At 33.0% G+C, this 288,358-nt stretch overlaps 15 protein-coding genes, 1 non-coding gene and 7 pseudogenes across 43 annotated transcripts; 11 read left to right on the top strand and 12 right to left on the bottom strand.

Annotated features, from left to right (window-relative positions):
- Positions 1–10,450: 10,450 nt before the first annotated feature.
- Positions 10,451–12,175, top strand: LOC102612872 (agamous-like MADS-box protein AGL11; annotated as a pseudogene).
- A 27,972-nt stretch (positions 12,176–40,147) lies between these two features.
- On the top strand, positions 40,148–40,255 carry LOC127901710 (small nucleolar RNA R71). Its single transcript, XR_008053954.1, has one exon. It is a non-coding gene; the product is annotated as a small nucleolar RNA R71 (small nucleolar RNA).
- Positions 40,256–46,034: 5,779 nt separating this feature from the next.
- Positions 46,035–48,002, bottom strand: LOC127900679 (immune-associated nucleotide-binding protein 9-like; annotated as a pseudogene).
- Positions 48,003–62,611: 14,609 nt separating this feature from the next.
- Positions 62,612–63,501, bottom strand: LOC127900678 (uncharacterized). The gene is made up of 3 exons (XM_052435867.1): positions 63,250–63,501; positions 62,914–63,141; positions 62,612–62,869 (listed from the first exon to the last, which is right to left on the bottom strand). Exons 1-3 carry the CDS (start codon positions 63,499–63,501, stop codon positions 62,612–62,614), a joined length of 738 nt encoding a protein of 245 aa, XP_052291827.1.
- A 1,780-nt stretch (positions 63,502–65,281) lies between these two features.
- LOC102610784 (agamous-like MADS-box protein AGL11) lies at positions 65,282–66,587 on the top strand (annotated as a pseudogene).
- Positions 66,588–66,962: 375 nt separating this feature from the next.
- On the bottom strand, positions 66,963–131,068 carry LOC102620164 (immune-associated nucleotide-binding protein 9-like). Of its 3 annotated transcripts, none has more exons than XM_052436935.1 (6): positions 130,909–131,068; positions 70,660–70,913; positions 70,293–70,570; positions 68,674–68,826; positions 68,451–68,585; positions 66,963–67,387 (listed from the first exon to the last, which is right to left on the bottom strand). In XM_052436935.1, the coding sequence occupies exons 2-6, from the start codon at positions 70,889–70,891 to the stop codon at positions 67,127–67,129; spliced, it is 1,059 nt and encodes a 352-aa protein (XP_052292895.1). In that variant the 5' UTR covers positions 70,892–70,913; positions 130,909–131,068; the 3' UTR covers positions 66,963–67,126. The 3 variants fall into 3 exon arrangements, with proteins under 3 accessions (XP_052292895.1, XP_052292894.1, XP_052292896.1); XM_052436934.1 differs by lacking the exon at positions 130,909–131,068 and adding an exon at positions 88,126–88,295; XM_052436936.1 differs by lacking the exon at positions 130,909–131,068 and adding an exon at positions 71,897–72,038.
- On the bottom strand, positions 73,036–74,776 carry LOC127900677 (uncharacterized; annotated as a pseudogene).
- Positions 83,697–87,193, bottom strand: LOC102618804 (immune-associated nucleotide-binding protein 9-like). Its single transcript, XM_052435866.1, has 5 exons — positions 86,962–87,193; positions 86,595–86,872; positions 85,244–85,396; positions 85,021–85,155; positions 83,697–83,957 (listed from the first exon to the last, which is right to left on the bottom strand). The coding sequence occupies exons 1-5, from the start codon at positions 87,191–87,193 to the stop codon at positions 83,697–83,699; spliced, it is 1,059 nt and encodes a 352-aa protein (XP_052291826.1).
- Positions 89,308–92,532, bottom strand: LOC127900676 (uncharacterized; annotated as a pseudogene).
- Positions 95,951–152,161, bottom strand: LOC102617684 (immune-associated nucleotide-binding protein 9). Of its 8 annotated transcripts, none has more exons than XM_052436940.1 (7): positions 151,996–152,161; positions 151,204–151,457; positions 150,836–151,113; positions 149,262–149,426; positions 149,035–149,169; positions 147,859–147,942; positions 95,951–96,112 (listed from the first exon to the last, which is right to left on the bottom strand). In XM_052436940.1, the coding sequence occupies exons 2-7, from the start codon at positions 151,436–151,438 to the stop codon at positions 95,966–95,968; spliced, it is 1,044 nt and encodes a 347-aa protein (XP_052292900.1). In that variant the 5' UTR covers positions 151,439–151,457; positions 151,996–152,161; the 3' UTR covers positions 95,951–95,965. The 8 variants fall into 8 exon arrangements, with proteins under 8 accessions (XP_052292900.1, XP_052292898.1, XP_052292899.1 ...); XM_052436938.1 differs by lacking the exon at positions 147,859–147,942 and adding an exon at positions 105,082–105,165; XM_052436939.1 differs by lacking the exons at positions 147,859–147,942; positions 149,035–149,169 and adding exons at positions 105,082–105,165; positions 106,258–106,392.
- Positions 102,180–104,499, top strand: LOC102610484 (agamous-like MADS-box protein AGL11). The gene is made up of 10 exons (XM_052437859.1): positions 102,180–102,249; positions 102,377–102,472; positions 102,613–102,747; positions 102,881–102,908; positions 103,086–103,151; positions 103,273–103,372; positions 103,543–103,584; positions 103,674–103,719; positions 103,817–103,970; positions 104,047–104,499. Exons 1-10 carry the CDS (start codon positions 102,180–102,182, stop codon positions 104,048–104,050), a joined length of 741 nt encoding a protein of 246 aa, XP_052293819.1. The 3' UTR covers positions 104,051–104,499.
- On the bottom strand, positions 132,088–135,316 carry LOC127901190 (uncharacterized; annotated as a pseudogene).
- A 1,206-nt stretch (positions 152,162–153,367) lies between the features above and the next one.
- Positions 153,368–160,508, top strand: LOC102616588 (regulator of nonsense transcripts UPF3). Of its 13 annotated transcripts, none has more exons than XR_370638.4 (14): positions 153,368–153,772; positions 153,869–153,975; positions 154,104–154,199; positions 154,402–154,500; positions 154,606–154,685; positions 155,031–155,129; positions 156,723–156,846; positions 157,805–157,902; positions 158,057–158,549; positions 158,694–158,768; positions 158,879–159,000; positions 159,198–159,250; positions 159,488–159,555; positions 159,713–160,508. XR_370638.4 is itself a non-coding variant. In XM_006478132.4 (13 exons), the coding sequence occupies exons 1-12, from the start codon at positions 153,633–153,635 to the stop codon at positions 159,234–159,236; spliced, it is 1,572 nt and encodes a 523-aa protein (XP_006478195.2). In that variant the 5' UTR covers positions 153,368–153,632; the 3' UTR covers positions 159,237–159,250; positions 159,713–160,508. The 13 variants fall into 13 exon arrangements, 5 of the variants coding, with proteins under 5 accessions (XP_006478195.2, XP_015385707.2, XP_015385706.2 ...); XR_370636.4 differs by lacking the exon at positions 159,488–159,555 and adding an exon at positions 159,406–159,454; XR_370637.4 differs by lacking the exon at positions 159,488–159,555 and adding an exon at positions 159,406–159,458.
- A 1,359-nt stretch (positions 160,509–161,867) lies between these two features.
- LOC102616296 (putative methylesterase 12, chloroplastic) lies at positions 161,868–165,551 on the bottom strand. The gene is made up of 5 exons (XM_006478130.4): positions 164,892–165,551; positions 163,764–164,003; positions 163,536–163,679; positions 162,974–163,108; positions 161,868–162,345 (listed from the first exon to the last, which is right to left on the bottom strand). The coding sequence occupies exons 1-5, from the start codon at positions 165,144–165,146 to the stop codon at positions 162,073–162,075; spliced, it is 1,047 nt and encodes a 348-aa protein (XP_006478193.2). The 5' UTR covers positions 165,147–165,551; the 3' UTR covers positions 161,868–162,072.
- Positions 165,552–179,584: 14,033 nt separating this feature from the next.
- LOC102610172 (beta-galactosidase 16-like) lies at positions 179,585–185,660 on the top strand. The gene is made up of 15 exons (XM_025098067.2): positions 179,585–179,656; positions 179,881–180,024; positions 180,562–180,656; positions 180,779–180,884; positions 181,351–181,435; positions 181,530–181,651; positions 181,751–181,918; positions 182,196–182,377; positions 182,489–182,580; positions 182,924–183,033; positions 183,436–183,540; positions 183,986–184,096; positions 184,265–184,410; positions 184,800–185,115; positions 185,518–185,660. The coding sequence occupies exons 1-15, from the start codon at positions 179,600–179,602 to the stop codon at positions 185,644–185,646; spliced, it is 1,968 nt and encodes a 655-aa protein (XP_024953835.2). The 5' UTR covers positions 179,585–179,599; the 3' UTR covers positions 185,647–185,660.
- Positions 185,661–198,287: 12,627 nt separating this feature from the next.
- On the top strand, positions 198,288–202,983 carry LOC102616018 (receptor protein-tyrosine kinase CEPR2). Its single transcript, XM_006478129.4, has 4 exons — positions 198,288–198,799; positions 198,917–198,980; positions 199,543–202,185; positions 202,366–202,983. The coding sequence occupies exons 3-4, from the start codon at positions 199,635–199,637 to the stop codon at positions 202,734–202,736; spliced, it is 2,922 nt and encodes a 973-aa protein (XP_006478192.2). The 5' UTR covers positions 198,288–198,799; positions 198,917–198,980; positions 199,543–199,634; the 3' UTR covers positions 202,737–202,983.
- Positions 202,984–203,125: 142 nt separating this feature from the next.
- On the bottom strand, positions 203,126–204,725 carry LOC102615724 (hypothetical protein). The gene is made up of 4 exons (XM_006478128.4): positions 204,261–204,725; positions 204,048–204,100; positions 203,553–203,726; positions 203,126–203,451 (listed from the first exon to the last, which is right to left on the bottom strand). Exons 1-4 carry the CDS (start codon positions 204,615–204,617, stop codon positions 203,220–203,222), a joined length of 816 nt encoding a protein of 271 aa, XP_006478191.2. The 5' UTR covers positions 204,618–204,725; the 3' UTR covers positions 203,126–203,219.
- Positions 204,726–215,805: 11,080 nt separating this feature from the next.
- LOC102615420 (serine/threonine-protein kinase-like protein CCR4) lies at positions 215,806–218,506 on the top strand. Its single transcript, XM_006478127.4, has one exon. The coding sequence runs from the start codon at positions 216,058–216,060 to the stop codon at positions 218,362–218,364; it is 2,307 nt and encodes a 768-aa protein (XP_006478190.2). The 5' UTR covers positions 215,806–216,057; the 3' UTR covers positions 218,365–218,506.
- A 1-nt stretch (position 218,507) lies between these two features.
- On the bottom strand, positions 218,508–225,472 carry LOC102614932 (adenylate kinase, chloroplastic). 4 transcript variants are annotated; one of them, XM_006478126.4, is made up of 8 exons: positions 225,147–225,472; positions 224,972–225,067; positions 221,483–221,611; positions 221,266–221,400; positions 220,998–221,144; positions 220,740–220,814; positions 219,858–219,979; positions 218,508–218,766 (listed from the first exon to the last, which is right to left on the bottom strand). In XM_006478126.4, exons 1-7 carry the CDS (start codon positions 225,369–225,371, stop codon positions 219,875–219,877), a joined length of 912 nt encoding a protein of 303 aa, XP_006478189.2. In that variant the 5' UTR covers positions 225,372–225,472; the 3' UTR covers positions 218,508–218,766; positions 219,858–219,874. The 4 variants fall into 4 exon arrangements, with proteins under 4 accessions (XP_006478189.2, XP_024954142.2, XP_024954141.2 ...); XM_025098374.2 differs by having other exon boundaries at positions 218,508–218,650; XM_025098373.2 differs by lacking the exon at positions 218,508–218,766 and adding an exon at positions 218,883–219,006.
- A 709-nt stretch (positions 225,473–226,181) lies between these two features.
- On the bottom strand, positions 226,182–229,961 carry LOC102614343 (uncharacterized). Of its 3 annotated transcripts, none has more exons than XR_370631.4 (4): positions 229,683–229,960; positions 227,552–229,330; positions 226,767–226,941; positions 226,182–226,599 (listed from the first exon to the last, which is right to left on the bottom strand). XR_370631.4 is itself a non-coding variant. In XM_006478124.4 (2 exons), exon 2 carries the CDS (start codon positions 229,315–229,317, stop codon positions 227,548–227,550), a length of 1,770 nt encoding a protein of 589 aa, XP_006478187.2. In that variant the 5' UTR covers positions 229,318–229,330; positions 229,687–229,961. The 3 variants fall into 3 exon arrangements, 1 of the variants encoding a protein (XP_006478187.2); XR_370630.4 differs by having other exon boundaries at positions 229,687–229,959; XM_006478124.4 differs by lacking the exons at positions 226,182–226,599; positions 226,767–226,941 and having other exon boundaries at positions 227,548–229,330; positions 229,687–229,961.
- Positions 229,962–231,463: 1,502 nt separating this feature from the next.
- LOC102614053 (amino acid permease 8-like) lies at positions 231,464–235,869 on the top strand. Of its 2 annotated transcripts, XM_052436418.1 has the most exons (7): positions 231,464–231,621; positions 232,108–232,194; positions 232,277–232,341; positions 233,228–233,321; positions 233,633–233,990; positions 234,089–234,310; positions 235,273–235,869. In XM_052436418.1, exons 2-7 carry the CDS (start codon positions 232,175–232,177, stop codon positions 235,702–235,704), a joined length of 1,191 nt encoding a protein of 396 aa, XP_052292378.1. In that variant the 5' UTR covers positions 231,464–231,621; positions 232,108–232,174; the 3' UTR covers positions 235,705–235,869. The 2 variants fall into 2 exon arrangements, with proteins under 2 accessions (XP_052292378.1, XP_006478186.2); XM_006478123.3 differs by having other exon boundaries at positions 232,108–232,341; positions 235,273–235,866.
- Positions 235,870–254,580: 18,711 nt separating this feature from the next.
- Positions 254,581–257,023, top strand: LOC127901346 (eugenol synthase 1-like). The gene is made up of 5 exons (XM_052438468.1): positions 254,581–254,793; positions 254,989–255,123; positions 255,481–255,709; positions 255,822–256,025; positions 256,692–257,023. The coding sequence occupies exons 1-5, from the start codon at positions 254,599–254,601 to the stop codon at positions 256,889–256,891; spliced, it is 963 nt and encodes a 320-aa protein (XP_052294428.1). The 5' UTR covers positions 254,581–254,598; the 3' UTR covers positions 256,892–257,023.
- A 2,093-nt stretch (positions 257,024–259,116) lies between these two features.
- On the top strand, positions 259,117–262,186 carry LOC127901347 (isoeugenol synthase 1-like; annotated as a pseudogene).
- The last annotated feature ends 26,172 nt before the right edge of the window (positions 262,187–288,358 follow it).

Below are 288,358 nucleotides of genomic sequence, written 5' to 3'. Positions count from 1 at the left end.
AGACTAGTGCTTGGTCTGATGATTCCTACATTCAGCATTACTTCACTTGTTTTTCAATTTCTGCCTTCTAAAAATACGCATATCGATATGGTCGTACATTGATGGGCTGGGTTCCTTCATTAAGGGGTATATGGTGGTCGATTTCTCATAGTGGTGGCAGTTTAGAGGGTTCTTGAAAGACATCCTCACATTTGCTTAAAAGTTGTTGCATATTTGGTTGAATGCCATCCCAGGAAGAGTCTTCCAAGTTTTAAATATAAACAGCAAAGACCATCTGACCCTATCGATGCTCTTTTGCAACAGTCTCTAATGAAGTCACTTGAATAGGCTTTTGTATCCCTTGCAGCCTTCGTGCTTGATTGTCCCAATTGAAATCCATGGTTAAATGCTTCCGGTTACAAACTACCGACCCCAGTATTTCCAACCATTGTATTTCTAATACCATGTCTAGTCCTGTTAATGGCAAAGAGTAGAAAGTAAGAGAGAATTGAATGGCTTGTAAATCGATCAGAACTTTCCCATATCGCCCTTGACACGTGAGTCGTTCTCCGTTGGCGACATGGAATGTGAAAGACTTCGTAGGAACCACTAGGAGCCACAATGTGCTAGCTACTTTTTCGTTCAAAAAATTATTTGTAGATCCACTATCGATTAACACCACTATTGGTTGCGACTTGATGGAAGCAGCTACTCACATGGTCCGTGGAGATGACCATCTGGTCAAAGCATGTATAGAAACTTCCAACTCCTCTTCTCTGTTACCTTCTCTCTCTGTCTCTTCTTCATTCTCCTGAGAATTATCATGGCCTTGGATGAGTAGAAGTCGAGGCCCTTGGCACTTACGGCCTGGTGTGAATCATTCGTTGCAGTTGAAACATAGCCCTTGAGCTCGTCGTTTTTGCATCTCTTCTTAGCCCAAGTGTTTAGGAGTTATCGCTGCTATTTGATTGACCGGGGTGACGGCAGCCGGCGGATGATTTTGTAGGATTAGCCGAGTAAACCTCTTTTGTCGTGTAAGCTGTTCGTCTCTCGTCCTGGATAAATTGATGGCCTCTTTTAGTGTTTTTGATACAGCGAGAAGATCCTTCATAATTCCCAAGAAAAATCCCAAGTTTTTAGCTTAAGATTGACTTGTCCTTTTTCAGTTTAGTTGTTGTTTTTATTTCAAATTGCATGGTCATAGTCAAAGGTGGTTAGTCACCTCCAGAATTATAGTTATGTCATGGTTTTAACTTGCTGAAGTTTAGGAGTTAGTGCTGCTATCGGTTTGATGTATTGAAATTCTATTTAAGGAGTTTATTTGGAACTGAATAAGAACGTGAAGAATTTTGCTCAAAGCTGGGGTTGACTTTCACCTAAAGAAAGCCAAATTTATTGAGTTTTCATTGTAATCTGACTAGGACCTATCAGTGGTATCAAAGCTACAATGACAACCAACAAAGTGCGCATTGAAATATTGGAGCAAGGAGTGGGAGGCTTACAGGATGAGGTGCATAAGCTTGGGCTCGGAACGAACGATCATATGCAACGCTTAGAGGAGTCTTTGAAGGCTTTATTCGATGCAGTTCTCTCCTTAAAGGCATCTCAGTCGTTGCACTTAGTGAAGCAAGGACACATGCATCAGTACCAACAAGACGAAACAAAAAGTTCTCGTTGGAACATACCCCATCTTCGAGCCAAATTTGAGTTTCCGCGGTTTGCAGGAGATGATCCAACAGAGTGGTTCAATAGAGTGGCACAGTTCTTTGAATTTCAAAGAACTCCTGAAGATCAAAAGGTGAGCTTGGCATCTTTCCACCTGGAAGGTGAAGCGAACCAATGGTGGCAATGGTTGAATCAGACATACAAGGAAGAAAATCAAACAGTGACGTGGACTATGTTTGCTGAACAACTATAGGCACGGTTTGGACCAACAAATGGAGAAGACTTTGACGAGGCTCTCTCACATATAACACAAAGTGGATCTCTTCGGGATTATCAATGTGAATTCGAGAAATTGGGCAATCGGGTATAGGGGTGGACTCAAAAGGCTCTCGTGGAAACTTTTATGGGCGGGTTAATACTGGAGGTAATTGATGGGATACGAATGTTCAAGCCAAAAACTTGGGATTTTTCCATGGAATTCTGAAGGATCTTCTCAGTGTATCATGCTCATAACATCAATCTACTTTTTTTTTTATTACCATAAAATCAATCTACTTACCACCACAACATCAACAGGCATGGAAATGGAATATCTAGGCAATGACATTAGTAAATTACCGGGGGTATCAATGACATTAACAACTTGGCCATCTTTGAACACGGTTCTCTGCATTTCACAAGTACTAGTAACACCAGACGAGCTAGCCCTCAACTTGAAGGCTCTTCTTCCAAGAATATTATTGCCCGTCGCACTTTTGCCATTGCCCGTATGGGCAACAAAAACCACAGTGCGCACCCCATTAGATGGAGAAGTAAGCTCCCAATCATCATCAACCACACTTCCTCCCATCATATAAAAAATTTCAATTTATCTGCAATGCATTTACAATATCAAACCACTTCATATTGAATTCAGTCTTTATCATTAAACAATAAGAAACAAGATTTAGTTACCATACCCTTACAATTTCACTCCATTGAAACCTATGTTTGTAAATTCATAAAAAATATGTTTAAAATAAAAATCATTCAGACCCCGACAATATAGTTAAATTTGTAATCTTAATAAAAATTTGATGAATTGATATATAATCAAGCAAAAAATCTAAACATCATTAATTAATTAATTAATTATGGTGGTATATAATTTTATTTCATTTCTGCTTGTTTTGCGAAATTATTGAACAAAACCACGACCGATTAGTTACGCATTAGATTGAACCCTTGACTTCTTACTTCTGGAAATTGATGGTGGAGATGCTCTAAGTTAGAGCATAACCAGCATAGCAGATCCCTTATTTCTACAATAAAAAATTAAAAAAAAATCTATATATTGGCTAATGAAACTTTTTATAAAGTTAAAACTGTAAGTTGCGTCTTTCTTTTTTTTTTCTTTTTTTTCGTTTAAAATTAATAATTTTGGGCATTGGCTTAATACTTTAAGCTTGTAATTCAGTGAAACAATAATTACACAGTATTAGAGATAGTGTTTAGTGGTGTTCAATTTTTTACTCAGTCAATTTCTATCAATTAAGACTTTCCATTAGTTTTGCTCCTTATTACAAAATTTTAATAGTTTCGCAGATACAGTATCAAAACAAATAAAGTTTCACATTCAAATTCTTACAGATTTAATTACCGTGTCAATTTCAATTATTTTTCGAACCCATTACCTTATTAATCTCTTTAAATCTACATGACTGCTAACACCGATTCCGCTTGATGTGAATTGGCATTCAACACTATCATGGTCTATAATAACTTAAATTTTGTATCCAATGGGTTAAATTGATTAATGTTGTATCACTACAGTTCAATTCCTACACACGTTTCATGCATGTACCATACATCTCAAATTAAGATGACTCCCTAGACGTTCATCAAAAGTCTTATAACACTGAAACATATTTATCAATGAATGCTCTTATCAAGGTACAAAATTTCAACAACAATCGTATAAGATTTGCAGGAAGCAGCATAATGATATTCACAAGGCTGTCGTCTCTCTCTCTCTCTCTCTCTATGTATATGCTATACACCCCACTAATAAAATATACAATTAATTCAACGTATAGACAAACTTGAAAATCAGTACTCACTCACCATTGACAAGACGAAAATCCAAAACATAAAATCTTTCTTGGACAAATACGTCGAAAACAAAAAACCCTAATTTTTTCAAAGATATTTTTTATCGACTAAGAATCCAAATAGTGGTACTGTAGTTAGACTCTATTCGAGGGTATGTTAGTCAATCTCATTTGTGACAAAGAAAAAATTATTTTTTAAAAAAAGAAAAAAATTGCAGTTTAATATTTTCAATGTGGCATCCAAAATTTGACAAGTTTTTCAAGATCCTTAAGTTTGTTTCTTCTTTTTTTTTTGCATATATTTTTTAATATTTTCCCAATTGTTTTGAGATGCTGGCTTTTTAGTTTTGCAGTCTGCAGATGCTTGAAAACGTACAAAATGGTCATTTATTAGCAGTAATTTGTTGTCATAAACTTTTAACAGAAATATTCATTCTCTCATAAATGGCTTTTGGAAGAAAATTTTGGTTGTTTGACTTTAAGATTTAAGGAGAAATAAGTGTTAAGATTTGAAATCCCTAGATCTAAAATCTCTTCACTTGTAACAGCTGTGATCTTCTAAACAATTTAGAAAATTATGCTTTGGTAATTTGTTTGGATACTATCTAGTTCACATGAGTTTGAGATTAATGAAGGCAGTGAAGTACTTAAACATATATAATCGAAATTAGACTTCAATGATGGTATAGCATGGTTAATTACTAATTAGTATCTTGATTTAAAACCCACACCCGTAACTTTCCTTGGAAGATCTAAAAACCTTTTTTCTTGCAATCTGAAATTTTAAGATAAATTCATCTATAATTGAAATTGGACTCCAATTAGCTAGCTTGGTTAAGGGTGACTTAGGTGTCGAAAAGCACCCCAAGTATCTTGATTTAAACCATTTCCTATAGTTTTCTTTAGAAAAATGTAATTACAACTTGTTTCTTTGCACTGTATTGATATTGCCCATTTTAGGATTTAGGGGAGGCCTAATACTTCGTAAAAAGTGATTATATATATACACATAGTCATTCTCTCATACAAGTGCCCCTTTTATTTATGCAGACACGTTGTTAAATCATGTGGTTTAATAAAATATCCGCATTAAAAAAAATAAAGGCACGCGTGCACCTGAGAATAATTTTATAGATACACATACATATATATATGTATAGAGAGAGAGAGAAGTCTAGTAACCTAATTTCATTTATGATAACATTTTTAAAAACTCACTATCATTGTGTGATTAAATAGATTCTACATGAGAGTGTCCATCTAAACTTGTCTTTAATACTAACATTGGGATCATTTTTCTTTTAAGTCCATAAGAGCACCCATTAAAATTTGTTTTTCATAGGTCTTTATTTTCCTCCTTGGTATATTTTTAAGAATTTACTCCCATTTTTTAACTTTGTTCTACTCTCCCATTGTTTAAGAAATCTCAGTTTTAGGTTTTCTTTTCTTTTCCTTTCTTTCTTTTCAAGGTCTCTCCTGTTTCATATCTTAAAGAATCCAAAAATTTCCAATGAAAGCTTTTCTTCTTCTCTTTCTTTTATAGCCCCATGATACATTAGTTGCATCATTTGTTGATTCTCCAACAAAGTAGTATCAGAGTTAGTGTTCGATGATATATATAGTCATATAGCATATCAAATCGAAGATCTCAACGAGAGGAACGCGACGCTGCAAAAATCAGCCCGATCGGAGGCCAAACGCACCCACACTTGTTGCGAGAATATTTCTGTTTTGAAGCTCAGTTGACTCACCGAGTTGATCCAAGCTAAACCAAACTGAACCAAGTTTAGCCGAATCGAACCAAACCGTGCCGAGATGAACTGAATCAAGTCGAACTGAGCCAACTCGAACCGAACCAACCCAGGTCGAACCAAGTCAACTACACCGCCGTTGACCGTTGACCATTTACCGCCGTTGACCGTTTACCGCCGTTGACCGTTTACCGTTGATCGAAAATTGACTCAAGTCCCTCCCAAGGTTTCTCGACGTACCAGATCCATTCATGCATTCAGAATCTCAAAATTCTCACTCAATTTATGAGTTATGGCAAATGATGGTATAATGTCATTTCAAGTTCCACAATTAAAGGGAAGTAAGTTTGACAATTGGAGTATTAAAATGAAGGCTTTATTGGGTGCACATGATGTATGGGATGTAGTGGAGAAATGTTTTATTGTGCCAGAAAATGAAGTCACTTTAACTGTGGTGCAGAAGGAGAATTTAAAGACTTGAAGAAGAAAGAGAATAAAGCAAAGTATCTCATCTTTCAATCATTAGATGAATATACTTTTGAAAAGATTGCTGGTACAACCTCCTCAAAAGAAGTATGGAAGAAACTAAAGACTTCTTACAAAGGAGTGGAGCAAGTTAAGAAGGTTCGCCTCCAAACATTACGAGAAAAATTTGAGTCATTACACATGAAGGCATTAGAGTCAATTTTTTACTACTTTACTCGGGTTGTGACCGTTTCCAATGAATTAAAAAGAAATGGCGAGGAGTTAAACGAGGTAAGGATCATTGAAAAGATATTTCGATCAATAGACTCGAAGTTTGACCATATTGTTGTGACAATTGAAGAAACAAAAGATTTGGAGGATATGAAGATTGAGCAACTTCAAGGAAAGTTGCAAGCCTATGAAGAAAAACTAAAAAAGAAGTAAGGAATAGAAGAACAACTTCTCAATATGGAAGTCAATCCAAAGGAAAGAGAAGAAAGCTCTGAAAATGAGAGAATGTATTATGTTCGAGGTAGAGGTCGTGGTCATGGACGAGGTTAGAATTTCAACAACAACAACAACTCCAATTATGCCAAAGGACAAAGCTCAACCAGAGGACAAGGCGGAGACAATCCAAGATCGAGGTATGACAAATCCCAAGTACAATGCTATAATTGTCAAAAGTTTGGGCATTATGCTTCAGAATGTAGAACTCCAAGTACCAGAATTGATGAGAGAGTGAATTATGTAGAAGAGAAAAATGGTGAAGATGGCACCTTTTTACTAGCACGCAATAACACAAGTGTAAGTCAAGAAAATACATGGTATCTTGACACAGTTGCTAGCAATCATATGAGTGGAAATAGAAGCATGTTCAATGAACTAAATGAATTTGTGAATGACAGTGTTGCTTTTGGAGATGATTCAAAAGTACCAGTGAAGTGGTAAAGGTAACATTCTTTTTCCTACAAAAGATGGTAGCCACTAAATAATTTTGAATGTTTACTATGTGCCCAATATAAAAAACAACATCTTTAGTTTGGGTCCACTCTTGGAAAAAGACTATGATATTCACTTAAAAGATTGTAGTCTTTTCCTAAGATATGACAAAGGAAATCTAATTACAAGGGTCAAAATATCGAAGAATAGAATGTTTCCTTTAAATATTCAAAATGATGTTGCAAAATGTCTCAAAGCCTGTCACAAAGATCCATCCTGGACATGGCATCTTTGATATGGGCATCTCAACTTTAGAGGACTGGAGCTACTATCTAAGAAGAACATGGTGAAAGGCTTACCATGCATCAATCACCCTGATCAACTTTGTGAAGGGTGTTTACTTAGCAAGCAGTTCAGAAAGAGCTTTTCAAATGAGTCAAACTCAAGAGCTCAGAAGCCACTCAAGTTCATTCATACTGATGTGTGCGGTCCATTCAAGTCAAGCTCCTTTGGTAAAAGTAACTACTTTCTTCTCTTCATAAATGATTTTTCAAGAAAAACTTGGGTGTATTTTTTAAAGCAGAATTCAAAAGTCTTTGAAGCTTTCAAAAAGTTTAAAGCTGCAGTAGAAAAAGAAAGGGTATACCAGATTAAAGACATGAGATCTGATCGAGGTGGAGAGTTCACTTCCAAAGAATTCGTAGAGTTTTGGAAAGCAAATGGAATTCGAAGCCCTTTTATAGTTTCAAGATCCCCGCAACAAGATAGCGTTGCAGAAAGAAAGAACAAAACCATCATCGACATGGCAAGAAGCATGTTCAAGAGTAAAAGACTACCTAAAGAATTTTGGGCTGAAGCTGTTGTATGTGTAGTCTACTTATCCAATTGATCTCCAACAAGAAGTGTGTGGGGCAAGATGCCATAAGAAGCTTGGAGTGGAAGAAAGCCCGGCATCACTAATCTAAGAGTTTTCGGAAGCATTGCCCATGTACATGTACTAGACGAAAGTAGAGCCGAGCTAGATGACAAAATTGAGAAGTCCATCTTTATCAACTATGACAACAACTCCAAATGATACAAGCTTTACAATCCAAACAACGGGAAGATCGTGATAAGTCGAGATGTAGCTTTTTATGAAGAAGGAGAATGAGATTTTGGCTCTGGTATGGATGACTTCAACTTCTTTCCCATTGAAGAAGATGATCATACACAGATAAAACGAGTAAAACGAGCAACAAGAGCCAGCTACTCCACCTATGTCACCAGCATCAAAGACATGTGGAGATTCACCGCCATCTTTCTTAAATGAAAGAACCGAAGAACGTACAAAGAGTCTTCAAGATCTTTATGAGGTAACTGAGAGACATGATAAGCTCACTCTCTTTTGCTTCTTTTGTGAGCCAGTCAACTTCCAAGAAATTGCACTAGATGAGAAGTGGAGAATTACAATGGATGAGGAAATCAAATCCATTGTAAAGAATAATACTTGGGAGCTTACTACCCTTCCCAAAGGGCATAAGGTGATCGATGTCAAATGAGTGTACAAAACGAAAAGAAATGCGAAAGGAGAAATTGAAAGGCGCAAGGCGAGGTTAGTTGCAAAAGGCTATAGTCAAAAGGCTGGCATAGACTACGACGAGGTATTTGCTCCTATAGCTCGACTTGAAATTATTAGACTTATTATTTCTTTGGCTGTTCATAACAAATGGAAGATTTTTCAAATTGATATGAAGTCTGCTTTCTTGAATGGATTCCTTGAAGAAGAAGTTTACATCGAACAACAATTAGGCTATATGGTGAAAGGACATGAAGACAAAGTTTTGAGATTAAAGAAAGCTCTTCATGGGTTAAAGTAAGCACCAAGGGCATGGAATAGCATAATTGACAAGTATTTTCAAACGAATGGCTTCACCAAATGCCCATATGAACATGCTCTCTACGTCAAAGAAAAAGATGGAGACATTTTAATTGTATGCTTGTATGTGGATGATCTCATCTTCACTGGAAGGGATCCAAGCTTATTTGAAGAGTTCAAGAGAGTGATGATCAAATAGTTCGAGATTACTGACATTGAACTGATGGCATATTACCTCGGCATTGAAGTCAAGTAAAAGGAAGAATGCATATTTATCTCCCAAGAAAGTTATGCAAAGGAGATTCTCAAAAGGTTCAAGATGAATTATTGTAAGCCTGTAAGCACACCAGTGGAATTCAGAGTCAAGTTATCCAAACATGATGAAGGCGAAGATATAGATCCAACATTCTTTAAAAGTTTAGTCGAAAGCCTACGTTATTTGACATACACGAGACCAGATATCCTTTATGCTATTGGACTTGTGAGTCGATACATGAAGAATCCAAAGACTACTCATTTTAAAGTTACAAAAAGAATCCTTCGCTATATCAAAGGTACAACTAATTTTGGCTTGTTATACTCATTTTCTAATGACAACAAGCTTGTTGGATATAGCGATAAGGATTGGGGTGGAGATGTAGATGATCGAAAGAGCACCACAGGATTTGTGCTCTTCATGGGAGATACTACTTTCACATGGATGTCAAAGAAACAACCAATTGTCACGCTATTCACCTGTGAAGTTGAATATGTAGCTACCACATCAAGTGTTTGTCATGCAATTTGGCTTAGAAATTTGTTGAAAAAGTTAAGTTTGCCACAAGAAGAGCCAAGCGAGATTTGCGTTGATAACAAACCAACAATTGCCTTATCCAAAAATCCAGTCTTTCATGATCGAAGCAAACACATAGATACTCGCTATCATTTCATAAGAGAGTGTCTTGCAAGAAAAGAAGTGCAAGTCAAGTATGTAAAATCACAAGATCAAGCAGCTGATATTTTCACCAAGCTGCTCAAGTAAGAAGACTTAGTAAGATTCAGAAGTTTCCTTGGTGTCACAGGATCAAGTTTAAGGGGGGGTGTTGGATCATAAACTTGATCCAAGATGAATAAATTCAGGCTCAACTCATGGAAGGTTACATGAGTAGGTATGGTTGGTGAGATTTGAATTATTTGTCTTAGGTGTGGTAGGTTTGGTAGGTGAAGATGAATGGTTATTAATTTTTTGTAATTTCTTATTGAATGGTTGTGATTAGTTTGTTTCATGTATAAATACCCCCTCTCCCCTTTGGTTTATGCATTAAGTGAAGTAACAAAATATCTAAGTTGTAGAGAGTGAAAAATAAGAGTTGTAGTTGGTGAGGAGTGTTGTTGAAGAAATAAAATAGTGTGTTTCTTGTGTATTTTATTTGTTAATTCTCCAACAGTGATTGGTGCATGAAGAGGAAAATGGATTTTGTCATAATATTGCCTTTTCTATCCATACCCGTATTTGATTGGCTTTTGAGTCCCACTAGTTATTGTCCTTTTTGTTTACTATTGAGATTCTTAATAACCAAATCATTGATGGAGATGCTTGGAAAATGATCGTCAAAAATCCTAATTACGGTAGTGTTACAATATTTTTAATTACAGAAAATAATGATAATGTCATCATCTTGATAACATTTAATGTTAATAATTAATTAACATTCAATATCGCTAGCATGGTATATGTACTACTAAAAGTACAATTATTTTTTTCCTTTTAGTTTATAGAATTAGCAGTTAGATATTTATTAGAATGGCATGGATTAGCCTATTATATAACAGAGTTCAGATATTTATATAGTGTTTACTTTCTGGAGTGGGAGTTACAGAATTATAATTTGTAATTAAAAAATTAATAAAAAATATATTTGGAAAATAAAATAAATATTTTATTATATTTATAAATTAATAATAATTACTAATATTCTTAATTATGTAAATCATAATTTTTTATTAATTTTAATTTAAATTATGTGAATAAAAATTATTAATAATAGCAACACAAATGAAATATTATTATTGATAATATAGTACAAAATTAATATTTTTTTAGAATAAAATATTTATTATTATTAAATAAATAAATAATTAATATTTATTAAAATTAATGTTTAATATTATTAATTTAAATATAATATTTATTTATTTTTATTTTATTAAATTTAATAAAATAAATATGATATTATTTATTTTATTAAATATTATTTATTTATTTATTTTTATAAGGATAAAATGGGAAGAGGGGGGAGTGGATTCCCACTCCCACCTCCCCCCATGGGAGTGGGAATCCCACTCCCCACTCCAAAATTGGATGGGACCCACAGATTCCCACTCCCACTCCCCCCTTTTTTAAAGGTAAATAATTCATTAATTTAAGCTATAAATTCAGGCTTTACTAGGAATATATGCTATTATGAAAAGGTTAAAAAAGAAAAAAAGCCAACTAATTATCATTGGTTACCACATAGCTAGCATTGAAATATAAACTTCCCAATAAAAATTTAACTTCTCCCATTACATGTGACCCATGGAAACAGTACTGTCAGCAGGAGTCAGCAAAGCTGCAGCAGCAAATTCAAATGTTACAGAATTCGAACAGGTATTTTCAATTATTTCATCAACAATCATTTTCATATTAGGTGTAGTTAATTAATTATGCCAAAATAAACAATTTCAATTGGTTATCTCACTCTTGACTCTTCATATCGGCATCTGATGTGTGATTCTCTGAGTTCTTTAACTGTGAAGGAGCTTAAGCAACTGGAGAACAGGCTTGAGTGAGGCATCACTAGGATCAGGTCCAAGAAGGTAACTAATTAATTGCATTATGCATGCATGAAATCAACCCAAAAAAAAAAAAAAATTGAATTTGAGCAGTACACCATTGTTTTGCAACAATACATTGCATAAACTTTACCGATATACGTTCAGTATATGTAATTTATGTCATTTTGAAAATAATTTGTTGCTTTGTCTGTTTCCTAAAATTGAGTTCTTACAGAAAAGGGTAATGATTAAAGTTCATTAAATCCTCTTTAGCCTTTTTTTTCGTTTTCTTCCAAGCTTTTATAGAACTCTTTGCCATTTTCATTTTCATAGGAGGTTAAGCTGGAAAATGACAGCGTGTGTCTCCGATCAAAGGTATGCAAATCAATCCTTTGTATGTATAATGCATTTGTTCTCGCCCTCTTCCAAAATTTCAGCGCGTTATTAAAATTTCGTTGTTTCTGAAACTCAGATAGCAGAAATGGATAAGGTCTCAGCAAGCAAACATGGCGACTGGCCAAGAGCTGAATGCAATCCATGCATTAGCTTCTTGGAATTTCTTCAGTCCTGCTATTATCGAGGGTGGCGGCTCTGCTTACTCTCACCCGAACAAGAAGATACTCTATCTCGGGTAATTAATTGTCCCATCACATTTCATTTCTATGGGCTCGTGTTGCGCGTGCATCAATGTTTTCTCCCGTTTGCTAGAGATCAAGCTTGTGGCATCTCAATACGAGATCTACGATGAGACTATCATTATCTACTGAATGTGTGTGCTACTTGATACCTATTTTTGAAACCAACAATATATGAAATTGGATGAGTTTATGTGTAACCTAATTACTTACGCTGACTTATCATTGGCATCTTCTCTTTGGGAGACCAGTTATTATGCTGAAACTTAATATCTATAAAACTTTCAAAACTGAGGCTGTATGATGTCGAAGGGTTTGCATTATGTATGAGGTAAATAAAGATTGTGTCATATGTGCATAAATAAATTGTAACGCCCACTTTTATTTATTTATTTATTTTCCTCTTTTACCCTTATTAAATGTGTAGGATAGTTATTATTGAGTGTTTGTGTGTGAGTAAAATTTATCAAATCGCTTTAAATAAGTTACCTAAGTTATTAGTTTTTATAAAAAAAAAATTTATTAATTACCAAGTATTTAAGAGGAAGTCATCTTTTTAAGAAGTCTGTCTTTTATTTTCTACACCGTTACAAACCCTAGAAAGAAAAGAAAGAAACATAAATTTTTGGAGAAGAAAAATAAAGTTTTATAACTTCTTTGCATGGATGCCATACTTGGCCATACCGAGACATTTGACAATTTCCTTGCCGACAAACTCAGAGCCAGTAGACAAATCAAAAAGTCCTGCAATGGCTCATAACATCAATCTACTTTTACCATCACGACATCAACAAGCATGGAATGGAATATCTAGGCACCAACATTAGCAAATTACCGGGGGTGTCAATGACATTAACAACTTGGCCATCTTTGAGCACGGTTGTCTTCATTTTACAAGTTTTAGTAACACCAGACAAGCCAGCACTTGCCTTGAAGGCTCTTCTTCTGAGAATACTGTTGCACGTCGCACTTTTGCCATTGCCAGTACGGCCAAGTAAAACCACAATGCGCTCCCCATTAGATGGAGAAGTAGGCTTCCATTCGCCATCAATCACTCTTTCTCCCATCCTAAAAAAAAAATCAATTTACCTGCAATGCATTTACAATATAAACCACTTTTTATCCTTTAACAATAAGAAAGAAAATTTAGTTACCATACCCATACAATTTCACTCCATTAAAACTTATATTTGTTATTACTTTAAATATTATCCAACCGAACATGGATAAATTCATAAAATAATATTAAAAATAAAAATCATTCAGACCCCGACGACATAGTTAAATTTATAATCTTAATAAAATATTATGAATTAGTATATAATCAAGCATAAAATCTAAACAACATCAGTTAATTAATCAATTATGCCTATATATAATTTAATTTAATTATGCTTGTTTTGGCCCAAATTATTGAAAAACAAATGATGACGATGAATTTTGCATAGTGGCAGACCCAGATACTTAAATTAGGGGGCTTAGTTCAAAACATTTTATTTAATTTGGGGGTTTTTTTTTAATGTTCACACGAATACATTTTAAATCACATTAACTCAAATTTTATTACTTTCTTTTAAATTTTAAATAATAATAGTAATAAACTCTTTATTTTAAATGCATGAAAGTATCATTTTTCTAAGTAATTTTCAAAAAACTATTTATAAAAAAAAAACAAAATAATGTGGCTATTGACATTTAAACCAGGATTTAAAAACCATCAAATAACACTCTTATCATTGAACTATAAGTCTTTTGTTACATAGAAAATGTGTCCAAATTTTTTTATTTAATTCTTTTAGAAGGGGTGTGGGGTACATTCAAAAGAAAAAATCTTTTAGAAGGGGCATGGGGTACATATAAGAGAGTTTAAATAGAAAGTTGAGAAGTAAAGAATGTAAGAGATTTTAAATAGAAAGTTGAGAAGTAAAGATTATAAAAGAGTTTAATAGAAAGTTGAGAAGAAAAGAATTTAAAAGAGGAATGAACATGCAATTTCCCTCTTTTGCCTTTCATTATTTTGTCGCTTTTATTATTAAGGAAGTTGTTAATTTTTTTCTATTAAAACTAATATATATCACTTATTTATTATTACTAGTTTTATAATATAAAAAATTCATTTAATTTATAATAATTATGAATAAAAAATTATTTAAAAATAAAAATTATACTATTAAAAAATTATTGTCTATTATAAAAGCAATACTAAAGTAATTAGTATATAATGATTTGAATAGAGAAGCACTAACAGTCTCCCATTATTAATATTATTGATAATCTTTCTTTATTAAATCAGCATATTCATACTCCATAGGGGCTTTTTGGTCATTTTATACGTCAAGGCCCCTACACTACTAGAAAAATGGTCTTTACTGACACTTGGTTTGTGACACTTTATTACAAAGTATCAGTATTTGTATACATATGGGCCATTTTCCGTGTTTAACACATATGTATCACAAATTAATGATACTATGGTGTCTGTAATTGTGACATCAGAAATCGCTGACACTAAAGTATTAGTAATAAAAATAAAATAATTCTAATCACGTAACAGATGGAATTCGAACCTGGGACCTCGAACATCGGAACATTTAAGTTTAAGAAAAAGACCATTGGTCTTTTTCTTGGTGACACTAAGGTATCTGTAAAAGAAAATAAAATATAAATTTCGTTCCAAACTGATTTTTGAACCCAGGACTTTCCAAAGCCAAAGCATTTAAGTTTAAAATTGGAACCGTTCTGACTTTTTGTTAGTTATGCAACTGAATTAGTAGAATATTATAATTTTAATATGAAGCACTTGAAATGTATTGAGCGCGGCTCACTAAAAATTTTAGCGGGTTTTGGCTGAAAATTTATTAGTAAATAATATATTTTCAGTTAAAAACGGTATCGTTTCACTTAGGAAAATAAAGATAAGTAAAACGCATCGTTTTATACAACCCTAAGACCAAAATCGAAGCTAATTTTTTTCTAAGTCATTCACTCATCAGTCTTTCACCACTCGGTTCTCCTTCTCTGTCAAAGCTAAGTAAACCAAACCCTAAAATCATATCCCTCACTGTAATCAAACTACACGTCGATCCCAACCAAGCTCGAAGCAGAGGAATTCATTTCTATCACGATTCGGTTCTCTCTGTCTCTCTCTCTTCACTGCGATAAATTCATTTCTGAAGGTGCCATTTATTCATTTTTATTTATTTTTAATTATTATGTTTCCAATTTACAGTGCCTATTTTCCTCATGCATGTTGTTTTGTTGCGGTTTAACTGTAGAATGAGTTTTAAAATTCTTAGTTTTTTTTTTGTAATCTTGATTGTTTATAATTTGGGACCTGGGAAAACCTAACAGAGAGGTAAAGGTAACTGAAGTTGAATTATTGTACTAGAGTCTTTAACTAAGAGTAGTTTTATAAGTGCCTGATTCAAATCAGTTTTCTTTCGTCTCTTTCTTTAGTTGCCTTGTCATTGGACTTTGAATTTCATGTACACTTTAACTGGAATTGATGGATACAATGTCAATGTAGATTTGGGTTTTTCTCATTTTCCCCATTTCTCGAAATTGCATTTTAAATTTTGCATGATGCTTTTAATTTTGGGCCTAACTTGTTCCATTTAATTAGCGCTAGATAAAGATACATATTAACAAAGGGTCAATTCATCAATCCTTTCCCTGTAATGCACTTGCTAGACTTAGTATAAATGCAATATCTCACATGCAAACCCTTCAACAACAACAAGTATTGTCCTTAATCTTTTTTTATGTGATTTCCCTTGTACAGCTCTCTGACATAGTAATTAACAATCTGTCACTTTTGAAGAATCACAAAAGTTTACGGTGTAACAGCTGTCTTCATTTGGTAATTCTTTTAAATCACTCACTTACTTTCAATTTATATTATCGTTGTGTTCTAAGTTTTACTTGTACTGAGATGTTTTAAATATTGACATGTATAGTTTTACTTTCGTTTTTGTTGCATAGACTGTTCTGGAATAAAATTTTTTATTTTAATATATACTTTTGTTTGTTCTAATATGAAAAAGAAATTTTGAAAAATGTGGATGTGGCATGTTTTGTTGGCTTGCTGAATGTGTACATGTAAGTTAGATTTGCTGGCTTGGTGAATGTGTACATGTATGCTCTATTGGCTTGTTGAATGTGTACATGTATGCTCTGTTGCGTTGCTGAATACTTAGATATATGCTCTGTTGGGTTGCTGAATGCTTACATATATGCTCTGTTGGGTTGCTGAATGCGTACATATATTTAAGTGACTCTAAACAAATAGAATTTAGATTTATTTTGCAATTTGTATTTTTTAATTTAAACCTAAAGTTTGGAGTTATTTGTGCAATTTAAGTAAACTTATTAAACTAACAACATCTAACAAATGAACAGGTAACAATACAAGTTATGGACAAAACTTGGATATTCTGTGATAGATTGTCTGATGAGTATAGTGATGGGGTTGATGATTTCTTGGAGTTTGCCATTCTTAATTCTGAAAATAGAATGTCAATTAGATGTCCTTGTACTACTTGTTGTAATATGGAGTTTTTGAGTCCTCAACAAGTGAGGCTACATCTATTTAAAAAAGGTTTTCTAGAAAATTATTTAGTTTGGAATTGGCATGGTGAGGTGGACCGGAAACCTACCTCTGTAAAATGCCAAGACCAGCCACAAAATCAACGTTTTAGATGTCCGGATTATAGTTATGTAGATGACATGGTTCATGATGCTTTTGAGCATTGTGATAAAGATCCTAGTTCTTTTAAGAATGTGCTTGAAGATGCTGAAAAGCCCCTATATCCAGGTTCAAAGCATTCAAAGTTATCGAGTCTAATGAAACTGTACAATATAAAAGGACTTTATGGCTGGTCTGATAGTGGGTGTTCAGTTTTATTGGAAGTGCTTAATGAGATATTGCCAAATGATAATAGTTTGCCTAAGTCCATGTATGAGGCCAGAAAAATAATGAAGCTATTAGGCTTAGATTATGAGAAAATACATGCATGTCGAAATGATTGCATTCTTTATAGGAATGAGTTCTAGAATCTTAGTGAATGCCCAAGGTGTGGAGCATCTAGGTGGCAAATAAGAAAAGATGGATAAAAAAAAATTAGAAAGGGGGTCCCTAAAAAGGTGTTATGGTATTTTCCTATAATTCCTAGGTTGAAAAGAATGTTCAATCACCACAAACTGCTGAGAACTTAACATGGCATGAAAATAAAAGAATTAGAGATGGCAAGCTTCGCCACCCATCAGATTCACCAGCTTGGCAGTTAATTTACAAGAAATGGCCTGATTTTGCCCAAGAGCCGAGAAATCTTCGGTTCGCTTTATCATCTGATGGGATTAACCCACATAGCACACTTAGCACTACTTATAGTTGTTGGCCTGTTACATTGATAACATATAACCTTCCTCCGTGGCTGTGTATGAAAAGAAAATTTATGATGTTGTCTCTACTGATATCTGGTCCTAAACAACCTGGAAATGACATAGATGTATACCTAGCACCATTGATTGAGGACTTAAAAACCCTATGGGATGTAGGCGTCGATGTGTTTGATGGTTATAGGAAACAAACTTTTAATTTACGACCTGTGTTGATGTGGACAATTAGTGATTTTCCAGCTTATGGAAACTTGTCTGGGTGTACTGTTAAGGGGTATTATGGTTGTCCAGTTTGTGGGATAAACACATGTGCATGTTGGCTACCGCATAGTCGGAAAATGTCATATATGGGTCATAGGTTGTTTATTGAAAATCCTCCTAAGCCTTTGTCTGGTACAAATATCTTAAACTTGGTGGCTAACATTGACACCAAGTTTGGGAAAAAGGTCCAAAAAAAGCGTAAACGGGGTGAGGTTGAGGGTCACAATAAGGGTAAAGGTGAGGGTAACAGTAAGGGTAACAGTAAGGGTAAAGGTGAGGGTGAGGGTGATGTTGAGGGTGAGGGTAAAGGTGAGTGTGAGGGAGATAGTGAGATTGAAGGTGAGGGTGAGGGTAAAGGGGATGTAGCTCAGTTGCTATACAAAAAGAGATCAATCTTCTTTAATTTAGAATATTGGGAACATTTGTTAGTTCGCCATCCACTAGATGTGATGCATATTGAGAAAAATGTATGCGAGAGCATCTATGGCACATTACTCCATCAACCGGGGAAAACAAAAGATGGAATTAATGCTAGAAAAGATCTTACACATCCAGACCTTAGAGAAAAAATTAACAAAGCATTGATTGTATTAGCTCCTGATGAACAAAACAAAGTCCTGCCCCCTGCCCCGTACACTTTAAGTAAGAAGGAAAAAAAAATGTTCTGTGAAACCTTGCAAAGTGTTAAAGTTCCTGATGGCTATTGTTCTAATTTTAGAAATATTGTTTCAATGGATGATTGTCGTCTTCACGGGCTTAAGTCTCATGATTGTCATACCTTGATGCAACAACTACTACCATTAGCAATTCGAAATTGTTTACCTCAAAATGTCAGATCTGTCATAATCAGGTTGTGCCTTTTCTTTAATTCTTTGTGTTCTAAGGTAGTAGAGCCCAATTCTCTAGACCAATTGCAAAAAGAACTTACAATCACCTTATACAATTTAGAACAATTTTTCCTACCTGCCTTCTTCGATATAATGGTCCATTTAACAGTCCATCTAGTTGAAGAAGTTAGATTATGTGGCCCGGTTTACCTTCGATGGATGTATCCATTTGAGAGAAAAATGAAACCTATAAAGGGCTATGTACGCAACCGATACCGTCCTGAAGGTTGCATTGCAGAGTGCTATATTGCTGAGGAAGCACTTGAATTTTGTGCTGAATACCTTTCAAATTGTAATTCAATCGGACTACCTACTGGTTGTCTAATTGATTTTACAGTCGAAAGGCCACTCGGAGGTGCAAATATTAAGGTGGTTGATGGCCCTACATTGGCGCAAGCGCACCAATGTGTTTTGGTGAACACCCCCGAGATTCAACCATACATAGAGTATGTGACTGAAAATTTGAACCTCTTTTTCGTTAATTTTTTTTCAATTTTAATAATTCTGTTGGTATAATTTTAGGGAGCATTTGGCCTTATTGCAATCAACACACCCTCGTCAATTAAAAAAGCCTTTATGGTTGTCAACCGAGCACTCCCGTACGTTTGCTGATTGGCTGAAACAAAAGGTTAGATTAACTTCATTAGATCTAATAAAAGTATCCAAGTAAAAGCGCACAAACTTTTCTCTTTCAACTAATAATTGTGATTTTATTAATTGAACAATAGGTAACAACTGATAAAGCAAATAATGTAGTGGTTGACGAAAAAGTATGGTGGCTGGCAAACAAACCCCGCTCAAGCATGGTTACATATGATGGCTACCGTATTAATGGTTTTAATTTTGCTACAAGAGATCGGGACAGCAACCGCATAACACAAAACAGTGGCGTTTATGTAGTTGCTAACACTTTACAGATTTCAAGTTCGAAAGACAAAAATCCTCATTCTGGGGATATGCCTTTTTATGGGGTTGTCAGTGAAATTTGGCAGCTTGATTATCTAGGGGTTAAGAACGTACTTTTCAAGTGCGATTGGGTAGATGATAGAGGGGTTAATGTTGATGAGTTAGGGTTCACTGTAGTCAATTTAGATCGAATAGGCTACAAATCTGACTGTTTCATTCTAGCTCGTCATGCAAAGCAAGTGTTTTATGTGAAAGATCAGTTAGATAATAGTAAATCAGTTGTTTGTTCAGTGAGCTCAAAATGTAATTATTCAAATGAGGACTTGTGTGATGGCATCGATGAGTATGCACCATTATCCAACAATTTTCCAGAATGTAAGTTAGGTTTGGGTGATGAGGAGTTTGTGTCAGAGTAGTTGTTGATGTTTTTCTTGTAAATATTGGTGCGGAAAATGAATAATCCAACTACTATGCCTTATTACCACTACTTCCCGTAAGTCACCAACAAATTTGTTTTTTATTATTTTATTATTATATTAGGATATTAGATTGGTATGTGGTGCACTCATCCACTTTGATGTATTTACAGGTTTGTTGAAGACATGGCAGAAAAAAATGAGCCAACATTTGATCCAGATCTAGAAGGCAGACCAAGACGAAACCTTACAAAGAAGAAAGACCTGCAGAGAGGAGCTAGTGACGACACTGAGGTTATGTACAATTCCTACGGAGTTCCAGTTGGCAAAAAGAGAAATGATCTGAGGAACTACATTGGGGTGATTGTACGAGAAAGAGTTCCAATTATCTATGATGATTGGAGGAAAGTGCCACTAGACATCAAGGAGACGTTATGGACTCATTTTCAGAAAAAGTTTAAGTTGAGTCTTAAGGCGAAAACCCAAGTGTTGAAGTGGATGGGAATTGCATTAAGGGGCTTTAGATGTAAGTTGGCCAATGAATATATTCTGCCCAATGCAAACAACTTGAGTTCACTGAAAAAGCCTCCTCTTGAGTATGAAGGCATTAGAAAAGAGGACTGGAAGAGCTTTGTTGATAAGATTTTATCTGAAGCCTTTTAGGTATGTTTAAAATTATGTTAGTTAGATAATATTATTGAGTTCATGTAACCATTTTAATCAATATCCGCTTTGTGCAGGACAAAAGTAAGGCAGCAAAGGAAAAAAGAGCAAAGAATATGTACAATCATCACTTGGGCAGCACAGGATATGCTGGGTTGTTGCATAAAAGAGTAAGTATAATAACCACTCTATACAAACTTATGACATTTTCAATACAAATAATAGGATGATTCATACCAGTTTTCAATTCAATTTTTGCTGGATTATTACAGCAGTTGGACCTCGGAGTTACTGAGCGCGAGATTGACCGCAGTGAAGCCTGGTTATTGGCTCATAGGAGAAAAGATGGAACTTATACACCTGAAGTGCAGCAAGTGGCTGAGAGAATTGTAAGTTTCCACCACCACTGTCATTATTTAACTTATTTGTTTTTTTATTCCTAATTTTGATCAAATTATTTTTGTATTTATTTTGTAGAGTGAGCTAAGAAGTCAAGTTGAGCAGGGAACGTTCCAATCCCAAGGACCGAATGATATCCTAGGTGAAGCACTTCAAAAGAAGCCTAATGGAAGTCGGGTGCAAGGATTGGGTCAATTCATCACCCCATCCATGTATTTCAATGTCCCTGACCCCACGGAGTTGGCGCGAGAACGGAGAATGTATCAGGAGAGTTTTCAGTTTATGCAAGCTCAATTAGATTAAATGAATGCAAGGATCAACGCCTGCAACAACACTGAAGTTGGCAGTTCCAACTTTCCTAACTCCAAAGCTGGTTGCAGTGTTAAGATGGAGATAGATCGTCGATCACCCAGCAAAGTTACTCCAAAGTCAGTGACTAACAACCCCAAAGCAACTCCAAAGTCAGTGACCAACAACCCCAAAGCTACCCCAAAATTAGTGACCAACAACAACCCCAAAGCTAACCCCAAGTCGGTGACCAAAGTTAGTCCAAAGTCAGTGACCAATGACCCCACTGTTTGTCCAAAACCTGACAAAAACATCAACACACCTCCCCTTCCATCCCCTGCACAGAATCCACCCCCAGTAGTTTGTGAAGCCACTTCAAAAATCACCCCAAGAAGATCTCCAAGATTAACTCCTTCAAAGAGAAAAGTGGATGGCCGAAGGTCTCCTACAAATGCCGTGGTATATCTGTATGAACAGAAAGGAACAACAAAGGAACCTGTTGTTGTAAAACCAGTGACAGCAAGGAAACTGGTTCTGAGAAAGAATACCCGTGGAGCTGTGAAAGCAAGAAAAGAGAACAAAAGTTCACAAATGAACATCTTTTCTTTGATGACTGAGAGCTCCCTGCCACGGATGATTATGATTGCCCATGATTTGAAGACTTTTGGTGTCTACTGGGAGAGCAGATTGGACGAGCAGATTTGCAATGAAGTCATTGAGTTTACAGAGCTCTCAAATTCTGTTTTGGAGATATGGATCAAGTAAGAAATAAAAAACTTGATTTATGTTTTTACTATGTTTTCTGATTTTGCAAACTGTCATTTATTTATTTCTTATATTCATGCCATGAAAGTTTCTTTTTTTAATAGACACTTGTATGAAGAGATGGATAATGGCAGTGGTGTTATTCCAATTCAATTTGGATGCATAGCTAAGTTACACCCAAGTCAAGCAAGCTACCCAAATAGGTGTTCCTATATTTCAGACCTTTTGGACAAGATTCAAATAGCCCAAATAATTGTCTTCTCATATAACCCAGGGTATAGTTTATTTATTTTTTGTCTATTTTATTTTTTAACATAAATTATTTAAATTTATCTTGTAATCTATTTTTTTTTTACTTGTTTGTTTAGTGGCCACTGGGTGCTAGTAGCAATTGATATGGTGAGGTGAAAAATTTATTATCTTGATCCATTAGGTGATAATCCTGATGATGAGTTGAAGCAAATGGTGAATGAGTAAGTTTAATTAGTTTACTTAATTCTTTATTAATTTTTTATGTTGTAGATTAATTTGTTGCATCTGTTATTTATTATTTATAGTGGGATAACAATGCATCAAGTGAAGAGTAATAAAAAGAAGGTTGTGCAGTGGGTCTCTGTGAAGGTATTAATGAAACAAAGTTATGATTTCCATTGTTACTTCATCAGTATATTTGAAACTAAGTTTATTTATTTTTTTTTAGTGTCCGAAACAAGCTGGAACCTTTGAATGTGGTTACTATGTGATGAAGTACATCCAGGATATTGTTTGCGATTTGTGCATTCTTGAAAACAATGTGAGTTTCTCCAGAACTTGTTTAATATTTGTTCGAAGAATGCATTGTGAAATGGATTTTCTTAAGTGAATTGTGAAGATGGTTAATGGGTGAACAGTTTGCTGCTTTATGCTTGAAACTAGCAATATAATCATATCTTGTGCTAGGGATTAGAGGAAGTGTTGTGTATGTTTAGGATAATCACATACACTTCATTTGCCATATTTATTATAGGTAAAAGCTATAACGCTATATACATTTTACTGAATGCATTCAACATGTTTGGAAAAATTAATGACAATTTTTACTGTGTTCTACTATGTATTTAAGGCACTTTAGTGAAACCAAAATGACTGGAGCTGTTGCATGTATAAATAGAATGCATATAAATCTCAATGTTCAGTGTTAAAGTATTATTGAGCAATGATTGGACCTACTGCATGTACAGATATAAAGCATATAAATCCCAGTGCTGAGTGTTAGAAGTAATATTGAGTAAAGCAAATAATATATTATAAATTATCAGCTTCTTAGACAGCTTTGGTAACCGTTGTTTGCTATGGTAATACAATTTATTTGCATGTTCTTCAGTTTTGATGTTAATCCTGGCAAACTTAAAAATATATGTTGTTATTGTGTTGTTCTATTTTAGGACAGATTCTATAATATATGAATATATTTTGTTGCTTTATTTTTTAAGTTCAAGGGCTGTAATGAGTACACTATGGACGATCTTTCGCAACTTCGCGATCAGTGGGCGATGTATGTTGCAAAGTTACTTGTAGCATACAATAATGAGGTAAATTATATTTTTGCTTGTAAATATCAAAGAATTGATTTTTGTAGCATAGTAGCTAATTGATTCTATATACTGCAATTATAGGTGGCAAAGGTGAAGGGAAAGGCAAAGATCAAAGAGTAGATGTACTGATTGTTTCCTGCAAACTGTCATTATGTGTTCATGTAAATATTTGACATGTTTTCAAACAATATTTTGGATATTTGTATTACTATTTTATCTGATACCTATTTAAATGTTGGTACGAATATTATATACTTATATTTAAGTATTCAAATTTGTACTTTAGTTTAATTTGAATAGATTTTCTTTGAATACCATTATTTGATTGGCAAAACTAAAAGAATAATGAAAATAATCGAGTAACAACAATAATTTCAGCACCATTTAATCGAAGCCATTAGCGCTAAAAAATGATTCAGCATCATAATATTAGTGATGCTATAGTATTACAAATTGCTGACACTAAAGTATTAGTATCCGTTTATTCTATCATGTCATATCCCAGTGTAAAACAAAATATTGACATGTAATAATTGTTAGTAAATACTATTACTATAGTGTCATAATATTTTGTGATACTATGGTGAAAGTAACTTTTAACAAGTGATCATTATCAGTAATTACTAATACCATAGTGTCATAAATCTAGTAATACTATAGTAACAGTAATCACTAACACCAATTACAAGTGTCACTATTTTTCTGACTCCCAGATTACTGACACAATTAACAAGTGTCAGTAAACGTAATTTCCGACACTATTCTAAAGTCAGTAAAGACCATTTTTCTAGTAGTGCTAAGGACATCTCCAATGCTTTAACACCATTTCGCTGTAACACCAACACCAAAAATATACATTTTTCACACCAAACTATTATTTCATCTCCAACCCATTTACACCAAATTTTACACTAAAAAGAATATTCTTCTTTTTATTCTTTTAATTCTCAAGAATTAATTCAATTAACACAATAAATATTATTATTAATATAGATAATTAAGCAATAAGTAATTTTATATCGATTAAAAAAAATATAGAAAATTATTAAATTTACATTTAATTAACTAAATTATTACATTATGAAAATTGAACATTACATTAATATAGAAAAAAATACAACAACAATAAGAATACTCTAGTTATTCGAATTACTAAATTCATCCCATAAATGATTAATTAGTGCATTTTCGGAGTGCAATGTGAGCATCTTTATCCTTGATTTTTTTTGTGTCGAGCAAGAAATTCTTGAAATCTAGTATTCTCATCTACCCTCATATCAACGGTTGGTATTGGTGCTTGCATCCAATCATTAATTGTTGCATTAACATCATGTTCATCTTCGATTATCATATTGTGCATAATAATGCAAGCAGTCATATTATGTAACACATGTTTGTTCCAAAAGCATGATGGTCCAGCAACAATTGCAAAATGTGATTGAAGGACTCCAAATGCACATTCTACATCTTTCCGACATGCTTCTTGTTTCATGACAAATAAATTCATTTTAGGACCACGTGGATCATGGATAGTTTGTACAAGAGAAGACAATTTTGGATAGATACCATCAGCTAAATAATAACCCATATTATATTTGTTCCCTTTAATAACATAATGAGCAGGAGGAGCAATACCTGAAGCGAGGTTGACAAAAAGATAGGATGTCTCCAACACATTAATGTCATTATTTGAACCAGGAAAACCAAAATGTGCAAGCCATATCCAAAGATCATAATCAGCTACAGCCTCTAGAATAATAGTTGTGTTCCACTACGACCAGCATATTGTCCGACCCAAGCTGTTGGACATTTTTCCACTTCCAGTGCATGCAATCTAGGCTGCCTAACATTCCTGGAAAACCACGCTCTTTACCAAAATGGAGTAGCCTGGCGACTTCATTAGCGTTAGGTGATCTAAGATATTGCTCTGCAAAAACTTCCACAATTGCAAGACAGAATCTCTTCAAACTTTCAATTGTTGTAGACTCTCCAATTTTAATATACTCATCAGTAGCATCTACTGGCATGCAATATGCCAACATCCTATATACGACAGTGATTTTTTGAAGACCAGATAACCCAAGTCTACCGACGTCATCCCTTCGCTGCATAAAATAATTGTCATGACCTTGTACGGCATTAGTAATACGACTGAATAAACTTCGAGACATTCTGAAGGAAAAAGAAAAGTTGAAGATCAAAATTCACTAGTTATTGATGCTAATAAAGAAGACAATCGACAACCTTATGAAATTCTCAAAAAAGGCAGTAAAGATAGGCAACAAAATTATCAAATTCAAATGATACAAGCCCAAAATAAGAAAAACAATTGGAGATGGTCGCATATCGTGAAGAAAACAAAATTTTACTTAAAGATTTAAATTCGATAAGTGATCCGAGTTTACGTCAATATTTTCAAAATGAACAAATTAAGATTTTGTAGAGAAGATCTCAATAAGGGCAAGCATCTCAAAATACTTCCAATAATATTGGCCAATATTTTGATGATATTAGAGGATCTAATAATGATCTCCCATATTATTAAATAATTGTTCTAATTTATGCTAGTAGTAGTAGTAGCTTTTTTAATTTGTTAATTTAATTTTGTATTTTTAATTTTGTAATATGTAATCTAGTAATTAATGTATTAGCATTTTATTTTTATTATTAATTTTTGTGTTTAATATTTTTTATTTAAAATATAGTATAATATTCAAAAATTAAAAATGAAATAAAAATAATAACAAAAATAATAATAATAACTTAAAATATTATATAAATTAGGAAATATATGTAAATAAAAAAAAGTAATAAGGATATTTGGGACTTTTTCTCCCTAGCACCAAATGAATAGTGTTGCACCATATTTGGTGCAATACTATTCAAAACACCATTTTGGTGTTGGTTTGGTGTTATATTGGAGAAGTATTTTACACCAAAAATGATGTAAAAGGTGATTTGGTGTTTGTTTTGGTGTCACATTGGAGATGGCCTAAACTCCCCATAAGTAAATACGAAGGGAAATAAGGAATGCCAATTGCCCTTTGCCCCGGGCAATGAAAAATGAATCTTGTTAGCGCCCAGAGGCCTCTCTAGAGGAAAACACAACAGTTATATGCGTCTAAAACTTTCTAATAAAAAATATTCCAATTTCATTCTCAACCCAAATTGAAAATTAGTGTACCAGGTAATCAAAACTCTTTTTTGATTTTTCAAATTCAATACAGCCGAAACAAATTGAATGCGATGAAATGAAGGAGCCATTGTAGAGAACCAAAGTAGTGATTCATCATTTGCCTCCTTCCCTCTCTCAAAATGACCTTATAGCCCTTTTCCACGATCACGTCAACAACGGTTACAATTGGTTCCGCATTCAACCAGAAAATTAGGATGTGTTTGAGTTTCCTGAGCTGTTGAATGGACATGTGTTTGTTAATGAAAAGGGTAATTTTGCTAACCCTTTTTCTTTTACTTATCAATCTTAATTTGGTATGAATAGATGTTGATTGATTTTAATCAAATACTATTGGTGTCAATGTGCAAGTATACACAACAAGTAATAAAGTGATGAGTATTCAAGATTGTCTCCACAGGGATTGATGTTACTAGAAATGTTGTAGCAATCACAATAGTGTAAACTAATTCAAATCCGAAGTTAACAAACGTAAAATGTATTATATTGTAATTAATGATTGTGAGAGAATAAAATAAACAAAACCGCAATGAAATAAACTAAACTAAATGTGTCTAAGATTTAAGTGAGAATATGGTAATTGAATGATCAAACTCTCCTTATAGGCTGATTGTTTTTCATCAAGTTGACTCCAATTGTCACGGCAAGTGCTGCAGCACTGGGTGGAATTAATTTGCATCCTCAGCTGTCACATATTGGAACTCTCATACCCTCAAATACACTAGCAATGACCAGTTGCTAATCTACTCATGATATGACTTTATGATCCTTTTTATCTCTCCACCCTACAAGGTGAGCAACTATGTCTAGTGTATCACAAATCTTAACTTCAATTATTGCCCTTATGGGACTCAAGATAACTTAATCCAGGAAACTTAATTTAAGATCAAGTAATACTCTAATAATTGAAATGCAAGTAACGCAACCCAAGAGGGGGGTGAATTGGGTTTTTAAAAAATATGCAATACAATTCGCACAATAAATCAATCTAACGCCTTAATGAAATAGAGAACAATAAATTCAAACAAGCGTAAAAAATAAAAAGAGTAAGGGAAGAGAAAAATAAACACGCGGATTTTTACGTGGTTCGGCAATGCCCGCCTACGTCCACGCCTCCAAGCTAGCCAAGCTCGAGGATTTCACTATCCAAGCCTCCCAATGCTTCAAGTTTTTACAATTGACTTCCAAGGTGTCAATGAACCTTTACAATCAAGAGATTATCTCCTCAATCTCTTCACCCCAAGTGTTTCCCACACTTACACATTCACAATTTGATAAGAAATGAAAATTACAACAAAAACTCTCTTTAAGAGTGGATATGCAAATAATAGCTCAACAATGATTCAATCAATGATGATTTGCATTTTGGAAGCTCAATATATGTTGTATGATCTTATATTTGCTTGCATTAGTCCTTAGAATGAAGTTTGAGTTGAATTTTTATAATTGAACCCTGAAAACTAGCCGTTATAGGTAAATTCCCGCGCCCAAGCGGTTAGCCGCTTGGTTTATCCGGCTAGCCACTCAGGAACAGTGATATTACAGTTATTTTTAAATTTTAGCCCAAAATTTTCTATAATTATACTATGGCCCAAAACGTCATAAAACTTTACAAATAGGTCCAATTTAAGAACTTCCTAAGAATAGTTGTCTTTCCCAAACTTTCTGAAATTATGATACGACCCTAAAGATTTTATTATTTCACACAAAGGTCCTTTTCAACATAATACCCATATTTTTCAAAGTTCTCAAAACCTTTCACTTTAGCCCAAAATATTCATAAATTATAGTATGGCCCAAAACATTTCAAATGTTTGTAAAAACGTCCAACTCTGAAATTTAATACTTATTAAAATCAAAGATTTCAAATCTTAGCATTTAAGTCCAAATTACTCAAATCCACAAAATACTTTACATTATAAAAATAAAACCTTTTAGTTTATGAAAAGTATTTAATTAAATTAATCTCTTGAGCTTCTCAAATGTTAAATCATGCATCAATTAAATCATACCGGCTTTACAAGAATTTATCGCACTAATTTGTTTGTTGAGCTCTAAATTATAATCTTGATGTTGCAGTTATCCGTTGAGTGTCTTCAATCTTGATTTCACTTGATTCACTTGCATAAATATTATCCTTCAAAAAACTAGTGAAAATGTGAAATACAATATTTATTATTTTTACTTAAGACACATGTTTGTTATCATCAAAATTACATTATGTATAGCCCTTTAGGCTAAGAATCTCCCCCTTTTTGATGATGATAAACATCTCATGTATTTTGACATTAAACTCCCCCTTAATACATGGCATACATGATTAAAACTTATAAATCAAATTCAAAACAAAAACTTCCCCTAAATATTTGATTTATGATAATTTGAAAGCTCCCCCTTAATATTTCAAAACCATGCATAAATACTTGAAATACAAAATATGTATTACATGTCTTCATATTCAAAATACATGACTTCTCCCCCTTCATCATCAAAATTACTAAAAATTTAACCAAAATGACATTATCAAAAACTTATCATATTTATTTCCCACTTAAAAAAAATAGATATATGCAATTTGAAACAAGATCATAAAAAATAATTCAATGAAGATATTACCCATTTTGTGCGAGCAAAAATTTCAGCAGAGTCTCCCCTTAAAAATGAACAAATCCTCAAATAAACAACGTGGTTAAAAACACTTGCATATAAGCTTAAACAAGTATAACAAACCAACAACTCCACCAAGTCATCAAGCAACACATAAGAATTAAGCATATAATTGAGCAAAGAGTTATAACATTCCAAGAATCCAAAAACATCATCCAAATATAACATATCCGAAGATCAAATAACAAGCATCCTTAATCCACAAATTAAAAAACAACATATACAAATATCAAACAACAAGATGTCATCCGCAAATGAAAAACAACAATGCATGAAGAAATGTAGTGCAAAGTGACAAATAAAAAAAAAGAGTACTAAGGAGATGGTGGATGTGATGAAGAGGATGGTGGTGGAAATCCAAGAGCTGCAAAAAGTCACTGCTGGCCATCAAGAAGCTGCTGCTGTTGAGCAAAGAGACGCTCTCCCTCGGAAATGGACTGAAGTTGAAAAGCTTCAAGCATAGACTGAAGTTTGTCTTGCCACTCAGAAAGTGAATCCACTTTAGTTAACAGCTGCTGCAACGGATCCTTAGAGGCAGCTGAAGTAGAGTGGGAAGGGCCCTCGGAAGGTGGAGGACGTGAGAGATATGGAGCACTAAGATTAGGAAGTAAGTGTGGGAGACGAACATCGTTAAAGAAACGATGATCTGTAGGAGCAATGTCCCCAACCTTTTTGTTTATGTGATCTTTACGCCATTGATTGTCGCTCCAATAATAACCCAAATTAGCAATTGATTCATCACCTAATTCCCTCGAATTCAAGAAGATTGGCTTGATTATAGGGACACGGAAATACTCTAGAATTCGGGTAATAATACTAGCATATAGAAGGGATCTTTTGGCTAAGTTGGGAGTACTAAGCATATGATGAAGGATAATATATCCAATATTTAGCATCCTCTCCTCTAGAATGCAGTCCAAAATGGCTACATCTAAACGACTAACTTCATCCGCATGATCAGCCCTAGGAGTAATCACATGATGAAGAACATAATGAAGGATTCGAGTTTGAAGAAGTAAGACTTGAGATTTCAAAGGTGAGTTACAGAACGCAGTGGACAAATCACGCCGTCGACAAATTTTTCGAACGCCATTTTCAAGTGAAAACCAAGGTTGTTTGATTTTGGCTCTAGCACTATATAGTTCCAATCCCTCATTTGGAGTTCCAAGGATATAATTTAGCAAAGCAACATCAAATTCAATATGAACTCCCCCAACATTAGTAAAAATTCTATTTGAAAATTCCATATCCATATTCAAATAGAAAACCTTGACTAAATTTTCATAGTAATGTTCATTAACGACAACCACATTCTTCCATCCCATAGCAATAAGTAAATATTTAAGAGATTTATCACAAATTTCTAAATTCTCCATATTATTGAGATTAACAAAATAAGGAGTAATGACCGACCTTGGCTTGAAATTGTCGAGAAAATGTTTCCGAAGTTGGAGTCGTGAAAAATGAATCAACATAAAGTCCGAATAATCTCCATGATCATCCTTACACTTCTTGGCCACGTGTTTTCCCTTGGACTTGTCACCACCCGCCATTGTTGGAAGGAAAAAGAGCTTAAAAATGCAATTTCAGGTTTAACAAAAATTGAGTGAAATGGATTTGTTTGAGGCAAGAAAATCAATCCTAGAGATGAATGAAACTAATTTATGATGTAGATTGAATTAAAAATGGGCTAAAAGAAGCTTGAAAATGAAGAGAGAGAAACGGGTAGAGTGAGAATTTTTTATTTTGGATTTTATGTGGAGAGTTGATGAAATGTTGTTTTGAGAGTGAAAATTGAAGGAGTAATGGATGAATAATTAGGAAACATGCAAATCGCGATTATGTAGCTAACCCGCGTCTAAATTTTCTTCCGCATTGCTCCCAGATTGCTATAGCACTGATTGCTCTAACATCCGCTACAACACAGCACTATTCCCGATTGTGCCTTACTTCTTTTGCGGCTATCTTCTTTCCTCTTGCTCATCCACTATCTCACCATCCTCTCATGAATTAAGACTTTTTGAAAACCTACAATTATGCACCTGTTTTTAGCACCAATTACTTTGATTCAAACAAAACTTATTAAAACTTAACTAAAATGAATGTTTATGCAAAATATAACCAAAATGTAATAAAAACACCTTATTTGTTCTCTAAATGATCTTTATTTAAGTCTTGAATTGATGTAATAACTCTCATTTCTTAGAGTTATCACACCTCCAAACTTAAACCATTACCTATCCTCAAGTAATGACAACATACTAATACTTCACACAAACAATCATGCAAAATAACTTTAGCTCTTTTATCAAATTTGCATGGATTCTTCCACCTTCAGATCACCATCCCAATCATGCAACGTGACCATAGTAAATCAGTTCTAAACTTAAGCTTCTTTCTGTCTATTATGTGTGCGTGCTACTTTGATTGTATTCCAGAGATGCTATAACATCACCAAGAGACTGCATGAATTTCAGCAATGATAAAACTTTATTCATATATGGGGTAGCATAAATTTCACATACTCGAACTGTGATTATTTTAAAATTAAGAAACTGGAGAGTATTCAACCTCATCACTGCAACATTTATTTTTCTTGTGAACGTCAATCAATTGTAATGATGACACCCAATTACTCAAACCATGCACATATTAGAGTTGCTGTAGCAATATCTGTAATATAGTCTTATCTAGAGATATCTTTTACTCAAGACTGAACATGGGGCTCATGAACAGACCTGGCTACTCAATGCCTTAGACAGATGACTTTTTTTTTTTTTAAATGCTATAGCATTGCTCATAAATCTTGCTACCTTTGAACACAATTCTACATATAGGGTACATACTCAGATCTGGTTATTCAGCAACTTAAGTCATTGGAACAGAGTTTATTTCATAGATATCACAGTCAATCAACTTACTTCCCCCCCCCAAACTTAAGATCTTTTATATTCTTTTGGCTTTACTCTAGCAATCTCATACAATTAAACCAAAGTCTAAGTGTCAGGACAGAATTTCAATCTCCATCTATAACTATCTCTATTTGGCATTCTCATAAATCTTGAATAACACTCACTGTATCTTCATTAGGTTTTCAAATCCATACACAAATATTAGATAACAGAGCTTCACACAACACAAACATTCAAAAACACAACCCTCTAAAACTTGAGAGTTGTAGTGTCCTCACAAGCAGACAGAACAAAGGCACACAAGTGGACAAGGACATGGAAGACATTAAAAAATACTACACAATTTAAAAAACATACTGAAAGAAAATTTTTTTTAACAATAAATTAACTAACAAGGAAGGGATACTCCCCTATGGTTGGGATTGCTGCAAATGACGGGATAATATCAGCGCTTCTTGAATGCACTTCGCAACTTATCCTTTGGTGAAACTTGTGGGGAAGTGGCTGGCAATGTCTTTGTCTTTTTTGTCACTGGGTTGGCGAGAGGAGTTGCAGCTGGGGTAGGTTACGTAGTTGACAACGACTTGGTCCATTTTGGCTGAGGTGAGGCTGTTGTAGCAGTGCCTTTAAATGTACTACCTTTTCTTTTTCTAGATTTTTGCGGACTGGTATGAACAGGTTGACTAGGAGTTTGTTGTGGAGGAATTCGAGTTGATGCATCAGCTGCCTGGGCCTCAGCTATGATGGCAGCAATGATACCAAGTAGCTGCTTGGCTTCTGCAGGTGTAGGCTAACTCTGGTTGCTGCAGTAGCTAGCTCTGCATTGATTTGCTCCATTTTATCTTCAGAGGCAGGAAGTGTTGCTATTTTTGCCTTGCCCTTGCTCTTGCCCGCAAGGACTAGAATGGAAGGTTTCTCTTCAAGGTCTTCCTCTTCCTCTTCTTGAATGATGTGCCTTTTCCTAGTTTTGGAATGAGTTGGAATGGAAGGTTCCTCACATTCTTTCTCAGAGTTGTCCTTTGCCTCTGTGGGTGAGCTATCAGTTGCAGACTTGTCACCTTCTTCCTCAGGTTGATCAGATATTTCATCATCTTCTGATTCTACCTCTGCTTGTGGTTCAGCTACAGCTTCTTTTTCTGGTTCATTTGTAGCAGTGGCTTCTTCACTAGCTCGTCTTGCTCCTGTTACAGTGGCTGGTTCAGTTGTTGTTCTATCACTCTCACCAGCAACTCTCTTAATGGTACGTGCCGTAAAAGCACTATCATTCTTGATATGGTCATCTCTCGCGTCAAGACGAACACCGGATACTACACAAATGCTGGTGATGAGCAAAGGAAATAGCAAAGCAGCAGTTTTGTGATTCTTAACTGCACAGTCCCTTATTTCTTTTTTGATGATGCTACCCACATCTATGGGAAGTCCTCAAACAATGACATATAACAAGACCAACCTCTCTTGTGAAACCGTAGTAGTGTGAGTGGTTCGCATAAGCCTAAATTTCAGAAATTTCACCCACACCTTAGCAATAGGTTTCAAATCTATCCTATTAACTACACGCCCTTCCTCGTTAGCCCATGATGCCCCTTCGATTGTAAGAGTTGTGAAGATGGTGTTTCATTTCTTTGGGGTTAATTTATCAAGCAACTTGACATACTCACAATTAATTTCAGCAAGTAAATTATAAAAAGCATTTATAATGCGGGAGTCTAATTGAACAAGTGTTTTTCTTACCCAAATGTTGTGCTGATCAGGGCTTACCAAATTGGCTTAAAATTCATTGACTACTGGTAGCACAGGATCTCGAGGGTGGTTGCAAAAGTCCAACCATCCACGCTTTGCAGCAGCATTGTGTATTGTTTGCACAATTTCGATGAGTCGCTCTGGAAATTGAAACCCTTTTTCTTCCAAAATCTTATGCGGCTCTATAAATTCTTCATATTTTTCTTCGGCGTGGTAACTCTAGAAGCGTGAAGGATCTTTGAGGCGGCTAGCTGTTTTCTTATACCTTGGCATTGCTATAGCAGTAAAAATTTGAGGGTCCCTGCGAGTAAAATGAGAAGAAGAGGTTAAGAATTATGAGAGTTGTATTTGCGAAGTAGATGGGGAATAATGTCGTAGATCACTACGCACAGTGACTCCCTTTTATAGTGGACTTTATTTGAAGATAAATATGGTAACTAAAGATAAATGAGGGAAGAAAACATTTTGAATTTAATATGTATATCCCTAAAACATAGGCCAGCGAAATTTATGCATTAATTTCATATATTTGATTTCTTTGCAATTGCTATCCAAATCCACGCCGCCATCTGTCATGATTTATTTCCAACGATAAGTGAGAGGCTCCAATTTTTAATTTACTATAACGGTAATATTAGGTGCTGTAGCACACAGTTGCTTGCTCTAGCAACAGTTACATACGTCCCTCCAATGCTCTTTGACACGTAGCTTGCCTCTGCACTCTGTCACCATACAACCCCACTGGTTAAAATGGAAAGCTAATGCCACTCATACTTACCACAAAAACTAACACCAATTCTAAAAACATAATAAAAAATAAAGAGATCAAATGATAGCAACATAAAAAAATGCAATAATGTGAAAAGATTAAACTAAGTAACTTGAATTGAAGAACAAGATTAAATAAAATAGAAGAGAGGGAGAACAGTCAACAAAACCAAAGATGATCAAAGTTGGTTTAAAGTGGCTATCTCCACAATGGGTTGCCTCCTATGGAGCGCTTGATTTAAGGTCCTTCAGTCTGACCTTCTTTCACTGCTCAATAGTTGGGTTCTTTAAAGAGTAAAATCTCCTTTGAAAACTCTGCCGCTGGGTGTATGTAATGCTTAACCCTGTGTCCATTAACTTTAAATTCGTGACCTGTTTGTTCATCTAGAAGATCAACAGCTCCATGAGGGTAAAATTTTAATAGCCTAAAAGATCCAGACCATCGTGATTTAAGCTTCCCTAGAAATAATCTTAGTCTTATATTGTAGAGCAGCACTAGTTAAATAGGGTTAAACTGCCTGTGTTGAATATGCTTGTCGTGCTAGTGTTTTTTCCTTTCTTTATGGATTCTAGCATTTTCATATGAAAATAGTCGTAATTCATCAAGCTCACAAAGTTGAAGCTTTCTTTGCTCTGCTGCAGTATGAATGTCCTAATTTAATTTCTTCAATGCCCAGTGTGCTTTATGCTCTAGCTCTGGTGGCAAATGACAAGCATTCCCATAAACAATTCGGTAAGGAGACATGCCAAGTGGAGTTTTGTATGCTGTTATGTAGGCCCATAGAGAGTCATGTAACTGCAAATACCAATCATTCCTTGTTGGATTCACAACTTTTTCTAAGATCTTTTTAATTTCTCTGTTGGACACTTCAGCCTGACTATTAGACTGTGGGTGATATGCTATTGCTACCTTGTGTCTGACTCCATATTTTACTATAACTGTAGCAAAGACTTTGTTGCAAAAATAAGTACCCTCTTCACTAATAATTGCTCTAGGAGTGCCAAACCTGGAAAAAAAGTTTTTCTGAAGAAAAGCCACCACTGTTTTAGCATCATTGGTAGGTAATGCTGCAGCCTCTACCCACTTGGAAACATAATCCACAGCAACAAGGATATACAAGTTTCCAAAGAATGGTGGAAAAGGTCCCATGAAATCTATTCCTCATATATCAAAAACTTTCATTTCCAAAATGTTGGTCAATGGCATTTCATGTCTTTTAGTTATTTTCCCTGTCCTTTGACACTTGTCACAACATTTAACAAATTCATAAGCATCTCTAAAAATAGAAGACTAGTAATAACCTGATTGCAGAACTTTAGTAGCTGTTCTGTGACCACCAAAATGTCCTCCATATGTTGCAGCATGGCATGACTTCAGGATGTGGGGAATTTCTCCTTCTGAAGCATATCTTCGTATTACTTGATCTGAGCACAGCTTGTATAAATGTGGGTCATCCCACTGATAACTTCTTACATTATGAAAAAATTTCTTTTTCTCTTGGAACTTCAGCTCAGTTGGTAGCAATCCACTTAACAAGTAGTTGGCAAAATCTGTATACCATGGAGATCCTGACTGTTGCAGCATCTGTGCTTGTTGTACTACTAACAACTATTCATCAGGAAAAGTTTCAGTGATGTCCTTTCTTATCAATGTACTTGTATCTGCTTCCAACCGTGACAGGTGGTCTGCTACTTGATTTTCAGTCCCTTTTCTATCTTTAATTTTTAGATCAAACTCCTGAAGCAATAAGATCCATCTGATTAACCTTGGTTTGGCATCCTTCTTTGAAATTAAATATTTGATGGCTGCATGGTCTATGTATACAGTCACTTTAGTACCTACCAAGTAGGCTCTGAATTTGTCAAAAGCAAATATTATTGCTAGCAACTCTTTCTTTGTAGTGGTGTAATTGATTTGAATTTGAGTAAGAGTTTTTGCTTGCATAGTATATGGAGTGAAAAACCTTATCCTTTCTTTGGCCTAATACTGCTCCAACAAAATGATCACTAGCATCACACATCAATTCAAATGATAACATCCAGTCTGAAGATATAGCTACTGGAGCAGTAATCAGAGCTTTCTTTAATTCTCCAAATGCTTGATGACAATCTTTGTCAAAGTAAAAGGGCTTGTCATGTTCCAGCAATGAGCATAATGGTTTAGCTACCTTGGAAAAATCATTAATGAATCTTCTATAAAATCCAGCATGACCCAAAAAACTCCTTATACCCTTTATTGAAGTGGGGGATGGCAGTTTATCTATTACCTTTATCTTGGCTTTGTCTACCTCAATGCCTTTCTTGGACACCTTATGACCCAACACTATTCCTTCTTGCACCATGAAATGGCACTTTTCCCAATTGAGTACTAAGTTAGTTATCTCACATCTTTTAAGAACTTTTTTTAAGTTGTGTAAACAATCATTGTATGTCTCTCCAAAAACTGAAAAGTCATCCATGAAAACTTCTAAAGTTTGCTCAACCATATCAGAAAAAATAGACATCATGCATCTCTGAAAAGTTGCTAGAGCGTTGCACAACCCAAAAGGCATTCTTCTGAAGGCAAATGTTCCATAAGGACAAGTAAATGTAGTCTTTTCCTGATCTTCTAGAGCTATAGCAATCTGGTTGTAACCTGAATACCCATCTAGGAAACAATAGTATTATTTTCCAGCAAGTTTGTCCAACATCTGACCTATGAATGGGAGTGGGAAGTGGTCTTTCCTTGTAGCTTTGTTGAGCTTCCTGTAATCCATACATACTCTCCATCCAATCACTGTCCTTGTAGGAATAAGTTCATCTCTCTCATTAGTTATCACAGTTATCCCTTCTTTCTTTGGAACACATTGAACTAGACTCACCCACGAACTGTCTGATATTGGGTATATGATTCCAGCATCTAACCATTTGATAATTTCCTTCTTCACCACTTCTTTCATAATATGGTTCAACCTTCTCTAGTGCTCCACTGAATTGCTATAGCAATCTTTTAACAGGATTTTATGCGTGCATATTGATGGGCTTATCCTCTTGATGTCTACCATGGTCCATCCTAATGCTCTTTTGTATTTTCCCAGTAAATCTACTAAACTCTGTTCTTGACCTGCATCCAAAGTAGAAGAAATGATCACAGGGAGTGTGTTGTTTTGACCAAGATAAACATACTTTAAATGCGAAGGTAATAATTTTAACTCAAGACTAGGAGTTGATTCAGTAGATGGTAAAGCTATTTTTACTTCCCTGTCTGAAAGATTCAGATGCTCAATAAACCTGTTATGCCTATCAAATTTCTTTTCTTCCATCCAATTTATTCGATTTGCTGCAACATTTTCCACTTCTACATCCTCAAAGGTGGTGACTTTGTTGATTTCATTACTGCAGCATCTGTCCATTCTGTCTGCTATAACAAAATCCACAACACTTAGGAAATTGCAATCTTCTACTTCATCAGGACTTCTCATAGCCTCTAGTACATTAAATGTGACTTGCTGATCATTTACTCTCATGGTGAGCTCTCATTTCTGCACATCTATCAAAGTCTTTCCAGTTACTAGAAAAGGTCTTCCAAGTATAATGGGCACCTCTTTATCATCTTCGAAGTCCAATACAATGAAGTCTACTGGGAAGATGAATTTTTCCACCTTCACCAGTACATACTCAATTTTTCCTTCAGGGTATGCATGAGATTTGTCAGCTAATTGCAGAGTGACTGTTGTTGGTCTGCATTCCCCTACTCCCAACTGCTTAAATATAGATAATGGCATCAAACTAATACTAGCTCCTAAGTCACAAAGTGCTTTGCCAGCATATCTAGTTCCTATAGAGCATGGTACTGTAAAACTTCCTGGATCTTTCACTTTTGTAGGAATCTTACTTTAGAGCATATGACTACTTTCCTGTGTTAAAGCAATAGTTTCAAACTCTCCCAGCCTTCTCTTTCGTGCCAAGATGTCTTTTAGAAATTTCACATAATTTGGCATTTGCTCCAAGGCTTCCACGAAATGTATATTTATGTGTAATTGCTTCAGCACTTCTAGGAATTTACTGAACTGCTTATCTTGTTTTTTCTTCTGGAATCTCTATGGGAAAGGTGGTGGGTGTCTAAACTGCTGGGTAGCTTCAGGAAGTACCAAACTCTGTTTGTTTGGTTTGATGTAGGTCGTAATTACTGGTGTTGCAACTTCTTTTTCAACATGTTCTAATTGAATTCCCTCTGCTGTAGTTGTAGTTTGGCCCATGTAACCAGTGTTTTGATGGTTGGGCTGTTGTAACATGCTTCCATCTTAAGGTGGTTTTTGTGAGGAATTAACTTTCTTACCCTTGTTAGTCACATCAACTGGGATGTCAACATTTTTTTCAGATCTCAAATTAATTGCTTTACAGTGTTCTTTGCCCTCTCTTCTAGGGTTTTCTGTGTTGCTAGGTGAACTTCCTTGAGTCCTGCTACCCATTGCTGTAGCAAGTTGTCCCATTTGATTTTTCAGGTTCCTCAATGATACAACTTGACTCTGTACAATTGCTTCATTCTTTGCAAAGTACTCTTTAATCAATGCTTCCAGTGAAATGATTGGATCCTGACTGCTATGTTTTTGCCCCTGACACTACTGATAAAATCCAGATGGTTGAGTGTTCCTATTTTGTCCATTTATTGTTGGAGCATTTCGATTCTGACTGCTCCATGAGAATTTTGGGTGTTGTTTCCATCCAGGGTTGTAAGTATTTGAATATGGGTTGTTCTGAGGCTGTCAATTGAAATTACCCACATAGTTTACTGATGCTGGATTTCCAGGACAATTATCAAAGTCATGTCCTTCACCATAGTATACACAAGAAAGTTTAGCAACTTGCTTCACTACTGCTGGAGCAGATGTCATGGCCTTTACCATGTTAGTCAATGAGGTTACTTATGCTGATAAGGCTGTAATTGCATCTATGTTATATACCTTTGTTGATCCTCTTGCTGCTGGTTACCTGGTTGATGGCCACTGATAATTATTATTGGCAATTCTCTCCAGAATTTCATAAGCTTTAGTGTAAGATTTGGATAAAAGGGCTCCATTTGCTGAAGCATCCACACTCAACCTTGTACTTGGATTCAACCCATTGTAGAAAGTTTTCAATTGAATGCAACAAGGAATGCCATGATGAGGACACCTTCTGAGAAGTTCTTTGAATCTTTCCCAAGCCTCGTACAAACTTTCATCTTCAAGTTGATGGAAATAAGTTATCTCATGCCGTAACTTTGCATTTTTTGTCAGTGGAAAATATTTCATTAGGAATTCATTAGCCAACTCATTCCATATAGTGATGGAATCATATGGTAACGAATTTAACCATGCTCTTGCTTGATCTCTTAAAGAATAAGGAAAAAGCCTCAGCCTTAAGGCATCTTATGTTGCTCCAGCAATTTTGAAAGCATCACTCACTTCCAAGAACAACTTAAGATGGAGATGAGGATCTTCATTTGGTAATCCATTGAATTGAGCAATTGTTTGCAACATTTGAAACATCACTAGCTTCAACTAAAAATTTACAGCTTCTACTTCAGGTCTGATTATCCCAAGGTGTACAACTTGAGGAGTTAACACAGCATAATCTCTAATATCTCTGTCTCTGTCACCAGCCATGTAAATAATATTGTTATTGCATGGCTGTCTCTCGTTAGCATGTTCATTCTGCTCTTCTTGAATGTTAACTGATTGTAAGGGCCCGTGAGGGTTTAACTTGAGGAGTTTACTTCCTTTGTTCTCTTCGCAATCTTCTAACAGTCCTTTCAATTTCAGGATCGAACTGAAATATCATATATCTGTCTTTGCGCATGCAAGCATTGATCTGCCAATAAATAGAATGAATTAAATCAAATTTGGTGCTATCAAGATTTACTTCACATTTCAAAAATAAACAATCAATCCCCGGTAACGGCGCCAAAAACTTGTTGGTTGATTTTATAATCAAATACTATTGGTGTCAATGTGCAAGTGTACACAACAAGTAATAAAGTGATAAGTATTCAAGATCGTCTCCACATGGATTGATGTTACCAGAAATGTTGTAGCAATCACAATAGTGCAAACTAATTCAAATCTGAAGTTAACAAACGTAAAATGTGTTATATCATAATTAATGATTGTGAGAGAATAAAATAAACAAAACCGCAATGAAATAAACTAAACTAAATGTGTCTAAGATTCAAGTGAGAATATGGTAGTTGAATGATCAAACACTCCTTATGGGCTGATTGTTTTTCATCAAGTTGACTCCAATTGTCACGGCAAGTGCTGCAGCACTGGGCGGAATTAATTTGCATCCTCAACTGTAGCATATTGGAACTCTCATACCCTCAAATACACTAGCAATAACCAGTTGCTAATCTACTCATGATATGGCTTTATGATCCTTTTTATCTCTCCACCCTACAAGGTGAGCACCTATGTCTAGTGTGTCACAAATCTTAACTTGCCCTTATGGGATTCAAGATAACTTAATCCAGGAAACTTAACTTAAGATCAAGTAATACTCTAATAATATCCGCTAAGACATGCCTTTTTGTTGCTCTATCTTAACTGAAATAACAGTTATATTAATAATAACTACTAGAGTATAATGCTACAGCAATGACATAACAACATATAAGAACAATCAAGAACTCATTGGATTGTTTGTCACTCAACTACAAGCAAATCTAGTTCATATTCTGAATAAGAAAAACGAACATAAATATGTTGTTCACGGGATACATTAGAACAATCAAAGGAAGAAAATAAATATAAGTTGAGCATAGTGAAAGACAAATCCGAATAATTCTGCAAGATTCTTCAATGTTGCTGAAACAGCACTCTTCAATGTAAAGGTAATTCTTTTTAGGGTAAATATCCATCGTCCACCCGTTTTTTACACCTTTTTTAAAAATACACAATTCCTTCATTTTTTTGCTGGAATCCACCTAAAGTTACATTTTGTTTCACTTTTCCACTTCCGTTTGGAATCCGTTAAGAAAACTAACGGAAATTTTAAAAAATGATCATTTTACCCCCAAAACTAAAATTACAATTTCACCTTAAAAATTACCAAAAATAATCAGATTAAATCTAATTATTTTCCCCATCGGTCAATAAAGAAATTAATTCCACAACCATCAAATGCAATTTTTTTTTTTAAATATGTCTGTAATTAGAATGTTAAATTATAATAGTAATATTAAAAATAGCTCAATCTCATAAATCATCAATTAAATTTAAGATAAGTAGAGTTTTATTATTCATTGAGTTATAATCTCTAGTAGTTAAGATTTTTTTGTACTTCATTAACGTACCAATAATGATATTCATCATTAAATTTTATTATTTTTGGCATTTTTAGGGTGAAATTGTAATTTTCATTTTGGGGGTAAAATGGTCATTTTTTTAAGTTTCCGTTAGTTTTCTTAACGGATTCCAAACGGAAGTGGAAAAGTGAAACAAAATGTAACTTTAGGTGGATTCCAGCCAAAAAATAAAGGAATTGTGAATTTTTTAAAAAGGTGTAAAAAACGGGTGGACGGTGGATATTTTCCCTTCTTTTTATTTAAAAAAAGTTAGGGTACTTTTGGGGTTGAAGAGATGTGGCTTTTACCGTACACTTAAGTTGCTAAATTTCAAAGTTAAGTAAAAGCACAGCAATTACAAGAATACCTTTGTTTTCTTTATCTTCTTATTTTTTTTAGTAGTACTATAGTAATAAGCCATATTTGGTTTTCATGTGGATAATAAAGACCCGGATTATCTGGAGTTCCTTAACGTTATTGCTAAGCCAGCTAAGAATCTACCAAGTGCAGAAATTCAGTTGGAAAGAAAAGAAGCTGAGCTATCTAGTTAGTTAGTTAGTTATTTTGAGATGAATTTGATGAATATAACTGTTGTTCTTAGTGTGTGTGTGTGTGTATAAATGTATGCAATTTAAGCTACAGAATTAATAAATTCTAGCACTATTACTGTGATTAATGCTCAGGTAAGTAATTCATTAATTAAAACTATAAATTCAGGCTTTGCTAGGAATATATATTATTATGAAAAGGTGAAAAAAATAGAAAAAAGAAAAAACCAACTAATTACCATTTGTTACCACATAGCTAGCATTGAAATATAAAGTTCCCAAAAAAAAATTAACTTCTCCAATTACATGTGACCCATGAAAACGGTACTATCAGCAGGAATCAGTGAAGCTGCGGTAGCAAATTCAAATATTACAGAATTCTAACAGGTATTTTCAATTATTTCATCCACAATCATTTTCATATTAAGCATAGTTAATTAATTATGCCAAAATATACAATTTCAATTGAATTTTCAATTGGTTATCTCACTCTTGACTCTTCATATAGGCATTTGATGCGTGATTCTCTGAGTTCTTTAACTGTAAAGGAGCTTAAGCAACTGGAGAATAGGCTTGAGTGAGGCATCACGAGGATCAGGTCCAAGAAGGTAACTAATTAATTGCATTATGCATGCATGAAATCGATGAAAAATAATAATAATTGAATTTGAGCAATACATCATTGTTTTGCAACAATACATTGCATAAACTTTATCGATATACGTTCAGTATATGTAATTTATGTTTGAAAATAATTTGTTGCTTTGTCTGTTTCCTGTTTTGTGCAACAACATGAAATGCTGCTAGTTGAAATTGAGTTCTTGCAGAAAAGGGTAATAATTAATGTTCATTAAATCTTGTAGCCTTTTTAGAAAACTACAAGGACTGCATGGATCCCACCCTTGGCCAAACCAATACACTTGACAATTTCCTTGCCGACAAACTCAGAGCCAGCGGAAGCATCAAAAAGTCCTGCAATGGCTCATAACATCAATCTACTTGCCACCACAACATCAACAAGCATGGAATGGAATATCTAGGCATCAACATTAGTAAATTACCGGGGGTATCAATGACATTAACAACTTGGCCATCTTTGAGCACGGTTGTCTTCATTTCACAAGTTTTAGTAACACCAGACGAGCCAGCACTCGCCTTGAAGGCTTTTCTTCCGAGAATACTATTGCCCGTCGCACTTTTGCCATTGCCAGTACGGCCAAGTAAAGCCACTGTGCGCTCCCCATTAGATGGAGAAGTAGGCTTCCAATCGCCATCAATCACTCTTTCTGCCATCCTAAAAAAATTTCAATTTACCTGCAATGGATTTACAATATCAAACCACTTCACATTGAATTCACTTTTTATCATTAAACAATAAGAAAGAAAATTTAGTTACCATACCCTTACAATTTCACTCCATTAAAACTTATATTTGCTATTACTTTAAATATTATCCAACCGAACATGAATAAATTCATAAAAAAATATTAAAAATAAAAATCATTCAGACCCCGACGACATAGTGTAAATTTATAATCTTAATAAAAATATGATGAATTGATATATATTCAAGCACAAAATCTAAACAGCATCAGTTAATTAATTAATTATGTTGATGTATAATTTAATTTAATTCTGCTTGTTTTACGAAATTATTGAAAAAAAAACGACAACAATCAATTATGCATAGTGGCGGACCGAGATACTTAAATTAGGAGGCTTAGTTCAAAACATTTTATTTAATTTGGGGTTTTTTTTCAAATGTTCATACGAATACATTTTAAATCTCATAAACTCAAATTTCATTACTTTCTTTTAAATTTTAAATAATAATGGTAATAAACTCTTTATTTTAAATGCATGAAAGTATCATTTTTCTAAGTAGTTTTCCCAAATATTTAAAAAACAATAATGTGGCTATTGGGATTTAAACCAGGACTTTAAAACCATCAACTAACACTCTTATCATTGAACTGTAAGTCTTTTGTTACATAAAAAATGTGTCCAAATTTTTTTATTTCATTCCTTTAAAAGGGGCGTGGGCAATATTTAAAAGAAAAATTAATGGCTCAAAAGGGGCTGAAGCCCTTCCTGGGCCTTAATTGGGTCGCCCATGATTATGCATTACATCCAATAAAATTTACAAACCGAGGTAAAGAAAATCGAGTCTATAATAAAAAACCAGAAATTGAGATTGAGAGGAAAAGGCGAGGGCAATTTGGAGAAAGCAAAGTATGAAAACAAACTTTGAGATGATGCAATCAACTAAGATTTTACTTACTTGTGAAGAGAGGAGAGCTGCAGGGATTGCGTTGCATTTGAAGAGATGAGAAAGGGGAAGAGACTAGACTTAAATTTTAGGATTTAAGGTATGAAAATTATAAATTGAATAATGAATGTAATAGAAAGTTGAGAAGTAAAGGATGTAAGAGAGTTTAAACAGACAATTGAGAAGAAAAGAATGTAAAAGAGTTTCAATAGAAATTTGAGAAGTAAAGAATGTAAGAAAGTTTAAATAGAAAGTTGAGAAGAAAAGAATTTAAAAGGGTTTAAATAGAAAGTTGAGAAGAAAAGAATTTAAAAGATAAATGAACATGCAATTTATCTCTTTTGCCTTTCATTATTTTGTCACTTTTATTATTAAGGAGGTTGTTAATTTTTTTTTCTATTGGAACTAATACATATCACTTATTTCTTACGGATTTCATAATATCTAAAAATCCAATTGCAAAGGGAGTTGCTAAGTTCACCATACTTGGCAAAACTTTCTTACGTCAATCAATTCCACTCTTTCAATCTTTGATAAATGGTAGACACAAAAACTTAAAAAAATAAACAGATAAACACAAAATATAAGGCATTAAAGAATCTACTAAACTTTTCATTTTGCCACACTTCAGGAATGTGGAGAGTGAAACGTATTAACAGCTCAGACATATAGTTATTACACAGAATGTTACAGCAAATCCAGATTATTGTTGAATAGGATCAGGCTTAATGCCGAATCATTCTACTGCCTTGCTATAAATTAAAACTGTGAAAAGGAAAATCAAAACTACGCAGCTTTTTTATTAGGTTCCATGTGCCTAACTACATTTTTCATAAAAAATTATTTTGAATATGCCTATTCAGTTTTTAACAAATTTAGAATATGACATAACTTGCTTATAAGTTATAACATTTCAATTGTTCCCACAGATTCAGGAGTGCATAATTCCTAGCAACAAAACAGGATCTACAGTATTACAAGAAATGTTCTAAAGATTGATGACTAAACAAGTGCAGAATCCATTCCTAAGTGCAAGTCATGATGAGCAAACAAAACAGAATCAGTGGACAATCATTAGAACATTTCATCAAGAAACACTTAATTTCATCAAGAAACAAAATAGAACTCGACAGTCAAACAATCTTCAAGGTAGGAACAACATGTTACAGCCATCAAAACATAATCAGTGAACAGATAATAACATATTTGTCCACATCAACTAGCAAGATAAGGCCTCTTTTCATATGGCAATCTCCAACAATCTAGGGGTAAGTACACAGCGGCAGTCTTTACCACCTCCAAGTCTCACAATTTAGAATATCATTAGAGGTACCTGCACGCTTTATAGGTATTTTTAATTACACAGTTTTAGCAATGATTACCCGATCTGAGAAATGAACGCATATGTATGTCATATTTTGATGTCAAAACACGGACCATAAAAAATACCATCTCAATACTTCGTTTGAGTTGATCTTCTTATGATTTTTTCATCTGCTCCTTCAGCTCTGAAATTTCTCGTTTTGAATATCCCTTGAGAGAATCAACCTCAACTTGTTGATCACAGAGTTTAGTAGCCCCTTTCTGAGTAGAAAAAAAGAAAAAGAGACATTTTCATGACATATTCAGAAAGAAGCAGCACAGAAGTCTATCACGATACTAATGAAGACACCTTCAACTCAGCAAAGATTTCATCTGAATATGGTTGCCCACCATTCTCCAAGATCACAGAGTTAACCAGAGAAATAAGCTTCCCAACCTGCTCAGTTCTCGTCGCCGCATCCTTAGTCTTGTTATCAAAAAGCACCCGCCTATTCTCGCATAGTTGAAGGATTTCCTAAAAGAATGGAAAAATGATCAGCTGACAAAATTTGTTTTTATTGTGATTGTTAGTACTTAATATCATGCATCCTCAAAAACTATTTAAGGGCAAGCCATAATCAAATTTTAATAATCAATTCCATTCTCCTTATGGTTTGACAACTTACAATAACCTTTTACGTCCATCAAATTTAAAGATCCTAAAAGGTGATCAGCATTCCGTATAACAGAAAATAATAATAATAATAATACTCTGCATAAATTCCAGTGAAAAGCACTGACCCAATCAAAATTAGTGGCTACAAAGCAGTAGCTGCCTCTTCACTAGGCAAATTCTTAAATTATATTCATACTAAACTTCCAATAGTCCAACCTTCAAGGAGTCTAAAACTTCAGAAAAGAACCAAAGAAAGACAACTTGATCAAAATGACTAATGAAATTATCGAAAACTATTGCCTTTCAGAAACAAACCTTTAAAGGCTTTGGACACTCAGGACCCAAGTAATCTTCTAATGTTTCGTCATTATCTTCAAGTTCATTCCCTCCAGTGAAAACAACAATCATATAGTCAAAAACTTTTTTCCCGAACAAGGACTCCAAACTGTGTATTGCAGCTCCTCCCTCTTCAGAAAAACGGTTTCTAACAGAGAAAACTAGAAGGACTGCATGGATCCCATCCTTGGCCATACCAATACATTTGACAATTTCCTTGCTGACAAACTCAGAGTCAGCGGAAGAATCAAAAAGTCCTGCAATGGCTCATAACATCAATCTACTTACCACTACAACATCAACAAGCATGGATTGGAATATCTGGGCACCAACATTAGTAAATTACCAGGAGTATCAATGACATTAACAACTTGGCCATCTTTGAGCATGGTTCTCTGCATTTCACAAGTTTTAGTAACCCCAGACGAGCCAGCCTTCGACTTGAAGGCTCTTCTTCCGAGAATACTATTGCCCGTCACACTTTTGCCATTGCCAGTACGGCCAACTAAAACCAAAGTGCGCTCCGCATTAGATGGAGAAGTAGGCATCGAATCGACATCAATACTCTTCCTCCCATCATAAAAAAGATTTCAATTTACCTGCAATGCATTTACAATATCAAACCACTTCACTTTGAATTCAGTTTTTACCATTAAACAATAAGAAACAAAATTTAGTTACCACACCCTTACAATTTCACTCCATTAAAACCTATAATTGTTATTACTTTAAATATTATCCAACCGAACATGAATAAATTCATTAAAAAAATTAAAAATTAAAAATAAAAATCATTCAGACCCCGACAATATAGTTAAATTTATAATCTTAACAAAAATATGATGAATTGATATATACTCAAGCATAGAATCTAAACAGCATTAGTTAATTAATTAATTGTGTTGATATATATTTTAATTTAATTCTGCTTGTTTTATGAAATCATTGAAAAAAAAATGACGACGATCAATTATGCACAGTAGCAAACCTAGGGGAGCTTAGTTAAAAAAATTATTTAATTTGGGTTTTTTTTAAATGTTCACACGAATATATTTTAAGTCTCATAAACTCAAATTTCATTACTTTCTTTTAAATTTTAAATAATAATAGTAATAAACAATTTATTTTAAATGCATGAAAGTATCATTTTTCTAAGTAGTTTTCGCAAAATATTTAAAAAAAATAAAATAATGTGGCTATTGAGATTTGAATATGGACTTTAAAACTATTAAATAACACTCTTACCATTGAACTATAAGTTTTTTGTTATATGAAAAATGTGTCTAAATTTTCTTTATTTAATTCTTTTAGAAAGGGCTTGGAGTATATTTAAAACAAAAATTAATGGCCCAGAAGGGGCTGAACCCCCTCCTATGCCTTAATTGGGTCGGCCATGATTATGCATTACATCTGATAAAATTTACAAACCGAGGTAAAGAAAATCGAGTCTATAATTAAAAAAAAAAAAGAAATTGAGATTGAGTGGAAAAGGCAAGGGCAATTTGGAGAAAGCAAAGTATGAAAACAAACCGTGAGATGACGCGATGACCTGAGATTTTACTTACTTGCGAAGAGAGGAGAGCTAAAAAGATTGTGTTGCGTATGCAAAGATGAGAAAGGGGAAGAGACTTGACTTAAATTTTAGGATTTAAGGAATGAAAATTATAAATTGAATAATGAATGTAATAGAAAGTTGAGAAGTACAGGATGTAAGAGAGTTTAAATAGAAAGTTGAGAAGTAAAGAATGTAAGAGAGTTTCAATAGAAAGTTGAAAAGTAAAGAATCTAAAAGAGTTTGATGAAAAGAATTTAAAAGAGTTTAAATAGAAAGTTGAGAAGTAAAAAATGTAAGAAAGTTGAGAAGTAAAGAATGTAAGAGAGTTTAAATAGAAAGTTGAGAAGAAAAGAATCTAAAAGAAGAATGAACATGCAATTTATCTCTTTTGCCTTCCATTATTTTGTCACTTTTATTATTAAGGAGGTTGATAATTTTTTTTTCTATTGGAACTAATATATATCATTTATTTCTTATTAATTTTATAATATCTAAAAACTCTCTCGTCACCAAAAAATTTAAAACAAAAGAGGGGTAAATGAGTTATTTTCTCAATAACTTATCTTGGGGCTATAATATGTGCATTCATTATAAGAAAAATATTTAAAAATAACAAAAAGTACAAGAAAATATTTTATAATTAATTTTTTATTTAAATTGAAACATATTTATTTTTTATTTTTAGTACTTAAATATTTTATTTTAATTCGTATTTATATAATTCATTTAATTTATAACAAATACGAATAAAATTTTATTTAAAAATAAGAATAATATTATAAAATTACTTAATTAAAAATTATTGACTATTATTAAAAAAATACTAAAGTAATTAGTAAATATTGATTTGAATAGGGGAAAATTGACGACCTCCCATTATTATTATTATGGATACTCCTTTATTAAATTAGCGTATTTGATTAACACTAAAAAGTGTACATGTAATAAGGATAAAATTTTTAGTTTTTCACTTAAAGTGTTGATTAATGCGCGCATAACTTATAAATTATATGAATGCTCCCCAAATAAATTTTTGTATTAAATTAAATTGCAATATGTTAATTTTTACCTTATAAGTATTTTTTAAGAATAAATTGGAATTGAAAGTGGAAATAAAGAAGGACTGCTGGAGCAATTTGGAAGCATTATTGAGAAGATGTAAATAAATAAATAAAATAAAAAATTAAAATGAATAAAAAAATTAAAAAATGAAAAAAGAACAAAAACCAAGCAATTTGGTTTCTCGTGATGGTCAAGTGGCCATGATTACACATTTCAATGTACATATATATATGTATATATATAAATCGACCTGAAGAGGGTCACTATCTCCCGATATGGAAGACTCAGAGTCAGAAGACTCTACTAGAAGAGGGGCAACTTTTGAAAGGATTTCTTCATCAAGGCCAAGTTCATGAAGCTTTCGATTCATTCTGCAGTACTTTGCAATATGGCCTTTTATGCCACACTTATGGCATATGGCTTCTTTGTAGTTGAAATGGGCTTTGCGTTTAGGTTTAAATTCCTTTTTTTTAGAGAAGTTGGGCTTCTTATGAGGCCTCAAGGGTTTCTTATAAAAAGATTCTCTAAAATTCTGGAATGGCTTCCTATGGCTTTTGGATTTGTAATGTTTCTTGTGAAGTCTGGAAGAACACTCACCATTACAATCTTTGGAGATGGAAGTATATATATATATATATGTACATTGAAATGTGTACTCAGAACTCACAACATACTTTGAAAGTTCTTTGGATAATGAGCTAGAAAATATATATATATATGTACATAATAATAAAATAAAGATAATGCATTCCTTGCCTATAAAAGGGCAAGGAAATGCAAGGAAAAGCCAGTAGAGGAGGGAGCCGAGTTCTGAGAGAGAGTGATAGCTAAGGGTGTAGCAAAGAATTTCTTTCTTTCTTTGTTTCTTTTCTTTTCTTGTTTCCATCTGTATTAATTTTCTTTGTAATATATTTCAAAAAGTTTATCAAATAAAAAGAGTGTTGTGTTTTCTTTCAATATGTGTGGCTAATTTTATTAAACTGAGGTGAAGGGTGAAGCTCAATGTTTCAAACTATTAATTATTATTATTTTCTCAAATGAGTTTTTAAGTTTATTTTATTCTTTTATATCTATTTTTATGTCATGTTAATTTATAAATTTCTTTGGATCTATACGGTATTTTGACAAAATATCGACACATTAATATAGTGTGGTACATTAGGTACTTTATTCCATATTTATCCACAAACATAGAATTAAATGATATAATAATTAACTGGAAAAAGTGAGGTAAAATATAAATGAGGTAGTATTAAAATTATAGTTTGAATATTGAGAGTGGATCTCGTAACCTTAGCATATTTTTAAATTGTTTTTAAATAATTTATTTTCCCCACAATTAATTTTCTTTGTTTAACAAATTGACAACTAGATTTTAAAATTTTTTGTGATTCAACCCCGAACTCACAGGATTATATTATAACTAGACACTCTTATACTTGAGAGTAATACACTTTTGAGTTTTGTCGAGTTTTTGGCGTCGTTACCGGAGAGTTTTCTAAATTTGGTGTTAGCTTGTCTTTACTTATTTTGATTTTATGTTTAATTTTTTTGTCTTTACTATCTTTCCGTGGTCCTATTTTATTCTCTTTTCGTAAAACTTCAGTTAGCACCCCTCCTCTTTTCAAACTTTAACATTATCTATAAAATTTTTGAGAAACTTCATTTTAGCCCAGAAACCTTTGCAAATCAGTCCCCAAATCAAATTTATTTCTTTAAATTTTTACAATTTACTTTACGCATTTATTTTAAATGGTCGGTTCTACCGCCTAACTGTTATTTAAATTTTTTTAATTCATGTATTTTTATTTATATGGTCGGTTCTACCGCCTATCATTTTAATTTCAGTTTATTTATTCTTGTACATTAATTTATTTCATTTTATGTGTTTATTATATGGCTGGTTTTAAAATACCACCTAAATAATTTCTTTTAATTTCTTTGTTTATGGCTGGTTTCACCGCTTAATTTATTTATTTTCATTTTGTTTATTTTTATTTCGTATTCTTGCTTATTTAATTTCTAGTTTATTTTTATTTTTTGTAATATTCATTTAGCGTTTTATGCATCATTGGTTTAGCACACATCATTAGCATTGTATGCGTCGTTGGTCTCGTACAAATAGTGGTAGATTAATTAGAAGATCACCTTCACCACCCTTAGATATGGCTGACATAGGAGTTGAAAATTTTTCGGAGCATGAAAATGACCAAACGGTGCAAAATCTTCATGAACAGCCTAGGACTCTTAGAGACTTCATGCATCCTACTAGAACAGGGTCACCATCATGCATAGTTTTTCCTCCTGATACATCACGTTTTAATTTCAAACCTGGTATCATTCAACTTCTTCCTATTTTTTATGGTTTTGAGTCTGAAAATCTATATTTGCATTTAAGGGAATTTGAGGAAGTCTGTAACACATGTACTAATCAAAATTATAGCATGAATATAATCAGGCTTAAGTTTTTTCCTTTCTCACTAAAAGATAAAGGTAAAATTTGGCTACAAAATCTTAGGTCAAGATCCATCAGAACTTGGGATGAAATGCAAGCATAATTTTCGAAAAAATTCTTCCTACCCCACAGAACAAATTCTTTCAAAAGACAAATCACCACTTTCACTCAAAAACCAGGAGAAACTCTCTACCAATGTTGGGATAGGTTTAAAGAACTACTTAATATTTGCCCACACCACGGTTTTGAAACATGAAGATTAGTGTCTTATTTCTACAAGGGATTAACATCCCAATGTAGACAAGTCGTTGAAATGATGTGTAATGGTCAGTTTAGGGATAAAAGTCCTGAAGATGCATTAGACTATCTTGACTATATAGCAGAGAATGCGCAACATTGGGATACAGTTTGTTCTTATGAGTCATCAAGTAAACCCCAGTCATCTCCATCTGGTGGAGGCATGCATAACCTTAAGGAATACCATAATTTTCAAGCTAAATTTAATCATTGGCTAGAAAAGTCGAAGCATTAGAATTGAAAAAGAATGATCATGTAAAGTCTGTTCACAATATTTCATGTTATGTTTGTGATTCTACTGATCATTTTATGCAGGACTGTCCAACTATGCCAGCTTTGAGAGAAAGTTTGTATGAACAAGTAAATGTCATTGACAATTTCAAAAGGCCAAATCCAAATCCATACTTCCAAACTTACAACTCTGGTTGGAGAAACCACCCAAATTTCAGTTGGAGAAATGACAATCACGCACAACCTTCACAACCAGTTCCTCCAAGTCAAATTTTCCAAAACCCCCAGAGTTACCCACCATATGTCCCACAACACGAAAAACTCTGGAAGACCCATTGCATTCGTTTATTGAAAAACAAGAGTCGATCAATAACCAAAAGATGCAAACCTTAACCAATTTGACAGAAACTATCTTTAAACTTACATCTGCTCCGACCATGCATGAAAAAGGAAAGTTTCCTGCTCAACCTAAACCAAACCCCAAAAGTCAACAACATCCTCAAATGGAAAATTTAGGAAACCAAAATATGAGTCAAGTCAAATCGGTTATATCCCTTCGTGGTGGTAAAGTGGTCGAAAAATAGGTTGTGAGCCCTCGTAAAACTAGTAAAGATTCAATTTCAGAAAATAGGGAAGAGTTTGTCGAACCTTTAACCCATGAAGAAATTACCAACTCTCCTCTCGTACCCCCATTTCCTCAAGCACTAATTAAGCCAAAAAAATCAAACCACAATCTAGAAATTTATGAAGTTTTTAAACAAATAAAGGTCAATATTCATTTGTTGGATGTCATTAAACAAGTGCTTTCTTATGCTAAATTTCTGAAAGATCTGTGCACGGTGAAAAGGAAACATAAGGTGCAAAAGAGAGCTTTTCTAGCAGAACAGGTAAGTTTAATTCTCTCAACCAATAGTGCTATGAAATACAAGGATCCTAGTAGTCCAACTATTTCTTGCACTATTGGGGATCATAAAATTGGACATATTTTACTTGATCTTGGTGCTAGTGTTAATTTGCTTCCTTACTTAGTGTACCAACAACTCAATCTCGATGAGTTAAAACCAACTTCTACCACTCATTTACTTGCTGATAGATCGATTAAAGTTCCAAGAGGAATAATTGAAGATGTATTAGTCCAAGTTGATAAATTCATATACCCTGTGGATTTTCTTGTTTTAGAATGGAACCAATTGCTAATAAATACAAACAAATTCCTGTTATATTAGGTCAACCATATTTAGCTATTACTAATGCTTTGATTAATTGCAGAAATAAAGCAAATGTTGGCCCCTTTTGTAAGCATTGATAAACCAATCAAACACTTGTAGTCTCTAAAAGTTTGAAAGTATTCAGCTGACAAAATTTGTTTTTATTGTTATCATTGATACTTAATATCTTGCATCCTCAAAAACTATTTAAAGGCAAGCCATAATCAAATTTTAATAATTAATTCCATTCTCCTTATGGGTTGACCACTTAGAATAAGGTGATCAGCATTCCATATAACAGAAAATAATAATAATAATAATAATAATCTGCATATATTCCAGTTAAAGGCATTGACCCAATCAAAATTAGTGGCTACAAAGCAGTAGTTGCCTACTCACTCGGCAAATTCTTACATTATAGAACAAAGCCTGAAAGATTGTACTATTGTCATAAACAAACTCAAGTGACCAAAGCTCAAACCAAAAGACATGATCACATTTTCTGTGGTATCTACATAATTGACCAAATTTTGCGGCATTATAATTAAAAAATTTTGATTCCTTCAAACTACAAAAATTACTACAATAAGAAAAACAAAGCTCACTTTAACTGTAAAATAACCCGATTTTGTTAATTGCAAAGCTACAACTTGAAGGGTCTTTATCTCCATTTTTGTTATTTTTCTTCCAACTCCTCATAGGTTTAATCAAGTATGCAGTAAAATAAAGGAACTCGATATAAATCTTTCTCAACTTAAAAAGTTTTGGGAAACAAATTCATCAAGTAAATGCTAAATATAGGAGATTTGCATGTTAAAACTGAAAAGCGATCTCACATTGAAATTTTAGACACCAATTCCGAGGCTAGAATCCACATGGATTTTTAAGAGAATTTTATTCAAACAACACCTAATAAAATGGACCTGTATAGCAAGTCATGTCCTCGTTGGCGCAATGCACTTCCTCCCATCGTATAAAAAATTTCAATTTAGCTGCAATGCATTTACAATATCAGACCACTTCATATTGAATTCAGTCTTTTCATTAAACAACAAAAAACAAGATTTAGTTACCACCCCTTACAATTTCACTCCATTAAAACCTATGTTTGTTAATACTTTAAATATTATCCAACCAAACATGAATAAATTCGTAAAAATATTAAAAAGAAAAATCATTCAGACCACAACAATATAATTGAATTTAAAGTCTTGATAAAAATTTGATGATATTGATATACAATCAAGCACAGAATCTAAACAGAATCCGTTGATTAATTAATTATGGTGGTATATAATTTTATTTCATTTCTGTTGTTTTGCGAAATTATTGAACAAAACCACGACCAATTGATTGAAACCTTGACTTCTCACTTCTGGAAATTGATATGTTGGAGATGCTCTAAGTTAGAGCATAACCAACATAGCATGATCCCTTACTTCTACAATAAATAAATAAATAAAATCTATATATTGGCTAATGAAACTTTTTATAAAGTTAAAACTGTAAGTTACGTCTTTCTTTCTTTCTTTCTTTTTCTTTTTTTTTTTTTGGTTTAAAATTAATAATTTTGGGCATTGGCTTAATACTTTAAGCTTGTAATTCAGTGAAACAATAATTACACAGTATTAGAGACAGTGTTAGTGGTGTTCAATTTTTTTCTCAATCAGCTTCTATCAGTTAAGATTTTTCACTAGTTTTGGTCCTTATTACAAAATTTTAATGGTTTCACAAATACAATATTAAAACAAATAAAGTTTCACATTCAAATTCTTACAGATTTAAGTATTGTGTCAATTTCAATTATTTTTCGAACCCATTACCTTATTAATCTCTTTAAATCTACATGACTTCTAATACCAATTCCGCTTGATGTGAATTGGCATTCACACTATCATGGTCTATAATAACTAAAATTTTGTATCCAATGGGTTAAATTGATTAATGTTGTATCACTACAGTTCAATTCCTACACACGTTTCATGCATGTACCATACATCTCAAATTAAGATGACTCCCTAGACGTTCATCAGAAGTCTTATAACACTGAAACATATTTATCAATGAATGCTCTTATCAAGGTACAAAATTTCAACAACAATCGTATAAGATTTGCAGGAAGCAGCATAATGATATTCAGAAGGCTGTCGTCTCTCTCTCTCTCTCTCTCTCTCTCTCTCTATGTATATGCTATACACCCCACTAATAAAACATACAATTAATTCAACGTATATACAAACTTGAAAATCGGTACTCACTCACCATTGACAAGATCAAAATCCAAAACATAAAATCTTTCTTGGACAAATACGTCGAAAACAAAAAACCCTAATTTTTTCAAAGATATTTTTTATCGACTAAGAATCCAAATGGCTGTACTGTAGTTAGATTCTACTCGAGGGTATGTTAGTCAATCTCATTTGTGACAAAGAAAAAATTGCAGTAAATTATTAAAAAAAAAGAAAAAATTGCAGTTTAATATTTTCACCGTGGCATCCAAAATTTGACAAGCTTTTCAAGATCCTTAAGTTTGCTTCCTCTTTTTTTTTTTTGGGCATATATTTTTTAATATTTTCCCAATTGTTTTGAGATGATGGCTTTTTAGTTTTGCAGTCTGCAGATGCTTGAAAACGTACGAAATGGTCATTTATTAGCAGTAATTTGTTGTCATAAACTTTTAACAGAAATATTCATTCTCTCATAATGGCTTTTGGAAGAAAATTTTGGTTGTTTGACTTTAAGATTTAAGGAGAAATAAGTGTTAAGATTTGAAATCCCTAGATCTAAAATCTCTTCACTGGTAACAGCTGTGATCTTGTAAACAACTTAGAAAATTATGCTTTGGTAATTTGTTTGGATGCTATCTAGTTCACATGAGTTTGAGACTAATGAAGGCAGTGAAGTACTCGTACATATATAATCGAAATCAGACTTCAATGATGGTATAGCCTGGTTAATTACTAATTAGTATCTTGATTTAAAACCCACATCCGTAACTTTCCTTGGAAGATCTAAAAACCTTTTTTCTTGCAGTCTGAAATTGCAAGATAAATTCATCTATAATTGAAATTATACTCCAATTAGCCAGCTTCGTTAAGGGTGACTTAGGTGTCGAAAAGCACCCCAAGTATCTTGATTCAACCCATGTCCCATAGTTTTCTTTAGAAAAATGTAATTACAACTTGTTTCTTTGCACTGTATTGATATTGCCCATTTTAGGATTTAGGGGAGGCCTTATGCTTCGTAACAAATGATTATATATATACATAGAGTCATTCTCTCATACAAGTACCCCTTTTTTTTCATGTAGACACGTTGTTAAATCATGTGGTTTAATAAAGTGTCTGAATTAAAAAAAATGAGGGCACATGCACCTGATAATAATTTTATAGATACACACACACACACACAGATATATATATATGTATAGAGAGAGAGAGAGAGAGAAGTCTAGTAACCTAATTTCATTTATGATAACATTTTTAAAAACTCGCTCTCATCGAGTGTGATCAAATAGATTCTACATGAGAGTGTCCATCAAAACTTGTCTTTAAACTAACATTGGGATCATTTTTCTTTTACGTCCACAAGAGCATCCATTAAAATTTGTTTTTCGCAGGTCTTTATTTTCCTGCTTGGTATATTTTTAAGAATTTACTCTCGTTTTTTAACTTTGTTTTACTCTTCCATTGTTTAAGAAATCTCAGTTTTAGGTTTTTTTTTTCCTTTCTTTCTTTTCAAGGTCTCTCATGTTTCATATCTTAAAGAATCCAAAATTTCCAATGAAAGCTTTTCTTCTTCTCTTTCTTTTATAGCCCCATGATACATTAGTTGCATCATTTGTTGATTCTCCAACAAAGCAGTATCAGAGATAGTGTTCGATGCTATATATAATCATATAGCATATCAAATTGAAGATCTCAATGAGAGGAACATAATGCCACAAAACTCAGCCCAATCGGAGGCTGAACGCACCCACACTCGTTGCCAGAAGTTTTATGTCCTGAAGTTGAGTCAACTCACCGAGTTGAACCAAGCTGAAACCAACCGAACCAAGTTGAGCCGAACCGAACCAAGCCGAGCCGAGCTGAACCGAATCAAGTCGAACGAGCCACATAAAACCGAACCAACTCAGACCGAACCAAGTCAACTACACTGCAGTTGGCGATTGACCAGCATTGACCATTGACCAAAAATTGATCGTTGATTGAAAATTGACTCGAGTCCCTCCCAAGGTTTCTCGACGTGCCGGATCCATCCGTGTATTCGGAATCTTAAAATTCTCACTCAATTTGTGAGTTATGGCAAATGGTGGTATGATGTCATTTCAAATTCCACAATTAAAGGAAAGTAAGTTTGACAGTTGGAGTATTAAAATGAAGGCTCTATTGGGTGCACATGACGTATGGGATGTCATAGAGAAAAGTTTTATTGTGCCAGAAAGCTTTAATTGCAGTGTAGAAGGAGAATTTAAAAGACTTAAAGAAGAAAGAGAATGAAGCAAAGTATCTCATCTTTCAATCATTAGACGAATAGCTTTTGAAAAGATTACTAGTACAACCTCCTCAAAAGAAGCATGGAAGAAACTAAAGACTTCTTACAAAGGAGCGAAGCAAGTTAAGAAGGTTCGTCTCCAAACATTACGAGTAGAATTTGAGTCCTTACACATGAAGTCATCGGAGTCAATTTTTGACTAGTTTACTCGGGTTGTGATTGTTTCCACTGAATTAAAAAGAAATGGCAAGGAGTTAAAAAATGTAAGGATTATTGAAAAGATATTTCGATCAATAGACTCGAAGTTTGACCATATTGTTGTGACAATTGAGGAAACAAAAGATCTAGAGGATATGACGATCGAACAACTTTAAGGAAGGTTGCAAGCCTATGAAGAAAAAAAAAAAAGAAGGAATTGAAGAACAACTTCTCAATATAGAATCAATCCAACGAAAAGATAAGAAAGCTCTGACAATAAGAGAAGGTATTATGTTCGAGGTAGAGGTCGTGGTCATGGACAAGGTTGGAATTTCAACAACAACTCCAATTATGCCAACGGAGAAGGCTCAACCAGAGGATAAGGCAGAGGCAATCCAAGATTGAGGTATCACAAATCCTAAGTATAATGCTTTACTTGTCAAAAGTTTGGGAATTATGCTTTAGAATGTAGAACTCCAAGTACCAGAATTGATGAGAGAGTGAATTATGTAGAAGAGAAAATGGTAAATATGGCACCCTTTTACTAGCACGCAATAACACAAGTGTAGGTCAAGAAAATACATGATATCTTGACACAGGTGCTAGCAATCATATGAGTGGAAACAGAAGCATGTTCATGGAACTAAATGAGTCTATGAATGGCAGTGTTGCTTTTGGAGATGACTCAAAAGTACCAGTGAAGGGTAAAGGTAACATTCCTTTTCGTGCAAAAGATGGTAGTCACTAAATAATTTCGAATGTTTACTATGTGCCCAATATAAAAAGCAACATCCTTAGTTTGGGTCAACTCTTGGAAAAAGGCTATGATATTCGCTTAAAAGATTATAGTTTTTTCCTAAGAGATGACAAAAGAAATCTAATTACAAAGGTGAAAAAAATGTCGAAGAATAGAATGTTTCGTTTAATTATTCAAAATGATGTTGCAAAATGTCTCAAAATCTGTCACAAATATCCATCATGGACTTGGCATCTTTGAAATGGGCATCTCAACTTTGGAGGACTGGAGCTACTATCCAAGAAGAACATGGTGAATGGCTTACCATGCATCAATCACCCTGATCAAATTTGTGAAGGATGTTTACTCGTGTGGATGACTTCAACTTATTTCCCATTGAAGAAGATGATCATACATAGATAAAACAAGTAGAAGAACAACAATAGCCAACTACTCCACCTATCTCACTAGCATCAACCACATGTGAAGATTCACTACCATCTTTCTCAAATGAAAGAACGGAAGAATGTATAAGGAGTCTTCAATATCTCTATGAGGTAACTGAGAGATATGATAATCTCACTCTCTTTTGCCTCTTTGCTGATTGTGAGCCAGTCAACTTCCAAGAAGCTGCACTAGATAAAAAGTGGAGAATTACAATGGATAAAGAACTCAAAGCCATTGTGAAGCATGATACTTGGGAGCTTACTACTCTTCTTAAAGGTCACAAGGCGATCGATGTCAAATGGGTCTATAAAACGAAAAGAAATGTGAAGGGAGAAATTGAAAGGCACAAGGTGAGGCTAGTTATAAAAGACTATAGTCAAAAGGCTGGCATAGACTACGATGAGGTATTTGATCCTATAGCTCGACTTAAAACTATTAGACTTATTATTCTTTGACTGCTCTGAACAAATAGAAGATTTTTCAAATGGATGTAAAGTCTGCTTTCTTGAATGGATTCCTTGAAGAAGAAGTTTACATCGAACAACCATTAGGCTATGTGGTGAAAGGACATAAAGATAAAGTTTTGAGATTGAAGAAAGCTCTTTATGGGTTAAAGCAATATGGAATAGCAGAATTGACAAGTATTTTCAAGAGAACGACTTCACCAAATGCCCTTATGAACATGCTCTCTACGTCAAAGAAAAAGTTGGAGACATTTTGATTATGTGCTTGTATGTGGATGATCTCATCTTCACTGAAAGTGATCCAAGCTTATTTGAAGAGTTCGAGATGACTGACATCGGACTGATGACACATTACCTTAGCATTAGTTAAGCAAAAGGAAGAAAGTATATTTATCTCCCAAGAAAGCTATGCAAAGGAGATTCTCAAAAGGTTCAAGATGAATTATTGCAAGCCTATAAGAACGTCAGTGGAATGCGGAGTCAAGTTATCTAAACATGATGAAGGAGAAGATATAGATCCAACATTCTTTAAAAGTTTGGTTGGAAGCCTACGTTATTTGACATGCACAAGAACAAATATCCTTTATGTTGTTGAACTTGTGAGTCAATACATGGAGAATCCAAAGGCCACTCATTTTAAAGCTGCAAAAAGAATCCTTCGCTACATCAAAGGTACAATTAATTTCAGCTTGTTATACTCATTTTGTAATAATTACAAGCTTGTTGGATATAGCGGTAGCAATTGGGGTGGAGATGTAGATGATCGAAAGAGAACCACAGTATTTGCGTTCTTCATGGGAGATACTGCTTTCAAATAAATGTCAAAGAAGCAATCATTTGTCACGCTATCCACCTGTGAAGTTGAGTATGTAGCTGCCACATCAAGTGTTTGTCATGTAATTTGGCTAAAAAATTTGCTGAAGGAGTTGGGTTTGCCATAAGAAGAGCCAAGCGAGATTTGTGTTGATAACAAATCAGCAACTGCCCTATCCAAGAATCCAGTCTTTCATGATCGAAGCAAACACATAGATATTCACTATCATTTCATAAGAGAGCGTATTGCAAGAAAAGAAGTACAAATCAAATATGTAAAATCACAAGATCAAGCAGCTGATATCTTCACCAGCCGCTCAAGCAAGAAAACTTTGTAAAATTCAGAAGTTTGCTTGGTGTCAGAGGATCAATTTTAAGGGGGGGTGTTGGATCATAAACTTGATCTAAGATGAATAAATTCAAGTTTAAATACATAGAAGCTTCTTGTGGTAGGTATGGTAGGTGTGGTTGGTGAAATAGGTGAGTGGTAGTTTTTAATGAATGGTGAGGATTTATATAGTAGTTGAATAAATGAATAGTTGTGATTAGTTTGTTTCATGTATAAATATCTCCTCTCCCCTTTAGTTTAAACATCAAGTGAAGTAACAAAAATCTCTAAGGTGTAGAGAGTGAAAAATAAGAGTTGTAGTTGGTGAAGAGTGTTGTTGAACAAATAAAATAGTATATTTTTTTAGTGTTTAATTTGATGATTCTCGAATATTTCTGTCTGTTTCTAGTTCCGGCTTTGGAGGCCTCACTACAATTTGTTTGCATTTCTTTAGTGAAAGCAAGCAGGCCAGCTTAGTCCATTTTTTTTTCTTCAGTTTACAGTGATATTATAACTCATTAAATGAAGTTCTCTTCTTTCCTATTTTCATGTTAAGTCAATAACAAGCAGAAAAAGTAAAGTTGTGATTGGTGCATGAAGAGCAAAATGGATTTTGTCATAATATTGCCTTTTCTATCCATACCCGTATTTGATTGGCTTTTGAGTCCCACTAGTTATTGTCCCTTTTGTTTACTATTGAGATTCTTAATAACCAAATCATTGATGGAGATGCTTGGAAAATGATCGTCTAAAATCCTAATTACGGTAGTGTTACAATATTTTTAATTACGGAAAATAATGATAATGTCATCATCTTGATAACATTTTATGTTTTTTTTTTATGGAAAGTGCAATTTCATTAACAATAAAACCAGCAATTACAGCACAGAGATTAACCAAGAAGGTGGCACAGAACGCCACTCTTCACGACCTGGTAAAGAATTTCCCGCTCTAGCAACAAAGTGAGCAACAGAATTCGCAGATCTTTTGATGAAAGAGAAAACAATATCGCCTATAGAATCAGCAATACATTTGCAATCCAAAACTAATGAGCCAAAGCTATTTAGAGGACTCTTTCGATCGACTAGAGCATAAAACGCTTGGAGGCAATCAGTTTCAATGATAACCTTTGACAACTTCATAGACTTCAGCCAAGAGAGAGCTTATGAATGCTAAGGACCTCAGCATCCCGAGGAGAATAGTTTCCCCTGATATTACAACAAAGACCAGCAACGAATTTCCCCGATTCATCACGGATAACACTGCCCAGCCCATCTCGTCCCTCATCAGCAAAAACTGCAGCATCAGTGTTACATTTAAGCCAGCCTACTCGAGGAGGAGACCAAGCAATAGCACCAGCACCTGGATCACTTGAGACTTGATTAAACATCACAGAGGATTTAGCTGACTGCCGTTGAAACAACAAATTACCAGCTGCATTAACAATCTGTTTTGCTGTGTCGCATTTCCCCTGCCAAACCAGATTATTCCTGTTGCTTCATAGCTTCCAGCAGACCATAACAGCGATCCAGCACTGCTCATTAGTGCAGTTCCTAAACAAAGCTTGAAGCCAATCCTTGAATGATGAATAGATACCAAAGAAGCCGACTTTTGATTTAATCCAACAGGTTCTTGCAAAGGGACAGTCAACCAGTAGGTGAAAAACAGTTTCTTTATCAGAGTTACAAACCAGGCAAAGATCATTTAAACTTACATGTTTGGAGCGAAGATTGACTGCTGTTGGTAGGACGTTCAATACCGCTAGCATGGTATATTTAATGTTAATAATTAATTAACATTCAATATCCCTAGCATGGTATATGTACTACTAAAAGTACAATTATTTTTTTCCTTTTAGTTTATAGAATTAATAGTTAGATATTTATTAGAATGGCATGGATTAGCCTATTATATAACAGAGTTCAGATATTTAGATTAGCCATTTATATAACTAGTAACAGTTCAAAATCCCCCATAGGAGCAGTAATAATGTTATTGAGATAAAAGTTTTATCATAAAACCACATCATGAATTCATTTTATTTTATTTTTTCAAGTTTTATTAAAGGGGAAGGAGCATAGCCCAAACATTATTTTTAACTCATATCTTTTTTAGGAGTTCAACTCGAATGACTAATTAAACAAAGAAACTGAAAGTCGTTCAACTGCATTTTAAGGTAAATTATAAATAATGTTATCCTAATTAGAAAATAGGTAATGAGACCTTAGTGGTCAAGAATATTGCTGGTCTTGAGTCACTGCTTTGGTGAAAAACTATTTCTTTTTAACAATTTTTTTTCAACAATTTCAACTTTTTGATATAATTAAACGAATGTCATAAAGAGATTTTTGTTCGTGATGAAAGTTAGACTCTTGCAAGTACATCATTTCATGGTAGCTAAAAATTTTTTATAAAAATGAAAAAAAAATTTGACCGAAGTTGTCCACTCCAATTCCCCGGAAAAAGAAAAGGCTGTTGTGACTTTCCTATCTGTATCTAGGGTTTTAGATCATTTGACAAAATACTCAGCAGTTGCAATACATTAATAATCAAATTAATAATTACAGCATGCTGCATGCAGTGATCTGAAATCTGGCCTGATGGATTCTTTCCTTTTATAATCATTTACAAATTCTCAATTTTCTTTGGCTTTTGTTTCTACTTTTAGCTTTAAAAATTTTCCCATATCTTTTTTCTTCATTGAAGCAATCTGAATCATATCTTTCACATCAGTTTTCTTCAGTACTTTTGACTCTAAAAGCACCGAAAATTTTCAATCGTGTATTGGTTTCTTTCTCAGTTTGCACTAACATTTTCGTGCTATTAAAGTGATGGACTTGTTTGAAGAAATTTAAAATGCTATTAGGTCTTGCTCTTTCCGCATGCATGGTGAATAGAAACCTAAAACGTAAAAGAGATTTTTACTCTTCAATGTGATGGGGATATAAAGTGCTAACTTCTTCACTTCAAAGTTCAAATTATAGGGAGTGGGCACATATAATTTCATTTATGATTAGGAAGCTATAGGGAGTGGCTGTCAATTAAAATGTTAGATTAAAGAAACCTTACACATTAAACTTACAATTGAAATATCAGGCGTAGAACTTGAAATGTTAACTTGATACGTATATCAAGAAGCACCTATTAGTTTAGTAGTTCTCATCTCAATATTCAATTGGCTTGTGGGGATAAAATTCTCTCAAATTAGAGAGTAAACCACTTTGAGCTTGGAATTAATGACCTAGCTAGATGTAGAGGGTAGCTAGGTTTAGTAAACTTATTCCAATGTCCTCATTGAGAATAAAGAATTAAAAATAAAATAAAACATTTTTACATCCATCTTACTTAACATGTCTTTCTTTTTTATGTCTATGTTTGTTTATCCATGTAGCTGAAGACTGAGGGATCATGAAAACTAATGAGATAACATAAATGATATTTAATAAAGAAATAAAATTGTTTATTAAACTTCAGCTCCCTCTTTTTTTATTCCTCTTTTTTTTTCCCAAAAACAATTTCAAACAATTATGCTAAATAATTAGAAATTTATGTGTTATGCACGTAGCAGCATAAGGTCAACCATTCATAGGTACAAGAAGGCATGTTCGGATAATTCAAATTCTGGCACTGTTACTGAGATCAATGCTCAAGTAAATAATTCATTAATTTAAGCTATAAATTCAGGCTTTACTAGGAATATATGCTATTATGAAAAGGTTAAAAAAGAAAAAAAGCCAACTGATTATCATTGCTTAGCACATAGCTAGCATTGAAATAAAAAGCTCCCAATAAAAATTAAACTTCTCCAATTACATGTGACCCATGGAAACAGTACTATCAGCAGGAGTCAGCAAAGCTGCGGCAGCAAATTCAAATCTTACAGAATTCGAACAAGTATTTTCAATTATTTCATCAACAATCATTTTCACATTAGGTGTAGTTAATTATTTATTCCAAAATATACAATTTCAATTGGTTATCTCACTCTTGACACTTCATATCGGCATCTGATGTGTGATTCTCTGAGTTCTTTAACTGTAAAGGAGCTTAAGCAACTGGAGAACAGGCTTGAGTGAGGCATCACTAGGATCAGGTCCAAGAAGGTAACTAATTAATTGCATTATGCATGCATGAAATCAACCAAAAAAAAAAAATTGAATTTGAGCAATACACCATTGTTTTGCAACAATACATTGCATAAACTTTAACGATATACGTTCAGTATATGTAATTCATGTCATTTTGAAAATAATTTGTTGCTTTGTCTGTTTCCTAAAATTGAGTTCTTGCAGAAAAGGGTAATAATTAAAGTTCATTAAATCCTGTTTAGCCCTTTTTTTTCGTTTTCTTCCAAGCTTTTATGGAACTCTGTGACATTTTCATTTTCATAGGAGGTTGAGCTGGAAAATGAAAGCGTGCGTCTCCTATCAAAGGTATGCAAATCAATCCTTTGTATGTATAATGCATTTGTTCTCGCCCTCTTCCAAAATTTCAGCACGTTATTAAAATTTCGTTGTTTCTGAAACTCAGATAGCAGAAATGGAAAGGTTTCAGCAAGCAAACATGGCGATTGGGCAAGAGCTGAATGCAATCCTTGCATTAGCTTCTCGGAATTTCTTCAGTCCTGCTATTATCGAGGGTGGCGGCTCTGCTCACTCTCACCCGGACAAGAAGATACTCCATCCCGGGTAATTAATTCTCCCATCACATTTCATTTCTATGAGCTCGTGTTGAGCGTGCATCAATGTTTTCTCCCGTTTTCAAGAGATCAAGCTTGTGGCATCTCAATACGAGATCTACGATCAGAATATCATTATCTACTGAATGTCTGTGCTACTCGATACCTATTTTTGAAACCAGCAATATATGAAATTGGATGAGTTTATGTGTAATCTAATTACTTACGCTGACTGATCATTGGCATCTTCTCTTTGGGAGACCAGTTATTATGCTGAAACTTAATATCTATAAAACTTTCAAAACTGAGGCTGTGTGATGTCGAAGGATTTGCATTATGAGCTAGTTGAACTATGGTGTGTATCAGAGAAGGGTCATAAGCTTGGTGGTTTTATTGCAAGTCTTTCGGATATTAGGATTACTCTGTTAGTCGGTTTGAATTTTTGGGAAAGTCATGATTGTTAGAAGGGCACATTTTGGGTAGTATCTGCTACAAATGTGAAAACAATATAGCGTTCGTTAAGAGCTCAATGAGGAGAAAAGGAATCAGATCTCTTCGGATCCACCGTGTAAGAAAAGATTCTAGACGCCTCCATAAATGAAACTTCATTTCATGTCAATACCGTTTTTCATATAGTACTATCGTAAGACCGCACTCGAGATTGGACTGTGAACATTTACATAACAGAAGATATAAGCGTCTGGACTGCGAACATTTACATAATGGCACACCAACCATCAGATGTGCTAGAGGGCTTCGGCGGAGGACTTTCAGGTGGCCTAGGGGGCTGCCGCGGAGGATTTTCAGATGGCTTAGGGGGTTCCGCAGTCCCCTTCTCAGTACTTCGAGATTGAATTTCGTCTTTTAACTTCATTTCAGCTATTTGTGCCACCTCTTCTGCCCTTAATCGAGCAGCTTGCTCCTTTGCCAATTGCTGTTCGAGCCTAGTTGTTGTCTCTTTGAGCCCAGACTCAACCTATCAAAAAAGCATCAATATTAGTCAGAAAACATGCCACTAAGCCCTAGAGTAGCAGCACAATTCAAAAAAATTGGGTATTGGTAATATAAAACTCCAACTTAAGAGAAGAAAATTCTTAAGTATCAATTTAGTTTAATTCAATTGCAAAGCGAGTTGCTAAGTTCACCATACTCGGCACAACTTTATGACCAATCAATTCCACTCTCAATCATTGATAAATGGTAGAAACAAAAGCTTAAAAAAATAAACACATAAATCCAAAATATAAAGTGTTAAAGAATCTGCTAACTTTTTCATTTTGCCATACTCCAGGATTGTGGAGAATAAAACTTATTAGCACCTCAGACATATAATCATTACACAGAATGTTACAGGAAATCCAGATTATTGTTGAATAGGATATGGCTTAATGCCGAATCATTCTATTGCCTTGCAATAAATTAGAACTGTGGAAAGGAAAATCAAAACTAAGCAGCCATTTGATTAGGTTTCACGTGCGTAACTATATTTTCATAAAAACTTATTGTGAATGTGGCTATTCTATTTTTAACAAAATTAAAATATGACATAACCTGCTCGTAACATTTCAATTGTTCCCACAGTATTACAAGAAATGTTCTCATGATTGATGACTAAACAAGTGCAGAATCCACCTTAGTGTAAGTCATGATTAGTAAACCACCTACAGCTACTACCATAGAATAACCCACTTAATTTCATCAACAAAAAACAGAGCAGGACCGTCAAACAATCTTCAAGGTAAGAACAGCATGTTACGGCCTTCAAAACATAATGAGTGAACAAATAATAACAGATTTGTCCACATCAACTAGCAAGATAAGGCCTCTTTTCATATGGCAATCTCCAACAATCTAGGGGTATGGACAGAGCGGCAGTCTTTACCACCTCCAAGTCTAACAATTTAGAATATCGTTACAGGTACCTGCACGCTTTATAGGCATTTTTTAATTACACAGTTTGAGAAATGATTACCCGATTTGATAGATGAACACATATGCATGTCATATTTTGATGCCAAAACATGGAGCATAAAAAATACCATCTCAGCCATTCGTTTGATTCGATCTTCATATGATTCCTGCATCTGGCCCATCAGCTTTGAAATTTCTAGTTTTGAATATTCCTTGAGAGAATCAACCTCAGCTTTTTTATCACGGAGTTCAGTAGCCCCTCTCTGAGTAGAAAAAAAGAAAAAGAGATATTGTCATGACATATTCAGAAAGAAGCAGCACAGAAGTCTATCCCGGTAGTAACGAAGTCACCTTCAACTCGTCCGTATATGGCTGCCCACCATTCTGCACGATCACAGAGTTAACCAGAGAAAGAAGCTGCCCAACCTGCTCGGTTCTCTTGGCCTCATCCTTGGTCTTGTTATCAAAAAGCACGCACCTATTATCACATAGTTGAAGGATTTCCTAAAATATTGGGAAAATGATCAGGAATAAAATGTTAGCTCCTTTCTGTAAGCATGGATGAACCAATCAAACACTTGTAGTCTCTAAAAGTTTCAGGATATTAAGGGTGCGTTTGGGATTGAGGTTGGGTAGCTGTAGCTTAAAAGCTACAGCACTAAAGTGTTTGGTAAACACTAGCTGCTGTACGTTTTAAGTTATGTTGATATGATTTTTCACTTGTATAATATTAAATTTATTATATCTTTAATAATTTTATCAAAATTATTATTTAAAATTTATATTTACTATATATTATTAACTTTTGTTTCATAATTACAGCTTTTTTTTCACAGCAGCTGTAGCTTAAAAGCTACAGCACCTCAATCCCAAACGCATCCTAAGCTGACAAAATCTGTTTTTATTGTGATCGTTAGTACTTAATATCAGGCATCCTCAAAAACTATTTAATAATCAATTCCATTCTCCATATGGTTTGACCACTTACTTAACCTCTTACGCCCATCAAATTTAAAAATCTTAAAAGGTGATCAGCATTCCATATAACATAAGTAGTAGTAGTAGGAATAATAATAAGTACAATAAGTAAAACAAAGTTCCCATTAACTGTAAAATAACCCGATTTTGTTAATTGCAAAGCTACAACTTGAAGGGGTCTTTATTTTCATTTTTGTTATTTTTCTTCCCACTCCTCATAGGTTGAATCAAGTATGCAGTAAAATAGAAGAACTTGATATAAATCTTTCTCAAGTTAAAAAATTTTAGGAACCAAAATCATCAAGTAAATTCTGAAAATAAGAGATTTGCATGTTGAAACTGAAAAAAGATCTCACATTGAAATTTTAGATACCAATTCTGAGCCTAGAATCCACAGGAACTTTTAAGAGAATTTTAAATCTTGTAAAGTTAGTCTTGATATTTTATTCAAACAACGCCGAATAAAATGGACATGTAGAGCAAGTGACATCCTCTTTGGGCCACTTTTAAAATCTTAAAAGTAGGTTAATTTTGAGCGTATAAATCAAAGAGGTACATATTTTAAGAAACAAACAAATGAACACACCTTAATAGAATAAGAACCAAGATTAAATAGCAGAGGAAATCAAGGAATACAAATAAGAAAAGAAAAAATGTTTAGCGAATGAATGAATGATATCTCATTCGAAGACACTAACGTATAAGTAAAATTAAGTAACGCCAGCAGAAAATTACCAACCACCTCTCCGGCCAATCCCGCATGGCAGAAGAAAACCATTCAGGAAATGAAGCACCATTGAAAATGGAACTTTAAGACGGCTGGCCTACTATAAAGCTATATATCTAGTATTTTCAGCATGCATATATTCATATTAAACTTCCAATAGTCCAACCGTAAAGGAGTCTAAAACTTCACAAAAGAACCAGCCAAAGACAACTTGATCAAAATGACTGATGAAATTATCGAACACTATAAGAGTTCAGAAACAAACCTTTAAAGGCTTTGGACACTCATGACCCAAAAAATCTTCTAATGTTTTCTCATGATCTTCAAGATCATCCCCTCCAGTGAAAACAACAATCATATAGTCAAAAACATTTTTCCCGAACAAGTTCGGCAAACGGTGTACTGCAGTTTCTTCCTCTTGAGAAAAACGGTTTGTAACAGAGAAAACTACAAGGAATGCATGGATGCCATCCTTGGCCATACCGAGACATTTGACAATTTCCTTGCCGACAAACTCAGAGCCAGCAGACAAATCAAAAAGTCCTGCAATGGCTCGTAACATCAATCTACTTACCATCACAACATCAACAAGCATGGAATGGAATATCTAGGAACCAACATTAGCAAATTACCGGGGGTATCAATGACATTAACAACTTGGCCATCTTTGAGCACGGTTGTCTTCATTTCACAAGTTTTAGTAACACCAGACGAGCCAGCACTCGCCTTGAAGGCTTTTCTTCCGAGAATACTATTGCCCGTCGCACTTTTGCCATTGCCAGTACGGCCAAGTAAAACTACAGTGCGCTCCCCATTAGATGGAGAAGTAGGCTTCCAATCGCCATCAACCACTCTTTCTCCCATCCTTAAAAAAAATTCAATTTACCTGCAATGCATTTACAATATCAAACCACTTTCACATTGAATTCAATTTTTATCATTAAACAATAAGAAAGAAAATTTAGTTACCATACCCATACAATTTCACTCCATTAAAACTTATATTTGTTATTACTTTAAATATTATCCAACCGAACATGAATAAATTCATAAAAAAAATATTAAAAATAAAAATCATTCAGACCCCGACCATATAGTTAAATTTATAATCATAATAAAATATGATGAATTGCTATATAATCAAGCACAGAATCTAAACAGCATCAGTTAATTAATTAATTAATTATGCTGATGTATAATTTAATTTAATTATGCTTGTTTCACAAAATTATTGAAAAAAAAATGACGACGATCAATTATGCATAGTGGCGGACCCAGATACTTAAATTAGGGGGATTAGTTCAAAACATTTTATTTAATTTGGGGTTTTTTTTAATGTTCACACGAATACATTTCAAATCTCATAAACTCAAATTTCATTATTTTCTTTTAAATTTTAAATAATAATAGTAATAAACTTTTTATTTTAAATGCATGAAAGTATCATTTTTCTAAGTAATTTTCAAAAAACTATTTATAAAAAGAAACAAAATAATGTGACTATTGGGATTTAAACCAGGACTTTAAAACCATCAAATAGCACTCTTATCATTGAACTATAAGTCTTTTGTTACATAAAATATGTGTCCAAATTTTTTTATTTAATTCTTTTGGAAGTGGTGTGGGGTAGATTTAAAAGCAAAATTAATGGCCCAAAAGGGGCTGAAGCCCCTCCTGGGCCTTAATTGGGTCACCCATGATTATGCATTACATCCGATAAAATTTACAAACCGAGGTAAAGAAAATCGACTCTACAACAAACAAAAAAACTAGAAATTGAGATTGAGAGGAAAATGCGAGGGCAATTTGGAGAAAGAAAACTATGAAAACAAACTATGAGATGATGTGATGAACTAAGATTTTACTTACTTGCAAAGAGAGGAGAACTAAAAAGACTGCATTGCGTATGAAGAGATGAGAAAGGGGAAGAGACTTTATTTAAATTTTAGGATTTAAGGTATGAAATTTATAAATTGAGTAATGAATGTAATAGAAAGTCAAGAAGTAAAAGATGTAAGAGAGTTTAAATAGAAAGTTAAGAAATAAAAGATGTACGAGAGTTTCAATAGAAAGTTGAGATGTAGAAAAGAATCTAAAAGAGTTTGAAGAAAAGAATATAAGAGAGTTTAAATAGAAAGTTGAAATGTAGAAAAGAATCTAAAACAGTTTAAAGAAAAGAATATAAGAGAGTTTAAATAGAAAGTTGAGAAGTAAAGAATATAAAAGAGTTTAAATAGAAAGTTGAGAAGAAAAGAATCTAAAAGAGGAATGAACATGCAATTTCCCTCTTTTGCCTTTCATTATTTCGTCACTTTTATTATTAAGGAAGTTGTTAATTTTTTTTATTAGAACTAATAGATATCACTTATTTATTACTAGTTTTATAATATAAAAAAATTCATTTAATTTATAATAATTATGAATAAAAATTTATTTAAAAATAAAAATTATACTATAAAACTATACTAATAAAAAATTATTGTGCATTATAAAAGCAATACTAAAGTAATTAATATATATTGATTTGAATAGAGGAGAGCTAACAATTTCCCATTATTAATATTATTGATAATCTTTCTTTATTAAATCAGCATATTCATACTACATAGGGGCTTTTTGGTCATTTTATACTTCAAGGCCCCTAAGGGCATCTCCAATGCTTTAACACCATTTTGGTGTAACACCAACACCAAAAATGTACTTTTTTCACACCAAATTACTATTTCATCTCCAACCCATTTGCACCAAATTTTATACCAAAAAGAATATTCTTCTTTTTCTTCTTTTAATTCTCAAGAATTAATTCAATTAACACAATAAATATTACTATTAATATAGATAATTAAGTAATAAGTAATTTTATATCGATTAACAAAAAAATATAGAAAATTATTAAATTTGCCTTTAATTAACTAAAATAGTACATTAGGAAAATTAAATATTACATTAATATCGAAAAATACAATAACAATAATAATACTCTAGTTATTCGAATTACTAAATTCATCTCATAAATGATTAATTAGTGCATTTCGGAGTGCAATGTAAGCCTCTTTATCCTTGATTTTTTTGTGTCGAGCAATAAATTCTTGAAATCTAATATTCTCATTTACCCTCATATCAACTGTTGGTATTGTTGCTTGCATCTAATCATTAATTGTTGCATTAACATCATGTTCATCTTCGATTATCATATTGTGCATAATAATGCAAGCAATCATTATATCATGTAACACATGTTTGTTCCAAAAGCGTGATGGTCCAGCAACAATTGCAAAACATGATTGAAGGACTTCAAATGCACGTTCTACATCTTTCCGACATGCTTCTTGTTTCATGGCAAATAATTTTTTTTATGACCACGTGGATCATGGATAGTTTGTACAAGAGTAGACCATTTTGGGTAGAAACCATCAGCTAAATAATAACTCATATTATATTTGTTCCCTTTAATAACATAATGAACAGGAAGAGCAATACCTGAAGCGAGGTTGGCAAAAAGATAGGATGCCTCCAACACATTAATATCATTATTTGAACCAGGCAAACAAAAATGTGCATGCTATATCCAAAGATCATAATCAGCTACAGCCTCCAAAATAATGGTTGGGGTTCCACCACGACTAGCATATTGTCCGGCCCAAGCTGTTGGACAATTTTTCCACTTCGAGTGCATGCAATTTAGGCTGCCTAACATTCCTGGAAAACCACGTTCTTTACCAACATGGAGTAGCCTGGCGACCTCATTAGCGTTGGGTGATCTAAGATATTGCTCTACAAAAACTTCCACAATTGCACGACAGAACCTCTTCAAACTTTCAATTGTTGTAGACTCTCCAATTTTAATATACTCATCAATGGCATTTGCTAGCATGTCATATGCCAACATCCTAAATACGGCAGTGATTTTTTGAAGACCAGATAACCCAAGTCTGCCAACGCCATCCCTTCGCTACATAAAATAGTTGTCATGACCTTGCACGGAATTAGTAATACGACTAAATAAACTTAGAGATATTCTGAAGGCAAAAGGAAAAAGGAAAATTGAAGATCAAAATTCACTAGTTATTGATACTATTAAAAAAGACCATCGATGACTTTATGAAATTCTCAAAAAAGGCAGTGAAGACAGGCAACAAAATTATCAAATTCAAATTATACGAGCCCAAAATGAGAAAAAAAAATTGGAGATAGTCACATATCATGAAGAAAACAAAATTTTACTTCAAGATTTAAATTCGATAAGTGATTCGAGCTTACGTCAATATTTTCAAAATGAACAAATTAAGATTTTGCAGAGAAGGTCTCCGCAAGGCCAAGCATCTCAAAATACTTCCAATAATATTGGCTAATATTTTGATGATATTGAAAGATCTAATAATGACCTCCCACATTATTAAATAATTGTTCTAATTTATGCTAGTAGTAGTAGCTTTTTTAATTTATGTTAATTTAATTTTGTATTTTTAACTTTGTAATATGTAATCTAGTAATTAATGTTATTGGAATTTTATTTTTATTATTATTTTTTGTGTTGAATATTTTTTATTTAAAATATTAGTATAATATTCAAAAATTAAAAATAAAATAAAAATAATAACAAAAATAATAATAGTAACTTAAAATATTATATAAAATAGGACATATATGTAAATAAAAATAATAATTAGGATATTTGAGACTTTTTTTTCCCTAACACCAAATGAATAGTGTTGCACCATATTTGGTGCAATACTATTCAAACATCATTTTAGTGTTGGTTTCGGTGTTACATTGGAGAAGCATTGTACACCAAAAATGATGTAAAATGTGATTTGTTGTTAGTTTTGGTGTCACATTGGAGATGACCTAAACTCCTCATAAGTAAATACTAAGGGAAATGAGGAATGTCAATTGCCGTTTGCCCCGGGCAACGAAAAATGAATCTTGTTAGTGTGTCTAAAACTTTCCAATAAACAATATTCCAATTTCATTCTCAACCCAAATTGAAAATTAGGGTACAAAGTAATCAAAACTCTTTTTCAATTTTTCGAATTCAATACAATCAGAACAAATTGAATGCAATGAAATGACGGAGCCATTGCAGAGAACCAAAGTAGTGATTTGTCATTTGCCTCTTTCCCTCTCTCAAAATGACCTTTTAGCCCTTTTCCACGATCACTTCAACGACGGTTACAATTGGTTCCGCGTTCGCCCGGAAATTTAGGATGTGTTTGAGTTTGCTGAGTTGTTGAATGGACATGTGTTTGTTAATGAAAAGGGTAATTTTGCTAACCCTTTTGCTTTTACTTATCAATCTTAATTTGGTATGAATGTGTTTATGTTGTTTCAAATGAAAAGGGCACTTTCTGTTTGGTTAATTCTATGTGTTATTGGGTCTCGATTAGGGGCTCAGTTTAAGGCTATTATTGAATATGCTCTATCTCAACGTGTTCCCAAGCCTTGTTCTAGAAAGGATAGTCGTTAAGGCACCATTTTTAACGGTAATTGAAACGATCCGCCTCGAATCTCCATGATGAGTCTATCTAATCTTGATTGATTAAATTAATAATAATTCTGATATCTAAGAATTCTACCAAAAATGCGACAGAGTCTCCTATATAATTATGACATCCCCAAATCTGCAATTTCTAAGTTAACACTCCCAAAAAATAATACAATATTTAATCAACCTCCACAACCTACTTCCTCAATTTAAATACTAGTATCCTTCAAACATATAATGTTAAGAATACAATAGTTTATCCTTAATCACAAATAAGTAATAAATTATCCAATTCAAAATGTCCCAACAAAACATCTATGATTCCTAACACCATCACGTGGCCATAATTTCAATCTAACTATCGTTGCTGGGTCACTGATGTACCTGCAAATCTCCTGTGGGGAGAAGGGGAATATAATAAAAACGGAGTGAGTATAAAACTCAGTAAGCTTAGTGAATGGATAATAATTTTTGGAAAAATAAATTTATTTAAAATGATTTAATCTTTTCCAAATTAATTTCATCAAAATATCATAAGAACTTACATAAACTTATTTAATTCAAATCATGCACTGAAATAACAATATTACATAAATCTGCATAAAATCAATGAAATCATAAAACTTATAATATCAAATACTTAATACCAAAAACTATCATCAAACAAGTACCCAAGGGAATAATCTCATCATATCCGGACCTCGACGGACGGGCAATCAAGGAACCATCATGCCCTGAAGCTCAACAGATAGACAGGAAAATGTCATCTCATATCTCATATATCTCAACATATGTATCTCTATAATCATCATACTGCATGCATAAGCCCCCAAAAGGCAAAAGGGTCCAAACACACGGCCCAAAGCCTCTATATATGTTCAGACGGGCCCCAAAAGCCTCTCATCTCATATCATCTATATCACTGTATTCATCTCATATTATATATATCTCTGTATCTGAAGGGGGAGGGTACGGTCCAATAATTTTCCAAATAACCTTTTATACACATGTACATAAACATATAATCACATTTGAACTCTCACTTCCTTTTTATTCAATATATCTCAAATCCACTCAATTCTAATATCATGCATTTTCTCAAAAAATGATAATAAAATCATTAATCAAACTCATTTTCAATAATAATAAATATCAGCACGTAGAATAAAATTTAATTTTCTAGAAAATCATTAAATCGAAGCATCAAATACTTATTATCAAAATATGTTGTACTGTATGGTAAAATTAGAATATACTATGAAAATAAGTTTTGTATATTCCACTCACAATGACGATATCCAGACTCGGTACCATAAACGTCTGCGGATTGATTCTCGCTCCCGGGTCCTCCTAATTAAATAAACGATATAATTATTATTTGTATCACGAAGTACGACTAACAGTACGAAAGAAAGCTCAAAACCAAACTCTTGGATACATAAAATTTCAAAATTACCCTTATGTCCAAAAATTACCAAAATGTCCCTAACACCGAAATTTACTGAATTACCATCGAAATCATAATTTATCAAATCATCCTTAACATCTTAAATTACCAAATTGTCCTCAATTTGGATAACAAAATTAATCACAAGTTTTGAATTTACGAAATTACCCTCAAAGTGCGAAATTAGTTACCAAAATGCCGTTAATAATTTAAATTATCGAATTACCCTTGAAGTCTCAAATTGCCTCACTGCCTTAATCTAAAATTACCAAATTATCCACCGATTCCACAAATTACAAATTCACCCTAAAGTCTTCTGAAATTACCGAAATGCCCCCACCGGTCAACGGTGACCGGAATTCAGCCAACGGTGACGGGAAGCTCAAGTCTGATAGTTCTGATCTCGATGAGTCCAATGGTACCGGCGGTGACCTTCCACGCGGGGCAATGGCGGCGGATCGTGCTCCCAAAGCTGTGAGCTTTCTAGCGGTCGTTCATGGCCAAAACGGAAGCTTCGGGCGGCGAGGTTGGTCGGAAATAAAAGCTGGTGATTTGAAGAATCGAACACTGCCGATGGTGCAACCTAATTCTGGCGAGATTGACGGCGACGAAAATGGGTTGAGCTTCGATCTTTCAAGTTTCGATCACCGGCGTTCTGGCTGTTTTCAAGTGACGATGACAGCGGGGATATGACCGGCGTCACTCAAGCTTCAGATCAGTACCAAGCTTGACCGGAACAGTGGCTGGAAACGAGAGTTGGATCCGGGTCGGTCTCGTGGGTCGGGTTGGGCTAAACAAGTCAATTTCTCTCTCTCTCCTGCTATCTCGCGTGCCCCTCTCTCTTTCCTCTTTTGGAAATTAGTTCCCTCCTTTCCATTTATAGAAATTAATTTTTTTTAAAGATTACTATTAATTAAGCTAATGCCGGACCCGTGTTGAAATAAAATCCAACTACACGGCCATTGAATCGTGTTTGAATTGTCTCAAATTTATGTGATGACAAATTTAAAATTAATATCGAAGGAGAAAATTAAGTACTACACTTAATTAGAAAAATTAAAGTGCATGTGTTATAGTAATTCTTTTTATTTAAAAAAAAAAACTTAGGGTACTTTTGGGGTTGAAGTACTGTGGCTTTTACTGTACACTTAAGCTGCTAAATTTCAAAGATAAGTAAAAGCACAACAATTGCAAGAATACCTTAGTTTTCTTTATCTTCTTATTGTTTTTAGAAGTACTGCAGTAATAAGTCATATTTGGTTTTGATGTGGATAATAAAGACCCAGATTATTTGGAGTTCTTGAAGGTTATTGCTAAACTTGCTGAGAATCTACCAAATGCAGAAATTCAGTTGGAAAGAAAAGAAGCTGAGCTATCTGTTTAGTTAGTTATTTTGAGATGAATTTGATGAATATAACCTGCTGTTCTTAGTGTGTGTGTGCATAAATGTATGCAATTTAAGCTACAGAATTAATAAATTCTGGCACTGTTACTGAGATCAATGCTCAGGTAAGTAATTCATTAATTTAAACTATAAATTCAGGCTTTGCTAGGAACATATATTATTATGAAAAGGTGAAAAAAAAGAAAAAACCAACTAATTACCATTTGTTACCACATAGCTAGCATTGAAATTCCTAACAAAAAATTAACTTTTCCCATTATATGTGACCCATGAAAACGGTACTATCAGCAGGAATCAGTGAAGCTACGGCAGCAAATTCAAATGTTACAGAACTCTAACAAGTATTTTCAATTATTTCATCAACAATCATTTTCATATTAAGCATAGTTAATTAATTATGCCAAAATATACAATTTCAATTGAATTTTCAATTGGTTATCTCACTCTTGACTCTTCATATAGGCATTTGATGCGTGATTCTCTGAGTTCTTTAACTGTAAAGGAGCTTAAGCAACTGGAGAACAGGCATGAGTGAGGCATCACGAGGATCATGTCCAAGAAGGTAATTAATTAATTTCATTATGCATACAAAAAATAATTGAACTTGAGCGATACACCATTGTTTTGCAACAAAACATTGCATAAACTTTATCGATATACGTTCAGTATATGTAATTTGTGTCATTTTGAAAATAATTTGTTGCTTTGTCTGTTTCCTGTTTTGTGCAACATGAAATGCTGCTAGCTGAAATTGAGTTCTTGCAGAAAAGGGTAATAATTCATGTTCATTAAATCTTGTTTAGCCTTTTTTTCGTTTTCTTCCATGCTTTTATGGAACTCTTTAACATGTTCATTTTCATAAGAGATTGAGCTGGAAAATGAAAACGTGTGTCTCCGATCAAAGGTATTCAAATAAGTCCTTTGTATGTAGAATGCATTTGTTCTCGCCCTCTTCCAAAATTTCAGCACGTTATTAAAATTTCGTTGTTTCTGAAACTCAGATAGCATAAATGGAAAGGTTTCAGCAAGCAAACATGGCGACTGGGCAAGAGCTGAATGCAATCCATGCATTAGCTTCTCAGAATTTCTTCGGTCCTGCTATTATCGAGGGCGGTGGCTCTGCTTACTCTCACCCGGACAAGAAGATACTCCATCTCGGGTAATTAATTCTCCCATCACATTTCATTTCTATGAGCTCGTGTTGCGCGTGCATCAATGTTTTCTCCCGTTTGCTGGTATGCTAGATGCTGGAGATCAAGCTTGTGGCATCTCCGTACGAGATCTATGATCAGACTATCATTATCTACTGAATGTGTGTACTACTTGATACCTATTTTTGAATCAGCAATATATGAAACTAGATGAGTTTTGTTAAGAATAAAATCCTGATGTCCATGTCAGCATTCAGTTACTTCAGCCAAATCAGTTTTCAGAGTTTGTTAATGTTTTCCCACCAATAATTTGTTATAGGTTGTTAAGCTGATTCACATGCATCTGTTGTTGTAGAATCTTCCAGACTTGAGTATATAACGATTTGTAATTCATCATTTTATTTTTCAGTTTTAATAATAATGAATTCAGCTTGAAATATTTTCTCTCTGTTTCTAAGAAAGTTTCATGTTAACCAAACACTTCATTTTCTTCAACTTGGTATTAGAGCCAAGTGATGGCTTCTTCAAGCTTTCATCATTCAATTCATGTCTCATCTGGAACATCCTTTACCTTTACCACACCAATCAAACTTGATCGGACAAATTACACAATCTGGAAACAACAAATACTCACTTCAATTCGTCGAAATGGTCTTGAGAGCTATATCGATGAATCAAAACCCTGTCCAGAACGATTTCTTCTTGATAGATCTGGATCTGGTGAAGTAGGTGGAGAAGATCGTGAGAATCCAGATTTTATTGCATGGAAACGACAAGATCAGCTTCTGCTTAGCTGGATCATGTCCTCAATGAGTCTTGAAATTCTAAGTCTCGTGGTAAGCTCACAAACTACTCTTGAGCTATGGAAGAATCTAGAAAAATAATTTGGATCAGAATCAATGGCTAAAAAGGTTCATCTTAAAATGCTTCTTAGTAACCTAAGAAAAGGATCCTTGTCTATGACTGAGTATTTCACAAAACTTAGAACAATATCTGATGGTCTTGCTTTGTCTGGAAGTCCACTTAGTAACATTGATCTAATCACTCATCTTATCACTGGATTAGATCATTCCTACTATCCTGTAGTTGTTTACATTGAAACAAATATGTTGACCATGGATCTGAGTGAAGCTTATGCCATGTTACTGACACATGAGGCTAGGCTTGAAAATAGTAAGATTGCTGATAATAAAGAAGCTAAAAGCAACTATATGGCTAATGTAGCTCAAATTGGAAACTTTCAAAAGAAAGGTAATGGCAATAATCAGAATAATTGGAATAAAAATGGAGGTGGAAACTGGAATCAAAACTCTGCTGGTAGAGGTGGAGGATATCAAGGTCAAGGAAGAGGTAACTGGAATGGAAATTTTAATACTGGTAGAGGCTTTGCTGGTGGTTTTAATAATGGTGGAAATTTTAATAGTGGAGGCTTTGCTGGTAACTTTAATAATGGAAACACTAATGCTGGTGGCTTTGGCAGAGGGGGTTTTGGGGGTAATAGAAAGAACTTTGCTCAAGGAGGAGTTATGTGTCAGATTTGCTTCAGGTATAACCATACTACTGCTGATTGTAGAGATAGGTTTAACAGAAACTTTGCTCCAAGCTTTCCAGTTCAGGGCTATCATCCAAATCAGGGACCAAAATCAGCTTATATGGCTACATCTGAGGGAGTTGTTGATCAAGGCTGGTACCTTGACAGTGGGGCTACTCACCATCTTACCAACTCAGCTCAGAACTTAACTGATGGTAAGCTTTATTCTGGCACCAATTCTTTACTTGTAGGCAATGGGCAAGGTCTTCAAATCACACATGTTGGTAATGCATGTTTACATACCTCTGTTGGTTCATGTATTCATCTTTATAATGCCCTATGTGTTCCAAAAATTACCAAAAACCTTATAAGTGTTTCCAAGCTTCTTGTTGACAGTAATATTACAATTGAATTTACATCTGATGGTTGTTTTCTAAAGGACAAGGTGAAGGGAACACTGCTGGCTCAGGGGATTATTGAAGGAGGGCTGTATAAGTTGCTGTCATATGAGGAGTCATTTCTTTCTTTTGATACAGAAGTCATACAACCAAGTTCCATGGTGTCAGTCTTTTCTTCTCATCAAACTTGTGTTGATCCTTTGTCTGTGAAAATAAAGTCTAGTTTTCCAGTAAGCTTTCATGCTTCAAGCAATGTTTCAGTTAGTCTTTTATATAATAGACTTGGTCATCCAAGCAAGCATGTTGTTCAAACTCTCTTGAGAAACAGTTGTATAAACATTTCGTGTGATAATAAGCAAAAACTTGAATTCTGTAATGCTTGTCAACTTGGTAAATTACATCCGTTTCATTTCTCAACAACTGAAATTAAATCAAAACATCCTCTTGAGTTAATCCATACAGACCTTTGGGGGCTAGCCTCTGTACTTTCTATGGAAGGCTATAAGTATTACATCTCTTTTGTTAATGACTACACTAGTTACTGTTGGATCTTTCCTTTTGTGCTAAAATCAGATGCCTTAGGTACTTTCAAAAACTTCAAAGCTCTAGTAGAAAAACAGTTTAATCTACCTATCAAAGCATTACAATCTGACATGGGGGGAGAGTTTAAAGCTTTTACTTCTTTTCTTCACCAAGAAGGCATCCAACTTAGGCACAGATGCCCTGACACACATCATCAAAATGGTGTAGTTGAGAGGAAACATAGGCACATTGTTGAAACGGGGTTAACCCTTCTTGCTCAAGCCCAAATGCCTGTCACTTTCTGGTGGGAAGCCTTTCACACAGCCTCTTATCTCATTAACCGAATGCCAACCACAGTCTTGAACAACCAATCACCTTATCAAAAGTTGTTTCAGCAGCTACCAAAATATGATTTCCTTAGAGTGTTTGGATGTGTTTGTTATCCTTTACTTAGCCCATACAAGCAACACAAACTTGATTTTCATTCTCAACAGTGTTTGTTTATAGGTTATAGTCCTCTTGACAAGGGTTACAAATGTCTGGAGAAAACTGGGAGAGTATTCATTGCTATTCATGTTACATTTAATGAACATGAATTTCCTTATTCTAAGTTGTTTTCCCTTTCAAATTCTTTATCAGAGTCAGTCCAAATTCCTTCTCCTTCATTATGTATTCTTCATGACAATAGCTCAATACAGCAGTCTCCAACATCATCATCAGTTCAGCAGTGCCACCATCTCCAAACTCTAATTCCTTGCCAGAGATAAACACTCACTCTTCACCTGTCTCCTTAAATGATCACTCTCATACACTTATCCAACATTCATCAGTAGCCTCTCCTCTTGTTTCTGAAACTCAGATAGCATAAATGGAGAACAAGCAAACATGGTGACTGGGCAAGAGCTGAATGCAATTCATGCATTAGCTTCTCGGATTTTCTTCAGTCCTCCTATCATCAAGGGTGGTGGCACTGCTTACTCTCACCCGGACAAGAAGATACTCCATCTCAGGTAATTAATTCTCCCATCGCATTTCATTTCTACACACTCGTGTTGCGCGTGCATTAATGTTTTCTCCCATTTGCAGATAAGCTAGATGCTGGAGATCAAGCTTGTGGCATCTCAGTGCGGGATCTATGATAAGACTACATTATCCACTGAATATGTGTGCTACTTGATACCTATTTTTGAAACCAGAAATATATGAAACTGGATGAGTTTATGTGAAACCTAATTACTTACGCTGACTTATCATTGGCATCTTCTCTTTAGGAGACCAGTTATTATGCTGAAACTTAATATCTATAAAACTTTCAAAACTGACGTTGTGTGATGTCGAAGGATTTGCATTATGAGCTAGTTGAACTATGGTGTGTATCAGAGAAGGGTCATAGGCTCGGTGGTTTTATTGCAAGTCTTTCGGATATTAGGATTACTCTGTTAGTCGGTTTGAATTTTTGGGAAAGTCATGATTGTTAGAAGGGCACATTTTGGGTAGTATCTGCTACAAATGTGAAAACAATATAGCGTTCGTTAAGAGCTCAATGAGGAGAAAAGGAATTAGATCTCTTCGGATCCACCGTGTAAGAAAAGATTCTAGACGCCTCCATAAATGAAACTTCATTTCATGTCAATACCGCTTTTTCATATAGTACTATCCTAAGACCGCACTCGAGATTGGACTGTGAACATTTACATAGCAGAAGATATAAGCGTCTGGACTGCGAACATTTACATAATGGCACACCACCCATCAGATGTACTAGAGGGCTTCGGCGGAGGACTTTCAGGTGGCCTAGGGGGCTGCCGCGGAGGATTTTCAGATGGCTTAGGGAGTTCCGCAGTCTCCTTCTCAATATTTCGAGATTGAATTTCGTCTTTTAACTTCATTTCAGCTAATTGTGCTACCTCTTCTGCCCTTAATCGAGCAGCTTGCTCCTCTGCCAATTGCTGTTCGAGCCTAGTCGTTGTCTCTTTGAGCCCAGACTCAACCTATCAAAAAAGCATCAATATTAGTCAGAAAACATGCCACTAGGCCCTAGAGTAGCAGCACAATACAAAAAAATTGGGTATTGGTAATATAGAACTCCAACTTAAGAGAAGAAAATTCTGAAGTATCAATTTAGTTTAATTCAATTGCAAAGCGGGTTGCTAAGTTCACCATACTCGGCAACTCTTTATGACCAATCAATTCCACTCTCAATCATTGATAAATGGTAGAAACAAAAGCTTAAAAAAATAAACACATAAATCCAAAATATAAAGTGTTAAAGAATCTGCTAACTTTTTCATTTTGCCATACTCCAGGATTGTCGAGAATAAAACTTATAAGCACCTCAGACATATAATCATTACACAGAATGTTACAGGAAATCCAGATTATTGTTGAATAGGATCTGGCTTAATGCCGAATCATTCTATTGCCTTGCAATAAATTACAACTGTGGAAAGGAAAATCAAAACTACGCAGCCATTTGATTAGGTTTCACGTGCGTAACTATATTTTCATAAAAACTTATTGTGAATGTGGCTATTCTATTTTTAACAAAATTAAAATATGACATAACCTGCTCGTAACATTTCAATTGTTCCCACAGTATTACAAGAAATGTTCTCATGATTGATGACTAAACAAGTGCAGAATCCACCTTAGTGTAAGTCATGATTAGTAAACCACCTACAGCTACTACCATAGAATAACCTACTTAATTTCATCAACAAAAAACAGAGCAGGACCGTCAAACAATCTTCAAGGTAAGAACAGCATGTTACGGCCTTCAAAACATAATGAGTGAACAAATAATAACAGATTTGTCCACATCAACTAGCAAGATAAGGCCTCTTTTCATATGGCAATCTCCAACAATCTAGGGGTATGGACAGAGCGGCAGTCTTTACCACCTCCAAGTCTAACAATTTAGAATATCGTTACAGGTACCTGCACGCTTTATAGGCATTTTTTAATTACACAGTTTGAGAAATGATTACCCGATTTGATAGATGAACACATATGCATGTCATATTTTGATGCCAAAACATGGAGCATAAAAAATACCATCTCAGCCATTCGTTTGATTCGATCTTCATATGATTCCTGCATCTGGCCCATCAGCTTTGAAATTTCTCGTTTTGAATATTCCTTGAGAGAATCAACCTCAGCTTTTTTATCACGGAGTTCAGTAGCCCCTCTCTGAGTAGAAAAAAAGAAAAAGAGATATTGTCATGACATATTCAGAAAGAAGCAGCACAGAAGTCTATCCCGATAGTAATGAAGTCACCTTCAACTCGTCCGTATATGGCTGCCCACCATTCTGCACGATCACAGAGTTAACCAGAGAAAGAAGCTGCCCAACCTGCTCGGTTCTCTTGGCCTCATCCTTGGTCTTGTTATCAAAAAGCACGCACCTATTATCACATAGTTGAAGGATTTCCTAAAATAATGGGAAATTATCAGGAATAAAGCAAATGTTAGCTCCTTTCGGTAAGCATTGATGAACCAATCAAACACTTGTAGTCTTTAAAAGTTTGAGGATATTAAGCTGACAAAATTTGTTTTTATTGTGATCGTTAGTACTTAATATCAGGCATCCTCAAAAACTATTCAATAATCAATTCCATTCTCCTTATGGTTTGACCACTTACATAACCTCTTACGTCCATCAAATTTAAAAGTCTTAAAAGGTGATCAGCATTCCATATAACATCAGTAGTAGTAGTAGGAATAATAATAATAATAATAAGTACAATAAGTAAAACGAAGTTCCCTTTAACTGTAAAATAACCCGATTTTGTTAATTGCAAAGCTACAACTTGAAGGGGTCTTTATTTTCATTTTTGTTATTTTTCTTCCCACTCCTCATAGGTTGAATCAAGTATGCAGTAAAATAGAAGAACTTGATATAAATCTTTCTCAAGTTAAAAAATTTTAGGAACCAAATCATCAAGTAAATTCTGAAAATAAGAGATTTGCATGTTGAAACTGAAAAAAGATCTCACATTGAAATTTTAGACACCAATTCTGAGCCGAGAATCCACAGGAACTTTTATGAGAATTTTAAATCTTGTAAAGTTAGTCTTCATATTTTGTTCAAACAACGCCGAATAAAATGGACCTGTATAGCAAGTCACATTCTCTTTGGGCCACTTTTAAAATCTTAAAAATACGTAAATTTTGAGCGTATAAATCAAAGAGGTACATATTTTAAGAAACAAACAAATGAACACACCTTAATAGAATAAGAACCAAGATTAAATAGCAGAGGAAATCAAAGAATACAAATACGAAAAGCAAAAATGTTTAGCGAATGAATGAATGATATCTCATTCGAAGACAATAACGTATAAGTAAAATTAAGTAACGCCAGCAGAAAATTACCAACCACCTCTCCGGCCAATCCCGCATGGCAGAAGAAAACCATTCAGGAAATGAAGCACCATTGAAAATGGAACTTTAAGACGGCTGGCCTACTATAAACCTATCTAGTATTTTCAGCATGCATTTATTCATATTAACCTTCCAATAGTCCAACCGTAAAGGAGTCTAAAACTTCACAAAAGAACCAGCCAAAGACAACTTGATCAAAATGACTGATGAAATTATCGAACACTATAAAGAGTTTAGAAACAAACCTTTAAAGGCTTTGGACACTCATGACCCAAATAATCTTCTAACGTTTCGTCATTATCTTCAAGTTCATCCCCTCCAGTGAAAACAACAATCATATAGTCAAAAAAAATTTTCCCGAACAAGTTCGGCAAACGGTGTACTGCAGTTTCTTCCTCTTGAGAAAAACGGTTTGTAACGGAGAAAACTACAAGGAATGCATGGATGCCATCCTTGGCCATACCGAGACATTTGACAATTTCCTTGCCGACAAACTCAGAGCCAGCAGACAAATCAAAAAGTCCTGCAATGGCTCGTAACATCAATCTACTTACCATCACAACATCAACAAGCATGGAATGGAATATCTAGGAACCAACATTAGCAAATTACCGGGGGTATCAATGACATTAACAACTTGGCCATTTTTGAGCACGGTTGTCTTCATTTCACAAGTTTTAGTAACACCAGACGAGCCAGCACTCGCCTTGAAGGCTGTTCTTCCGAGAATACTATTGCCCGTCGCACTTTTGCCATTGCCAGCACGGCCAAGTAAAACCACAGTGCGCTCCCCATTAGATGGAGAAGTAGGCTTCCAATCGCCATCAACCACTCTTTCTCCCATCCTAAAAAAAAATTTAATTTACCTGCAATGCATTTACAACATCAAACCACTTTCACTCCATTAAAACTTATATTTGTTATTACTTTAAATATTATCCAACCGAACATGAATAAATTCATAAAAATATATTAAAAATAAAAATCATTCAGACCCCGACCATATAGTTAAATTTATAATCATAATAAAATATGATGAATTGCTATATAATCAAGCACGGAATCTAAACAACATCAGTTAATTAATTAATTATGCATATGTATAATTTAATTTAATTATGCTTGTTTCACGAAATTATTGAAAAGAAAAACGACGACGATTAATTATGCATAGTGGCGGACCCAGACACTTAAATTAGGGAGATTAGTTCAAAACATTTTATTTAATTTGGGGTTTTTTTTAACGTTCACACGAATACATTTTAAATCTCATAAACTCAAATTTCATTATTTTCTTTTAAATTTTAAATAATAATAGTAATAAACTTTTTATTTTAAATGCATGAACGTATCATTTGTCTAAGTAATTTTCAAAAACTATTTATAAAAAGAAACAAAATAATGTGGTTACTGGGATTTAAACCAGGACTTTAAAACCATCAAATAGCACTCTTATCATTGAACTATAAGTCTTTTGTTACATAAAATATGTGTCTAAATTTTTTTATTTAATTCTTTTAGAAGGGGCGTGTGGTACATTTGAAAGAAAAATTAATGGCCCAAAAGGGGCTGAAGCCCCTCTTGAGCCTTAATTGGGTCGCCCATGATTATGCATTACATCCGATAAAATTTACAAACCGAGGTAAAGAAAATCGAGTCTACAACAAACAAAAAAACCAAAAATTGAGATTGAGAGGAAAATGCGAGGGCAATTTGGAGAAAGAAAACTATGAAAACAAACTGTGAGATGATGCGATGAACTAAGATTTTACTTACTTGCAAAGAGAGGAGAACTAAAAAGATTGCATTGCGTATGAAGAGATGAGAAAGGGCAAGAGACTTGATTTAAATTTTAGGATTTAAGGTATGAAATTTATAAATTGAGTAATGAATGTAATAGAAAGTTAAGAAGTAAAGGATGTAAGAGAGTTTAAATAGAAAGTTAAGAAATAAAAGATGTAAGAGAGTTTCAATAGAAAGTTGAGATGTAGAAAAGAATCTAAAAGAGTTTGAAGAAAAGAATATAAGAGAGTTTAAATAGAAAGTTGGAATGTAGAAAAGAATCTAAAAGAGTTTGAAGAAAAGAATATAAGAGAGTTTAAATAGAAAGTTGAGAAGTAAAGAATATAAAAGAGTTTAAATAGAAAGTTGAGAAGAAAAGAATCTAAAAGAGGAATGAACATACAATTTCCCTCTTTTGCCTTTCATTATTTCGTCACTTTTATTATTAAGGAAGTTGTTAATTTTTTTCTATTAGAACTAATATATATCACTTATTTATTACTAGTTTTATAATATAAAAAATTCATTTAATTTATAATAATTATGAATAAAAATTTATTTAAAAATAAAAATTATACTATAAAATTATACTAATAAAAAATTATTGTGCATTATAAAAGCAATACTAAAGTAATTAATATATATTGATTTGAATAAAAGAGAGCTAACAATTTCCCATTATTAATATTATTGATAATCTTTCTTTATTAAATCAGCATATTCATACTACATAGGGGCTTTTTGGTCATTTTATACGTCAAGGCCCCTAAAGGCATCTCCAATGCTTTAACACCATTTTGATGTAACACCAAAAATGTGCTTTTTTCTCACCAAATTATTATTTCATCTCCAACCCATTTGCACCAAATTTTATACCAAAAAGAATATTCTTCTTTTTCTTCTTTTAATTATCAAGAATTAATTCAATTAACACAATAAATATTACTATTAATATAGATAATTAAGTACTAAGTACTTTTATATCGATTAACAAAAAAAAATAGAAAATTATTAAATTTGCCTTTAATTAACTAAATTAGTGTATTATGAAAATTAAACATTACATTAATATAGAAAAATAAAATAACAATAATAATACTCTAGTTATTCGAATTATTAAATTCATCCCATAAATGATTAATTAGTGCATTTCGGAGTGCAATGTGAGCCTCTTTATCATTGATTTTTTTTGTGTCGAGCAATAAATTCTTGAAATCTAGTATTCTCATCTGCCCTCATATCAACTGTTGGTATTGGTGCTTGCATCCAATCATTAATTGTTGCTTTAATATTACGTTCATCTTCGATTATCATATTGTGCATAATAATGCAAGCAATCATTATATCATGTAACACATGTTTGTTCCAAAAGTGTGATGGTCCAGCAACAATTGCAAAACGTGATTGAAGGACTTCAAATGCACGTTCTACATCTTTTCTGACATGCTTCTTGTTTCATGGCAAATAATTTTTTTTATGACCATGTGGATCATGGATAGTTTGTACAAGAGCAGACCATTTTGGGTAGAAATCATCAGCTAAATAATAACTCATATTATATTCGTTCCCTTTAATAACATAATGAGCAGGAAGAGCAATACCTGAAGCGAGGTTGGCAAAAAGATAGGATGCCTCCAACACATTAATATCATTATTTGAACCAGACAAACCAAAATGTGCATGCCATATCCAAATATCATAATCGGCTACAGCCTCCAAAATAATAGTTGGGGTTCCACTACGACTATCATATTGTCCGGCCCAAGCTGTTGGACAATTTTTCCACTTCCAGTGCATGCAATTTAGGCTGCCTAACATTCCTGGAAAACCACGTTCTTTACCAACATGGAGTAGCCTAGCGACCTCATTAGCGTTAGGTGATCTAAGATATTGCTCTGCAAAAACTTCCACAATTGCACGACAGAACCTCTTCAAACTTTCAATTGTTGTAGACTCTCCAATTTTAATATACTCATCAAAAGCATCTGCTAGCATGTCATATGCCAACATTCTAAATACGGCAGTGATATTTTGAAGACTAGATAACCCAAGTCTGCCAACGACATCCCTTCGCTACATAAAATAGTTGTCATGACCTTTCACGGCATTAGTAATACGATTGAATAAACTTCGAGACATTCTGAAGGCAAAAGGAAAAAGGAAAGTTGAAGATCAAAATTCACTAGTTATTGATACTATTAAAGAAGACCATCGATGACATTATGAAATTCTCAAAAAAGGCAATGAAGATAGGCAACAAAATTATCAAATTCAAATTATACGAGCCCAAAATGAGAAAAAAAAATTGGAGATGGTCACATATCGTGAAGAAAACAAAATTTTACTTCAAGATTTAAATTCGATAAGTGATTCGAGCTTACGTTAATATTTTCAAAATGAACAAATTAAGATTTTGCAAAAAAGGTCTCCGCAAGGCCAAGCATCTCAAAATACTTCCAATAATATTGGCCAATATTTTGATGATATTGGAAGATCTAATAATGATCTCCCATATTATTAAGTAATTGTTCTAATTTATGCTAGTAGTAGTAGCATTTTTAATTTGTGTTAATTTAATTTTGTATTTTTAACTTTGTAATATGTAATCTAGTAATTAATGTTATTGGCATTATATTTTCATTATTAATTTTTGTGTTGAATATTTTTTATTTAAAATATTAGTATAATATTCAAAAATTAAAAATAAAATTAAAATAATAAAAATAAATTAAAATATTATATAAAATAGGACATATATGTAAATAAGAAAAAGTAATAAAGATAATTGGGACTTTTTTCCCTAGCACCAAATGAATAGAATTGCACCATATTTCGTGCAATACTATTCAAACATCATTTTGGTGTTGGTTTTGGTGTTACATTGGAGAAGCATTTTATACAAAAAATAATGTAAAAGGTGATTTATTGTTAGTTTTGGTGTCACATTGGAGATGGCCTAAACTCCCCATAAGTAAATACGAAGGGAAATGAGGAATGTCAATTGCCCTTTGCCCCAGGCAACGAAAAATGAATCTTGTTAGTGCTCAAAGGCCTCTCCAGAGGAAAACACAACGGTTATGTGTGTCTAAAACTTTCCAATAAACAATATTCCAATTTCATTCTCAACCCAAATTGAAAATTAGGGTACAAAGTAATCAAAACTCTTTTTCAATTTTTCGAATTCAATACAGTCGGAACAAATTGAATGCAATGAAATGACAGAGCCATTGCAGAGAACCAAAGTAGTGATTTGTCATTTGCCTCTTTCCCTCTCTCAAAATGACCTTTTAGCCCTTTTCCACGATCACTTCAACGACGGTTACAATTGGTTCCGCATTCGCCCGGAAATTTAGGATGTGTTTGAGTTTGCTGAGTTGTTGAATGGACATGTGTTTGTTAATGAAAAGGGTAATTTTGCTTACCCTTTTGCTTTCACTTATCAATCTTAATTTGGTATGAATGTGTTTATGTTGTTTCAAATGAAAATGGCACTTTCTGTTTGGTTAATTCTATGTGTTATTGGGTTCTCGATTAGGGGCTCAGTTTAAGGCTATTGTTGAATATGTTCCATCTCAACGTGTTCCCAAGCCTTGTTCTAGAAAAGGTAGCCTTGAAGGCACCATTTTTAAAGGTAATTGAAACGCTCCGCCTCGAATTCCCAGGCCGAGTCTATTTAATATCGATTGATCAAATTAATAATAATTCTGATATCTAAGAATTCTACCAAAAATACGACAAAGTCTCCTATATAATTATGACATCCCCAAATCTACAATTTATACAATTAAAACTCCCAAAAAATAATACAATATTTAATCAACCTCCACAACCAACTTGCTCAATTTAAATACCAGTATCCTTCAAACATATAATGTTAAGAATACAATAGTTTATCCTTAATCACAAATAAGTAATAAACTATCCAATTCAAAATGTCCCAACAAAACATTTATGATTCCTAACACCATCACGTGGCCATAATTTCAATCTAACTATCGTTACTGGGTCACTGATGTACCTGCAAATCTCTTGTGGGGGGAGAGGGAATATAATAAAATAAAGTGAGTATAAAACTCAGTAAGCTCAGTGAGTGAATAATAGTTTTTGAAAAAATAAATTTATTTAAAATGATTTAATCTTTTCCAAATTAATTTCATCAAAATATCATAAGAACTTACATAAACTTATTTAATTCAAATCATGCACTGAAATAACAATATTACATAAATCTGCATAAAATCAATGAAATCATAGCACTTATAATATCAAATACTTAATACCAAAAACTATCACCAAACAAGTAACCAGGGGAATAATCTCATCATATCTAGACCTCAACGGATGGGCAATCAAGTAACCATCATGCCCCAAAGCTACAACGGATAGACTGGAAAATACCATCTCATATCTCATATATCTCAACATATGTATCTCTGTAATCATCATACTGCATACATAAGCCCCCAACAGGCAAAAGCGCCCAAACACACGGCCCAAAGCCTCTATCTGTGTTCAGACGGGCCTCAAAGACCTCTCATCTCATATCATCTATATCATTGTATTCATCTCATATTATATGTATCTCTGTATCTGAAGGGGAAGGGTACTGTCCAATGATTTTCCAAACAACATTTTATACACATGTACATAAACATATAATCACATTTGAAATCTCATTTCCTTTTTATTCAATATATCTCAAATCCACTCAATTCTAATATCATGCATTTTCTAAAAAATGATAATAAAATCATTAATCAAACTCATTTTCAATAATAATAAATATCAGCATGTAGAATAAAATTTAATTTTCTAGAAAATCATTAAATCGAAGTATCAAATACTTATTATCAAAATATGCTGTACTATATGGTAAAATTAGAATATACTATGAAAATAAATTTTGTATATTCCACTCACAGTGATAATATTCAAACTCGGTACCATAAACGTCCCCGGATTGATTCTCGCTCGCGGGTCCTCCTAATTAAATAAACAACATAATTATTATTTGTATCATGAAGTACGACTAACAGTGTGAAATAAAGCTCAAAACCAAACTCCTGGATGCATAAAATTTCAAAATTACCCTTATGTCCAAAAATTACCAAAATGCCCCTGACACCGAAATTTACCGAATTACCGTCGAAATCATAATTTATCGAATCATCCTTAACATCTTAAATTACCAAATTGTCCTCAATTCGGATAACAAAATTAATCACAAGTTTTAAATTTACGAAATTATCCTCAAAGTGCGAAATTACCATAATGCCGTTAATAATTTAAATTATCGAATTACCCTCGGAACTCTCAAATTACTTCACTACCCTAATCTAAAATTACCAAATTATCCACCGATTCCACAAATTACAAATTCCCCCTAAAGTCTTATTAAATTACCGAAATGCCCCCACCAGTCAACGGTGACTGGAATTCAGCCAACGGTGACGGCGGTGACCTTACGCGCACGGCAATGGTGGCGGATCGTGCTCCCAAAGCTGTGAGCTTTCTAGCGGTCGTTCACGGCCAAAACGGAAGTTTCGGGCAGCAACGTTGGCCGGAAATAAAAGCTGGTGATGTGAAGAATCGAACGCAACCGGTGGGGCAACCTAATTCTGGCGAGATTGACGGCGACGAAAATGGGTTGAGCCGCGGTCTTTCAAGTTTCGATCACCGGGGTTCTGGCTGTTTTCCAATGACGATGACAGGGGGATATGACCGGCGTCACTCAAGCTTCAGATCAGTACCAAGCTTGACCGAAACGGTGGCTGTAAACGGGAGTCGGATCCGGGTCGGTCTCGTGGGTTGGGTCGGGCTAAACGGGTCAATTTCTCTCTCTCTCCTTCTCTCTCGCGTGCCCCTCTCTCCTTCCTCTTTTGGAAATTAGTTCCCTCCTTTCCATTTATAGAAATTAATTTTTTTTTTTAAAGATTACTACCAATTAAGCTAATGCCGGACCCGTGTTGAAATAAAATCCAACTACATGGCCATTGAATCGTGTTTGAATTGTCTCAATTTTATGTCATGACAAATTTAAAATTTATATCGAGAGAGAAAAATTAAATAATACACTTAATGAGGAAAATTAAAGTGCATATGTTATAATAATTCTTTTTATTTTAAAAAAAAACTTAGGGCACTTTTGGAGTTGAAGTGATGTGGCTTTTACTGTACACTTAAGCTGCTAAATTTCAAAGTTAAGTAAAAGCACAGCAATTACAAGAATACCTTAGTTTTCTTTATCTTCTTATTGTTTTTAGAAGTACTGCAGTAATAAGCCATATTTGGTTTTGATGTGGATAATAAAGACCCGGATTATTTGGTGTTCCTGAAGGTTATTGGTAAACTTGCTGAGAATCTACCAAGTGCAGAAATTCAGTTGGAAAGAAAAGAAGCTGAGCTATCTGGTTAGTTAGTTATTTTGAGATGAATTTGATGAATATAACCTGCTGTTCTTAGTGTGTGTGTGTGCATAAATGTACGCAATTTAAGCTACAGAATTAATAAATTCTGGCACTGTTACTGAGATCAATGCTCAGGTAAGTAATTCATTAATTTAAACTATAAATTCAGGCTTTGCTAGGAACATATATTATTATGAAAAGGTGAAAAAAAAAAGAAAAAAAGAAAAAACCAACTAATTACCATTTGTTACCAAATAGCTAGCATTGAAATATAAAGTTCCTAACAAAAAATTAACTTTTCCCATTGCATGTGACCCATGAAAACGGTACTATCAGCAGGAATCAGTGAAGCTGCAGTAGCAAATTCAAATGTTACAGAATTCTAACAAGTATTTTCAATTATTTCATCAACAATCATTTTCATATTAAGCATAGTTAATTAATTATGCCAAAATATACAATTTCAATTGAATTTTCAATTGGTTATCTCACTCTTGACTCTTCATATAGGCATTTGATGCGTGATTCTCTGAGTTCTTTAACTGTAAAGGAGCTTAAGCAACTGGAGAACAGGCTTGAGTGAGGCATCACGAGGATCAGGTCCAAGAAGGTAATTAATTAATTTCATTATGCATACAAAAAATAATTGAATTTGAGCAATACACCATTGTTTTGCAACAATACATTGCATAAACTTTATCGTGTTGCGCGTGCATCAATGTTTTCTCCCCTTTGCTGGTAAGCTAGATGCTGGAGATCAAGCTTGTGGCATCTCAGTACGAGATCTACGATCAGACTATCATTATCTACTGAATGTGTGTGCTACTTGATACCTATTTTTGAATCAGCAATATATGAAACTGGATGAGTTTATGTGTAATCTAATTACTTACGCTGACTTATCATTGGCATCTTCTCTTTGGGAGACCAGTTATTATGCTGAAACTTACATCTATAAAACTTACAAAACTGAGGCTGTATGATGTCGAAGGATTTGCATTATGTATAAGGTAAATATAGATTGTGTCATATATGCATAAATAAATATTGTACTTGATAAACCTAGACCATGAGCTAGTTGAAGTATGGTGTGAATCAAAGAAAGGTCATAGGCTTGGTGGTTTTATTGCAAGTCTCTTGGATGTTAGGTTTGCTCTGTTAGTCTGTTTGAATTTTTGGGAAAGTCATGATCATTATAAGGGCACATTTTGGGTTGTATCTGCTACAAATGTGGAAACAATATAGCGTTCGTTTAGAGCTCAATGAGGAGAAAAGGAATCAGATCTCTTTGAATCCGCCGTGTAAGAAAAGATTCTAGACGGCTCCATAAAAGAAGCTTCATTTGATGTCAATACGGTTTTTCCATTGTGCCTGCAGGTGACTAGGTCAAAGAATGGCACAATAAGAAAATATACTTTAGGTGATTTTCACGCCGATGGCACATTGTGCCTGCAGGTGACTAGGTCAAAAACTGGCACAATCCCCATTATAAGGTTTCTTAGGGCGCTCCGCAGTCTCCTTCTCAGCACTCCCAGCTTGAATTTCATCGACTTCATTTGAGCTAATTGTGCAACCTCTTCTGCCCTTAACCGAGCTGCTTGCTCCTCTGCCAATTGCTGTTCGAGCCTAGTTGTTGTCTCTTTGAGCTCAGACTCAACCTATCAAAAAAGCATCAATATCAGTCAGAAAACATACTACTAAGCCCTAGAGTAGCATCATAATACAAATTAAAAAAAAAAAAAGAAAAAGGTATTGGTATTATAAAACTCCAACTTAAGAGAAGCAAATTCTTGAGTATTAATTTAGTTTAATCCAATTGCAAAGGGAGTTGCTAAGTTCACCATACTCGGCGAAACATTCTTACTTCAATCAATTCCAAACTCTCAATCATTGATAAATGGTAGAAACAAAAGCTTAAAAAATCCAACACATAAATTCAAAATATAAAGTATTAAAGAATCTACTAACTTTTTAATTTTGCCATACTCCAAGAATGTGAAGACTAAAACTTATTAGCGCCTCAGACATATAGTCATTACACAGAATGTTACAGCAAATTCAGATTCTTGTGAATAGGAACTGGCTTAATTCCGAATCATTGTATTGCCTTGCTATAAATTAAAACTGTGGAAAGGAAAATCAAAACTATGCAGCCATTTGATTAGGTTCCACGTGCCTAACTATATTTTCATGAAAACTTATTTTGAATGTGGCTATTTTGTTTTTAACAAAATTAGAATATGTCAGGCAAGAAAACAGTATCCACAGTTTTACAAGAAATGTTCTCATGATTGATGACTAAACAAGTGCAGAATCCATTCCTAAGTGCAAGTCATGATAAGTAAACCACCTCTAGCTACTATCATACAATAACCCACTTAATTTCATCAACAAACAAAACAGAGCAGGACGGTCAAACAATGTTCCAAGTTAAGAACAGCATGTTACAGCCTTCAAAACGCAATCAGTGAACAGATAATAACAGATAGGTCCACATCAACTAGCAAGATAAAGCCTCTTTTCAGATGGCAATCTCCAGCAATCTAGGGGTAAGGACAGAGCGGCAGTCTTTATCACCTCCAAATCTAACAATTTAGAATATCATTACAGGTACCTGCACGCTTTGTAGGCATTTTTTTAATTACACAGTTTTAGAAATGATTACCCGATCTGAGAGATGAACACATATGCATGTCATATTTTGATGCCAAAACAAGGAGTATAAAAAATACCATCTCAGTAATTCGTTTGATTTGATCTTCATATGATTCCTGCATCTGGCCCATTAGCTTTGAAATTTCTTGTTTTGAATATTCCTTGAGAGAATCAACCTCAGCTTGTTGATCACGGAGTTCAGTAGCCCCTCTCTGAGTAGAAAAAAAAAAGAAAAAGAGATATTGTCATGACATATTCAGAAAGAAGCAGCACAGAAGTCAATCGCGACAGTAATGAAGTCACCTTCAACTCAGCAAGGAGCTCGTCCGTATATGGCTGCCCACCATTCTGCACGATCACAGAGTTAACCAGAGAAAGAAGCTTCCCAACCTGCTCAGTTCTCTTGGCCTCATCCTTGGTCTTGTTATCAAAAAGCACGCACCTATTATCACATAGTTGAAGGATTTCCTAAAATAATGGAAAAATGATCAGGAATAAAGCAAATGTTAGCTCATTTCGTAAGCATTGATGAACCAATCAAACACTTGTAGTCTCTAAAAGTTTGAGGATATTAAGCTGACAAAATTTGTTTTTATTGTGATCGTAAGCACTTAATATCAGGTCTCCTCAGAAACTATTTAATAATCAATTCCATTCTCCTTATGGTTTGACCACTTACATAACCTCTTACGTCCATCAAATTTAAAGACCTTAAAAGGTGATCAGCATTCCATATAACAAAATAATAATAATAATAATAATAATCTGCATATATTCCCGTGAAAAGTATTGACTCAATCAAAATTAGTGGCTACAAAGCAGTAGCTGCCTCTTCACTCGGCAAATTCTTACATTATAGAACAAAGCATGAAAGACTGTATTATTGTGATCAAAGCTCAAAACTGCCAAAAGGCAAGATCACATTTTCTGTGGCATCTACATAGTTGACCTAATTGTGGCATCTACAATTGATTCCTTCAAACTGCAAAAATTGGTACAATAAGTAAAACAAAGTTCCCTTAAAATAACCCGATTTTGTTAATTGCAGAGCTAGAACTTGAAGGGGTCTTTATTTTATTTTTTGTTATTTTTCTTCCCACTCCTCATAGGTTAAATCAAGTATGCAGTAAAATAGAAGAACTTGATATAAATCTTTCTCAAGTTAAAAAATTTTAGAAACCAAATTCATCAAGTACATTCTGAAAATAAGAGATTTGCATGTTGAAACTGAAAAAAGATCTCACATTGAAATTTTATTCAACAATTCTGAGGCTAGAATCCACAGGAATTTGTAAGAGAATTTTAAATCTTGTAAAGTTAGTCTTGATATTTTATTCAAACAATGCCGAATAAAATGGACCTCACGTAAAAAAAAAAGAGGTACATTTTTTTTTTTTTTTGACCACGAGGTATCCTGGAAAGGGTCCCAACTGTGGGAGACACTTTTAAGCTCATACCACAACCCAGACTAGAAGTCTCCGCTGGAACCGAGAGGCACAGGTTCTCCCAACAAAAGAACATATTTTAAGAAACAAACAAATGAACACACGTTAATAGAATAAGAACCAAGATTAAATAGCAGAGGAAATCAAAGAATACAAATAAGAAAAGCATAAATGCTTAGCAAATGAATGAATGACATCTCATTCAGAGGCATTAAAATATAACTAAAATTAAGTAATGCCAGCAGAAAATTACCAACCAATCACCTCTCCGGCATATCCCGCATGGCAGAAGAAAACCATTCAGGAAATGAAGCCCTATTGAAAATGGAATTTTAAGACGGCTGGACTACTATACACCTATCAAGTATTTTCAGCATGCATATATTCATATTAAACTTCCAATGGTCCAACCGTAAAGGAGTCTAAAACTTCACAAAAGAACCAACCAAAGACAACTTGATCAAAATGACTAATGAAATTATCGAACACTGTTGCAGTTCAGAAACGAACCTTTAAAGGCTTTGGACACTCATGACCCAAATAATCTTCTAATGTTTTCTCATTATCTTCAAGATAATCCCCTCCAGTGAAAACAACAATCATATAGTCAAAAATTTTTTTCCCGAACAAGGTCGGCAAACGGTGTACTGCAGCTTCTTCCTCTTGAGAAAAACGGTTTCGAGCAGAGAAAACTACAAGGACTGCATGGATCCCACCCTTGGCCAAACCAATACATTTGACAATTTCCTTGCCGACAAACTCAGAGCCAGCGGAAGAATCAAAAAGCCCTGCAATGGCTCATAACATCAATCTACTTGCCACCACAACATCAACAAGCATGGAAATGGAATATCTAGACACCAACATTAGTAAATTACCGGGGGTATCAATGACATTAACAACTTGGCCATCTTTGAGCACGGTTGTCTTCATTTCACAAGTTATAGTAACACCAGACGAGCCAGCACTCGCCTTGAAGGCTTTTCTTCCGAGAATACTATTGCCCGTCGCACTTTTGCCATTGCCAGTACGGCCAAGTAAAACCACAGTACGCTCCCCAATAGATGGAGAAGTAGGCTTCCAATCGCCATCAATCACTCTTTCTCCCATCCTAAAAAAAATTTCAATTTACCTGCAATGCATTTACAGTATCAAACCACTTCACATTGAATTCACTTTTTATCGTTAAACAATAAGAAAGAAAATTTAGTTACCATACCCTAACAATTTCACTCCATTAAAACTTATATTTGTTATTACTTTAAATATTATCCAACCGAACATGAATAAATTCATTAAAAATAATTAAAAATAAAAATCATTCGGACCCTGACGATATAGTTAAATTTATAATCTTAATAAAAATATGATGCATTGATATATAATCAAGCTCAGAATCTAAATAGCATCAGTTAATTAATTAATTATGCTAATATATAATTTAATTTAATTATGCTTGTTTTATGAAATTATTGAAAAAAAATGACGATGATCAATTATGCATAGTGGCGGACCCAAACACTTCAATTAGGGGGGCTTAATTCAAAACTTTTATTTAATTTGGGCTTTTTTTAAATGTTCACACCATACATTTTAAGTCTCATAAACTCAAATTTCATTACTTTCTTTTAAATTCTAAATAATAATAGTAACAAATTATTTATTTCAAAGGCATGAAAGTATCATTTTTCCGAGTAGTTTTCATAAAATATTAAAAAAACAAACTAATGTGGCGATTGGGATTTGAATCAGGACTTTAAAACCATCAAATAAACTCTTACCATTGAACAATATGTCTTTTGTTATATGAAAAATGTGTCTAAATTTTTTTTATTTAATTCTTTTAAAAAGGGCTTGAGGTACATTTAAAAGAAAAATTAATGGCTACCCCTCATGGGCCTTAATTGGGTCGCCCATGATTATGCAGTACATGCGATAAAATTTACAAACTAAGGTAAAGAAAATAGAGTCTATAATCAAAAGAAAAAACTAAAAATTGAGATTGAGAGGAAAAGGCAAGGGCAATTTGGAGAAAGCAAAGTATGAAAACAAACAGTGAGATGATGCAATGAACTGATATTTTACTTACTTGGAAAGAGAGGAGGCCTAAAAAGATTGCGTTGCGTACGAAGAGATGAGAAAGGGGAAGAGACTTGACTTAAATTTTAGGATTTAAGGTATGAAAATTATAAATTGAATAATGAATGTAATAGAAAGTTTAAATAGAAAGTTGAGAAGTAAAGGATGTAAGAGAGTTTAAATAGAAAGTTGAGAAGTAAAGAATCTAAAAGAGTTTGAAGAAAAGAATTTGAAAGAGTTTAAATAGAAAGTTGAGAAGTAAAGAATGTAAAAAAATTTAAATAAAAAGTTGAGAAGAAAAGAATTTAAAAGGGTTTAAATAGAAAGTTGAGAAGAAAAGAATCTAAAAGATGAATGAACATGTAATTTCTCTCTTTTGCATTTCATTATTTTGTTACTTTTATTATTAAGGAGGTTGTTAATTTTTTTTTTCTACTGGAACTAATATATATCACTTATTTCTTACTAATTTTATAATATCTAAAAACTCTTCCGTCCCCAAAAAATTTAAACAAAAAAGGGCAAATGAGTAATTTTCTTAATAACTTATCTTGGAGCTATAATATATGCATTGATTATAAGAAAAATATTTTAAAGTAACAAAAAGTACAAGAAAATATTTTATAATTAAATTTTATTTATAATGACGCATATATTTTTATTTTTAGTATTTAAATTTTTATTTTTATTTGTATTTGTATTATTCATTTAATTTATAATAAATATGAATAAAAATTTATTTAAAAATGAAAATGAAAATAATATAAAACTATATTATTAAATATTATTAAATATTTTAAAAATACTAAAATAATTAGTATATGTTGATTTGAATAGAGGAATATCCATGACATTCCTAGACTCCCCAAAAGTAATATGAAGGGAAGTAGGGAATATCAATTGATGTTGCCCCAGGTAAGGAAATATGAATCTCGTTAACTTTTCGACACGTGATACCCGCTTAGGGAATGCCCACACGACGACGTTTCCCAAGGGTAAATCTCCCGTTTGTGAGTGTTCAGAGGCCCCTCTGGAGGAAAACACAACGATTACGTGCATCTAAAACTTTCCAATAAACAACATTCCAATTTCGTTCTCAACCCAAATAAAAAATTAGGGTACAAAATAATCAAAACTCTTTTTTGATTTTCGATTTCAATACAATTGGAACAAATTGAATGCGATGAAATGAAGGAGCCATTGCAAAGAACCAAAGTATTGATTCGTCATTTGCCTCCTTCCCTCTCTCAAAATGACCTTTTAGCCCTTTTCCACGATCACTTCAATGACTGTTACAATTGGTTCTACTTTTGCCCTGGAAAATTTAGTTTTTTTTAAAAAATTTTTTAAATTTTTTATAATTGATTGATTTTTGGGTTTTTTTTAAAAAAAAATTATTTTAACTTGGATTTTATTTTTTTAACAGTTACAAGCATCAGAGGCATTCACGAGCATATGAAGAATGAAGAAGCCTGCGGATGTGTTTGAGTTTGCGGAGTTGTTGAATGGACATTTGTTTGTTAATGAAAAGGGTAATTTTGCTTACACTTTTACCTTTACTTATCAATCTTAATTTGGTAAGAATGAGTTTATGTTGTTTTAAATCAAAAGGGCACTTTCTTTTTGGTTGATTAGATGTGTTATTGGTTTCTCGATTAGTTGCTCAGTTTAAGGCTGTTGTTGGATATGCTCCATCTCAACGTGTTCCCAAGCCTTGTTCTAGAAAGGATAGCCGTGAAGGCACCATTTTTAAAGGTATTTTTTTTGTTTAAAAAAAAAAACTTAGGATACTTTTGAGGTTGAAATGTTGTGACTTTTACCGTACACTTAAGCTGCTAAATTTCAAAGTTACCTTTATTTTCTTTATCTTCTTATTGTTTTTAGAAGTACTGTAGCAATAGCTGTATTTGGTTTTGATGTGGACAATAAAGACCCCGATTATCTGGAGTTCCTGAAGGTTATTGCTAAACCTGCAGAGAATCTACCAAGTTCAGAAATTCAGTTGGAAAGAAAAGAAGCTGAGCTATCTAGTTAGTTAGTTATTTGTAGATGAATTTGATGAATATAACCTGCTGTTCTTAGCGTGTGTGTATGTATGTGTGTGTGTTGCGTGTGTGCGTGTGTGTGTGTAAATGTATGTAATTTAAGCTATAAAATAAATAAATTCTGGCACTGTTACTGAGATCAATGCTCGGGTAAGTAATTCATTAATTTAAGCTACAAATTCAGGCTTTGCTAGGAATATATATTATTATGAAAAGGTGAAAAAAAAAACCAACTAATTATCATTTATTACCACATAGCTAGCATTGAAATATAAAGTTCCCAATAAAAATTTAACTTCTCCCGTTACATGTGACCCATGAAAACGGTACTATCAGCAGGAATCGGTGAAGCTGCGGCAGCAAATTCAAATGTCACTGAATTCTAACAGGTATTTTCAATTATTTCATCAACAATTATTTTCATATTAAGTGTAGTTAATTAATTATTCCAAAATATACAATTTCAATTAAATTTTCAATTGGTTCTCTCACTCTTGACTCTTCATATAGGCATTTGATGGGTGATTCTCTGAGTTCTTTAACTGTAAAGGAGCTTAAGCAACTGGAGAACAGGCTTGAGCGAGGCATCACTAGGTTCAGGTTCAAGAAGGTAATTAATTAATTGCATTATGCATACAAAAATTAATTGAATTTGAGCAATACACCATTGTTTTGCAACAATACATTGCATAAACTTCATCGATATACATTCAATATATGTAATTTATGTCATTTTGAAAATAATTTGTTGCTTTGTGCGTTTCCTGTTTTGTGCAACAGCATGAAATGCCGCTAGCTGAAATTGAGTTCTTGCAGAAAAGGGTAATAATTAAAATTCATTAAATCCTGTAGCCTTTTTTTCGTTTTCTTCAAAGCTTTTATGGAACTCTTTAACATTTTCATTTTCATAGGAGATTGAGCTGGAAAATGAAAGCGTATGTCTCCGATCAAAGGTATGCAAATCAGTCCGTTGTATGTATAATGCATTTTTTCTCGCCCTCTTCCAAAATTTCAGCACGTTATTAAAATTTCATTGTTTCTCAAACTCATATAGCAGAAATGGAGAGGTTTCAGCAAGCAAACACGGTGACTGGGCAAGAGCTGAGTGCAATCCATGCATTAGCTTCTCGGAATTTCTTCAGTCCTGCTATCATCGAGGGTGGTGGCACTGCTTACTCTCACCCGGACAAGAAGATACTCTATCTCAGGTAATTAATTCTCCCATCACATCTCATTTCTACACACTCGTGTTGCACGTGCATCAATGTTTTCTCCCATTTGCAGGTAAGCTAGATGCTGGATATCAAGCTTGTGGCATCTCAGTGCGAGATCTACGATCAGACTACATTATCTACTGAGTGTGTGTGCTACTTGATACCTATTTTTGAAACCAGCAATATATGAAACTGGATGAGTTTATGTGTAACCTAATTACTTACGCTGACTTATCATTGGCTTCTTCTCCTTGAGAGACCAGTTGTTATGCTGAAACTTAATATCTATAAAACTGAAGCTGTATGATGTCGAAGGGTTTGCATTGTGTATAAGGTAAATAAAGATTGTGTCAGATATGCATAAATAAATATTGTACTTGATAAATCTAGGCTATGAGCTGGTTGAAGTTTGGCGTGAATCAAAGAAGGGTCATAGGCTTGGTGGTTTTATTGCAAGTCTCTTGGCTATTAGGATTACTCTGTTGTATGAAAGGAGTAAATTCTATACAAACAAACTATTTATACAAACTAATATCACATTAGAAGAGTGAAAACAAAAAAGTTAAGGTACAAGTAAACTCGAGTGTGTTTGAGTTTTTCGGAAAGTCATTGATTGTTAAAAGGGCGTATTTTGGGTTGTATCTGTTACAAATGTGGAAACAAGATAGCGTGAGGAGAACAAGGAATCAGATCTCTTTGGATTCACCGTGTAAGAAAAGATTCTAAACGGTTCCATAAAAGAAACTTCATTTGATGTCAATTCAATTTTTCCATATAATACTATCTTAAGACCACACTCGAGATTGGACTGGGAACATTTACATAATAGAGGATACAAGCTTCTTGACTGTAGTAAAACACTGAGAATAAATGCAGTATTAACTTCAAATATTATCTGAAAAGGTAGGGGAGACAGCAAAAATATACTTTAGGTGATTTTCATGCCAATGGCATATAGTGCCAGCAGGTGATTAGGTCAAAGAATGGCACACCCTCCTTTTTCAGCTTGCTTACGAAGCTCCTCTGTCTCCCTCTGAGCTCTTTCAAGATTCTCTCTAAGCTTACGAATTTCGTCATTCGACTTCATTTGAGCTAATTGTGCGACCTCTTCTGCCTTTAATCGAGCAGCTTGCTCCTCTGCCAATTGCTGTTCGAGCCTAGTTGTTGTCTCTTTGAGCTTAGACTCAACCTATCAAAAAAGCATCAATATCAGTCAGAAAACATGCCATTAAGCCCTAGAGTAGCAGTATAATACAAAGAAAGATTGGGTACTGGTAATATAAAACTCCAACTTAAGAGAAGAAAATTCTTAAGTATTAATTTAGTTTAATCCAATTGCAAAGGGAGTTGCTAAGTTCACCATACTCGGCACAACTTTCTTACTTCAATCAATTCCACTCTCTCAATCATTGATAAATGGTAGAAACAAAGGCTTAAAAAAATAAACAGATAAACCCAAAATATAAGGTATTAAAGAATATACTAACTTTTTCATTTTGCCACACTCCAGGAATGTGGAGATTAAAACTTATTAGCACCTCATACACATAGTCAGTACACAGCCTGCTACAGCAAATCCAGATTATTGTTGAATAGGATCTCGCTTAATGCCAGTTCATTCTACTGCCTTGCTATAAATTAAAACTGTGGAAAGGAACATTTAAACTACACAGCTATTTGATTAGGTTCCAGGTACCTAACTATATTTTCCAAAAAACTTATTTTGAATGTGGCTACTCTGTTTTAACAAAATTAGAATATAACATAACTTGCTTATAACATTTCAAATGTTCCCACAGATTCAGGAGTGCAAAATTCCTAGCAACAAAACAGGATCTACAGTATTACAAGAAATGTTCTTATGATTGATGACTAAACAAGTGCAGAATCCACTCCTAAGTGCAAGTCATGATGAGCAAACCACCTATAGCTACTACCATAGAGTAATCTACTTAATTTCATCAAGAAACAAAACAGAACAAGACAGTCAAACAATCTTCAAGGTAAGAACAACATGTTACAGCCTTCAAAACACAATCAATGAACAGATAACTTAATAACAGATTTGTCCCCATCAACTAGCAAGATAAAGCCTCTTTTCAGATGGCAATCTCCAACAATCTAGGGGTAAGGACACAGCGGCAGTCTTTATCACCTCCAAGTCTCACAATTTAGAATATCATTACAGGTACCTGCACACTTTATAAGCATTTTTGGATCTGAGAAATGAACACATATGCATGTCATATTTTGATGCCAAAACAAGGAGCATAAAAAATACCATCTCAGTAATTCGTTTGAGTTGATCTTCATATGATTTATGCATCTGCTCCTTCAGCTCTGAAATTTCTCGTTTTGAATATCCCTTGAGAGAATCAACCTCAAATTGTTGATCACGGAGTTTAGTAGCCCCTTTCTGAATAGAAAAAAAAAAAAGAAAAAGAGACATCGTCATGACATATTCAGAAAGAAGCAGCACAGAAGTCTCTCACGATAGTAATGAAGTCACCTTCAACTCAGCAAAGATATCATCCGTATATGGCTGCCCACCATTCTGCACGGCCACAGAGTTAACCAGAGAAAGAAGCTTCCAAACCTGCTCAGTTCTGTTGGCCTCATCCTTAGTCTTGTTATCAAAAAGCACGCACCTATTATCACATAGTTGAAGGATTTCCTAAAATAATGGAAAAATGATCAGGAATAAAGTAAATGTGAGCCCCTTTCGTAAGCATTGATAAACCAATCAAACACTTGTAGTCTCTAAAAGTTTGAAGATATTCAGCTGACAAAATTTGTTTTTATTGTGATCATTGGTACTTAATATCATGCATCCCCAAAAACTATTTAAGGGCAAGCAATAATCAACTTTTAATAATTAATTCCATTCTCCTTATGGTTTGACCACTTACAATAACCTTTTACGCCCATCAAATTTAAAGATCTTAAAAGGTGATCAGCATTCCATATAACAGAAAAAATAATAATAATAATCTGCATATATTCCAGTGAAAAGCATTGACCCAATCAAAATTAGTGGCTATAAAGCAGTAGTTGCCTCTTCACTTGGCAAACTCTTACATTATAGAACAAAGCATGAAAGACTGTACTATTGTCATAAACAAACTCAAGTGATCAAAGCTCAAAACTGCCAAAAGACATGATCATATTTTCTGTGGCATCTACATAATTGACCTAATTTTGCAGCATTATAATTAAAAAATTTTGATTCCTTCAAACGACAAAAATTAGTACAATAAGTAAAACAAAGTTCCCTTTAACTGTAAAATAACCCGATTTTGTTAATTGCAAAGCTACAACTTGAAGGGGTCTTTATTTTCATTTTTGTTATTTTTCTTCCTACTCCTGAACTTGAAAAGTTTTAGGGACCAAATTCATCAAGTAAATTCTGACAATAAGAGATTTGCATGTTGAAACTGAAAAAAGATCTCACATTGAAATTTTAGACACCAATTCTGGGGCTAGAATCCACAGGGATTTTAAAGAGAATTTTAAATCTTGTAAAGTTAGACTTGATATTTTATTCAAACAACGCCTAATAAAATGGACCTGTATGTCAAGTCATATCCTCCTTGGTGCACTTCTAAAATCTTAAAAGTAGGTTAATTTTAAAGCATATAAGTACATATTTTAAGGAACAAACAAATGAACACTCGTTAATAGAATAAGAACCAAAGATTAAATAACAGATGAAATCAAAGAATACAAATAAGAAAAGCATAAATGCTTAGCAAATGAATGAATGACATCTCATTCAAAGACATTAAAATATAACTAAAATTAAGTAATGCCAGCAGAAAATTACCAACCAATCACCTCTCCGGCCAATCCCACATGGCAGAAGAAAACCATTCAGGAAATGAAGCAATATTGAAAATGGAACTTTAAGACGGCTGGACTACTATAAACCTATCTGGTATTTTCAGCATGCATATATTCATATTAAACTTCCAATAGTCCATCCGTAAAGGAATCTAAAACTTCACAAAAGAAGCAACCCAAGACAACTTGATCAAAATGGAAATTATCGAACACTATTGCTGTTCAGAAACAAACCTTTAAAGGCTTTGGACACTCACGACCCAAATAATCTTCTAACGTTTCGTCATTATCTTCAAGTTCATCCCCTCCAGTGAAAACAACAATCATATAGTCAAAAATTTTTTTCCCGAACAAGGTCTGCAAACTGTGTAGTGCAGCTTCTTCCTCTTGAGAAAAACGGCTTCTAACAGAGAAAACTACAAGGACTGCATGGATCCCATCCTTGGCCATACCGATACATTTGACAATTTCCTTGCCAACAAACTCAGAGCCAGCGGAAAAATCAAAAAGTCCTGCAATTGCTCATAACATCAATCTACTTACCACCACAACATCAACAAGCATGGAAATGGAATATAAGGGCACATTTTGGGTTGTATCTGCTACAAATGTGGAAACAATATAGCGTTTGTTAAGAGCTCAATGAGGAGAAAAGGAATCAGATCTCTTTAAATCCACCGTGTAAGAAAAGATTCTAGACGGCTCCATAAAAGAAACTTCATTTGATGTCAATACGGTTTTTCCATTGTGCCTGCAGGTGACTAGGTCAAAGAATGGCACAATAAGAAAATATACTTTCGGTGATTTTCACGCCGATGGCACATTGTGCCTGCAGGTGACTAGGTCAAAAACTGGCACAATCCCCATTGTAAGGTTTCTTAGGGCGCTCCACAGTCTCCTTCTCAGCACTCCCAGCTTGAATTTCATCGACTTCACTTGAGCTAATTGTACCTCTTCTGCCCTTAACCGAGCTGCTTGCTCCTCTGCCAATTCCTGTTCGAGCCTAGTTGTTGTCTTTTTGAGCTCAGACTCAACCTATCAAAAAAGCATCAATATCAGTCAGAAAACATGCTACTAAGCCCTAGAGTAGCAGCACAATACAAAAAAAAAAAAAAAAAATGGGTATTGGTATTATAAAACTCCAACTTAAGAGAAGAAAATTCTTGAGTATTAATTTAGTTTAATCCAATTGCAAAGGGAGTTGCTAAGTTCACCATACTCGGCGAAACATTCTTACTTCAATCGATTCCAGACTCTCAATCATTGATAAATGGTAGAAACAAATTAAAAGCTTAAAAAAATCAACACATAAATTCAAAATATAAAGTATTAAAGAATCTACTAACTTTTTAATTTTGCCATACTCCAGGAATGTGAAGACTAAAACTTATTAGCACCTCAGACATATAGTCATTACACAGAATGTTACAGAAAATTCAGATTCTTGTTGAATAGGATCTGGCTTAATTCCGAATCATTGTATTGCCTTGCTATAAATTAAAACTGTGGAAAGGAAAATCAAAACTATGCAGCCATTTGATTAGGTTCCACGTGCCTAACTATATTTTCATGAAAACTTATTTTGAATGTGGCAATTTTGTTTTTAACAAAATTAAAATATGTCATAATCTCAATTGTTCCCACAGATTCAGGCGAGAAAACAGTATCCACAGTATTACAAGAAATGTTCTTATGATTGATGACTAAACAAGTGCAGAATCCATTCCTAAGTGCAAGTCATGATAAGTAAACCACCTATAGCTACTATCATAGAATAACCCACTTAATTTCATCAACAAACAAAACAGATTAGGACGGTCAAACAATCTTCAAGTTAAGAACAACATGTTACAGCCTTCAAAACACAATCAGTGAATAGATAATAACAGACTTGTCCGCATCAACTAGCAAGATAAAGCGTCTTTTCAGATGGCAACCTCCAACAATCTAGGGGTAAGGACAGAGCAGCAGTCTTTATCACCTCCAAGTCTCACAATTTAGAATATCATTATAGGTACCTGCACACTTTATAGGCATTTTTTAATTACACAGTTTTAGAAATGATTACCGGATATGAGAAACGAACGCATATGCATGTCATATTTTGATGCCAAAACAAGGAGCGTGAAAAATACCATCTCAGTAATTCGTTTGATTTGATCTTCGTATGATTCCTGCATCTGGCCCATCAGCTTTGAAATTTCTTGTTTTGAATATTCCTTGAGAGAGTCAACCTCAGCTTGTTGATCACAGAGTTCAGTAGCCCCTCTCTGAGTAGAAAAAAAGAAAAAGAGATATTGTCATGACATATTCAGAAAGAAACAGGACAGAAGTCTATCGCGATAGTAACAAAGTCACCTTCAACTCAGCAAGGAACTCGTCCGTATATGGCTGCCCACCAGTCTCCACGATCACAGAGTTAACCAGAGAAAGAAGCTTCCCAGCCTGCTCAGTTCTCTTGGCCTCATCCTTGGTCTTGTTATCAAAAAGCACGCACCTATTATCACATAGTTGAAGGATTTCCTAAAATAATGGGAAAATGATCAGGAATAAAGCAAATTTTAGCTCCTTTCGTAAGCATTGATGAACCAATCAAACACTTGTAGTCTCTAAAAGTTTGAGGATCTTAAGCTGACAAAATTTGTTTTTATCGTGATCGTTAGCACTTAATATTAAGGGTGCGTTTGGAATTGAGGTGCTGTAGCTTTTAAGCTACAGCTGCTATGAAAAAAAAGCTGTAATTATAAAACAAAAGTTAATAATATATAGTAAATATAAATTTTAAATAATAATTTTGATAAAGTTATTAAAGATATAATAAATTTTATTTATACAAGTGAAAAATCATATCAACATAGCTTAAAAGCTACAGCAACTAGTGTTTACCAAACACTTTAGTGCTGTAGCTTTTAAGCTACAGCTGCCCAACCTCAATCCCAAACGCACCCTAAGCCTACTCAAAAACTATTTAATAATCAATTCCATTCTCCTTATGGTTTGACCACTTACATAACCTCTTACGTCCATCAAATTTAACGATATTAAAAGGTGATCAGCATTCCATATAATAATAATAATAATAATAATAATAATAATAATCTTTATATATTCCAGTGAAAAGCATTGACTCAATCAAAATTAGTGGCTACAAAGAAGTAGCTGCCTCTTCACTCGGCAAATTCTTACATTATATAACAAAGCATGAAAGACTGTACTATTGTCATAAACAAACTCAAGTGATCAAAGCTCAAAACTGCGGCATCTATATAATTGACCTAATTTTGCAACATTATAACTAAAATATTTTTATTCCTTCAAACTACAAAAATTGGTACAATAAGTAAAACAAAGTTCCCTTAAAATAACCCGATTTTGTTAATTGCAAAGCTACAACTGGAAGGGGTCTTTATTTTAGTGTTAGGTCCCAATCAAAGTTAGCTAATCAATCACAAGAGTTTTCTACTTATGGTGAGAAAACAAAGACCAAGATAAATCGATTTAGTTGACTGCCTCCTTTTTATTATGCTGGAGCCTTTATTTATAATTCTAACATAACCAACTTAGCCTACAATCACGGCTGTAATCCAAATACGTAAACTGAAATAACACCTTTGCTACTTTTACGAAACACAAAGCTAAGCAACAACTACTAAGGATTCGATCTTATCCTCTATTCCTGCACGATTGTTGAAGCTATCAAATCCCTTGACTCTTGCTCTAACAACTTTGGTGCATTATTCTCACGTGAACCCATGCATGCATGAACCATGCAAGGCTAAACCGAAAGTCTTCACGTCACGTACTTGGGATTTGGCTTATGCCCTCTGCTGGACTTGCGTGGCTCTAGTGACTGTGGCTACTTCTTATCAGGAACCAAATTCATCAAGTACATTCTGAAAATAAAAGATTTGCATGTTGAAACGGAAAAAATATCACATTGAAATTTTAGACAACAATTTTGAGGCTAGAATCCACAGGAATTTTTAAGAGAATTTTAAATCTTGTAAAGTTAGTTTTGATACTTTATTCAAAAAACGCCGAATAAAATGGACCTGTATAGCAAGTCACATCCTCTTTGGCCCACTTTTAAAATCTTAAAAGTAGGTTAATTTTGAGCGTATAAATCAAAGGGGTACATATTTTAAGAAACAAACAAATGAACACACGTTAATAGAATAAGAACCAAGATTAAATAGCAGAGGAAATCAAAGAATACAAATAAAAAAAGCATAAATGTTTAGCGAACGAATGAATGACATCTCATTCGAAGACATTAACATAAAACTAAAATTAAGTAACGCCAGCAGAAAATTACCAACCACACACCTCTCCAGCTAATCCCGCATGGCAGAAGAAAACCATTCAAGAAATGGAGCACCATCGAAAATGGAACTTTAAGACGGCTGGCGTACTATAATCTTCTAACTAGTATTTTCAGCATGCATATATTCATATTAAAATTCCAATAGTCCAACCGTAAAGGAGTCTAAAACGTCACAAAAGAACCAACCAAAGACAACTTGATCAAATGACTAATGAAATTATCGAACACTGTTGCAGTTCAGAAACAAACCTTTAAAGGGTTTGGACACTCATGACCCAAATAATCTTCTAATGTTTTCTCATTATCTTCAAGATAATCCCCTCCAGTGAAAACAACAACCATATAGTCAAAAAACAAATTCCCGAACAAGGTCGGCAAACGGTGTACTGCAGCTTCTTCCTCTTCAGTAAAACGGCTTCGAACAGAGAAAACTACAAGGACTGCATGGATCCCACCCTTGGCCAAACCAATGCACTTGACAATTTCCTTGCCGACAAACTCAGAGCCAGCGGAAGAATCAAAAGGTCCTGCAATGGCTCCTAACATCAATCTACTTGCCACCACAACATCAACAAGCATGGAATGGAATATCTAGGCATCAACATTAGTAAATTACCGGGGGTATCAATGACATTAACAACCTGGCCATCTTTGAGCACGGTTGTCTTCATTTCACAAGTTTTAGTAACACCAGACGAGCCAGCACTCGCCTTGAAGGCTTTTCTTCCGAGAATACTATTGCCCGACGCACTTTTGCCATTGCCAGTACGGCCAAGTAAAACCACAGTGCGCTCCCCATTAGATGGAGAAGTAGGCTTCCAATCGCCATCAATCACTCTTTCTCCCATCCTAAAAAAAATTTCAATTTACCTGCAATGCATTTACAATATCAAACCACTTCACATTGAATTCACTTTTTATCGTTAAACAATAAGAAAGAAAATTTAGTTACCATACCCTTACAATTTCACTCCATTAAAACTTATATTTGTTATTACTTTAAATATTATCCAACCGAACATGAATAAATTCATTAAAAAATATTAAAAATAAAAATCATTCAGACCCGACGACATAGTGTAAATTTGTAATCTTAATAAAAATATGATGAATTGATATATATTCAAGCACAGAATCTAAACAACATCAGTTAATTAATTAATGATGCTAATGTATAATTTAATTTAATTCTGCTTGTTTTACGAAATTATTGAAAAAAAAAACGACGACAATCGATTATGCATAGTGGCGGACCGAGATACTTAAATTAGGAGGCTTAGTTCAAAACATTTTATTTAATTTGGCGTTTTTTTTTCAAATGCTCACATGAATACATTTTAAATCTCATAAACTCAGATTTCATTACTTTCTTTTAAATTTTAAATAATAATGGTAATAAACTCTTTATTTTAAATGCATGAAAGTATCATTTTTCTAAGTAGTTTTCCCAAAATATTAAAAAAACAATAATGTGGCTATTGGGATTTAAACTAGGACTTTAAAACCATCAAATAACATTTTTATCATTGAACTGTAAGTCTTTTATTACATAAAAAATGTGTCCAAATTTTTTTATTTCATTCTTTTAGAAGGGGCGTGGGGGTACATTTAAAAGAAAAATTAATGGCTCAAAAGGGGTTGAAGCCCCTCCTGGGCCTTAATTGGGTCACCCATGATTATGCATTACATCCGATAAAATTTACAAACTGAGGTAAAGAAAATCGAGTCTAAAATAATAAAAAAAAGAAATTAAGATTGAGAGGAAAAGGCAAGGGCAATTTGGAGAAAGCAAAGTATGAAAACAAACCGTGAGATGATGCGATGAACTAAGATTTTACTTACTTACGAAGAGAGGAGAGCTAAAAAGATTGTGTTGCGTATGCAAAGATGAGAAAGGGGAAGAGACTTGAATTAAATTTTACCATTTAAGGTATGAAAATTATAAATTGAATAATGAATGTAATAGAAAGTTGAGAAGTACAGGATGTAAGAGAGTTTAAATAAAAAGTTGAGAAGTAAAGAATGTAAGAGAGTTTAAATATAAAGTTGAGTTTCAATAGAAAGTTGAAAAGTAAAGAATCTAAAAGAGTTTGAAGAAAAGAATTTAAAAGAGTTTAAATAGAAAGTTGAGAAGTAAAAAATATGAGAAAGTTGAGAAGTAAAGTATGTAAGAGAGTTTAAATAGAAAGTTAAGAAGAAAAGAATCTAAAAGAAGAATGAACATGCAATTTATCTCTTTTTCCTTTCATTATTTTGTCACTTTTATTATTAAGGAGGTTGATAATTTTTTTCTATTGGAACTAATATATATCATTTATTTCTTATTAATTTTATAATATCTAGAAACTCTCTCGTCACCAAAAAAATTTAAAACAACAGAGGGGTAAATGAGTTATTTTCTTAATAACTTATCTTGGGGCTATAATATGTGCATTCATTATAAGAAAAATATTTTAAAATAACAAAAAGTACAAGAAAATATTTGATAATTAATTTTTTATTTAAATTGAAACATATTTATTTTTTATTTTTAGTACTTAAATTTTTTATTTTAATTCGTATTTATATAATTCATTTAATTTATAATAAATACGAATAAACTTTTATGTAAAAATAAGAATAATATAATAAAATTACATAATTAAAAATTATTGACTATTATTAAAATAATACTAAAGTAATTAGTAAATATTGATTTGAATAGAGGAAAATTGACGACCTCCCATTATTATTATTATGGATACTCCTTTATTAAATTAGCGTATTTGATTAACACTAAAAAGTGTACGTGTAATAAGGATAAAATTTTTAGTTTTTCACTTAAAGTGTTGATTAATGCACGCATAACTTATAAATTATATGAATGCTCCCCAAATAATATTTTGTGTTAAATTAATTTGCAATATGTTAATTTTTATCTTATAAATACTTTTCAGGAATAAATTGGAATTGAAAGTGGGAACAAAGGACTGCTGGAGCAATTTGGAAGTATTATTGAGGAGATGTAAATAAATGAATAAAATAAAATGAATAAAAAAAACCAAGCAATTTGGTTTCTCGTGATGGTCAAGTGGCCATCATGCCCACTTGACCATTACACATTTCAATGTACATATATATATATATATATATAATAATAATAATAATAATAATAATACATTCCTTGCCTATAAAAGGGCAAGCAAATGCAAGGAGAAGCCAGTAGAGGAGGGAGCCGAGTTCTGAGAGAGAGTGATAGCTAAGGGTGTAGTTGAAGAATTTCTTTCTTTCTTTCTTTCTTTCTTTCTTTCTTTTCTTTTCTTGTTTCCATCCGAATTAATTTTCTTTGTAATATATTTCAAAAAGTTTATCAAATAAAAAGAGTTTTGTGTTTTCTTTCAGTATGTGTGGCTAATTTTACTAAGTTGAGGTGAAGGATGAAGCTCAATGTTTCAAACTATTAATTATTATTATTTTCTCAAATGAGTTTTTAAGTTTATTTTATTCTTTTCTAGCTATTTTTATGTCATGTTAATTTGTAAATTTCTTTGGATCTGCATGGTATTTTGACATAATGTCGACACATAGTGTGGCACATTAGGTACTTTATTCCATATTTATCCACACACATAGAATTAAATGATATAATAATTAACTGGTAAAAGTGAGGCAAAATATAAATGAGAGAGTATGAAAATTATAGTTTGAATACTAAGAGTGGATCCCGTAACCTTACCGTATTTTTAAATTGTTTTCAAATAATTTATTTTCCTCACAATTAATTTTCTTTGTTTAACAAATTGACAACTAGATTTTAAAATTTTCTGTGGTTCAACCCCGAACTCACCGGGTTATATTATAACTAGACACTCTTATACTTGGGAGTAATACACTTTTGAGTCATGTCAAGTTTTTGGCGCCGTTACCAGGGAGTTTTCTAAATTTGCTGTTAGTTTGTCTTTACTTATTTTTATTTTATTTTTATTTTTTTGTCTTTGCTATCTTTCCGTGATCCTATTTTATTCTCTTTTCACAAAACTTTAGTTAGCACCCCTCCTCTTTTCAAACTTTAACATTATCTATAAAATTTATGAGAAACTTCATTTTAGCCCAGAAACCTTTGCAAATCAATCCCCAAATCGAATTTATTTCTTTGAATTTCTACAATTTACTTTACGCATTTATTTTAAATGGTCGGTTCTATCGCCTAACTGTTATTTAAATTTTTTTAATTTATATATTTGTGTTTATAGGGTCGGTTCTACCGCCTATTATTTTAATTTCAGTTTATTTATTCTTCTACATTAATTTATCTAATTTTATGTTTTATTATATGTATGGTTTTAAAATACCACCTAAACTGTTTCTTTTAATTTCTTTGTTTATGGCTGGTTTCACCGCCTAATTTATTGATTTTATTTATTTTCAGTTTGTTTATTTTTATTTTGTATTTTTGCTTATTTAATTTCCAGTTTATTTTTATTTTTTGCAATTTTCATTTAGCGTTTTATGCATCGTTGGTTTAGCACACATCATTAGCATTGCATGCGTCGTTGGTCTCGTACAAATAGTGGTAGATTAATTAGAAAATCACCTTCACCACCCTTAGATATGGCTGACATAGGAGCTGAAAATATTTTGCAGCACGAAAATGACTAAGCCTTGCAAAATCTTCATGAACAGCCTAGGACTCTTAGAGACTTCATGCATCCTATTAGAACAAGATCACCATCATGCATAGTTTTCCCTCCTAATGCATCACATTTTAATTTCAAACCTGGTATCATTCAATGTCTTCCTACTTTTCATGGTTTGGAGTCTGAAAATTCATATTTGCATTTAAGGGAATTTGAGGAAGTCTATAACACATGTACTGATCAAAATTGTAGCATGAATATAATCAGGCTTAAGTTTTTTCCTTTCTCACTAAAGGATAAAGGTAAAACTTGGCTACAAAATCTTAGGTCAAGATCTATCAGAACTTGGGATGAAATGCAAACACAATTTTTGGAAAAATTCTTTCTACCCCACATAACAAATTCTTTCACAAGACAAATCACCACTTTCACTCAAAAATCAGGAGAAACTCTCTACCAATGTTGAGATAGTTTTAAAGAACTACTTAACATTTGCCTACACCACAATTTTGAAACATAAAGATTAGTGTCTTATTTCTACGAGGGATTAACATCCCAAGGTAGAAGAGTCATTAAAATAATGTGTAATGGTGAGTTTAGGGATAAAAGTCCTGAAGATGCATTAGACTATCTTGACTATATAGCAGAGAATGTGCAACATTGGGATACAGTTGGCTCTTATGAGTCATCAAGTAAACCCCAGTCATCTCCATCTGGTGGAGGTATGCATAACCTTAAGGAAGACCATGATTTTCAAGCTAAATTTGCATCATTGGCTAGAAAAGTCGAAGCATTAGAATTGAAAAAGAATGATCATGTAAAGTCTGTTCACAATATTTCATGTTATGTTTGCGATTCTACTGACCATTTTACGCAGGACTGTCCAACTTTGCCAGCTTTGAGAGAAAGTTTGCATGAGCAAGTAAATGTCGTTGACAATTTCAAAAGGCCAAATCCAAATCCATACTCCCAAACTTACAACTCTGGTTGGAGAAACCACCCAAATTTTAATTGGAGAAATGACAATCATGCACAACCTTCACAACCAGTTCCTCCACGTCAAATTTTCCAAAACCTCCAGAGTTACCCACCATATGTCCCACCAACAAGAAAAACTCTGGAAGACCCATTGCATTCGTTTATTAAAAAACAATAGTCAATCAATAACCAAACGATGCAAATCTTAACCAATTTGACAGAAACTATCTCCAAACTTACATTTGTTCCGACAATGCATGAAAAATGAAAGTTTCCTGCTCAACCTGAACAAAACCCCAGGAGTCAACAACATCCTCAAATGGAAAATTTAGGAAACCAAAATATGAGTCAAGTCAAATCGGTTATAACTATTCGTGGTGGTAAAGTGGTCGAAAAACACATTGTGGACCCTCATGAAACTAGTAAAGATTCAATTTCATAAAATAGGGAAGAGTCTGTCGAACCTTTAACCCATGAAGAAATAACCAACTCTCCTCATGTACTCTCATTTCCTCAAGCACTGATTAAGCCAAAGAAATCAAACAATAGTCCAGAAATTTATGAAGTTTTTAAACAAATAAAGGTCAATATTCCTCTGTTGGATGTCATTAAACAGGTGCCTTCTTATGCTAAATTTCTAAAAGATCTGTGCACGATGAAAAGGAAACATAAAGTGCAAAAGAGAGCTTTTCTAGCAGAACATGTAAGTTCAATTCTCTCAACCAATAGTGCTTTGCAATACAAGGATCCTGATAGTCCAACTATTTGTTGCACTATTAGGGATCACAAAATTGGCCATGTTTTACTTGATCTTGGTGCTAGTGTTAATTTGCTTCCTTACTCAGTGTACCAACAACTCAATCTCGGTGAGTTAAAACTAACTTCTACCACTCATTGACTTGCTAATAGATCGATTAAAGTTCCAAGAGGAATAATTGAAGATATATTAGTCCAAGTTGATAAATTCATATACCCTGTGGATTTTATTGTTTTAGAAACGAAACCAATTGCTAATGAATACAAACAAATTCCTATTATATTGGGTCGACCATTTTTAACTGTTGCTAATGCTTTGATTAATTGCAGGAATGGAGTAATGAATTTATCTTTCGGTATATAACATTGGAACTCAATGTATTCAACATATGTAAACACCCTCACCACCAAGAAGATGATGATAATGAGAATGAGGAGATTGATCTCATAGAGCCAATCATTGAGGAATACATTCAGGGTGAGAATTTTACAAACTTTGTAGAAATTTGTTTTGCTGGTTCTTTTGAATCAAATAAGGAATTAGATTGTGATACTGCTAACATATGCCCTACACTTGATTCTATGCAGGTACCTACATGTGACAATGACCAATCGAACTTTGAAGATACGGTACAACCTGAAAAACCAAACGAAGATGAAGCACCAGAGCCCGAATTAAAGCCCTTACTAGAAAATTTAAGTATGCCTATCTTGGAGAGCAGCAGACATATTCGATGGTAATTTCTTCCCAACTCACGGATGATCAAGAAGGTAAGTTGTTGTCTATATTAAAAAGGCGATAAAATTGCATTTGGTTGGACCTTAAAAGACATAAAAAGCATTAATCCTTTAATTTGCACACACTGAATATACTTAGAGGAAAATACCAAAACAACTCATCAACCACAAAGAAGACTAAACCCTCATATGAAAGAAGTGGTAAAAAATAAGGTCCTTAAACTACTAGATGTATGAATTATCTATCATATCTCTGATAGTAAATGAGTAAGTCCAACACAGGAAGTACCAAAGAAATCTGGAATAACCGTTGTAAAAAATTAAAAAGGTGAACCAATCCCAACACGAATTCTATCCAGTTGGCGAATGTGCATTGATTACAGAAAATTAAATGATGCCACTAAAAAAGATCATTTTCCCTTGCTATTTTTAGACCAAATTCTCGAAAGAGTGGCTGAACATTCCTACTACTGCTTTCTTGATGGTTACCCTGGCTATTATCAAATCCCTATAGCCTTAGAAGACCAGGAAAAGACCACATCCACATGCCCATTTGGAACATTTGCATTTAGGAGAATGCCTTTTGGACTTTGTAATGCTCCTACAATATTTCAAAGGTGCATGGTAAACATTTTTAGTAACATGGTTGAAAATTGTCTTGAAGTTTTTATAGATGATTTAACTGTATTTGGTAATTCTTTTGATATAGGTCTTAATAATCTAGAAAACGTTTGTAAAAGGTGCAAAGAAAGAGGACTAGTTTTAAATTAGGAAAAATGCCATTTCATGACCACTTCTGGAATTGTCTTGGGCCATGTTGTGTCTTCAAAGGAATTGAAGTTGACAAAGCCAAAGTTGAAGTCATTTCAAAATTACCCTCACCAAAGACAATTAGAGAAGTCTGTTCCTTTTTAGGACATACAGGATTTTATAGGAAGTTTATAAAAGATTTTAGTGTCATATCTAGACCACTTTGTAACCTCCTAATAAAAGACACACATTTTGAATGGACTAAAGATTGTTAACAAGCTTTTGAAAAAATAACTACTCTTTTGACATCAACCCCGATAATGCAACCCCTTTATTGGTCTTTACCTTTTGAGCTAATGTGTGATGCTAGTGATTATGTTGTTGGTGTCGTTCTGGGTCAGAGAAAGTAATGTAAGCCCTTTGTCATCTATTATACAAGTAGAACTTTGAATAGTGCTCAAATGAATTACACTACAACTGAAAACGAACTGCTTGCTGTAATATTTGCATTGAATAAATTTGTTCGTATTTAATTAGTTCATCCACTATTGTTTATTCTGATCATGCTGGTGTGAGATATTTAATGTCAAAACAGGATGCCAAACCAAGGTTGATACGATGGATTTTGCTACTTCAAGAATTTAACTTGACAATCAAGGACAAAAAAGGCGTTGAAAATGTTATTGCATATCATCTTTCAAGACTTACGAATGAGTCTTCAATTGAAACAAAACCCATAAACACCCATCAATGATTCTTTTCTGTAAACTTAATGCCTTGGTATGCTAATATTGTTAATTATCTTGCAACATGTGAAATACCATCTGACTGGAGTTCCCAGGACAAGAAGAAATTCTTAACAGAAGTGAGAAGTTTTTACTAGGATGATCCATACTTGTTTAGGTACTGCTCTGATCAAATTTTTCGAAGATACATACCAGACAATGAGGTAAGTAGGGTCATTCAATTTTGTCATTCTGAAGCATGTGATGGCCATTTTTCTTCAAAAAAGACAATTGCAAAAATATTACTGTGTGGATTTTATTGGCCTACATTATTTAGAGATTCACATGTATTATGTAAAGTGTGTAAGAATTGTCAAATAGTATGGTCTATTTCAAAGCGAAACATGATGCCTTTAAACCTCATCCTCATCATTGAAATATTTGATTGTTGGGGAATTGATTTTATGGGCCCTTTTTCATCATCATTTAGATTTGTATACATTTTGGTTGCTGTTGATTATGTTTCAAAATGGATCGAGGCAATTCCTTTTCGGCACAATGATCACAAGATTGTGATCTGCTTTTTAAAAGAAAATCTTTTGAACAGATTCGGAATACCTCGAGCCATTATCAGTGATGGAGGTAAGCATTTTTGTAATAAGCCATTTGAGTCCTTAATGAAATAATATATAATTACACATAAAGTTGCTACCCCTTATCACCCTCAAACAAGTGGTCAAGTTGAATTAGCAAATAGGGAGATAAAACAAATTTTAGAAAAGACAGTTAATCCAAACCGTAAAGAATGGTCTCTTCAACTAACTGATGCAATTTGGGCATATCGTACTGCTTTTAAAACATCTTTAGGAATGTCACCCTATCGGCTTGTTTATGGAAAATCTTACCACTTACCAGTTAAACTTGAACATAAATCATTTTGAGCTATTAAAGCTTTTAATTCAAATCTTGATAATGCTGGTAATGTGCATAAATTGTAATTAAATGAACTTGAGGAATTAAGGAATAATGCATATGAGAATTCCAGAATTATTAAGGCAAGAACCAATTTTTTTCCTGACAAAAGAATTTTTCGGAAAACATTTGAAATTTGTTAAAAAGTGTTGCTTTATAATTCTCGTCTTCATTTATTTCCAGGAAAGTTAAAGGCAATGTGGAATGGTCCATTTGTTGTAAAAAATGTGTATCCATATAGAGCAATAGAAATTGAGAATCCAAAGGATGGTGCCACATTTAAAGTTAATGGTCAAAGATTGAAACCATATATGGAATACCAATCACGTGAAGCAGATACCGAAATCAATTTAAGTGACCCACCAAATTTTAATTGAGCCTTTTCATTTTAACTTTTTGTGAATTTGATTTAATGTTACTTTATCGTTTGAATTATTTGATTTTTTTTCCTTTTCCCTATGTTTTGAATAGAGTGCATTGCATTATTTTTAATTGTGTGTTATTTGACAATTGTGCTTTAGCTCACCAAATTTTTATACTTGTCATGAGTACCTCCATGAGAAGTTTCATTTTCGATCATCTTAAAGAGCTTTTACATGTAAATTTTCACGTAAGGAAATTGCTCCGGTTTTGTAAATCACATCCCATTTGAGATCTACCCTTTTTAAGCACTCACAAATTCTTTCTTTTTAGAATTTTTCTAATGGCAGCAACTTCAAGCAGACAACTAAAGAACATTTGTGTGCTTTCTAGATTTTGCTATGGAAAGTATAAGGAGTTTCTTCAGGCGGCCATAGATCTTGGTCATGTTATAGCAGAGATGAAACTCCATCTTGTATATGGAGGAGGTGATTGAGGGTTATCAAAACTTATCTTTGAAGCTGCTTTCATTCGAGGAAGCCAAGTGTTAGGCATCATTCTAAAAGCCTTAAAACCTTTAGGATGTCTACCAAACACACCAACTGGATAAGAGTTAGTTATATCAAGTATGCAAGAAAGAATATCTGAAATATTAAATCATGTTGATGCTTTCATTTTCTTGCCAGGAGACCTTACAACTTTAGAAGCGCTAATTACATTTGCTTCTTGGGCCCATTTGAATATCCATAAAAAACCCATCAGTTTGTTAAATGTTAATAACTTTTATGATGGCTTAATAACATTTCTTAATCATGCAATTAAAAATCATTTCATTCCATCCTCAGCGAAAAAACTCTTCATTTGTGCTCCAACTACTAATGAGTTACTTGATCTTTTGCAAGCTTACAAACCAAAGCCAGATCCCATGACTTTGGCGTTGGATTGGACAACTGATGACGATGGCAGTAACTCTCGTAACAAGTGTAGATTAGATTTAACTCTTCATTCGTAAATATTTCCAGTAGTGGCCAAGTAATATCTTCTAAACTCTATTCCTTTCTTTAGACATTAAGGACAATGTCTCCTTCATGTTGGGGGGAGGGAATAGTTGACAATTGTGGAATGTCTCAGTCCTGGTAATGTTTTTATTAATTTTTGTTGTAAAGACTAACTTTGGATAAATATTTGAGTCGAAGATGGCAAAATATAGAATGTAGTGTCTCTAGAAACGCATCTTCTTAAATTTAGTGTTTTGTTTTCCCAAAAAAAAAATTATTTTTTAACTTTTTTTCCTTTCTTTTTTTCTTTTTCTCTTTTTCTCTTAATTATCCTCCTGAAGTTTCTGCAATCAGTCCCAATTTTTTAGTGTTTTCTTTAATTAAAAAAAAATATTTTTCGATGTGATCTTTTCACATTGGATAACATGATGATTTTCAAATTTTGGTATTCGTATTATCTTTGGCCTTGAGTTATGTTACACTATATTTTCCCCTTTGCATGTTGAAATGTAAATTGAGAAATTAGATGAGTGAAATTGATTAAGTCATTTAGAGGAATGTGCATGTTATGAAAAGTTCAAGTGAGTTTTTGAGCCTATTATCCTTGGAGATAACCATGTTTGCCTATATAACTTCACAATTTATTGTACAAGATCTCAATATTTTCTTTATAAAAAAAGTAAAAAAAAAAGAAAAAGTTTGTGCAGCCGCATCTAAAAGTCCATTGAACTAGTGGATATGAAAGATTATTTAAAGCCCTTAAAAAATGACAGAATGTCATATTTGATCCGTTTGAGCTTTTCTAGCCAACCCTATTACAAAGAATCCATAGTTAACCCCTTTGATCCTTTGAAAAAAAAATTTCTTTGGTAACCTATCATCTTTTCCTACTCCAATGTGGAGTATCACCTTATGTTTTATGTTTTCCATCACCCAATTATGTTTGAAAATAGGGATGATTATGTATTCATAATAATGGTGCTATGAAAAAAAAAAGGATATGTATATAAAAATAAAAATTTAAAAAAAGAAAAAAATCCCAAAAAAAAAAAGCACTTTGTAATCTCCAAAAAGTCCCCTATTTTTCAAACATATATTTTTGTTTTCCTTATTACCTTTTTTGTTAACCATAACCCTAGCATACGTTACGTCTTAACAAAAGTCCTTCTTGATTTTAGGGAACTATAGTCTGAAGTAAAGTTGGTGATATGGACTAAAAGATATGGTGATGCATAAAAATAAAAATTGATTTTGCTAGTAATTCCTTGGACTTGAGATCATTTTATTTCTAAGCTGTGGGTATTATTTTTTCATCTTGGTGAGAGCGTGTGATATTGTTTTATTATTCTCTCAAATCTACCATTTTTAGAGTAACAATTTAATTTGGAATATATTTTCTTTTGAGAGAGTCACTCTTAATCGTGAAGTTTTGGGGTGCGATGTATCATTCTTAAAAGTGACTTGATTAATGTAGCTCTGATAATTGATCATTCAGTAGGAAAGAAAAGAAGCTGAGCTATCTGGTTAGTTAGTTATTTTTAGATGAATTTGATGAATAGAACCTGCTGTTCCTAGTGTGTGTCTTTGTGTGTGTGTAAATGTATGTAATTTAAGCTATAAAATAAATAAATTCTGGCACTGTTACTGAGATCAATGCTCAGGTAAGTAATTCACTAATTTAAGCTATAAATTCAGGCGTTGCTAGGAATATATATTATTATGAAAAGGTGAAAAAAAAAAACAGGTTATTATCATTTATTACCACATAGCTAGCATTGAAATATAAAGTTCCCAATAAAAATTTAACTTCTCCCATTACATGCGACCCATGGAAACAGTACTATCAGCAGGAGTCAGCAAAGCTGCGGCAGCAAATTCAAATGTCACAGAATTCTAACAGGTATTTTCAATTATTTCATCAACAACTATTTTCATATTAAGCATAGTTAATTAATTTTGCCAAAATATACAATTTCAATTGAATTTTCGATTGGTTATCTCACTTTTGACTCTTCATATAGGCATCTGATGAGTGATTCTCTGAGTTCTTTAACTGTAAAGGAGCTTAAGCAACTGGAGAACAGGCTTGAGTGGCGCATCACTAGGATCAGGTCCCGGAAGGTAATTAATTAATTGCATTATGCATGCACGAAATCGACCGAAACAAATAATTGAATTTGAGAAATACACAATTGTTTTACAATAATACATTGCAAAAACTTTATCGATATACGTTCAGTATATGTAACTTATGTCATTTTGAAAATAATTTGTTGCAATTTATGTCATTCTGTGCAACAGCATGAAATGCTGCTACCTGAAATTGAGTTCTTGCAGAAATGGGTAATAATTAAAATTCATTAAATCCTGTTTAGCCATTTTTTCGTTTTCTTCCAAGGTTTTATGGAAATCTTTAATATTTTCATTTTCATAGGAGGTTGAGCTGGCAAATGAAAGCGTGTGTCTCCGATCAAAGGTATGCAAATCAGTCCATTGTATGTATAATGCATTTTTTCTCGCCCTCTTCCAAAATTTCAGCACGTTATTAAAATTACATTGTTTCTGAAACTCAGATAGCATAAATGGAGAACAAGCAAACATGGTGACTGAGCAAGAGCTGAATGCAATTCATGCATTAGCTTCTCGGATTTTCTTCAGTCCTCCTATCATCAAGGGTGGTGGCACTGCTTACTCTCACCCAGACAAGAAGATACTCCATCTCAGGTAATTAATTCTCCCATCGCATTTCATTTCTACACACTCGTGTTGCGCGTGCATTAATGTTTTCTCCCATTTGCAGATAAGCTAGATGCTGGAGATCAAGCTTGTGGCATCTCAGTGCGGGATCTATGATAAGACTACATTATCCACTGAATGTGTGTGCTACTTGATACCTATTTTTGAAACCAGAAATATATGAAACTGGATGAGTTTATGTGTAACCTAATTACTTACGCTGACTTATCATTGGCATCTTCTCTTTGGGAGACCAGTTATTATGCTGAAACTTAATATCTATAAAACTTTCAAAACTGAGGCTGTGTGATGTCGAAGGATTTGCATTATGAGCTAGTTGAACTATGGTGTGTATCAGAGAAGGGTCATAGGCTCGGTGGTTTTATTGCAAGTCTTTCGGATATTAGGATTACTCTGTTAGTCGGTTTGAATTTTTGGGAAAGTCATGATTGTTAGAAGGGCACATTTTGGGTAGTATCTGCTACAAATGTGAAAACAATATAGCGTTCGTTAAGAGCTCAATGAGGAGAAAAGGAATTAGATCTCTTCGGATCCACCGTGTAAGAAAAGATTCTAGACGCCTCCATAAATGAAACTTCATTTCATGTCAATACCGCTTTTTCATATAGTACTATCCTAAGACCGCACTCGAGATTGGACTGTGAACATTTACATAGCAGAAGATATAAGCGTCTGGACTGCGAACATTTACATAATGGCACACCACCCATCAGATGTGCTAGAGGGCTTCGGCGGAGGACTTTCAGGTGGCCTAGGGGGCTGCCGCGGAGGATTTTCAGATGGCTTAGGGAGTTCCGCAGTCTCCTTCTCAATATTTCGAGATTGAATTTCGTCTTTTAACTTCATTTCAGCTAATTGTGCTACCTCTTCTGCCCTTAATCGAGCAGCTTGCTCCTCTGCCAATTGCTGTTCGAGCCTAGTCGTTGTCTCTTTGAGCCCAGACTCAACCTATCAAAAAAGCATCAATATTAGTCAGAAAACATGCCACTAGGCCCTAGAGTAGCAGCACAATACAAAAAAATTGGGTATTGGTAATATAGAACTCCAACTTAAGAGAAGAAAATTCTGAAGTATCAATTTAGTTTAATTCAATTGCAAAGCGGGTTGCTAAGTTCACCATACTCGGCAACTCTTTATGACCAATCAATTCCACTCTCAATCATTGATAAATGGTAGAAACAAAAGCTTAAAAAAATAAACACATAAATCCAAAATATAAAGTGTTAAAGAATCTGCTAACTTTTTCATTTTGCCATACTCCAGGATTGTCGAGAATAAAACTTATAAGCACCTCAGACATATAATCATTACACAGAATGTTACAGGAAATCCAGATTATTGTTGAATAGGATCTGGCTTAATGCCGAATCATTCTATTGCCTTGCAATAAATTACAACTGTGGAAAGGAAAATCAAAACTACGCAGCCATTTGATTAGGTTTCACGTGCGTAACTATATTTTCATAAAAACTTATTGTGAATGTGGCTATTCTATTTTTAACAAAATTAAAATATGACATAGCCTGCTCGTAACATTTCAATTGTTCCCACAGTATTACAAGAAATGTTCTCATGATTGATGACTAAACAAGTGCAGAATCCACCTTAGTGTAAGTCATGATTAGTAAACCACCTACAGCTACTACCATAGAATAACCTACTTAATTTCATCAACAAAAAACAGAGCAGGACCGTCAAACAATCTTCAAGGTAAGAACAGCATGTTACGGCCTTCAAAACATAATGAGTGAACAAATAATAACAGATTTGTCCACATCAACTAGCAAGATAAGGCCTCTTTTCATATGGCAATCTCCAACAATCTAGGGGTATGGACAGAGCGGCAGTCTTTACCACCTCCAAGTCTAACAATTTAGAATATCGTTACAGGTACCTGCACGCTTTATAGGCATTTTTTAATTACACAGTTTGAGAAAAGATTACCCGATTTGATAGATGAACACATATGCATGTCATATTTTGATGCCAAAACATGGAGCATAAAAAATACCATCTCAGCCATTCGTTTGATTCGATCTTCATATGATTCCTGCATCTGGCCCATCAGCTTTGAAATTTCTCGTTTTGAATATTCCTTGAGAGAATCAACCTCAGCTTTTTTATCACGGAGTTCAGTAGCCCCTCTCTGAGTAGAAAAAAAGAAAAAGAGATATTGTCATGACATATTCAGAAAGAAGCAGCACAGAAGTCTATCCCGATAGTAATGAAGTCACCTTCAACTCGTCCGTATATGGCTGCCCACCATTCTGCACGATCACAGTGTTAACCAGAGAAAGAAGCTGCCCAACCTGCTCGGTTCTCTTGGCCTCATCCTTGGTCTTGTTATCAAAAAGCACGCACCTATTATCACATAGTTGAAGGATTTCCTAAAATAATGGGAAAATTATCAGGAATAAAGCAAATGTTAGCTCCTTTCGGTAAGCATTGATGAACCAATCAAACACTTGTAGTCTTTAAAAGTTTGAGGATATTAAGCTGACAAAATTTGTTTTTATTGTGATCGTTAGTACTTAATATCAGGCATCCTCAAAAACTATTCAATAATCAATTCCATTCTCCTTATGGTTTGACCACTTACATAACCTCTTACGTCCATCAAATTTAAAAGTCTTAAAAGGTGATCAGCATTCCATATAACATAAGTAGTAGTAGTAGGAATAATAATAATAATAATAAGTACAATAAGTAAAACGAAGTTCCCTTTAACTGTAAAATAACCCGATTTTGTTAATTGCAAAGCTACAACTTGAAGGGGTCTTTATTTTCATTTTTGTTATTTTTCTTCCCACTCCTCATAGGTTGAATCAAGTATGCAGTAAAATAGAAGAACTTGATATAAATCTTTCTCAAGTTAAAAAATTTTAGGAACCAAAATCATCAAGTAAATTCTGAAAATAAGAGATTTGCATGTTGAAACTGAAAAAAGATCTCACATTGAAATTTTAGACACCAATTCTGAGCCGAGAATCCACAGGAACTTTTAAGAGAATTTTAAATCTTGTAAAGTTAGTCTTCATATTTTGTTCAAACAACGCCGAATAAAATGGACCTGTATAGCAAGTCACATTCTCTTTGGGCCACTTTTGAAATCTTAAAAATACGTAAATTTTGAGCGTATAAATCAAAGAGGTACATGTTTTAAGAAACAAACAAATGAACACACCTTAATAGAATAAGAACCAAGATTAAATAGCAGAGGAAATCAAAGAATACAAATACGAAAAGCAAAAATGTTTAGCGAATGAATGAATGATATCTCATTCGAAGACAATAACGTATAAGTAAAATTAAGTAACGCCAGCAGAAAATTACCAACCACCTCTCCGGCCAATCCCGCATGGCAGAAGAAAACCATTCAGGAAATGAAGCACCATTGAAAATGGAACTTTAAGACTGCTGGCCTACTATAAACCTATCTAGTATTTTCAGCATGCATTTATTCATATTAACCTTCCAATAGTCCAACCGTAAAGGAGTCTAAAACTTCACAAAAGAACTAGCCAAAGACAACTTGATCAAAATGACTGATGAAATTATCGAACACTATAAAGAGTTTAGAAACAAACCTTTAAAGGCTTTGGACACTCATGACCCAAATAATCTTCTAACGTTTCGTCATTATCTTCAAGTTCATCCCCTCCAGTGAAAACAACAATCATATAGTCAAAAAAAATTTTCCCGAACAAGTTCGGCAAACGGTGTACTGCAGTTTCTTCCTCTTGAGAAAAACGGTTTGTAACGGAGAAAACTACAAGGAATGCATGGATGCCATCCTTGGCCATACCGAGACATTTGACAATTTCCTTGCCGACAAACTCAGAGCCAGCAGACAAATCAAAAAGTCCTGCAATGGCTCGTAACATCAATCTACTTACCATCACAACATCAACAAGCATGGAATGGAATATCTAGGAACCAACATTAGCAAATTACCTGGGGTATCAATGACATTAACAACTTGGCCATCTTTGAGCACGGTTGTCTTCATTTCACAAGTTTTAGTAACACCAGACGAGCCAGCACTCGCCTTGAAGGCTGTTCTTCCGAGAATACTATTGCCCGTCGCACTTTTGCCATTGCCAGTACGGCCAAGTAAAACCACAGTGCGCTCCCCATTAGATGAAGAAGTAGGCTTCCAATCGCCATCAACCACTCTTTCTCCCATCCTAAAAAAAAATTTAATTTACCTGCAATGCATTTACAACATCAAACCACTTTCACTCCATTAAAACTTATATTTGTTATTACTTTAAATATTATCCAACCGAACATGAATAAATTCATAAAAATATATTAAAAATAAAAATCATTCAGACCCCGACCATATAGTTAAATTTATAATCATAATAAAATATGATGAATTGCTATATAATCAAGCACGGAATCTAAACAACATCAGTTAATTAATTAATTATGCATATGTATAATTTAATTTAATTATGCTTGTTTCACGAAATTATTGAAAAGAAAAACGACGATGATCAATTATGCATAGTGGCGGACCCAAACACTTAAATTAGGGAGATTAGTTCAAAACATTTTATTTAATTTGGGGTTTTTTTTAATGTTCACACGAATACATTTTAAATCTCATAAACTCAAATTTCATTATTTTCTTTTAAATTTTAAATAATAATAGTAATAAACTTTTTATTTTAAATGCATGAACGTATCATTTGTCTAAGTAATTTTCAAAAACTATTTATAAAAAGAAACAAAATAATGTGGTTACTGGGATTTAAACCAGGACTTTAAAACCATCAAATAGCACTTTTATCATTGAACTATAAGTCTTTTGTTACATAAAATATGTGTCTAAATTTTTTTATTTAATTCTTTTAGAAGGGGCGTGTGGTACATTTAAAAGAAAAATTAATGGCCCAAAAGGGGCTGAAGCCCCTCTTGAGCCTTAATTGGGTCGCCCATGATTATGCATTACATCCGATAAAATTTACAAACCGAGGTAAAGAAAATCGAGTCTACAACAAACAAAAAAACCAGAAATTGAGATTGAGAGGAAAATGCGAGGGCAATTTGGAGAAAGAAAACTATGAAAACAAACTGTGAGATGATGCGATGAACTAAGATTTTACTTACTTGCAAAGAGAGGAGAACTAAAAAGATTGCATTGCGTATGAAGAGATGAGAAAGGGTAAGAGACTTGATTTAAATTTTAGGATTTAAGGTATGAAATTTATAAATTGAGTAATGAATGTAATAGAAAGTTAAGAAGTAAAGGATGTAAGAGAGTTTAAATAGAAAGTTAAGAAATAAAAGATGTAAGAGAGTTTCAATAGAAAGTTGAGATGTAGAAAAGAATCTAAAAGAGTTTGAAGAAAAGAATATAAGAGAGTTTAAATAGAAAGTTGGAATGTAGAAAAGAATCTAAAAGAGTTTGAAGAAAAGAATATAAGAGAGTTTAAATAGAAAGTTGAGAAGTAAAGAATATAAAAGAGTTTAAATAGAAAGTTGAGAAGAAAAGAATCTAAAAGAGGAATGAACATACAATTTCCCTCTTTTGCCTTTCATTATTTCGTCACTTTTATTATTAAGGAAGTTGTTAATTTTTTTCTATTAGAACTAATATATATCACTTATTTATTACTAGTTTTATAATATAAAAATTCATTTAATTTATAATAATTATGAATAAAAATTTATTTAAAAATAAAAATTATACTATAAAATTATACTAATAAAAAATTATTGTGCATTATAAAAGCAATACTAAAGTAATTAATATATATTGATTTGAATAAAGGAGAGCTAACAATTTCCCATTATTAATATTATTGATAATCTTTCTTTATTAAATCAGCATATTCATACTACATAGGGGCTTTTTGGTCATTTTATACATCAAGGCCCCTAAAGGCATCTCCAATGCTTTAACACCATTTTGATGTAACACCAAAAATGTGCTTTTTTCTCACCAAATTATTATTTCATCTCCAACCCATTTGCACCAAATTTTATACCAAAAAGAATATTCTTCTTTTTCTTCTTTTAATTATCAAGAATTAATTCAATTAACACAATAAATATTACTATTAATATAGATAATTAAGTACTAAGTACTTTTATATCGATTAACAAAAAAAATATAGAAAATTATTAAATTTGCCTTTAATTAACTAAATTAGTGTATTATGAAAATTAAACATTACATTAATATAGAAAAATAAAATAACAATAATAATACTCTAGTTATTCGAATTATTAAATTCATCTCATAAATGATTAATTAGTGCATTTCGGAGTGCAATGTGAGCCTCTTTATCCTTGATTTTTTTTGTGTCGAGCAATAAATTCTTGAAATCTAGTATTCTCATCTGCCCTCATATCAACTATTGGTATTGGTGCTTGCATCCAATCATTAATTATTGCTTTAATATTACGTTCATCTTCGATTATCATATTGTGCATAATAATGCAAGCAATTATTATATCATGTAACACATGTTTGTTCCAAAAGTGTGATGGTCCAGCAACAATTGCAAAACGTGATTGAAGAACTTCAAATGCACGTTCTACATCTTTTCTGACATGCTTCTTGTTTCATGGCAAATAATTTTTTTTATGACCATGTGGATCATGGATAGTTTGTACAAGAGTAGACCATTTTGGGTAGAAATCATCAGCTAAATAATAACTCATATTATATTTGTTCCCTTTAATAACATAATGAGCAGGAAGAGCAATACCTGAAGCGAGGTTGGCAAAAAGATAGGATGCCTCCAACACATTAATATCATTATTTGAACCAGACAAACCAAAATGTGCATGCCATATCCAAATATCATAATCGGCTACAGCCTCCAAAATAATAGTTGGGGTTCCACTACGACTATCATATTTTCCGGCCCAAGCTGTTGGACAATTTTTCCACTTCCAGTGCATGCAATTTAGGCTGCCTAACATTCCTGGAAAACCACGTTCTTTACCAACATGGAGTAGCCTAGCGACCTCATTAGCGTTAGGTGATCTAAGATATTGCTCTGCAAAAACTTCCACAATTGCACGACAAAACCTCTTCAAACTTTCAATTGTTGTAGACTCTCCAATTTTAATATACTCATCAAAAGCATCTGCTAGCATGTCATATGCCAACATTCTAAATACGGCAGTGATATTTTGAAGACTAGATAACCCAAGTCTGCCAACGACATCCCTTCACTACATAAAATAGTTGTCATGACCTTGCACGGCATTAGTAATACGATTGAATAAACTTCGAGACATTCTGAAGGCAAAAGGAAAAAGGAAAGTTGAAGATCAAAATTCACTAGTTATTGATACTATTAAAGAAGACCATCGATGACATTATGAAATTCTCAAAAAAGGCAATGAAGATAGGCAACAAACTTATCAAATTCAAATTATACGAGCCCAAAATGAGAAAAAAAAATTGGAGATGGTCACATATCGTGAAGAAAACAAAATTTTACTTCAAGATTTAAATTCGATAAGTGATTCGAGCTTACGTTAATATTTTCAAAATGAACAAATTAAGATTTTGCAAAAAAAGGTCTCCGCAAGGCCAAGCATCTCAAAATACTTCCAATAATATTGGCCAATATTTTGATGATATTGGAAGATCTAATAATGATCTCCCATATTATTAAGTAATTGTTCTAATTTATGCTAGTAGTAGTAGCATTTTTAATTTGTGTTAATTTAATTTTGTATTTTTAACTTTGTAATATGTAATCTAGTAATTAATGTTATTGGCATTATATTTTCATTATTAATTTTTGTGTTGAATATTTTTTATTTAAAATATTAGTATAATATTCAAAAATTAAAAATAAAATTAAAATAATAAAAATAAATTAAAATATTATATAAAATAGGACATATATGTAAATAAGAAAAAGTAATAAAGATAATTGGGACTTTTTTCCCTAGCACCAAATGAATAGAATTGCACCATATTTCGTGCAATACTATTCAAACATCATTTTGGTGTTGGTTTTGGTGTTACATTGGAGAAGCATTTTATACAAAAAATAATGTAAAAGGTGATTTATTGTTAGTTTTGGTGTCACATTGGAGATGGCCTAAACTCCCCATAAGTAAATACGAAGGGAAATGAGGAATGTCAATTGCCCTTTGCCCCAGGCAACGAAAAATGAATCTTGTTAGTGCTCAAAGGCCTCTCCAGAGGAAAACACAACGGTTATGTGTGTCTAAAACTTTCCAATAAACAATATTCCAATTTCATTCTCAACCCAAATTGAAAATTAGGGTACAAAGTAATCAAAACTCTTTTTCAATTTTTCGAATTCAATACAGTCGGAACAAATTGAATGCAATGAAATGACGGAGCCATTGCAGAGAACCAAAGTAGTGATTTGTCATTTGCCTCTTTCCCTCTCTCAAAATGACCTTTTAGCCCTTTTCCACGATCACTTCAACGACGGTTACAATTGGTTCCGCATTCGCCCGGAAATTTAGGATGTGTTTGAGTTTGCTGAGTTGTTGAATGGACATGTGTTTGTTAATGAAAAGGGTAATTTTGCTTACCCTTTTGCTTTTACTTATCAATCTTAATTTGGTATGAATGTGTTTATGTTGTTTCAAATGAAAATGGCACTTTCTGTTTGGTTAATTCTATGTGTTATTGGGTTCTCGATTAGGGGCTCAGTTTAAGGCTATTATTGAATATGTTCCATCTCAACGTGTTCCCAAGCCTTGTTCTAGAAAAGGTAGCCTTGAAGGCACCATTTTTAAAGGTAATTGAAACGCTCTGCCTCGAATTCCCAGGCCGAGTCTATTTAATATCGATTGATCAAATTAATAATAATTCTGATATCTAAGAATTCTACCAAAAATACGACAAAGTCTCCTATATAATTATGACATCCCCAAATCTACAATTTATACAATTAACACTCCCAAAAAATAATACAATATTTAATCAACCTCCACAACCAACTTGCTCAATTTAAATACCAGTATCCTTCAAACATATAATGTTAAGAATACAATAGTTTATCCTTAATCACAAATAAGTAATAAACTATCCAATTCAAAATGTCCCAACAAAACATTTATGATTCCTAACACCATCACGTGGCCATAATTTCAATCTAACTATCGTTACTGGGTCACTGATGTACCTGCAAATCTCTTGTGGGGGGAGAGGGAATATAATAAAATAAAGTGAGTATAAAACTCAGTAAGCTCAGTGAGTGAATAATAGTTTTTGAAAAAATAAATTTATTTAAAATGATTTAATCTTTTCCAAATTAATTTCATCAAAATATCATAAGAACTTACATAAACTTATTTAATTCAAATCATGCACTGAAATAACAATATTACATAAATCTGCATAAAATCAATGAAATCATAGCACTTATAATATCAAATACTTAATACCAAAAACTATCACCAAACAAGTAACCAAGGGAATAATCTCATCATATCTAGACCTCAACGGACGGGCAATCAAGTAACCATCATGCCCCAAAGCTACAACGGATAGACTGGAAAATACCATCTCATATCTCATATATCTCAACATATGTATCTCTGTAATCATCATACTGCATACATAAGCCCCCAACAGGCAAAAGCGCCCAAACACACGGCCCAAAGCCTCTATGTGTGTTCAGACGGGCCTCAAAGACCTCTCATCTCATATCATCTATATCATTGTATTCATCTCATATTATATGTATCTCTGTATCTGAAGGGGAAGGGTACTGTCCAATGATTTTCCAAACAACATTTTATACACATGTACATAAACATATAATCACATTTGAAATCTCATTTCCTTTTTATTCAATATATCTCAAATCCACTCAATTCTAATATCATGCATTTTCTAAAAAATGATAATAAAATCATTAATCAAACTCATTTTCAATAATAATAAATATCAGCATGTAGAATAAAATTTAATTTTCTAGAAAATCATTAAATCGAAGTATCAAATACTTATTATCAAAATATGTTGTACTATATGGTAAAATTAGAATATACTATGAAAATCAATTTTGTATATTCCACTCACAGTGATAATATTCAAACTCGGTACCATAAACGTCCGCGGATTGATTCTCGCTCGCGGGTCCTCCTAATTAAATAAACAACATAATTATTATTTGTATCATGAAGTACGACTAACAGTATGAAATAAAGCTCAAAACCAAACTCCTGGATGCATAAAATTTCAAAATTACCCTTATGTCCAAAAATTACCAAAATGCCCCTGACACCGAAATTTACCGAATTACCATCGAAATCATAATTTATCGAATCATCCTTAACATCTTAAATTACCAAATTGTCCTCAATTCGGATAACAAAATTAATCACAAGTTTTAAATTTACGAAATTATCCTCAAAGTGCGAAATTACCATAATGCCGTTAATAATTTAAATTATCGAATTACCCTCGGAACTCTCAAATTACTTCACTACCCTAATCTAAAATTACCAAATTATCCACCGATTCCACAAATTACAAATTCCCCCTAAAGTCTTATTAAATTACCGAAATGCCCCCACCGGTCAACGGTGACTGGAATTCAGCCAACGGTGACGGCGGTGACCTTACGCGCGCGGCAATGGTGGCGGATCGTGCTCCCAAAGCTGTGAGCTTTCTAGCGGTCGTTCACGGCCAAAACGGAAGTTTCGGGCAGCAACGTTGGCCGGAAATAAAAGCTGGTGATGTGAAGAATCGAACGCAGCCGGTGGGGCAACCTAATTCTGGCGAGATTGACGGCGACGAAAATGGGTTGAGCCGCGGTCTTTCAAGTTTCGATCACTGGCGTTCTGGCTGTTTTCCAGTGACGATGACAGGGGGATATGACCGGCGTCACTCAAGCTTCAGATCAATACCAAGCTTGACCGAAACGGTGGCTGTAAACGAGAGTCGGATCCGGGTCGGTCTCGTGGGTCGGGTCGGGCTAAACGGGTCAATTTCTCTCTCTCTCCTTCTCTCTCGCGTGCCCCTCTCTCCTTCCTCTTTTGGAAATTAGTTCCCTCCTTTCCATTTATAGAAATTAATTTTTTTTTTAAAGATTACTACTAATTAAGCTAATGCCGGACCCGTGTTGAAATAAAATCCAACTACATGGCCATTGAATCGTGTTTGAATTGTCTCAATTTTATGTCATGACAAATTTAAAATTAATATCGAAAGAGAAAAATTAAATAATACACTTAATGAGGAAAATTAAAGTGCATATGTTATAATAATTCTTTTTATTTTAAAAAAAAACTTAGGGCACTTTTGGAGTTGAAGTGATGTGGCTTTTACTGTACACTTAAGCTGCTAAATTTCAAAGTTAAGTAAAAGCACAGCAATTACAAGAATACCTTAGTTTTCTTTATCTTCTTATTGTTTTTAGAAGTACTGCAGTAATAAGCCATATTTGGTTTTGATGTGGATAATAAAGACCCGGATTATTTGGTGTTCCTGAAGGTTATTGGTAAACTTGCTGAGAATCTACCAAGTGCAGAAATTCAGTTGGAAAGAAAAGAAGCTGAGCTATCTGGTTAGTTAGTTATTTTGAGATGAATTTGATGAATATAACCTGCTGTTCTTAGTGTGTGTGTGCATAAATGTACGCAATTTAAGCTACAGAATTAATAAATTCTGGCACTGTTACTGAGATCAATGCTCAGGTAAGTAATTCATTAATTAAAACTATAAATTCAGGCTTTGCTAGGAACATATATTATTATGAAAAGGTGAAAAAAAAAAAGAAAAAAAGAAAAAACCAACTAATTACCATTTGTTACCAAATAGCTAGCATTGAAATATAAAGTTCCTAACAAAAAATTAACTTTTCCCATTACATGTGACCCATGAAAACGGTACTATCAGCAGGAATCAGTGAAGCTGCAGTAGCAAATTCAAATGTTACAGAATTCTAACAAGTATTTTCAATTATTTCATCAACAATCATTTTCATATTAAGCATAGTTAATTAATTATGCCAAAATATACAATTTCAATTGAATTTTCAATTGGTTATCTCACTCTTGACTCTTCATATAGGCATTTGATGCGTGATTCTCCGAGTTCTTTAACTGTAAAGGAGCTTAAGCAACTGGAGAACAGGCTTGAGTGAGGCATCACGAGGATCAGGTCCAAGAAGGTAATTAATTAATTTCATTATGCATACAAAAAATAATTGAATTTGAGCAATACACCATTGTTTTGCAACAATACATTGCATAAACTTTATCGTGTTGCGCGTGCATCAATGTTTTCTCCCCTTTGCTGGTAAGCTAGATGCTGGAGATCAAGCTTGTGGCATCTCAGTACGAGATCTACGATCAGACTATCATTATCTACTGAATGTGTGTGCTACTTGATACCTATTTTTGAATCAGCAATATATGAAACTGGATGAGTTTATGTGTAATCTAATTACTTACGCTGACTTATCATTGGCATCTTCTCTTTGGGAGACCAGTTATTATGTTGAAACTTACATCTATAAAACTTACAAAACTGAGGCTGTATGATGTCGAAGGATTTGCATTATGTATAAGGTAAATATAGATTGTGTCATATATGCATAAATAAATATTGTACTTGATAAACCTAGACCATGAGCTAGTTGAAGTATGGTGTGAATCAAAGAAAGGTCATAGGCTTGGTGGTTTTATTGCAAGTCTCTTGGATGTTAGGTTTGCTCTGTTAGTCTGTTTGAATTTTTGGGAAAGTCATGATCATTATAAGGGCACATTTTGGGTTGTATCTGCTACAAATGTGGAAACAATATAGCGTTCGTTTAGAGCTCAATGAGGAGAAAAGGAATCAGATCTCTTTGAATCCGCCGTGTAAGAAAAGATTCTAGACGGCTCCATAAAAGAAACTTCATTTGATGTCAATACGGTTTTTCCATTGTGCCTGCAGGTGACTAGGTCAAAGAATGGCACAATAAGAAAATATACTTTAGGTGATTTTCACGCCGATGGCACATTGTGCCTGCAGGTGACTAGGTCAAAAACTGGCACAATCCCCATTATAAGGTTTCTTAGGGCGCTCCGCAGTCTCCTTCTCAGCACTCCCAGCTTGAATTTCATCGACTTCATTTGAGCTAATTGTGCAACCTCTTCTGCCCTTAACCGAGCTGCTTGCTCCTCTGCCAATTGCTGTTCGAGCCTAGTTGTTGTCTCTTTGAGCTCAGACTCAACCTATCAAAAAAGCATCAATATCAGTCAGAAAACATACTACTAAGCCCTAGAGTAGCATCATAATACAAATTAAAAAAAAAAAAGAAAAAGGTATTGGTATTATAAAACTCCAACTTAAGAGAAGCAAATTCTTGAGTATTAATTTAGTTTAATCCAATTGCAAAGGGAGTTGCTAAGTTCACCATACTCGGCGAAACATTCTTACTTCAATCAATTCCAAACTCTCAATCATTGATAAATGGTAGAAACAAAAGCTTAAAAAATCCAACACATAAATTCAAAATATAAAGTATTAAAGAATCTACTAACTTTTTAATTTTGCCATACTCCAAGAATGTGAAGACTAAAACTTATTAGCGCCTCAGACATATAGTCATTACACAGAATGTTACAGCAAATTCAGATTCTTGTGAATAGGAACTGGCTTAATTCCGAATCATTGTATTGCCTTGCTATAAATTAAAACTGTGGAAAGGAAAATCAAAACTATGCAGCCATTTGATTAGGTTCCACGTGCCTAACTATATTTTCATGAAAACTTATTTTGAATGTGGCTATTTTGTTTTTAACAAAATTAGAATATGTCAGGCAAGAAAACAGTATCCACAGTTTTACAAGAAATGTTCTCATGATTGATGACTAAACAAGTGCAGAATCCATTCCTAAGTGCAAGTCATGATAAGTAAACCACCTCTAGCTACTATCATACAATAACCCACTTAATTTCATCAACAAACAAAACAGAGCAGGACGGTCAAACAATGTTCCAAGTTAAGAACAGCATGTTACAGCCTTCAAAACGCAATCAGTGAACAGATAATAACAGATAGGTCCACATCAACTAGCAAGATAAAGCCTCTTTTCAGATGGCAATCTCCAGCAATCTAGGGGTAAGGACAGAGCGGCAGTCTTTATCACCTCCAAATCTAACAATTTAGAATATCATTACAGGTACCTGCACGCTTTGTAGGCATTTTTTTAATTACACAGTTTTAGAAATGATTACCCGATCTGAGAGATGAACACATATGCATGTCATATTTTGATGCCAAAACAAGGAGTATAAAAAATACCATCTCAGTAATTCGTTTGATTTGATCTTCATATGATTCCTGCATCTGGCCCATTAGCTTTGAAATTTCTTGTTTTGAATATTCCTTGAGAGAATCAACCTCAGCTTGTTGATCACGGAGTTCAGTAGCCCCTCTCTGAGTAGAAAAAAAAAAGAAAAAGAGATATTGTCATGACATATTCAGAAAGAAGCAGCACAGAAGTCAATCGCGACAGTAATGAAGTCACCTTCAACTCAGCAAGGAGCTCGTCCGTATATGGCTGCCCACCATTCTGCACGATCACAGAGTTAACCAGAGAAAGAAGCTTCCCAACCTGCTCAGTTCTCTTGGCCTCATCCTTGGTCTTGTTATCAAAAAGCACGCACCTATTATCACATAGTTGAAGGATTTCCTAAAATAATGGAAAAATGATCAGGAATAAAGCAAATGTTAGCTCATTTCGTAAGCATTGATGAACCAATCAAACACTTGTAGTCTCTAAAAGTTTGAGGATATTAAGCTGACAAAATTTGTTTTTATTGTGATCGTAAGCACTTAATATCAGGTCTCCTCAGAAACTATTTAATAATCAATTCCATTCTCCTTATGGTTTGACCACTTACATAACCTCTTACGTCCATCAAATTTAAAGACCTTAAAAGGTGATCAGCATTCCATATAACAAAATAATAATAATAATAATAATAATCTGCATATATTCCCGTGAAAAGTATTGACTCAATCAAAATTAGTGGCTACAAAGCAGTAGCTGCCTCTTCACTCGGCAAATTCTTACATTATAGAACAAAGCATGAAAGACTGTATTATTGTGATCAAAGCTCAAAACTGCCAAAAGGCAAGATCACATTTTCTGTGGCATCTACATAGTTGACCTAATTGTGGCATCTACAATTGATTCCTTCAAACTGCAAAAATTGGTACAATAAGTAAAAAAAAGTTCCCTTAAAATAACCCGATTTTGTTAATTGCAGAGCTAGAACTTGAAGGGGTCTTTATTTTATTTTTTGTTATTTTTCTTCCCACTCCTCATAGGTTAAATCAAGTATGCAGTAAAATAGAAGAACTTGATATAAATCTTTCTCAAGTTAAAAAATTTTAGAAACCAAATTCATCAAGTACATTCTGAAAATAAGAGATTTGCATGTTGAAACTGAAAAAAGATCTCACATTGAAATTTTATTCAACAATTCTGAGGCTAGAATCCACAGGAATTTGTAAGAGAATTTTAAATCTTGTAAAGTTAGTCTTGATATTTTATTCAAACAATGCCGAATAAAATGGACCTCACGTAAAAAAAAAAGAGGTACATTTTTTTTTTTTTTGACCACGAGGTATCCTGGAAAGGGTCCCAACTGTGGGAGACACTTTTAAGCTCATACCACAACCCAGACTAGAAGTCTCCGCTGGAACCGAGAGGCACAGGTTCTCCCAACAAAAGAACATATTTTAAGAAACAAACAAATGAACACACGTTAATAGAATAAGAACCAAGATTAAATAGCAGAGGAAATCAAAGAATACAAATAAGAAAAGCATAAATGCTTAGCAAATGAATGAATGACATCTCATTCAGAGGCATTAAAATATAACTAAAATTAAGTAATGCCAGCAGAAAATTACCAACCAATCACCTCTCCGGCATATCCCGCATGGCAGAAGAAAACCATTCAGGAAATGAAGCCCTATTGAAAATGGAATTTTAAGACGGCTGGACTACTATACACCTATCAAGTATTTTCAGCATGCATATATTCATATTAAACTTCCAATGGTCCAACCGTAAAGGAGTCTAAAACTTCACAAAAGAACCAACCAAAGACAACTTGATCAAAATGACTAATGAAATTATCGAACACTGTTGCAGTTCAGAAACGAACCTTTAAAGGCTTTGGACACTCATGACCCAAATAATCTTCTAATGTTTTCTCATTATCTTCAAGATAATCCCCTCCAGTGAAAACAACAATCATATAGTCAAAAAATTTTTTCCCGAACAAGGTCGGCAAACGGTGTACTGCAGCTTCTTCCTCTTGAGAAAAACGGTTTCGAGCAGAGAAAACTACAAGGACTGCATGGATCCCACCCTTGGCCAAACCAATACATTTGACAATTTCCTTGCCGACAAACTCAGAGCCAGCGGAAGAATCAAAAAGCCCTGCAATGGCTCATAACATCAATCTACTTGCCACCACAACATCAACAAGCATGGAAATGGAATATCTAGACACCAACATTAGTAAATTACCGGGGGTATCAATGACATTAACAACTTGGCCATCTTTGAGCACGGTTGTCTTCATTTCACAAGTTATAGTAACACCAGACGAGCCAGCACTCGCCTTGAAGGCTTTTCTTCCGAGAATACTATTGCCCGTCGCACTTTTGCCATTGCCAGTACGGCCAAGTAAAACCACAGTACGCTCCCCAATAGATGGAGAAGTAGGCTTCCAATCGCCATCAATCACTCTTTCTCCCATCCTAAAAAAAATTTCAATTTACCTGCAATGCATTTACAGTATCAAACCACTTCACATTGAATTCACTTTTTATCGTTAAACAATAAGAAAGAAAATTTAGTTACCATACCCTAACAATTTCACTCCATTAAAACTTATATTTGTTATTACTTTAAATATTATCCAACCGAACATGAATAAATTCATTAAAAATAATTAAAAATAAAAATCATTCGGACCCTGACGATATAGTTAAATTTATAATCTTAATAAAAATATGATGCATTGATATATAATCAAGCTCAGAATCTAAATAGCATCAGTTAATTAATTAATTATGCTAATATATAATTTAATTTAATTATGCTTGTTTTATGAAATTATTGAAAAAAAATGACGATGATCAATTATGCATAGTGGCGGACCCAAACACTTCAATTAGGGGGGCTTAATTCAAAACTTTTATTTAATTTGGGCTTTTTTTAAATGTTCACACCATACATTTTAAGTCTCATAAACTCAAATTTCATTACTTTCTTTTAAATTCTAAATAATAATAGTAACAAATTATTTATTTCAAAGGCATGAAAGTATCATTTTTCCGAGTAGTTTTCATAAAATATTAAAAAAACAAACTAATGTGGCGATTGGGATTTGAATCAGGACTTTAAAACCATCAAATAAACTCTTACCATTGAACAATATGTCTTTTGTTATATGAAAAATGTGTCTAAATTTTTTTTATTTAATTCTTTTAAAAAGGGCTTGAGGTACATTTAAAAGAAAAATTAATGGCTACCCCTCATGGGCCTTAATTGGGTCGCCCATGATTATGCAGTACATGCGATAAAATTTACAAACTAAGGTAAAGAAAATAGAGTCTATAATCAAAAGAAAAAACTAAAAATTGAGATTGAGAGGAAAAGGCAAGGGCAATTTGGAGAAAGCAAAGTATGAAAACAAACAGTGAGATGATGCAATGAACTGATATTTTACTTACTTGGAAAGAGAGGAGGCCTAAAAAGATTGCGTTGCGTACGAAGAGATGAGAAAGGGGAAGAGACTTGACTTAAATTTTAGGATTTAAGGTATGAAAATTATAAATTGAATAATGAATGTAATAGAAAGTTTAAATAGAAAGTTGAGAAGTAAAGGATGTAAGAGAGTTTAAATAGAAAGTTGAGAAGTAAAGAATCTAAAAGAGTTTGAAGAAAAGAATTTGAAAGAGTTTAAATAGAAAGTTGAGAAGTAAAGAATGTAAAAAAATTTAAATAAAAAGTTGAGAAGAAAAGAATTTAAAAGGGTTTAAATAGAAAGTTGAGAAGAAAAGAATCTAAAAGATGAATGAACATGTAATTTCTCTCTTTTGCATTTCATTATTTTGTTACTTTTATTATTAAGGAGGTTGTTAATTTTTTTTTTCTACTGGAACTAATATATATCACTTATTTCTTACTAATTTTATAATATCTAAAAACTCTTCCGTCCCCAAAAAATTTAAACAAAAAAGGGCAAATGAGTAATTTTCTTAATAACTTATCTTGGAGCTATAATATATGCATTGATTATAAGAAAAATATTTTAAAGTAACAAAAAGTACAAGAAAATATTTTATAATTAAATTTTATTTATAATGACGCATATATTTTTATTTTTAGTATTTAAATTTTTATTTTTATTTGTATTTGTATTATTCATTTAATTTATAATAAATATGAATAAAAATTTATTTAAAAATGAAAATGAAAATAATATAAAACTATATTATTAAATATTATTAAATATTTTAAAAATACTAAAATAATTAGTATATGTTGATTTGAATAGAGGAATATCCATGACATTCCTAGACTCCCCAAAAGTAATATGAAGGGAAGTAGGGAATATCAATTGATGTTGCCCCAGGTAAGGAAATATGAATCTCGTTAACTTTTCGACACGTGATACCCGCTTAGGGAATGCCCACACGACGACGTTTCCCAAGGGTAAATCTCCCGTTTGTGAGTGTTCAGAGGCCCCTCTGGAGGAAAACACAACGATTACGTGCATCTAAAACTTTCCAATAAACAACATTCCAATTTCGTTCTCAACCCAAGTAAAAAATTAGGGTACAAAATAATCAAAACTCTTTTTTGATTTTCGATTTCAATACAATTGGAACAAATTGAATGCGATGAAATGAAGGAGCCATTGCAAAGAACCAAAGTATTGATTCGTCATTTGCCTCCTTCCCTCTCTCAAAATGACCTTTTAGCCCTTTTCCACGATCACTTCAATGACTGTTACAATTGGTTCTACTTTTGCCCTGGAAAATTTAGGTTTTTTTTAAATTTTTTAAATTTTTTATAATTGATTATTTTTGGGTTTTTTTTAAAAAAAATTATTTTAACTTGGATTTTATTTTTTTAACAGTTACAAGCATCAGAGGCATTCACGAGCATATGAAGAATGAAGAAGCCTGCGGATGTGTTTGAGTTTGCGGAGTTGTTGAATGGACATTTGTTTGTTAATGAAAAGGGTAATTTTGCTTACACTTTTACCTTTACTTATCAATCTTAATTTGGTAAGAATGGGTTTATGTTGTTTTAAATCAAAAGGGCACTTTCTTTTTGGTTGATTAGATGTGTTATTGGTTTCTCGATTAGTTGCTCAGTTTAAGGCTGTTGTTGGATATGCTCCATCTCAACGTGTTCCCAAGCCTTGTTCTAGAAAGGATAGCCGTGAAGGCACCATTTTTAAAGGTATTTTTTTTGTTTAAAAAAAAAACTTAGGATACTTTTGAGGTTGAAATGTTGTGACTTTTACCGTACACTTAAGCTGCTAAATTTCAAAGTTACCTTAATTTTCTTTATCTTCTTATTGTTTTTAGAAGTACTGTAGCAATAGCTGTATTTGGTTTTGATGTGGACAATAAAGACCCCGATTATCTGGAGTTCCTGAAGGTTATTGCTAAACCTGCAGAGAATCTACCAAGTTCAGAAATTCAGTTGGAAAGAAAAGAAGCTGAGCTATCTAGTTAGTTAGTTATTTGTAGATGAATTTGATGAATATAACCTGCTGTTCTTAGCGTGTGTGTATGTATGTGTGTGTGTTGCGTGTGTGCGTGTGTGTGTGTAAATGTATGTAATTTAAGCTATAAAATAAATAAATTCTGGCACTGTTACTGAGATCAATGCTCGGGTAAGTAATTCATTAATTTAAGCTACAAATTCAGGCTTTGCTAGGAATATATATTATTATGAAAAGGTGAAAAAAAAAACCAACTAATTATCATTTATTACCACATAGCTAGCATTGAAATATAAAGTTCCCAATAAAAATTTAACTTCTCCCGTTACATGTGACCCATGAAAACGGTACTATCAGCAGGAATCGGTGAAGCTGCGGCAGCAAATTCAAATGTCACTGAATTCTAACAGGTATTTTCAATTATTTCATCAACAATTATTTTCATATTAAGTGTAGTTAATTAATTATTCCAAAATATACAATTTCAATTAAATTTTCAATTGGTTCTCTCACTCTTGACTCTTCATATAGGCATTTGATGGGTGATTCTCTGAGTTCTTTAACTGTAAAGGAGCTTAAGCAACTGGAGAACAGGCTTGAGCGAGGCATCACTAGGTTCAGGTTCAAGAAGGTAATTAATTAATTGCATTATGCATACAAAAATTAATTGAATTTGAGCAATACACCATTGTTTTGCAACAATACATTGCATAAACTTCATCGATATACATTCAATATATGTAATTTATGTCATTTTGAAAATAATTTGTTGCTTTGTGCGTTTCCTGTTTTGTGCAACAGCATGAAATGCCGCTAGCTGAAATTGAGTTCTTGCAGAAAAGGGTAATAATTAAAATTCATTAAATCCTGTTTAGCCTTTTTTTCGTTTTCTTCAAAGCTTTTATGGAACTCTTTAACATTTTCATTTTCATAGGAGATTGAGCTGGAAAATGAAAGCGTATGTCTCCGATCAAAGGTATGCAAATCAGTCCGTTGTATGTATAATGCATTTTTTCTCGCCCTCTTCCAAAATTTCAGCACGTTATTAAAATTTCATTGTTTCTCAAACTCATATAGCAGAAATGGAGAGGTTTCAGCAAGCAAACACGGTGACTGGGCAAGAGCTGAGTGCAATCCATGCATTAGCTTCTCGGAATTTCTTCAGTCCTGCTATCATCGAGGGTGGTGGCACTGCTTACTCTCACCCGGACAAGAAGATACTCTATCTCAGGTAATTAATTCTCCCATCACATTTCATTTCTACACACTCGTGTTGCACGTGCATCAATGTTTTCTCCCATTTGCAGGTAAGCTAGATGCTGGATATCAAGCTTGTGGCATCTCAGTGCGAGATCTACGATCAGACTACATTATCTACTGAGTGTGTGTGCTACTTGATACCTATTTTTGAAACCAGCAATATATGAAACTGGATGAGTTTATGTGTAACCTAATTACTTACGCTGACTTATCATTGGCTTCTTCTCCTTGGGAGACCAGTTGTTATGCTGAAACTTAATATCTATAAAACTGAAGCTGTATGATGTCGAAGGGTTTGCATTGTGTATAAGGTAAATAAAGATTGTGTCAGATATGCATAAATAAATATTGTACTTGATAAATCTAGGCTATGAGCTGGTTGAAGTTTGGCGTGAATCAAAGAAGGGTCATAGGCTTGGTGGTTTTATTGCAAGTCTCTTGGCTATTAGGATTACTCTGTTGTATGAAAGGAGTAAATTCTATACAAACAAACTATTTATACAAACTAATATCACATTAGAAGAGTGAAAACAAAAAAGTTAAGGTACAAGTAAACTCGAGTGTGTTTCAGTTTTTCGGAAAGTCATTGATTGTTAAAAGGGCGTATTTTGGGTTGTATCTGTTACAAATGTGGAAACAAGATAGCGTGAGGAGAACAAGGAATCAGATCTCTTTGGATTCACCGTGTAAGAAAAGATTCTAAACGGTTCCATAAAAGAAACTTCATTTGATGTCAATTCAATTTTTCCATATAATACTATCTTAAGACCACACTCGAGATTGGACTGGGAACATTTACATAATAGAGGATACAAGCTTCTTGACTGTAGTAAAACACTGAGAATAAATGCAGTATTAACTTCAAATATTATCTGAAAAGGTAGGGGAGACAGCAAAAATATACTTTAGGTGATTTTCATGCCAATGGCATATAGTGCCAGCAGGTGATTAGGTCAAAGAATGGCACACCCTCCTTTTTCAGCTTGCTTACGAAGCTCCTCTGTCTCCCTCTGAGCTCTTTCAAGATTCTCTCTAAGCTTACGAATTTCGTCATTCGACTTCATTTGAGCTAATTGTGCGACCTCTTCTGCCTTTAATCGAGCAGCTTGCTCCTCTGCCAATTGCTGTTCGAGCCTAGTTGTTGTCTCTTTGAGCTTAGACTCAACCTATCAAAAAAGCATCAATATCAGTCAGAAAACATGCCATTAAGCCCTAGAGTAGCAGTATAATACAAAGAAAGATTGGGTACTGGTAATATAAAACTCCAACTTAAGAGAAGAAAATTCTTAAGTATTAATTTAGTTTAATCCAATTGCAAAGGGAGTTGCTAAGTTCACCATACTCGGCACAACTTTCTTACTTCAATCAATTCCACTCTCTCAATCATTGATAAATGGTAGAAACAAAGGCTTAAAAAAATAAACAGATAAACCCAAAATATAAGGTATTAAAGAATATACTAACTTTTTCATTTTGCCACACTCCAGGAATGTGGAGATTAAAACTTATTAGCACCTCATACACATAGTCAGTACACAGCCTGCTACAGCAAATCCAGATTATTGTTGAATAGGATCTCGCTTAATGCCAGTTCATTCTACTGCCTTGCTATAAATTAAAACTGTGGAAAGGAACATTTAAACTACACAGCTATTTGATTAGGTTCCAGGTACCTAACTATATTTTCCAAAAAACTTATTTTGAATGTGGCTACTCTGTTTTAACAAAATTAGAATATAACATAACTTGCTTATAACATTTCAAATGTTCCCACAGATTCAGGAGTGCAAAATTCCTAGCAACAAAACAGGATCTACAGTATTACAAGAAATGTTCTTATGATTGATGACTAAACAAGTGCAGAATCCACTCCTAAGTGCAAGTCATGATGAGCAAACCACCTATAGCTACTACCATAGAGTAATCTACTTAATTTCATCAAGAAACAAAACAGAACAAGACAGTCAAACAATCTTCAAGGTAAGAACAACATGTTACAGCCTTCAAAACACAATCAATGAACAGATAACTTAATAACAGATTTGTCCCCATCAACTAGCAAGATAAAGCCTCTTTTCAGATGGCAATCTCCAACAATCTAGGGGTAAGGACACAGCGGCAGTCTTTATCACCTCCAAGTCTCACAATTTAGAATATCATTACAGGTACCTGCACACTTTATAAGCATTTTTGGATCTGAGAAATGAACACATATGCATGTCATATTTTGATGCCAAAACAAGGAGCATAAAAAATACCATCTCAGTAATTCGTTTGAGTTGATCTTCATATGATTTATGCATCTGCTCCTTCAGCTCTGAAATTTCTCGTTTTGAATATCCCTTGAGAGAATCAACCTCAAATTGTTGATCACGGAGTTTAGTAGCCCCTTTCTGAATAGAAAAAAAAAAAAGAAAAAGAGACATCGTCATGACATATTCAGAAAGAAGCAGCACAGAATCTCTCACGATAGTAATGAAGTCACCTTCAACTCAGCAAAGATATCATCCGTATATGGCTGCCCACCATTCTGCACGGCCACAGAGTTAACCAGAGAAAGAAGCTTCCAAACCTGCTCAGTTCTCTTGGCCTCATCCTTAGTCTTGTTATCAAAAAGCACGCACCTATTATCACATAGTTGAAGGATTTCCTAAAATAATGGAAAAATGATCAGGAATAAAGTAAATGTTAGCCCCTTTCGTAAGCATTGATAAACCAATCAAACACTTGTAGTCTCTAAAAGTTTGAAGATATTCAGCTGACAAAATTTGTTTTTATTGTGATCATTGGTACTTAATATCATGCATCCCCAAAAACTATTTAAGGGCAAGCAATAATCAACTTTTAATAATTAATTCCATTCTCCTTATGGTTTGACCACTTACAATAACCTTTTACGCCCATCAAATTTAAAGATCTTAAAAAGGTGATCAGCATTCCATATAACAGAAAAAATAATAATAATAATCTGCATATATTCCAGTGAAAAGCATTGACCCAATCAAAATTAGTGGCTATAAAGCAGTAGTTGCCTCTTCACTTGGCAAACTCTTACATTATAGAACAAAGCATGAAAGACTGTACTATTGTCATAAACAAACTCAAGTGATCAAAGCTCAAAACTGCCAAAAGACATGATCATATTTTCTGTGGCATCTACATAATTGACCTAATTTTGCAGCATTATAATTAAAAAATTTTGATTCCTTCAAACGACAAAAATTAGTACAATAAGTAAAACAAAGTTCCCTTTAACTGTAAAATAACCCGATTTTGTTAATTGCAAAGCTACAACTTGAAGGGGTCTTTATTTTCATTTTTGTTATTTTTCTTCCTACTCCTGAACTTGAAAAGTTTTAGGGACCAAATTCATCAAGTAAATTCTGACAATAAGAGATTTGCATGTTGAAACTGAAAAAAGATCTCACATTGAAATTTTAGACACCAATTCTGGGGCTAGAATCCACAGGGATTTTAAAGAGAATTTTAAATCTTGTAAAGTTAGACTTGATATTTTATTCAAACAACGCCTAATAAAATGGACCTGTATGTCAAGTCATATCCTCCTTGGTGCACTTCTAAAATCTTAAAAGTAGGTTAATTTTAAGCATATAAATCAAAGAGGTACATATTTTAAGGAACAAACAAATGAACACACGTTAATAGAATAAGAACCAAAGATTAAATAACAGATGAAATCAAAGAATACAAATAAGAAAAGCATAAATGCTTAGCAAATGAATGAATGACATCTCATTCAAAGACATTAAAATATAACTAAAATTAAGTAATGCCAGCAGAAAATTACCAACCAATCACCTCTCCGGCCAATCCCACATGGCAGAAGAAAACCATTCAGGAAATGAAGCAATATTGAAAATGGAACTTTAAGATGGCTGGACTACTATAAACCTATCTGGTATTTTCAGCATGCATATATTCATATTAAACTTCCAATAGTCCATCCGTAAAGGAATCTAAAACTTCACAAAAGAAGCAACCCAAGACAACTTGATCAAAATGGAAATTATCGAACACTATTGCTGTTCAGAAACAAACCTTTAAAGGCTTTGGACACTCACGACCCAAATAATCTTCTAACGTTTCGTCATTATCTTCAAGTTCATCCCCTCCAGTGAAAACAACAATCATATAGTCAAAAATTTTTTTCCCGAACAAGGTCTGCAAACTGTGTAGTGCAGCTTCTTCCTCTTGAGAAAAACGGCTTCTAACAGAGAAAACTACAAGGACTGCATGGATCCCATCCTTGGCCATACCGATACATTTGACAATTTCCTTGCCAACAAACTCAGAGCCAGCGGAAAAATCAAAAAGTCCTGCAATTGCTCATAACATCAATCTACTTACCACCACAACATCAACAAGCATGGAAATGGAATATCTAGGCAATGACATCAGTAAATTACCAGGGGTATCAATGACATTAACAACTTGGCCATCTTTGAGCACGGTTCTCTGCATTTCACAAGTACTAGTAACACCAGATGAACTAGCCCTTGACTTGAAGGCTCTTCTTCCAAGAATACTGTTGCCCGTCGCACTTTTGCCATTGCCAGTACGGCCAACTAAAACCACAGTGCGCTCCCCATTAGATGGAGAAGTAAGCTCCCAATCATCATCAATCGCACTTCCTCCCATCATATAAAAAGTTCCAATTTACCTGCAATGCATTTACAATATCAAACCACTTCATATTGAATTCAGTCTTTATCTTTAAAGAATAAGAAACAAAATTCAGTTACCATACCCTTACAATTTCACTCCATTAAAACCTATATTTATTATTACTTTAAATATTATCCAACCGAACATGAATAAATTCATAAAAATATTTAAAATAAAAATCATTCAGACTCCTGATTATTTAATTAAATTTAAAATCTTAATAAAAATATGCTGATATTGATATATAATCAAGCACACAATCTAAACAGCATCAATTAATTAATTAATTAATTATGCTGATACATAATTTAATTTAATTTCGGCTTGTTTTGCGAAACTATTGAACAAAACAACGACGACGATCAATTATGCATTACATCCGATAAAATTTACAAACCGAGATAAAGAAAATCGAGTCTATAATCGAAAAGAAACTGAAATTGAAAAAGAGAGGAAAAGGCGAGGGCAATTTGGGGAAAGCAAAGTATGAAAACAAACAGTCAGATGATGAGATGAACTGAGATTTTACTTACTTGCGAAGAGAGGAGAGCTTAAGGGATTGCGTTGGCCTGGGTATGAAGAGATGAGAAAGGGGAAGAGACTTGACTTTTTTGGAAGTGTTTTGTATGGAGAGCGAGAAAGTGTATGCATAAAAATATAAATAAAAGGGTAGTATTATTTTTGCCCTTAAAAATTATTTTGTAAACTATTTTAAATTTTAAAGAAAATCTTAACTTAAATTATTTAAATTAATTAGCTTTATTTGTTCTTAAGAGACTTAACATATACTATCTTATAACAATATAATCAAATGAATTGTAATCAAACTATTTAACGTAAGTTTAGTTATTAATTTTTTTTTATTGATATTAGATTTTGCATATGAAATAAGCTGCGATGAGTAAATAATAATATATAAAAAAAAAATTCTATAAGTACTAAAAAAAGTAAAAGGAGAAGAAGACAGAGAAGAAGGGTCAAAAGCAAAAGAAAAAAAAAAGTCATTTCACAATACATTTATTTTATTTTATTTTTACAAAAATAAAAAAGTATCCTACGTACTTTGTTGTCAATTTTTTTTAAATTATTTATTTAAGTATTGATTAAGATGTCAGAAATAAAATTTTAAGATTTAAGGTATGAAAATTATAAATTAAATAATAAATGGAATATATACAGGGATTTTATTAAGAATTTAAAGAGAAAGTTGAGAATAAAAGAATTTAAAAGAGGAATGAATACACAATTCAATTTCTCTCTTTTGCCTTCCATTATTTTGTCACTTTTATTATTAGGGAGAATGTTAATGCTTTCCTATTGAAAACTAATATATATCACTTATCTTCTATTAATTTTATAATATCTAAAAACTCTCCCGTCACCAAAACATTTAAAACAAAAGAGGGATAAATAAGGTATTTTCTTAATAATTTATCTTGGCCTATAATACATGTATTTATTATAACAAAAATATTAACAAATATTTTATAATTAATTTTTATTTATATTAAAACATATATTTCTTATTTTTAGTTCTTAATGTTTTTATTGTAATTTGTATTTATATAATTCATTTAATTTATAATAAATATGAATAAAAATTTATTTAAAAATAAGAGAATATTATAAAATTATATTATTAAAAAATTATTGGTTATTATAAAAATAATATGAAGTTAATTAATATATATTAATTTGAATGGGAGAAAACTAACAATTTCCCATTATTATTATTATTATTATTATTATTGATAATCCTTCTTTATTAAATTAGCATATCCATTCTGTAAAGGGAATTTTTAGTCATTTTATACGTCAAGTCCCCTGGACTCCAAGAAGTTATACAAAGGAAAATAGGGAATATCAATTGCCCTTGCCTCGGGGAATGAAATATGAATTAGGTTAATTTATCGACACGTGTTACTCGTATCGGGAATTGGAAATGTCCACACGACGACGTTTCCCAAGGGTAAATCTCCCGTTTGTGAGTGCTCAGGCCTCAGAGCCCTCTCTAGAGAAAAACACAACGGTTACGTGCGTCTAAAAATTTCCAATAAACAACATTCCAATTTCATTCTCAACCCAAATCGAAAATTAGGGTACAAAATAATCAAAACTCTTTTTCGATTTTTCGAATTCAATACAATCGGAGCAAATTGAATGCGATGAAATGAAGGAGCCATTGCAGAGAACCAAAGTAGTGATTCGTCATTTGCCTCCTTCCCTCTCTCAAAATGACCTTTTAGCCCTTTTCCGCGATCACTTCAACGACCGTTACAATTGGTTTTGCTTTCGCCCCGGAAAATCTAGGTATTGTTTTAATTTCTTTTATTCTTTATAATTGATTGATTTTTGGCCTTTTTTTTGAAATTTTATTTTAACTTTGGATTTTAGTTTTTTTTACAGTTACAAGCATCAGAGGTATTCACGAGCATATGTAGAATTGAAGAAGCCTGCGGATGTGTTTGAGTTTGCTGAGTTGTTGAATGGACATGTGTTTGTTAATGAAAAGGGTAATTTTGCTTACCCTTTTGCTTTTACTTATCAATTTTAATTTGGTAATGAACGAGTTTATGTTGTTGTGAATGAAAAGGGCACTTTCTGTTTGGTTAATTATATGTGTTATTGGTTTCTCGATTAGGTGCTCAGTTCAAGGCTATTGTTGAATATGCTCCATCTCAACGTGTTCCCAAGCCTTTTTCTAGAAAGGATAGTCGTGAAGGCACCATTTTTAAAGGTAATTTTTTTTAAAAAAAAAAACTTAGGGTACTTTTGGGGTTGAAGTGCCGTGGCTTCTACCGTACGCTTAAGCTACTAAATTTCAAAGTTAAGTTGAAAGCACAACAATTACAAGTATACCTTTATTTTCTTTTTCTTCTTATTGTTTCTAGAAGTACTGTAGTAATAAGCTGTTTTTGGTTTTGATGTGGACAATGAAGACCCGGATTATCTGGAGTTCCTGAAGGTTATTGCTAAACCTGCCGAGAATCTACCAAGTGCAGAAATTCAGTTGGAAAGAAAAGAAGCTGAGCTATCTGGTTAGTTATTTTTATGAATTTGATGAATATAACCTGCTGTTCTTAGAGAGAGAGAGAGAGAGAGTGTATGTACCTTGGTGCGGACTTTTAATATACATGTTGCAGGTGCTCCAAAGGAAACTCTTGTTGTTACACCTCTAATGGAATATGTTCGGCAGAAACGAGCTGCTGAGAGTGGAGCTCAGGTACGAGGCCCTTCTTTTTGGTAAATATATAAATGTGCATAGGAGAGATTCAAAGTCTTTGGAGTTGCATATTTTGATAATCTTGAAAGCCTTGCATTTATAATTTTATATTTCGGTTTTTGTTTCCGAGGAGTGAACAATAAAAAATAGGTTAAACAGGCTCTTTAAGAATTTCTTCTGCAGTTTTTCACATTTTCCTCAAAATTAGTTCACAGTTTAAAAAGTTTCATTGAATAATGGAAAATAGATGTTTTAATCAATCTTTCTGGATGATTCAATTATTCTTTCGCGTACTTAGAAGCGTACGTATTTAAGTGTTGATTTGCAATTTTTTGAGTGAGTCAGGAGTCCTTAGCTGTTGGGAGAGTTGGCAGAAGAAGTAGGGCAGCTTCTGCTAGCAAGACTAGTTCAACTACCGCCAAGCGCGGCTCAGAGAAGAAAAAGGTAATTACCTCCTAGAATATGTTTTGAGCATGGCTTATAATTTGAATTTTGGGAAACAACACTGTCCTCTTTAGTTGTTTATCTTGGAAATTTGTTGGCCAGTTATTTTTTATTTTATTTTATTTTTTGTTTTTATTTTATTTTATTTTTTGTGCGGGTGAATCATGAATATATCAAATATATGGTCGCACTACTAGTGGGTGGGCATTGGTGGTCTTGTGAATAAAAAAAGTTTAAAAAAACTCAGGAAATAGAGAAATTTGAAAGGTAAAAAATTTAAATTCCTTTGTCTGGCTTCTTGGCTGCAGGTTTAAGACTTTTGGGTAGAAGTAATGCCTACTCTTTGGCTGCTTTGCTAGAGTTTTGATCTATATCTGGATCATGCATGAACTTAACTAGGCACAATTTTAGAGTCCAATTCTTTGACGCATTAAGCAGACATTAAAGGCAGTTGCTACTTGTGTTATCATTTTGTGAAATCTGGAAAAATGACAACTTTATATCCAGTGTGACTTAAAATGTCAACATGTTTCCAAAGGATTAGAGGCTTGAGATTGCAATGGGTTTAAATTCATTTATTATTGGGTATTTTATCAGGTGCTAAGGAGCAGTTCCTTTGGGTAAATCTTTTTTTAAAGTATTAAAAATTAAAGGATTTTCTTTAAGATCTTTGTTTTATGCACCGCAATTGGTTGGAGAGGGAATATCTAACGGACTCTATTAAGGTCAATTATTGCAACTTTTTGTTGCTGCCATAAATTTATGGAATCTAGATATTTTTATTAGAGCTTTTTTCATGATAAAAAATTGTAGAAAATACTTTCAAGTAAAATAGTGTAGTAATGCTTAATGACAATCAATGAGACACTGTCAATTATCTTTTATGACTAATCATGGCCATTAATTGTTGGTGGTGTTGATAATTGTATACGACCAATAATGATTATTACATATGGTCATTGGTTGACGAAGGTGGCCGTTCATGTGGATCACTGTTTACCAACAAAGAGGACCAGCCCTCTTGATGGTGATTAATAACTGGGTGGTGTTAGTGAGGAGCAGTGCTGAAAGACCATGGTTGTTGATATGTTAATAATGAGCATTGATGTTTATCTATATATTCAGCAAAAAAAATGATTAACTGATTTGGAAACAAGTCTTTTACATGAATTCAAGCTTGATTTTTCATTGATGTAAAAATATTTTTGGATGATTGTTCAAATGTTGCACTGAACTCCAGAAAATAGAGAAAAAATTTGTTTCGGCAAGTTATTTCCCATTAAACAAGCCAAGCTCAAAAAAGGGGTTTCTAGTTAGTCGTATGTCTGATATGATGGACAACCAGCTGATTACTGACTTTTACATTGCAGTTTTATTTTTAAATTATGGTGCCTCGTATTCTTTTCTTATGTTTGCTTGTGTGATGCAATGTCTTATGGATGATTCATTGATTTGTTGGTGTTGAGTATGCGGGAGTGGAAGATCCCTTGTAATTGGAATGAAATAACAGAGCTTTCAATGGGAGAAGTACGTTATCATATATGGATGTGGATTGCAACCATCTCTCATTTATTTTTTCCCCTTTATTATCAGTATATTCTAAAGGATAGTGCAAAGAATGCAAGGCGGAAGGACAAATCAACTTTCACAGTAGTAGCCAAGCGAGAGGACCAGCCAGCCTCTTCAAGTGGAAAAGAAACATCAGCAAGCGAAACCAGTATGGGCACTTTTAATTTTCATTCCAAATCATTAATAATAAATGCCTTCCTTCTTTTTTATTTGTTTTGAAAGATTAAGATCATTCATTATGTTGTTTCATTAGATCATGTGCTAGTGTTGGACTGTTTAAGATTTAATGGATGCAGCTATGTTGCAAAGGCACAAATCTTTTAGCCTTTTTCACCCACTTAGCAAAATCAATTTGATAAATATCAACTGTATAGATCTTTTAGTGATCTTTTGGGGTTTCTTTCTTTGTGGACTCCTTGTTCACATTTTGTAATTATTGCTCTTATTAATGCTAGTTTCATATTTTGTAATTATTGCTCTTATTAATGCCAGATTCTTTGTTTCCTATCAAAAACAATTTGATATCTCTGGAGCCTCATTTTGTGCAGTCGTAATTTGATGCTATTATCTCAAACGCTGGCCATTTCTTCTACTGTTGGACATTTATCAACTTCCATTGTCTATTATATATTTGATAATGTGCAGTTTTAATGTATTTTGTTCCTTGACAATTTTCCTATCGCTGTGTACTTCTTTTATGCATTCTGGCTCAAGGATGTCGTCAGAGGAGTTGATCAAGACAGACTTGTGCATGGAACATTTGGGGACATGATGATGTGATGTGACTGTATTTGTTTGTTTTATATATAATCTTGAGAACAAATATTTCGTTTATATCTCTCTTCATTGTGCAATGCTGACCTTGTGTTGTTTTTTCTACCTATGTTATTTATTTCCTGTGGTGGGTAGTCAATTTGGCTGGTTACTTTCTGGGGAAGAGGGTGTTATTGCTTCCTTTTGCTCTTGTATAGATTTTCTCTTTTGCTGTCAGCCTTTCTTTTCATACGTCTTCATTCATTTACATGTTTTATATCTACCTATTATTGCCCTAAAGATCGGCTAAGCTTCCATGTTGACACCATTTTTTTTCATTATTTAAATTGCAGTTTGTGGCGTTGAAGGTTCTGTAGGAATCCCTTTGACCTCTGATACTGGAAAGAAGAAGATCCTGCTTTTGAAAGGGAAAGAAAGAGAAATTCCTCACGTAAGCTGATTGGTTTTGACTTGCGTTCTGCACTGAAGATGTCCACTATGAGCCATTGATAGAGTTATTTTAGCATACATAAGTCTTGCATGCTTTATGATTGGTCATGTCTAATCTCATGGATGCAAGCTGTGATGGATTTTGTGAACCTCAGGTTCCTGATGCCCTGCTGGACAAGCAGAGAGAATCATCTCCTGTCAAAAACTCAGCTTCTCCAACTGTTCCAAAACAGATTCAGAGACGTGAAGCTGGTGGGAGGTTAATCAGAAAAATACTCTTGAATAATGAAACGCGTCAAACCCAGTCTGTGACTGGAGTCCAGCCTCAGCAGAAGATGCAAAACTTGAATCAGGAGAACGGGAAGCCATTACCTGGGCCTACCAGCTCGCCAAATGGGCATGTGACCAATAATGACTCACCTATATTTAGTTTTGATGGTAATACAAAAAGATCTTCAGATGATAGGTTTGCTAGAAAAGTCCTGCATGGTTCTGGTGCTGTAAGTGAGAAGCAAGAAAAACGTACAAGAAATAAGGACAGACCTGATCGTGTTGTGTGGACTCCCCGTCGGTCTGATGTTTCACAGGCTAACGGGGAGCGCTTGTCATCCTCGCAACCGACTCAGCTGCTTTCTGATTCAGTTGAAGGTATTGTTGTTACTTTGGATAGGTTATCTGGTATTTGTGTAAGTACTGATAGTATGCTGGAGGATAGTGATTTTAGCATACTGTATGAGAGTTCTTCTGCAGTAGGAAATGTGTTAAGTCTTACAGTATTTTGATAATTTTCAGTCACTCGTGGAGAGATGAAAGATGATATGTCCTATGGAAGCAAGACTGTTGACATTGCAGCACCTACAAGTGGAGGTATATTCATGGGAAATATTTGTTTTTTACTCCTTCCACTGAGTGTTCATTTTTCTACAATGGTTCTAATGTTACCATTACTGCTACCCAAAAATATTTCATTTATCCAGGTTCCCATAGACATAATGGTCGCCGTGCAGCTACCAATATTACAAAGGATGATGGTTGCATAAATATGATTGAGGGGAAGTCTTCCAAAAGAAGAGGTGCTGCTGGCTCAGGTGGCAATGAGGTGAGGCAAATTTTTTTCATCTTACAGCTATTAGTTCTGTGTCGTTATGGACTTTATCTTAAATGATTGGAATCTCCCTTCTCTCTCTTCACACCCCACCCCCTTGCCCCCCTGTGGTTGCCCCTCTCTTTCTCTCTCTGTCTCTGTGTGGGTCTTTTCTTTCTGATGAGAAGATGACATCTTTTTTGCGTGTGCAGAAACAAGTGTGGATTCAAAAGTCATCTTCTGGGCACTAGAAAATCTAGTTCTGGTAAGGCTCTTTTGTATATGGTGTTCCTATCAAAAGCAAATATACATGTATCAGATCTTTATATGATATGTCAAATTGCAGATGATTTACAAAATGCATTAGAAACTTGCCCAAAGTCACTGCAAATTCTTATTGCCCAAATTTGTTTATTCCAGTGGGTGTCATCTCATCTCATGAAGCAATGGTCTTTCTGTATTTTAATATGTACGTAAGTATCCTTGTTTGATATTTGTCCAGTAAGAAGGAAGCCTTTGATCACCAATTAGCTGCGGTTGCTATGTTCAGAATCAATCAGCTTTTACTTTGTATGTAGTGCCGCGTAACACTGTTTACATTTGATACATTTTAAGGCCCAAGATGATCTCAAAGTGTTCTTCCCATTTAATCCTAATAAAATTAGCTGAGGTACTCTTCTATATTTTTCTATTCAGTGAGCTCATATCCAGTTTGTGTGTTTTGCAGGTTTTAGAAATTTGCAACTCTCTGATGCAAGGCTTTAGTTTCTGTGTCATGCTGCATTGAATGACAGAGAAATTTGTTTGCCTCATTGGATGTTGAAGTTGCGATATCGCTTTATGATTCATCATTGTACATGCTTCAGTTTGAATCCATTCTCTTTTCAGTGCAATCTGAGGCAGCCATGAATGATATCTGGGGAAATCTGTTTGAAGCCGTTGAGGGTTTCAACTGCTGTGATTGTTGAATTTCCTGCCTCTCTATCTACAAATTTTCATTCATCTCCATATGGTTACAACCAAACAAATAAAAGATGGATGTCAGGAGTGCAGTGCTGTCAAAGCTATAATCGAAGGTCCTTGACCTATAGATAATCTTTGGTGAAAATGGGAGGGCTTGCATTTTTCTGGTGACAATCTCAAGACCCTAAATCCATATAGACTGTTACCCAGCTGGTATCAGGTATAGGGCTTTTTTTAGGTGGGCAATGTCATTTCGCTGTAGGGTATATTTGTTACTAGGTCAGCAGCTTACTGCTGGATTTCTTTATTGTTTCGGTCTAGAAGCAAAGCCCTTACATGCATTCAGTGCAAACATTTGTATGCTGCCATTGACTGAACCTTAGATTAAAATTGTCAAGGTAGGCATGCTCATTTGGGAAGCGGAACCTGAATATATATATTGAGCTGAGTAGCGAATAGAATCAACTCGGTGTGTAAGTAGCAAAGCTTATTGTTTTTTGTGTTGGCGACGCTCTTGTATTAATTATATTAGAAATATAGGTAGTATATGAATTTGCTTACTCTGCTTCTCTGTTGCTGCTCTCAATGACTCAAATCACTGTTTCAGGAATTAATGACACCATGCTAACACTATATTATTTTACATACAACAGCATGAACCCTGACCGCAATTAGAAAAGTGATAAAGCATTAAAGCTGGGAGCGAAAGGATGAAAAAGCAGTACTATAAAAAGTAATTGTGTATGTTTAGTGAAAAAGTACTTAAATGTACCTGGAGCTTTAAAAGTAATTGTATATATTTAATAAATATTACTGCTAAACTACTTTTAAAATGTAAATGAGTTTATTAGACATAAGATCTATTTATATATTTATAAATATATAAATATAATATTTTTTATTGTACATATTAGGGGTGGGCAAAAAAACCGTAGTGTTAAAAAAATCGAACCGAACCAACGGTTTTTTCTAATTCAGCTCGGTTTTTATTTTTAAAAAAAATCGAAATGTCGGTTCGGAATTCGGTTCACTTAGCTGAACCGAAAAATCGAACCGAAAAATTGAATTATTTTTTGATTTTATTCAAATCAAACATGATTTTATTCAAATCAAATATGTGTTATTTCTCTTTATAACATTATGATTATGTTTATATAGATGGACTATTGGAATTTGGTTATATATTTTGAAATTTTAATATTTCATATTTTAAGAGTATCTTATTAATAGTTAGTAAGATATTAGTGATAAAATGTGTTTTCAATACTTTGTATTTATTGTTAATATTTGTAATAAAATTAGGATAAATTAATTGTTGAAAAAAATTATTACATTCATGAGGCCCAATGGGCTAAAAATTTAAAAATTCAAAATAGGCCCAATAGGCCCAGAACCAAAAAAACCGAACTGAACCGAACCGATCCGAAAAGAACCGTTTGAGTTCGGTTCTTATTGAGTTCGGTTCTTATTCGGTTCTTTTTATAAAATAACCGATTTAAATCAGTTCTACTTAATTTCGAACCGAACCGTGCCCACCCCTAGTACATATATAATAATTAATAACTAAAATAATTATTTTATATTATTAATTTATTTTTTATTTTGTTATCTTAATATAATTAGTAATAATAATAAAATTTTTAAAATTATAGATTTTATTTACTAATTAATAATATTAATTTTATAATTTTATAATTTTATAATATATATTAAAACATATATAGAATTATGTTAAGTATAAAATTAATTCTCAAATTTTGATTTAAAAAAATTACCGGGTTCTTGATTTTTAAAATCTACTACAGAAAGGAAAATTTTGCCAAAAGCGGTTGCTAAAAAAATTAACAAACACCAAAATTAACTTTTAACTTTTTAAAATTCTTTTGAACCTCCCAAATATAATCCAATTGAGCCCTAAGTCATGCGTTCTAGCACTTGATTTAATTTACTACTAATTAATAAATTAGGTAATGATACATTGACTTCCTCTATACCCATATTCTGAAAAAGAAACTACAGCATAAAAGCTGGCGTCGATGTTCTACATCCAACAAGTAATAACCCAACTCTTCTTGTTTTCTAAAGTAATGATGAAAGAATTCTTACTCATTTTTTATATTGAAGTTATGGGATTTGAGCAATTTCAACTAAAATTTTATGTAGTGACTGTGGCTTTGAGAAGAAAGGGCAGTGGTCGCTTCCTTTGATCTTGTAGACTCCTTCTGGTGGGTTTTCTCTAACAAGCTTCTCTTGAACATCTGGTGAAAGGGCACGATCATCCAGTGTCTGAATGAAGAAGCGTCTGCCAGTTCCATACTTTTCTGGAGATAATGATAGCTTCTCCATGATTGGACCCAATGGAGTGGGTCTCATTGAAGCCATGGCCAAGGCAACATCCTGGAAAGAACCAAAATCCATGTTGAATTATATTCGCTATATGAGTAGTGATAGAAATTTTTTAATGGCTCATCAAAAACTAGATATAATCACAACATATCTCTACCACGTTGCTCCAAAGTCCAGACACTCAATGTTGAAAATGCATATCAGAAATCAACAAACATAGACTAAAAACTATGGACGGTAACGAAGTGTAGCCCACCATGTGGATGTCCTGTGATGGCCAGATTTTTCCCATCTCAAGCACAAACAAACAAAAGTAGACATTCTTTCTTTTGTAGGGTGGGGTTAAATCACTTGGTGGCATGCATAAAACAAGGCAGAGTATTAACTTCCATGCAAGCCATAAACTACACATATGTACCATACCGTATCAGCAGACTTTGTCAGTTTCTAGTACTTAAAAGAGAAAGGAAAAAGGAAAAAAAAGGAGAATTTGTGCTCTAACTTCCTTACACACTCGTCGACTTATCTATCGGTAAGTAGTAGACAGTGTAACAAACCCAAGAAATATGGCATCCCAAAAATGTTTCCATGAGACATATGCAGATGTGAGGCTTTCTGCAAATTGATAGAACCAGAGAAATTGTTTTATGGGAAAAGACAGGCTAGAACTATACCATACCTTTGATGGTGATTGATTGAAATATAACCCCTTCATTTGCTGTTTCTCAAACATGAATCCAGTAGGAGGCTTATCTTTACCATTTCCGTAAATTAAAAACTGTGATTCTTGCATAAAACGCTCTGCAGATCCAAGCTGCAATACCAATACCATTAGCGAGGTTGTTCGAATTAAATAATTCAGAAGAATGAAAACTGATTGGAAGCATTACATCCACACAAGAATTAGAAAGACAAAACACCATTAAGAGGAAGCATATTGCATATTTTGAGTATAAATGAATGAATTATTCACATGGGTGTCAGTACAGCTCATTAATATTCATCCATAAAAAAGGCTCCACCAAATGGTTAATGATCAGGTTTAATGATATCATCTTTGAAAATCTAATACAATTAAGTGAAAATTAGGAAAGATTGATCAAACTAAGATGGGAAAAATATTAAATATACACAATCATTATTGCTTTTGCATAACGTCAAACTTTCATTATTTTTCTAAGGGATTGCTATTCCTAAACAGTAACCAATGATATTAGTGGAGCATTGAGCATTAAACATACCTCTTCAGCAAAGACATCAAAAGGCCTCTGGCCATCTGACACCATCGTAGCACATAGAAAAATCGCTTTTGAGATCTTTTGAGGGAAATGCTCCAACGCATATGAAACACAAGCACCTCCACTACTGTGACATACCAAAATAACCTGCAGAAGATAAAATAAACACATCCATCAAGGTCATTTTTGAAATAAAATAGAACCATCATGATATATTTCTCATCTTCTAACCTTTTCATCCTCTAGAAGGTTTTCAAGATAATCAAGCAATGGTTTTGAATATTCTGCAAGTGTAGTGACGCTGTTTGTATCTGACAGATCAATGCCAGATCCCTTGAGATCTAAGGCAGTCGGGATCAATCCTACTTCCTCCAATGAAGCAACAGTTTTGTACCAACACCATGCTCCAAAGCCTTCTCCATGTATTAAAACAAACTTTTTATACTGGATATTCTCCAGAATGTTTGTATCCTGTAGAGATATAAGTCAGTGAAATTATATCACCGTGAATTAGGGTATGTTATGCACATTAAAGTTTTCCCAGATGACGTACAACATGAAGTATAAAATTGCCAGAAGATATGGTATGGCCAAACTTCAGTTGTAAAATTTCATACTTGACAGAATATGTTAAATCAGAAGGAAAAGTGAATTCAAATTATCACAGATACTCGTAAGCAGAGCATGCAAAAAAAAGTGATCCATGATTATCCACCAGTTAAACAATATTAGTTCTAATTTATAATAATAGGAACTAATAATTATTTGGTCATATGAATCTAGCTGTTGTCCCACTTATAATGGAAAAAAGACCTCTTCATTACGAACATAACAAATTCTTTCTTTCGGGTTAGGATGAAGCACATGATCCCAGAAACAAACTTCAAGACTTTCAAATGTCTTAGTTCTCATACTATGTTGGCCACTAATGATGATCTTATCTCTAGTAATCACTTAGTCAAACTTCATAGACCACCTACAACAACATCTATATTGACATGCCAAAGCCTAACTAAAGTTTATACTACCCATTCGATTATATCTCTGCGGCACCATCTTGACTTTAATATGCTTAGATCCCTTTTTTCTTCCAAAATAAGCTATAAATCTAAAACTAAAAGCAAAATCAATCACCTCCCATACCTTTTCAGCTTCACTTTTGTTTAGCCATCACCAAAAAGTAACAAAAACAAACATTAATCTATTATTGTTAAAAAGCAGTTCCACTTCCATTTCACAACTTAAACAAAACCTTAATCATCAAATTTGAACCCCACTTTCGTCACAGATCCACTGATAAACAAAACTAACAAATAAGCACAACAAAATCATCAAAAAAATTCAAAAAAGGACTTTGACCTGCTTTCCATTAGATAAAGATTCCGAGAGAGTGCGTCTTCTAGAGCTTGTATTGCCTCCAATTCTTCTAGACATGGATCCCTCAAACCTCTGAGACAGCTGATGCTGCTGAAGCGCCATTGACAAAGCTTGCCTGTGCAAAAACTCTTCTTCTGCTAACATTTTTCTCTGAGACCGACCCATTCTCTTGCTCCTTGATCCATTATTATTCTCTTTAGCCTCCTTCTTGTTCATGCAAATAAACCGATTACCCATTTCTCCAAATCGGCTTCTACACAAAACCCACTAGTTATTTTTCCCGGAAAAGGGAAGAAAAATCAGAAATTTTTCTGGGAAAATGAAGTATTGCTAAACCCAACTCGCATTTTCGGTTATTTGTATAATAAATTGAGAATTTTGCTTCCACAGATAGATGAAGAAAGAGTAGGTGAGAGAAGCTTACTAATAATTAATGAATAATAATAATAATAATTTAAAGGAAGAAATTAAATGTGTGATCGTGTGAATGAAGGAAGAGGAAATTTATTTTTTTTTTTTTTTGTAACATAAAAATCTTCAACTAAATTGAAAGGCTATTTAATGTTTATCTCCCTCAAGCGTCACAGATAGGCTGTTTTGTTAGACTCTCAACGTCTTTGCTTTTCGATTTTTTAACAGTTTTGACAAAACAGCAGTAAACGCGAAGACAAAAGTAAAGACTTGAGTGTTTGGTCTGAAACATAAAGATTGTTCATGACTATTGTTTCTATAGAACACAATAACATTTTGGACCCAAATTCTTAAAGTTTTCTCAGAAAAAGAGATTTTTTTCTTTTTTTTAATTATATAAAATTATTACTCAAATTACAACTTATACTATATGAGATTACAACTAATACTTATAATCAAATAATTATTGTGATAAGTTTATATTTAATCTTATATAGCATTGCTCAGAATTTTACTCTCTCGGACATCAACTCCACTTATATTTCGAAAGGGAGAAAACTATTTTTACTTAAATTTAAAGAAGTAATTAACATTCATAACACTTTTGTGAGGGTTTGAACCACTACCCTTATAATTGTGAGGGAATGACTCTAATCACTCGGTCAAAAGCCAAATAGTTATATTTTTCATTGTTTGTCGATCAATTCAAAAATAATGATAATTTTCTTTTTTGTATCAAATAAGTTCTCAAAGAGGCAACAAAACATGTCAACAAGTCATATTCGTATCGTGTTAAGTTTAAGTCCTTTCAAACATAGTCCATCTAAAAAGCATTCAATTTTACTACCCAAACCTATTTATTTGTTATGTTCATATCAAGTAAAAGAGAGTGTCAAATTTTACCACATCTACGAACTGTTATTAAAATAAATTAAGCGAATTAATTACTTGAGTAAATAATACGCTATATTTTTCATCATCTATCAATCAACTCAAAAATAATGGTAAGGCTCTCCTATAAAATTATCGCTACTTTACAATAGGTTTATATATTTGACCTAAATTTACTGTTATTCTCATGTCAACAGTTTCTCGAATGCTGATGAAAAACACTACAAATGAATATAATCATTAATTTATGATTTGATGGAGTATGTGGTAATTTTAACGAAGATGAGTGATCAGTAACAAAAGATAATGGCAACCAAAGAGCATCTCTACTTCATCGTCTAAGCATAAAATAGTATTTAAGGAAATCTAAATATTTTATATAAAATGAATATTACCAACTACAAGTTCTCTATGTAGGTCAAACTATTGGGATGGCGAGCTTGATCTATCTACAAACAATTATATTATGTTTTCTGGGGGGAAAAAAAAAAGACTGCAGCTCACCCCCTCTCCCCCCACCTCCTTCCAAACACGAGCCAAGCAAAAGTTTGATCCGACTTGCTTGTTTGTGCACGACAGCACGAGTTTGGGACCCATTTGAAATAAATAATACAGGTAAGTATTTTTTTTGAGAAATTATAAACCATTAGGGATCTCATTATTGTTTTACATCATTGCTATTTACTATGTTTATTATTTAATGTCTGTTTAAAAGTAACTCTGTTATACTTTTCTCTTGTTCCGGGTTGAAAGTTTCGACTTTCGTAGTGTTGTCTTGATAAAAATTTAAATATATAATAGGGGAAAAAACAGGCAAAAACAGGCAATGTTTACATGATAATTGCGGCGTCTTATCTGTTACGATTGGGCACCATGTTTGAAACTAATCAAAAAACTAAAAACGAAAAAAGTACACCATGTTTGATGGGTAATTTTTAAAAACCTCCCATGAGGTTTGAGCTTGTTGTAAATAGATAATGAGAATTTATTTATTTGTAAAAAATCATCTACCGTCTGTTAACTTTAACATTGACCGTTAGTTGACTGTGCAAAGATAATATTACCCTTAACAACAATTTGTAAACGGAAATAACTAAAAAAAAATTAAAATTGTTGGCGCGAAAAGCACAAATCTTATTTTTTGACAATTTTATCCTTGTCAATTCCAAAGATTTACAATATCATAGGTAAAGATTATAACGATTTTATTTTTAAGTTTTTAATTTTATCTTTTGTGTAGGAACTTTAAGAAAATATCAATAATTTAAAGAGGATTTTTCAAATTTTTAATTTTATCTTTTTTATAGGAACTTTAAGAAAATATCAATAATTTAAAGAGGGTAAAATAGCCAACAATTTTAATTTTTTTTTTAGTTATTTCCATCTATAAACTGTTGTTAAGGGTAATATTGTCTTTGCACAGTCAACTAACGGTCAATGTTAAAGTTAACTAACGGTAAGAAATTTTTTACAAATAAATAAATTTTCGCCATTTACTTACAACAAGCCCAAAACTCAGGGGAGGTTTTTAAAAATTACCCCATGTTTGATGCATTTTCCAAGTCATTAGCACATGGATAACAGTTGTTAAAGATATACACAACATGCTTTGCAAATACTTTCATTGTCCTTTCTGGGCCTCTGGCCTTTACTGTTAGCCTAAAGGGCTATACATAATGTAATTTTGATGATAACAAACATATGTATTGAGTGATTTAATAAATATTGTATTTCACATTTTTACTAGTTTTTGAAGGATAATATTTATACAAGTAAATCAAGTGAAATCAAGATTGAAGACACTCAACGGACAATGGCGACATCAAGAATAGTTTAGAGCTCAACGAACAAATTAGTGCAATAAATTCTTGTAAAGCCGGTATGATTTAATTGATGTTTGATTTAGCATTTGAGAAGCTCAAGAAATTAATTTAATTAAATAATTTTCATAAACTAAAAGTTTTTGTTTTTATAAAGAAAAGTATTTTGTGAATTTAAGTAATTTGGACTTAAATGCTAAGATTTGAAATCTTTGATTTTAATAAGTATTAAATTTCGGAGTTGGACGTTTTTACAAACATTTGAAATGTTTTGGGCCATACTATAATTTATGAATATTTTGGACTAAAGTGAAAGATTTTGAGAACTTTGAAAAATATAGGTATTATGTTGAAAAGGACCTTTGTGTGAAACAAGAAAATCTTTGGGGCCATATCATAATTTCAGAAAGTTTGAGAAAGACATCTATTTTTATGAAGTTCTGAAATTGGACCTATTTGCAAAGTTTTCTGACGTTTTGGGCCATAGTATAATTATAGAAAGTTTTGGGCTAAAGTGTAATTTTAGTGAACAGTAGTACTGTAGCAAAATTCAAAAATAACGGTAATATTACTGTTCCTGAGCGGCTAGCCGGATAATCAAGCGGCTAACCGCTTGAGCGCTGGAATTTGCCTATAACGGCTAGTTTTTGGGCTTTCACTATAAAAACTCAACTCAAACTTCATTTAAAGAACTAACACAAGCAAATATAAGATCATATAACATATATTGAGCTTCCATTTCGTAAATCATTATTTGTTGAATCATCATTGAGCTATAATTTGTTATTCACTCTTAAAGAGAGTTTTATTGTTGTGAATTTCATTTCTCATCAATTTGTGAGTGTACAAGTGTGGGAAACACTTGGGGTGAAGAGATTGGGGATATAATCTCTTGTTGTAAAGGTTCATTGACACCTTGGAAGTCAATTGTAAACATTTGAAGCCTTGGGAGGCTTGGATAGTGAAATCCTCAAGCCGGGTGAGCTTGGAGGCGTGGACGTAGGCGGGGATAGCCGAACCACGTAAAAATCCTTGTGTTCGTTTTCTCTTCCCTTACTCTTTTAATATTGTACTTGATTGAATTTATTGTTTTTGATTTGATTAAGGCGGTAGATTAAATTGTTGTGCGAATTGTATTGCATAAAATTTAAAATCCCAATTCACCCCCCTCTTGGGTTGCATAACTTGCATTTCATTTACCTCCCAATTAAACTCCATATTTTAAAATTTAAAAGATTATGTTAATATGCGTCTAGCCTTAAGATTAGAAAGAGGTATTAAATTTCTTTCCAAAAAGGAAAAAGTTTTTAACACACTTAGGACTATTGATAAAGATACGATAATTAGACTTGTATAATGAAATTTTGGGTTTATAATACCTCTGTCATTATTTAAACAAAATTCTGATAAAAAATGACAAAAAGACGTCCAGAATAATATTATGTTGGGGTTTTTACCTTCTATTCTTAGAAACACAATCAAAACAATTTGTTTTGGCCTTTGGGTATATTTCATCGCTAGTTTGTCAAACATTTAGTGCACTTAGCATTTTTCTTTTAAAAAAATTATTTAAAAGTACTTTGTCGGTTTCATCGCTGCATTTTTTATATTAAAAAGAAAATATGAAAAATCATCAATTTGTAGATTAAAAATGCAATATATATATCATTAATAAACTTCAACATTGGATTAAATATGATAGGTAGCTCTGGCTCACTTAATTAATCGAGCACTCTACCCCCACTCGAAGCTATTAATTGCAAGCATTTTATTGAGTCACTAAAAGTTGAACTTTCCAATTTTAACTACAAAATTGAAATAATAATTAGAATATTTATTGACATGACATGCATAACAAAATGAAGTGAAATTCAATCTTCCAGCACTTTCCAAATTAAGAGAGAATTTTTGTTTCTTGGGCAAACAATTCTTTTATTTATGGTGAAAATGATATTGATTAAAGTTTTTCAAGCTGATTAATTATGAGTATTGTTTTGGTCTGTTTTTTGTTCAATCCAAAAATATTATGAGAGCTTTAGATGAAGAGATAGTTTTGATGATTGTGGAGACTAAGTAGCTTAGAGGCACTTTTTTAGGAACAGTGATGGCTGAGACGACCCTAAAATCAAAGAAAACAATCATTAGAAGTTATGTTGGCACCTTGGCGGTCAAGTTAGTTGGTTGAAAGAGATAAGGTGTTTAAGAGAAATCCTTGGATAAGAGGAAATTTTAGCATTTGTGTGAGAGAGAAATTGTCTCATTTGTAAGACAAACCTAACCTTATAAAGTGGAATGCCCCTGAAAGCATATTTGTGTTTTTTTGGATACATAGTGGATCGTTATTGGTTATTTTCCTCTTCAGATAAGAATTTAGGAGTAATTTGGTCTTTTTTATTGAGGTTTTTGGGCTTTCAAGAGCTGGGCAATTGTCCTCTAAGATACTATCCTTGCTGGTATCATGTGCTCAACTCTGAAATGAGCCCATCGAGTTGAGAAGTATTTGATTTCATTGATGATAGAGCAAGTGGCTATGTTTTTTGTTCTCATTTCTCATATTTGATTTATGTGATCTGCAATGAGATATTTTAGAGGTTATGAACCATGTTGAGAAGATGTCTCTTGGCCTTATTGGTGAAGCTGTCATTGCCTCTGTGATCCCATGCTGACATCCGGTGGTTTTGGTGTACTGTAGGAGACATTTTCTATAATTCTCAAGAGATTTGGGAAGCTGAAGCTGATTTTGTAGGATCTTTCCGTTATGCCCTCACCTTTTCAGTTCCTTCTTTATTCTTTATAGGAGCTCAAATGTCATATAAAATATCTTCACACGTGTCATATCTTAGGCATTTCTTACTCAAATTTTGCCCTCAATCATTTGTTTTTTCTTTTAGGAAATATAATTTAATTTTACGTTTTGAAAATGTTGAAAAATAATGAAATAATCATAAATAAGTCAAATGATTGCGAACTTTCTTAAGAAAGGACAATTATGTTTAAGAGTCCAACAATTTTGCCATTATTTATCTTTTTGTGATCGATCCAACATCCAACCATAAATTGCAAAAAGCTAGTCCAACAGTTAGGATGTAATTATTTAGTTATTCAGCGCCTCTTGTTTCCTAAAAACATCATAAAAGGTTAGGTTTCAAAATTTTGACACACAAGTCCAATAAAATATTTTGTTATCTTCATATAGGTCAGGGGTAATTAAGTAAATGAACATATTTAAATATTAAAAATATGAATGGGTTATTTGAATATGTTAAAATACTCCCCACATCAATTTACTTAAAATGCCCAGTATAAAAATTTAAAATTTTAGAATATAAAGGGCTATTTGAACCCAAAAATTTATTTACTGTATTCAACTTTTAGTATATATAGTGTTTCATAGATAAAATACCCATTCAGTGTTTTAGCATTAAAGATAATAATATTTATAAGGATACATAATTCATTTAATGAATGGATCAAACTTAACTTTTATTTCTATACACCTGCTTAACATCAAATAATTTTATAACTCTCATCTCTTGCATACTTTTTATTTAAGATTTTTCTTTTCTAAATCATCATAATATTTTTTAGGTAGTATGGTGCCGGCTAATAATTTCAGTAGAATATATAATAGTTTATTTGAATAAATTTAGCTTTTATCATTTATGTTGTCTTTGTTTCTACATTTATATGACTAATTTGTGTAATCTTCACATGAGAAATGAAAATATTTTGATGATGATTGATGAATTTGCGAATCAAATTATTTTTTATGGCATTTTTTTCTCCTTCTAGAGAGATGAAATTTGAAACAAATGTTGAACTTCCTTGAACATTATGATCCTAATTTTTTTTCTTCTTTTTGAAAAATTATTTAATGAGAACAAGAAGACGGAGGAAAAAGAAATGAGAAATTTATGGATCTAACCACTTCCTCAAAAGAAAATGAATAATAGTTGGTGGGTGCAGAGAAAATGAATATCTAATAAAATTTATAATTAAGTTATTTTTTGGTATTTTTGACCGTAAAATTAAGATTTCAATATTTTATTGTTGGGTATATTGAGCAAATGGGAATTGGGAGGAATTAGGGTCCCAATAACCAAATTATACTATACTATACCTTTTAAGAATAAAATTTTTTATGTTAACGCTGTTAGCTAGAAAATCTTTTTGGAATTCTGATCATGAATCTAAAAGTTGATGCAGAAAGCTTCCCCCTCTCTCAATTGCATAACTCGAATAAGCCATAAATTATAATTGAAATGCAAATTTTGGTGATTGGATTTTGCAAGGATCTTGCCATTGAATTTTGTGATCATGTTTAAAATACAGAAAGTAGACTACAAAAATTCCCAATATTAGTTTTTGAAAGGTTTTTTAGGGGAAATTTGGATGCTGACATGGACTAATGACATCATGACACATGACTAAGGAAATTCAGCAAAATAAAGTCAATTCATTTGACTGAACACAGAGATGAGAAAATAAGTTCACTGGGGAAAAAGGTTAGTTTCAATAAATATCCTTATTGGAGTATTATGAGAATCCAAATTTTAAAATATTTTCTTTTTGGCTAAGAACTAGAGCCAATAGGAGTGAAGATTCCTTAGCTAAGCAATTATGGGTAACCAGGTCAAGTATTGTCAACATTCTTTTATTGTTCCCTCAAAAGCAAAAGGGCCACAATACTAAGAGCTTGCCACAAGCCTAGCTGTGGAGGCAAAAAGGTGGATAAAACTATTCCGCCTCTATCTAACTTTTAGTTTTAGGGGCCTTTTTTTTTTCACCAGATTTGATTTCTCAAGAGGTTTCATTTTCTTCCTCGATTTTTAGCTTTTTACTTCATTTTTATAATTTTATAGAGAATCTTGACCATCTCATCTACCAAGGAGTCGTTTCCCTTATTTTTCCCTTAGAAAATTCTCTAATCTCCATAAGATCTACTTTCTCCCTTATGTTATTATTCACCACAAATAATTTCTAATAAGGTTTTGTTGATATTGTAAAGCAAATCATATCATACTTCATTTACACAGTGGATTAAAAATTAGTACTTTGTGAATATAGGATAAATGGTCAAACCACGTAAAATCTTGTGTGTTCTTTATTGTCTATATTTTTTTCTACTTACTATGACGTTCTTATGCCTAAATCGTACTTCACGCATGAGCTCACCTGAGGTATACCATGAGGATTGAGAGCTCTGCTGAGCTTCCTAGAAAAACTCTCTAGAGTTATATCCCAACTACACCTAAGATGCATTTGAACTCTCTTGAGCACCCCATATCAACTCTCTAAATTAACTTTTACGAGCTCTATTGAGCTCTCCATAATATTCTAAAATCTATTCATCTCTAGAGGTGGGCATATCGGGTTTCGGTTTGGGTTTCAGCCAGAACGGGTTGGAGAATTGAACCCAATCAGATTGAAAACGCCAACCCGAACCGAATTAAATTCGATTCGGTTCGGTTCGAGTTTGTAATCCAGATCGGATTGGGTTGGTAATTCGGGGTAAAGTTTCGGTTTGAGTTAATTCGAGTTAGTTTGGGTTAGAACAATTCAATCTAAAAATTCGGGTTAATTCGGTTTGGAACAATTTAATCCACAAATTCTACCAAAAACCACTTAAAATCCAAAAAATCTCAAATCCAAATATCTTTAACAACAAACATCAACTAAAATCATCCTTAACAACATTTCAACAAGTCTTTTTAAAGTTAATAAAACATAAAATATGTAATCAAAGAGATTTTTTTGTTGTTTAATACATGTATATTTTTTAATTTTTAAAAGCCAAAACTTAAAAAAAAAAAAAAGAAATTCAACCCATTCGGGTTAAAATTCGATTCGAGTCCAAGTTGATAGTTTGAATCCGTTCAGGTTGCACATGTTAACCCAAACGAACCGAACCCGAAATAAATTTCAGGTTCGATTTGGTTCGGGTTAACCCAATCCGAACGCCCACCCCTATTCACCTCAACTCACCTCGCAAGTCACCTTAGTTCACCTCTTAGAACATCAATAAGCTATATCACTTATCCCAAATGTCAGAAAAACTCACCTAAACTCCAACCTTTGTTAACCAAGTCTCCCCATAAACATGCATTTATTTGTTTAAATTGGATTTGAACTCAATTAGATGTGAACAACCACTAAATAGTTTAAATCTGACCCTAGCGAAAATCCAGTTGAAACAATAGGATTATCTAGGTTAGAGTAATGGCAGTTTTTTTACATGTTGGTAAAAATACACTAATTGTTTAGATCCTCTTATTGAAAGTAAGATACAATCATTTTTTACATGTTAGTAAAAGTACACTAATTGTTTAGATCCTCTTATTGAAAGTAAGATACAATCATTTCTTATTCCGGTGATGAAGGAAAGAACATAAAAGTAATAAATTTCTTTTAAGAGTATGCAAGTATTATTTTTCTAATTTTTATGTTCAATAAATTAATCTAATTTATGAAGACTCTCTATGTTTTGATGAATTATATGCTTAACAATGAACGAACTAGGATTAGAAATACGGCAGAATGATTGAAAAGAAGGCAGAGAGGGAAAAGAACAAAATTCTTAATTTTAAAATTATTATATTTTGATCCGGGCTTATTATGTAAAAATTTTGAAATTTGTAATTATTGTTATTTACAGAAAATGATAAAGACCGCAATAAAAATACCAAAACTGAGTGTTAGGTACAATGGGGGTAAGCTAGTTTTGTCCTATAATTATTACCTAATCTATCAGTCTTCATGCCAACATTTATTCGGCTTTAGTCAGTGTAGGAAATGTTAGATGAGATGGACATATCAAAGAGAAATAGCAATTATATTTTAATTTTTTTCCCTGAGTCCACCTTGAAAAAATAGAAAACAATTTGATCATAATTGGAAAGTAAGATCATGGTTAAAAAGTAATATAATAGAATAGAAATTGAATTAAATAAACTGTAAACTAAAACTTTTTTTCTTTTTTAAAATTTTGTTACATAATTTTTTTTTACTGAATGAGAAATATTTCGGACACTTCTGGTCTGAGTAAACAAAATGCACATTTCCATTAAATCCTTGCCCTGCATATGCCTCAACTAAAAAATAAAAATAAAATGTTAAAAAATTATTTTATAGTGATAAAAAAATTTTGAAAATAAGGTTTATATGCTGGAGTAAATATAATAGCTTTTACATGCAGGAGCAAATACCTAAAAGAACTCTCTTTCCTAATTTTGTCATTTTTTTTTAGTTATCTTATTGTAAAGAAAATGTTGCAAATTTGGAGTTTGTAATAGTTGATAAAATCAAGATGTTAACTGTTAATAGTGTGGACCACCATGATGTCCCTATTGATGAATTTAATAGCAATTGTCAATTTTTGTGTTTAGAGGAAGATGTAGCTGTAATATTTAACTGTTGTGTTTATTCGCAAAGAAAATTCAAAGGAAAAAAATCATATGGTGTTATCGTATTTTTTTTAATTATTTTTTCAAATAACGATAATTTCATGTGATTTTAACGTGTTTTGTCTATTAGTCTTTCAGTTAACTGTAATTTCATATTTGTAGTTTTAACATTGATTCTGTCACAATTCTGAAAAATTATTATGAATAAATATTAGCATTCCTTATGGTGAGGATAAATGATATGGTGTCGAGATGATGAATGATTGATTAAAAAAAAACAAAAAAAAAACCCTAATATCCAATGCAGCTACTGATGAAAGTAAATTGCACTGAAGGTGGAGCAACAGGTAAGAAACTTCACATTATGGGGGAACCATAACAAACGTGTGGGGGATGTTTATCACACTGTGATCTTCAGTCAAAAACCAAGCCCCAAAACTTTAGCACAAGTTTAGAACTCATGCAATCCATGGTTTAAGTTGGGCTCGATCTTCTTATTTGACCCATCTCAAAACATGCTCAAACTCGGTCCCACTTCTGCCTCTGTAATACTAACAAGAAATTTCAAGTCATCAACAACAACTATAACAACAACAATAATAATAAAACAATAATCCTGACAATACAAATTTTCTTAAAAAATCTATTATTTCATTTAGGAATTGAAAAAATAGATAAAAATTCAGTGTTGAACTAAATTTTTACTAATACCTAATGGTCCTTAGATCTAATCTCATTTTACCATTAGAAGTGGCAACGAGAGAGGAGGGCAGGAGATTGACGTCTCTGTACTTTCTGCTTAAGTCGTCATAACCATTTTATTTTCGTTATAATTACTTTAGAAGAGGGGATGAGGATGCCCAATTAATAAAAAGTGATCCCCAAGGATACTTACTTTTTGAATAACTGACAATTTTAATTTCTCTATTTTATATAATCATATCAATGTAAAAGTGTAAAATTATAATACCAATACAAAAATATCAAAAACAATTATGTCAATTAAAATACTTTTGTCAAACTAAGTTAATATCATCAATATGTGATTTGTCCACAAAATAAAGGTGTTATTTTTCTATATAATTGAGGAAATGACAAATTTCATTCAAGTTCTTATATGATCTCTTATCTATATTGTTTCTATAAATATTAGGACTTTTATTTACATACATATAAATACAATTCTTAAATATATGTACTAAGAATTATGTTAAAAATATATATATATAATTAAAATTAAAAGCAGGGGAATAAAGAGGGGATGGGGATTTACCTTATTCTCATCCCTTCCTTAAATAAAAATTTAGATATTAAATTTTTCTCATACCATCCCTAAATAAAAAATTAAATATTAAATTATGCTCATCCCTTCTCCAAATAGGGAATATCCCCAAAAAATGTCATTCCTATTTGCCACCCCTACCAGAATAGTATTAAGTTATTTATTTGCTTTGAAAACAAAATGCAAGCCATGATATTACAAGTACTCCAATCATATTCATTATCAGCTATCGTGCTGAGTATGTCTACTGTAAAATCCTTGACAAGAAATTAAAAAATTTCGTTCTCTTGTGTTCCAAATTTTGCGTTTTAAGTTTAGTACTTCAGGTTGCATATAAACTTATTATGTTCTATGTACGGAATAAACAGAGATTGAAGTTTAAATTCTTTGTCTAAGTTTTATTTCAGAAGTTGATGCATGATCTATCATCCATGCCTCATAAACTTGGCATGAAAATAAACAAACATTATTTCTCAGTTCTCACACAACGTAGGGAAAAAAATAAAAATTAAAAATCAGTTGACGTGCAACACAATACCCTATTCTTTGCCGTCTCTCACTCTTTCTCATTAACGTCCTGTAATTGTACAACTGGCTGTCAATGTTTTTATTTATTTAATTAACACCCTGTTTAATAAATATCAATCTAATTTATATCGTAAAATTGACACTTGGAATCTATAAACTCAAGATCCCATTAATGGCTTAGCTCTCCCTTCTTTTCTACGTAAATTTTTATAAATTAATATCTCAATCTTCCTTTACATTACGATTTCCATTTATATATATAGTGAGAGAATGGTGATCTAGTTTATCAGGATCCTCGATTTGAACATATATATATGTTAAATCCCATAATTTAGTAAAGTTTTTTTCAATACATTATAAAACGATACAGCTTAATAGTATTAAAAATTAACTCTATTAAACCATATGCCTTAACAGCTTTCAATGAATAAAAAAAAAAAAGAGGACACCCCTGCTAAAGAGGGACTAGGTGTGTGCATGAAAATACATTGATTTTTTTATTATATATTTTTTTCATATATAGAGAGTATATAGCCAGCTATCTAGCTAGCTAGAGTGAGCCATTCGCTTGCAAATTTGAGAAGCTGCAAATATAGAAGATGGTGAGGCTACTGATATTGTGTTGGGTTTTGCTGCCGCTGCTGGCGGTAATGAGTGGTGGCGTTCGCGGCGGAGAAGTGACGTACGACGGCCGATCTTTGATCATTAATGGTGAAAGAAAGGTTCTTTTCTCTGGTTCAATTCACTATCCGCGGAGCCCTCGAGAGGTATTATATATACTTTTGTTAATCCTCTTCATTTCTTTCGTTATACAAATATGTCATGCATGATATTGATCCGTGGAGATATTCTAAAGTTTCTGCTTAGAATTTTCTTTAGACATATTTCATTTATGATTTTGATTTATATTATTTATTTTTGTATCGATGGGTGCTTTAACAAAATGTCATTTTATGATAAAATTTGGAATAACGACAATTTTCATGAATGCCAGCCTCGATACCATCTTGTAAATTATATTAGTTATATTTGTATGAGCAATTTAAAACTATGTGCTACGTGTTAATTTCTCGAACATTTTATGATCTTTATTTTGCCATAACTTATCAAATAATAATTTCATTGAAAAAAAACACGTGGATGCCACTATGAGTTGGTTAATATATACTGTTTAATTAATAAATTCTCTTTGCTAAATAACTAGATATATATGGGCTCCTCGAAAAAATCGGAAAGGCCAGTGCGTTTCTCTGGATCTTCCCTCCTACACGCCAGTAACATATGTATAACATCTATGAGATTGTTGAAGCAATATTTGTATTTTGCTTGTGGCTTACTCCAATGTTTCATTGGTAAAAAGGAAAAAAAATAAAAACATTTTCTTATTAATGTATCGTTTGACTTTTTGTATTAATTATTGATTAATACGGAAGTGCCCTTTTGAACTCTATGATTTAAAAATTACGTAAGTGGAGTACATAAGTTTAAATTACTATGCATCATGGAGTATATAAGTTTATATTAATATTAATAATTTTATTTTTTTTATCTAATAGTCACTAATCATTGATATAAATTTTACTTCAGAGAAATTGAGATGATAGGGGAGTTCAAGTAGTGAAACACATTTATTTTAGAATATAACAAGTTTTATTACGTAAGAGTAAAACAAAATTTAAAATTGACTATCCATTGATATTAAAAGAAAATTGTACTGAAATTATATCAGATGTGGCCATCCTTGATAAGCAAGGCCAAAGAAGGAGGATTGGATGTGATACAAACCTATGTGTTCTGGAATCTTCATGAGCCAGAACCAGGCAAGGTAATTACTTAATTAATTAACTTAATTTCATCATTTTCAAAAAGAGGCTGGCTAACCTTCAATGATTTTATTCTAATTTATGTTTATTATTATTATTACATTTTTTTAGTATGATTTTAGTGGAAGAAGAGATCTAGTAAGGTTCATTAAAGAAATCCAAGCACAAGGATTATATGCCAGCATTAGGATTGGACCTTTCATTCAGAGCGAATGGTCTTATGGGTAAATTTCACTTCTGCAACTTTATTTGAATTATTTACTTATTCTTTTTCTAGAACATTTAAAATTCAAATTAGGGCTTCTTAAATGGTTGCAGAGGCCTCCCATTTTGGCTGCATGACGTTCCAGGCATTACTTTTAGATGTGACAATGAACCCTTCAAGGTGATGGCAATATTTAATTTCGTGATATTTTCATTATTTCGTGATTAATGCCTATTCAGAAAATGAGTTTGAATGTGACATTATTTCATATTTTGTTGATCGATATGGAAGGCTTTCATGCAAAATTTTACGACAAAAATTGTAAACATGATGAAATCAGAAAGGCTGTATGCCTCACAAGGAGGCCCCATCATTTTATCCCAGGTAAATAAATTTTTTCTCATAAATGAACTATCGTATATATTTGCATTGAACTAAAAATAAAAATTCGCAGGTCCAGATATTCACTCATTTTAAAATATAAATTTCAGAGAGACAACATCGTCTTGTAGTTAGACAAAGTTGTCTATCCTCAAATTTACATTTTTAAACTTGAGGGTCTGTACTGAATAGTGACTTGAAATTAAATTTCATGTATATATTTATAGATTGAGAATGAGTATCAAATGGTAGAAAATGCTTTCGGTGAACGAGGGCCACCATATATCAAATGGGCAGCAGAGATGGCGGTCGGACTTCAAACCGGCGTGCCGTGGGTGATGTGCAAGCAAGATGATGCACCTGATCCTGTGGTTAGTCTCCATCTTATTAGGTTTAAATCAAGACGATCTTCTGAAAATATTTTCATTAGCTCTATTTCTTTGCAGAAATAAGCACTTAGGTCCCTCATGTTTTAATCAAGACTCGAGGGATCCAAGTGCCTATTTCTCTGATATCCTTAATTTGTTAAGTGACGGTAATGTAAACATTAGAGGCCTTAGTGAATGTATTCATAACCTTAGGTAAAAGGATACCGATGCCCCAAGCTTTCCCACAATGGTCAGCTAGTCACCCAACATTTCATAAATGTACATTTATACCCTTTTTCTTCTTGTTGTTTCATTTATTTGGATGGTGAAAAATTCATTACTATCCGTTACCCAAGGATTATTAAACCATGGTCAATATACAATAATGTTCTTATCTCCGTTCAAATAAATGAGCAACTTGGATCCACCTTTGGTAAACCTTTCCTGGGTTTCAATGTCATTTTCTCTAATTTTTATTTTTTCCAGCACGAGCTTTTGTCCATCTTCAAATGAGATCTAATATTTTTATTCAATTTGCAGATAAATGCATGCAATGGGAGGAAATGTGGGGAGACATTTAAGGGGCCAAATTCTCCCAATAAGCCATCTATATGGACAGAAAATTGGACTTCTCGGTATTTATAGCATTATAATATATCATGGAATAAATTTTTGTTTCGATTGTTTACTTTATTCTGTTGTTATGTTATTTGGTTTTCTATCTTGCTTCGTACAAATCCTTTTGGTTGCTTTGAAGGTATCAAGCATACGGTGAAGATCCCATAGGAAGAACTGCTGACGACATAGCATTTCATGTTGCATTATGGGTTGCAAGGAATGGAAGCTTTGTAAATTATTATATGGTAAAAGAATTATAATCCTTCCGGTACCTCATATTTATATATAGTGGATTGATGTTGTATATGTATGTTCTCTCGGTTGATCTCACTTAAACAATTTCTATCATACATGTATCATGTGTGTATTTATAATATGTGTGTGTCTATGTATATATATTAGAAATATATTTAATAATCATCTATCTCTTCATCTGTTGATGTCATATTTGTTGGAATTTGTAAGTTATACAAAACAAATACTATTTAACTGTTGAAAAATCGTATCCCATATATACAAAAATAATAACATAGATGTTTTAGATCATTTTTAAATACAAGGACTAACTGATGTGATGATTATCTTAAATTACAAAAAACAAAGAAGCATGTATCTTATTGACAGTGTATATGTTAATTCTGTAGTTACGTTCGGAGGATTGTATGTGCGTGTGAAGTGTTTTTAAACTTGGCTTTTAATGCTCTTACACAGTATCACGGGGGAACCAATTTCGGAAGGGAAGCCTCAGCTTTTGTAACAGCAAGTTACTATGATGACGCCCCCCTTGATGAGTACGGTATGCGTACTTTTTTCTACACATATTTTCCTTTTTGTTTATATTGTTTCCTCTTTTCTAAATTAATTTTGACAAATCACTTGGTAACATTAAGGTATGATCAATCAACCAAAATGGGGCCATTTGAAGGAGTTGCATGCTGCAATTAAGCTGTGTTCAAATACTTTACTCTTGGGAAAGGCAATGACTCCTCTTCAGCTGGGTCCAAAACAAGAAGTATATACTAGAAATAGCATAATTAACTCCCAGTTTGAGTGAGAACTTAAAAAAAGAAAAAAAGAAAAAATCTGATATCATGAAATTAATGTAATGCAGGCCTATCTCTTTGCTGAAAACTCATCTGAAGAATGTGCATCAGCCTTTCTGGTGAACAAGGATAAGCAAAATGTTGATGTTGTCTTCCAAAATTCTTCTTATAAATTGCTCGCTAATTCGATTAGCATTTTACCTGACTGTAGGAATGTAATCTTCAATACTGCAGAGGCAAGACTACTTAATCATACATTACCTCTTTAAATTTGACGGGTGCTGATCTAAGCTGTGTTGATGTTTTTAAAAATTTTGTACCACGTGTATGCATTTCTAATCGTGTACGGTTATGATTTAACAATATATATTTTCTTATCCAATTTTGCTAATTATAACTTTGTAAAAGGTAGCACAAGCTAAGATCAGCAGCACTTATTTGTTTACATGCTTTTAATTCATTGGCTATAATAATTAATTTCCATTTTTTTGGGGGTTTTGTTTTCTTTAACAGGTAAAAACTCAAACGAATACTAGAACAAGGATACCAATCATGTACTTCAACGTATCAGATCAGTGGGAGGAATTCAAAGAGCCGATTCCTAATTTTGAAGACACTTCGTTGAAATCCGATACTTTATTAGAGCACACAGATACAACAAAGGATACATCTGATTACCTATGGTACAGTTTCAGGTATAAAATTCAATTATTTTGACATACCTTGGTGCAAAATTTTACTTAAACAATATTAATTTGAAACAACGCATTGATTGGTTGGTTGATTCCAAATATTGCATTGTGCAGCTTTCAGCACGAACCTTCTGATACTCGAGCTCAACTCAGTGTGCATTCTCTTGGGCATGTTTTGCATGCATTTGTCAACGGAGTACCCGTTGGTAAGTTCAAAGAGTCCTTTTGATTTGCGATTCGAAAATTATTTTAGAAAAGTAAAATTAGTTAACAGGTTGACAATTTTTTAATGTGTATTTTTTTAGTACTTTTAATATTTGAAAATGTGTTTGATATAATTAATACTTGAAAACGTGTTAATTTTTACACGTGCAGTCCTATACACCTAAAAGTTCTTATACCATGTATCTTTATATTTTGGGTTAAATAAGTGTGATACAAATTTATAGCATACAAATTTCATCTTCTATATAATACTTTTCAAAATCTTAATATTTGTTAATAATTACCTTATTCATTCATTTTCAATTTGTTGTCAATATTATTTAGGATCTGCACATGGAAGTTATAAGAATACAAGCTTTACGCTCCAAACTGACTTTTCATTAAGCAACGGGATCAACAATGTTTCTTTGCTAAGTGTGATGGTTGGATTACCGGTACTATTCTATCTCCAAGTTTCTCAATTCTTCAAATAACTTTCACTGAGACTCTGTTAGGTAAATAAAAGCCACGATTACTGTGAATAAAAATTTAATTGTGTTAGGTATTTGACAAATGTAGTTGAGGTATTACAAAATATTAATCAACAAGTGTTGGATAAAAGCACCTAAACTTCTAAGCCATACTTGTAAATATTCACCAAAAATTTTATAGCTGTTGCCTTTAAGGCAAAGCTGTCCAATAATTATACCAAACAAAGCCTAGATTATTATAGTCATTCTGAAGTCAAGTGATTTTCTCTTTTGAAAGGCAAGTCTTGTTCATTCGAGAATTTTCCCTAATTCATTCATATTGTATCAAACAATTAATCAACTTAATTCTTCTATGGTTGTATTAAGGATTCAGGAGCTTATTTAGAAAGAAAGAGATATGGACCGGTTGCCGTGTCGATTCAGAATAAAGAAGGAACCATGAACTTCACTAACTACAAATGGGGACAGAAGGTAATCTTATATATATATTTAGTTTGGTTTGAGAGAAAGACATTTAGGTGGCTATTGTTTCTCACTTTTATCGATTTTTTTAAAAACTCTTTTCGGGTTCTTTTACTACTATAATCTAACTATCAGTCTACTGTAACATGCTTATAAAAAAGTAGGAAGGATTTTAAGTGTTGAACATTTATCAGTCAATATTGAAGTTTGAATGTAAAATATTCGCCGATTTGAATGTAAAATAGGTAACTAAAAATAAATTATGGGACTACTTATACTTAAACGTTTTTACTTTACATTTTGTTATAACTTCTTATTATAGAAGTTTATGGGCTGACTCATACTTAAAAATTAGCTCAATAATTGAGAGTTGCATCAAATTGATGTACTCGACTTAAGATTCGTTCTTCACTGATGTGAGATAATACTCTTGACACTTAGTATTTACTTACAGGTAGGATTGTTAGGAGAAAATTTGCAAATTTACACTGATAAAGGATCCAAAATAATTCAGTGGAGTAAGCTTTCATCTTTAGATATTAGTCCCCCGCTTACATGGTACAAGGTAAGAAGCAAGTTCAGATAATTCTTTTTTTCTTTGATAATGTAGTAACTTTTAACATACAACTCGTCATTTTTAACACAGAATGTCATAACATTATATTACATATGTAACTAATTAATTGACATTAAATGTTAATTAATAATTTTATTTTTGTTGATAATTTGATAGACTGCATTTGATGCAACTGGCGAAGATGAGCATGTTGCATTGAATCTTAATGGAATGAGAAAAGGTGAAGCTTGGGTTAACGGCCAAAGTTTTGGTCGATATTGGCCCTCTTTGAGAACTCCTCGAGGTGAACCTTCGCAAATTTCGTAAGTACCTTTAATTTTCGCCAAGTCCAAATATTTATTTTATGCTATATCTATGCTCATTTATTTTAAATTAACAGTATAAATTTTAACTCAGTTTATGAGTAAGTTTTCTGGGTTTGGCCTAGTGGCTTTCAATCTATTCCGTCTTAGCTAGTCACTTATAAATATTTGAATCCAGAGAAGTTAAAAAAGTTTAATTTCAACTTTCTCCACCTTCTACCTTTGTGAAAAAAGAAAAATACTGTAACAAATGTATTTTTAAGTTTTTTCTCCTTTATTTTAAATGTTCAACAATGTAAGGCTATAGAGTTGTTTCTAAGATACTTAGTAATTTTTTTTTTGTGACTTTTTCTAACTATGTTTTTAATTGTTATTTATTTCATATTTAGATACAATATACCAAGATCCTTCCTCAAGCCCACAGGCAACCTTTTAGTTTTACTAGAAGAAGAGGGTGGAGACCCTCTATCCATCACCTTAGAAAAAGTTGTAATTGATTCAGTTTGTGGGAAAGTAAGAGCTTCTCCTTACAGACATTATAATGGAAGTAGAGAAGCAAAAGTAGTTCATCTACAGTGTGCTCCAACTTGGTACATTACTAAAATTTTGTTTGCAAGCTATGGAACCCCTTTTGGTGGCTGCGGACGTGATGGGCATGCTATTGGGTATTGTGACTCACCAAACTCAAAATTTGCTGCGGAAAAGGTCAGCTTTTGTTGATTATTGCTCAATTCCTGTCATCATATTTTATACACATTTTTTATTTAGTTTTAACATATATGAATGTTCATTTAGTCCATAAAATGTGTGAATTATCCGTTTAGTCTTTATATATTCAAAAATTATCTAAAACACCTTGTAGTTATTCTTGTGGCACTCAGTTTTTTTAGGATAAAATATATTTGTCTGATATGACTTAAAATTCAAACAAATTTGATATGTATATTTTAACATAAATAAGTATACAAAGACATTTTGGATCATTTTTGAAATAACACGGAGTAATTAAGTAACTGCCTCAAGCCGAAGGACTAAAGTAATTTGTTTTATAAAATCTTTGATTATTTTTTCTTCATCAAGGCTGATCAAATTTATAATATTTTTCAGGCTTGTCTAGGAAAACGGAGTTGTTTAATCCCAGCATCTGACCAATTTTTTGATGGTGACCCATGTCCAAGCAAGAAGAAATCTTTGATTGTTGAAGCACATTGTGGGCCGATTTCTATAATGGGTTAAAAATTGATCCATGGCTTCTTCATTTTTTTTTTTTCATTCATCAAATGAATCAAATGTTGGTTGTAGTAAATTCAAGAATAAATCAATCTTTTTTAAAAAAAATTTGCCCTTTCATTGTCGCTAGAAGCCTAAAAAATTAAACAAAACGCTAAGCCTAGACTCTTAGACGGATTAAACAAAAGTAAATCAACAAATTCAAGATTCCTACGAAAAACAATAACTTTGGGGTTGTTATTTGTGTCATGACATGATTGATTAATAAACAATCTCAAGGAGAGGTAAAAGAATTAAATTGTTGTTGCTGCTGCTGCTTATTTTCACATTCATAGTCCAGCAATCAACTACAGAATCTTCCCCGAAATGAAAATCAAATTAGTTGGCTAGAAGCAGACATATTTATATGTATGTATCAGTTACTTATATATATATATCGGACATCAAGATCCAAAACTCTACACATTCGTTTTTAGAATAATGCAAAACATCTCAATATTCGAGTATCAATTTGAGTTTTAATTGATATGAAATTCATTTATTAGAAAGTAATTTAGTAATTTTACAAACAATGATCTAACATTCAATAAATTAGTGATACATAGTATAAAACTCAAGTTGGGACTCAAATAATAAAATTTCTAAAATTATTATATTTTTTAACACTAATATATATATATTATAATTCAAAATCTACTGATATTACTATTAGAAATTTGTTGGGACTATCCAATTAAATTTTCGTTTTCATTAATATTGAAGGAAAATTTATTCATATTAATGGGATAGATTTTTGTAGCTCGCACCTGTACTTTTGAGTGCATAGAGGTGTCACCGTATTACAATTCCAGGGACACATCGAGCACCATACCTACTACAGCCGGAAAAGAAAAGGCCTTATGTATTTTTTAATATCTGCCCAGTGCCCATGCTCTTTCCTAATCCCAATGGAAATGTTACACAATAATATTATGGATGATCAAAATTTAAAAGGTGGATGCCCTGAGTAAGAAAAATCTTTTAAAGAAAAGAAGTTTAAGAAAAAAATTGAAAGGTAGTTTTCACTATGAAAAGGACAAGCCCACTTGCTCAACCACAATTCGAAAGAAAGAAACGGGCAATACAGGCAACAGTGCAGCACCATTGGCTAAAACATCAAGCTGCGTCTGCAAGTTAACAAAAAGGAAATGGATTTTGGCAGCATTCACTCGAGACTTTGCACTTGGCTTGAGATGAATTCACTGTTTCTTGAGACATTGAATTTATTCTTTCCTATCCACGTTGCACATATTCTTCGACCAAGTGACTGTTTACTCGCATTCTTAATTTGCATTATCATTATTATTTTTTTCACAGAATCAAATTTATTCTCATTGGTATATACTTCAAATTTACTAGTAGGATAATGCCTTTTTTTCACTTAATGTGATAAATAAAAAAGTACTAGAAATGCAATTTATAAAAGTACTATATCTTTGTAAATAATTAATTTTTTATATTTCATTTTAATTTAGAGGATAATATCCCATCTATCTAAATAGAGATAAAATTAATGAAAAAGAATATGAAATGAATAAACAATCCACCTTGGCGTTTTTTATTTGGTCCTCATACAAGTTCTTTGCATTGCATGTCATAACATAATCATAAATTATATATTATGTATCTATATCAAGTAATGTGTCTCTATTCTAATAGTTGAGGCATGGATTGATGCTATCTGTTTGATATAATAACATATTGTGTGTAGAAAAATAAGATGTCTAAGTTTAGGATATATATCAAATTAATTGGATGGACCACCCTAGGCCTAGCTGCCATGACTCTTTGCAATCAAAAAATTAACTAATATATATGTGATCTTCATTCAAAACCGATATCCAGAATTATAGATGCATATATATATATATATATATATATATATATATGAATAGTTTTCTAATCAGAAATTTCTGACTTTAATAAAGTCAGAGATTAGCTAAAAGATAAAAAAGTTTATATTTTACTACACTACTTAATAAAATACAGTGCATTGGAGTATGTATTTATTTTATTTTTTAACTAATCCCTAATTTTATTAAAGTTAGAGATTCCTGATTTTATTAAAGTCAGAGATCCCTGATTGGAAAATTACTCATATATACATGTTGATATATATATATATATATATATATATAGATATATATATAGAAATATTTAATTCTTTTCTCGTTTCTTGTGCTTTTCGATTTTGGGATCCAATGGCAATCGGCCCCTTGTTGATTCTCCTTATCCTTATTCTTTTGTTCTTTAGTTGAAGACACAGTATCAGCATTCAGCAATGACTTTACCCCCAATGATTCACATGCCCTTTTTCGAGAAACAAATAACTCCACCCAAGTCCTAATAGAAACCCAAGGCTCCTAAGTCCCAACAAAAACGCCAACGCCCTAATTTCAAATTTTCATTTGATGATTATTTTGGGTTTAATTTTCTTTAGTGGGCATATAAGGGTAGATTTTCTTTAAAATTTATAGAATAATTCCCTTTAATCTGAAGTTGACTTTCTGGTTAACTTATTATATAGGAACATATAAATCTAACTTATTCTCAAAATTATCTTTACTTCACCGTCGTTATTTTTTACTTGACAAGGAAGTTAATTTATTGTTGGAACAAATATTCCAAGTAACTTACAAATAACTTTTATCACATCTATGAAAAAAAAAACAATAACAAAATTAACAAATACAGTGATGTCATGATAAACAAGAAAAAGCATAAAATTGTCCCCTTCAAAAAATTTTTCATAGAAAATATTTTTTTAGTCCCTATTATTTGATTTAATTATCTATTTAGTTTGTATATGTATTTTTGAAAAAATCATAGTCTTTATCATTACTTTTGTAGGCATCGGCTTTAATTTTTTAACGAAAAATAATAATATTTTGTATGGTATAACTTAAAATTCTAATAAGTCAGACATTCTAACAAGTCAGACATGTAGATGTAGTTGATAAAAAATAGGGAATAATAAAGTGGCGATTTTAATGAAATTAAATATATAAAAATACCATTTTAAGTGATTATTCTAAATAAAAAGGTCAACTAAGTAATTGACTCAAATTATAACGGTTAAATAATTATTTTAAAATACTATTTTTAAAATATATTCATTTTTTTAAGGGGATGATATTTCTACCTTATAAATTTTATAAACCCACCCCATTTTTAGAAGGGTGATGATATTTCCACCCCTCAAATTCTGTAAATCCACCTCACTTTTAGAAAATAATTACAAAAAATTCTCATTATTTTTAAAAATTTCAAACAAAGAAGTATTTAAAAGAATTAATCAATTAAATCTACCTTAATTTATTTTGTTGTGACGTAAATTTTTTTATTATATTTGACTAATAAGATTGCTTTAACCTAAATTTAAATGGATTATTTTACCCTTAAAAGGTAAAAATACCAAAAATTTAATTTAACTTCAACAATTTTTTTAATTTTATACAAAATTCATTGTTTCTAAATATTTCATTCTACTTTATTAGTATGATTATTAATTTTTAATTAAACTAACATAATGTCTTTATGAGAAAATGCTCATTAAATTATTAGGCTATCAAATTTATGTCATGTACATGTAAAATATTGAAAATTATTAGATTTCATTTAAGAAGTTAGATTATAAGTCACAAAATTAAGTGCCTAAAGTATTAGATACAAAAACACATATTTTTTGGGGCAAGTGGGTCATTTTATGTCATAAAGCAAATTAATTAAATAGAATTTATATTAAACAACTTTAATAGTAAAAAAATAATTAAGAAAAAAATATAAGAATGATTTAATTGATTAATTACATAAATTTTTGTTGATTTGTATTTATTAAAAAAATGTGTATTTACTGTAAATATTTTTTAGAAGTGGGGTGGGTTTACACAAATAATGGGGTGGAAATATCCCTACCCTTTTCAGAAAATTATTATATCAAATGCACATTATTTTTAAAAATTCAAATTAAGAAGAAGTTTAAAAACTTAATCAATTAAATCCATATTCATTTTTTTAATGAGACTATATTTATTTTATTTGATCAATAAGGTTGCTTTAACATAAGTTAATACAATTATTTTACCCTCATAAGGTAAAAGTTACAAAATATCTAAAAATTTACTTTAATTTTAATAATTTTTTTTTACTTTAATGATGTATGAGTAGTACTTTATTAGTACGATTATTAATTTTCCACTAACCTAACAAGATATAATTAGGACATGTGGAGTATTGAAAATTATTAATTTTTATATAAAAGATATTAGATTATAGAAACTAAATGCCTAAATAATTAGTTACAATAACAAATATTTTTTAGGTAATTTGGTTATTTTATAATCTAAGGGTAAAATGGTCAAATCAAATTTATCTTATATCAACTTTAAATAAATAAAGATTGTTGAAAGACTAAGTTAAAGAAAACAATATTATAAAAATGATTTAATTAATTAATTATTTAAATTTATTGTTAATTTATAATTTTATAAAATAATGTGAATGCGTTGTAATTATGCTTTCGAGGTAGGGTGAGTTTATAAAAATAATGAAGTAAAATATCCACGCCCTTTTTCTTATTTGTTTTGGCGGGGTTTTTTTGGATTAGTATCTTCCAGTGGGAAGCCACATAAGGGCTAGGATGGGCTATAACCGTCCAAAATTTTGGGAAAATTTTAAATAAGCCCTTCGAAATAGATTTATTTATAGTGATATTATTAATATTTTTAATGATGTTTCATTTTTTTCCTTTATTCTTTTTTAACTTATTCATATCAACCTTAACTCATTTTCTTCTACCCAAGTCTCTCTCACTCTTTGCCCTCTAACTTTGGTGATATAAATAAAAAAATAAAACACCATATTAAATGCTTGATTTTACTTTTTGTCCTAAAATTAAGGAATTTTATTTATAATCTGATCATCTCAAGTTCAATTTTAATTTTGGAATTGTGATTTAATTTAGGTAGCGTTTGTTTTTTTTTTTTTTTTTGGTCTGAAATCTGAATGGATCTGAATTTAACTAAAATCTAAATAAGTCTGAATACATATATCTGAATGACATGTTTGTTTTTCTTTTTTCAATATCTGAATATAAGTGTTAACTTATTTTTTTTTAAAAATCTTAAATATGATATTTTGACATATTAACTTCATAAATATTAACAGTACTTATATTTATTGGTTAAACACATGACAAGTTATAAATAAATTATTTAATTAGTAAAAAAATGATAATTTTTACCTTAACAAAGCATGAAAAGCAAAATACATATCAAACACACGTATTTTTTGCATTGACATATGATACTTATAATGTTATTTTTAGTATATTATATTTATACTTTTTCTTGTTAATTATATAAGTCAATCAATACTTGTTTAATCATTGGAATTAAAATTAATGTATTAAATAAAATTCAAAATCTATTATAAAAATAATAAATATAAATATAAAGAGATGGGACCTATTATAAAATGCATTCACCTAAAGTGCTATTATGTTTAAAATTCTCATCACCAAAAAAGATAATAATAATAGTTGAATATACATACAAAAAAGGGATAAATAAAAAATAATAAAAGGATAATTTATATAATAGAAAATAAATTTATTTAATAGGGGTATTAATAAGAAAAAATATTAAAATTCCATTCAAATATTTTGCTATTGAGATAAAAGTTATAATATATTTTTTTTTTCATTCAGACCTAAACATCTTATAATTAGGTATAAGTGATAAAAAAATAAACAAAATAAAAATTTTAAATGTTTAAAAATAATTCAAATTCAGACTTCAGCCGAAAAACAAATAACCCCTTAATATCTACCTTGATTTATAGGAATATTTTATTATTCTTTTCTTTCATAATTTTTTTTAGTTAAGTACTTAGCAAATTATGAGCCATCTTAGTGTCTATTTTTAAATTTCTTGAAGTCTAATTAAAGATAAATTCTTATTTGTTGTTATTTTATCTCTGTTGACAAACCTTTCAATAAAAAATCTACATATTATAATTTTTCAAAAATAATTTCGATATGGCCACTCTAAAAATATCTAGTAATTAATACAATGTCTAAATATATATATATATATATAGTTTTCTAGTTCGGGATATTAAAGTGCGGGAAACATTTGGAGAAGCGTTAAAACCTCATGGTTTATGTATTTTTCCGGACGTTTCTGCACTTTAAAATTTCGAATTTGAACATTTTTATATATGTATGTATGTACGTATGTACGTATGTATATATGGTCCTTCACTCATACAAGTATCTTTTTTTTTTCATGTGAACACGTGCTAAATTATGTAATTTAGTAGAATCATTGTAGATTATTTTTTTTCATGCAAATATATTGCTAAATCATATAATTTAATAGAATCATTGTAGATATACTATTAAACCTTATAATTTTATAGTGCTTTCAAAGATAATTTTATCAAGCTACACAATTTAACAGTATTTTATTAACCTGTACAATTTAATAGTGAATCCGCTTTATAAAAAATATAAGGTGCCTGCACCATATTGCTTCTCCGGTTCTCCCTTATCTTTATCAAGAAACAAATTTCAACCATGCTTTGATTCCTAGTGCCTTTTAACCTTTCTATTTCCACTGACACCTTTCTGCCGCTTTCACCATCAGCGAAGGATTTATTACAAAACAAATAGCAAGGAAGTTGAACACTATTCACAATTATCTCCATATTCACTGTACGAAGTAGGCAAGTAGCCCTGGGACTTTCCATGCTGTGTCATTATTGAGGTGAGAAGGTTGGAAAAGTATTAATTTTTGAAAAATTATTCATTGTCCGCATTTTTTTTTAATTTTTTTTAAAATATATAATTTTTTTTATTGAAATCCACATAAAATTATATTTCTTTTCGCTTTTTAATTTTTATTCGAAGGCTGTTAAGAAAACTAACGGAATATTATATAAATAATTTTTTTACCCTTAAATGTAAAAAATAAATTATCCACCGATTACTTTTTTTTTCGTATTGTTTCAAAAATACACAATTCTTAATTCTTTTTTGCTGAACTCAATTTGAAGTTATATTGTTTTGCACTTGTCCACCACTGTATTGTTGTGAAATGATAATTTTACCCTTATGATATCAGCAAAGTTCTAACAGTATTATAACGAGAGTGGACCAATGAAAAAAATGTTAATTTTAGGCGAGTGCTGCAAAAAACAAATTGTGTATTTTTAAAAAAACGGTGAAAAAACGGGTGGACGTTGGATAGTTTTCCTTAATTTTTTTGTGTTGTAGTTTTTTATTTTTATTTAAATTACTGATATTAGATATATATATGTTATATTTATAACTCGGCGTGATTATTTGCCGTCAAATTTCTCTAGTCATGACTCGACAAGAGAATTAAAAAAATAAACAGTGTAATTCTTATATTCATATATTCAGAAAATTAAATAAATTATTTAAATTTAAATATTCAAATCAATTCGGATTTCATCTATTAATTCAAATTTATTTAGATTTCTGACTAAAATATGAACACCACCTCAATTACGTACCAATATCTATAATATCCAAGCTTAAATCCTTCAAAAAAGTGAAAAATCACTTCCCGTTCCTCTCAAACATTATCTCTTCAGTGCTTGGGATTCCATAACCACAATCAAATAAAAATTGACAATCACATTCTTAAAATGAAAGAAACAAGCACTGAGGCACCATGTATGTCTTTTTTCATGCCTCTAATGCTGACCAAAGAATATATACTTCAAATTAGTAATGTAGTGGATATTATTAGCATGCTCTCGTATTGTTACTTTCATGGCCCAGCTTTGGCGCATGCGTTGCCCCCCGAGCATAAAAATAGTAATCCTTATCTCATTCTCCATTCCTGCTGTCTCCAATCGTTTGCCTTCAAACAAATTCATTTCCAATAGAGATGTGAAAGTTTTGTATTTATGCTAGCTGGGTGTCCAATAATTGAAGAAGCAAGCAGGGATAATCGGGAACTACGCAATGTACATCTTTTTCTGTCAATTTAATTCAAGGAAAAAAAATGTAGTTTTCCTATAGTTTGTCTTTAAATAGTCCTTGGGATGGGATGATTTTGGGATCTCACTCTTCTAGAAAATAAAACTTAAAAAAAATAATCATTTTCATGACTACTTGATTGAGGTATATATATATATGGAAGTTTATAATATTAACTCATATTTTAAATTAACTCACACTATCTTATCACATGACAAAATTTAAGTAAAAAATACGTAATAAGAGGTGTTTAAGAGAATAATTGCACCTTAGATGAGAACTGACGTTAGATTAAGTATACGATATTTGAACAACCGTTAACTCTTCAGACGAAATCATAATTATGCCCTTTTAAAGTAAAATATTACACAAATATGTAATAAGTAAAATTCTAAGATTTCGTATTTCATTTCACACCTTCAATTGAAAATATTTTGTTTGTTTCATCAATCAACATAAAATCTGGAAGAATGAATACAGCTCACTCATATCGGATTTCACGGGCCTGAGCTTTGCAGTTATCCAGCACAAAACACAGCTGTAATGCTTAAAAACAGATAAACAATTGCTATCGTTTAAGCAAATTAATAATTTTCTGTCTCCTGGTCGGTGGTCGAGAGCCGTTTTATTATCTTCTTTCTCGATGACTGCGATGACGATCATGTACCATGTGATTTGTTTTCCTTTGCTCACAAATGATTTTCTATTATCTAATAGTTGATCATATTAATAGCATGAGTAGATTATCTCACATTCACCGCCATTTGATTTCTAATTTTCAAGCAAATTTTGTTTCTAACAATAGGCTTTTCAAAATTTAATTACTGCGTGCGTATATCTTTTTGTTTGACCCTTTCGAGCTCATTACTATTATTATTTTAACATTATATTAGAGAGTAAAATACAATATTGGTAATAAAAAATAATCTCAACATGTCAGACTTGAAGCCTAACTCAATGCTGGTTGAGATTTTGACTTGAACTTGATCGCAAAGATGAGACAAAAGTATTTGACTAACTCAAATAAGGAGTTGTTGATTAATTTAATAATTTATTTTAAACGAGTTGACAATTACTCTAGATTTGATCCATTTTCTTTTACTATGTTGGTGTTACTAAATTTTGACTCTAATTATACCTTTAAATATTCTTACACTAATTTTATGCCTACAAAGAACAAAATGAGTGGTTGTGGATAGTTAGGACTAGGGACAGCTAAGAAAAAGACCACTTTATAAGCTAAAATGAACTTATTTTTGTACTTTCCGTTTGCCCATTTTGCTCCTACAAAAAGAATATGCAATACGTGTTAAATGTATGGGCACTTGTGATAAAGATATTGTGTGTGTTACTATCAACTATCAAGTGGAAACATTTATAGCTTGGCCTATCGTATATAAACCAAAATTATGGAAGCCCCAGTTGTCACTAACTGACATGAATTTGCATCGAATGTGTGCCCAAATTTCTGTAAGAAAATTTGGGCATATGTAGACTACTTTTTCTTGGGCAAGATATTTAAGTTGTGTTCTAATGGTGTCCAAATTTGTCTAGTTTTGTTCATCTGTTTATTTACTATTATTTAATTAATTAAGAGGCTTATGTAATAAAAAGAAAAAAGAAAAAAATATGTACATTTGTAAAAGTCGAAATCACCCAAAACTTATCTCCTAGAGAGGGGGTGAGAGTACATGAGTAAAACGAGATTGAAAAACGTTGGCCGTTCAATTGAATTTCCTTCTCACTTGACATCTTCATCATGACCTTATATTATTATATAATGCTTCTTAACTCTTTTCATGATTGGACAGTCACACACGGTTGGTAGTTTTTTAATCAATATTCTCAACTGCACAATGGAACTAATTAATAAAACAAACAACATGATCTTATTAAATTTCATTGTTAATCGCACACTTCAAATAATTAAATTGTTAAATATTTCTTCAATTCAACGTATTACAGGAACTGCAAAAGAGTAATATTTTTTAGAATATATTTTAATTTTAAGGATTTGTTTCCAGTGGATAACACTTCCATAAAATTGATGGATCAGTTACATCACGTTACTGTTAAATACAGTATGATTAATTTTACATAAAATTGTTTAATTATTCAATTAAAAAAATATTTTTGAAATTAGATCTGCTACGACTAACTAAACACTCAAAAAGGAAAAAATAAAACTAAACTAACTCAACAAGAAGTAAATAAGACAAAGATTAAGACTAATCCTACTTTCTTCATAAATCAAATATAAAACTCTATTTTTTGTCAATTTAAAAAAAAAAAACAATTCTATTGGGGGATGATAAAACATCAAAATCCAATTTCCAATAATGTGTCGGCAGTGTCTTAAGTGGCAGAAGTTTGTCAAGTTTAATTTCTTCTTCCATTTTTTGAGTAATTATTGAAAGACATTAATCACACCAATTAATAATGGATTGACTGACTGGAATCCCAATAAACCATGATTATTACTAATTTTTAAAAATTTTAGCAGAAACAGAGAAGGAAAAATGTGAATAATAATTGGTTGCTTTTAAATGCAATCAATTATAGGCCAAATTACAAATCGATTTTTGAATTTGATAATGAAAAACATTTTTTTATACAATATTATGTAAACTTTGATTATTCGCTTGTTGTAAGTCACTGCTGTAGGGCTAATAAAAAAAATGAAATAATCGCATGTAGTGAAACAAATCGCATGTAGTGAAACAACATATGTATAAATAATAAAATTCATGATTGGATTAATTAATTCTGTTATTTTTATTAGAATTTGAATATTTACGATATTAAGTTGTACTTTTTTTTTAAAAAAAAAATTCATAAGATAGGATTTTTCATTTTTCTAATTTCTTGACATCCAGGAGACATATTAAAAAAAGAAAGAAAGAGAGAGAACATTGTAAAGCAATATTAATATCATGATTATGAGCTACATATGCCACGAGAAAATATGTCATATTAGGATATTATGTTTGTGTATTAGAGACTTAATTGATTTAGGTTTCAATAAGGGAAAGCAAAATTGATTTCTTTTTTTTTTTAAAAAAAAAAAATTAGTTTTGATTTTTTTTATTTTATGTCATTTTCGTGACACTAAAATATAATTTTGAGCTTCTTTTTTCTCAAATCTATAATAGCAAATAAAAGCTAATAAGTGGAAAAAAAATAGCAAATAAAAGTTAATGAGTAGAAGAAAAAATGACTAAAATTAAATAACCAGGGAATGAGTTTGAGTTTGAGTACTTGTAGCCTACAAGTACTCATACCCTTGAGACTTTAAATAAACTAATAATAGATATTCAAAGTCAAAATTAGTATTTACTGAGTTTAATTAATCCATCATTGAATTAGAAGAAATTAAAATCTTAAAATTCGTTTCAAAATTTTGAGTCAACAAATTATTTTAAGATACTCTCACTCGTAAATTAAAGTATGAAAGTATAATTGTTTATTTATTTATTCTTTATGAAAAAAAATCTATAACAAGAAATAACTTAGATAATGATGAAGAAAAACAAAATGTGCATTATTTCTTACTATGGACATATTGATTAGATCCACATTTCATACCAAACGGCAGTTACAAATATTTTATGTTATTTCTATTTTCGTTTAGCTTTCATTTGATTATTACCGTAAAATTACTACTCGTTTAAGTTTAATCGTTTTCTTACACCATATTGTCTTTTTCGGTTTTGACTGAATTAAAAGGAAAATCCAACATATCTTCAAAGTAAAATTAATCTAGACTAATACAGCAAATTTTATCACTGATCACGCTATTTTTTAGTATATTAGTGTTTAATAGTAATAAGTTGTAATATTTCTTAAAAGAGTCCCCACAGTCAATTTTTTTTTATTAATTATTCAAAGCATCAGAGGAAAATGAGAGAAAAAAAATATATCATGATAATAAAATGAAAAATCTCACTATCACTCAAATTTAGAGATAATTCTTTAATTTAGCCATAAGATGTAAATGTGACATTATGTAATGTTATACAAATAAAATTTACATATGGTAATACTCTTTAATAGTATTTACAAATATCAAAACTACCTTCAGCAAACGGAATACATAATTAGCTTAGGGGCACATTCCCTTCCTTTCATATGCATATAGATAAATATAACAAAAGTTATAATTAAGTAATTAGCTAGTCTTAATAATATAAAATCTTATATGTTGTTAATACACACACTCTTTTCTATTGAATTCTTGTCATGTGTACCTTTTAATTAATTCAATGAAATAAATACATATACATATGTATTTTACACTGAAATTTATATTGATAGGATAATCATATCTTATTATGTTAGCACTTAGCATTGAGTAATTAAATTTGTATTGATATGATAATCATATCTTATTATGTTAGCACTTGGCATTAGGGAAGCACTCGTATGTTAAACATAAAACAGAAGTTATGACTTATTCAATCAAAAGTCATAAGTTAAGTTTTATTTAACAGAAATGCAAGACGTGAAGGACCTAAATGATAAAATACCAAAACATCAGTCCAATCAATAATGAATTTGATGATGTTAACCTTTTCCCACCACCACGGTGACTGAACAGTGTAACAACAAGCACTGCCAAAGACTTCTCATGGGAGCACTTTTGTCCCTTTGCTTCTGCTTCTAAGATCCAATGTTCTTTCTCCCTCCAATCTCTCTCTCTCTCTCTCTCTCTCATTTTCTTCTTTGAGCAGCTGCTAAGAAACCTTCTTCAGCAGAAAATTTGGAGCTTTTCTTTTCCTTTTTTTTTTCTCCCCCCTCTTTTGGGAATCTGAGCTTAATTGCTTCTCAATTCTCGTGTACCAACAACAACAACAACATGCACATACACTCTCTTTCTCTCGGTGGCCTGAACAAAGATTTTCATTTTCTCTAGAAAAATTCCAGCTGTTGGTGCTGTTTCTAAGGTCGGTTATATATTTTCTTGGAAAACAAACAAACAACTATACAGCTTTTTAGTGCGGTGGCAACCCCACTTCCTCAGTTCTTTCATTTTGTTGAAGAATTCCAGGGGTTATAAGACAAAAAAACTAGTCATTAAGTCAAGTTGCTGCACGAGATTTCCATTTCTGGGTATATATTTTCTTTCTTTGATCCATTAAAGAGAAAAAAGCAGAGGATTTCTTAAAAATTTTATTCATACTTTATTTCTTTTCTTGTTGGCTTAATAGCTTGTAATTTGTGTTGTAGTTTCGGAATTCTCTAGAGAAGAAACTTGAAAGCCATCAAATTTTACTACCTTATCAGAATTCAGGTAAGCCTTTTTACCCTCTTTTATGAGTCTTCATTCAATTCACTTTTTTTATTGGTATTTAAAAAAGAAAAAATAGTAAGGTAATGTATAATTAACTATTCTAATAGTAAAAAGAAACCTAAAAGTTAGTTTTGGTTTTCAGTATAGGGGACATGCTAACCCAGAAAACTAATGAAAATTATTAGTTTTTACAAAAGTATTTAAACTGTTTTTAAAAGCAAGATTCAATTGTTACCATTATTTTTATTTCTTTCTAATTGTTAACTTTTCTTGATGCTAAATTTATATAGCCAAAATGCAAAGCAATGCAATGAGTAGAGTAACTTCAAAGCATAGTACATATAATTAATAGTCTCTTTCTTAGATATAATTTTATAATGATCAACAGGAATCACACCAAAATCCACAGCTAAAAACAAAATTGACGTTTGAACGTCAATTTTTTTATAGATAAACTTTATTTTATGTGATTTATTTATTTATTTTTATTGTATTTCAAAGGTATAATCTAATTTGGGTGGTCAATAGATTATGATTTTATTTTGAATCTTCTTCTTTTCAGCTGTTTCTGCCATGGTCATTAATCGAGTTTATTGATCTTGTGGCGACATCCTTTGTTTAAATGACCAAAATTTGCCACTTGGTTTTTTGACAATGGCCAAAATCCCATTTCTCTGCTTCCATTTGCTAGCTCTGTTATGTTTCATTCTGGTCTCTGTTTTCCCGCCATCGCTGTCCTTGAATGTTGAAACACAAGCCCTTATTCAGTTCAAAAGCAAGCTGAAAGATCCTCATGGGGTCTTAGATTCCTGGAAAGAGTCAGCTGATTCTCCATGCGGGTTCTCGGGGATTACTTGCGATTCTGTCACTGGGAGAGTCACCGAAATATCATTTGACAACAAGTCTTTGTCTGGTGAAATTTCAAGTTCCATTTCAGCATTACAAAGTCTCACTGTCCTTTCGCTGCCTTTCAATGTTCTGTCTGGGAAGCTTCCTTCGGAGCTAAGCAATTGTAGCAATCTCAAAGTACTGAATGTTACGGGAAATGCAATGGTTGGATCAGTACCAGATCTTTCCGCTTTGCAAAACTTGGAAATTTTTGATTTGTCAATCAACTACTTCACTGGTAGATTCCCCCGTTGGGTGGTCAATTTAACCCAGCTAGTTTCATTGAGTATAGGGGATAATGTGTATGATGAGGCTGAAATTCCGGAGAGTATTGGGAATTTGAAAAATTTGACATACCTGTTTCTGGCTCATTGCAATTTAAGGGCACGGATTCCAGAATCCATTTCTGAACTGAGGGAGTTAGGCACACTTGACATATGTAGAAACAAGATTTCTGGGGAATTCCCGAGATCCATTGGGAAGTTGCAGAAGCTTTGGAAGATTGAGCTTTATGCAAATAATTTGACTGGGGAACTTCCGGCAGAGCTTGGCAACCTTACTCTTTTGCAAGAATTTGATATCTCTTCAAACCAGATGTATGGGAAATTGCCTGAGGAGATTGGAAATTTGAAGAACTTGACGGTTTTTCAATGCTTTAAGAATAACTTTTCTGGAGAATTCCCTTCTGGTTTTGGGGATATGCGAAAGCTTTTTGCATTCTCAATTTATGGAAACAGATTTTCTGGCCCATTTCCAGAGAATTTGGGCCGGTATACTGCACTGACCGATGTTGACATATCAGAAAATCAATTTTCTGGTAGTTTCCCCAAATACTTGTGTGAAAAAAGGAAATTGTTGAACTTACTTGCCTTGAGCAATAATTTTTCTGGGGAGGTGCCAAATTCTTATGCTGACTGTAAAACTATTCAGAGGTTGAGAATCAGTGACAATCATTTGTCTGGGAAGATTCCCGATGGACTTTGGGCATTGCCTAATGTAGGTATGCTTGATTTTGGTGATAATGACTTTACTGGAGGGATATCGCCTCTAATTGGGTTGTCCACTAGCTTAAGTCAATTGGTTTTGCAAAACAATAGATTTTCAGGTGAGCTTCCATCAGAACTTGGCAGGTTAACAAACTTGGAGAGGCTTATCTTGACTAACAATAATTTCTCGGGTAAAATACCTTCTGCTCTCGGTGCTCTAAGGCAGTTATCTTCCTTGCATTTGGAAGAAAATGCATTAACAGGATCAATACCGAATGAAATGGGTGATTGTGCTAGAATTGTGGACTTGAATCTTGCTCGGAATTCTTTGAGTGGCAATATTCCTCGTTCTCTTTCACTACTGAGCTCTTTGAACGCTTTGAATCTTTCTGGAAACAAACTGACGGGTTCTATTCCTGATAATTTGATGAAATTGAAGTTAAGTTCTATTGATTTGTCGGAAAACCAGTTGTCTGGAAGTGTTCCATTGGATTTTTTAAGGATGGGAGGAGACGGAGCCTTTGCCGGTAATGAAGGACTCTGCCTAGACCAAAGCACTAAAATGCTTATGAATTCAAAACTGACTGCTTGCCCTGCAATACAGAAACAGAAAGGAGGATTTAAAGATAAACTGGTTTTGTTCTGTATCATTGCAGTTGCTTTGGCAGCTTTTCTAGCTGGGTTGCTGCTTGTGAGTTACAAAAATTTCAAGCTTTCAGCTGATATGGAGAATGGGGAGAAAGAAGTAAGTTCAAAATGGAAGCTTGCCTCTTTCCACCATATTGACATTGATGCTGAGCAAATATGTAATTTGGAAGAAGACAATCTGATTGGAAGTGGTGGTACAGGAAAAGTTTATCGCCTGGATTTGAAGAAAAATGCGGGCACAGTGGCCGTAAAGCAACTATGGAAAGGCGACGGAGTAAAGGTTTTCGCAGCAGAAATGGAGATCTTGGGCAAAATCCGGCACAGAAACATACTGAAGCTTTATGCTTGTTTACTGAAAGGAGGATCGAGTTTTCTGGTTTTAGAGTACATGCCTAATGGTAATCTGTTTCAAGCCCTTCACAAACGGGTAAAAGAAGGGAAACCAGAATTAGATTGGTTTCGGAGATACAAAATTGCTTTAGGAGCTGCCAAAGGAATTGCTTATCTGCACCATGATTGTTCACCTCCTATTATACATCGAGATATAAAATCGAGCAACATATTGCTTGATGAGGATTATGAGCCAAAAATTGCTGATTTTGGAGTTGCAAAGATCGCAGAAAATTCTCCTAAGGTGTCAGATTATAGCTGCTTTGCTGGAACTCATGGTTATATTGCCCCTGGTTAGTTTTAAAACTTGTTTAGCAAGCTATTATTCTCCTCATCCCCTGCCCCCAATTCTATTCGGTTTCATATCTCTTGAATTAATGTCCTTTTTTTTTGTTATTTTAGTTATTTCCAATTTGAACTTGACTAATATTTGAGCTGTTCTTAATAAATCTGCATCTAATTTTTCTTGGCAGAGCTTGCATACACTTGTAAAGTTAGTGAAAAGAGTGATGTATTTAGCTTTGGTGTGGTGCTACTCGAATTAGTTACAGGAAGAAAACCTATTGAAGAGGAGTATGGAGATGGGAAAGATATTGTTTATTGGGTTTCAACTCATCTCAATAACCACGAAAATGTCCTCAAGGTTCTCGACCGTGAAGTTGCATCAGAATCTATCAAAGAGGACATGATCAAGGTTTTGAAGATTGCTGTTGTATGCACTACCAAGCTTCCAAATCTACGTCCTCCTATGAGAGAGGTCGTCAAGATGCTTGCTGATGCCGATCCATGCACTGACAAGTCTCCTGACAACTCTTCTGACAAATCGGGGAAGATTTCTTTGTAGTTATTTTTCTAATACCTGTAGCTTATCTTTGAATGTTCAAATTTCAAGCAAATATGACTCAAAAGTTCACATGCTGGCAAAAAGTTTCTCGAATATATTATGATTTTTTATTTACTCTGAAGGATTAGGTTTACCCATAAGATGACATAGGTTTTTGATGTGTTATATATGTAATGTTTGATGTTATAAGAAAACATTTTATTGTGATTTGATCATAAATTTAGGCTACTTAGATTGTTTTTATGTACTTATGCTTGTGATTTTTTCGTGATCATGTATGATTGTAGCTTCCACCTATTCCAATATCTACTTAATTCCATCTTGTTACGTCAAGAAAATCGTAATATCATGTTCAATCAGTTTAATATTCTGCCACAAGCATCAGAAAATGAGATGCAAGCACTTGCAATTTTGTTCTTTTCATTTCTATGGCATTTCACATGAATGTACAGGTGAGGCAAAATGCAGGTATATTGAAGGTTTTCAATTAAGCAAATTATGATCGGAACGCTTGATCATAAGAACTCGGCGTTTTCGTCCGATCCAGGTAGAAAACCACGGCAGATCACTCGAAACAACTCGGTATCCTGCATTCGAATACAGTCTTCGAGCACCATAATCATCTTCATAAGCTCGGAGAACAAGGTATTCAAAACCCCAGAGAACGGCAAGCACCTCACAGGCTTTCATCAACGCAGTAGCTATTTTCTGTCTCCTATTTGTTACCATAAGAGCCTTTGGTCAATTTCAATGTATAAACAACACAGTACACACAGAGTTATTGACTAGCTATATGGGTAAAGTAGAATATGAAACCTGAAACGTTTTGAAACGGCGAGGCCAGAGATGTAGAGGTATTCTTCTGCTCCCCGGAGATGTTGAAGAACAGGATCATCTCTCAAAACTGTGACATCTACTACACCCACAAGTTTCCTTTGTGGCTCAATATTGTCATTTGGATTTGAATGCTCAGCTACCAAACACGCATACCTGTTAAGACAATCTAATTCTATTCACAAACATTTTTCTTCATGTTTCATTTCGTTGGTCCAATTACAATACCATGCCAACATCTGGTGCCCCAATAGTGTATAAAACAACATTATATTATTCAAATTCGCATTAAGACTTGTTTATCAAGTCATTCTCTAGTGAGAATGTCCATATTTTTAAACATTACAGAATTATTTCGCAGTAAAGTGAAAAATTATGGACTATTAATTCTAGTAAAACAACAATTTATTACTTAAATTATTCTGCATTTTGTAAAGTACGGACGTTCGGACAGAGAATTTGTTTTTCTGCATTTACCTGTCCGGGGGTGAGTTTCTCAGTTTGTAAAGAAGTCCGGAAAGCACTTCTGCCTGTGTAGAGCAGAAAAAAGTTAAAAAGTGATTTTTCATTCTATAAAGAACTTGAAAAGCACCAATATCAAAAGGCAAAGATACAAAAGCTAGAAGCAAACATAACTAAGAATTAAAATAGAATATAGAAAGTACACAAGGGTAAAGAATTGATTCAAACCTTAAAGAATTCAAAGAAAACATCATTGAAAAGGGCCACAGGATTATGAAATGCTTCTGCTTGAATAAAAGCAACTTCTCTCATCTCTTCACCCACTCTAACCAACTTCCTCACTTTCCAACCATACTCACTCACCAAATACTCAAACTGCTTATTAATATCATTCTTTTTCTCTTTAAAAGGCACCTTTGCATCTTCCTCAACTTTATTACCCATCAATCCCACTTCCTTAGCTGATGAAAAACTGCAGCAATGCACTACATAAGTACCATCTGCTTTCCTCAAAGCACCTTTTTGGGCATAACTTCCATAATTCAAAGTGGCAGCTGATGGGTAGCTGAGCAGCATTTTAGCCATTTTGTTTTCATAAGTTTGTCACAGAATCAGAAAATGAACAATGAAATGCAGCTTCTAATTTTTGTCCTTGACACTTGGAACATGGTTGTTGTAGTAATAAAAAGTTTGCTTATTCAATTTATTCTTTTTATTTAAAAGAGTATAGTGAAATATTGAAATGTTAAAAGAGAGAAAAGAGGGAAAAAAGGAAAAAATTGTTGATTACCCTTATAGTTTGACATATTATCAAATATCCCCATAAGTAGGAAAAATAAACAAAAATCTCTAAAGATGATGATGTTATTGGATATGGTCAAGTAGTTGAAAAATTAAACAAAATTAATAAAATCTAATCATCTACGGTGCTCAGACCGTAGGCCATGATGTTCTTGAATTACGGTAATCATAACCACGTTTCTAACCATTTTTGCCAATTGGAAATTTTATGAAAATAGGCCAAATTATAGGGTCCTTGATAAATTTTCTAAGAACATTTTTCAAAATTAAAGCTAATAAATTTCTTTAACAAAAAGAAAATAAAAAAGGTTGAATAAAGGAAAGATAATATTTTGGGGGCGGGTGGTTAGAACAACTCGTCATCTCTGGACCACTGGAAGGTGCCACGTGGGAGTAGTATAGCCTAACACGTGGACACTAAGAATTTAGTGGCTGTCAACCCGCTGGAAATATTTGTCGGCGCCCCCACTATCAAAATTTTGTACGGAAGATTTTACACCACTGTTTGATATATATGAATATGAATAGGAGCTGGCTAAGTTACAGATTCTGTAACTTACAGATCCAACTATAGCCAACTCCTGTTGCCTGCATTTGCACGGTTTTTCTCTCTCCTCAGGACACGTGTGCTGCTTTCCATTGGGTGTGTACGTTAGAGATTCTGTAACGTAGATTGGTCCGAATTATATGAACATATTGGGACGCGGCTAAGTTGCAGAAGCTGCAACTAACAGCCTTGGCATTTTGACCTTGCATCAACAGCTCCCTTGCCTAGGTTGCATCAGCACCAACATACGTGGAAGATTCCCATTGCTATGTTACTTGCAGAGAAGCTGTAACATAGCAAGCTCCGAATATATTTCTAACTTATCATCATTCTTTTGCTTTTTAATCCATTTCATCTACTAATATAAATTTCATTTCATATAACATATTAAATGATATTCTCTCTAAGAGGAAAATACCTTATAATTTTGTATAATTATAATATTATATCATGCAGCAATTAGTAAGTATACATACATACATATATATACACATATATGTATATGTATGCGTACGTATATTATTAAATCTAGAATATTGGATTTTATTAAAGTCCAAAAAAACCTATTACATTATCACATCACATGGTATAACAACTTAAAAAAAAGTCAAAGATATTAAACTTTACCCGCAGGCGTGTGCACACACAGACACACAAATTTAATACACATGAGATTTACCAAGTATGATATATTTGACAAAAAAATGATCAAATAGGACCAAACTATAGTGATGCACCGAAACCCCATTTTTGGCTATTTACAGTGCGTCTCTCATATTTGTTGAAAATTAAAAAAATTAAAGACTTTAAAATTTTAATATATAAATCGTATATGCTTCTATTATCTATTCTTGGATCCTAGATTATAGTTGATTAGTATGAAATTTTTTACACTATCATTACTAGTCATATGTTAATGACATTGGTAAATTATTTTTTTAGTATATATTTAAATTAATTATTTTAGATTAAATATATTTTATCGTTTCTAAAAATAGATTAATATTTTTGATAAATTAATATATTTCTATTCCATATTTATGCGGTGTTTACTTCACAGATTAGGCAATCAGAATCCAAAATCAAAATTATTGACAACGTTTACTTCGCAAAATAAATATGGAAATCATAATGAAATATGGACCTCACCCAAATTTGGGAATAGGGAATGCTTGGGAATCAATCTCCTATTTCCTAGATTTTTCATTTTACTTCCTTTACATTTTTATAATCCCCAAATTACCCTCAATAAACTTTTATCATTTTTTATTTTGGTTCCTACAGAATTTATAAAAACACCCAAAAGTTTGTATTATTTCCAAATATGTCTTTTATTATTTAATAATAATAATAATAATGAAATTAAATAATTATAATTATTAAAATTTATTAATTTTATTATTTTAATTGTTATTACTACTTTCATTAATGACATTAATATTAATATTATTCAAAATTTATTAATTATTATTAGTATTGTCAATAATGTCATTATTATTAAAATGTACTTTATTATTTTAATTATATTAATTGTTATTATTATTTTTATTAATATGATCATAATAATAATAATGTCATTATCATTATTATTTTAATATTATTTTATGAAAATTTATTTATTTTATTTCTATTATTAAAATTTATTAATTTATATTATTTTTTTATTAATATTATCATTATTATTATTATTATTAAAATTTATTAATTTTACTGTTTTAATGAATATTATTGTCGTTATTATTAAGGACTTTTTAATAATTTGAAACAATCTAATTCATTTCAATTCCAATTCCAATTTCAAGACAAAATAAACACATTAATGGCAATCCAACTCATTCAGATTTTGATTCATACAGTTCAAGTAAACAACTTATTCTGATTCTCATTTTTCATTCTCATTTCAACTCATTCTCATTTCAACTTATTCTCATTCCTGTCCATTTCGATTCCAATTTAGTAAATGCAACATTAGATTATTTATTATAAATTAAATATGAATTATGTTTTTACCAAAAAAAAATATTTTGTATTCAATTTTTTTATAGGTCATTGTCCTTACACTATCTCTAATTTTTACAGTCAAAGAGGTCAATCAACCAAAGTGTAAAAATTTGAAATAATACAAAATTATTTGTCAAATTTTGAAACCTTTGACTTTTTTCCCAGAAAATAATCTGGACATCAATGTTAAAAATCAAATAAAATGCATCCATGTTCCATTACAACAAGTAGACAACTTACAGTTTAGATCTAATGGCCAACTCGTATACAGGCAAAAAGTGCACGGTAGTTGGACCTCAAGTATTCTAAAATATTGATTTATATATCTTACCATCTGATGGGTAAAAATCAGTTTTTTTTTTAATAAAACTTTTGGACCGATCTCATACAATACATAAGAATTTGTAATCTACAAAATCATATCTTGATAATTTGATTTTGTTTTTTCGCTGAATTAATCTAGACTCCCAGATCACGACCGTCACCACCAATCTTGTTAGATCACAATATGTCATCAATGATCTTCTAGGTTATGACTCAAGTTTTATTTGCACTTGACGTGTGGGCGCCTTTATCACCACTAAAATCAACTAGCAATAGAAAATATTCCTCTCAAAATTAGAGAGAAAAAATCTTTTTCTCTTATATGTATAATGTGGCTGCTCTTTGTTTCTTTAGAGAAAACAATCCATTTTATATCTCTCTTTAGTAGAAACTCTACGCTCCATATTTATATTTTTTAATTCTATTAAATCACATTTGATTTAAATTAAAAAACAATAAAACCAAAAGTGTCGTTACTTGTTCTTGTGTTATAGGGGCCCACCTTATAAAATAACATAAGACCTCTTTCACACTGGCATATTAAATAGAGCATTTCACTAAATAATATATTTAGGCTTTTAACCCAAATAACTAAGTATCTTGCTTATTAATCCAGTAGCGGTGCAATAAATTAAATGAGCTAACCTGGGGATTAGATGGATACATACAATAGTAGCTACAATAATTAGGTCTGTAATTAAACTAGCCCAATTATTTAATTACAAATCTACTCCACTAAAAGATTGGAATTGATCTCTATAATTGTATGCTATCTAGGATAGTGTTTTCGAATAATAATTCGACCCATGCCACATTGATTTCTTTATTGCATAATCTTTTGTACCACATCGTTAATTAAATCGATATCTTAATTGTCCAATTAATTTAATTATATCTTATTTTTTTATACTTACTGGTTTCCTTTAATGATCATTTTCAACATATTAAATATGTTGACATACTCTGCCTAGAGAATTTTATGATCAAGTGCCGAAAACCCATCAAAAGATGTGTTGTACAAATTCTATATTGTTAATCTATAATTTCAATACTCATAATTGCTCCCACCAAGATACCGGGTAATCTTGACTACAAGTGTGGGCCGTGTCTATTGGTAACTCAAATGGAATAACAATTACAATTATGAAATCATAACTAACTCAAGATTAAGATTATAGTAAAATCAATGTCTATGAGATTTAATAAGTATGACAGTTATTACAAAGTTAATTAAATTTCATGTGTGATCCTGTTAAATTTATTCATACCACATCAATAAATTCATACATGATTAAGACAAATCATTCAATAAATTTATTACAGTCTATTCCTAAATAAAATGCTCAACTTTATTTATCAATTGTGAACTTAATTTATTTAATCATAAGATAATTTATGTTTACTTCTTCTGTGAATCCACATGGTGATCATATAAATACATATAATATGATTAAATGGACTTTACTCAAAATATTAAAGCAATTAAGATACTTGAATAAAATACCTCATTTATTTTATTAATCAGAAAAATTATTTATTACAATTAAATAAACACACATGCTTTTAAAGAGCATATTTTTCCAACACCATCACCATTCCATCATGCTCTAATTTGATATTGTATAGAAGTTAGATGACTCTAATTGTGATAATCAGCTGTAGAAGATGACAAGATTTACATTACCCTTAAACGACCGGTTTTGATTTTCCTTTTGTTGTCTTTAATTTGAGCTTCAAAAGCTTCTAGTGTCAGTTCAATGTCTGTTAAGAACACTTAAACGCTGGTCAACATTTAGATTATCAGAAGGGTTTAATTGCTCAAATTCTTTTTTCTAACTCATTGTGAGAATTTTCTGAGATGATGTTTTTGCATGACTGATGAACTTTTGAGAGAAATAATACTATCCTAGTATCTTTCTCTTCTCTTGATTGTAATAGGATCCCCTCATGATGCTATATTTGATCATCAGTGGGTGGAATCCGGTCTAATCTAAAAAAAATTCATTAATACGCCTTAAATTTTTCTTAGTTTTTCATGTATTGATAGAGTTTTATTTTATTTTTACACATGTCTCCAATTCAACTTTATTTATTTATTTTCTTTTTTAAAGTTGGAGTTAGAGACTTATTTTTATCAAATAATTCAATTATATATGTATCAATAAATTGAAATCATTTTAGAGCTAAAATCTTACTACTATTTTAACTTATTGTTAAAAAGTATTATGGTTTGTAGTAATTGAAAGAAAAGTATGTTAATATATTATTACATTGCCACTTGTACAAGAAAGTTACAAATTGGTATATAGTAACAATCAACAACAAATCATAATTTCCTGCCTTCATGGTTTATTTGCTTCACAATTATACTTGCTTGTTTTCATCAAGTTATTCAAATTTTTATCTTTTCTATCAATAAAGTACAAAAGAAATTCATAAATAATTTTTTTGGTACAATTTTAATAATTTATATTAATAAACCTATTTCTTGCGTTGTTCTCATTCTTGCAATAAATATATGTATTTTTCTAATAATTTTTGTATCGCTAAATGTATTTCCTAACTCTTTTATAAGCATCATTAATCACACAAATTTACAATAAATTTATAAATTAACTAATATTGATGAAAGGTCCTATGTCCCGGCCCTGTTAATTGTCCTTGTCATTTATTTGTGTCTTCTCTTGCTTGGTTTAGTTGTCACCATGGATCGTAGCTGGTTTTTTAATTCATTTTGTCACATGACAAGGTTTGATTTGTTGGTACAAATTCATGCCCTATAGCTACAAATTCAAATTTTCATCTTTTACATTTATGTACGGGATAAAGGCTTTTATTTTCTAAGTATTAAAAAAGTACGATTAATTTTTAATTTTTATCTTCCTCAAAATTTGAACTCAGGTAGTTAGTCAAATTAAAACTTTTTAAAAATCACTGGATCAGGCTCCTGAGGACTTCTAAATAGAGACTTTAGTTTTATAAATCTACAGTAAGTGTCTCCATATTAGACATAAATTTTCCAACCATACTTGACAGACTTGAACAACGCTATAATTACATAGGTATCAGCTCTTGATAAATTTTAAAAATGATGTTAGTATATATTGTAATATAATAATTTAACAAAGAAAAAGACAAGGTCTACAACTACAAGTCTACATTCATATAAAAGAGAACCATTCAACACCGTCGTCTTTCCCCCCCCCAACCCCAACACAAAAAAAATTATTAGCCTTCTTCCTAAATAATTGTCCATTTCTATTTAGATATAGAATTTGATATATCTTTTGAGAATCTATAAACTATAATTTCATCAATACATCATTGACCGATAGAAAAATTATTGTAAAGGAAAGCCTTGCTTATAAACTTTTCTTTCCCCTTTCTTTTCTTTGTACTTATAATTGTATCATTCTAACTAGTATATTTATATGTGTTAGTGATTATACGTAATTGCATAGGAAATTGAAATGTTAACTAAACTTAGTTCGAGGCTCAGTCATAGTAATGTTGCATTTTTCCAGTCAAAATTCGGGACCTGATGCCATGTAGATTGATTTACTTGTATAATGGGCTAAAATAAGTGGAAGACTCGTGGGTGACAATGAGATAGGAGAAATGGATTCCTTTGAATGTAACTGATCAACGACGTCTAAACAAGTGCGTTTATGATAAGATCAAGAGCAAAGACCGAGAGGCAATATTGACTATACGTATCATACCACGTATACGTTATGGTATATAGCAATTTGGGCTGGAAAACAAAAATTATAACATGCTAGGAGATTGTTATTCACAATTAAAAATAAAAAAAATAAAAAGAATAACACTAGTCATATAAGAATGTCAAAAATACATGTTCAGCCCAAATTAGAACGATTGTCTGGCCTAAAATCTAAATTTTATGAAAAAATTATAAAATATTTATTATTTTAAATAATTTATTTATTTGACCAATTTATTACATGTATTTAAAATTTATATTTTCAAATGTAATTTCATTAAAATAAAGTTTAAAAACCTAAAATTATAAAATAAGTTAAAAAAATATACATGTAGAATATTATAAAATATAAAACCCTGAATCAACTTAAGTTTTTGCCATCCCTATAGTTAGGATAACATCTCATATGAGAGCATTCTCACTTTGTTAAAGTGATGATGTTATTAAAATTAAAAAAAATATATTTCAATATATGTATATTGGAAAAGGGATTGCTAAAATGGTTATGGAGGCTTTCTTATTTTCAGAAATGATCACATAAATCCGTTTTTATAACATGTTCATGAAGACCTTCATGCATACTTGAAAAATTTGTTTAAAAAAAAAGTTTTTTTTGCATCATTATGTGTCCCTAAAGCAATTGAAAACAAAAATACTTGTAATCATTTCACTAAACCACGAGGGTATTCCTATCCTTTCCCCTTATTTATAAGTATTTGTTTGTAAAAGAAATGATGCCAAACATAATTGACTCGATCAACTTACTCAACATCCTTTAATTAAAGAGGAAAATTATTTATGTTTTGAATTTTTGACCGAGCAATAAGGTGTATGGAAAAGTGAATGATAAGAAGATTCAACTTATAAAAATAGTCCCGAAGCTCATAAATTCTAAAAGTTGAGGAGCAATCACTAATCATGAAGGGGAATACTGTTTGTACAATTGTACTCGGTGTGAATCAAAGCACTTTTCATGTTAACTCATAAGCGCTTTTAATACGAAGCACTTTGTCCAGGTATCAAGTCAACGTAGAAGAGATCACTCGTTTGCATACAATAAAGTAATCGCTCTGTTCATGATTGGCACTACCCAGGTCCTTTAGGTAAATTAAACTCGAAGAGATATTAATTATAATGCCATTTTGTGAAAATAAGATGTGACCATGTCACTGAACTGTGAGTTGATTTTATCTTTTCTTCATTTAATGGGTATTTGTTTGCAAAAGAAATGATGACAAACTTAATTTACTATATTATAATTCGTCAACTTATTCCACTTCCTTAATTAAGAGGAAACCTATTTACGTTCGTTTTTTGACCGAGCATCAAGGTGCACGAAATTGTTCAGAAAAGTGAATGTAAGAAAATTCAACTCATAGACTTGCGAAAGCCTAAAAAATTCTAAAAGCTGGGGGTGCGGAGAAAGCACTTTTCACATTGACACTACATAAGTGCTTTAAACATGAAGCACATTGTCTTCTTGTCAAATGTCAAGTCAACGAAGACGAGAGTCGGTTTGTAATAACTACGTGCATATCGAAAGTTCTGTACTGTACCAACTACGTATATTATACTCGAAGAGACATTAATTGTTAGTTCATTTTGTTGGGTATAAAAAAATTTAAAATATATATGAAATAATAATTTTTTTTTTCGGCGGTACATGTAAACTAATGGAAATAAAATAATACAAGTATGCATATATCTCAGTTACTTATTTAATTATTTCACGAGTATACAAACTTAGTACAATACTCAATTATACAATCTCATACATTCCAATCCGATCTCATGATAATATCCAACCAGATTGTATTTAAGCAAAACACAAGGAATGTTTCACAAACTTTTGTTTACCTCTTTTGTAACATAATTTAAAAAAAAAACACAATTTAAAGATTATTACATAGTTTTCACTAAATATTATTAACATTGTGTCAGCAATTTACAAGAAGAATTGCACCAAATATCCCCAGATAGGCTGATAATGCGAAAATTACTTAAATATACCTTAACTTAGTTAACAAAAACTCTTTTCTCTTGAATAATAAAAGGACCAACCTTTTCTTAATGCTTTAAATAAAAATTATACTTTTGTTAACTTCTTAATCCCAAAGATAAATAATAAGATTAAAGAAATTAAAATAACTTAGTTGCTAATTACTTTTCAAATGATGTCTAAACTTTCTAAGTACAAAAGGAAATATGAAAAGGGAATTTTATTGCTTTCCTTTTTTAATACAAAGTGTTGTGCTTGCTAAAAGCCTCTCACTTCTCTCAGTAGTTTGAGAGATATATATATATACAATTTGTGTAAACTAACTATAGTTACAAAAAGATTCACTCTAGTTACAAAAAGATTTGACTCTAATTATAAAAGATAAATATTACATTTACAACTATCAATTTATCAAAGGACCGACTAAAAAGTAAACAAGACAAAGCACGACTGACTACTGTATTTTATGATGATTAGGTTCAGTAAAAAAATGGTAAAACTGAAAGATACCTTCACAGTTTTTTCCTTAACGAGAAGTGAGTAATGGTAGGACATATGTAAAGATGAAATAAATAAAAGGTTGACTACTTGAGTTTCTTGGTTACTTTCAAACAACTGGCTGAATATTGTTTTCATAGTGTAGTTTATTTGTTCATAATTTCGCCAATAGCTTCTGTTATGTTTTCATCCCAACGACTAGTGACTCATAGCTTCTATTTTTGACCCGATGCTGGCATTCCATTGACCTCAATTATCACATCTAATATTCTTCAAAATTCTCTGGATTATTAATAGTAGTGAAGGAATAAGTTGATCTTTAGGAACAAGATGCTTTTGCGCTAAAATTGTATAATTTTGTCCTTGGACTGTGATCTTGTCGTGCAGCTCAATTCATTCATAAAATACTACAATTGCATATGTTCTTTTATATGCCTTTTGCAGAGAAGATTGGTTTATCATGATAATGCCTTCTTTTAAACCTTTTAGCTCCTTTGCTATGAGGATGACATGATATGCTGACAGTATGACACATATTTTCCTTTTACTGATTATTTAGGGTCTCAATGGTAAAGAACTGAAGTTTAATAACAATGGTGCTGGTTTTAAAATAAATAAGGCTTTGGTTAGGGGTGATAGAAAGGATTTAAATCTGTCTAGGCTAAAAAGATAAATGGTTCTAATCATTCCAAAACTTAAGAGTCTTAAATTACAAAACTTCATTAAAACTTAAGAGTCTTAAATTACAAAACTTCATTGTCTAGTGTTTTGGCTAAGGAATAATCAAATGAGATGGTTAGAAAATCATTTGTAAGAGCAGTGATGTTTTTTAGTTCTAACAATCCAGGTCTGAGTTCAACTAAGAAATTCATCTGGTGATTGAATATTTGGTTGGCTACTGAAACATAATCTTGGTACAAGGTCTCTACTATATTTTCTTTTACAATGTCGATACTCTCACCAATGAGGGTAAAATGTTTTTGGATTTTTACTAATTGTCCTGCTGGGTCATGGTTGAATATTTCTTGTTGTGGCTGTTTGTGGTCAAAAGTTTGGGGTTTTTTTTAGTGATTAACACAAAAATGCCCTAATGTATAATTATTCGACTAGCTTGACCCATCCAAATTGTCCTATACAATAATATAAGTCCTTACTTAACTAGTACTCAACCATACAAGACATGGCCTTATCAGACTTTCGTAGTACTTAATGATATAAAATAATTTTACTCTACTTAGGCCTCCATTTGGATTGAGGTTGAAATGTTATAAGTTATGATAAAAATAGTGTTTGACGAATTTTGTAAAGTTGATTAATAAGTTTCTCTATTTTAATAACAACTTTTAAAAGTAGGTAGGAAATCGTTTTCTATAAGCAGCTAATTAAAAAGCACATTTTTAAAGTTTATATTATAATCTTAATATTTTAACAAAAACCATAATATACAAATAAAAGACAATTTAAATTTATGTCTATTTTTGTTATTATATAATAAAACAATAGTTCGATAATAAAATTTATCAAATGAATGTACTCTACTTTTTAAATTCACACTAACTGCACAATAACATAATTTATCAAACACTAAGATACTTTTTTAATTAACAACTTGTTGCATCCACACAATAGAAGTAACTTATTTCATTAGCCATAGAAATTCCAAACGCAACCTTACCTGATTTACTCGACTTTAATGACGATCCAATTTTTTTGTGCAAGTTTGATGATTTTATTTTTCGCCCACCGCATGTTGAAATATCCATGTAACAAATTAAATCTGGTGGGGGTATAAATTTAGAATTTTCAAGTTATTGGATACAAAATTCAAATAGTGAAAGTGTGCCAAGGGGAAGTGTCTTAGAGTCGATCGAGTGAGCATTTCAAACTCTTGACCACACGCGCTCCTTCTACACAACTTGTTCGTCTTCTTCCTCCTCGCCTTGTTCTCTCAAAACGACTCGGTCTTTGGTCCTCAATAAACTACACCAAACCGCGTTCCTTTTCTTTCTCTATCTCAGAAACAACTCTCTTTACAAATTCATCACCAAAAACTTCACCTCCCAAACTCTTTTTTGTCTCATCATGAAATTAACAAAACATTCAATAATATTAATCCTCCTCCATTACAGCCATGTTTAACGAGCCCAACAACCCTTTTTTGCTAACTACACTATTATTATTATTCTTTGTCTCTTTAGTTCCCTTCAATTCTTCGCTCTCGACTTTCTCAATATCCGAAACTGGAAACCAGTCTTTAGTTTGCGCGTTGATACCTTCTTCCCGGCCGGGAGATTTTTCTCTCAACTGTTCAATTCCTCAGCTTATTCCTGTGAATCCCAATGCTTCATTTGCAAGTATTGTATCCGGAGATGGATTCTTGTGCACGTTAATAACATTTTCAGCTTCGTCATCTTCAGTTATGCATTGCTGGAGATTCTCTGCTGATGGTATTATCAATGACTATAAAAGAATATATCGGGGCCCTGCTTTGCAACAACTTGAGGCTGGAAACTCTCACATTTGTGGCCTTGTTAATGGGACCAATGATCTCCATTGGTGGCAATGGCCTGATTTCAACTCAACTTCAATTCATAACTTCTCTAATATCGCTGTCGGTGAAGATTTTGTTTGCGGGTTGTTAGAAAATGGCACGATCACTTGCTTCGGATCGAGAAATAGTCCAACCAGCGTCACTCAGAAAGTTCCAAGTGGGATTTTCAGAGTGGTAGCCGCTGGTTTTCGGCATGTTTGTGCCATAGATGATGATCAAGAGTTGCGCTGTTGGGGGGATTCGGTGGGTGAAGTGCCGCAAGGTAAGTTCAAAGCTTTGGCCTTGGGAGAAAATCGTAGCTGTGCTCTGAGAAACAATCAAAAAGTTGTTTGTTGGGGGCAGAATGGTTTCACTTTGCCAGATTCTTTGCAGGGAAAACCTTTTGTATCGATTGAAGCTAAACGAAGCGTTTTCTGTGGAGTTTTGACATCAAATTACTCCCTCTATTGTTGGGGCAATGAAAGTTTTAGCTCAAATCATATGGTTTTTGAGCGTGTTTTACCAGGACCATGTACTAACACATGTCCATGTCCAATGTTGCCGGGTTCTGGCAATGTTTGTGGCGAGGGACAAATTATTTGCCAGCCTTGTTTTGAGAAAACATCAGTCACACCTAGTCCTACGCCGCAGCCACAGCAGCCACCGGAGTCCGGAAGTCGCGGCGGCTGGAGTGGGAGAATGGTGGCTCTCCTAGTTGTGGGCTGTTTAGGCTCATTGGTAGTGGTGCTTGTATCTGCTTTCTTTGGCTACAAACACTGCAAGTGTAAAGGCTGCCGTGTGCATGATTCTGGGCCCCTCGATGAGGCCGTGGCTCAAGCACAATCAGCACAGCCGCCAATGCCGCCACCTCCTCCGTCACCACCAGTTCTGGAGAAAAAGCTTAGCCAATTGGCTAGCATGGGGAATGCAGCTCGTTTGGAGGAATTTTCTTTAGAAATTCTACTTGAAGCCACTAACAATTTCTCAGAAGATCACAAGATTGGCTCAGGAAGTTTTGGCGCTGTGTACAAAGCAACATTAGATGACGGGCTCCAAGTAGCTGTTAAACGAGCTGAAATATCAAGCACTTCATCTTATGCCATTGGCACCAAGCGCCAAGAAGACAAAGACAATGCTTTCATCAATGAGCTTGAATCTTTATCTCGACTTCATCACAAGAATCTTGTTCGTTTATTAGGCTTTTGTGAAGATCGCAATGAGAGAGTCTTAATCTATGAGTACTTGGAAAATGGCACCCTTCACGATCATCTCCACAACCCACAAAGTTCATCACCGCTGAAGTCATGGCCTGCTCGGATTAAAGTAGCCTTGGATGCAGCTAGAGGGATTGAATACTTGCACGAGTACGCTGTACCCTCGATCATACACCGCGATATCAAGTCATCGAACGTTCTGCTCGACGCCACGTGGACCGCCAAAGTGTCCGATTTCGGACTGTCTTTGATAGGTCCCGAGGATGATGAGTCACACCTATCACTCCGTGCTGCGGGCACGGTCGGGTACATGGACCCCGAGTACTATAGGCTGCAACAGCTTACCGAAAAGAGCGATGTATATAGTTTTGGAGTAGTACTATTAGAAATATTATCCGGATACCGGGCAATTCATCGGACCCATAACGGCACGCCGAGGAATGTAGTTGATTTTGTTGTTCCATATATAGTTCGAGATGAAATTCACAGAGTTTTGGATCGTAATGTGCCACCACCAACACCATTTGAAATAGAGGCAGTGGCATACGTGGGTTACCTGGCAGCTGATTGTGTCACATTAGAAGGTAGAAACAGACCTTCAATGACTGAGATTGTAAATAGCTTGGAAAGGGCTTTGGCTGCATGTTTGGTCTCCCCATCAATCTCCCGGTCGGCCACTTCCTCTTCCGCATAGCACCCACGCCCCCAATTCATGTACACTAATGAAATTTCTCCATTTTTGGGGAGCAAACCACCCATTCTTTCGTAATTTGTTCATATTTTACACATATTTCGGCTCATTTGTTGATTGAGTTTAGTTCTACAATTGTTCGACAGTTTACGTAATGAGAATCATTCTTTAATCGTACATGTCCGTGTCAATAATACATGTTAGCATGTTTCTTCGTAAATTTCGTAAGTTCATTTTCTTGGGCGAGACAGATGTGCTATATCATTCGTACGCCCCATCCACCAACATTCTGACAAAAAAAAAGCTTAATGACATAAGTTGATTGGAAGGTCTCGTTAAACCTGTTCCACTCAAATTTCCCTCCTAGTTAAGTGGTCTGTAAGATCTCTTCAGCCTACCTCTTCCCTACAGTGAGGGGACGTAAAGGCATGTGTTAACACTTTTTCTCCATAAGTATAATCTTTTTCTTTTATTAAAAAAAAAAAATTATAGACAAAGTCAAGGTATCCTTGAAAATTCAGCTTAGAACTGTTAGGGTCAAACGAAAAGAAAACTTTGAAAATGAAAAATCAGCGTATTGAAGGAACCTTCCAACAAATTATTTATAGGAAAGTGAAACCGCAACCTGCTTCCTTGGCCAATTTTCTTGCAGAAAATCAGAAATGTCAAATATCAATTTATAATAATTTGAACCAATTGGATCATTGTTTGATGATCAAGGAAACAGAAAATCTGATAAAGAAACTTCAATCAACCACAATAATTTACTAATTTGAAATTTTGAAGAAACATATATGATTTCATTACTTTGAAAAAGTCTAAGATTCTTTCCAATTCCAACCATTCCATATCTTTTGTATCGTTGTGAACTGAAAAAGACTTTGAAAAGAACATATTTGGCGAGTCAAAGAAGACTTGGTGGGAAGTTTGATAAATGATTGGGGTAGGAAAGAGAAATTTTGCCATAAAATTTTGTGAGTCAGAAACATACCGATATTATACCTACTAGATCTGTATTCGTCGTCACTGCTTTCATATTTTTCATATTTTTGTTAGATGCAAAGAGGTCAAGATTAAATGACACTGTTTTTCAATACCAATAGGTTTACCTACCCCATATAATTTATATATATATATATATATATGTCCAAATGCACCTATTGTGAATCAATTTAGAATAGTTTTTGATTAATTTCAATGTAAACAGCAAGAAAATTCTAGCAATCTATGGGAACTCAACATAACATGTGGGTGATAAAAAATAATCAAATTCAAATCAATTGTATACTTCCACTATGAATAATTAAGAGAATTTACACTCAACAAATAGTTTTGAATCATCATTTGACATGGTTTGTATCGGTGGGTAATTAAAATTTTCATTTTTCTTAAATTGATCTACTTGTTGCTCAGCCTGGACTAAACCCGAGTATAAGAGAACAGTATGCGATTATTCAGAGTTGCAAGTAATTGCAAAAGAAACCTTTTTCTTTTACCTATTCATATTCGACTTCTATGCCGCCAAAGATCCCAATGCACTCTTCCTTTGCTCCAGTAAATTTGTCAAAGCAACATCAATTTGAGCGAAAACATCCTCCTTGTTAATACTTCCATTAACCTGAATAGAAATAAAAGTCCTCCAACTTCAGTATGACATTGAAATAACTATGCTAACCACATAACTAACCCCATTATGTCGGCAAAGATCTTTTCTTTTCTATTGTACTCAGGCAGAAAGTAATCACTTGCTAATAATCAGATTCTTGCCATGTATAAGTGATTATATAACATAATAAAGCAGCTATAGCTCGAACAGATGCATCTTATCATAGGTCACTGTACTGTAAACGATAACTCTGTTTCAAGCATTCTACTCGGTTTTCAAACATGACATATAGATGGACCTTGAAACTCAATAGTGCTATCTTGACCACATAGCCTAGAAAACCAATTTAGTGGATTTACCTTAAAATAAGTTTGCTTGTCCTAAAATCCAGTTAACATTCAACTTGTTCAACTTTTTGTTCCCTGTATTTTCCAAAGACATTTTGCTAATTTTGCTTGTCAATATCATAAACTTCTAGTAGCCACTTCACCATGAGCATCCCCATTTGCAGCAGATACATACAAGGCAGTGCCATGTGCACAATAACAAGGACTCAAAATGGAAGAGTAGTTGTAGGTCACACAGATTGCCTAAAAGCCAGTTATGATTCATACAACAATTTCTGAAGCCACTAATAGTTCTCCAATGGATCTTTTGATGCAGCATATGCAGTATAAATTCATTAAGTAGCTTCCCTAAGTCAAACAGAGATGTACACAGATATTTATAAATGTAAATGGAAACAGAAAGATAGAGAGATCATATCACATACCTCGACTGTCACGTCTTCATACAATGAAAGTACTGCCTCCACATTATGATGATGAGTCTTCAAACGCAACTTCACCTATAGAGAGCCAAATTTTAAACATAAGAAAGTTTTTCCTTGAATTATCTCAATTAATTGCCAGGAGCGACCATAAAGGAGGAGAGCCACTATTTAGGAAGAAGCAAAAGAGACCAAAGAGTACACAGACTCTTTTTACTGAGTCAAAAGTTTTAAAACTATAAGGAATAGGCAGGGTCATACCTTCTCTTCTGTATCATCAAAACGTTTGGTCAGCCTAGCAGCTATTTCATCAGTTTCTGGTGGAGAGTACTTCACGTGGTATATTTTCCCAGTTACAGGATCCAACCTACGACCCACTACTCTCTCAACAAGAGTATCTTCTGGGACCTGCACACATGGTTGGACAAAGCTTAATTAGAAACTGACCAAAAGAATTGTATGCACAATCTAATACTCAGCAAGAAATCATAAAGAAATTATAACATTCAATTATGCAAACAATTCTTACTTCTAATAGAATGAAAAGATCAGGCTGGAAACCATATTTTTTCAGAGCAGTTGCCTGAGATAAGCTTCTAGGATATCCATCCAAAAGCCAGCCATTTTCTTGAGAATCTGGCTGTGAAAGACGCTCCTTCACCATCTATTACAACAAAACCAAGGAATCAACAGAGAGAATGGCTTTTATGTCAGCTTTTAGGTCAATTTTCATAGACAACCCGTACCGTGACAACAATTTCGTCAGGTACCAACTGTCCTTTCTCCATGTGTTCCTTTGCACGCTTTCCATTTTCACTTCCAGCAGCAATTTCAGCCCTTAGTAAATCTCCAGCCGCAATATGCACCAAGCCATACTGCATATACGAGGATGACTTCATTCAATCTTCTTTTCTTTCAGCAGCTAGAGTATAAGAGATTCATGCAGCAAGACTGGTAACTCATACAAACAATGGCATGCAGCTATTTCGACAAGGAAATCAATCACCTAAAGAGGAGGACAGCATAGTATGAATAAATGTCAGTGACACAGTGCCATCCGAGAACTGACTAATGGGAGCCATATCATATTAAGTGATTTTGTTCTTCATGAACCATCAACACTGCATTTGTTTGGTGGAGAAGATGTAGGAAAAGTTTTTATAATTTAATATAGAGAATAGTTTATGGAAAACTCCTCTGTAGAGCCAGCAGTGGTTCCTCAGTAAACTATGCAATAGTTATTTGTCAGTAAAACTCTGACGAATGCTTTTATCTTATATTCACAAACACATTTCCCATCAAATAATTATGCCCTTAATGTTAATACAGAATTGAGAAAATGTATGATTACTTTTCCTGTGATCCATCATTATGCGTTATGTGGATACATTTCTGTGCAACCATAGACAGACATACTAAATACCAATGATGTGAAAAAAGAAAGAAAATTAACATACAATGCCCACATTCTAAACACCAACGTCCAAAGACATGCTTTCTTCTCACCTTCCAAATGCTCCAAAACTGTTTGAGTGTCATCTATTATATTAAAATGCTAAATTTTCCTTTCTATCCTCATAGAATGGCCAGCAACTGCCTAAACCTCTCAAAGCTATTAGTTTCAGCCATAAAATTGTTGAAATTCTCCTCTTAGTCTCTTAAAACACTGGGCCCAACAATTCACCTCTCAGACCTGTCGAAATCGTTCAGGATATAACAAATAATTTCGGCTATCTAATATATTTGTGCCAAGAAAAGAGAACAAGAAACAAATTCCTAAATCACAAGAAATAAAGGTGAGGTTGGTATAAGAAAAACCATCTAAGATAGTTTATTTACGATTCTAAAGTGACTCATTACAAGCAAGTTCACCTACACAGGGCAACGCACAATCTACATGTAATGAATGAAACACTTTGATGACGTAACACGAGCGGACTATAAACTGCTACTGGGCAGAATGTAACACTTTGATGATGTACATAGCATGCATTGCGGCACATATATTTTTCAAATTCGAAATTACATCATTAAATTAAAACTATCAATCAGGAAATTTTGTCAAAACAGAGAGAGAGTCAAACATAAGCAAATTAACTGTAGGTAACTGAATTTAACAGCCAGTAGACCGCTAATAACTATCAAAATCGGGAAACAATGGACTAACAACAGAGTGTATACTTAAGAACCCCAACTACACGAAACAGAGTAAACAACTTCTGGATTATATGCTAATTACGCCTTTCTGGATATCACCTGAAAAAGGATGCACGAAGCAGCAAATGGACCACTAATAACCATGAACTCATCAATGACTGGTCAGCAGTCTATCATGTGAGTGAATGACAGAAATCTAGCACATAATTCATCAAATAAAAAAAGATGCCACCTTTTGAAGCTAATTGGAAAAAAAAAAGTGATTAAAGAGGAATTTTCAGCAATGAAACATAGAAGTATAACAAAAATAAGGTTAGCTGGATGTAGGATTATCCCTGAGGACTACGGCTTGAAGCTCTTTGGCCCAGTGCACATAATTTGTCCTACTAAATAAAAGCTTAAAGAAACTAGCAGTGCTACAAGTCTTGAAACCTTTCCTCAGAAATCACAATCACTCCTTACATATCTTCTAGTTGCCATAAGATAGAAGGATCTTGTAGATTGATTTCAGTGAGATTAGCAATGACTTCCCAATACTTTGAGGTAATGCAAAAGAGAGGGCTAAACACCACAAGATATCACGTAGCACCAATCTTAAGATGACTAGATAACTAATTTCCACAGAAGGATATCTTTTAGTTCAATATTCCAGAAAATTGGCAAATGTTAGACACATGTTATAATGACAATACAAAAGGTCGGTATCGTTGAGAATGTGGAGAAACAAATCTCATTCCCACCCTGCTTTGGAGAAGTAAATTTGATTCTATATTCTTGCTTTGGAGAAACACATGGGTGGATATTCAGTCATTTCAAAACACTCCTTTAGATATCCATGTTCTTCTACAAAGCAAGGGTATCAAATGGACTTGCTTCTTCAAATTCTCAACAACGTTGGTTATTTATACTGCCATTATGACATGTTAATGACACTTGTCAACTTGTTAAAGAACATGGATCACTGTAAATAGGCCATGACAATATATTTTTCAATCTTTTCCTGCACTTCTCCAAATTATATAATTTTCATAATTATTTGGTCACTGTTTCTTTAGACCTCTAGCATGTATACATACACATACATATATTTGTTCAGTTCAGTTGTTTTCCATTCACATGGAAAGTCTGTCGTCTTCATACAAAAGTCTCTGTTTATAATAATAAAGCTTTCCACTTGCCAAAAGCTATGCTAAATATTAGGACACTTGACAACAATGAATAACTTGTATTGCCAGCTATGAAGACAACTGGCATTAGTAAAAATGCATGGGTATGAATTGTCACTAATAGTTGGAGATCCAACACCACTTTATGATTCATTAAAGAATTGTATTTTTTTTTGTAGGTTTTAATCTTACTGAGTTTTTTTCTCCCCCCACAAAGGTCAAACACAATTATCTTAAAGTGGTCAATATCCAAGAAGAAGTGATATGAATAATTAGACCACCATCAACCCAACTGCACTTAGCCACATCTTATGCTCATACATTTTTTTAAGATAGCCACATATTATGCCCATGAATTTTTTACGAGTGAAACTAGTGTTAATATGTGGCAATGTCTGAGTTCTCTATTGTTGACAAGTTTTGTCAAAATGATTTATTATTATTATTATTAAAAATAAGAGTCCTGCAAAAGGAATAGTAAACAACAGATTGAAGAAATTGTTATGGATGTTAACAGGAAGCAACGGATAATTTAAGAAAATAATAGAAATTATTTTGTATATTTTCTTCTCAACAAGACACATAGCAGGAACTGGGTTGCATTTTAGCTGGTCTCGTGCTAAAAACATGTGCATGGGAATTGTAAGTTACAAACAGAATTCGAAACCAATAAAAGAGCTCTGTCTAGAGTCTAGTCTAATATCATTCAGCCCCTGTGTTTTGCATCATTTCTATTACAGACTTCCTTAATTACTTTAGTTCTCTTATCAATCCATCTGAAATTCACAGCAAAAAAATATAACTTCTCTTCTCCTATCCCTATTTCTCAATCCTATGAAACTCTAATAAAATGAGCATAAAATGATGAACTGCAAACTGACAGCAAGCTAAAGATAAAATAAATAAACTTACTTTCTCTTTGATGAGCTCACATTGAGTACCTTTACCAGAAGCAGGAGCTCCAGATATCATAATCTTCAAAGGCTCCACTGTTGCTGATGCCAACACCTATTCATTCGTTCCACAACAAAATCAACAACTATTCACTTAACCCAATAAAGAAACCTTCACAAATTCAAAACCCCACCTGGAAATTCGCGGCGTTGGGCGACTGCGACGACCTCCGGTGGCGGCAGCGAAGTGGGTTTCCGTCATATCGGAGGGAGAGGCCGTGATTGGTCGGAGTAAATGGTAGCTGCGAAGGGAGAATGTGTTTGGAGTTGATTGAAGAAGAGGGAGAAGTAGAGAAAGAGTTGGTTTTCACAGTCATTGGCAAATTTACGGTGCTGCTGCTGCTAATCATAGTCGCCATTTCGCCAGCACAATTTCTCTCTCTCCCAGATTTTTCTTTGCGCTGTGTTTGGTATATATTTATGCTCTTCTGTCTTTTTTTTTTTTAAATAATGATAATAATAAATAAATAAAATTAGTAAATAAGGGTTGAAAGCACGTGCAATTCCTTAGCTTAAAATCCCTTAAAGTTGAGCATATTCTGGTATTAAAATATTTTTTTAATGTCAAGGGTTTGAGTTCATTTTATTTTATTATGAGATCAATTAAAATATTTTTTTAATGACTAGTAGTTTATTATAAGTATTATTTAATTTAATTGAGATCACAAAATTTCTTGAAACTCAGTTTTAATTTTTTTTTAATATTACCAGAACTCAAAAGGAGAATCCCCGCACATGAAACCAGACAATTGCAAGCAAACCTATGTTGACTAATTGAAGAGGGCAGTTGCCATCCTTCCGCGGACAAAAAGGAATTTCATAATTCAGATTAGCCGCCAAAATTAACCTCTACACTTTTTCTGTTAGTTTTTAACAATATGCCTTTTTGGACTTTGGGAATTTTTCATGCAACTCCTTAATCTTTCCTCAAATTATCTTTGCTGCATTTGAATCCCTGTGATTTGACAGAATAATCAGAAAAGGAACCTCTCTTTCACTTCATGGGACCTTTAAGGTTACGATACCTTTTTACCAACCATTGTTTACACCCCATGGTTTTACTTCTTCGAGTTTGAACTGCACTTCCCGGTTTGGAGATTTTTAACTCTTTGTTCTGGACCTTTTTAGCTTCTAATAACAAATCTTATGATGGTTGTGTTCTCATGAACTGAAAGGAAAGCATTTTTAACATCGTATATTTATTGCACTTCAAGTTATAAAATTCCATAATTACAAGTTAAATTATAAGCATTCGATTGCAGCTGAAACTGGCTGGGGTTAAAACGAGCGCTGGAAGATGAAAATGAAGCCGATGGATGATGCATTATAGAAGCAACTAACAGCAGTTTCAAACAAAACTTAATTCCATGGAAGCTCAGAGTCCAAGCTCAGTGTCCCCGTACCACTCATGCATACATGCTTTTTAGTCAGATGATACTATGTACACAACAGTTGCAGATGAAAGAAGCTTATTTCTGTCTCTCTAGTGTCATCAGATGCTGTGAGAATGTCTTTCAAGGATATACAGTGCCCTGATCGAATTCAACACGTTCACTGGAAACATTTTCTTGAAATCCTTGTTCAAACCTACAAAATATATATAATTTATAATTCTTAAAACTGAGTAGTCATGTCCTTAAAAGAAAAATCCCAGGAAAGAACTGAATGCAAGCTCACAACAGCATAACAAAGCAATGCACATCTACTGAAAATTGCATGTGTAGGTGTAGCAATGCTATATTAAATGACAATACCTTCCAATTCATCAGCACAACTGCAATGTGCCCATATGTTGTCCTCATCCCATATATAGGTCGCAGCCACCGCCTCAAAGCTTAGCCAGGTCCAATTTGACTCCTGTAGTCTCCCAGTTAGGTATGTCTCACCAGATTGGTCCATGCCATCCGAAGCAAATGAAAAAGCTAGTCCCTGCAAGCCAGATATATTACAAAGGTCAGTCCCATTGTTAAACATAATGCATAAACCCAAACAACAATCTAGCTTTCAGTGGCAACTTTTCCTAGGTTCTAAAAATAAATAGAACAAGATATAAGACAAAATTATCCCACTGTGTTCTGTACATGGGCATCAAATTCATCATTTAAATGGATGAATTGTAGATATGGGCATCGATATATATCAAACAAGTGAAATGGTGCAAATTTAGTTAATATAAACCTTCATATGGTATGTGAGGCGAAGGCAATTGGAAACCAATTTTCACGTGAAAATAGATCCATCGTAAAACTAAAAAAATTCATATACATACTCATCTGTGCCCAAAGTGCAACAGTGACATGCAAGCAACAGTATTTTTAAGCACAAGTTTCACATATAATATAGCCAACTATCAATTCAAGTGTATATTGATTGATCTAAGTGTGCAAGCAACAGAAACTTTAGGCACAAGTTTGCATAATAGACCCTACTAAGTAATGCCAGCGCATCACAAGTTCATTATACACAGATAATGACAGAACATGCATGGTAAGGTCATTAAACTTTTGAAAGTACATAAACCTGTTGAGAAATTACTTACCAGTACTTAATCAAGCCGTCCCAACCACATGTTGCAACTTTACTTTGTTCCACTGGATGCCACTCACACCCAATGCAAACCCCTTCATGACACTTGAGGGTCCTGAAAACTTTGCAGCTCTTCCAGTCCCAAAACCAGCACTTACCCTCACCATCTCCTGACATGACAAACCGTCCATCTGGTGAGAAATTGACTTGGCAAGCATATCCAGCCACAATGTGCCCAGCAAACCTCTTTTTCTTATTCAGCTGGAATCTCTCCCTTGTGCTATAAATAAGAATCTGATTATCCAAACTCTGCGCAGCAAGCCAATTGGTATTTGGATGAAGTGAAATTGACGGCATTGAGTGCATGTGAGGTTCACTAATATACTTTATGACCACCGGAATCCCAAATTCCCATACCCGAAGAGACTTGTCATCACTTGAAGTAACAAATCTCCTGTTACTGTCCACAAACGTAATTGTATTCACTGCTCCCAAATGTTGATCGTACTCTTGAGTAATTTCTTTTGTGTTCATATCCCATTGAACAATCTTCTTATCACTCATACCTGCCAATAAAATATTTTGCTTATCGTCGTCTGGATTAAGCTTGACTGCATATGGAATCTTCCCAGTCGAGAAAGTCCTTATAACTTGCCCAGTTTCTGTATCCCAGTACTTAATGTTCTTATCATAGCTGGCAGTCAAAAATTTAGTCCCATCATTACAAAATGAAATATCACGAACTGCCTTTGAATGACCCATGTAAGTCCTCATACACTTGCCTGAATTGACCACATCCCAAATCTTCACCTTAGTATCCATCCCAGCAGAGAGAATCAAATGTCCATATTTGGGGAAGAACCGAATTGCTGAAACACCCTTTGTATGCCCACTCCAAGTATGGACCAACCTCTTTGGAATATAACAATGATCATTAGCTGCTTTAGCATCTTTGGGAGGAGCAATCCAAGACCTACCCTGATAATCCTTCTCTTCTTTGCCATGAAAAGTACTTTTATCCTCCACATGCTCACCTTTCTCACCGCCAGCATTACCTTTCTCTTCTTTCTTCTTTGCATACTCCTCTGCATACTTCTTTTGCTCTTCACTCAACTCTGTTTGCACCCCCTCCTTTTTACCCGCCCAAGGGCTCTTCCGATTTTTCATCAGCCAAGTGTCAGTTGCAGGATTATTAAACTCCGCAGGATCCACATCTACAGCCGTACCATCAACCTCCTCAGCTTCCTGTTTCTTCTCCAGTTTTCTCTTCTTTTGCTCATTTTGCCGTATATTGTACACCGACACACCATTATTTTTCTCCAAAGCTTCAAAATCACCAACGTAATTGTTGCCAGCGGGGTCAGCTGCATAGCCATACTTGTAGAAGGTATTGTACTGTTCATCAAAAACAAAAGAATCAATGGAGGCATCCTCTACAAAACCAAGCTTGTGATTGCGCATGCCCTGGGCGATTCCATCCTTGGCATAGGGATGGGCTGGACCATATATAGGGGCCCACAGCTGTTCGTAAGTGGGGTTGTAGGCGATAAAGTGTTGGCTGGGGTCAATGGGCCTAGATTGGGTTTGGCGGGCTTGGGCAACAGTTAAAGCCAGCGTGGTATCATCAACATTAGGTGCAGCCGATTTGGATGGAAGGAGGCGTGGTGGTGACGAGTCTGGTGATTCCAATGCTGAAGAATTAAGACTTCCGTCATTCTGGTTTTCAGGTTCATCTAGGTCACCTTCTTTCTCATCCGCATAGTTTTGGAGAAGATCCATGCCAAGTTTTAGGCTAAAATCCCAAACAAACATCCAAAACATAATAAGTTTACCATCCAGCAATCAAATCCAACGCAATATCACAACATCGGCACAATAATTTAAACTAAAAGACGATAAGTTTGCGGCTCAGATCCTAAAGTCTCCACATTATCATTGCTACTTGGTCCATAACATAAATTCATTCAACGAACTTTGAAAGAATCTAATATATCACATAACCCATTTAACTAATTGAAAAAAAAAAACACATGCTCACATAATCAATTCATTCATAACATAAAAACATACAAAAAAAGATAAGAAGGAAAAGATTGCAGCCCGTACATTTATTGAAGTGAATAAGGATAAGAAAGAGAAAGTACCGACCGAGCTCGGAGTCGGCGATGGACGGTAACAGCCGGTGGGCGGCTGGGTGCAGCTAGCAGACGGCGGATGAGCGGGCAGCAAGATTCGTTTCACTTTTCAGCTTTCTGTTTTGATTAGATTTAAATTAGGGTTTTGATATTCTTCGTTACCATAGGGTTTGCCGATTGGCGGACAGCAGTACAGGGACCGGCGTCGAACTTAAAACGGTGCCGTTCAAGAAACTACGAGACGAGAGCTCCAAATCCAATAACGTTTGAAAACAGGCCCAAGAGGGCTCCTCGGCTTCCCGGATATAAGAACGCTTGGATGTCGGTTAATCTGGGCCCAAGCAAGAAGTACTAAATACCCCAGATCTATATTTCAATTTTTAAATAACCCTGCACAGAATTAAAGTAAGATAGAAAGAACATTTTTTTTAATATATAATTATTAATAACAGATTATTTTTTAAAGTAATATATAATTACCTTACTCTTAACATATTATCATTGAAACTTTGGAAATGTGGGTAAGTATTTCAAAAGATAATTATTAAGTTATATTATTTATAACTTCAGTTGACTTAAAAATAATTTCTTACGATTCTTTAATTGTTTGATGATAACTAGCAATTAAGTCATCTAAAGAAATAGATTTTGAGTTGTTGCAAATTACAGATGAAATAAATTAGTAAGGCTCGTTTTACAATACCAATATTATCCCATGTTGCATAAATAAGAGAGCTCAAATTGATTTGTATCTAGAAATCAATTTTATAGTGGTAACAAGAAGAGTATGTCCTGAAAACCTTATAATTTGAGTATCTAACTAAAAAATGAGCTAAGCCCACACACATGTATGACGCCCGGTACGAGGGCCTCCCCTTCTTTAACAAACTAGAAAATAGAACCGCGCTTCACGTGGCTTTGAAAAAAGAATTTAGTATTATCATTTTTTTTTATTTTACACTTGATGAAAATGATAAAAAAAATATGAATTGATTATTTTTTAAGATGAGACAGCCTTATAAAAAAACAAAAAAAAATTATTAGTCAACAATACAAATAAAAAAGCAACGCAAGATAAAGAATAAAATGAGATAATATATTATAGAGTGATTTTATTCATTCTAATTGTGTGTGTACAAAACAAAAAGATGAGTTCTCCTTTTATAGTTACATAATCACTCCATAAAATTAATGAAAAATTATAGATCATAATTCATTGTGAGATAGTGGGAGTTATAGGGAAACTAAAGGTTGCTAATGAGAGATAGTGTGGAGACTAAGAGATACATGTTATGAACATTTACATTTATTTTAATAAATTCATAACACTCCCTCTTGCATGTTCATTACAAAGAATATGACTCATTAAAATCTTGTGTAATAACAATCAAATTAATTATGAGAAGTTGAAAAGCCAAATCTAAAAGAAAATTTATCTATTTATTAGATAATAGAGAATATACAAAGATGAGAAATGGTGATGGCACATTACCTCCTCAAGTCTCAGCTTTATATATATATAGATAAATATAGATATAGATAGCAATGTGTCAAAAAAAGATTTTGGAGGGCCAATTAATTGCCATTTATTAAAAAATCTACATCCATAATTTTTGTCCCTCTCTGACTGAATGTTTTTGCTATATATATCTTTTTTTTCTATTAGAAGCAAGCAAGGATAACATTAGCTAGGTGGTTTCACAGTCTCAAAACACGTGCATGACACGTGGGCCACATGAAATTTCTCACCATTGCATGCTTTCCTATTCGTAACTCTCCCTTTAAAGCTGCCTTTCCTTCTCACTCTAATTAAACGCTCCATTAAATCACTTTCTTCACCATTGTTGCTTCTTTTGATCTCTCTCTCTCTCAAAAATTATTATTATTGTTAATATTATTTTGCAAGTTACTGAAATGGATGCAAGAGATGATGGACGCATTAGGACAGGTTAGCTTTCATTTCAGTCTTAGTATCCATTATTTGTTTTCACTGTTTTTGTATGCTCATCACTACGAAACTGACGAAGCTTTGAAGCAGCAGGCATAATGCTAGCATGTCAATCTGGCATTTGCAGATAATGGAGAGAGAGAGATTCGTATACCTAATCCAATCATATTAAATAAATTGACTACCATATATATTACTTATTAAATATTCTCATCATTTTATAGCAATATTAAATAAGTTTGGGAGATTTTCAGTTTCTCCTTACTTACTTATCTATTTATTTATTTATTTTATTAATTATTAGTGTGAGGAAAATTTTAAAATTTTATGAAAATAATAAAAGAGTAAGTGATATATACTGAACCCGATAATTTTCCTGTAAAATTTCATATCATCGGGATACAAAACTCTTAGTAGTGTACTTAAATTTATAGTTTTCTTTTTCTGATATCTAATTAATTGTTTCATATTTTGATTCATCATCAGGAAGCATGTTGTCCGGAACAGCCCATGCATTTACTGCAATTGTTGGTTCTGGAATTTTGGCATTGCCATGGAGTGTCGCTCAACTGGGTTGGATTCTTGGACTAATGATTTTGGTTGCATTTGCTGCTATTACATATTACACAGCCATTCTTCTCTCTGATTGCTACAGAACTCCTGATCCAATCAATGGAAGCAGAAATTACACTTACATGGATGCTGTGAGAGCACTTTTAGGTATGGCTTTCTTTTTTTTTCCGAAAATGTTATATATGTGTGTGTGTGTGTACACATAGATAGGAGGTTTCCAATCCAGGACCCTAAATTGGAGTAACAATGAGGGAGAGTGGTATGTCCTCCCTTCCACCAGTCTTTTTAATTTGGTGATAAAGATATAAGGGAGAATAACATTTTCATATCTCCTAAGACTTATTTTTACTACTCTTGAGTTTCTGGTAAATTTTGAATATCCTTTTAATCTTTTTTTGTTAAAATAGTAATAAATATTCAAATAAAAATATAAGATTTTAACGAATAATTTTTTTTTTGATTTTTTTTCTTTTTAAAGGTACAAGGGTGGATGAAGTTTAAATTTTTTTTTATCCCAAACCTAAATTCAAACTCGAATGACCCAGTTAAATAAAATTATTTGAAAAACTCTCTATCAAAAACCACTCGATCGAGCTTAAGGTATTTTCATTGATAAATTAATTATTTAATTAATGCCTCTACAAATTAAAGCTAGTTAATTAATTTATTAAAAAAATCACATTTACTTTTGAATTTTGTTTTCTTTGTTTGATTAATATTTTTAAAATAAAGATGAAATGAGTTATTTAAATTTATTTATGGACCTAAACGGTGAAATTAAATTTTAAGAGGCACTGCAATAATAGGTGGGGCGTTAACCTCGAATGCAGCCTTGAGGAAGTTTGGACTTCGGAAGAAGGGAAAAAAAGTAATAATTAAAAAATGTGTCCCGCTGAGGGACCACGTCGAAAATATTTACCTAGATCTATTTTATGCTTTTTATTAAAGAAAATATTTATATTTTAATTACTCTTAAAATAGGGTGAAAATTGTCCTTCAAACTTTGTGTCACATTTAAATTACTCTCATGCAGGCCCAAAAAACGTGGTGGTTTGTGGAATAATGCAATACTCGTTATTGTGGGGTACAATGATTGGCTACACAATTACCACTGCCATAAGTGTAGCGTAAGCATATTCTACAAAATCTTTTTATTACTATGTCCTAATTTAGATTCAGTGATGAGCATTTTATGTGTATATATATATATATATAATAATCGATTTTAATTGGCAGTTACTGAATTTAATTATTTTGATAGACGAAATTATAAAAAGATAAGCATTTATTAGATTATATTGAATTCAAATTCTCCCTATCAACCACTATTTTTAATGAGTCCATTTTATCATCCCAAATGCTTTTTTTTTTCTCTTTACCATTACGCTTTTTTTTTTCTCTCTCTTTTTCACTCTGTTATTCTTCCTGAATTTAACAGGAATTTGAAGAGATCAACTTGTTACCATAAGAAGGGAGAAAATGCAAAATGCCATGTCTCAGGCAATTTTTATATGTTTACATATGGAGCCATTGAAATTATCCTTTCTCAATGTCCGAATTTAGAGAAAGCAACATTCCTTTCAATAATTGCTGCCGTTACATCACTTGTATATTCATCTATAGCACTTTGTCTATCAATTGCAAAAATTTTTTCTCATCGTAAGTTCAAAGGAAATCTCATGGTGCTGAAAGCGGGCGTCGATGTAGCTTCTTCGAAAAAGATTTGGCATGCCTTCCAAGCTCTTGGAAACATTGCTTTTGCTTATACTTACTCCATGATGCTGCTTGAAATTCAGGTTTTTTGACGAAACCAGAAATTTAGTTTTTCTTTTTCTAATTTTAGTAACAATTATTTATTTTTATATATTTTTTAAATTCGATGTTGATTTAAAAGGATACATTGAAATCACCTCCCCCAGAGAATAAAATGATGAAGAAAGTGAGCTTGTATGCTATTGGGGCGACAGCACTGTTTTATATTTCTCTGGGGTGTATGGGTTATGCCGCCTATGGAACTGAGGCCCCCGGAAATATTCTCACAGGATTTTACAATGTGTTGTGGCTTGTTGATATTGCCAATATTGCTGTGATTATACATTTAATTGGAGCTTATCAGGTAAGCTCTCTCAGCCTCATAACAGTTTGGCTTTGATATCATATAGAAGTTTAAGGGTCTAATTCAATCCAGAAGCTATCTTAGGAGTTGAGAGTTTTTCAAGTCTCATATACTTAATTAAGTTCAGTACTCAGTTAATATGGGATATCTTCTCTAACACAGTGCACTAGAGTCAGGTAATTACATTTATGTCGTATTATATCATTTTCTCATATATGTTTCTTAAAAAATAAATAAACCATCTGTTTGTAGGAAAGATACAAGCTTTTCTATAAGACTTATTACACGGGCAATGATTTCATTACTCCTACATGGCTAAATGTAAAGTACTATTGCAGATTATATATTTACATCCGTTCAAATGAAAAATTCAATTTAGAATGTGAACCTTTTGATCCGACAAATTAAGAAAGTGATATAATTTGGGTAAGTAGCTTAATAATTTCAGCATGGGAGCAATGAGGTAAAGACAGGATCAGGGGTCTTCGACCAAATTGGATATCATTTAAAAAAAAAAAATTCTTATAAACAAATAGGTTGTAAATGCAAAATGTTGTCATATCCTAATGATGATATGGTTAATTTCATTTGTGGAGTACATTGATAGGGAAAATATTATCTTTCATAGGCTTATATTTTTAGTTATTGGGCTACCATTATAAACTTGAACTCGCTCTTGGACTGAGTTAGGCCAGTGGACTTTTTATATCTAGTGAAACTCTTACAGGAGTAAATCCTCATTATTTTGCCACGTGAAAATGACAAAAAAAGAGCAGCTTGCGTGTAACGGGGTTAATAGGAAAAATTTTCCGAATTGGATGAGAATAGTTACTAGGCTAATAATATAAACTTGCATGAGTCTACTCTCAACAAGCTAGCTTTTGGTTTAGTTTGGGTTGAGATAGACCTGTGGAGTATTCCTATTTCTTTTCATTTATTTTTCCCCTTTTGAACTTTTACAGGTGTTTGCTCAACCAATTTTCGCTATGCATGAAAAATGGCTTGAGTCAAGGTGGCCAACATCATCGTTCAACAATATTTACACCATCAGATTCCCGCTCATAATAAAAAATTTCACCGTTCGATTTACCCTAGCAAGGCTCCTCCTACGCACAGCTTTTGTTATTTTCACAACTGGAGTTGCCATGATGTTCCCATTCTTCAATGCAATTCTTGGCCTTCTTGGCTCCATTTCTTTCTGGCCTTTAACAGTTCACTTGCCGTTGAGGATGTATATTGAGCAAGCAAAGATCAAGAGAGGAAGTTTGAAGTGGTTTATGCTTCAAATTTTGGGGCTGATTTGCTTGGTTGTAACACTTGTTTCTGCTATCGGTTCGATAGCAGATATTTCGGATCTTCTTAAGCATGCGAAGTTGTTGCATATTCAACTCTAAGAATCCTGGTCTATACACTGCCTTCTTTGGATTCTAATCATGCATGTCATTATCATACTTTAGGTTTAAACTTCTTTATAAATTTAAATATTTTATATTTGGAACATTGTTTATTTTTTTCTTGGATGTTTGATTATAAATGGTAAATTATTTATTTTTATAGACTAGAAACTGAAAACTTTTTCTTTAACATATATTCTTTCAACTACTACTTGTGTGTATGTGTGTGTGTGTATAGTCGTACACTAATATTTTGTAATTATACCAGTTGAATATTTTAATAAAACAAAAATAATAACTTTAAATAGTTTTTTTGTGAATCTCGATGATACGAGGGAAGCTTATTGAAATAAAAATAAAAAGAGAGGGCTATTAGTACTTTAATAAATCTTTTCGATGTTTTATTTTGCTAAAATTTTATATTATTAAAATATCTTTAATTTATTTTATCAAAAATGAAAATTTAATATATTTCTTAATAAAATGTGATTTCTCTTACCACCCATAAGCATTGAATATACTCGCAAACGATCTAATAGTTTGTTCTTGATATTCAGTATTTTAACAAATAACACATTCGAAAATCCCAGTTTAGTTATAATCTTAGATTTTTTTTGAGTAGATATTTAATTTAAAAGGGTGGCAATAAAACTGATTTTTTTTTTTTTGGTTTGGTTATTAACAAGAAATCGTTGCATTTTCAGCATACAGAAGATGAAATAAGCCAACCAAACAAAATTCATGAATATTTTTTGTTGCGCTGTGGATATAACACCAGCCCACAAGTAGATTTTAATTTTCATATTGAGATGGCAAAGAAAAATGAAAGTCATGTAAAAGTAAATTCAGCGCGCCCCCCCCCCCCCCCCCCCCCCCCCCCCCCCCCTAAAAAAAAAGGTAAGAGATATAAAACTTTTATTTATTTATTATTATTTTTGGAAGGTCAGAATTTCTTGTCTTTAGGTGTACTAAATATTTTTATGCGCTTAATAAAGATAATTTATTTGAAAGATTTAAGTAAGGATTTTCTGAAATTTTAGAGAGTATTTAAAGTAAAATCTATCTTTAGAAAATTTAAAGATAAGTATACAAAATAATATAGTGATCAGATTAATTTTCAAAGAGTAAATGGCCCCATCCAAAATAAAATGATAGCTAGTTACAATAGACATAATGAGCCAGCTTAGTTAGACATGCAATCTTAAAGAAAATATTATAAGAAATTTAAAAATAGTTTGTTTGAACACTAAAAAAGTTGTATAATTCTAATTATTTGGGTCCAGCTATCGCGGCCCCTTCATTTGTCATTATCTAGTCTAGCCATTAGATTATAATGACTGTTATTCAACGGTTGAGATTTGGAAAGCGAACAATGATGTGAAACGGGCGACCGTCCAAACCCATTTGAGGTACAATATTAGTTTTAGGGTTTTGTAAATCGTTAACCGTATTTGGACCAACATGAGCGATTTTCCTCAAGCAACCAATAGTTTCATAATTGTGTGTGACTATAACTGCAGCAACAACATTGGGTTAAATTTTCGAAGTGGATTGTGGTGATTTGTGGATTTGTTGTGGTCGTATTAAAGAAACAGAAGGAATTGCGTAAACAAACACTAAGGCAAGTGTAATTTAATACGAGATTTGTAATGTGAATAATTTGTAGCTGATAATACAGCTGGTGCAAAATTAGATTTCATATGGATAATGGGAAGATATAAGAGTACAAGGCATAAATTTTATGAACAATGTAGTAATATAAAGGAGTTTTTTACTATTGTTTTTATGTTAATAAACACATATATCGAAATTGTAAGAGAGAGGGATTTCGGCAACAGAAATCCAAGCTAGTGGGAGCTGAACCTAAAATAACTGAGTTGAATATTGTTGCTGCGAATAAATGTGGTGGGAAGTTAAATTTCCTACAGAGAAGTAGAAAATAGTGGAGTAGAGGGGAAAAATACTGAAAATAATTCGGGGATTATATACTAATAGCTGAATGGTGACAATTATGATATTTGGCACCATAAAATTCAGTACATCCTTGAATAACAAGAGACTCTAAAAGCTCTTAACAACACCTAGCTGAGCCTGAGCAAGTTAATACTGCTCAACACATGAGGGATCTTGAGACTTATCATGCTCGAAAAAAGAAGAATAGTAATGCTCGCATAATGATGTTGAGCAGTATGCAAGATGACCTCATATGTGAGTTTGAGAAGTATGAGACTGTTCAAGAAATGCGGCTTGCCCTAAAAGCCAAGTTTGGTGGCACTTCGACCATTAAGCTAAGAAGGCTTACGATTAAGTTACATTCTTATCGGAAGCGCTGAAATTATACTATGAGGTAGCATCTGAGGGAAATGTTGAACATGGTTCATGAACTTAAGTTTGCTGGACATATTCTGACTGATGAACAGTAAGTCCAGGTAATGATAGGATCTCTACTTGATTCCTAGGTACACATGAAGGGGGATATGACTCACAATTAGAGTGTCAAAACTTTCAATGATATTTAACATCACTTAGAATTGAAGCCAGAGTGCTTTAGGGCAGCTAAGCTTTCTGATCGTGTTTACATGGCCGAGTCAAACTCGCACAAAGCTTCAAGCTTTGAGCGTAAAAGGGCTCATAAATATAATTAGAAGGGTAAGAGATCTAATACCGATAAGAAGAAGCTAGATGCTAAGAAGTACCCAAAGGGTATGCGTGCTGGCAAGAAAAAGGACAAAACCAAGATGAAATGCTACAACTGTAGCTAATTGGGTCACTTCGCTCGTGAGTTCACTGATCCGAAAAAGGTAAAACCCAACTCCACTTTGTTGAATTATGCTTTAATTACTAGTTCTGTATTCCTAATCGAATCTCGTCCTATGTGGACTGTAGACTCAGGAGCAACAGACCATATTGCTCGTGATCGAGATGCATTTGTGGTGTATCGTCGAATTAGTCAGCGGACCAGATAGATAAACACGGGCAATAACTCTAGAGTTGAAACAAAAGGAATAGGCACTTGCAAATTGACTTTGCGTGGTAGTCGTATTCTTTTTTTGCTCGATGTCCTATATGCACCAAAGATTCGACGAAATTTAGTTTTTGTTCCTGTTCTTCTTGAGTTAGGATATAATTTAAACTTTCATAGTGTTTGTTTGGAGTTTTTTTTAATACAATCCTTATTAGAATTGGGCATTTGGTTAATTGTTTTATTGTCTTAGATACGATACTTGATGGTTCAAGTTATAATAATAATTGTTTTTCATACGTTATTTCTTCAAGTAATAATGAGATATATGCAATTACTTGGCATGCTAGATGAAGACATATAAGATAAGAAAGAATGCATAGACTTGCGAGAAAGGGCATGTTGGGCCTACCCACCAAGGCTGAAATGCTTATTTGTGAAATCTTATAAATAAAAAGCAAATAGAAAACCATTTAATAAGGGAATTAGAGCCGAAAAACCATTGTAATTAATCCACTCTGACATCTGTGGTCCAATGAATGTAAAGACTAAACATGAAGCCTCATATTTTATCATATTCATTAATGATTATTAACGTTTTGGTCATGTTTACTTGATTTCTCATAAATTAGAAGAATTGGATTGCTTTATATTATTTTTGAACATGGTAGAGAATCAATTAGACAACAATATTAAAGTCCTAAGGACTGACCAAGGACATGAATACCTTTCGGAACAATTCAAGAAACTATGTAATGAGAAGGGAATACATAGACAACTGACTATTACTGAAACTCCGCAACAAAATGGTATACCTGAAAGAAGGAATAAAACTTTGTTAGAAATGGTTAGGTCAATGATGGCGCAATCAAATCTTCCAATATCTTATTAGAGAGATGCTTTGTTATATGTTATTGATAACTCTATGAAATGAGAGTTATCATGACACTTTTAGACTTAAATCAAAATTACTTAGAGAGTAAAAGATATATTTTTATTGTATTTTAGTTACATTTTGCATGAACATTCATTTTAGTTAATTTTTAATAAATTAAGTTATTTTAGAATAATTTGTGCTTAGATTATATGCATAATTGTAGGTGACCAAAAGTTCAAGTTTTAAAGAAGGAATGCTGCTGCAATAGATTTGCAGAGACAATGAAAGAATTTGGCTACAAAAGAATTGAAACAAATTTGAAACAATGAAGATGTTGTAACTGTTGCTGTAGCAATGACAAACTAGATTTTGCGTGAGATAAATAACAGATTGTGATCTAAAGTTTCTTAAAATAGAGGATATGCACCACACACTTTCGGTTGCCCTAATTCTAAGGTATAAAAGTAGCACACGCAGAAAGGAAAAATGAGAGCCGTCACCCAAAGGGATAAACCGCTAAGAAACAACAAGAAAACAGAAATCAAGAGGTAGATTGGAGGTTGTAACAGGGAAGAAATTGCAGAGATCAATCGAAAATCAATTCTTCTTATCACCTTCTTATTTTCTATTTATTTATTGGGATGTATTTGATGGCTGAAACAATTTTATTTACTGTTTTATCACAAATTATTAACTAAATTCTATTGTGGTTGAGTGATAAACGATCTTGATGGATGATTGACTAATATATACACGTTGCTCTGTGTTTGCTGTAGCATTTTGTCTTAATTGTATTTATTTTAATTCCCTATTTCAGCTGACAACCTATTTAGTGGATACTAACAAAGGAAAAATCTAAAAATGTCTAACTTAGATGATCGTATTAAGACAATACTTGGTTTTAGATCTAAGTTGAGTTAATCTCAATTTGAATAGGGGCATGCTTGATCTAAAATTAATGATGAACTAAACATAGAGATTCACCTTGTAGGGTAAATTGAATTTAGAATGTTTAGTACCTATAATTAGAAAAACAATTTCTAGCCTTTATATGTTGTGAGGCCCTAAAAAACTACCTAAGTTGCCTAGGGGAAGAGTCGCGTCAATAATAAATTAACTCCATATAAATTTTAATCTTTTGTGGAAGTGCTATGGTAGCTTTAGTAAATTTTCCCCCTTGTAATTTTTTAAAACTTTAATGTCACTTTTTATATTTTTGGAAATTTGAAGAGATCAACTTGTTTCGACATGAAGGGTCAAAATGAAAAGTACATGAAACCTTAATGTTTATATATGGAGCAATTGAAATTGTTCTATCTTAATGCCCCAACTTAGAAAAAGTAACATTCCTTTCAGTTGTTGCAGAACTACATCACTTGCTTTTGCACTAATAGCATTGGGCCTATTGTCACTAGGATTTGTCCAAAGATGTGGTAACTCGCATGATGGTGCTAAGTCTCTACTTAACTAGCCACTCGACAGTGCCAATAAAAACAACCCACAAGGCCCGCACCGAAGGTGGTTGTAAGAGACTAACCAAACCAACAACAAAGAATAAGAAATAAAGCAACAAAAAAATACAATATTACTTTTTACGAAGGCCGATCCCTAACTTTTCTATTCTCGCAAAAAATCATTCTAGGGTTTGTGCACTCAAGAACCACTCACTTTACTAAAATCAAGATCCCTTAAAACATGTTGCAAATGACATCCTTATTTCCTAAGGTGAGGTGGCATGTTGCCCTTGTGCCACTTCATTTCTTTTTTCTAAGCGTGATTTTAGGAAGTACATCTTTGTAGCCCACTAACCTAGAAGCAAGAAAGTGATGAATAACTGCTACTATCCACTTTCTTTGTTTCCACGTTTATAAGCATGAACTCCATAGCCATGTCTTCCCTTAGCTGCACTAACAACTACCCATTCATGCTTGTTTTTAGGACCAATTTTTGGAGAATTTCCAACCAACATACCCCACATTCTACCGCTATTGTCCGACCACAGCATGCGTGAATAATTCGAATGCCTTTAATTTTCACATAGTTTGTCCCCCATGCATGTCTCTATATGTTGCACATTGCATGTTGACAAGTTGCCCTTGCACCTTTTTGCGCCAGCTTCCCACTTGTGTATTCTGCCTAACTCGGCCTGTATGCATGCCTCGTATGCCTCGTGGCCCTGCGCTTACGATATGTGGTGTGTGTTATCCACGCACACCTGAGAGCACACTATTTTGCACTTACCCCACAGCGTGTGCTTGTTTCGCGCCTTACCTCATGCGCTAGTCTTGCCTTACTTTTATGCTCACCCACAAGCACACTCGTGTTGCTACCAATAGCTTGACACAAGGCCACAAGTGAAGCCTCGACATCGGCGATTATGGTTTACAGCGATTATAAACCTCGCCCAACAGAAAAGTCAGACATCCTTATCGATAGAATACCTAAGTTTACTATAAACTTCCTTTTCACGTTGTCATAGTAAAGCTTGCATTTTCTTTTCCTTGACATACTCCGTATGTCAACATTGGGCTCATAACGCACACACTGTGCCATCCTTAAGTTCTTTGAATGTTCTGTCTATATGGAACCATTTGCTGCCCACAAAATGATTCCATGCCAGTAGTTTCTCTATCAACTATTCTCTCTGATAATGAATTTGTGGCCACCAGTTGTTCCCTCTTAGCTCTCCACAAACAATTGTGTCCGTACAAGTCCTCATTTGCTTTCCTCCCAGACTGTAAAACAAAGCTCAGCATTTGTTGTGATTATGCTGAGAAAATCTAAAGTTTTTATGGATTTGACAGCCACATATGCTTTCCTCCACATCATGTCACCATACTGAACTTTATCACCAAGCATTAGATGCTCATCCACTAAAGTTACACCAATAAATAGAGAATGATGCTACTACCCTTGACAGTGCCAATAAGAACTAAATAGTCATCAGTAAGACTTCTTAAATTCCTGCTTGTTGTCTTAGAGTGGTTGAAGCCCATTGTTTCTTTGCTTTTGCACCTTCGATTTTCCTCGAACATTGTTCACACGTCACAACCGGTACTTTTCCAAATGTCTCATACATTCTCACTATCAGTAACCCTTTGGTAATCAAAATTACTTACTTGTGACCTAGCCTTTGATTCTAGTTCACCTTGGTCCTTTTTTTCTTCTCCAAGCTTGTCTAGTCGAGGTTCCAACGATGCATTAATTGCAAGTTCTTTGAAAGCCTTGGTACACTCGTTAAGTCCCATCTTAACTTGAATTTGCTCCTCAACTATTGAATCACCAGAGGAACTTCCTTGATATAAACCAATCATGGTAGTTTCGGTGATTGCCTCAAACTTCTGGAACTTCGAAACTCACTTTCGACCATGCATAACTCCTCTATTTTAATAAGTGAGGTAGTACATGTACTTTCTTATGACATACGAACTCTATTCCCAAGGTTACATCTAATCTCGTCATTGCCATAACCATAAACCTAGCATCTCACGCCCAAGTTCCTACACTTAAGTTAGCTACCGCTATGCCTTCCGAAACCACTTGATGATTGGAAACAAGACTCACAGTAATTTAGCTTTAGCAACTTGTAGCCAAACTCGTAGTACTAAATTCACTTCTATAATGTTCGCCATTGCACCCTTGTCTATTATTGCCCTTACTCCCATTATATTAACCCTTATTAACGTACAAATCAGTACACCTAGGTAGGAATTGCTCTGAAGACAATTTTCAGGATTTTTTCATTTATGGGTCCTTTATCTTGACATCTGTGTTGCTCAACAATTGTAACAAATTCATTTGCGCTGCACATACTTCAGCCATTGAAGGTTTTGAACATTCTCCTTCTGTTTCCTTCACGAAATCATTCAGATTCTCGTCTAAACAGATAATCCTTTCCTGATGTGGTCTATTGCAAATGAGTTACCCCAAACTCTTCATTATTGTAGATTTTATGGCTTTGGCCACTATTCTTCTTCTCACCATCATGCTAATAATTGCCTTTCTTGTAATCTTTTGATTTCTTAAATTCAGAAGGAGTTGTGTTCATGAATCTAAAATCCACTAAGCCATCAATAGCTATAATTGTTATCTGCAAGTCCCTCACAGCTTCTTTTATAATTTGATTGAGCCCACGGCTGCAGTCTCAATTTAAAATTGAAGAGTTTGTCCTCACTTGACATGTTCTTAATGTCCAACATCAATGAAATACAATCTGACATAATCCTCTTATTGATCTAGCATGCTTTAGCTCTTTAAAGATCTTTGTCTTGAGCTAGCTACCATTTCTCATTTAAATTGACATTTCGATTTTTGCTTCAATGTGTCCTATGTTTCGATTGCTGATCACTATGTGCTTTGACATCCTCTTGAAGCCTATTTCGCCACCACAGTTTAGCATCACTTTCTAAGTACATGCTCTTGATAGTGATATGCTCCGTCTCTGATATCGAGTAGCTAGAAAGAACTACTCCACATCTCATAAAAAATTCTCCATTCCTTAGCATTTTGAGTTTACTATAAGTCTTAGGTTCTGAAACCTTGACCTTCAGAGGCCAATTTTTAAAATATGAAGCGTTGCCTTCTGCTTATTTCAGAAACCCAGCTTCTTCTTCAAGTTCTCTAATATTGCTTGTCAGCACCTCCACTTATGAATAACATTTTTTGTTACCTTGTTCAGCTTCTTCATAAAATCATTTACAAACTCTTTGCAAGTTTTTTACATACTTGCCATCTCAATTGAGTTCTATGTTTTTAGCCAAACTCTACAAGTAAGGCTGTAAAGTACCCACGATAACATCCAATAATTTATCTCATCCTTTATTGATTCTCCTTCCATGCTGGATTTTATCGCTAGTCAAACAATTTGTATGCCATTGTCAAATTTCCCCGAAATTACACAATCTAACTCTTGCATCGTAGCTTCCTTGAAATCACACAATTTGTTATCCTTGAATTGATTTAAACGAGCCTTGAAATCATTTGTCAACAATATTGATGCAACCCTGCTTCGTAATATCTGCTTTGATACCAAATTGTTCTACCAATTAGAACAACCTATGCTCTGATATTAGTTGTCCAAACAACTAATGCAACCTTTAGTCTGATACCAATTGTTTTAATAATTAAAGCAATATTTGCTCTGATACTAGTTGTCACTTGGTTTTGTCTAAAGATATGACAACTTGTGTGATGGTGCTAAGTCCCCACTTAGCCAACCACTCGACAACGTTAATGAAAGCAACGCACAAGGCCTATAATAGAGGTTATTGCAAAAGATTAATCGAACCAACAAGAAAAAAAGTAACAAGAATGCACAATATTACTTTTTATAGAGGCACTAATCCCTAACTTTTCTACTTCTATAATAAGAAAAAAATTATGAAATAGCTCTGAGCTTTGTGTGCTTAGGGACCACTCACTTTACTAGAATCCAGATATCCAAGAACACACACTCACTTTCACTATATATACATGTTGCATATGACACCACTTTTTGTCAAGGCGAGGTGGTGTGCTGTCCTTGTGCCATTCATCTTTTCCCTCAAGACTAGGCACTGCTAAGCAAAATTTGAGGACTCACACCTTCATTCCTCTAAGGATTAGGCAACCGCTGACCACTAAACTAGAAGCAAGGAAAAAATGAATAATCGCCATTGCCTACTTCTCTTGTCTACGTACTTTTAGGCATGAAATTTAAGGCCATGTCTTCCATTAGTTGCACCAAAAGCTACCCACTCATGTTTGTTTCTAAGACCTATTCTGGGAAAATCTCTAGCCAACATGCTCCGCATTCGACCGTTACTACCCAAATACAGGCCACATGTATAATCCAAATGCCTATTGTATTCCTATAGTTTGATTCTTATGTATTTATCTATGTGTTGTATGTTGCGCATTTACACACCGCCTTGGATGCTTTTATGCCCGTTGCCTACCAATGTATGCACTGCTCATATATGCCTCAGTATAACTGCCTTGTGCCATCTTGTATTATGCCCAGCTTAGCCTATGAGTGTGCTCTATACATCCCACGCCCCTTGCATTTATGTAGATGGTAGCACATATCTTTGCAAGCACTGTCTTGCACTTCCTGCACTTATCTTGGAGTGTGCGTTTGATGTCGCGCCTTAGTCTGCGAGCCAGTCTTGTGTTACTTTCGTTAACACCTACAAGCATGCCCATGTTGTTGCCATTGGCTTGGCACAAGGCCACAAGCTAAGTTTTGACATCAGTCATCATGATTTACAACTGTGACAAACCTCCTTAATTAGAAAACTTGATGTACCTCGTTGGTAAGGCAATAAGTCTACCATAACCTGTCTCTCATGTTGCCATAGTAAAAGCTGCATTTCCTTCTCTTTGACAAACATCCCTATGTCAACATCTGGCTCACTATGCACTCGTTGCCCATTGTTAAGTCTCTCTTATATTCTGCCTATATGGAACTATTTACTGCCCAATAAATAATTTTAGAGTAATAGTTTCTTCACCTGTTGATCCGTAAAAGCTCACGCTTGCTTTTCTTAGAGACCACAAAATAAAGCTTAGCTTTTGTTTCGATTTTGCTAAAAAAATTAAAAGTTTTCACGGATTCTGAGGCTATATATGCCTTTATCCATTTCAGGTCACTATACTAAACTTTCTCACTAAATATTTGATGCTCACTCTACCCAATTGCACACTAATAAATGAGGAACAATGTCATGACCCCAACAAGCACCAACAAGAACCAAATAGCCATAAATGAAACTTTTACTGAACTTTTGCTTACTGCCTTAGAGTGGTTGTAGACCCACACTTCTATGCCTTTTTACCCCTATTTTTATTCAAATGACACTAGCATGCCAGAGTCGGTACCTTTTTTAAAGTCTTCTGTATTCTCACTATAGGCAGTCCTTTTGTAATTAAAATCGCTTACTAAGACTCAGCCTTTGATTCTACTTCATATGGGTCATTTTCTTCTTTTAACGACTTGTTTAATTGAGGTTCTAATGACGCTAGTCGCAAGCTCTTTGAACACTTTGGTATACCCGTCAATTCCCTCCTTAACTTGAAAGTGCTCCTCAATTATGGACATCATTGTGGAGTTCCCTTGATCTAAACTGGTTATGGTTGTCTAAGATGGTGGTCCCAACCGATTGAAATTTTTAAACTTACATTTGACTGTGCACGGCTCTTTCATGCCCCTAATCCAAATGCATAATAAATGAGATGTTAAATGTACTCTAAATTGTACAACTTTATTCTTAAAATTACAACAAATATCGTTAATCACATAACCACTCACTTAGCATCTCGTGGCCAAGTTCCCACACTTAGGTTGGCTACTACTATATCTTTTGGAACTACTTAATTATTAAAAGCAAAACTCACGTTAATGTCAACTCTAGCGACTTGCAGTCCAAGGCGTGGTATCAAGTTCGCCTTTACATGTTTCGCCATTACACCCATGTCTATTATTGCCCTTATTTCTAGTCCATCAAACCTTACTACTACACACATCGGTCTACCCATGTATAATTCACCCTTCAAGACACTTTCCAACTTATTTTCATTTATGGGTTCTTCCTTTACTTTGACATCTATGTTGTTCAACAATTGTAATGGATTCATGCGCGTTGTGCCTAATTTGTCCATTGAAAGTTTTAAAGAATCCCCTTCTATTTTCTTCACTAAAGCATTAAGCTTCTCAGGCTTTGGATAATCTTTTGCCTGATGTGGTCTATCGCAAATGAAGTACCCCGAACTATTCTTTTCTTGTAGTTCCCTTACTTGACTTTGATGTGGTTGTCATTCTTCATCTTACCATTACTCGGAGAGTTGCGGTTTTTGTTATCTTTTAATTTCTAATATTCAAAAGGAGAAGTGTTCACAAGTTTGAGATGCACTAAGCTATCAGCAGCTGCAATTGCCATCGGTAAGTCCCTCATAGCTTACTTCTGTAATTCCGTTTGAGCCCATGACTATATCCTAATATAAAATTGAAAAGCTTGCCCTCACTTTATATGTTCTTGACGTCCAGCATCAATGAACTTAACTTTTTGACGTAATCTCTTACTAAGTCGATGTGCTTTAGCATTTTCAAGCTCTTCTTGGCAAACCAAATACCATTCCTCCATAAGAACTAACCCTTCAATTCTCGCTTAAGTGTGTCCTATATTTCAATTGCCAGTCGCTATATGCTTTGGTATCTTATTGAAGCCTACCTTGCCGCTATAGCTTAGTATTACCCTTTAAATACATGCTCGTGATAGTGACACATTTTGTCTATGGTACTTGAGCACTTAGAAAATATTACTGTACATTTTATTGAAAATTGTCCAACTTCTTAGTGTTCTAAATTCTGCTATAAGCCTTAGGTTTTAAAGCCTTGACCTTCAAAGGCCCATCCTTTGAACGTGAACAATGCCTACTGCTCGTTTCAGTTACTTAACTTCCTCTTCAAGGTCTCTAATGTTGCTTTTTAGCACGTTCGCCTACAAGCAACATCCTCCATCATCTTAATAAGCTTCTTCATGAAATCATTGACAAACTCAAAGCAAGTTTTTTTTCACACTTTCTATCTCAATTAAGTTGATTTTCGTGTTCTATGGCGAACTCTCCAAGTCAAGTTGTAAAGCACCTACAATAGCGTTCGATCGCGCCAGCTTGTCCTTTCTTGATTCTCCCATCATGTTGGTTTTCACTGCTAGTCGTACAATTTGTGCGCTATTATCAATTTCCTCCAAAATTACACAATTTAGATCTTACACCATAGATTCCCTGAAACCACGTAATGAGCTATCCCCAAAATGATTTTAACTAAGCCTTGAAATCATTTGTCACCAACATTGATGCAACCTTACTTTGTAACAGCTACTTTGGTACCAAATTGTTCCATCAACTGAAACAACCTTGGCTTTGATACCAGTTGTTCTAACAATTGAAATAACTTTTGCCCTAATACCAGTTGTTCCAACAATTGAAGCAACCTTTGCCCTGATACCAGTTGTTCCAACAATTGAAGCAACCTTTACTCAGATATCAATTGTCACCAGGTTTTGTTCGAAGATGTGGCAATCTGCATGATGACATTAAGTCTCCATTTAGTCAACCACTCGATAACACCAATAAAAATAACCCATAATACCCACAACGGAGATTATCACAAAAAACTAACCAAACGTTCCAACAAAGAATAGGAAATAAAACAATAAGGACACATAATATTATTCTTTACAGTGGTATCAACCCCAACTTTTTGCTGCCATAATAAGAAAATATTATAAGATAGCTCTAGGCTTTAAATGCTCAAGGACCATTCACTCTATCAAAATTCGGATCCCTCAAAACACATACTCATTTTCACTATATACACATGTTGCAAATAACACCCCCATTTGCTACGGTGAGGTGGCGTACTGCTTTTGCGCCACTTTATTTCTTTTCTCCAAGACTAGGTACTATTAAGCATGATTTTAGGAAGTATATCTTTACTCCCCCAATTATAAGGCAATCACTGCCCACTAGCCTAGAAGTAAGGAAGTGATGAGTAACCACCACCACCTACGTCCCTTGTTTACACATTTCTAGGCATGAATTCTAAGGCCATGTCCCATTAGTTGCACCAACAATTGCCCACTCATGCATGTTTCCAAGACCTATTTCCAGAGAATTCTTTCCACGATGCTTAACGTTCGACCACCATTGCTCGAACATAGATTGTACTTGTAATTCGAATACCTTTCATATTTGCATAGTTTGGCCCCCATGTAATGTACTGCATGTTGCCTATTTACGTGCTCCACTGCACATTTTTACGCCCATACATGCCTTGGCACTACTGCCTTGCGCCATCTCACACTCTGTCCAATTCGGCTTGTGTGCGCGCCTTGCGCCTGCACACTTGTGAAATGTGGCATCCGTGAGCTGCGTGTAATGTCTCGTGCTCCCCGAGCTTGTCCAATAGCATGCGCTTGCTATCACGCTTCAGCTCGTATGCCAATCTTGCCTTGCCTTCATGTTCATCTACAACTCCGCCCATGTTGTTGCCAACGACTTGGCATGAGGTTAGAAGCCAAGCCATGGCATCGGCCATCATGATCTATGGCAGTGACACCTATCCACTTCAAAGTTTATATCAAATTTAGAATTTAGAGGATGTTCAATGATAACAGTCTATTGGTGAACAAAATATCCCAAATCTCATCCTTATTGTATATTCGACATTTAATTTTGTCTTTAAGGCCCTACATTACAAAGATAGATGACAATATATGATTTTAATACATAAGCAATTGATACTTATATATTACTATTACTTTCTAGGTGAATTGAAGGATACCTTAAAGCCACCACAAATGAAATGATGAAGAAAGCGACATTATATGCCATTGCTGAAACAACATTATTTTACATTTCTTTATTAAAATGCTGGCATTGGAAATAGTGATCTAGGAAATGTTCTCAATGGATTTAATCATCGATTTTGGTTTATAGATATTTCCAACTAATTCTCTCATGATCTGAAATATTTGACTTTTTGAAGATCCACTTGGTGCGTGGCTATTAGCAAAATGAATGGCCAAGATTTGTTTATTTGAATTTTATTTAACAACTCTTAAACTCTTCTTTTTCTTCCCTAACTCTCAAAAATCTTACGCTCTCTAGTTCGCTCTACAGAACACAATACTTTTGATCATCTATGATTTCTATCAAAATCAAGTCTTTGCAATTTCTAAAAATAAAAGAAAAATAAAGCCGAAGTTATGAAGGTAGGAAGCCGTAATTTGATTAGGTTCTTCAATGTGAATAATTTCTTGGCCAATATTGATTCAACATCATAAGAATTCTCTTCATGCGTGATTAGTCTGCTACTCTCAGCTAAAATTAGTTCTTGGGTGTTTGTATCATCCTAAAGTTGGATCTTCGATCTGCCATCAGAAAATAAAACTGCTATAGAGGAGAATTTTATTCTTTAATAGGTTTAATTACAATATAGTCTTTGGATAATTGTACTTGTTAAAGTACACGCTCAAACGTGGGCTCTTCTTCTTTAATTTTTCTTCTTCATTTTTTATTTCCTTTTTTTTTTGTGCGGTGGGTAATTGTTGAGGAGAAGATGAGTTGTTGATGGAGAGGGAAAAAACCACTAGGAGCCATGGAATCATGAAGTGCGAGTTTTTTATTAGTGCATCGCTTAAGAGGCTTGTAATATATTTAATGAGAAAATAAATCCTCGCCATACATTTTGATGATTGTCACGTGTAGATTTTTAGAACATTGGATACCAAATTATGAGAAGATGTGAATCCTATTAGGGAATAATTCCTCTCTCTTTATGTTCTCAATCGCAATTTTTTTTTTTGATTTGATAATAATTGGATAACAATATAAAATTACTTAAATCATAACCATCTATTCTATACATGCACGTGTATAAAAAAATTATGAAGAGTTGAGTATAGCTCAACTCTAAACTAGGTCCAAATCAATTTTTTTTTTAATATTAGTGAAGGCCATTTTTTTATTACTGTATAAATGTGGAGAAAAATTTAAGTACGACAGACTACTAGTGTTCTGCCATGTAGTAAAGTAATGGTTCAAAAGTGGGACCATTAGTAGGTGCTACTAACTATTTTAATTTAATGAGGTCATTTGCTTTGTCATTGTTTGGAGAAAAATTTAATGGAGACAGTTAATTTGTGCTCTGTTGTAGAAAAGTGAGTTCAGAGATAGGACCATTAGTGAGTCCCATTGATTTTTCAATTTAATAAAGGATTAAGATTTTTTTCGGACCTGATTTTTATTTAGACAAGTTTTATTAATATGATTGGTGATTAATAAATTAAAAAAAATAATTAAATCCTAATCATACAATAATCTAAACACAAGTGATAAAAAATTTGTAAAAAATTAAGAATGCTCAAATAAGGAGAGAATCTTAATCCTTTAATACAACTCCCCTACCTCTAATATGACAGAATATTATTTGACTGTTCCACAAATTTTTCTCGATTGTTTGGCCAAGAAGGGCAATTAGCCAGGTACGGTATTAATGGTTTAATGAGACAAAACAGGGGCAACCACTCCATGTTTTTTTTTCTCATTAAACCATTAATACCTGACTTCGCTGTTGAATATCTGACTTCGCTGTTGCCTAAAAGTTTTGTGGTCCACAATGATACATGACCTATATTTAGTTGGTATTAAGAATAATAGATTTATGTGCAATATCTTTAGTTGGTATCAACATGCCAATGCCACGCTAATTTATAGTCACATGTAAATTAGGTTCATAAGATGCGAGTTGCTGGTAACTTGCTCGGTGAAGTATTCAATGTGGTGTTGTGTGCGAAGGTGTCATTTGTTGCAGTTCAATGCCATTTATGCACAGATGTGGAATCAATACGCACTAGTCAATTGTCAATAATTTTGTACAGACAATTGTCAACTTCTTCATTGGTCCCCAACCTCACCACTTGGTATTTAATTGCATGACCAAAATTGTCGAAGAATTTTGCTATTTCATTATCACGCTTTTGCCGAGCAATTATTTTGCCTATTGTCTTTAATGTTTTCCCACATTCAAGTCAAATTTTCAACATGTAGAAAATTTAGCACTTGTTGATCGGGTTAGACTTCTTTTTATCGCGGTTGAAAAAAATTCAAATATTTTAATAATAAATTTAGCTATTGAAATTTATAATTAAATAAATTTTTTTTTCAGGGAGCAATAATGGAAATAAAATTCATGTGGTTAAGAATATTGATTATTGATCAAAATTAAAAAATAATAGTTTAAGTGAAACAACTTTTTCAAGAAAACAAATTTACCAGATTCCGGGTGTATAAATTAGTTGATACAAATAGTGAAAATATATAAGATTTTCTCATTTCCTCAAGTCTTGTGGTTTTCAAGGATTTATATTTCGCTAGTCACCCGAATTTAAATTTTGAGGGAGATAGAAGTGTTATAACAAGTTCACATTATTTTCAAAAAGTAGATATAAACAAAGAGATTGGACAATTAATCAATTAATTCTTATGTATTTTTTTCACTTATCTTTCTTTGACCAAATTTGCTATTAAGGTTGCTTTAAGATGAGCTTTATTTCAAGGTTTACCCAAGAGACATAAAATGACCAAATTATCCAAAGATAATGTGATAATGTGTTCCTATATCTAACAGTCTAGGTACTTCGTTTTGTGACTTATAACATGACATATGATAAATTACATGAGTCTTATGCCATAAAAATATTTTGTTAGTTTAATTAAATGTTAATAATCATTCTAATATATTTGTTTTGATACATTTTCTAGAAATAATAAATTTTGTATAAAATTCAAAAATACTGAACTTAAAGTAAATTTTATGGTATTTTGGTACTTTTACCTTATAAGAGTAAATAATCAATTTAAAATTATGACAACGAAATCTTTTTAGTCAAATATGATTAAAGATTAAAGTCACAGAACAAATCAAGATAGATTTAATTAATTACTTCTCAAACTTCTTTATTTGAATTTTTTTAAAAATAATGTGATTTTATTATAATTATATTCTTGAAGTGGGTTGGGTTTACAAAAAATTGTGATATGAAAATATGAACTATAAATGAAAAAAATGAGACAAAAAATTATCACATTTCGTCATTTAGCAAAATGGTTATATAGATACTTTTTGAATAATTACGCCTAGATAAAAATAATTCGATTACAATAATAAAAGACATAGTTGTCGTAAGAAGAGACGATGTGAATATTTTTTAAAACAAATATATATATTTGTAAAAATTTTACAAAACCACGTAAGTGCTTTAATTTCCCCTTAAAACAATTAAAAAAAATCAATTGAAGATTCGGATCCCTTTTTTTCTTTTTTTCAATAGTACAAATGGAAGAAAAATATATCTACAAAGCTCACAAAAGACCTGTCATCCTTTTATTAATCAACCATTGTATTATATATTCATGCGAGAATATGAATAAGCACAAAAGTCGCTCGTGGCATAGAGCAATAGACACCATTCATTTCGCATAGGAAACGTCGTCATTTTATTTATCAACCAAAAACTTATTATCACATATTTGTCGCCGGCCTAAAGAGTGGTTTTCAAATAGTATTTTTTGGTTGGTTCTGAGTTTGAATCCTGAAGCTAAAGGAAATAAGGAGTTAACTTGAACTTTGTCTACTATTCTATCATTTAAAGAAAAATAAATAAAAATATATTATCACAAATTTAAATTATCCATTTATAAGAAGAAACATAAGAATCATGGCTAATTTTGACAATTTATGTGTAAACTATGTAATTTACGTTGAGCATAAACCAGTTTTATGATTGGGCTTCCTTAAAAAAAGTACACCAAGGAAATTCGGAAAAAAAAATTCCTTTCATTTTCTTTTTTCACTCAAATTATTTTTTATATGTGAATTTTATGTTCTTAAAGTTTAGGGTATGTTTGATATGGGATTCAAACATAGCATTGAGAAGTTAAGATTAATTCAAAATTTTGAATTGTATTCTTCTTATTTTTAATATCCGAAAAATTGTTTCATATGAATATGTAAAACTTTTTTCAATAAATAAGAATTCATGAGTGGAAAAATTATGATTCCATTAAGATATAAGCGCAATCAATATGTGAAACAAGTAATATATCAAAGTAAAAAAAGATGGAGAACAAACTCTGTCGAGGATGCAAGTACTACTTCAAAAACTTCTCTATCGAGAGGAAAAAAAATCGTACCAGTCAAAGACGATGAGATAGAATTACTATGTAAAAAATTACAAATTTATCACACTAAAAGATGTTATCAATTTATCTCACTCAGAAATAAGGAGATTCAGAAATAAGGAGACAATTTTCGGATTTTTGAGCGGCTGAAATAGCTCCATTGATTTTAACATTTAGAACGTACAACATTATTGCAGGGAAACACCATAAATTGAGTCCCCGTCGAGTCTCACACTTTCAACACTAAAAATGTGAGTTCCTGATATCATATATAAATATGTAAAAAGGGAAGGGAAGATATATGAAAGATAAATTGAAGTGAAAGGAAGAAATGGAAGGTGAGAACACAAAACCAAAGATACTTATCTTTGGGGGTACTGGATACCTCGGTAAGTATATGGTGAAAGCAAGTGTTTCTTCTGGTCACAATACTTTTGTTTATGCTCGACCAGTTACAGAAAATTCAAGACCCTCCAAGCTTGAAATCCACAAGGAATTTCAGGGTATTGGCGTCACCATTATTGAGGTTACTTCATTACTCAATTATCTCGATCTCCTTTGGTTTTGTTTCTTTTTTTTTCCTCTTTTTTTCCCCCTTTAAATGCACGCACGAAATTCGAACCTCAAACCTCTTATACTTCTTTTTATGAGATTAATTTTGTGTTGATCTAATTGGAGCCCTTCGATATTATTTGTAATAATACTGTTGAAATTAAAACAGGGAGAGTTGGACGAGCACGAGAAAATTGTATCTATACTTAAGGAAGTAGATGTGGTGATATCTACTGTAGCTTATCCTCAGTTTCTTGATCAACTGAAAATTGTTCATGCCATCAAAGTTGCTGGTAACATCACGGTATTTGATTGAGCTCTTTCTTTTTTTTTAAAAAAAAACAAATCATGTTTTTTTTTTTTTTTTTTGGGGAGAAATTGAAATATAGTTTGTTTGCTAATTGGAAAATATTAGAAACTTTTAAGTGTAGACGTCCACATTTTGTAAATGTAGATTTAAACTAGGCAATAGTAGTTAGTTATAAAAGACGTAAAAATATATACGAGAGCTACTTAATTAGCAAAATACCTAAAATTACAAACTTTAATTTCGTATTTGTGTCTTGGTAACATTTTAGTGTCTTTTTACAATTCAGTGCTGAATTACTTCAAATTTGTTTATATAGAACAGATCTTAAACACACTATGTTTTGGTTGCTAGAGGTTTCTTCCATCGGAGTTTGGATGTGAAGAGGACAGGGTGAGGCCTCTGCCCCCTTTTGAAGCTTACTTGGAGAAAAAAAGAGTAGTAAGAAGGGCAGTAGAAGCAGCTAAAATTCCCTACACCTTTGTCTCAGCAAATCTCTGTAGTGCTTACTTTGTGAATGTCCTGCTTCGTCCATCTGAATCACATGATGATATTGTTGTTTATGGAAGTGGTGAAGCAAAAGGTACGTATACCTTCCCAACGCAGAAGTCCACACATATTAAAATGCAACTTACACTAAACGTTCATTTGCTGGATATCTTTTTGATGTTATATCATCTATTTATCTATTTCAGTTATCTTTAATTACGAGGAAGATATAGCCAAATGTACAATCAGAGTGATAAATGATCCAAGGACATGCAATCGAATTGTGATTTATCGACCGCAAACAAACATTATATCACAGCTTGAATTGATCTCCCTTTGGGAACAAAAGACTGGACGGAGTTTCAAAAGAGTTCACATTTCTGAGGAAGAACTAGTAAAGCTATCTCAGAGTAAGAATTTTGATTTTTTATTTAATTTTTTTATAAAATCATTTACTTTTATAAAAAGTCATAAAAGGATAAAATCACTACAAGCAGGAGCGGAACTAGAATGATGTTCTATTCCATTGGGCCAAAGTGTAAATCTAGTGGGGTCAATACGTGAATTTTTTTTTGTTAAATTTCAAAGCAGACCCTCATCGTTTATAAATTTTTTACCATAACCATATATGTTTCTTGTGTTAGATATTTATCACTAATTTGAATGTTAATTGTTTGAAGTTAGTATTTAACTAAGGGTATCATACCCCACAGTCTAAGTATTATTAGATAATTAAAAAATTAAGAAAATGAAATAAAAACTATTTAATTGTGCCAGTTTGCGTAGGATGTCACAATAGGATAATTTTTCTTATTAAATGAAGTTAATTCATAAAGTGTTTCTCAAACCTAAAAGTATTTATTTAATGTTAGGGTGATTTAACAGCTTTAATTTTAGATTTTTTTTAAATTAATAAAATTAGTTACCACATTCTAAGAAAAATTAATATCTTCGCCTCTGTCTAATTCTACCCTTGACTATAAGATTTCAGAGGCCTCAATCTTTTTGACATCTCATTTATTTTCAAACTTAATTAATACTGTTCATTACAACCTATCCATTTTCAATTGTTGCAGCCTTATCACCTCCAGAAGACATACCAATATCCATTATACACAGCGCACTTGCGAAGGGTGACTTGATGAACTTTGAACTTGGAGAGGATGACATTGAAGCTTCAATGCTGTACCCTGATTTTAAATTCACCACAATCGATCAACTTCTTGACATTTTTCTCATTGACCCCCCAAAGCCTGCACGTACGGCTTTTGAATAAGCAGCTTAATTTATGTAATTTTCGACTTTAATTAATTATGTTTCCAAAACTAGTCCTATCCTTGTTTTGTGTCAATAAATCAAAAGAAAGAATAACAGAACATGCATGGAACTCCATGCATATTTTTAAGCATTTATATATTTTTACTCTATAGAAAAATGCTGTGATGTTAAAATAATAATAATAATAAGCAGAAAACATAACTAATCACGATATAGTTTATAGTGAGAATGATACATTATCAAAGAAATATTGAAAAAATAATTCATCCTTCAAAAGAAACTTATCATACTCTTCCATTTTGATCTTTCCCCCTTTAAATTCAATGATATAAAAAAAATTTAGATTCGGTTCCCAAAAATTGAGGGAGCAGAAGGCAGGTGTTGGAGCAGGGGTAGATAGTGGGCTAAAATAATTAAAGTGGAAACTATTTTTGATCAATAATATTTGATCAAAGATAAAGGGAAGTGGAAAGGATTTTACTAGTGGAAGATTTTGTTGTTCTTAACTTCATGGCTTGAATTGGAGACATGGCCATGTCTTTATAGGCCTTACAAACACTAGGTGACCATACATTTAGAATTTTTCGTTGTGGCTAATTTTTAACTACAACTTTTGCCTAGATATTTATATCTGTCTAAAAGAAATTTATTAGATGCTTAGATATTTCTAGCATTCATAAATTTGTTTTGAGGATATTTTATAAATGCTCAGATATTTCACTGCTCTAAATTTGTCATACTGTGTAAAAAATTATTGTCAACTGAGAATGTGTTTGGTTTGTCTGGTTGTTATGATTCTTGAAAGATCAGGACACATTCAGAGCAGCGAAAATGCCCATTCATGAACCAATGTTTAGAGGCAAACCTTGTTGCGGAAGCGTGTAGTTGAGCAATTATCAATATTATGGCGACTGTAATTTTTGAAAAAATATAAATGTGGTGAATAAAAAAATACAAAGAAAATATGACACAATAATTTACGTGGTTCGGCGTAATGCCTACGTCTACGGGCAAAGACTGGAAGATAATTTTACTAATAAATGAGAATTTATAAAAGTGGAAAAAACTCTAAAAAACCCACAACCCCAATACACCCAATTGAATCCTCCTAGCACTCAAGTAGAAGATCTCTCAAAACTCTCAAATTGCTTCACTTGCAATTGTAATTACGCACAAAAGTCGCTCGTGGCATTGAGCAGTAGACACCATTCATTTTGCATAGGAAACGTCGTCATTTTATTTATCAACCAAAAACTTGTTATCACATATTTGTCCCGGGGCTAAAGAGTGATTTTCAAATGGTATTATTTGGTTGGTTCCGAATTTGAATCTTAAAGATAAAAGAAATAAGGAGTTAAAAAGTTAATTTGAACTTTATCTACTACTCTATCATTTAAAGAAAAATAAAAAAAATATACTATCACAAATTTAAATTATCCATTTATAAGGAAAAACATAAGAATCATGGCTGATTTTGTCAATTTATGTGTAAACTATGTAATATACGTTAATCATAAACCAGTTTTATGATTGGGTTCCCTTAAAAAAAATACACCAAGGAAATTCGGAAAAAAAATTCCTTTCATTTTCTTTTTTCACTCAAATTATTTTTTATATGTGAATTTTATGTTCTTAAAGTTTAGGGTATGTTTGATATGGGATTCAAACATAGCATTGAAAAGTTAAGATCAATTCAAAATTTTGAATTGTATTGTTCTTATTTTTAATATCCGAAAAATTGTTTCATATGAATATGTAAAACTTTTTTCAATAAATAAGAATTCATGAGTGGAAAAATTATGATTCCATTAAGATATAAGCGCAATCAATATGTGAAACAAGTAATATATCAAAGTAAAAAAAGATGGAGAACAAACTCTATCGAGGATGCAAGTACTACTTCAAAAACTTCTCTATCGAGATGAAACAAAATCGTACCAGTCAAAGACGATGAGATAGAATTACTATGTAAAAAATTACAAATTTATCACACTAAAAGATGTTATCAATTTATCTCACTCAGAAATAAGGAGACAATTTTCGGATTTTTGAACGGCTGAAATAGCTCCATTGATTTTAACATTTAGAACGCACAACATTATTGCAGGGAAACACCATAAATTGAGTCCCCGTCGAGTCTCACATTTTCAACACTAAAAATGTGAGTTCCTGATATCATATATAAATATGTAAAAAGGGAAGGGAAGATATATGAAAGATAAATTGAAGTGAAAGGAAGAAATGGAAGGTGAGAACACAAAACCAAAGATACTTATCTTTGGGGGTACTGGATACCTCGGTAAGTATATGGTGAAAGCAAGTGTTTCTTCTGGTCACAATACTTTTGTTTATGCTCGACCAGTTACAGAAAATTCAAGAACCTCCAAGCTTGAAATCCACAAGGAATTTCAGGGTTGGTGTCACCATTATTGAGGTTACTTCATTACTCAATTATCTCGATCTCCTTTGCTTTTATTTTTTTCCTTTAAATGTCCGAGTGAAATTCGAACCTCAGTTTTTTTTTTTAATTTTTTATAAAATTAATTTTGTGTTGATCTAACTGGAACCCTTCGATATTATTTATAAGCTTAAGTGTTAATAATAATACTGTTGAAGTTATAACAGGGAGAGCTAGACGAGCACGAGAAAATTATATCTATACTTAAGGAAGTAGATGTGGTGATATCTACTATAGCTTATCCCCAATTTCTTGATCAACTGAAAATTGTTGATGCAATCAAAGTTGCTGGTAACATCAAGGTATTTGTTTGAACTTTGAACTCTCTACCTTTTGAAAAAGCTTTTGTTGTGTTTTTCCGAAGCATTAGAAATTTTTCATACGTAAATATTGACACTTTATAAATGCAGATTTGAAGCTAAGGAATGATAATTAGCTGCAAAAAACCGACAACGCGAAGGCTAGTTAGTGTCAATTAGCATAAAATACTTAAAATCACAATCTCTAATTTAGTGGTGAATGGTCTAGAAATTTTCAGGCATACTCCTTTTGGTAAAGAGACCACTTTATCGGACAAATTTTCCGGGTCTAATTATTTCTAAAAATAAAAGGTCTCCATGACCTTTTACTAAAGCATGAAGGTGTTAATGTCCTTTTTCCTAAATTTAGATATAATATTAATAATAAAATGTGTCTCGTTATTAATAATTTTAATATAAAAATTTATAAATATATATTAGGGTAAATACTCGTTTAATCCTTATATTTTAACCTAAACACCCGTTTAGCTTCTATTTTTTTTTTAAAAAAAACCTCAAAACATCATTATAGTTAAAAATGTTACATTACACAATTATTTATAAAAAATTAATTTACCCAATTAATTTGAATAGTAAAATAATAATATAAAAGTTTGTGTAAATGTTTTTGTTACTTTTATGGTTAATTTGATAATTTATTATTTTTTTCTTCTCATTAACATCTCAAAGAATATTGTTCCTACGGTATTATTGTAAAAAGAAAGAAAAGTAAGTGTAGGAGTTTATTTAATAGCGGGATTGTCTTGAGATTTTTTTTTAAATATAAAAACTAAATGAACACTTGACTCAAAATATAAAATTAAACAAGTATTTACTCTCTGTATATTATCTTATTATATTTATTAAAAAAATAAAGTCAATATTTGGGGTTACTATAGTCAAAGATATTATGAAATATTCAGTCAAAGGAAATTCCGTGGACATTTTTCCAAATTAAGAGAATCCATGAGTATATTTGGCCAATTCTTAGGAGTTCTGGGTGTCATATTTTATGAGATTCAAACTTGGACTTGGGTCTTAATATTAAAATTACAGTTCAATGCTGCATTTTATAAAATTTATATTGCACATGATCTTAAAACACACTAAGTTTTGGCCGCTAGAGGTTTCTTCCATCTGAGTTTGGATGTGAAGAGGACAGGGTAATGCCTCTGCCTCCTTTTGAAGCTTACTTGGAGAAAAAACGAATAGTAAGAAGGGCAATAGAAGCAGCTGAAATTCCCTACACCTTTGTCTCAGCAAACTGCTATGGTGCTTACTTTGTGAATGTCTTGCGTCGTCCATCTGAGCCACATGATGATGTTGTTGTTTATGGAAATGGTGAAGCAAAAGGCACGTATACTTTCCCAATGCACAAGTACTCCACACATTGAAAAACAATTTACACTTAAAGTTCATTTGTTGAATATCTTTATGATGTTATATCATCTATTTATCTATTTCAGTTGTCTTCAATTACGAGGAAGATATAGCTAATTGTACAATCAAAGTGATAAATGATCCAAGAACATGCAATCGAATTGTGATTTATCGTCCGCAAACAAATATTATATCACAACTTGAATTGATCTCGGTTTGGGAACAAAAGACAGGTCGAAGTTTCAAAAGGGTTCATGTTTCCGAGGAAGAACCAGTAAACCTATCTCAGAGTAAGAATTTCTATTTTTTTTTAGCTTTTTTGATAAAAAGATTTAATTCTATACGAAGTTACAAAAAGATAAAATCACTACAAGCAAGAGCGGAACCATATGGGGCTAAAGTGTAAATCTAGTGGGGTCAATAGCTAAATTTTTCAGTTAAATTTCAAAGCAGACCCTTATCTTTTATAAATTTTTTCCACATTGATTGGCCAGGCCTGAAGGCCATGACCGACATATCTTTCTCAGTCTCAAATAAAATTATGATGGTAAGATACTTATCACTCATTTGACTTTTAACTGTTTGAAAGTTGGTGTTTAATTAAGGGTATCAAAACCCACACTCAAAATACAGCCAGATAATAAAAAATTTAAGAAAAATCAATAAAATAGAAACCATTTAATGTTAAATGAACTCAATTTACAAAGTGTTTCTCAATCCTAGAAGTATTAATTTAATGTTAGGGTGATTTAACGGCTTTAATTTTAGAATTTGTTTTTTAAATTGAAAGAAATTGAGTTTAGCCCATTCTAAAAAAAATTCCTATTTTCACCTCTGCCTAGTTCTACCCCTGACTACAAGATTTTATAGGCCCCCATCTCTTTGACATCTCATTCATTTTACACTTAAATTAATATTAATGTTCACCACAACCTTTCCATCTTCAATTGTTGCAGCTTTACCACCTCCAGAAGACATACCAACATCCATTATACACAGCATACTTGCAAAGGGTGACTTGATGAACTTTGAACTCGGAGAGGATGGCATTGAAGCTTCAAAGCTGTACCCTGATTTTAAATTCACCACAATTGATCAACTTCTTGACATTTTTCTCATTAATCCCCCAAAGCCTGCACGCACGGCTTTTGAATAAACAACTTAATTTATGTAATCTTCGACCTTAATTTATGTTTCTGAAACTAGTTCTATCCTTGTTTTTTGTCAATAAATCAACTCCATGCATGTTTTGAAGCTTTATATATTGTTACCATATAGAAAAATGTTGTGGTAGCCAAAAATATAAAGTAAAATAAGCAGACAACATAAGTGATCATGATATTGTTTATAATAAGAATGATACATCATCTAGGGGTGGGCAAAAAAACTGAGGCCTAGGAAAAATTGAACTGAACCGGTGGATCCGTTCGGGTTCGGATAAGTTTTAATTCTTATAAATATTCGAATATCCAATTTATAAGAAAAAACCGAAATACCGGTGTGGATTTCGGTTCACTTAACTGAACCGAATAACCGAACTGAAGAACCAGAATGTTTTTGTAATTTTACCAAAACATGAAATGTGTTTTATGTTAATTGGCTATACAAAATGATTACAATAAACCTGCTCACACATGATTGTTATTTTTATTTTGTGTTGTACCTATTACTATTTTTCTTTTTCTTTACAACTTTAAATTTATTTAGATGGAGCATTGGAGTCTAGATTTGTATTCTTAAATCTTAATATTTCATATTTCATTAGCATTAGTTAGTAAGACAATTGTGATAAATTTGTTTTAAATACTTTTTGTTTATTGTTAGCATTTATAATGAAACTATAATGAACTGATTACTGAGAAAAATTATTTTATTAATGAAGCCCAACGGACTAAAAATTTGGAATTCAAAATAGGCTCAATAGGCACAAAACTGAAAAAACTGAAATGAACCGAACCATGGATAAGATCATGTTTAGTTTTTTATTGTATTCAGTTCTTATTCGGTTCTTTTTATAAAATAAACAAATCTAATCAATTGTACTCAATCTTGATCTGAACTAAACCGAACCGAACCGTGCCCACCCCTAAATTGTCTCATTATCAAAGAAATATTGTGGTAGCCATGTTGACTATGCAGCCGTTGAAAGCTCCTGGGGTTGTTGGGCTACATGCCGTCTTCTATCAATCTCAGTGGCATGTGGTGGAGGAGTCAGCGTGCAACCTGGTGAAAAATGTTTTTAATGGGAACAGTGTCCTGAGCGAAGTCAATAAGACGTTGATTGTTCTTATTCCTAAGACTAAGCATTCCAATAGCCTCAAGTTGTATCGCCCTATTAGCCTTTGTATAGTGTACTACAAAGCTATTACTAAGATTGTGGCTAACATGATTAAAGTCATCCTCCCTGACTTGATCGGCCCCACTCAGGCAAGTTTCGTCGTTGGACGTCATATCACAGAAAATATAGTTGTCGCCCAGGATATCATTCATAACATAAGGAGGAAGAAAGGTAAAAGGGGGCAAATGCTTATAAAGGTTGACCTTGAGAAGGCTTATGGCATATTAAGTTGGGAGTTCATTCATGAGACGTTATGTGAGGTTGGTATTTTGCCTGATCTTATTCGTACTATTATGGATTGTAACCCTTCAGTGACGATGCAAATCTTATGGAATAGTGAATTGTTGGAGAAAAATCAGTTTAAAAAAAAACTTTCAAGACCGATCTCATCCAATAAATAGGAATACGTAATCTAGAAAATCATACCTTAACAATCCGAGAAGATGAACAATTGAAATTAATCCAGGCTTCCCAGATCACGATCCGTCACCACCACGCTTGTTAGATCATGATCCGTCACCACCACGCTTGTTAGATCACGATCCGTCACCACCACGCTTGTTAGATCACGATCCGTCACCACCACGCTTGTTAGATCACGATCCGTCACCACTACGTTGGTTAGATAACGATTCTGTTGGGAAAATATGCTCTTTAAAAGCATATGTGTTTATTTAATTGTAATAAACAATTTTTTCTGATTAATAAAATAAATGAGGTATTTTATTCAAATATCTTAATTGCATTAATATTTGTATTAAAGTCCATTTAATCATATTATATGTATTTATGTGATCACCATGTGGATTCACAGAAGACATAAATACAAGTTATCTTATGATTAAATAAATTTAGTTCGCAGTTGATAAATAAAGTTGGGCACTTTATTTAGGTATAGACTGTAATAAATTCATTGAATGATTTGTCTTAATCATGTATGAATTTATTGATGTAGTACGACTACATTGAACAGGATCACATATGAGATTTAATTAACTTTGTAATAACTGTCAGACTTATTAAATCTCATAGGCGTTGATTTTATTGTAATCTTAATCTTGAGTTAATTATGATTTCATGATTGTGATTGTTATTTCATTTGAGTTACCTATGGGCACGACACATCCTTGTGATCAAGATTACCCGGTATCTTGGTGGGAGCAATTATGAGTATTGGAGTTATGGATTAACAATATAGAATTTGTACAACACATCTCTTGATAGGTTTTCGGTACTTGATCATAGAATTCTCTGGCCAGAGTGTGTCAACATATTTAGTATGTTGAAAATGATCATTAGAGAAAACCAGTAAGGATCAAGGAATAAGATGTTATTAAATTGATTGGACAGTTGAGATATCAATTTAATTAACGATGTGGTACAAAGGATTGTGCAGTAAAGAAATCAATGTGGCTTGGGACGAATTATTATTCGAGCATACAATTATGGAAGTCAGTTCCAATCTTTTAGTGGAGTAGATTTGGAATTAAATAATTGGGCTAGTTTAATTACATGCCTAATTATTGTAGCCACTATTGTATGTTCCCAAATGATCCCCGGGTTAGCTCATTTAATTGATTGCACCACTACTGGACTAATAAGTAAGATAACTAGCAATTTGGGTCAAAAGCCTAAATATATCATTTAGTGGGAGGCTCCATTTAATTAGCTTTTGTATAAGGGGCCTTATGTTATTTTACAAGGTGGGTCCCCTATTGAAAAAGCAAATAACGTGGGTTTTGATTTTTCATTATTTGGAGCCTAGGGTTTTCACTAAAGGGAGATATATAAGGCTTATTTTTCTCAACAGAAAGAAATGAAGCCACTTTATACAGATCAGAGAATAAGATTTTTCTCTCTATTGTTAAGAGAAAAATTTTCTCGTGCTAGTTGCTTTGGTAGTGATAAAGGCGCCCACACGTCAAGTGCAGATCGAACCTGAGTCATAACCTGGAAGATCATTGGAGACTGTTCGTGATCTAACAAGCGTGGTGGTGACGGATCGTGATCTAAAAGGAGTGGTGGTGGCGGATCGTGATCTAGGAGCCTAAAACACTTCAGCGGAAAAAGCCAACTCGGATTTTCAAGGTACGATTTCTAGAATACGAATTCTTATATATTATATGAGAGCGATCTTCAAAAGGTTTTATAAAAATTTAAAAACCGGATTTTTCCCCAACAATTGGTATCAGAGCCATCTCATATTAATATATAAGAATTTCGTATGAAATCATTCTTGAAATTTATGTATTAGAGTGGCACAATTTATTCAGATATATATTAATTGTTTAATATATGAATAAAGCATGTTTTGTTTTGTCTTAATTCATGGTTAGATTTTCCGTTGTATTTTTTCTTTGGATCTGTAACAAGAGGGGTGATTTTTTATCATCATGTTTCCCTCTTGATTTATTTTACTGTTATAGAATTTTTGTAAGCCAAAAATTGGCCTAGGAAATTTGTAAATTAATCTCGGATTTTCAAGATCTAAGGGACGGAGGCCGGAAATTTTGACAGCGGCAACCAGCAGCAAGCAGCGTGCGGCCAGCAGCACATGCTGCAGCAAGCGCGCGCTGCACGCGCAGCGGCAGCAGCGCGCGGCTCGCAGCACACGCTGCCAGCAGCGCGCGCTGCAAGCCAGCAGCCAGCGCATGCTGCTCGCGCAGCCAGCAACGCACGCTGTGCGTGTAGCAGCCAGCGCACGCTCGCGTGCAACAGCTAGCACACGCAGCAGGCAGCGCGAGCAGGAGCTTTCCGTGCAGCGCGAGGGAGGTGTTTGGCACGTTTCCGGTGTGTCGGCGACGGCAAACTCGACGTTGATAGCGGCTGTCCGGTGAGATTGGCCTGAACAGTGGCCGTTTGTGCTGGTGGCGGCTGGGGAAGAAGAGGAAAAGAAAAATGTGATTTTAGGGTTCCATGGTTTTTATCGTGGAGGTCCCTATAGCTTCATATTTTTCAGTTGGGCAGAAACGTTTTTTAATTTTTTGCATTTAAGTCCGAAAACGGTTTTGGGCTTAAAGAATCCTAGTTTTAGGTCCAATTTAAATTTGGGCTTAATGGATTAAAAATGCATAAATAAAATTAAATACATTAAATTTATTTTTGGTCCAAAAGTTTTATTTTAATAAAAATAAAATTAAAACTATTTATTTTATTTATTTCCTTTCAAAATTAAAATTGGACCAATTATAAATTTAAAAGCCCAATTTCCCCTAGTCCATTAACAAAGACAAACTTATGGAAGATGGACATTGACAAGAAGCCCAATGAAGATTAGGCTTAGGGTTAATGTATTTTTCATTACTAGGAAAGCCATGAATTAAGATTATTTAATTATTTTTCTATATGTTATGTTTTGGATGATAACATGCCATGATAACATGTCATATAGAATAGGTAGTGCCACTCTATGCATAATGATACATGTCATTCATTAATAATGAATTTCATTATATTGTTTGAAATTTGCATATGCTTAATAATATTTGATATCATCTAGATAATATTATAGGAAGCATGCAATTAACAATATGTATGTTTTAAAAAGGAAAAACCAATTATAAAATATTGAGTGGGAGAAGGAAAATTCAAGATAATTTTCCCACGGGCTCCATTGTTAGTTCAATAATAAAATTATATATATACCTCGACTTCATGATACGGTGATGCTCCCTACGGAGGGTATATATATTAGATATTTTATTTGATGAACTTCTTCAAAGATAAAATTGAAATATTTTTCAATCGATTGTTCACCCCAACGGTGACTATTGATATGAAAAATACGTAGATTGAAACAATGGTTATACACTCAACTAAAGTTTGTTATTAACCTTCCCAACGAAGCTCTGTTAACAAATTTAGGCCCAAAAAGATAACGATAATTATTTATCATGTCTCTACATGAAAGTAAATAATCCAATGGGTAATTGGGTCTAGTAAGTATAGACATGACTTCCCCACCGGATAGCTTGTCAAAGCAGTACTAGATTATCGTTACAATAAATTAAAATGCATTTATGGTTTTTTGCATTTTTGTCATTTATTGTGAATATTGTTTCAAAGAATTATATGCTTGTGTATTCTGGTGATGAACTTATTCCAGTGGGTTATACTGATTCTGACTTTAAGTCAGATAGGGATTCCAGAAAATCTACTTCTGGCTATGTGTTTGCATTGGGAAGTGGAGCTATTAGTTGGATGAGTGTGAAACAATCTTGTATCACAGACTCAATAACTAAAGCTGAATATGTGGCTACATCTGAAGCTGCAAAAGAAGCTATATGGCTCTGCAAGTTCCTACGAAATCTTGAGGTGGTACTTGTTGTAACTGCACCCCTTAAACTATTTTGTGATAATGGTGGTGCGGTAGCTCAATCTAAGGAACCAAGGAACCACAAGAAACAAAATATATTAAAAGGAAGTATCATCTTATAAGGGAATAGTGTAGAAAGGTTATATAAAAGTACCCCAAATGGCATTAGATGCTAAATTGCAGATCTTATTACAATGGCCATTAGTGGGAAACCTTTATAACCTGCACTTAGAGCCCTAGAGCATGTGCAATATGCCAGATATGCTTTGAGAGCTAGTGGGAGATTGTTGGGAAAATATGCTCTTTAAAAGCATATGTGTTTATTTAATTGTAATAAACAATTTTTTCTGATTAATAAAATAAATGAGGTATTTTATTCAAATATCTTAATTGCATTAATATTTGTATTAAAGTCCATTTAATCATATTATATGTATTTATGTGATCACCATGTGGATTCACAGAAGACATAAATACAAGTTATCTTATGATTAAATAAATTTAGTTCGCAGTTGATAAATAAAGTTGGGCACTTTATTTAGGTATAGACTGTAATAAATTCATTGAATGATTTGTCTTAATCATGTATGAATTTATTGATGTAGTACGACTACATTGAACAGGATCACATATGAGATTTAATTAACTTTGTAATAACTGTCAGACTTATTAAATCTCATAGGCGTTGATTTTATTGTAATCTTAATCTTGAGTTAATTATGATTTCATGATTGTGATTGTTATTTCATTTGAGTTACCTATGGGCACGACACATCCTTGTGATCAAGATTACCCGGTATCTTGGTGGGAGCAATTATGAGTATTGGAGTTATGGATTAACAATATAGAATTTGTACAACACATCTCTTGATAGGTTTTCGGTACTTGATCATAGAATTCTCTGGCCAGAGTGTGTCAACATATTTAGTATGTTGAAAATGATCATTAGAGAAAACCAGTAAGGATCAAGGAATAAGATGTTATTAAATTGATTGGACAGTTGAGATATCAATTTAATTAACGATGTGGTACAAAGGATTGTGCAGTAAAGAAATCAATGTGGCTTGGGACGAATTATTATTCGAGCATACAATTATGGAAGTCAGTTCCAATCTTTTAGTGGAGTAGATTTGGAATTAAATAATTGGGCTAGTTTAATTACATGCCTAATTATTGTAGCCACTATTGTATGTTCCCAAATGATCCCCGGGTTAGCTCATTTAATTGATTGCACCACTACTGGACTAATAAGTAAGATAACTAGCAATTTGGGTCAAAAGCCTAAATATATCATTTAGTGGGAGGCTCCATTTAATTAGCTTTTGTATAAGGGGCCTTATGTTATTTTACAAGGTGGGTCCCCTATTGAAAAAGCAAATAACGTGGGTTTTGATTTTTCATTATTTGGAGCCTAGGGTTTTCACTAAAGGGAGATATATAAGGCTTATTTTTCTCAACAGAAAGAAATGAAGCCACTTTATACAGATCAGAGAATAAGATTTTTCTCTCTATTGTTGAGAGAAAAATTTTCTCGTGCTAGTTGCTTTGGTAGTGATAAAGGCGCCCACACGTCAAGTGCAGATCGAACCTGAGTCATAACCTGTAAGATCATTGGAGACTGTTCGTGATCTAACAAGCGTGGTGGTGACGGATCGTGATCTAAAAGGAGTGGTGGTGGCGGATCGTGATCTAGGAGCCTAAAACACTTCAGCGGAAAAAGCCAACTCGGATTTTCAAGGTACGATTTCTAGAATACGAATTCTTATATATTATATGAGAGCGATCTTCAAAAGGTTTTATAAAAATTTAAAAACCGGATTTTTCCCCAACAGATTCGTCACCAAATAATCTTCCGAGTTATGACTCAGGTTTGATCTGCACTTGGCGTCATCACTACTAAAAGCAACTAGTAAGAGAAAATATTCCTCTCAAAATTAGAGAAAAAAATCTTTTTCTCTTGATCTGTATATTGTGGCTACCTCTGCTTTTGGGAGAAAATAAGTCATTTTATATCTTTATCTAGTGGAAACCCTAGGCTCCATATTTTTATATTTTTTAATTCTATTAAATCAAATTTGATTTAAATTAAAAATAATAAAATAAACAGTAACATTACTTCTTCTTGTTATAGGGGTCCACTTTGTAAAATAGCACAAGATCCCTTAGACACAAGCACATTATATGGAGCCTCCCACTAAATAATATATTTAGGCTTTTAACCCAAATAACTAGTTATCTTGCTTATTAATCCAGTAGCGGCGCAGTCAATTAAATGAGCTAATCTGCAAATCATTTGGGTACATACAATAGTGACTACAATAATTAGGCCTGTAATTAAACTAGCCCAATTATTTAATTCCAAATCTACTCCACTAAAAGATTGGAACTAACTTCCATAATTGTATACTATCCAGGATAGTGTTCTCGAATAATAATTCGACCCATGCCACATTGATTTCTTTACTGGATAATCCTGCGTACCACATCGTTAATTAAATTGATATCTCAACTGCCCAATCAATTTAATTACATCTTGTTCCTCGATACTTACTGGTTTTCTCTAATGATCATTTTCAACATACTAAATATGTTGACACACTCTGGCCATTGAATTCTATGATCAAGTACCGAAAACCCATCAAGAGATGTGTTGTACAAATTCTATATTGTTAATTTATAACTCCAATACTCAATTGCTGCCACCAAAATACTAGGTAATCTTGACTGCAAGTGTGTGTCGTGCCCATTGGTAACTCAAATGAAATAACAATTACAATCATGAAATTATAACTAACTCAAGATTAAGATTACAGTAAAATTAATGTCTATGAGATTTAATAAGTCTGACAGTCATTTCAAGGTTAATTAAATCTCATATGTGATCCAGCTCAATGTAGTCAAATTACATCAGTAAATTCATACATAATTAAGATAAATCATTCAATGAATTTACTACAGTCTAAACATAAATAGAGCGCCCAACTCTATTTATCAACTGCGAACTTAATTTATTTAATCATAAAATAACTTGTATTTATGTCTTCTGTGAATCCATATGATGATCACATAAATACATATAATATGATTAAACGGACTTTATTTAATATATTTATGCAATTGAAAATATCTCAAATATTTTATTAATCAAAAAATAAATTATTATGCTTTTAAAAGAGCACATAATCCCAACAATCTCCCACTAACTCTTTAAAGCATATCTGGCATATTGCACATGCTCTAGGGGCTCTAAGTGCAAGTTATAAAGGTTTCTCACTAATGGCCATTGTAATAAGATATGTCATATGCCATTTGGGGTATTGTCATATAGCCTTTCTACACTATTCCTTTATAATATGATACTTCCTCTCAATATGTTTTTGTTTCTTATGGTTCCTTTGTTCTTTAGATTGAGTTACCACACCACCATAATCACAAAATAGTTTAAATGGTGCAGTTACAATAGGTACTACCTTAAGATTTTGTAAGAACTTGCGGAGCCATACAGCTTCTTTTACAGCTTCAGATGCAGCCACATATTCAGCTTCAGTTGTGGAGTCTATGATACAAGGTTATTTCACACACCTCCAACTAATAGCTCCATTTCTTAATGTAAACACATAGCCAGAAGTTGATTTTCTGGAATCTTTATCTGACATAAAGTCAAAATCAGTATAACCCACTTGAATGAGCTCATCACCAGAATACACAAGCATATAATTCTCAGTTCTTTTCAGATACTTCATTATATACTTGACCGCAGTCCAGTGTTCAGATCCAGGATTAGATTGATATCCACTAACCATCCCTACCGCAAAATAGATGCCTGGCCTAGTGCAAAGTGTGGCATACATGAGACTTCCCACAACTTCTGCATAGGGAACTCATCTCATTTTCTCTATTTCGTCAAATGTTTTGGGTGATTGATCCTTAGATAATACAATTCCATGTTTGAATGGTAATAAATGAGTCTTGGAATTTTTCATGCTAAATCTAGCCAATATCTTGTCGATAGAGACCACTTGAGACAAGGCTAAAGTTCTATTCTTCCTGTCTCGTAGTAATTTGATACCAAGAATATAAGGTAAAAGATCGTTTAGTCCCTATATTTTGAAGTTAGTGTCCGTTTAGTCCCTATATTTTTAAAAATACCCCAAACCATCCCTACCATAAAATTATTGACACTCTTGCAATTATCTTTTGTTTCTTTTAATTTATTTTTACAATATTACCCTAATAATAATTTTTTTAGAAATTATTAAAAAGAAAAAAAAATTACCAGTTTAACACCAATATATATATATTACTTTAGCAAAATTGATTTGGTATATCCATTTATTTTTCAAGTTCAAGAAAAGAGTTTAAAGCCAAACCAAAGACTCCTTTCAATTACAGAGAAGCTATATGTCATAAGTGTGGCATAAAAGGTCATACTGCAAAATATTGCAGAATGAACAAAAAACTTCATGAGCTTGACCTTGATGATGAGATCCTTTCTAAATTAGCCCCTCTTCTTATCGAGTCTTCTGATTCCGAGTCTTCTATGTCAGGAGACAGTGATCCATATCAAGTTGATGAGCTATTTGACTCAGATGACTCTACATCTAGTAGTAGTGAATCTGAATCTGATTCATTTTTAAAGAAAATCAATGTTTTGACTAAAGATCCATATCAAGTTGATGAGCTATTTGACTCAGATGACTCTGCATCTAGTAGTAGTGAATCTGAATCTGATTCATTTTTAAAGAAAATCAATGTTTTGACTAAAGACCAAGAAACTTTTCTTGAACTTGTAAAGCATAACTTACAACCAGATATACTATCATAATTGACAGTATAAGGAGTGATAAGATTTATAAAAGGGGTTCCTAAGATGACAGCATGGTGTATGTCATCTGTAGTATATGACATATAGCTTCTCTGTATAGAACTTTCAAAGCAGATCTATCCATTTATTTTTCAAAGAATCTAATAACCAAACTCGGTAAAGCTATTTGGAATTGGAATTAATATATATATATATATATATAATCACTCTCTGATACCAGAAGGAAATAGGATCGAAGGATGGAAGTGCTTTCGTCGGAAAACTTTATGATTGCTTTAATAAAACAAGTTGGATCGCAGTTGGTTCCTTTTAAATAGCTTTACCGAGTTTGGTTATTAGATTCTTTGAAAATAAATGGATAGATCTGCTTTGGAACGCGGTTGATCAAATTTTAGACTTGATATGGTACGTAGCGTTGTTATCTGAGGAATGGCTCCGAATTAACTATTTTAAAGCCGATTTTTAATAGCGTTTTGGACCAGTAGTCCGCATCCTCGAGTGTCTAGCTGATATACCAAATCAATTTTGCTTTACCAAATATAGATTAGGTTCTTTAATCGCGGTTGGTCAGCTTTTATAAAATTTACCAAATCTTTATTAAATTCTTTAGCAAGCCTAGCAACAAACATTCATCTAAAAGGCTTGGGTGCATACACAGTACCAGATCCGGTTCCCGAAAATGGTGCTCTGAGGGAATGGAGGGAGAAGAGAAAATTTACAACTGAGGATCGAGATCCGGTCTCTTTGCCTCAGAGGAATGTACAAATTTTATGGCAGATCTGATACGGATCAGTCTGCAATGCATGCATAAAATTAAAATTGCTTTAAAATAAATTGCGGAAATTTAAATGTACATAAAATTAAATTGCAGAAATTTAAAGTGCGGAAATTTAAATATACATAAATTAAATTGCAGAAATTTAAAGTGCGGAAATTTAAACTTGCTTTAAAAATATTTGCATTTATTTCTTTTGATCCGACAGCTTTAAGAGATTACAAGAGAGATTCCAGAAAAATTCTGAAAACAAGGAACTTAACCGATGATAGGAAAATTCATTGAATACAAAAAACTTCTTTTGTCTCAGGAGAGAAAGAAGAGAGAGGAAGGTTTTTAGAGAGAAGGGAGAGAAGAAGAGAAATGAAAAACCTGAGGAGTCTAAGTCTTCCTCTTGGTTTTTATAGAAACATTTTAAACTGTTCACTGTAGCGGAGTTTTAAGTGCACAATAAACTTTGGAAATTGGCACTGTAGACTGTAGCGGAGCTTTAAGTGCACAGTAAACTTTGAAAATTGGCACTGTAGCGGTGCTGTTGCTTTGTACAAAATACAAAATACAAAACACACCCCGGGTGAAGAGACATGTGCGCTCTCACTTGTGTCCAGGGGACCACCCGAATAACTTTTTTTTTTTTAAGTAAATAATCAAATAATTATTTACAATGCTTTACTGGAGAGAAAATTCCGAAACAGTCATCTTCATTATCGTCTCCAAGAGAAATGAATGGTTCTTCATCAGATGGCTCTTCATCTTCTTCTTCTTCTTCAGAGGTGTCAACTACTGAAGACTTTGATCTGGAGGTGAGGAGTTGTTCCATGACTTTGAAGTATTCATCTTCAGTTTTGGCACCAGCCAGGAGAGATTGGGCTTTGGATTTTTGGGTTAGGAAGATTTGTTGGACTTTGGAGTCTTTAATGGTTTGTGGTAGAAAGCCTTTTGAACAAAGCCAATTTTTGATGAGGGATTCAGTCAATTTGGTTTGTTCATCGAATTTTGACCACCACTTGACTTTGAAAGTTCTTTGTATGATGAGTTGTTTTTCATGAGTATGAAATCTGAAATTCCACATCCATACCCATGGGAGGAAGAAATTGGTACAAAAACAGAGGAAGGGAGAAAACCGTTTCTCTGAATCTGAAGGGGAATAATGGGTTTTGAAAAGGTTTAAACAATGAGTGGCATTTGGAGTTAGGATTTGTGGTGTTGGACCAAAAAAATTCCACCACTGTTGGAACCAATTTGGAAGACTTTGGACGGTTATTTTTGAATTGAAGAAAAATAACCATGAATGGGACTTTTTTGGGTTTTGTAAGAAAAATGTGTTGAACCAAGCTTGCTGGTAGTCCCAATAGGAATAGGTCAGGCAGTGTGGTAAATGCATTTGAAAACTTGGAGGGAAAATTTTGAATTTGTGGAGTTGGTCACCCCACTGGTTTGGGCTTAAAATTTTTAAAATAGTGGCCGTGGAGTAGGCTGGCTCTGAATGAGATTCACTGAGAAAGAAATGTTTAAATTTTACAGACTCAGTGGCTTCTAAAATGCTTTGATAATAAGGCTGGGGTTTTGTTAAATCCCATGGTTTGAAAAACCAGCCTTTGGGAAAAAATTTTGAGATTGCTTGGAAAGGATCAGTGTGGTAAAATCCATCTTCTATAGTTAAAACATTTTGAAAATGGGTTTTATCATACCAATCGGAAGTTTTATTTGAAGGTGTTGGCTGGGAAAGAACAATCTGAGAAGATGAACTTTCACCAGAAAGAACAACAGTTTGGCTTTGGGAAGAAGACTTTGTAATTTCTTTAGAAATTGGTTTTTCTTCCTCAGGGATCTGAGAAAGGGCTTTAGATTTTGAGATGCCTTGTAAGGCAAGCATAAGCTCAGCGGACTTTGTAATAGATTCCATCCACTCTTTGACTTATTGTTCAGAGGAGATGGATTTGTACTGGGTTCCTTGATTTTCTTCAACCAATTCAATCCAGGATTTAATGGGTATGGCTGAAGAAAGTAATTTTTCTTTAGAGGGAGTAGATAGAGGTTCTTTGGAGGTTTTTGTAGGTTCGGTATCTTTGAGAACAACTTTACCTTTGTCTTTTTTCTTCGGCGACATTATCTGCTTTGCAAAAATTCTCTGGTTAGAAAATTAGGAATAAAATTTGTATCTCCTTTAATGAACTCAATATCAAAATAAAAAACACTTAAAATGGCTTGCCATCGTGCAAAAATTTATTTTGATGCAATGTTTTGGACATCTTTTTCTAAAACATGTTTTGCAGCTTTGCAATCGATTCTAAGTAGAAATGTTTGATTTAATAAATCATGTTGGAATTTTGAAATGCATAAAACAATGGAAAGAATTTCTTTTTTGATGGTTGAATAATTCTTTTGGCATTCATTCCAATGTGCAGAAACATACTGGACTATCTGTTCCTTATCATTATCTTTTTTCTTTAATATTCCTCCATAACCTAAATTAGATGCATCAGTTTCAACAATTTTAGGTAATGCAGGATTTACAAGAAATAAACATGGGATGCTTTTTACAGAATTCTTTATAAGTCTAACTACTTTAGTATGCTCATCGGTCCAGGCAACATGATTCTTTTTTAACCTATCATGCAAAGGTTTGGACATCCTATTGATATTTGGACAGAAATCAAGAACATAATTTAGACTTCCTAGAAATCTTTGTAATTGAGTTTTATCAAGGATTTTATCAGGAAACTTGTCTGCAAAAGCAAGAGCACGCTCAATAGGGGTAATGGTTCCTTTGGAAATATGGTGACCTAGGAACCTGATCTTTGTATGAAACAAAGAGACTTTAGACTTAGAGATTGCTAAACCAGCTTTTCTGGTAGCAAGGTAAAAGGTCTTTAGATGTTTAAAATGTTGGTCGATGGTTTGAGAAAAAATCAAAACATCATCGATATAAACAATGCAAAAATCAGAATAAGGGTTATAAATGTCATTCATAATTCTTTGAAATTCTGAAGGCACATTTTTCAATCCAAATGGCATAACAGTCCACTCATACTGTCCAAAAGGAACAGTAAAAGCGGTTTTATAACGGTCTTTTAGATGAATTTAAATTTGCCAAAAACTCGATTTCATGTCAAATTTGGAAAATATGAAAACATAATGCAGTTTTTGAAGCAAATCCTTTTTGTTAGGTATTGGGTACCTAATCCATTTGGACAGAAATCAAGAACATAATTTAGACTTCCTAGAAATCTTTGTAATTGAGTTTTATCAAGGATTTTATCAAGTTGATGAGCTATTTAACTCAGATGACTCTGCATCTAGCAGTAGTGAATCTGAATCTGATTCATTTTTAAAGAAAATCAATGTTTTGACTAAAGACCAAGAAACTTTTCTTGAACTTGTAAAGCATATTTCTGATCCGAATCTTCAAAAAGAATATCTTGATAAACTTTTGAAAACTTTGGATTTTAATAAAGCTGAGACTTCTAAAGTCCCAATTGTTAAAAAGAATTCTTATGATCTTACTCAGATTTTGGATAAAAAGAAAACAAAGAAGTCAACACCCACAATTCAAGATATTCAAAAAGAAATCAAAGACATTAAACTTGAAATAAAGGATTTGAAAGAAAAACAAAAAAGTGATTCTGAAACTATCCGACTCCTTTTACAAAAGCAATTACAGGATAGCTCAGATAATGAGTCAAATCCTAATGATGGTGATAATATTGACTAGAATTTAGAAAACATTGAGTCTGTACCAAATGATTTCTTATTTGTTTTAAAACAGATCACCATGAGAAAGTATTTGATTAAAATCACTTTGATTTTTTCTGATGATTTTGCAATTGACGCCATTGCCCTTTTTGACACTGGTGCCGATTTAAATTGCTTAAGAGAGGACATTGTCCCCAAAAGATTTCATGAGAAAACAAGAGAATGACTTTCTGCCGCCAACAATTCAAAGCTTAATGTAAATTCTAAAGTCGAAGCTTCAATTCATAACAATGGTTTTGAATTTAAAACTTCTTTTGTTCTTACAAATGACATACACCATGCTGTCATCTTAGGAACTCCTTTTATAAATCTTATCACTCCTTATACTGTCAATTATGATAGTATATCTTTTAAAGCAAAAGACAAAAGGTTTGTTTTCCCGTTTATTGAAAAGCCAAAAACAAGAAATTTGAATATTGTTAAAGCATGTTCTGTCTATCATAATCAAATCAACAATCTTCTCCAATCAAGACAAAGTGATTTAATGTTTTTACAAAAGGATTTAAGTTTAAAAAGAATAGAAAGCCAATTACAAAATGATTTCATCCAAAAGAAAATCTCTGGTTTTAAAGATCTAATTGAAAAAGAAATTTGTGCCGATCTACCTTCAGCCTTTTGGAATATGAAACAACATTTGGTAGATTTGCCTTACGAGAATTCTTTTGATGAAAAACAGATACCTACTAAAGCTCGTCCAATCCAAATGAATATGGATTTGGAACAACATTATAGAACTGAAATAAAAGACTTGGAGTCTAAAGGACTCATTGTAAAATCCAGATCCCCATGGTCTTGTGCCGCTTTTTATGTAAACAAAAATTCTGAAATTGAAAGAGGAGTACCAAGATTAGTCATAAATTATAAACCCCTTAATAAAGCATTAAAATGGATTAGGTACCCAATACCTAACAAAAAGGATTTGCTTCAAAAACTGCATTCTGCTTTCATATTTTCCAAATTTGACATGAAATCGAGTTTTTGGCAAATTTAAATTCATCTAAAAGACCGTTATAAAACCACTTTTACTGTTCCTTTTGGACAGTATGAGTGGACTGTTATGCCATTTGGATTGAAAAATGTGCCTTCAGAATTTCAAAGAATTATGAATGACATTTATAACCCTTATTCTGATTTTTGCATTGTTTATATCGATGATGTTTTGATTTTTTCTCAAACCATCGACCAACATTTTAAACATCTAAAGACCTTTTACCTTGCTACCAGAAAAGCTGGTTTAGCAATCTCTAAGTCTAAAGTCTCTTTGTTTCATACAAAGATCAGGTTCCTAGGTCACCATATTTTCAAAGGAACCATTACCCCTATTGAGCGTGCTCTTGCTTTTGCAGACAAGTTTCCTGATAAAATCCTTGATAAAACTCAATTACAAAGATTTCTAGGAAGTCTAAATTATGTTCTTGATTTCTGTCCAAATATCAATAGGATGTCCAAACCTTTGCATGATAGGTTAAAAAAGAATCCTGTTGCCTGGACCGATGAGCATACTAAAGTAGTTAGACTTATAAAGAATTCTGTAAAAAGCATCCCATGTTTATTTCTTGCAAATCCTGCATTACCTAAAATTGTTGAAACTGATGCATCTGATTTAGGTTATGGAGGAATATTAAAGAAAAAAGATAATGATAAGGAACATATAGTCCAGTATGTTTCTGCACATTGGAATGAATGCCAAAAGAATTATTCAACCATCAAAAAAGAAATTCTTTCCATTGTTTTATGCATTTCAAAATTCCAACATGATTTATTAAATCAAACATTTCTACTTAGAATCGATTGCAAAGCTGCAAAACATGTTTTAGAAAAAGATGTCCAAAACATTGCATCAAAATAAATTTTTGCACGATGGCAAACCATTTTAAGTGTTTTTGATTTTGATATTGAGTTCATTAAAGGAGATACAAATTTTATTCCTAATTTTCTAACCAGAGAATTTTTGCAAAGCAGATAATGTCGCCGAAGAAAAAAGACAAAGGTAAAGTTGTTCTCAAAGATACCGAACCTACAAAAACCTCCAAAGAACCTCTATCTACTCCCTCTAAAGAAAAATTACTTTCTTCAGCCATACCCATTAAATCCTGGATTGAATTGGTTGAAGAAAATCAAGGAACCCAGTACAAATCCATCTCCTCTGAACAATAAGTCAAAGAGCGGATGGAATCTATTACAAAGTCCGCTGAGCTTATGCTTGCCTTACAAGGCATCTCAAAATCTAAAGCCCTTTCTCAGATCCCTGAGGAAGAAAAACCAATTTCTAAAGAAATTACAAAGTCTTCTTCCCAAAGCCAAACTGTTGTTCTTTCTGGTGAAAGTTCATCTTCTCAGATTGTTCTTTCCCAGCCAACACCTTCAAATAAAACTTCCGATTGGTATGATAAAACCCATTTTCAAAATGTTTTAACTATGGAAGATGGATTTTACCACTGATCCTTTCCAAGCAATCTCAAAATTTTTTCCTAAAGGCTGATTTTTCAAACCATGGGATTTAACAAAACCCCAGCCTTATTATCAAAGCATTTTAGAAGCCACTGAGTCTGTAAAATTTAAACATTTCTTTCTCAGTGAATCCCATTCAGAGTCAGCCTACTCCACAGCCACTATTTTAAAAGTTTTAAGCCCAAACCAATGGGGTGACCAACTCCACAAATTCAAAACTTTCCCTCCAAGTTTTCAAATGCGTTTACTACACTGCCTGGCCTATTCCTATTGGGACTACCAGCAAGCTTGGTTCAACACATTTTTCTTACAAAACCCAAAAAAGTCCCATTCATGGTTATTTTTCTTCAATTAAAAAATAACCGTCCAAAGTCTTCCAAATTGGTTCCAACGGTGGTGGAATTTTTTTGGTCCAACACCACAAATCCTAACTCCAAATGCCACTCATTGTTTAAACCTTTTCAAAACCCATTATTCCCCTTCAGATTCAGAGAAACGGTTTTCTCCCTTCCTCTGTTTTTGTACCAATTTCTTCCTCCCATGGGTATGGATGTGGAATTTCAGATTTCATACTCATGAAAAACAACTCATCATACAAAGAACTTTCAAAGTCAAGTGGTGGTCAAAATTCGATGAACAAACCAAATTGACTGAATCCCTCATCAAAAATTGGCTTTGTTCAAAAGGCTTTCTACCACAAACCATTAAAGACTCCAAAGTCCAACAAACCTTCCTAACCCAAAAATCCAAAGCCCAATCTCTCCTGGCTAGTGCCAAAACTGAAGATGAATACTTCAAAGTCATGGAACAACTCCTCACCTCTAGATCAAAGTCTTCAGTAGCTGACACCTCTGAAGAAGAAGAAGAAGATGAAGAGCCATCTGATGAAGAACCATTCATTTCTCTTGGAGACGATAATGAAGATGACTGTTTCAGAATTTTCTCTCCAGTAAAGCATTGTAAATAATTATTTGATTATTTACTTTAAGAAAAAAAAGTTATTCGGGTGGTCCCCTGGACACAAGTGAGAGCGCACATGTCTCTTCACCCGGGGTATATTTTGTATTTTGTATTTTGTATTTTGTACAAAGCAACAGCACCGCTACAGTGCCAATTTCCAAAGTTTACTGTGCACTTAAAGCTCCGCTACAGTCTACAGTGCCAATTTCCAAAGTTTACTGTGCACTTAAAACTCCGCTACAGTGAACAGTTTAAAATGTTTCTATAAAAACCAAGAGGAAGACTTAGACTCCTCATGTTTTTCATTTCTCTTCTTCTCTCCCTTCTCTCTAAAAACTTTCCTCTCTCTTCTTTCTCTCCTGAGACAAAAGAAGTTTTCTGTATTCAAGGAATTTTCCTATCATCGGTTAAGTTCCTTGTTTTCAGAATTTTTCTGGAATCTCTCTTGTAATCTCTTAAAGCTGTCGGATCAAAAGAAATAAATGTAAATATTTTTAAAGCAAGTTTAAATTTCCGCACTTTAAATTTCTGCAATTTAATTTTATGTACATTTAAATTTCCGCAATTTATTTTAAAGCAATTTTAATTTTATGCATGCATTGCAGACTGATCCGTATCAGATCTGCCATAAAATTTGTACATTCCTCTGAGGCAAAGAGACCGGATCTCGATCCTCAGTTGTAAATTTTCTCTTCTCCCTCCATTCCCTCAGAGCACCATTTCCGGGAACCGGATCTGGTACTGTGTATGCACCCAAGCCTTTTAGATGAATGTTTGTTGCTAGGCTTGCTAAAGAATTTAATAAAGATTTGGTAAATTTTATAACTGCTGACCAACCGCGATTAAAGAACCTAATCTATATTTGGTAAAGCAAAATTGATTTGGTATATCAGCTGGACACTTGAGGATGCGGACTACTGGTCCAAAACGCTATTAAAAATCGGCTTTAAAATAGTTGAGCTGGAGCCATTCCTCAGATAACAACGCTACGTATCATATCAAGTCTAAAATTTGATCAACCGCGTTCCAAAGCAGATCTATCCATTTATTTTCAAAGAATCTAATAACCAAACTCGGTAAAGCTATTTAAAAGGAACCAACTGCAATCCAACTTGTTTTATTAAAGCAATCATAAAGTTTTCCGACTAGGATAGAAAACAAATTCCAAAAGTCAACCATTACTGTTTCTTCGATTTCTCCTATTCCAGCAAAATCGGATTCTGACAAGAAGCTTAAGGAACATATTTTCAAACCTTTTCAGGTTTCGAAAACTAGCCAAAAACTTGTTCAAGAGTCAAAATCAAATTTTGCTAAAGCCATTAGAGATCAATTAGATAGGATAGAAGCTGCTTCTTCCTCATCTAGCAAAGTTCAGATAGCCCCTGATACTCCCCAATCTAGCAAGATTGGAGTATTAGAACAAGTCCAAATGTCTATAGCCTCTTCTGATATAGAAGCCTTCAAAGAAGAACCTTCTACTTTCCGATTGTATTTAAGTTAGTATTACAGAAATTGTTCTGTTGGATAATACTACTTAAATTCGCATCAGTGTCATTAGGTTTTGGGATTTTGTAAGGTGAAGCTCTAATTTCAACAGGAGGTTCATCATGATTTATGGCTATACTCCTAAGAGGTGGATGTTCAGACTCGATGGATCTATTACTATCAGTAAGATTCCATTCAGGGATTTTCTTTCTAATAGTAATAGGGTTTGACTCTTTGAAGGGATAAGAGATGTCGTTTTCAGAAGAATATATTTCGAACCAATCAAAAAACAATATATGAACTTTATGAAAATTTACAAATTCATAATAGATTTGTTGGATTTCTTTTCTTTGGTTTAAAAAGTGTTCGAAAAACCAAAGTCTTTTCTCTTTGTTTAAATCAGAATAAAAATCGTTGTGCAGAAAAGCTTTATCCAATTCAAATTCCTTTTGGAGCTTAAGACTTCTTAAGCTCCCACTTAAGCCGTTTCTGTAATTTCAAATCTTGATAAATCTTTAAACCTTCTTTGTTGACAAAACTGACTAGTTCACCATAGGTGAGCTCATCATAAGGAATACGGTTATTATAAAGGGCTTTGATGGAATTTCTTACCTTTTCACCTAAAAAGGTAGGTAATCCAGCAAGAAATTTTTCTTTCCAAGTTATATGATTTGCATCATCTCTTAGAAATAGTCTGGTAAAAAATGAGGTTTTGTAACTTTGAAATTCACTAAGTTTCCTACATCTTAAATTATGTAGTAACTCAGCGTTTTTATCACGAAGGTGTGAAGGGTCACCAATGAAATGGAGGGAAATTGTTAAAATTAGAGTAGCAACAGCATCCTGGATTGGATTGTTGAACTCATCAAGAATAGGGACTCCATTTTCATCGACTTGAATGGAATTTAGAATTATATATATATATATTAATTTTTGTGGAACACTCTCTTGAGTTAAAATATTAATTTTTCTAAAAAAATTGATAATGTAATTTTTTACAATATTATTTTTTTAGACATACGTGAACTTCCACAAAAATTAATATATACCTTTTTTGTTGTTATTTTATTTTTGAGTTTAATTTGATAATCTAATTTTTTATTAATATCCAAAAAAGAAACATTATTGTAAGAGTGTTATATTGTAAAAGCAAGTTAAAAAGAATAAAAAATAATGGCATGAGTGTCAATATTTAGCAGTACGAACGTTTTGAGGTATTTTTAAAAATATAAGGACTAAATGGGCACTAACCTCATAATATAGGGACTAAAAAAGCTTTTACCCCAAGAATATAACTTGCCTCTCTCAAGTCTTTCATATCAAATTGTCTTGTTAACCAACTCTTTATTGTAGCCAATACTCCTATATCATTTCCAATTAGGAGAATATTGTCTACATAAAGAACTAGGAAGGCTACAAATTTTTCCTAAATTTTCTTGTACACAGATGGTTCATCAACGTTCTGAATGAATCCAAACGATTTAATCGCTTGATCAAATCTGATGTTCCATGACCGGGATGCTTGCTTCAATCCATAAATAGATCTCTGCAACTTACATTCCATGTGTTTTTAGCCTTTTTATATGAATCCATCTTGTTGCTGCATGTAGATGTCTTCTTCAAGATGCCCGTTAAGAAAGGCAGTCTTGACATTCATTTGTCAAATTTCATAATCTAGCACTGCAGCAATGGAGAGAAGAATCCTGATGGATTTAAGCATAGCAACCGAAGAAAAGGTTTCCTCATAATCGATTCCCTCTTTCTGAGTAAACCCTTTGGCTACTAATCTTGCTTTAAATGTTTCCACCCTTTCGTCTACTCCTCTTTTTCTCTTGTAGATCCACTTGCACCCTATAAGTTTTACTTCATTTGGTGCCTCTACAAGTTCCCATATTTTATTGGAACACATAGATTCCATTTCTTGATTCATGGCCTTTTTCTAAAGTTCAACATCTCTGTCTATTAGAGTTTCGTTGCAGCTAATGGGATCTTGTACATGTTCATATGAGATAGTCGTATAGGTTTCTCCTAATAACATGTATCACGCAGGTAACCTAGTTACCCTCCCACTACGACGAGGTTCTAAAAGTGATTGTTATTCAGGGATAATCTTGTGTTGATCAGCTGGTTGTTGATGTTCTTCATGTTCTATAACAGGTGTTGAAAGCTGAGCATCAACCTGATCTTTTTTATTTCTCTAGTTTTACCTTACTCTTAGGTTATAAGTCTTTTATATAGTCTTCCTCAAAGAAAGTAAAGAATATGTCTATAACCTTTAAAATACCTAAAACATGCAAGTTTTTGAACACGAATCCATCTTCTCTTCCTCTGATTCTAGTACAAATACTAGTAAGCTCTAAATACGAATGTGTCTTAAACTATGTTTATGACTTTTTCATAATTTCTAGGAGTAGTAGACACTGAGGTAGATGAAACTAAGTTTAATAAACTTTGCAGTTTTAAATACTAGTATCTGGAATAAAAAATGTAAATGATAAACCACTTTGCATATATCTTGCCTTATCCAAAAGAATCATGTTTCTCTATTTAATTACATTATTGTATCATAGTGTTCATTATATGTGGGAGTTTATCCCATTTGACAACCAAATGGAGCTTGAATTCTCTAAAGAGATATCATTTGCTTCGATCATATCGACGTTCTTTTATGTTCCTGTCTAATTGTTTCTTTGTCTTATCCATGTACCCTTTTGAATTTCAAAAGCAATGGAATCATGACGCATTTAGACAACCATAAATGGAATTAATATTCATCAACAAGATTTATAGAATACTCATAACCTCTTATAACATGTAAACTGATTAGTCTGTGTACAATTGTATGCGCTAAATCATCCAATACAATGTTATGCTTTTAGCTTAAAAAGTGCATCCTCGTCATATTACTTTTCTAAATAAGATTTATAGAGTGACAATGATCAATCTTAATAGGCCAACAAGCCTATCATTAATCATTTTCATAAAATCTTATTATAGTTTATATGACTTAAACATAAATATCAGATCTGATATTGGTTATAAGAAACATTTCTTTTCTTAGATAAATGCATATACTCTTTATCATTATATCTTTCTTTGAGTAGATCAATGAACTTATATGATATAAATTGTCTTTATAAAGAACCAAAATAAGTAATGTACGGAGGATCCAAAAATAACAGTGTACTCATGTTTATTAAAACAAGCCATTGAAATTAAATTCCTCTAATATTGGAATAATAAAGACAAATATCAAAACAAAAGTCTCGTAAAATTGATCTAGCCTTTCAACTAATATAAACTAGCATGTCCTCAACTGTTGTTTGAAGTTTTCTTCACTTAATCTCTTGGTTTCCTGAAAACCAAATAAATGAATTACAAATAAGATTAGTTATCTCAGAATTCACTATTGCATGAATCAATAGAAATCTGAACTTATTAGGAAGCTTACAGATTTCCTATACCTGATTTTAATAATCTTAGGACAATCTTTCTTCCAGTGACCCTTCTATCCACATTTGTAACACTTGCCTTTTGGCTTGCCACTTCTTTTAGTAGACAGTTTGCCCATCCCAACTCTTTCTTGCTTATTCCTTTCTTTCGACTTAAGCCTTGAAGAAAATCCTTTATCAGGAAGTTTTCTACTATGATAAAATTCTTCTATAGCATGTAGTTCGTGCATTAATTCAATTAAGGTCATATCTTTGTTATTTAAGATATAGCTGACCTTAAACTCTTTGAATGTATCAGGCAAAGATTCAATCATCATGTTAATCTTTGTTTTATCATCGATTTGAACACCATGAGTCTCTACTTCTTTCAAATAGTCCATCATTTTGAGGACATGATCACGAACTCTTGTGCCCTCTTCCATCTTAGTATTCGTAATACGTTTTAACGCTGCTTCTCTGGCAAAATGAGTATTCTGCCCAAACATCTGATGAAGACTAGCCATTATTTCAGTGGTTGTTTCCATGCTCTGATGTTTCTTATGCAGTTCCACAAAAATCGAAGCCAATATATAGTGCTTAGCCATTTTGATAGCTTCGCACTATTTCTCATAAGGCTCCCTCTGATTTCTATAATCGTATAACATTGGTTCTTGAGGGTAAGGCTGGGTCAACACATATTTGCAGCCCTTAGTAGTGAGAATATTAAATAGATTGTGTTTCCAATCTAAGTAATTTTCACCAATGAGTTCATTTTTAGCAAGGATAATTAATAATGGGTTGATGGAAGACATTTTCTGAAAAAACAAAATAGACATGCATAAACACTTCGAAACAATATTTACAATAAATGACAAAAATGCAAAAAATCATAAATACATTTTAATTTATTGTAACGATAATCTAGTACCGCTTTGACAGGCTATCTGTTGGGGAAGTCATGTCTACACTTACTAGACCCAATTATCCATTGGATTATTTACTTTCATGTAGAGACATGATAAATAATTATTGTTATCCTTTTGGGCCTAAATTTGTTAACAGAGCTTCGTTGGGAAGGTTAATAACAAATTTTAGTTGAATGTATAACCATTGTTTCAATCTACGTATTTTTCATATCAATAGTCACCATTGCGGTGAACAATCGACTGAAAAATATTTCAATTTTATCTTTGAAGAAGTTCATCAAATAAAATATCTAATATATATACCCTTCGAAGGGAGCAGCATGGTATCATGAAGTCGAGGTATATATATAATTTTATTATTGAACTAACAATGGAGCTCGTGGGAAAAATTATCTTGAATTTTCCCTCTCCCACTCAATATTTTAAAATTGATTTTTCCTTTTAAAATATACATTAATTATATATTGTTAATTGCATGCTTCCTATAATATTATCTAGATGATATTCAATATTATTAAGCATTTGCAAATTATAAACAATATAATGAGATTCATAATAGATGAATGACATGTATCATTATGCATAGAGTGACACTACCTATTCTATATGACATGTTATCATGGCATGTTATCATAAAAAACATAACATATAGAAAAATAATTAAATAATCTTAATTCATGGCTTTCCTAAAATGAAAAATACAGTAACCCTAAGCTTAATTGTCATTGGGCTTCTTGTCAATGTCCTGAAATACTATCTAAGCAACCTAAGAGGGGGTGAATTGGGTTATTAAAAATTAAGCTAAGATACCACACAACAATTTAATCTATTGCCTTAATGAAATAAAAAACAATAAATTTAATCTAGCAAGATAATAAAAGAGTAAGGGAAGAGAAATCAAACACGTGATTTTTACGTGGTTCGGCTAACCGTGCCTACGTCCACGCCTCCAAGCTCACCGGGCTTGAGGATTCCACTAAGCAAGCCTCCAAGGCTTAAACTGCTCTTACAATTGACTTCCAAGGTGTCAATAAACCTTTACACAAAGAGATTATCACCAATCTCTTATCCAAGTGTATCCCAACACTTACAACCTCTTAATTTATTTTTCAAAAATATTACAAAAATAAATCTCTCTCACACAATGTGTTTGATTGCAAATGAAAATCTAAAGTGTGAGTAAGTGAGATGAATACAAGAATTTAAAGCTCAAAGAAACTTGTATGCTCAATGACAATTCTTGGAATCATTGAAGTTTGAATTTGATTGAGTTTATTTATAGTTGGAGCTGAAAACTAGCCGTTATTGACTTTTAGCTCACTGTCAGATCGCCGTTAACTAGATGTCAGATCACCGTTTAATTGGTCAATATGACCGTTGGATTGAATTTTCAAATTGTTGGATCGTTGTTTTCAAGATGTCGGATCATCGTTAGTGTCCAGAGGCAACTTTTCAATTCTGTTCAATGTGGGATCACCATTTTCTACAGTGACTGCTACAATGAACTATTTTATAAAATTATAGTTTGGCCCCAAAACTTTATAAAAATATACTATGGCCCAAAAGTTTATAAAACTTGTCAAATAGGTCCATTTTTAGGATTTTAAGCAATACTTGTTATTATCAAAATTCTCAAAGCTTTTTCAATTGAAACCATTAACATGAGAATAACCAATTTTATAAAAATATTTTCATAGAATATAAAGCCTTTGTAAAGTGAGTGATGATTTAAAAGTATATGAAAATTATTTTGAGCTTTTAAAAGATTAATCAATCTTAATCAAGTTTGTTATCATCAAAATCAATAATAAAGAAATATTTATGTTAACAATCTCCCCCTTTTTTATGATGACAAACTTTTCAAGAAAATACTTGTGCAATTTTGCTCCCCCTAAATATGTGCCCATCAATTTTTAACCACAAAAAGAAAATTTTTCAACATATTATATATAAATTATCTCCCCATTCATCATAAAAAAGAAATGAGCATGAAAAAATTAAAAAGAGAAGTTCAGAGATTACCCATGTCGAAATTTTTTTTGGCAGAATCTCCCCTTAAAAATGAA

This window comes from Citrus sinensis, chromosome 3, assembly GCF_022201045.2.
Source record: "Citrus sinensis cultivar Valencia sweet orange chromosome 3, DVS_A1.0, whole genome shotgun sequence".
In the NCBI taxonomy this organism is placed as follows: domain Eukaryota; kingdom Viridiplantae; phylum Streptophyta; class Magnoliopsida; order Sapindales; family Rutaceae; genus Citrus; species Citrus sinensis.
Note: the sequence above shows the minus strand (reverse complement) of the source record. Positions and strands in the feature narration are given on the sequence as shown.

Coding starts and splice junctions, on each gene's coding strand:
- LOC102616296 (XM_006478130.4), bottom strand. CDS start 165,146: ATGGGTAATCGGTTTATTTGCATGAACAAGAAGGAGGCTAAAGAGAAT. Junction 163,680..163,763: donor ACCTTCTAGAGGATGAAAAG/GTTAGAAGATGA, acceptor TATCTTCTGCAG/GTTATTTTGGTATGTCACAG. Junction 163,109..163,535: donor TTGATGTCTTTGCTGAAGAG/GTATGTTTAATG, acceptor TTGGTATTGCAG/CTTGGATCTGCAGAGCGTTT.
- LOC102615420 (XM_006478127.4), top strand. CDS start 216,058: ATGTTTAACGAGCCCAACAACCCTTTTTTGCTAACTACACTATTATTA.
- LOC102614932 (XM_006478126.4), bottom strand. CDS start 225,371: ATGGCGACTATGATTAGCAGCAGCAGCACCGTAAATTTGCCAATGACT. Junction 221,401..221,482: donor CTGACGAAATTGTTGTCACG/GTACGGGTTGTC, acceptor TTGTTGTAATAG/ATGGTGAAGGAGCGTCTTTC. Junction 220,815..220,997: donor TTGATGATACAGAAGAGAAG/GTATGACCCTGC, acceptor GGCTCTCTATAG/GTGAAGTTGCGTTTGAAGAC.
- LOC102618804 (XM_052435866.1), bottom strand. CDS start 87,193: ATGGGAGAAAGAGTGGTTGATGGCGATTGGAAGCCTACTTCTCCATCT. Junction 85,397..86,594: donor AGTGTCCAAAGCCTTTAAAG/GTTTGTTTCTAA, acceptor CCATTATTTTAG/GAAATCCTTCAACTATGTGA. Junction 83,958..85,020: donor TCAAACGAATGGCTGAGATG/GTATTTTTTATG, acceptor CTTTTTTGATAG/GTTGAGTCTGGGCTCAAAGA.
- LOC102617684 (XM_052436940.1), bottom strand. CDS start 151,438: ATGATGGGAGGAAGTGCGATTGATGATGATTGGGAGCTTACTTCTCCA. Junction 147,943..149,034: donor TCAAACGAATTACTGAGATG/GTATTTTTTATG, acceptor CTTTTTTGATAG/GTTGAGTCTAAGCTCAAAGA. Junction 96,113..147,858: donor CTCGATTAAAGGCAGAAGAG/GTCGCACAATTA, acceptor AGGGCAGAAGAG/GTTGCACAATTAGCTCAAAT.
- LOC102615724 (XM_006478128.4), bottom strand. CDS start 204,617: ATGGCTAAAATGCTGCTCAGCTACCCATCAGCTGCCACTTTGAATTAT. Junction 204,101..204,260: donor TTTTCTTTGAATTCTTTAAG/GTTTGAATCAAT, acceptor TGCTCTACACAG/GCAGAAGTGCTTTCCGGACT. Junction 203,452..203,552: donor GCCGTTTCAAAACGTTTCAG/GTTTCATATTCT, acceptor GGTAACAAATAG/GAGACAGAAAATAGCTACTG.
- LOC102610484 (XM_052437859.1), top strand. CDS start 102,180: ATGAAGAAGCCTGCGGATGTGTTTGAGTTTGCGGAGTTGTTGAATGGA. Junction 103,152..103,272: donor ATGTCACTGAATTCTAACAG/GTATTTTCAATT, acceptor CTCTTCATATAG/GCATTTGATGGGTGATTCTC. Junction 103,720..103,816: donor ATGTCTCCGATCAAAGGTAT/GCAAATCAGTCC, acceptor AAACTCATATAG/CAGAAATGGAGAGGTTTCAG.
- LOC127901346 (XM_052438468.1), top strand. CDS start 254,599: ATGGAAGGTGAGAACACAAAACCAAAGATACTTATCTTTGGGGGTACT. Junction 254,794..254,988: donor TTGGCGTCACCATTATTGAG/GTTACTTCATTA, acceptor AAATTAAAACAG/GGAGAGTTGGACGAGCACGA. Junction 255,124..255,480: donor AAGTTGCTGGTAACATCACG/GTATTTGATTGA, acceptor TTTGGTTGCTAG/AGGTTTCTTCCATCGGAGTT.
- LOC102616018 (XM_006478129.4), top strand. CDS start 199,635: ATGGCCAAAATCCCATTTCTCTGCTTCCATTTGCTAGCTCTGTTATGT. Junction 202,186..202,365: donor TCATGGTTATATTGCCCCTG/GTTAGTTTTAAA, acceptor TTTTCTTGGCAG/AGCTTGCATACACTTGTAAA.
- LOC102614343 (XM_006478124.4), bottom strand. CDS start 229,317: ATGGATCTTCTCCAAAACTATGCGGATGAGAAAGAAGGTGACCTAGAT.
- LOC127900678 (XM_052435867.1), bottom strand. CDS start 63,501: ATGCTAGCGGTATTGAACGTCCTACCAACAGCAGTCAATCTTCGCTCC. Junction 63,142..63,249: donor AGTGCTGGATCGCTGTTATG/GTCTGCTGGAAG, acceptor TTTCAACGGCAG/TCAGCTAAATCCTCTGTGAT. Junction 62,870..62,913: donor ATTCTCCTCGGGATGCTGAG/GTCCTTAGCATT, acceptor AAGTCTATGAAG/TTGTCAAAGGTTATCATTGA.
- LOC102616588 (XM_006478132.4), top strand. CDS start 153,633: ATGAAGGAGCCATTGCAGAGAACCAAAGTAGTGATTCGTCATTTGCCT. Junction 153,773..153,868: donor TTTCGCCCCGGAAAATCTAG/GTATTGTTTTAA, acceptor TTTTTTTTACAG/TTACAAGCATCAGAGGTATT. Junction 158,769..158,878: donor TGCAGCACCTACAAGTGGAG/GTATATTCATGG, acceptor TCATTTATCCAG/GTTCCCATAGACATAATGGT.
- LOC102620164 (XM_052436935.1), bottom strand. CDS start 70,891: ATGGGAGAAAGAGTGGTTGATGGCGATTGGAAGCCTACTTCTCCATCT. Junction 70,571..70,659: donor TAATGTCATTGATACCCCCG/GTAATTTGCTAA, acceptor GAGCCATTGCAG/GACTTTTTGATTTGTCTGCT. Junction 68,586..68,673: donor CATATACGGACGAGTTGAAG/GTGACTTCGTTA, acceptor TTTTCTACTCAG/AGAGGGGCTACTGAACTCCG.
- LOC102614053 (XM_006478123.3), top strand. CDS start 231,588: ATGGATGCAAGAGATGATGGACGCATTAGGACAG. Junction 231,622..232,107: donor TGATGGACGCATTAGGACAG/GTTAGCTTTCAT, acceptor ATTCATCATCAG/GAAGCATGTTGTCCGGAACA. Junction 233,991..234,088: donor TGATGCTGCTTGAAATTCAG/GTTTTTTGACGA, acceptor TTGATTTAAAAG/GATACATTGAAATCACCTCC.
- LOC102610172 (XM_025098067.2), top strand. CDS start 179,600: ATGATGAAATCAGAAAGGCTGTATGCCTCACAAGGAGGCCCCATCATT. Junction 182,378..182,488: donor TACCTATGGTACAGTTTCAG/GTATAAAATTCA, acceptor TGCATTGTGCAG/CTTTCAGCACGAACCTTCTG. Junction 184,411..184,799: donor GGTGAACCTTCGCAAATTTC/GTAAGTACCTTT, acceptor TTTCATATTTAG/ATACAATATACCAAGATCCT.